The sequence below is a fragment of the Sabethes cyaneus genome, chromosome 3 (genome assembly GCF_943734655.1).
Source record: "Sabethes cyaneus chromosome 3, idSabCyanKW18_F2, whole genome shotgun sequence".
Taxonomy (NCBI): domain Eukaryota; kingdom Metazoa; phylum Arthropoda; class Insecta; order Diptera; family Culicidae; genus Sabethes; species Sabethes cyaneus.
The window spans coordinates 138,146,187-138,434,544 of NC_071355.1; the positions used below are offsets into that span (position 1 = coordinate 138,146,187).

Genomic DNA, 288,358 nt, shown 5'->3' on the forward strand with positions numbered 1-288,358 from the left:
TTTCGTGCGACGAAGAAGACAATGTCGACTAATCGTTTTAATTTCCGTCTTTCATAAATGAAAATAACTCACGCAAGGCATTGTCGTTATTCTACAGCCAGGAAAACTTGCCTGACCTGCAGAAATTTTGCAGAATAACATTTGTCATGCCGCCCTACACAAATACATGCGCGTTAGCTTCGTAAACATTGTTGTGATTTTTAGTTCGAACGATGAAAAATTTTGATAGACGGAACGGTACGACGAATTGTAAGAATAAAGTCAGTTGCGTAATTTCAATAATATGCTTTAATAGTCGCTTTTCAGTGAGTTCAAAGTTCACGGATTGGAAGGTAAGCGTGTTTTAGTCAAATCAGCACAAGAACTTTTGCAGTATTCATTAAATCCATCCAAAAAATGATGCAAATTAGAATGGCTTTACTTATTACGACGGGAATTAAAAAAAACCCTAATAGGTATACATTTGAACCAGATGAAAAAGCATTGTAGCGCAACTATAGAAATGAGCGACTTCCACCTGCGGCTATAGTTGTGTTAGATTTTAGAAAATCATTGTTTTAACAAATAATGCTTTAATTTTAAATGGTGTAGTCTAACTACCATTACTCCCAAGAACTTGTTATATAAAATGAACGTAATTGTTTTATTGAAATGGCTACGGTGACGAAAATATGCATTAATAATGAATAGTAGCGCAACTATTGGTACTACCATAACTATTGCATCAACTACCCCAAATTGAATAAAATTGTTCAACTTTATGTAAAACGGTCAGCTGTAAAAATCTATCTTTTTGAAAAAACCACACACTGAGGCAAATTTCCGTATACTCTTTATGTGTGAAACTACATAATTTTTGGCAATTTGATCTGACAAATAACATATATGTATGAGGCAAATAAAAATCATTCATATCGCCATGAATAACATTTATGCCCTCATTAAAATGCGCTGATGCTGATTTAACGGGTGGCAACTAAAATTTTGGATTTTTTTCGGAGCCGGTATGCACAACAACAAACGAGCTCAGAGAGAAAAGAGAACGGGTATGTGTAGGCTCTCTCTCCTCTTTATGTCAGTATTTTTTGTTTTGCTTATGCTTGCCCAGTTTTGCCTAAAATGCCTGTAATGATCGATACTATTCCATGGATAGTTTAACTGTTTAAGTTTAATCTCCGAACATAAAATACAAGTTTAAACATAAGTTTGAACAAAAAGTGGTGGAGTATATTGCCATTTCCGAGAGAGGTATTTCTCAGCCGTAGTTCAATCCCTTTGGTTTGGCTATCAGTCAAGATGTATACCAGAACAAATGTTTGAAGAAAATTTTGATCCCGTTTCTACAAAAACATCATGCAGATGGATAATTTGTTTAATGTGTTTTGGTCGGATAAACCATCATCGAATTATTCCAAAAACAACATCGTTCATGAATACCCATTCGATCCCATTTGTGCCCAAAAACCACAGGCCGACAAATCTGCCTCAGTGTTACCTAATCGAAAATTTATTCGGATTTTATGCTCCTTGGTGTACAAAACTAACTGGAGAAGCACGAATTGCATACAGTTGATTGGTAGAATCAAGAAGCACTGGAAAAGTTGACATAACGCCCGTACAACACTCCTGTTTCGATATCAAACGGAAGCTTCGCCGAACAGTTGTTGATAACTAACTTAAATTCGTCCAATTTATGATATTTATAATCCTTGAGCTTCTGCTGCATGTACCCCATTTATAAAAATACTAAATACAAGCAATACTATTCTTCACCATAGACTCCCCGAAAGTAAGGCATCAAATTTTGTTCTAAGACCATTTCTAGATAATATTTTGCATTAACTTTTACATCCTTGTCAATAAATACAAGAGGAAGTTTCCCTTTCTTTGAAATGCTTCCTTTGAATCTTTGAAATGTACAATGACTGCTGATGAATTTTGGTATCGTGGTGCATTCCGTTTGTGCTTTAGAACGCCGATGATCGAAACCGACCACAACCGATCATTTTGAACATGATGCGAGGTTTGAAGGACAACCAGCTTCTCATCAGAAAAGATCACTTCGAAATCATCGTGCCGCCGTAGCAGCAGTTTGCATCTTTCGTGCCGTTTTTGTTTTGTTGCTTCCGGTTTCCACGGATTTTTCGTTTTTTGAATGCTTTCACATCTAGATCCATTTTCCAATTCGGCGAAGAGATTTCCTGTCAAGATTCAGCTCAACTGCCATTTTCCGTGCGGACCGATCGTAACTGCGACAAATTTGCTCTAGAGCAACCTTTTTGACCTCTGAAGTTCTAACGCTTCGTTTTCTTCCGGGTTTTTTTTTACGGTTTTCAACAGATCCCGTCTCGACAAATATTTTCACTATATAGTATGCAAATCCTCTTTTTATGCCGAGATGTTTGAGGTCACAAAATATAGTGCTGCATGCAGCACCGTTTTGTAATTTACTTATTATCAACGACCGTAACTCGAACATTGGTACGTGTACACCAAACGAGACACAATATGAAAACAAAACTACATCAAGTAAAACTTAAGTCATGATGACATACACACATGGTATTAGTTTGATTGTTTTAATTGTATATGCCGTTGCAGGCATAACATGATTTTTGTTTGAATATATATGTGTCACTGTAGTTGCCGAAAATCAGAACCTGTCGGAGGTTGTGTTGTATTTCATCAGTTTGAAAATTTTGAATCTAGGTTAATCGTAGTTGTAAGATATTCTCATTTATCTCAAGGGTTACGAATCGACTGCATAAAAAACATACTAATTTAACCTAAAATGTGATATAATCACTTAAAAAAATAAAACAACACTACCATCAATTTCATGTAGAATTCGCGTAAAAGGGTCATGGTGCACTCTATTAAATGTGAATTCTATATGACGAATAAGGGCATGAAACATACATGCATAAACATAAACTTCAATTAACGTGGTCGTTTGTGGTTTCCGGATTTGGCGGATGCTCGGTTAGCTTCCACATTTGAGTTCGATCAAATCGAAAATTTCGATTCGCATTGCAAAAAATGAAAACTATGGATTCTCAAAAATAATGCAGCCTTTGAACCAAAGCGCATGATAGTTTGTTATAAACTTCCCACAAATCGCAATCCGCTATGATAAATAACGATACAAAATAATAGCCATTTTTCATGTTGTATCGTACGGCGTTCGGGTCGCCAAAGAGCAACTGTGGCCAGCAGCGTAGATTGCGATTAAAAGCAGTACTGAGGGATGGTTGGTTGGCGTTCAACTGCAAGTGGGTCGGATTACTAACAAATTCTACTGACTGACCACTTTTCTGGGTGGCGAACAAAATAATGGGAAGGGTGGTCGGACAAGCTGAGCTTTGTCATTCGGAGAGGGATCTTCACTACGGTATTATTTTTGGCCCACTTTGATAGTTTGCCATCCACGGTCGGCGCGGAAAGACTACATTTCCCTTTCTGCTCTGCTATTTCACTCTCAATCATTGCAAAGTAGGGCTACACCGTTGACGTTCGTTACCTTCGTTGTGAAAAACCGAATATAGCCAAACCAAAGTGAAGAGCCAAAAGCGCGCGCGTTTTTGTGGAAAACCATCAACGTGATTTTCGCTAGTTTTCTTTCATCTCTCTAGTGAACTCATCGTGTCTGCCCGAGGCTAACGAATAGCATGGTGACAATTTTCGCTCTCCCTGCAGAGCTACATTTAGAACGGTCGCGTGCTACCATCGTGTTGTTGTATTCGATTTTTCCGTTTTCTTCCTTTCTGGCAAAGCGAGGGTGAAGGTAGGAAAACGCAATTGGGGTTTGGTTCTTACTAACGAGAGTGGCGGTTGTTTGTCAGCGTGTTTGCTGTGGTAACCGCGAGTTTTTATATACGAATTTATCCGTTTTCGGTGTGTACGAATTATGGTAAAAGAGTCAATCTGCCGTCGCCCTCACCTATGGCACTGGCATTGAGATTTCTGTCTTGTTGTAGGTGGTTGCTCAGGTGTGAGAGAGGAAACAAAACTGTATACAAAGTGATAAGTGATAAGGAAGATAGCAGAATTTTCTCGCACAGTTTTTTCATTGCCAACGAAAGAAGCTACATCACTTGTCGGACTTACTTTCCCGACTGACGAGGAATGCGATGTCAGTAGTTTGCTGACTGTCTTCCAATGTGAACGTGCAGCCCATAGGTTTGAAGTGTCGAAGTTTTCGACCAAAGGATGTGTGCAGCGTGTTTCGTTTCATGCGTACATTTCGAAGGGTAGTGCTAAGGAAAATATCATATCTACCTCACACAGAGAATTAGGGACGGTTCCACTAGCAAGTTGGCGAAAAAAGTGGCAGTGTGAATTGTGAACAGAATTTAAAAATATTCTGCAATCCAATTATCTTTCACATTCGGTAAAGACTAGCGGTGATTTCAGATTGTGTTGTCTCAAGTGGAGGCGCCTGGTGTTTTGAATGGTTAGCTTACCAGATAATTCAGTCATCGGCGGATTAACAAACCACGCTAGAGCGTAAACGGTAGGTCATTGATTAGATTTTACATGGAGCATCTGCTTTTATTTAGTTGCATATTGCTGTTTCAGTTTCATTATTAATACCACTAATTACAAGTTAAGCTTGCTAAAAGTGTTGCACATGTTCTCAACTGCGAGTAACCGCAATTCACATTTTTTCCATTTGTGGTTTGGCGACAGCACGAGTTTAAGTTATAGTATGTATGCAATTACATAAACAGTGTAAGCTCGTTCAAAATAATCTCTACCCATAGTAATGGGAGTAATCTTATCAGCTGTTACGCTGCCGTTCAAAATCACTCGAATATACACTTATAATGATATGGATTCCATGAATGGCTTGAAATTGTATTGTTATACTTGAACGGATAAAATACAGCGTCCAGGTAAACTATACATTTTTATTTATGATGCTGGATTGAAATACTTTTTTCTGTTAAACCACATTTCACAACTGTTTTTTTTGTCGCCCTCATAAGTCTTCAAGTGGCATCAAGAGCATTAAAATTTGTTTAATCGGTGTTGAGAAAAATCAAATGAGCTTATTTCTAGACTTTGGTAAACACATAGTATAATATCTAGGTACCTAATATATCACTAAATTCAAAAGCTATATAAAATGGCACTGAACTATTCCCATTTTTCCTGTAATTGTTTTTCCCGAATTGATGAAACGAATTTCATCAACGAAAAGCTGAAAGGAATGAGGCATTTCAATTTGAGACTTCAATGGACACTGCACTTTAAGCTCTTTATGGCAAACACTTCGTGATTCGCTGAGAAGTTTCTCTATTGCGAGGAGGTTTCGCTTGCCTCGTGTATTCAATGCATAGCGAAAGCGCCAAACGGCCTATGTAGCACCGGAAAAGGAAAAGGTCGATTTTTTCTGATCAAATCTTCTTGAAGCCCTTAAAGACTTTGTCTTTTGAGAAGACAGCGACTGATCATCGCTTTTCGATCTTGGATGGTCTTGGAGAAGACCGAGGAAATTGCAACGAATGATACACAGAACTGCCCAGTTAGTTTCGAGGTACGATGCAGATCTAACAAGCTAGTCGTCGTATGTTCGGGTTGTCGTAATCTCGGGCGGTTGTCGTAATCTCGGGTGGACGGTGCTGCCAGATAGAGTAAGTAAGATTATTGTACTAGCCCCGTAACTGTTCTGCACTCTAATAGCCGACTGTGAAGTCTGTCGTTAAAAAGGGTCTTAGAAAGACGTTTAAGCCCAAGGCTTTTTTTGATGCACAGAATTTAAGTAGTTCTATAGAAATTCCAAAGCAAAGTTTAGCTAATTTGCATTTTCGAGAGAAAATCCAGTTCTTTTAAAATACCAGTTACATTTTCAGGTATTGTGGGCCTAATTTTTGAAACCTCAAACATTGCTTATCTTCTTAAAAGTCTTTTATATAAGTCTTTTATATGTTTGTTAAAATGTTTTTTATTGTGAAGAAATGGTTACAAATGAACTCCTTAAAATATTACCCATCGCGAGATGCCATTTTCTGGCAGAGTTCGGTGAAAGTCTTCATCTTTTGAGGTTATTCACGAATCAAGACATGTTTCGATTTTTTCATACAAGCTGATCAGCCAGACCATGTGCCATCGAACGAAACAAGTAATTATTATAATCCGGTGGCGATTTCTCATTTAATTGTTTGCATTTCCGGTTTGGCAACGTGAGGCCGCGCGTTGTCATGTTGTAGAATAACTTAACTTCGCGACTCTGCCAATACGAATTGGCTCCTAATGCTGAAGCATACTCTTTTCCTTTTGACACGGAGTGATTGCTTATTGAATATCTCCAATTTAGCATCAACATCGTTACATCGAAATCACTGTCTTTGTAACAACGGAACCAATCACGGTACTTTGTTGCATTTAGAGCAGTCAATATTAGTCAATATTTTCCGTAAATAACATTTTTTTGACACAAAATCAGACGTTCAATCACATAACCAAAAGTATATGACTCCATAACTAAGTTACTAATGTGTCGAAGTGGTATGTTTATATTAAGTCTATACTTGGAACATGAGGTTTTGGATATGTCGAAATTGACCAGCATTCTTTGCTATCTATTAAAAAAAGCGAGAAGGCCATTGATATAGAGGAGAGAATTCAATACTCAAGTCGTTGCTTACGGGTTTCTTTTGAATAATATGCGTTTTCGCATATCGCTGATTTCGCAAGATATGTGTCCGACCGAAGATTCGATCGATTTATAGTTTTAAAATACAAAATCAACCAACAGGGCTTTTTTCCGGCAGCAATAATGCTCCGTAGCTTAACAGAATTATTTAGAGAAAACCTTTTAACTGATTTAAGTAAAATTTTTATATTTGTTATGGTAACTTTCGATATGTATGCATTTTAACATATTTATTTGTAAAAATAGCTTTCGAAATAACTGCTGTAGAACGATAACGGCCAACGATGCATCAATTTTGCAACTTCCCGAGGCCTGGTGTTCAGAAGCACCTTCTTTTCCCGCAAAGAAATCCACCAACGAACATTGAGCCAAATCGGTTATATTTTCATCGATGGCCGGTTTTTCTCGAGCATCACAGAGGTATCCTTACTGCAGAGTGCGAATATCGATCCGGACCGTTATCTAGTAGCAGTACATGTGCGGTCTAGTTTCCTCTATGGAGCTACGTGCTTCGACCTTCAAAGATGCATGAAGTAGGATACGGATACTACGAGTTAACCACGGTCCTGAGGAGGAAAAAGTACCAGAATGAGAACAGACATTGTGAAGAGCTAGACTATTTCGGTGTGAAGAGCTAGACGCGTTTGTTCTACGAGCAAGTAAATAAATTTCGTAAAGGTTACACACCGAAGCAGTTCTTCAATGCGCGCGTCAATGGCGGAATAACAGAAGGAGACGAAACTGAAGATAACCTAGGAATGCTTAAAAACGGTCGGCTGCCAGTCTTGAAGAAATTCGGCGAGATATCGGTCAGCTGAAGTTCGACTACCGGCAGAACTTTACAAAAATAGCAATGGCACTTTACTGGATAATTTCAAAGATTTGGGTGGAGGAGAAATTACCGGGGGAGTGGGTGGAAGGTGTGGTTTGCCCCATTGTCAACGCCGCTTACACGGCGCGCTCCCAGATTTTGTTCGTCGTCTATCCCTAATAGCAAAAGAATGAGTAGGGCAATACTAGGCGTGGTTTATGGGGGCCCGTGCCCAACGGATCAAATTTTCACTCTCCGACAAATGCTCCAGCAATTTTGGGAGTACAACGTGCCAACGCATCATGTTTTCGTGGATTTCAGGGCAGCATACGATACAATCAAGCAGGAACAGCTATGGCAGATAATGCACGAGAACGGTTCACCGGACAAACTGATGTGGCTGATCAAAGCTACCTTGGAGTGAGTAATGTGCTACATGCGTGTTTCGGGGGCACTCTCGAATCCCTTCGAATCGCGCAGAGAGTCGCAGCAAGGGGAAGGATTGTCTTGTATGTTATTCAATATCGCCTTTAAAGATGTGTTCCGGCGAGCGGATATCGAAACAAGAAGAACGATTTTTAGCAAGAGTAGTCATTTCCTATCCTTCAAAGACGACCTCGACATCATTGCTAGAAACCTTGGGACGGCGGAGACAATCTATACCAGACTAAAAACGGAGACTAGGAGGTGAACCGACTTTCATAATAATATAACGATGTGAGCACTGATCTAGTACAACAGGTCCACAACGTTACAACGTTGATATTTCACGACGCTACGGTAGAACTGCAACCGGTAGCTTTTTCTTCTTGTGCGATCGATCGTTTGATTTGGTCACTTTTGCTGACTCGTGTGGATAGTGACATGTTTAGTATAGAATAAAAGGCAAGAAAATTATTATACCCGTGAACTTTTATTATATAGAATGGATCGATAAATATAGTTGCATAGTGTAGCACAACTGTTTTATTCATGCTAAGCGAATTCCGGACCCTCTTTCATATTTGTGCAACGGAGGTAGATAAAACCGTGTACTACGGTACGCTACAGACGATTGGGCTACAAATAAACGCGTCGAAAACCAAATAAAAAGAGGCTCCAGGGAAAACAATATGTGCCTCCCATGGACAGTTTGTATATTTGGGATCTCTGGTCACCGCCGACAATAATACGAGTAAGATGATTCAACGACGCATTCAGGTTAGAAGTCGAGTCTGCTATTCCCTCCACAAGACGCTTCGGTCAAGGAGCATACGTCGCCGCACAAAGCTGATGAAGTTCAAAGCGCCAATCAGACCGGTAGTCTTCGACGGACTTGAGACAGTAACTTTGATTACGGAAGACATACGTGCACTTGCCATAGTTGAACGAAATGTGTTGCGGATCATTTTCGGCAAAATACAAACAGATAACGGAGAGTGGTGTAGGTGTATAAATCACGAGCTGCAGGCACTACTTGGAGATATTTCCATCGTACACGTGGCAAAAGTCGGGTGACTACGGAAGAATTATTTTTGACAAAACAGCGGTTTCTCAAACCCAAAAAAAAGATTTTTGGTATCAATTTCGCTCTTAAATTGTTCATAAAACAAAAAGTGTTGAAAATTTAGAAAACTCGTATTAAAATTTGAGGTTCACCCGTTTTTGAAATTTTTTTCTCAGTCTTTTGAGTTTTGAGAAAAAGGTATTCAAAGTTTTGCGTTCCTTCTGCAACTGGTCTGAGACGTTCTTACAAATGTACGTGTAAGTTTGTGGGAATGCATAAAACTGGTGGAAAAACTTTCCTGTCGTAATATGGTCAACCTCTACTGGGTTCCTGGCCGTTGCGGAGTCAAAGGTAACGAAACTACTGATCAATTAGCAAAGAAAGGGTCATTCATGCAGTTCATAGGACCCGAACCTTTTTGGACTTCCTGTGCCCTCAAAATGAAACTTAGGAATTGGGAAAAACTACAGGCATAGTCTAATTGGAATATAACCTCGAATGTCCGGCATTAAAAATGTTTTATAAATCCAAATGCTCTTCAAACACTAAAACTACTAAACATCTGAAAATCCAACTTGAGCACATACACCGGTTTGAAAACAGGACATTGTTCTTGTAAGTATCAGTTGAGACTCATCAGTAAACTTAATGAAGCTAACTATCGCTTTTGTAATCAAGCGATTACAGCTTCGAAATTTGTTGTGTGACTGCGTTGCACTATATCAGAAACGACGATATCTTGATAAGGAGCTAACTCAGCCGTGCGATATTTGGAATGCTGCTCTTAACCTTTACGTCCCCGAAATCAAAAATGAAGGTACTTTCAGTTACACTTTTGGCTCTTTTGAGGTTCGGTAGAACCGATACCGCATGTTCCGGAATGCCAAGATATACTTAAAATACATCCAAATATGCACTAAAGAGCTCGTGTTGAAAAATCCTGTGAATTGATACCCCATTTGTCATGTTTTTGAAGAGAATTTCAAATAGCTACTTTTGAGGTTCGGTAGAATCGATGCCGGATGTTCCAGAATGTCCAGATCGACTCAAAATACATCTAAATGTCCACTAACGAGCTCGTGTTGAAAAATCCTATCATTTAATATCCCATTTGCCATGTTTTTGAAGAGAATACTAAATGACCACTTTTGAGTTCCGGTAGAACCGACAACGGATGTTCTGGAGTGTGAAGCGTAAGCCAGCGCTCTACAGGATAGTGTAAAAGTCATTATTGTGACTACAAATAAAATGGTTAACTTTTGCGCAGTCAATTAAGCAGATTTCTAATTTTATTTCATCTGTTACTTATGACGTCAAAAAAAAAAATCCCACCGCGATCTGGAATATCTCCGGGAAAATGGAACCATAGAATTATGCAGCGTATTTTTCCATTATAGGCCTAATGTGGTTCTTTTAAGACTAGTTGCATAAAATTCGATTGAAAATCAGTGAAGATAGAACCAAAAGTGTAACTGAAAGTACCTTCATTTTTTATGTCGGGGACGTAAAGGTTAATCAGGTGATAAATTTCATACGGAATGCATCACCTGATAAATGTTCACAGTTGTAGACGTAGTCAATCAAACTTTGATAGCTCACTGATAAGACAATCGTATAAAATAAAAGAGGACACACCACAATCCAGCTTTTTATAAGTCATAATGGCGTACGTGTTCGTAATATTTGAACAGCATTTTTGACATTTCTGTATACATCGCACATTTCTTTTCTACATGTGCCTTCAATTTTGCCGTGAGAACCTGCGAATAGAAAATGTGCGATGTATACAGAAATGTCAAAATGCTGTTCAAATATTACGAACCCAGACTATGCCGTCCGCCATTATAGCTGGTGAAAAGCTGAATAACGATCTTAACGGTACTCGAATACGCGGTGGAACAAAAATCAAGCACATCCAGCACGAACGAGTATGCGATACGGTTTGAATTGGTGAACCTGGACATACAATGAGGCAGATTTGCCTCGTAACTGATTTAAAGGAATTGTTGTGAAAATTATTTAGTAATATAGTAATGCTGAACTTTGTGCCTTACCCTGATTTTTACTACAGATATCATTGATAAAATCAATAATATATTGTAATGTAGAATAGAAGAGTGAAGTTGTGTCAAATATAGCATTGGGGATCTCAAGCGAATGGTTACATAATATTTTGCATCAATACTTGGGCAGTAGGCTTCCCAGTTGGCCTCGAGGTACGACACTGGTCTAATGCCTCGATTGGGCCAACAAAAGTATTCGTTTTTGGCAACAAAATATATTTCCTTTACAAAAATATACTTAAATATCAGTCAGTTTCCACATACATGCTTTAAATGACGCAAAAATGATGCCCTCAGTGTGTTCATTAAAAAAAGTTTGCTGTTATAGAATGTTTCGAACAATAATATTTTTATTGCCGTAGGACTACGACTTACCACAGGTTGCGAAAAACTTACTTGCAACGGACGGATAGCTTTCAGCGGATTTTTCAAATATGAAATGATTGCAATCGTTGATTAATAATATTTTCTCAATTTCTAACACATTTACATTCAATTTTTTCATATAAAAAAGGGTCTCGATTTTTGCACGGTTTCGATTTTGGCAACATAGGTGACACACATTTGTTGCCAAATTCGAAATCCAACTGTATAACATCTGGACTTTGCTTTAATTGGCTTTGAGAAAGCTATCTACATCAGATGAGTGCCACAATTACTCACACTTGGCCTATGGCTTAACCGACTTTGTGATCATGAAATTGATGAAATTCTGCGGAACAGGAGTGATTCTTTTGATTTGAATAACTCGTAAATATCATGTTTTTGAAACTTTATGAATCTTTCTCTACTACTCAAAAACTAAACAACGTAATGGAACAATACATTTTTTGTTTTGGTGATAGACATTAGAAGAAGACTGTTGAACCTTACACAGAATCAGAAAAAAAGATGAACGAAATAATTACATTTTAACAATACAAAGAAACTGAATAATGGCGAATACGTTGAACCTTGTCGACGAAACGTTTCGATCACGCCACTGTTTACAGCGTTTCACTGATTCTAGTTGAAAAATTTAATTTGTCAATTTAATTAGCTTCATTTTCAAAGTTGTACGTTTGCTACATTTATATATCTGTCTAAGGCTAGGTAAAGTTTAAACCCAAATCCTTTTATTTTGTACGTAGGAATCAGACGGGGAATCCGGTGGGAGCTTTGAGAAAAGCTGTTTTCATCTAGTGTAACTGATTTCAGAAGGACAGCTGTACAGATTGTATCTACATACATTTCTCTTATCCCGCTTAACCTAGCATTAGCAAGCTGCAGGGAACAGCGCCATCGTCCTGTTTGCTCCATTGCGGAAAACTTTCCTTTCAGAAGATCGCAAATACACGCTGTGAAGCCACGACATAGCTTGTCGGTATATAAATATATAGTTATTTCTTTTGGAAAACATTTTATTTGTGTTGATGTACATATTCTGGACTAGAAATGAAAAATGCTGTTGCTGCAAGTACTAGTTAGGGAGTAACAGCAAGGCGAGGATTGTTTTCAAGTTTTTTCTAATACTTTAAAGACACTATAATGTTAGTGAGCTATTAGTATGTAAAAGTTCACAAACTATTTGCAAACAACTCTATCTGTTAAACCAGGATTGTAATTTAATTTTCGAAAGAAATAATTTTATTAAAGGATGTTCATTCTTTTAATAAAACTATTTCTTAAACAGGTAATACAGGCCAATCCTCAATGATATTTGATATCTATAAAACGATAATATATTCTATTGAACTATTTTACCTCCGTTGTATAATGTTGTATAAAGTTCCCATAATTTTAACATACGCAATAACATTTGACATTACAATCTACAACTTCATTCAGTGAGTTGTAAAATAATACAATTTGATGTTATCGTCATTAAGGAAAATCCGCTAAAGCAAAATAAATTGTAAACGAGCCATATCGAATTTTTTTGTCCTAGGTCTTTTCATCACCCCAAACTACAGGCAGGCGGTTGTCGTTTGTCGCTCTGCAGCTAACAAGAGCGGCAAGGCGGTTTGTGAGGCGTCCGTCGTCACTAGGCGAAACTGAGATGTGAACTCACGAAGCCACATATATTTTGCATTGTGAGCTGTTCGAAAAATACGTCCTAAAACGGATGTTTGAGAAACACGATCTAGCTGCGGGAAAAAAGTTATATTAAGACAAATATCGGAGCCTGTGCGATAGCATTTCTCTAAATCAAGGACGTCATGTTTGACTTATCCCTAACAAGCTTGACAAAACGATGATAGCGTTGAACGGAAGTAACATCCTGCAAGCTTATTTTATTATGCCATTGCTTTTCTTCCAGCATTGCGCTGTGCCTTGGATTTTAAGTGTGAATGTGGGAGAATCAAACTGTGGTTGTGGATTGAATGGTATAATGATGTTTTGCATAACTTTACTTCTTTAGTTTATACAACATTTTTCTCAAAAAAATTAAACGTGATGCCCTGTTTTTGTCGATTTTGATTTATTTCCCCAAGTTGATTACATAATTGTTTTACCTTTGTTATACTATAACAAAGGTTTAGGAATTGGTCGAAAAACACGAAATTGATCCGAGGCCCGGAGGGCCGAGCCACATATACCAATCGACAGGGTTCGACGAACTGAGCAATGTCTGTGTGTGTGTGTGTGTGTGTGTGTGTGTGTGTGTGTGTGTGTGTGTGTGTGTGTTTTTTTTTTTTTTTTTTTTTTTTTTTTTAGCGAGTAGGGAAATCTGCTATCAGACACCTGAAAAGACAGCTCAGGGAGTGGGGTTTGGTATCCCGTGAAGATCGTGGAGATCCAGACCCACTAAAACCCTACTCGAGTCGCCAGCCTCAATCCCCCCTGGAACCACCTTATCGGTATTACTTCAGGGAGGGGCTATTGTGCTTAACGCACGCTCTTAGATAACTACTGGACTATGGTAGTTAGGCTGTTTATTCGCCGTTGATCGGCTTTCCAACGATTTTGTAGCTCAAGTACGATCTGGGTAGCAGCCGCATTGACCGCACCCCAGACGTCCGAGCTAGAACACATCCTTTGGACTAAGTTATCCGGAGTAGTGTCCTGTCCGCTAACTGCCATCATGTTGCTTCTCACGCCCTCGAAACGAGGGCATATGAAGAAAGCATGTTCTGCAGTTTCCTCAACGTCCGCGCATTCAGGACACTCGGGGGACTCCGCATGCCCAAATTTGTGCAGATACTGTCTAAAACAACCATGCCCTGACAGAATCTGTGTCAGGTGGAAGTTGACTTCGCCATGACGCCTGTTGACCCATCCGGATAGTTCCGGGATAAGTCTATGTGTCCACCGGCCTTTTGTGGAATCAGACCATGCCCGCTGCCATGTGATCATCGAGGCCGATCTTGTGGTACTCCGTATGCCTCTAGTTCCACGTTGGTTGAAGCACTCTACTTCCTCGCTGATGATGATACCAATAGGCATCATACCCGCTAAGACGCAGATTGCGTCATGTGAAACTGTGCGGTACGCACTCGCCACTCTTAAGCACATGAGACGATAGGTGCTTTCCAGCTTGGCTAGATAGCTTTTGGTACCTAACGCCGATGACCACACCGGCCCGCCATACCTGAGTATGGACTGGACCACGTTGGCTAAAAGCCTTCGCTTGCTGCCATATACCGCAGAGCTATTAGACATCATACGAGACAATGCCGAAATAGCTGTGGAAGCCTTCTTGCAGGCATAGTCGACGTGGCTCCCGAACTTGAGCTTGTCGTCGACCATGACTCCAAGGAGTTTTAAGAACCGCGTTGACGAAATAGTGCAGTCCCCGACACTGATATTTGCTTGCTGCACCGACTTGCGGTTGTTAACCACGATAACCTCCGTTTTATGATGCGCTAGGTCCAGTTTCCTGGATCGCATCCAATCTTCAACAATGCTTATAGAGTGAGCAGCCGTCAACTCAACCTCTCTGATAGATTCACCGTAGACTTCCAAGGTGATATCGTCCGCAAAGCCGACAATCGCCACCCCTACCGGAAACTTTAGCTTCAACACCTCGTCATACATGACGTTCCACAACACCGGGCCCAGTATGGAACCTTGCGGAACCCCTGAGGTGATTGGAACGCATTTCTGACCATCCTCCGTGTTGTAGCATAGCACACGATTCTGGAAATAATTTTCCAGAATTCTGTACAGCGACACCGGCACTTGGACGTTCCGAAGCGAGCTGGCTATGGAGTCCCAGCTAGCGCTATTAAACGCATTTCTCACGTCGAGCGTGACAACTGCGCAATAACGAATACCTGTCCTCTTGGGCTGGATTGCCACCTCGGCTGTCTTAGTGACAGACAAGATGGCATCCACCGTAGATTTGCCTTTTCGGAAGCCGAATTGGTTCCTTGACAGACCGTTTGTACCCTCCGTGTACTGTACGAGTCTGTTAAGGATAACCCTCTCCAGCACCTTGCCGGCAGTATCGAGTAGACAGATCGGCCTATATGACGAGGGGACACCCGGAGGTTTTCCCGGCTTCGGCAATAGGACCAGGTTCTGTCGCTTCCATCTGTCCGGGAAGTGGCCAGCTTCCAGGCATCTATTCATTACTGCCCCGAATAATTCGGGAGCCTCCAAAATAGCCGCTTTAATGGCCATATTCGGGATACCGTCTGGCCCCGGTGCCTTGCTCACCTTTAGGGATTTAGCGATATCAATGAGTTCCTCGTTCGTAACCGTCACTTCCTCCCCGACCTCCAAACCGCCGTCGCCCACGTTACTTTGGATGTTCGGCTGGGAGGCCGACCATCCTACGCTATGGTCTGAGATACTGGAACGTCGGCCGTGGGACGACTCAGCGGTCTGAGGCCAGGGCCTTGGCTCGTGGCGCGGAAAGAGGCCCTCGATGATCCGCTCCAGCATCTCTGGCGATTGCTCAGCGGGCGCCATCACACCCTTGGTCTTTGCCATTACGACTCTGTAGGCATCACCCCACGGGTTCGCATTGGCACTAGCACATAACCTTTCAAAGCAGTCTCGTTTACTAGCTTTTATCCCGCTCTTAAGCGCTGCGCGTGCAGCAACGAGTGCTACTCGACATTCAGCCCTGCTTTCATCCGAACGAGCTCTTTGCATAATTCTCCTCGCACGAAAGCACGCTCCGCGGAGTTCCGCAATTTCATCTGTCCACCAGTAAGCCGGTGACCTGCCATACCTAGGACGACCTTTCCTAGGCATGGTAGCGTCACATGCTCGCGACAGTACCTCAACCAAATGATCAGCGTTCGGATCGGGCATACCGCGATCACCGCACTCTCTCCGGATCGCTTCCACAAATACTTCGGGATCGAAGTATGATGTCTTCCATCCACGGGTGGTTGGAGTGTTGGCCCTACTCGCCGCCTGCCGCCTCGTTATCTGACCGACACCATAGCGGACCGCCTGGTGGTCACTGTGAGTGTAGCCATTATCTACCCGCCAGTCTCCTATCAGACCAGGACTGCCGAAAGTCACGTCGATGATAGACTCCGCACCGTTCCTACTGAAGGTACTTGTGTTGCCGACGTTGGCCAGATCTACGTTAAGCTTTGCCAGAGCTTCAAGCAGAATCCGACCCCTATGGTTCGTGCGACGACTTCCCCACTCTACCGTCCAAGCGTTAAAGTCGCCCGCCACAACCACCGGCCTTAAACCAGACAGCACAACTGATACTCGGTCTACCATCCGCGTAAACTGCTCGATAGACCAACTCGGCGGAGCATAACAACTGCAGTAGAACACTCCACCCACTTTGGCAACCGCAAACCCCTCGTCTGCAGTTGACACAACCTCCTGAACCGGGAACCTGCTTGTTGTCCATATAGCCGCCGTCGCAGACCTATCCGAGACCCAGTTGCCGTTTCCGGCAGGGACGCGATATGGATCCGAGACTATGGCAATGTCCATTGCTGACTCAGAAACTGCTTGGTGTAACAGCTGCTGAGCTGTGCTGCAGTGGTTCAGGTTGAGTTGTGTCACTTGCACTATGAACGTGGCTTAGTCGCCGGCGCACCGGTCGGGCACCTTGGACCTCCCGTTACGTGCTTTGCGTCCCGTTTACCGGTGCAGATCAGGCACTTAGGAGGCTCCGCGCAGTCCTTTGCTTTATGGCCCGCACTGCCACATCTCCTGCACAACTGGCTCCTATCTGGCCCCTTGCAGTTCCAGGCTTTATGTCCGTGCTCGAAACACCGGAAGCAAGCTTCCGACTGCTTGGACACGCTCAGTGGGCATACCGACCACCCCACTTTTAGCCTAGCAGCTTTCAGGGCTTTGTTTCCGTCAATCAGCGGAAGTCGTATGGTGGCTACCTGGGTCCCGGCCGGACCCTTGCGTAGGCGAACCGCCTCGGTTGCCACCACCACTCCACTTTGCTCTTTGAGAGCTTGTACGACCTCACGCACTTCGGTGATCTCGTCCAGGTTCTTAAGCTGGAGAGTCACTTCTGGTGTGAGAGCACGTACCTTCACTCCGTCCCCGAGCACTCCTTCCGCTATTGGCTTGTATGCGGAACTCTTCTTTGTGGCGTCCTTCTTTAACTCGAGGATCATATCGCCCGTGCGTGAGCGGCGGATGCTCCGTACGTCCGCGTCCAGATCCTTGAGTAGGGCGTCTCCTCTCATGGCCTTCAGAACCTCCGAGTATTTCGACCCGTCGGTTTTCAGGATAAGAGCGTCGCCCTTCTTCGCTCGCTTTCTTGCCGGTTTAGGTGGAGCAGTTTTTTTACTGGAGCCTCCTCCGCCTTTTCTCTTGGCCCTAACCTCGGTCCACGGGCCACCTGTCTTGGAGCTTCCCGCTGGTTCATCGGTTAGCTCTGCCAACCCGCTAGCCTGAGGGCTTTTACCGATCAGGCGTTTTTTCGGTCCGCCAGGGGTGCTATCCCCCGGGGACTGTCTCGGGCGCTTAGCGGATGCCTTACCGCTGCTGGTAGCGCCTTCCGTAGCCTCCTGGGCCGCGTTACGACACTCCGTCAACGGGCAAGCGTCCGTTTGTACTGCCTTCGACGCCTTCACGGTCACCTTCTTAGCCTCTCCTGCACGGGCCACGAGGTCGTTGTGCGTTTTGGTCGCTGCATTCAAGGTTCTCCGAAGCATGAGCAAGCTCTGCTTCAGGTCCTTGGAGAAATTTCCGCGACCTGACGTGAACTCGATTATTACCTCGAGCTGCTGTGACGCTGCTACCACTTTAGGTACAGCATCTCTATTTTTCTCCATCGCCCTGATAAGCGCTGGGCCGTTCATCGCTGTGTCCGGCGTGGTAGGCATACCGCTGCCTTTGCCACCCACACTAGCGCTCCTAGTTGCATCCTTCTCCACCCTTGGTGGAGAACGCTGGATGCCTCCTCTAGCGAACGGGTTTTCCACCGTATCCACACTTGTTATATTTTTGATTTTGTCTTCCATAAGAATCCCACGAGTTGAGGGGAAAGAAAAGTCCGCCACATCAGAGCCCCTCATGATGCGGTAAGGGCTGATTACTGTGGAGGGCGCTCTGGTACTCCACAGGCTCCGTTTGAGGCTGAGTATTTATAGAACCCCCCCCACCATTCATCCCTCGGCACGGGTCGCATGACACCTTGGATTAGGGGTTTATCCATTCATGTTTTTACTTTTAGCCATGGATAATAGCTATTAAAACCATCCTCCTTTGGGGGCTTTGGACCCTCTGCTCAGGTTCTCGGTATTTTCAGGTTCATCGAACATGCTTCTACCGAGATCCGTCATTTGCAGGCGGAGAGTTTACACTCAGCCTTCGCATGAGTGTGTGTGTGTGTGTGTGTGTGTGTGTGTGTGTGTGTGTGTGTGTGTGTGTGTGTGTGTGTGTGTGTGTGTGTGTGTGTGTGTGTGTGTGTGTGTGTGTGTGTGTGTGTGTGTGTGTGTGTGTGTGTGTGTGTGTGTGTGTGTGTGTGTGTGTGTGTGTGTGTGTGTGTGTGTGTGTGTGTGTGTGTGTGTGTGTGTGTGTGTGTGTGTGTGTGTGTGTGTATGTGTGTATGTATGTGCGGGGCGCAACTTTTCTATCGCCTGTTTCTCGGAGATGGCTGAACCGATTTGTTCGCTATTACTTTTGTTTGAAAGGTATTATTGCCTAGTATATCACTATTGAATTAGTTCGAGGTCCGACATTTCGTTTAAAAGTTATAAGTAAAAACGTGAAAATTACGTGACACGATTTTCTCCGGAACCAAGTGACCGATTTCAACGATCTTGGTATCGAATGAAAGCTCTTGTTAACGCTAAATTTTTCGGGTAAATTTTATTGAAAACAAACAAGTAGTTTAAAAGTTATCCTAAAAAACCTGTTTTGACAAGGTAATAATTATCGCCTGTTTCTTAGAGATGGCTAAACCGACTTAGGCGCTATTAGTCTCATTTGAAAGGTAACATAGCCTAATAGATCACTATTGATTTGTTTTTTGATTGGACTTTCAATTTGAAAGTTACGAGCAATTGAATACAACACATTAAAATTTATAATAATTTATAACCATTTCATCTAAGATGATTTATCTAGTTTGAATTGTTTTGACATCAGATTAGAGATTGTAATGCTGCAAATATATCTGCAAAATTTCAGTAGAATTGGTTTTGCCAATCAAAAGATATTAACCCTCCAACACTCGCGCCAACTTTTGTAATACGGGTTATTCGCGCGCACAATGGCCCAAAGCCAAAAAGACATGCGCACTAGAGTTTTGACTGGGAAAACTTGGTTTTAGGTTTATGGAACCTTTGGAAGAATTTCTTGAAATTGAAAGTTCTATCGTCTGGTGCAATTTAAATTTTGATTTATCCCCCTAAAAGTGGAATAAAAAAATTATTTTTCTTCAGTTTCAATATAACACATTGATGTATTCTGCAAAGTTTTAGAGTATATTATTACAAGAAATTTTGCTGAAGACAGTAACCCCCTATCTCTTCAGCGAAGCTAGAAAAATATTATTTATTGTATATGAATTAGTGAAATCAGTTTTTTATTTTAGCTCTTTTCGTAATAGTTGTATGACTTTTTCATGTATTACAAAGTTGCACAAATAGTAAAAATACACAACTTTGCTGAATATAGTATGTTTGCTTGTTTAGGAACTGTAGAACTTTGATTATGAAAAGTACCCTAATTTTGACCCCGAATTACTCGACTACCAACAAACGGATACATTTTAAACATTTTACATTATTGCTGATTGTTTTGATGCATACAGACACCATTTTTCCATATGAAGAAACGAGAGAAAATTCCAGGCCAATTCTGGTACACCTCATATGCTGATTGCTTCATTTCTGTGATGTCAGTTTATGCTGATCAATTTTCCCTACAATTTAAAGTATTAATGCATTGAATAATTATGACATTTTGCTCATAACAAGTTTATTGAAGAATATACTTTAGTTACACAACGATTTGTAACTTTATAACAATATGGCGTTCAAAAACCTACACATGTTATACAAAATACAACAGCGTGAGTAACCGAAGGTTAATAAAAATTGATGAAATTTATTCTAGAAAACTTTATTGGTGTGAATCAAATAGGCATTACAGGAAATTATGCATAGTTCAAAAATCTATAAACTAGACCTTTACTACGCAATGTATATGTTAAAGAATAATATTTGCTCTTACAACCTACTTTTACTTGCACTTACTCAAATTATTAACAACTTACTTATCCTTATTCAGCAATTTCATGAAAAAAGGATCTATCAAAATTTATAAGTGGTCATATTTTGTTCAAATTTTGTAAACGTATTCAATTTTCAAACATTTTATGTAAACCAACGCACTACGCAACGTTAACCAATAGATGGATTATACTCCGAAGACGTGTCGGTTTCTATCTCAAATAGCAAGTAAGACCATATAACAAAGATTCCTTTCACCACTAGGTGGATTAAATCGGGTTTTTTCGCTATATAATGAAAACCATCTGTACGCTAATGACACATTCCACGCACTTGTGCGACCCACATAATACTGGATATGAATAAAAGATCTCAAAAGTTCTCGTTAAAACAAACAATTAATAGAGCGGAAATATGATCAATATTATTTCATGTATAACTTCTCAGCGTAATATTGAAGATATGATCTGTGTATAGAACGGTGCTCGAGAACATTAGGCAGGTTATTAATGAATAATGAAAACAATAGTGGACCAAGTACTGATCCCTGCGGAACACCAGAATCAATATGGCAGAAAGATGACATACATTCATTATAGAATTCCGCTTGTTTCCAGCCACTGCGATATGTATTAAGCAAATCGATCGCGCTAAGAGAAAAACCATATTGCGAGATCAGGTTATTCAACAGTTTGCAATGCGAAATACGATCAAAAGCCTTGCTAAAACCGATAAGTAACAATATTGCTAGACTTTCTTACCTTTGTTATAGTATAGAGTATATATATAATCGAAAGAGCTCGACGAACTGAGCAATGTCTGTGTGTGTGTATGTATGTATGTATGTGTGCGCGCTTCATTTTCTATCGCCGGAGATGATTGAACCGATTTGTTCGCTATTACTTGTTTGTTTGGAAGGTATTATTACCTAGTATATCACTATTGAGTTGTTTCGTGGTTCGACGTTTCGTTTAAAGTTATAAGCAAAAATGTGAAAATTACGTGACACGATGTTCTCCAGAACCTCACAGCCGTTTTCAACGATCTTAGTATCAAATAAAAGCTCTTGTTAACACTATATTTTTCAAGAAGTTTTATTGGAAACAAACAATTAGTTTAAAAGATATGCTTAAAAAACCTGTTTTGACAAGGTAATAATTATCGCCTGTTTCTCAGAGATGACCAAACCGATTTATGTGCTGTTAGTCTAATTTGAAAGGTAATATAGTCTAATAGATCACTATTGATTTGTTTTTTGATTGGACGTTTAATTTGAAAGTTATGAGCAATCGTATACAACACATAAAAATTTACTATAATTGATAACGATTTCATCTAAGATAATTCATCTAGTTTAAATTATTTTGGCATCAAATAAGAGGTTTTAATGTTGCAAATATATCTGCAAAATTTCAGAAGAATTGGTTTTGCCGCTTGAAAGATATTAACCCTCGAACACTCGCGCCAACTTTTGTAACACGGTTACTCGCGCGCACAATAGCTCCAAACCAAAAAAAAACGTGCGCACTAGAGTTTTGACTGGGAAAACTTGGATTTAGGTTTATCGAAACTTTGGAAGAGTTTCTTGAAATTAAAAGCTCTATCGTATGGTAGAATTTAAATTTTGCTTAACCCATTTCCTCCCAGCGTTGCGAAAACGCAACGCACTTTCATTCGATTCTAGAGAAAGCTCTGTTTAAGATATCAACTTGAACCTTGAGAAACAAAGAAAGATTGGAAAAAAATCTAATCGACCTGTTTTTGCTCAAAGGTCAGATGTTACATGTAACATAATTACAGCTGTGACAAAACAACAGGTTTTGCTATTTTTCAGACAGTTAAGGAAAAATGCTCATATAACTTGATTTTACCTCTATTTACGTCTGACCAATGAATCAGTGTTAGTAAGAATCGGTTGCTTGCCAAAAAACACTTTGTTTCATAATTTTGATAACTTTTGTAATTTTAAGAAAGGTTCTAAGTCTTGCGTTGCGAAAACGCAACGCTAGGAAGAAACGATATTCAAAATTTGCAACGGGAACGTTTGTTTTCGTTCGTTCGCTGCAGATGTTTCATTTAAAGTCGTTGCTTTTAAGTAAACAAATGAATGTAAATCTTATATTTCGCTTGTTCAAAATGTCCCGGAAACATTATAAAAATCCCAAGTTTGATTTAACGGTAAAAAAGTATTTATATGCATAATAATGAAGGTATGCAAAAACGGTATACCCCTAACGCCCAGCGTTGCGTTTTCGCAACGTAGCGTTGCGGAACACAGGCCAAAATTAAAAATACATGTCAGCGGCTTTTTATTAGTTGACCTAAAAGAGAATTTTTCTGAAAGTTTCAACAAGGAAGTTTTGCAAGTTTCTGAGGAGTTCAACCTTAGATGATTCATTTTGGCAGTTACGTAACTATGAAAGCCTCCCAGGTAACCAATAAGCATCACCAATGCTATTCAAATGCAGGCCAATAAATAACTAAATAAATATAAGATGAATTTGTTTATTAAAATTAGTTTATCTATTTTAGCTCTTTTTGTAATTGTTGTATGACTTTTTTAAGTGTTACAGGGTTGTACAAATAGTAGAAATACACAACTTTGCAGAACATAGTATACCTCTATGTTTGCTTGTTTAGGAACTATAGAACTTTAATTATAAAAAATACCCTAATTTTAACCTTGATTTAGTCGACTAGCAACAGACTGATACATTTAAAGAAGCTGTAGAAACGAGAGAAAATTCCAGTTGGGGCCAATTGCCGTACACCTCACATGCTGCTTGCTTCGTTTCTGTGATGTCCGTTATGCTTAGGCTGTTTATGAATTATTGATGTGAATCAAATAGAATGGTATTATACGGAATTATGCATAGTTCAAAAACCAATATACAGTAGAGATTTCTATAACGCGGATTTGTAGAACGCGGATTTCTATAGCGCGGGTACCATGATATTTCTATAACGCGGTTTTCCGCGTATAACAAATACACGTAGCATATGGATATTGAGTTAATTGGGGCTAAACTCGAATTTTGAGCGTTTTTGAACAGATATGACCATGGTGTCTTTTAAGAAGTTGTAGGGCATATAACAGTTGACTCTCTAAGTGATATACGGAAACCACAAAATTACGGGTTGGCCTGCTGGAGATTCCGGAATATCCGTTGAAATTATCTTATTGGTAAAGTTGGTTAAAATTGGTAAAATATTTTTGAAGTAACTAAAGTCGGGTAATTGATACGAATTAAAAACAAAGTAATAAATAAGCGACCTTAGAAAGCCATAAGGTGGTCCTCCGAAAAATTCAGAACATATCGTGAATATTTCGAGTGTAATTTGACTACACTAGAAGTATATTTCGACTATTTGTGACTCAATTTGGCCATTGGATGGTTTACCGGGAAAAAATTCAAAGCTTACCTGAAATTGGTCACTGGAAATGCAAATTTTTTTAATTTGTAACAGATCAAAATGAAATGGAATATCAGCAATCCTCAACTAAATAGGCCGCTCACGACACGACTCGACATAGCCGCCAAAACGTTCACTGGAAAATTAGGATTTGCCGTCAAAGTGAACAATAAGTGAAAATTCATGTTGAAGTCCGCGCTACAATTTGAAAAAGGTTTGTTATAAAATGTTCGCTGACAAATAAACGAGGTTATTTCGCCAGTTTGTTGAAATTTCCAATTTTGCTAGTGTAATTTGATAGATGTGGTATAGTAAACTGAACTTCCGGTAACATTTACTATACTTACAAATCTAATAGCAAATATATCAACTTTTGTATAAACTCTTCACCAAGTATTGTGCATTTCTGGGAAATTTTTAACAGAAATCTAACCATCGTAGTTAGCCATGGCCATTCCGAAATCCGCGTTGACGGTATCTAATATTTTTATGGATTTTGCCTGAGAAAAAGTGAGAGAGAAGTGTTATTGCTTTTGTTTTCACCTTTTCCTGGACAATTCAGAATGGGGCTTCTTGTAAGAGCGAACAGGCTACGAAAACTTTGTTGCTTTCGTCAACGCGATGAATTTATATTCCCATTTCAAATTGTTCAATTCGAGGTTGGATAAACATAATTCCGAACTCAAAGAACAATTTCGCTCGTTGACCACTTTTACGGATGTTCCGTATTTGTCGGAGAATCGCATGTTGGCTTTGGAATAGCACGTATTGTTTACTTTACTTATATTACGCCAAATAATAAGCCATAGGAACTTTAAAAAGAATTTTGAAGCTATGAGAAGACTTCACAGAAATGAAAATTTACCGGATGTTCCGGAAGCTCTGAAAGACCAAGAGGCGATTTTTTCTGTCTCACCAAGCATCTGTAAGATGGAAAAATATATACTTGACATCTTTCCCAAAGGAACCATGGTCGTGTTGATTCGAAATTTTGTAAAATTCAGGTATAGCCCCAATTAACTCAATTTCCATATGCTACGTGTACTTGTATAACGCGCTTCTTATAACGCGGTCCCAATTAGCCGCGTTATACAAATATCGACTGTACTAGACCTTTACTACGCAATGTGTTTGCTCAAGAATAATATTTCCTCTTACAACTTAATCTTTTACTTGCACTTACTCAAATTAGTAACAACTTACTTAAACTTACTCAGCAATTTCATGAAAAAAAGATCTATCAAAAATTATAACCGCGCATATTTGTTCAAATTTTATAAACTTATCCAATTTCCAAAAATTTTATGTAAAGCAACGCATTACGCAACGTTAACCAATAGATGAATTATGTTCCGGAGGCGTGCTGATTTCTATCTCAAATAGTAAGTAAGACCGTATAACAAAGGTTCCTTTCACCACTAGGTGGATTAAATCAGGTTTTTATCTATGGTTTTAGCAACATCATCGTGAATTTTAAGCAAAGCCGAGCCAGTACTATGATTCTTCCGAAACCCGGATTGAAACTTGTTCAGAAAATTCATTTCATCTATGAAATCCGACATTTGAGCTTTAATAAGTTTTTCAAACACTTTCGAAACGGCACTAAGAATGCTGATTGGCCGCAAGTTGGTTAGCTCTGTTAGCTTTTGGTTCTTTTTGTTAGGAATAATCTTCATAGATTTCCACAAAAGCGGAAATTTCGATGTCCTAAAGATTTTATTAAACAAGTGAGTAATCATAGGTAAAACCAGTGGTAAAATTATTTTACCAAAAATAATCGTAATATTGTCCAACCCTACAGCATTGGATGTAACTGAAAAGATAGCTTTTATCATTTCGTTCTCTTCTACGGTACTAAATTGAAACCCGTTGGAATTTGGCCGATATGAAAGTTGTCCTTTATCTATAGTATAATTTGAAGTAAAAAACTCATTAATTCCGCTAGCCGTAAAATCTGAACAGTTACTAGTTTGTGTTTTTTTGCTTAATCCTAAGTTTTTGATATTACGCCAGAGTTGACCGCTTGAAACATTAGTATTGATATGCCTTTTGTTAAAATTTTCTATAACTTTTCTAATAAAAAAAATTACCCTATTCCTAAGCAACTTGAAATGTATTTCATTTTCGGGTGATCTGTTATTCTTCCAATTTCTGTAAGCAAGGTCTCGATTTAGAATTGCCCTCTCTATTTCATCAGTATACCAAGGATTCTTTTTAGGCTTACTCAATTTTAGCGGAAAAAAGCGATCATGCAAATAGTTTTTTTTTTGTTTGATTATAGTCACTTTAACAGCGTGACTTTCGTGACTTCTGCGGGGTTGGGATTCGAGCCCTGGACCTCGGCGTGAGTGGCGTGAATGCTAACCGCTACGCCGGGATTGACCTCATGCAAATAGTTAAGACGAGAGTTTAAAACATTAACTAAAATATCAGGATCATCTATGCTGTGAAAACTATTCCAATCGAGGCCAAAAAACTCGTTTCACAGTGAGATACTGTCAAAATGGTTATAATTTCGGTACCAGCTTGCAGTGAGGTGAATGTGTCTAACTTTTAAAGATTGAGGTATTTGCTTATTATTTCAACAATCTTACTCTTTTCGAATTTATTTCTCTTATCTATTAACTGGCGTCTAAACGAAGTCAGCTCACATGTGCCAAAACTGAGTTATGTTTAATAGTTAAATGACCGTGACCGAACAAGTTGTTCTGTAGCGTGTACGCATGCAAGTTATAGTTCCGCAATTATTGTTTGTTTTACTGTGTTAACTGTTCGTTTTATTTGCTATTGACAAAATTTATCGGAAATAGAAGTGATAATTTAGTTGGCAAGAAATAATTTCTGCAACTTGAACATTATCTGCCGTTGTTTTGGCCGATTATTTATTGCCGCGCTGCTATCTGTTGCTTCGTACCATTTCGATACAGTGATATTGCTTTGTGCTTTAGCCGGCTTACTACAATACACCGAGTGAGATTGTGTGCGCACTGGTTATCCGACGAGCAACGTAGAGTCATGGAAAAAAAAGTGTGTGGAGAATGCAAGCAAACCATCAATGATCTTGAGCCAATTCGATGTGGTGTGTGCGACGCATTCTACCATATTAGCCAACAGTGCTGCGGCTTTAACAGTCGTGGATACAAAGACGTGCTTGCTCAGGGCAAAATCCTATTTGTTTGCTCTCCTTGCAGAGACGAGTTGGGTGGACGGAGTGTTCGCGAATATATAGCGGATAAATTAAATAGCATCCAGTCTCAACCATCGGTTGATGATAGTCATGATAGTCTGCCGGCACAGGTTAAACTGTTGTCTAATGCTGTCGACATACTAAGCAAAAAAATTGATAAATTATCAACCGATTCGCACTTTCCTGTCACCCCCTCGCTGAACCATGCTACTCCTGTTGTTCATGAATCCAGATCAGCACGGTCCATGAAACGTCGCCGCATCGACGATCAGCCACGTCCAACTATTGTAGCGCCGACTAACTGTGGCACAAAGGTTATTGATTTAACTGACCTTTCCGTTGCTACCGTCGCATCCGTCACTACTGAAAAATTTTGGCTCTATTTATCGAAATTGAATCCACTGATTTCGAACGCAGATGTAAAAATGATCGTTTCCCGCTGCCTGAACGTCGCTGAGCCTAGTGATGTAATTCGCTTAGTTCCCAGAGGAAAAGATGTTTCTACTATGTCGTTTGTGTCCTTCAAAATCGGACTCGATCCTGAAATGCGGGACATCGCTTTAAACCCCTCATCGTGGCCAGCTGGGTTACTGTTCCGGGAGTTCATTGACCAGGCAAAAAACTTGGACCAGCGCACGGTTGCGGCAAGTGTGCTTCCGATGGAGGATGTTGCGGTTATGAATTAAACACAACGCGATCTTTTGTGGACGGTGGGAACCTTATGGTTCCCGCCAAATGGCGAGTATCTATCAAATACGACTAATTTTCCGGCTGTGTACAGTATTTCCACGTTACAGTACTGTGACACACATTCCAACGATATCAGCGTCTACTACCAAAATGCCAGGGGATTGAGGACAAAAGTGGACGAGCTTTACCTAGCGTGCCGAGATTGCTGTCTTGACGTTATTATTTTGACGGAAACGGGACTCAACGATTCCATAAATTCAGTGCAACTGTTTGGTGAAAAGTTCAACGTTTTTCGCTGCGATCGTTCTGCTCGTAACAGTGACAAGCGCAGTTTCGGTGGAGTACTGATTGCTATCGCTCGGCAACACTCATGTGCCCTTCTTACGTCAGTGCATGGAAGTACCTTAGAGCAGGTATGTGTTACTGCAAATATTCGCGGTTTGAAGATCCTGTTAAGCGCCATATACATACCACCCGACAAAAGTCAAGATACTGTTGTGGTCGAGTCGCATGTTTCTTCCATTCGTGAGTTGTGTGAAAAAACCCGCTCAATTGAAGCTGTCCTGATTTGCGGTGACTATAATCAACCGCGTATTACTTGGGACTACAATGATGGCACGATTCGGCCCACTAATACATCGCACCTCTCCGCTGCGAGTACGATTTTGGTCGACGGAATGGACTTTCTCAACCTCCAACAAGCTAATCTGGAGCGTAATCAGCTTGGTAGAGTTCTCGATTTAGTTTTCCATTCTGCAGACCATGCTGTATCCGTTGACACGTGTGTTGCACCACTGCTTCCCGTTGACACTCATCATCCCCCGTTGTTGATTTCGTTGCCAGTTATTAATAGTTATCTCGAGAATTACTCGCCACCCGAAATTGAACACCGACAATTGAACTATCGCAAAATAGATTTTGACTTGCTCTCACAGTGTTTACGGAACTTTGACTGGGAAGGTTTACTTGGTAGGAAAGAGCTAGATGAAATGGCGAGTTTATTCTGTGGCACTATCAACCTGTGGCTCCGATCTAACTTACCATTTGTTAAACAACGTCGCACACCGCCTTGGGGTACTAGTCGTTTACGTTCATTAAAACGAGCACGTAACGCTTATCTTCGTAAGCATCGACAACGTAGATCCCCAGAATCGAAACGTGAATTCAAACGGACTAGTGACGAATATCGCCAGCTCAACGCTTCCCTATACAAGTCGTATGTTCTCCGTGTACAAACTGACCTACGAAGGAACCCAAAAGGTTTTTGGAGTTTTGTCAACTCGAAACGCAAAAGTGCTTCTATTCCTGCTAATGTTTATCTTGACGGCTCCGAGGCGCGTTCCGTCATGGACTCCTGTGAAATGTTCGCATCTTTCTTCTCCTCTGTGTTCGCCAATACGTTCGCTACTGATGCTGAAGCTGAATCGGCTGCGGTAAACGTTCCAGAAGGACTAGTTGACCTCGACACCTTTGAAATTACCCCAATAATGGTTGTTGAAGCAGCACGTAAGTTGAAGCGATCCTTCTCCGCGGGGCCCGATGGAATTCCTGCTGCTATCTTTTGCCGCTGCGCATCAGAATTATCTACGCCACTGTGTCGCATTTTCAACAAATCCTTTACGCAAGGCAAATTTCCTGGTATCTGGAAAAAATCCTTCATGTTCCCCGTCCATAAGAGTGGTGATCGCCGAAATGTACGGAACTACAGAGGTATCACAAGCTTGTCTGCTGGCTCCAAGCTTTTCGAAATTATCGTAAGCAGCGAAATTCTAAATCGTACGAAGAACTATATATCCTTCTACCAGCACGGATTTATGCCTGGGCGATCCGTCTCAACTAACCTGCTCGATTTTGCTTCCACGTGCATTGTGCTACTCGAGGAAAAAGCACAAGTGGACGCAGTATACACTGACCTGAAAGCTGCATTTGACCGTATCGACCACCGTATCCTTCTACGAAAACTTCAGCGACTGGGGGCCTCACAGCGGCTATTGTCGTGGATTAGTTCATATTTGAGCGACAGAGTCTTGCAAGTTAAACTAGAATCTGCCGTTTCGTGTGTGTTCACCAATAAATCTGGTGTCCCCCAAGGAAGCAACATGGGACCTTTGCTCTTCATTCTATTTTTCAACGACGTGATTACACTGCTTGAAGCCGGATGCGCACTTATTTACGCTGACGACCTTAAATTGTTTCTTCCTGTGCGTTCCATCGACGATTGTCTCCGGCTGCAAGAATTACTAGACGTCTTCGTGAACTGGTGCAAGTTGAACTACTTGATTGTAAGCACAGGAAAATGTGAGGTAATCACTTTTCACCGCATCCAGAGCCCAATTATCTTCGACTATAACATAGACGGGAGTACTCTCAGGAGGGTGGATCACGTTAGCGACCTCGGCATCGTACTCGACTCCAAACTTACGTTTAACCTTCACTATTCTGCTATTATTTCGAAAGCATCTCGACAGCTTGGGTTTATTGCCAAAATTGGGAGAGATTTCAAGGATCCTCACTGCCTAAAATCGTTATACTGTGCGTTAGTCCGTCCTGTGCTTGAAAATGCAAGTGTGATCTGGCTGCCCTATCAGCTCACCTGGATTTTAAGAATCGAGCGCATTCAAAGAAGATTCATCCGTATGGCCCTAAGGGATTTGCCTTGGAGAGATCCTGATAATCTTCCGCCGTATCAAGAACGATGTCGCCTGCTTGACTTAGACACTTTGGAACGGCGCCGCAAAGTTCAACAGGCAACGCTTGTGGCAAAAATACTTAATCATGACATTGATTCACCGAGCTTACTGACAAAACTAAACTTTCGTGCATCGCAAAGACATTTACGCACCACGGCGCTATTGCATACCGAGTTTCATCGAACCACGTTTGGGTACCATGAACCAATGGCTGCATGTATCCGGACGTTCACGCAGGCTGAAGGACTGTTCGAGTTTGGTGAATCTACCGGAAAATTTGTGCAAAAATTGAAGAGAGCTGACTGGATATAATATGAATTTGTTGACTTGTGCTATATGTTTCATTAAGACTTAGTCAGATGAATATAATTTATAATAAATAAATAAATAAATAAATAAATATGATTATGCTATTCAGGGAAATACCACAATGTCAATGTGTAACATATAAGAGGGGATTATCATCATTCGAGTTTCTACCGTTCACAGAATTATATAGCCCATTAGCTTATACACATGTGCTTCATTTTCATGGTTCCGCTGTTCAGATTTATGTTTCGATTGCTTCGTTATTGGCAAATTCAAAGCAGAGTTTCATTGCGAGACATGTTTTAAAGGGATCTTAGAAGTTCGTCCTTTGGAAGACATTTCATGATGATGTCATTTAATGACTTTTTGATAACTTTACTTGAGTAGGTTCTGTGGTATTTCCGAGTACCGTCTAGTCAACAGGACCTCAACCGTGCAGTCAGGCGTCAGCTTGTGGTTTGATGTAAATACTAGATTCGTGTATCCATATGTACCAGGCTCTCGTAAGATGGTTGAAGTTTACTTTGGAAACACACGTTTCCTCACTTCAATTTTGTTCGTATGCTTGATAAGCTGAGGCATTCTGTGTTTCACATTCAAAGCTTTTGAATAGCTATCTTTGCTGCCTGTTTGTTGTAGATGTTTGTTTCGCTCATTGGATTCTTATCATAGCAATTGAAAAAAAATCACATACTACGTGATGGACTTGTTTTTTTGTGTGGCAAAAGCGAATATTACGACTATTATTGCAATATAGTACAGAGCTGAGGCACGTGCAGAAACTATAAAATTTTCTATACACTTTTAATGCATAGAATATTAATTTATGAATATTGTAGACTATTGATCTATGAATAAAAGAGTTTGATTTCGTTCAAACATTCACACCATGCAAGTATTATTAAGGCCCTTGTTGACCTAGTGCGAAATGTGTCCCATACCTATATCTTAGTGAAAATATCTCGATACATAGAGCAGTTTGCGGAATCGTTGGAGCTAATACAGGAATAACATGATTCATGGGAAAACGTGCTTCTAGTCTTAGAGCTTAAAACAGGTATTCTTGCGATTTCATGTACTAGTGAAGTTGTAATTTGGAAACAAAAGGGATTCCGCTCAATAGATAAATTATTTACAATAACCTAAATATTATTTTTAATCAACAAATTTTATTTAACAAGTTGGCCTTCGGATGGGATTTCGTAGCAGATTCTTAGCATAAATCGTTGCAGTCCTGCCAATGATAAAAATCGCTGTTCAGACATGCAATGGGTGGCTCAAAATTAACTATCATTCCACGTGATTAGAGTAAGGGTCACTCGAGGGGGTGAAAACAGCAGAAATCAATAAGTATTATGCACCTCGAATAATCTTTTGTTTTGCATTTAATTAATTCAACTTCACCAGCAGATAAACCTCCTACCACCCTCCCAGAAACGATTATTACGCTAGTGGTGTTAATTTGTACCTTTATTGTAGGGGATTCCGGAAAAAGACAGATTATTTGGGGTATCATTTTTCAAAGCCCTTTTTCGACAATGCAAGGCGTGATCTGCACATATAATGTGTAACCAATTCTAAGCTTGACTTACTTCGCTTAACGGCGAAACGCAATTTTGTAGCATTATCTTATTTTAGTTTTTTTCCTAATGTATTAGGATTTTTCCTTCCTAATGTATTAGAAAAAAGTTACATATTATGCATTGGGGTCGAAAACGACCCAAGGTTTGAAATTGCACTCATTCATCCATTTTCAATCCGAATTTAGTTTTCTTTACCTCATTTGAAAGCTGTGGCCAACAACTGGCACCCAAGGTATGTTAAGGGATATTTGTAGACTAATGGCCACTTCTGCGTCGGTTCCGGAACACCCACTACCAGGTCCCGGGGGACATGTTTATATTTTGAGATAATTCATTTTGCGGCACATCAAATCACATTGGCTTGATAAAATAAGATGAATGGAAGTACAATGGGGACATTTTGGACTCAAACGGCCATTTTCCCATTGGTTCCGGAACATCCGGTACCTGGTTTTTGAGGACAATTTTGAATTTTAGGATGATTTATCTTGCCACACGACAAACTACGTCAGCTTGATATCATTAGACTATTGAAAGTATAATAGAGACATTTTGAAGGCAAATGGCCACATCAGCTTTGGTCCCGGAACATCCGGTACCTGGTTTTTGGGCCCATTTTTGTATTTTAGGATAACTCATCCTAAACATCAAATCACATCGGCTTGATTAAATAAGACTAATGGAAGTAAAATAAGGTCATTTAAAAGCCAAATGGCCACTTTACCACCGGTTCTGGAACATCCGGTACCTGGTTCGTGCGGCACATCAAATCACAACGCCTTGATCAAATAAGACAGTTACAAGGGGTTTGAGGACAATTTGAAGACAAATGGCCATTTCATCATCGGTTCCGAAACTTCGGGTGCACGGTTTATGAGAGCATTTTTGGATAGGATAATTCATCATGCGGCACATCAAATCACATTGGCTTGATAAAATAACACTAATGGAAGTACAATGGAAAAATTCCAAATTGTCCTCAAACCTCTTGTAACTGTCTTATTTGATCAAGGCGTTGTGATTTGATGTGCCGCACGATGAGTTATTTCAAAATCCAAAAATGTCCCGCGGAACCAGGTACCGGATGTTCCAGAACCGATGGTAAAGTTGCCATTTGGCTTCTAAATGACACTGTTTTTCTTCCATCAGTCTTATTTTATTAAGCCGATGTGATTTGATATGTCGCTTTATGAATTATCCTAAAATACAAAAATGGCCCCAAAAACCAGGTACCGGATGTTCCAGGACCAAAGCTGATGTGGCCATTTGCCTTCAAAATGTCTTTATTATACTTTAAATAGTCTAATGATATCAAGCTGACGTAATTTGACGTTTGGCAAGTTAAATCATCCTAAAATTCAAAATTGGTCTCAAAAACCAGGTACCGGAAGTTCCAGAATCAATGGGAAAATGGCCGTTTGAGTCCAAAATGTCCCCATTATACTTCCATTATTCTTATTTTATCAAGCCAATGTGATTTGATGTGCCGCAAAATGAATTACCTCAAAGTATAAAAATGTCCCCGGGACCTGGTAGTGGGTGTTCCGGAACCGACGCAGAAGTGGCCATTAGTCATCAAATATTCCCTAATACACCTTGGGTGCCAGGTTTTGGCCATACCTTTCACATGAGGTAAAGAAAACTAAATTCGGATTGAAAATGGATGAATGAGAGCAATTTCAAAACTTGGGTCGTTTTCGACCCTTAATGCATAATATGTAACTTTTTTTGCTGTGGCTCTTCTAGATGTCGCTGAAAGCTGAAACTCTCCCACAATGCTAGTTTTACAAAGTTAGGAAAAGTCAGAAAATTTCAAGTCTCTAGCTAGTTCCGTTACTGAGTATTAAACTTTGTAAGTATGCCGATGGGTCGAAAACGACCCCAATGCACTAGGAAGGTTAAGTGAAAATTTGTATAGGTACATGTTGCGGCAACTTTCAGCTGCACTTCGACATGTTTTATTTGTAAAAATATACATTGAAATAGTTGCTATAGTTAATCTCCAAGAACACGTCGGAGACTAGATTACTGTATTGTAACGAGTTTATGACCTAATGTATATACCTGTTATATCAACGCGAAGTGAAGAAAAATTACGAAATAGAGAAATACAGGTTGGACTTGATTACTTACTTTACTTTTACTTTTTCGGCGACAATCCGTTTATCGAATCCATGCCGAATTCAGGAGCCGTCTCCCATTACTCGGTCTTGGGCTGCCACTCTCCAGCCGCCCCTAACACCCGCTGTTCTAGCATCCTCGTCAACAGCGCTTATCCAACGGGTACGGGGTCTGCCTCGAACTCGTCGGCCTCTGGCGGGTTCTCTGCTAAATATTGTTTTCGCTGGTCTCTCATCCAGCATCCTTGCTACGTGGCCAGCCCACTGTAGCCTGCCATATTTTAGTCGCTTCACAATATCCGCATCTTTGTACACTTGTTATATTTAATGATTCATGCGCCTGTGCCGCACTTCTTCGTTTAATATGCCGCCAAGAATTGATCGCAGGATTTTACGCTCGAAAACGCCAAGAGCTCGTCGGTCGCTCTCTTTCAACGTCCACGCTTCGTGGCCGTAGAGTATCACCGGGAGAATTAGCGTCTTATAGAGCGCGAGTTTTGTACGGAGTTGTAGGCTACGGGACCTCAACTGGCTACGTAATCCGTAGAAGGTCCTGTTGGCAGCCGCTATCCACCTTTTTACTTCACGGCTCACATCGTTGTCACATGTCACTAACGTACCAAGGTAAATAAATTCGTCGACCGCTTCAAAAGTATCTCCATCTATCACCACCGCAGTTCCAACACCCGAATTGCTACCACGCTCTCTACCAGCCATCAAATACTTCACCCCCAAATACAAATGTTTTGGTAGAATTTATGATAAGCCCTATCCTCGCAGCTTCCGCCTTAAGATGCGTTTATTTATTTATTTATTTATTTATTTATTGTCAAGATATATGGGCTTTGCCCGTCATCTAATATAGGATACAAATATAAAATATAATACCAAATACAAAATAATATAAAATGCAGAGGTTTTAGTGTACATGTAATTGACCTCTCAGAAATAACCTAAGTTTTTCCTTAATAGTATCAGTCGACATATTTAAATTTAGTACATTTCTAAAATTGTTCATTAGCTGCATAAAGCGATAGGCTGGTTCATTGCGCGCGTAGTTAGCTCGACGGCGTTCTAGAGTGAATGGCCTTGGTCTCCTCAGAACTACTGTACTCTGGTTAGCAGTTATCATGGATTTCAAATAATCGCTGTCGTATCGTCCTCTCTGCAAATTGAGACAAAAGCTAACGTCCACAATCTGGTATCTATTTTCCAGAGTATCCATATCCAGCAGACAGCACAAATCTTTATATTCCGGAAGATTTCCTCTCCATCCCAAATTTCTCACGGCAAATTTAACGAATTTTTTCTGTACCGCTTCCAATTTGTTCATGTATGTTGCATACATTGGCCTCCACACCACACTTGCGAATTCTAATTTTGATCGTACCAGGCTCACATATATAGATTTGATCGTATACGGGTCATCCAGTTCTGTTGCGAATCGTCTTACTACAGCAAATAGTGCAAGACACTCGGAAACCCGCGTATTCACGTCATCGTTGAAAGTCGACGCTGCGTCTAGATTGACACCTAAGTCCTTAATCCTGCTCACTCGTTTGATGGTTTTGCCATCCAAGCTGTAGTCGAATATTAACGGATTTGAGCAGCGTGTAAACGTTATGGTAGCACATTTTTCGTTGTTGATTTGCAACATGCATGCTAAACAGAAACGCCCAAAAGTTTGCACATCTCTTTGAAGCTTTAGGCAATCTTCCTGCTTTTTCACTGGATAAAAGAGCTTCACATCATCAGCGTAAATTAATACGAGGGCATTGTCAATTGCGGTAGGCAGTTCATTCATCAGTAGGATGAACAGAAGTGGTCCCAAATGACTGCCTTGCGGAACTCCTGATGTTACATTGTAAAGTTCTGAGTTTGCACCATCTACAGTAACGTATTGCTTTCTTCCGGTCAAATATCCATGAATCCATGTTATCAAGGAGCCACCAATACCGGCACGTGCCGCGGCACGCAACACCTCTAGAATTCCAACAACGTCGAAGGCTTTCGTCATATCTGTATACACACAATCAACTTGATTGGTACCGATTCTCTGGTCGGACTCGATTATCCGGGTGAAAAAAAAAATTTTTTTAATGGTGACACGTTTTCAACGCGAATACATTCCTAAAAACTTATTAAAAAAAAAATTTCACCCGGATAATCGAGTCCGACTTGTATTTTGATGTTAGGTATGTTTATTTGCTGATTCGAGAAGTTTCTGTTTTAATAACCAAAATTTTTTATCGCAACTCTACGAATGGTTTCATATTTACTTACTTAATTCTAGCAGCATAGAGCCGGGGTGACTCCTGCCGTATCAAGAATTCCTCTCCATTGTACTCGGTCCTTGGTTACTCGTCACCAATTCGTTGCGCGTCTCAACACACGCTAGTTGGCTTCAGCCTAGTCGAGTCTTTTAGCACGTTCGGCGGTGATTTATACTGGGCAGCTCGTGATTTATACACCTACGCCACTCTCCACTTTCCGTTTGTACTCCCTTTGTTGTTTGTACTTTCGTTTGAATGTGGCAATTGCACGTAAGTCTCGTAGGTAAGTAAAGTTACAATCTCAATTCCTTAGACGAATACCGGTCTGATTAGTGTTTTCTACGTCGTCAGCTTTGTGCGACTACGTATTTCCTTGATGCTTGGCAGCTTGAATGCGCCGTTGAATCTCTTTACTCGTAAGGTCGGCAGTCATTAGAGTTCCCTAATTTGGTGAATGACCAATTGGTTGAAACCACATTCAGTTCATTGCCGCCAATATTCACTGACCGTGAAAGGTGAATGTAGTTTTTTCTGGAGCCTCTTTCTAGCATATATCAGTTTTTAGTCCCTAGATAACTCAAAATCCCAATAATGATCCCAATTGATGCCAACTGACGCAAAAAAGTCAATACCGATTACGATTTGTGTTTGTTTTAGAAGTTTTGTTAAAGATTTTTATTAAATTTATATATGCCCTCTAAAACTCTAAGATCTCTAAAACTCTAAGAGCGTGACCCAAAAATTTGTTCTACCATTTTTTTAAATGTAGATTAGAGACAACTCTAAGTTGGATGCAACCAACTGGTAGTTACCGTTTAGATGGCTTTTTTTAACGGTCATTGGAATACCGTAGCTGTCGTATGTTGCCTTCAGATGTGCATAGAACGCTTCCTTCTCGCCGTGCGTCGGGACTACCTTCGTGTGGACAGTGCACGTTTATGATTTAATAGTTAGAAGTTGATTTATTGAAGATCACAATAACCTAAGTTTCGAATTAGTGCTTTATTAATTTTATGACTAATATATTAAAAACAAATTAATCAGAACTCAGTGCCGCGTTATGGCTGTTAGTTTTTTATCGATTGTACTGGTAAAGTTATTTTTACTCTCTGATAGAAGCAGTAAATGCATTGTTTTGAAGAACAAAAATTGAATGAGTTGGTAAAAATAATATGCAACCTGGGAAAAATAATTGACTGGGCATATGGGACTTGAACACAACCTCTGGTCAAGTGCGTTACGGGAATACCACGATATTATTATTTCAAAGAGTTGTCTAATATCGAAATTGCTTTATATCGAAACATGATTTTTCAAAAAAAAAATTGCATTGACGGTCTCCAATTTTGCTCTGTGTTGTGTGTTTACGTTTTTTGAACTATTTGATATTGTTTGAGCTATTAGTTGATTACAATTTTTTGGATTATTTTGAAATAATGTACATCTTTATGGTGCCCCTTTTAGAATGGAAATTTAGCTCTGGTGTCGTTACCAACTATGCCAATGGAATCTGTTTTATATTGTGGTAAAAATTGTCTCATATCGAATTGTCTTATATCGATGTTGTTCTATAACGAGGTTGTCTTATCGAGGAATCTCTGTATCAAATCATACAACCGACCAGTTTATCATTATCGCTTTCTCTAATCGTTGGTTCTTTACACATTTACCCAGCTAAGAGGGTTTTTTGAGTGACAATATTGTGTCTGCAAAAAATGGTAGAGTAAAAAGAAAACAGGATATCAGACTCCCTGATGATGTTGACCCTGGGTGTTGGTCTAATTGGGTAACGCATTCGACCGGAGATTGTGGGTACAAATCCTACCATTCCAGCCAATTATTTTTCACAGATCATCCAGTTAGTACCAACTCGTATATCAATGTACGAAAATTATCGTAAATATCTCTTAACAAACTCGGAATCGTAAATAAAACCTAATAAAGTGCGCACAATTTGATATTTCATCGTTTATAATGATAGTATCTGACAGTCATACGATTTTCAGCACAAAGTTGTATAGCTGTTGTAGTGGTCTAGCTGTTTCAATTGTCGTTCTTCATAAAATTAAAATGGATCTACTTACTCTTCCCATAAGTCAAATCTTTTAGTGTTATTCCTTAGTATCTTTAGAAAGAATTACTTACAAGGTTTTAAACTACCTTCGTTTCTTGGCTGATTCAATTTATAGGGATCTGCTTGAAGAAATGATCAAAATATAACCAATTTTTTATTGCCACAGCTGATGAAGCCGTTCCAAATCGACTGAATGTAGTATCGTTGAATTCGACAAACAGATGTCTTCTCATTTCCGGCATGGAATTTCGTATTTGAACTCGTCGTCATTTGAAAAAGATTATATCTGAGCAGATAAAATAACTAAATGATAAATGATAAATGCTACTAATAAATACTGACAAAAGGCATTTTCATCGATTGGAAAAAATTGGCTCCAAAGTTTTTACATTCGCTGAAAGGACCTTCCAAGATCTTGTTTCAAGAATAGCATTTTATAACTTTGAATGTTGAGCATTATAGGTAAAAGCCTTATAAAAAGAAATTCAATAAAACTTAAATTAACGTTCCATATTTATAAATGGGTCGTAAAGCCCCAGTGTGCCTTAATACAGTTGGCCTTTTGTAAAGCTCCTAGCTCGTGTATACAGATCCGGGGACGTTTACAAAGCCGAAGGCAACGGGACCAAAGAGGAACTAAACAATCTCAATGCACGACGACACGACTCGTTGAAATATTGGCTTGTCCCACGACTGTATACAAGCGGTAGTCACTGACTATAGTCATAATATTACAATGCAATTCAATTCAATTCTAGCTAAAACAGACAACGTTCCCTATACTTGCAACATGAGAATGTGCAGGAAAGCTACTGATGTTGTGAATTAAAGTGTTGCCTATGCAAGCAAATTTTATTACAATATGGGTCGCCTAGGGTACATGTTACTCATATCACCGCCTAAAAATGCTAACTTAATGTTCTATCAGTAATGAATATTGATAAGACAAAAATGATTGATGCATTATAGATTGAAATGTAATTGGCCAAATTTTTAGCAGTATCGCAATTGATCAGCTGCTTGAACAATCTACCATTTCAAATACACATTGTTATGCCAGCGTAATCCTACTAGCCATTTTTCATTAACGAAGTTAACTCAATTCAGGTTTCATTTAATTAAATGTTTTGTTCCACATTATACGCGAGGGGCTACAGTTACCAGCTAAACTCTAGTTGCAGTGCAAGGAGGCACAAAATGCGACATTGTATACTAGTGAATAGAATTAAAACGAAGTGGCTTACCATTCTCATGGTTGGCTTGTGCAATCTCAGCACTTGTCTGCTTTTGAGAAAAGAGCATCCTCCATGCAGTGGCGCTATCATCCCCATCTTTCTTGTTGACATTCGACTCTATTCCCGGCTTATAATTCACAACCCTACAAATAGATAGCCTGAACCCGTTAGTAATGAGATTTGCTCGCATAGATTCGTAGGAAGGAAGGCTCAATAACTCAAATGCCTTATGGAGCATTTGTTACCTTATATTATGATTATGTTGAAAGATAAATACAACGATACATATATCGCTATTTGAAAGCAATCTACCACGAAGAGATCCTCGACCAGTTCAGGAAGCAGCAGACCAGTTGAGGATACTTACCATTGCTTAATGATGTGCACGATATGATTTTATCCGATAGAACTGGGTGTCATTAATTTGGTTATATTTAACAGAGTGGTTTGGTCTATTTTATAAACATTTAACATATTCTCCGTTCTAGCTACGGGGTTTTCAGACTTACAATAGTATTTTCTCAAAAACTTTCACAAATTTCCATCAATTTCAAATATCACTATACATTTATGCTTTTCGTTACAAATTAGCTGTAAAGATGCTTCTTTCAGAAATAACACTGCGTATAGTTGGAGCGAACGCGGAATTTGTCATTGTTTGAACTTTTTCACTAAAGGAGCGTTAGGAGCGATTAATGTGGAATAAAAAGGAAAAGTTGATTAGATGGAACGCGAAAATTGTTTCTGAAGTCGGGTATACCACTGTAAAAAATGTATCATTTATGATTTTCGTGTCAAATTAACGTGAAACGGTACTGAATCTCAATATGGCCGGAAAAATGGCGTCCATGTGAGGATATGGCTGCCATCGGCGGTTATGTTGGGATTCAGTACCGTTTCACCTTAAAGAGGTTTTATTGGGATTTTCTATTAAATGCACTAAAGGGTGTCTACGGCTAAATTGCAACACACTCAACTTGCTCTAACTTTTGAACCGTTAGGTAAAATTCATTGAAACTTTGCATGAATGCTCAAAGTGCATTGTTTATACTGTGTGAGTCTTTTTATCAGGTGGGCAAAGTAGAGACTATATATTACAGAGGCGCCGAGACACTCCAAATCCGCTAAATTTTGAAACAAAACGGAGAGTACCATCATAAATAAAGGTAACTCTCCGCTTCCGTTCAAAATTTAGCGATTAGATAGATTAGATAGGTTAGATTTAGCGGTATAGATTTAGCAGATTTGTACAAGTAAATCAAAAATTAGATTTTATCACATCGGTAAAAAGTTGGGAATCCTGAATTCTACGGTTTCTCGTATCATAAAACGGTTCAAAGAACATCTGACTGTCGATCGTAAGTCAAGATACGGAGAAAAAAGGTGTCCGTATACTGTTAAGGATCACACGCGCGTAGTTGGGGCCAAACTCCTCCGTTCTAGAGGTAGCAAAACAACTGAATCTGAGCAAAAATGTTGTGCAGAAGGCAAAACTCAAGTTGAATTACGTATGTCCAAGGTTCAGAAGGGCCCAAAAATACGGTCACAAAAAGCCGTGCCCAGAAGTTACGCGATCAAAAGCTGACGAATGCTCGATGCTGTGCTATGGACGACGACACCTCCGTGAAAGCGGACTCCAATCAGATTCCGGGGAACCACTATTTCACTGCAGAGGATAAGTTTGATGTTCCAGAGAACCTCCGAAAACAGAAGATGTCGAAGTTTGCCAAGAGATACTTGATTTAGCAAGCAATTTGCTCATGTGGAAAACGGAGATCATCTTTTTTGGCCACAGATACCTTCAAAGGACCGGTGCGTGCGCCCAAAAGCGACTTCTTCGTCTTCTGAAGTCTCACAACTGTCCTACGATCTTCTGGTCGGATTTAGCCTCATGCCATTACGCAAAGGACGTAGAAACCAAAGCAAAGCCATAGGTATAAATGACCTGTTCAGAACTTGACCCTTCTTTATCGCAGCCGGTTCCTGCAACGCTGCAACGATCCTACTGACTCTATATAGCAGCACCTTTTAGCCGAGATACGAACATACGACGACTGACTTGTTAGGCCAGCATCGTACCCCGAAGCTAACTGGGCGGAATACGCAAAAGGACCTGCTGGAGTGATATAAAGCAAATACACTGAAGTCGCTTTTTACGTGACTATTTTTATGTGATTTTCGGAATTTACGCGGTTTTTTACGCGATTTTCTGAATTTACGCAGTTTTTTACGCAAATTTCGGAATTTACGCGGTTTTTACGCGATTTTCCGAATTTACGGGGCTTTTTACGCGATGTTCGGAATTTACGCGGATGTGCTCAAAACGTATATTTTTTTGCGTAGTGTTGAAATCCACAATTTGTTTTTCCGCGAAATTTTGATTTTTTTACGCGAATTTTGGAGTTAAGGGGAAACCGAAAGAGGCTCAAAGATGGCTGGGTAAATGGCTACCATTCGAAGCATGTATTGTTTTGTGCCTTAAAAATGCATCTGTATTGGCAGAGCACGCTTTCGCCACGTAATCAGTGCTTCCAGCGCTGTTATAATTTCCTAAAACTTGTAATTCAATTTATCGATCTGCTATGTCTCAATAAACGCTCAGCAAAACATAATTGCTAATGGAAAATAAATTTAATTGATCATATAGATCATTAAGTGTTCATAAAACGTATAATCTGGAATTAGTTAATAGATATTTGGTTGCGCATATATTTCGTTGAACTAGCGATTTCCGGAAAAGCAGCAACACAGTATCAAACTTTCGTCACATCAATGAGCTTTTAAAGAGCTTTCAACTTTCGCCGCATCGGTGAGCTTAGAGTGAAGTAAACAAACAAAACGCAAACGCAGGAATCAACAACGCAATCCGATGCAAGCGGATTAATTAAACATCCTAGTGATCCTACGCATTATTCAGTTGCTGCTGTTAATTGAATAGGAATGCCTTGATAAAGAAAACAAACCCTTTTTCGCGATGTTTGTAGTCAGTGCGGTTGGCTGCGGATCAGCTGTTTATGTAGCTCCGCTATTTGACATATATTACCAATACTGATACAATATTCAAATAAACGTTTAGGTTTTTGACGAACACATGAGATGTACAGTACACTGTTTGTCGCACTAACACAATAACGTTAGCAAGTTTCGGTTCCGCCTTAACGCGGTTTTTTTACGCGAATTTCGGAATTTATACGGTTTTTTAACGCGAGTTTCGAAATTTACGCGGTTTTTCGGAATTTACGCGGTTTTTTACGCGAATTTCGGAATTTACGCGGTTTTTTACGCGAATTTTGGAATTTACGCGGGACGTATCCTTCGCGTAAAAAGCGACTTGAGTGTAATGGTAATTTCGTGCCGAAAGATCTTAACGCCCAAAATACACCGCAGCTGTGGCGAATCGAGAATAACCGGGCTATTATGAAACAGACTCATCTGAAACATCCTAAATTAGTCAAAACAGTTGAAGAAATCAAGAAAGCATGAGTAAATATGCAAAACATGTCAATTTTGAGGTTATACAAAATCTCATGGGTGGGTTAAGGCCAAAGTATGGGCATTCGGATACCGAAGCGAAATTTAGTAAAATAAAAATGCTAAAACTAGGTTTGTTTTGTTTGATGCCCTGAAAGTTTGATGGCAATCGGATAAAAACATCGGAATTTTGCGAATTAATGTTGTGTGTTGCAATTTTACCGTAGACACCCTTTAAAGCTAAGGTGTATTGTTGAAACTAAACAATCTAAACAAAACAAATATTCGTTTTTTTTTAAATGTCATGATCGTATTTATTATATATTATATTCATTTTTGGTTTTAAAATTAGGTAGCTTTTTGATTACAATCTAAAAAATTACGTTAATATTAAGGCATTGTCTTGGGCTTAGCGGATCACTATAAGGCCGATTGTTATAAGATACGATTTTCGAGATCTCGTGTTGACAACATAAACTGATGCTGTAGAAAAGCTCTAACTTTAACAAATCTTTAAATCAACTGTAAGTGTGGTAGGTACCTTATAAAACGTAACAATGATAAACATCAGCTTGAAAGCATGAGAAATCGTTCAGTTAATACTGTACAACATGGTTAGATTGTGGAACACCTTTTTTATGGCGTTGTGGGGTTGGCATTTGAAGGTGTAATGAGTAATGTTGTTTCTGTCGTTACGAACATTGATTCTGATTTCTGAGGTTGGCGTTACCTATTTATCATATCAAACATTTAATTTGCTCTAAAGAATTTTCAACTGTTGCTCATTAACGCTTTCATGTCCTTTGGCCTCACAGTAACTTATAAAATTATGCAAATATGTTCTAATGTGTTTAATTGCTCAACACTATCATTATTACCAATTACAATTCATTAATGAGCACATTTGCATTCCTGTTTCTCGGCTCTGACAAACTTTTTCTAGTTTTTTTCGTATTTCGAAAGGGTACCGCGTGCAAACTCCGTTCGGCTACAGTCTCGTTGATAGTCTTTTACAGCGGTACTTTGTGTCCTACGGAACTTGGTATATTATAACGCTAGAGTTACCGTATCGTTTGATCTCGTGGTTTGTAAGTTTAAAAGTTGCCTCTCATACATATTATACTTTCCTACATTCCTTTCGTTTCCTTTGTGATCTATCTCAAAGACACTGTGTTGATGGTCTTTCATGTTACTTTTAAAGTGATAAGGAAAATGAACTGAAACATTGGAGTAAATCAATCCTTTCAGGCAAAGAATTGAGGGATTTTGTGTTTAACTTGAAAAATGTATATTTTTAGATTCATTGCTTTCTGGTTACAAGAAAAATCTACTATCAAAAGTGCGCGTTTATGCTATCTCAGACTAAATTGTTTTGGTGTCTTTGGCTCACTATTGCTTGGACTATATCAAAAAGTGCACCGAAACGATTCAATCTAAAATAGCATTTTTATAAGCGATGGTGCACTTTTAGTGGTTGAATTTTTATTGCAATCCGCCATATAAGATAGCAAAGTAAAGCCTAGGTGCTACATGCCGTTATCGAAACTTGATCTTCTGTTTTTATACGACAGACTTCGCAGCCAGCTGTTAGAGTACAGGACAATTGCAGGGCCAGTTGCTACGATCCTATTGACTCTAACAACCTCTCCCAGCCGAGATTCGTACATACGACAACTGGCTTATTAGTCCAGCGTCGTACCTCGAAGCCAACTGGGAGGCAATATAAGATACAGATATGTAATAAAATCCAATAAAATTTTAGGTTATCAAGAGTAATTTTCCGGAAGCAGATAAAATAAATTAAATTTTTGACAAACAAAATAATTAAGAATAATCGTCCAGCTTTTTGTTTTCAGCTCCATAATGTTTAAAAAATCTTAAGTCAGTCGAAAATTTGCTTGAAAATCACCCCAACTCAGAAAGGGGCACCCTAAGCGTCAAATTAAAAAAAAGGTCTAAAATTTTTCAACTAGGAACAAACATACCAAATTTGAATACAATCTGAGTACTTTTAAAGCTGCTCGTTTTCCTATATCAATACTTTCTCTTATTTCAGTACAAGTTGAAGGGTAAAGCAAGGAAAAACAATCCCTTACATAACATTTTAGTATAAACCTTGATCGTCGTTCGATCTTCTGGCTTTTCCAACCTCTCCCGCAGGCATGCCTTCCAAAAAATCCCTGGTAAAAGTATCGAATTGGCATTTTGCCTGTAGTACAAAAACTTTGAGTAAACTGGGATAAAACAAACTTCTAGACTACCTATGTTGTGTTAGAATAAAATTGTTCACATATCTTTTTCTTAAGATTCATTTTCTTTTCTTATTATAGAATCTCAGATTAGAGAGAGTTGTACATAATTCTTCCACAACTATTAGAAAATAGGAGTCAATGGGGCAAAATGGGCTACTTCCTACCATTTCCGCGCGTTGAGACTATCACCAATCGGTTTCTCGTGATTTTTACATAAGAAAAGTCACTTTTTACCCCTTAAAAACAGCGGCAACAAAAAGTTCCGTTTTTTCGGTCGATTTTGCCCACTGTGCTGCGGTTGGATTGCCTCTTTGAACAGATTTATCGCTAGTAATATATAAGGAAATATACACAGTAACATGCTGAATTTTTATGGGAAACAAATATTTTGTGATATACCTATATTTAGAATTGCAAAACTCTTGGATAAGTAATAAAAACGAATTAAGTAAAAAGCTAGATAAGTAAATAAGTTTTTAATGTGTTTTCTATTATTAAACCCAAAATCATACGCAGTTTAATTAAATTTATCAATTTTTTTAATAATTAGGCCATTGCAAATCATATTTAAAGTTTTTGTCACCCCCCCCCCCTTGGAAATTGGCTTGAAAAATCGGGTGGTAAAAAAATAATTTGTAGGATATGAGTCAAATTTCTTTTTATAAAATCAATTGCCGGTGGACTCGAAAAATGAGTCTCCGAGTTGAATTAACGCTTCTAGCACGAAACAGAAATGGAAACTCGAATAATGGAATTTCCGGAAATCGTCCAAAAAAATTTTCCTTCGTTTTTGTCGTTTTTCGTATATTTTTGCATAGAAAATAATAACGTATATATTATAAGCAAGATTAGATTCGGTTTTCACGTTTGAACCTTAAATAAAAATTCTTAAAATCCATGTTTCTTTTGCTCGATTAAAAAATTCACTTTGTTTTTTTTTTCGCCCCCCCCCCCCCTTCAGTGACCGAACACCGGAAGGACAAAAACTTTAAAAAATATTAGTAATGGCCTTACTTAAATCGTATAATTATTATCACATTGTTTAACTATAAATTCTATTTTACCTGCTTAAATCTGGTGCTCTATTATAACTGCTATCCAAATCGAATTGTCCAACTGTTCAGATACTAATTTTGCACAGTTAAAATTAGGAATTTTGTACAAATAATTTTAAGTAATTTAGCATCACTTAGCAGACTTGAAAAATTACAATCGACCGCATTGTGACCCAGAATCAGCCTTCAGAATCAGATCATGCATTGTGAGATCGTTTAACCTTAGCACGACGTGGAAGGTAAATACATTCAGGTCTTGTGAACATTATCGCTTTACTAACCTAGCAGGAGGGAATAGCTCTGATTAGTAATAGAATATATTTTCTTGAGAAGCGTGACAAAGTGCAGTCAGCTGGGATTAGGATTTCTAGGCAATGTGTATCTTGACGGTAACACGAAAAACGTGATTTGTGTTTGTTTTAGCGAGTATAGTTCAAATATATGTATCATTGCATCTCTTCATGTTTGTGAATGGAATAAAAGCTAATGAACCAATCAAAAGCATCAAGAAGGCACTATATGAGAGAATGAATTAAGAGCGATCACTAAATGATATTTGGAACATGCAGTTTTCCACTAATTTATTTTTAGTCCAAATCAAAATGAATAAAAACATGAAAATCAAAACATTATTACATGTTTAGCAAACAAAATAATTTTGTGTAGCAGCGGTCCAATCGCAAAATAAATCACATGAAAAATACAATGAATATCCGGTGATAGGTATGATGCAGTAACAATCAGAAAACGAATAAATTACCATCGATCTTAATCAAATATATTTAACTAATAAATCAAGTGAGTGGGCTGATTAAACGGCAGGTGTAGACCAGCTGCTGATCACATCACCGCGATCAAGCAAAAAACGGTCCAGTCCATGTTTGCGTTCGTACTTCATATCGTCCGTTCAGTTTCATCTAGTTGAAACTCAGTTCAGTATTATGTATGATTTGAAGATTGTTAGAGGGACACATTCCATAAGTCTACTACATATAGACGAACATGTTGTATGCCGTTAAAACAATTCATTCTCATAAATACTTGATTAGGTTTCGAGGTCCTTTTTCGAAAATAATCAGTCAAATAATTTTTTTTCTATTTTTAAATGTCGTTATTATCGTGCTTTGGGACGACATTGCATATCAGCAACGATTTCCGATTCAGACCGGTAGTTTTTCCAGTGACATGCTATTATCGACATGCATAATAAATAGTCATACTTTTGCCGTCTTACGGAAGTTAGATGTGATGGCACGCGCCACCGAACTCCTTTTTTGTTCTTTCGGATTGAGCTTATGCCTTTGCTACTCAGGTACACGTCTACTTGATATGTCCACCAGCCGGGCAGCCGTTCAATTAGCGATATACAGGCTTGGCTGGAGTGCAAATTGATGTCGTTCCTGAAACTTATCATTACTATTATTTTTATTATTTCACATTTAACTTGAGTATGTAGAGGTGCACTTTGAACATTTACAATAACATACTATGATTTTACTTAAATAGCGATATTTAGAAAAGACACTTTTTATTTATTTTTGATGTTTAGATATACCTATCAAAATTTTGTTTCAAGTTTTAGATACTATACTACCAAAGCTTTCCCTAAACTTTAAAACATATCTAGAGTTTTTTGTTTTTCTAGCGTAATTAGTGAGTATCTCGATAGACAATATTTGCATTGAGTTGGCAGCATATATTCATGGCAATACCTACGGATGACGATTAACTAGCAATTATGTCCTCTTAACCATACAAAATTGGTAAAGGAAATGAGAATACAAAGAACTCTAAATTCTTCAATTTTAAACAATACATTTGGATCTTTTGTAGTTTCTTTAATCGAAAATCAGAAAGCATATAAAAAATCGTAACGTAACCGAAATTATTAATTAAGAAATTTTACAATAGTATAGTACAATAGTACCACCCTGAGAATATTTTGATATAGCTTACAAATTGATATCTAACAGTATTAACTGAAAGTTCAACTAAAATTTCTAAACAGTATTTAATTTCTCGTTGCGTATCAACGTCATTGAAACGTCATTTTAGCACCGATGAACTGACATTTAATTATTTCTTTATTTGATTTAAAATTCAACTGACATAATTTCTTTTGTGTATATTTGTCATGCTTATAAAAATCTAGTACTATACCATTAATGTGCAATTTTTTGAGAAGGTTCGCGTAACTCGAAAAAGCTTTTAGCGACGGAAAAAGTTCGAATAAAGGCAGTTATTGGTTCGTGACATCCAAAAGTTGTTTGATGGAATCTCGGCAGATACGGTAGATCGGACTTTGTTTGCTGAACCATACTACGGCGCTCTAGTTTTTGAAGAATCAAGAGACGACAACGATCGGGATACGGTGATAGCTTTGCTGGATCACGCCAAGTTACGCGCAAGCTTGACAAAATGTTTTACACCCGTTCGATATGCAGATTCCATACCAGCTAAGGGCACCTAACTATGCACGCATTTTCGATCAGGCGGAGGTACTAAGAAACAATATAGCGCATTCAAACAGTGAGGATTACTGAAATCACGAACAACCTAAGCGAATGAAGAAAGCTGTCGTGAGTCTTTCGGTATTGCCGTGGCGCGATGTAAGTTGAAGGTCAATTTAGGATCAAGTAGTACTCCGAGGTCATTGACTTGGTTTTAGACTCTCGAGATTATATGATCATTTATTTTGTAGCCGAAAACGACCGGACCAGCGCCAACGATGCGGTGGAAAGTCATTACTTGACATTTCGGAATGCTGATAACAAGCCAGTTTTATCTGCACAATCAACGAACATATCCAAAAGCCTCTGGAGCCGCATGCAATCATCTATAGAACATACTGGCGAATATAATATCAAGTCATCAGTGTACATCAGCTTGCACCCAAGTTTGGTGACCCAACTCCAAGCAGCGAGTCAATATCGTTGAAAAACAACACAAACAGGGGAGACTTGATACAGGCATTCTAGGGTAACCAACGTATTTTGGGCGCCCTCAGCAGCTGTCCATGATTTGAACACTTAAGTATCGAAATTATATACAGCTGCTGATGGGGTTCAAAATAGGTGGGTTACCCTACTTTTGGTCGTACAAGAACTCGCAAGCAAGCAATCATTTGCTTACTAGCGAGTAGCGATAGCAATGACTTGCGTATTAAATAGAAAAGATGCAACTAGAAAGATTATGAAAAATGCAGTTTGTTGAAGCATGTATAAATATGAATATTACAAATTCTAAAAATTTCAATCAATCAATCTCAATCTAATGTATACTCAGCCAGTTTGATCCTGGTGTTTGTTAGAGCTCATCTCAAACACACATCTTGTCTGTATTAATATTTACTATGTATAATACCATATGTCAAATATATGTTATATATGTACAAAATATGTACAAAAATGTACAAAATTGGGTGCTTACGGGGCAGGACATCATAAACCGCAAAAGTCGCTTCCGTATGCACGAGCAATTCAGTCGCCGCCAGCAACTCCGTCAGCATAATTTGTTTATCACTGCTTTCAAGGCACCTGCTCATTCTATATCTGCTGCCGCTGGTTGGTCATGGAACAACTAACCTGCAGCTTGATTATTCCCAATGATCGGACGGCACCAAATCGAATATTACAAATATTAAAAATTTAGATAATAAAGTAGTTTTCACTATTGTCAGTAGCGGAAAAAAGTCTATAGTCTATAGTCTATATACGTCTTTTTTTTCAAAAATTTTATAATTTGTTTGATGATAGCTACCCAAAGAATTCTTCAATCCATTTGAAAGGTATTTGAAAGGTTTATTCTGACCGTTTGGTTGTCTGAAAAAAGTTTTAGTTGTTTTAATTATAAGCTAAATTAGTTACAACCACAATTAATGTGAAGGTGCCACTGTGTCTCACTGTTCCCCAATACGTGGGAAGAGTGAGACATCGTTAATACACATATTAAGACACATATTTCAATTTATTTAAACCATGTTTTGGTTATAAAGAATAGTTTAGGGGTCATGGATATCTAAAGGACAAAACCTGGTCATCTAAGCAAAGCCATGGGTATAAACGTCCTTTTGAGAACTTGACCCTTCTTTAACGACAGACTTCACTTCACAGCCGGTTATTAGAGTACAGGACAATTACGGGGTTAGTGCAACGATCCTACTGACTCTATAGCAGCACCTCCCAGCCGAGATTCGAATGTACGACGACTTTTAACTCACTTAACCTTAGAGCGGTCGCGTTAAAAAAAGTTACGTAAGCGGTCGCGTCGTGTACTGAGTACACGGCGAATAATACTGCCTATATCTCAGGACTGACATCAAATAGAAGGTTGTGGTTTTCGACAAAGTTGTTTATCTATTTAAGACGCATCTGGAAACGAACAATAAAGTTTGAAAACTGATCCGCTAGATGGCGCAAATGGCGACCAAAACAAATGATTCTAGAATCTCGATACTAGAATCTCTAATATCTCGGGACTGAGAAGAGATAGACGATTGCTGTCTTTGGCAAATTTGTTTATCTGGACGAGATCAATCTGATTGCGGATAACAAAATTCGGAACTGATACGGTAGATGGCGCTTATAACGAGCATATTGAGTTTTTTTGGAATATCTCAGAGTCGTGACGAGATAGAATGTTATTGTGTTCTACAAAGTTATTTGTTCGAACAAGACACATTTGGAAATGCATAACAAAGTTTGAAACTCTCACTAGGTGGCGCACGTGGTCAAATTATAATCTTATGATGATATCTCATGACCATGATACGATAGAAAGTGGCGGTTTTTGACAAAGTTGTGTGTCTAGACAAGACGAATTTGAAAATGATCGGTCAAATTCAGAACTGTCCCGTTAGATGTCGCAGTTGGTAAAATCATATTTCTTTTTGCGATATCTCAGCTTATGTCGAATAAACGGTAAAATGGCTTATCTGGTCTGGAAAAGAACACCAAAATGTTTGTAAATAGTATTCTTTTGGCGATTTTCCCAAAACAGAGTTTGTGTCACCTATCACCTATCACCTAGAGATACATGATACTTATTCAACTTACCCAAGTAGCACACTTACGATACTTTTATTTAAATCAATTTATTAATGACTCACATTAGTTGTATAACAATTAGTTGTACAGTTTTATAATGAGTATGTTATTAGGGAAGCTTGCTATGGTATGTTGATGTAATGCTTTAAACATTAGAATGTTAGAATTATGTTGACACTTACCATGAAACAATACAAAACGAGCATTTGTTTGTTTTATTTCCTGCTATGATAATGAGAATGAAAAATGTGCATTAGATTCCTAACAATTCTATAATATTCTTATTACGGTCACTTATATCATACAGGAAATAACACACACGTAATACAAGGAAAGAGTAAAGAATTCGAGCCCAATGAAAAAAGCAAGCTGTTTTGCAAATGAGTATCAAGAGAGTGCACTTCAGTCGTGTTGTCGCGTTAGCAAAACAAATAGCTTTGGTTTTATCATCACGCACACGTTAATAATTGCAAGCATCAACGTTGCCATTATGCCTGTCCGCCAAGTTAACTCCGGGATACGTTGCTGGCCCAACAAGCCACTCGTCGTATGTTCGAGTCTCGACTGGCCGGTGCCGCTACAGAGTTAATAGGATCTTTGCACTAGCCCAGTGATTTTCCTGTACTCTAATAACCGGCAGCGATATCTATCGATAAAGAAGGGTCAAGTTCTGAAGAACGTTTATATCCATGCATGGTTTTGCTTTGCTGATAAATCCAGATTTTACCAGATTTTTTATTGCATGCCAGACAAAGTTCTAAATCTTCCAGATATTTGGTAATGTCCCAGATTTTTGCCAAATTTCTGTTTCTCCGTTCTGCAAAGGAGTCATCGCTCCTAATTTCAGACAACATTTTGTACCGGCGTTGATCAAAACTGGCAAGACGTTTCCCGAAAGAGTCCTCCCCATCGGTCAAATTGATCGCCAGATTTTGGCCAGACATTTATTCGTGTTTGCCAGGTTTTCGAATAAATCTATTAGTGACCCTGGGAAGAATAGGGACTCAAACACTCTAAAATATTTTTTTAAGAATGTAATGGAAACGCAGCACGGGTTTCCAGGAATCTTTTTCTGGTGATATTTCTATATAGACGATGTAGACGACGAAATTGCTTCGTCAAAAGCATTTTGATCAGTCTGTGCTCTTCAAATTGTCTTTTGATAAAAGTTGAAGCAATACGTATCAATTGATTCTTTCAGGAAACCATAAAAATAGCTGTTGATTGACTGGAATTAACAACGCAATCGATGATGAAAAGGACAACGATACGTTATCTAACGTGTTTTGACTACAGAAACCACTTTGTAGCGAACAGCAGTGTTCTATGCCATCATGGTTCCGCAATATTCCGAAAATAATTTGATTTTCTCATCATCTCCACCTACTACTACTTCATTCCGAATTTAATTTACCTTCATCGGAAGCATATTGACATGATAAACAACTTTGTCGAAAACATCAACCTTCTATCTCGTCATGGTTCGGAAATATCGCCAAATGAATTAAATTTCACCGTATACTCCATCTAGCGGACTAGTTCCAAACTTCAGAGTTCGTTACCAAATGCGTCTTGGCTTTACAAACAACTTTGTAGTAAATAGTAACCTTCTAGCTCATTACGGTTCTAAAATATTCTTAAATGAATTTAATTGCTTCATTATTAGCGCCATCTAGCGAATCAGTTCCGAATTTTGTTGTATATCACGGGATGTGTCTTAACTAGATAAGCAACTTTGTCGAAAGTCGCAACCTTCTATCTATTCACAAACTTGAGTTATTGCCCGCCGTGTACTCAGTACACGACGCGACCGCTTGCGTAACTTTTTTCATTTCAAAAAAGTTACGTTAGTGGTCGCGCTGGTGTACTGAGTACACGCGCGCGGACACACCATTTTTACAAGCATCTTTCGACCACTTTTTTTATTTCTTTTTTCTATATTTTGGCATCATTAGAAAGAGGAAGAGTAGATCTTCGAATACAACCAAAACCTGGTGTGATATGATTAAAATTTCGATGATTTTTTCGCGTTTTTCGAAAACGCGTGTACTCAGTACACTAGCGCGACCGCTCTAGGGTCATAGTATCGATTTCGTCCTATTCCCCATTACACCAATTTTCCTAGCTTCCGCTGCAATACATTTTGTAGCTTTGAATTGTTTTTTAACTGTTTGGACTAAAATTAGACCTTGTTAGTATCGACAAAATCATTTTTTTTCTCTTGGTGATTGCTGGACTTTTCTTCATGTAGTTGGTGTGAGCTCTTGGAATTCCTCTGTTGAATATTTCGATGCTGACTGCTTCTGCAAACATTTCGATCGATTGACCTGCGTTATTAGTGCCGCGGCTGATGGTACAGTTGTCAGTTAAAACTTGCAACTTCACGTAATTTACAGTACCGTGGACCCCCGTTCATTTGATCGTTTTTAATCTGAACACTTTTCATTTTGAACCCTGCTGGTTTGCACGACGTGTCAATTAAAAATGGTTCAGATGTCAAGTGACGAGCAACATTTCAAAAGGTCCAATCTGCAAATGAGAGATTCTCTTTGCGTTTCCTCTCTTACGGTTATCACGGCGGCATAAATGGATTTAAATGCGTCTATGTTGCATGATTCGGTTGCTGGCGTTATTTAATATCATAATCAACAGAACATCATAAAATTTTGCAAACTTTGCTTTGTTTGTGCTGAGCTAGTGTGTTTTATATTCCGTTTTTCTAACGATTCTGATAGAAATGCAATCGAAGTATGAAATATTCGCTGCTTGCAACTGCCAACTAAATCAAACCATCGAAACAATAACAAAGAGTAGTGCGGTCAGTTCATACAAGTTTCAACTTACTTACTTACTTAATTGGCCTAACGTCTTACGACAAGGCTCCATCTGTTTCGGTCCATGGCAACTGATCTCCAGTTCTGCGGGCACCAAGTGCTCGCCAGATCCCGCTCCACCTGGTCTTGCCACCTCGCTCGCTCTGCCCCTCTTCGTCTTGTTCCTACCGGATTTGATGCGAAAACCATTTTTGCAGGATACTTGTCCGGCATTCTAGCAACATGTCCTGCCCATCGAATCTGTCCAGCTTTAACCACTTTTTGAACACTTGGTTCGCGCCAGAGTAGAGACGCGCCAGTTCGTGGTTCATTCTTCGCCTCCATACACCGTTCTCTTGCGCTCCGCCAAAGATGGTTCTTAGCACCCGCCGTTCGAAAACTCCGAGTGCTCGTAGGTCCTCTTCTAGCAATGTCCACGTTTCGTGCCCGTAGAGGTCAACCGGTCTAATTAGCGTTTTGTACAGTGTGCACTTTGTACGGGGGCTCAAATTGTTCAACCGCAAGTGTTTGTGGAGTCCGTAGTAGGCCCGACTTCCGCTGATAATACGTCTTTTAATCTCACGGCTGGTATTGTTGTCCTCTGTTGCCAGTGAGCCAAGATATACGAACTCGTCGACTACCTCGAACTCATCCCCGTCGATTACCACGGTACTGCCCAAGCGGGCCCTGTCGCGCTCGATCCCGCCCACCGGTATATACTTCGATTTAGACGTATTTATCTTCAATCCAATCTTCTTTGCTTCGCGTTTTAGTCTGGTGTACTGATTCTCCACCGCCTCAAATGTTCTGCCGACAGCATCCACGTCGTCACTGGAAATTGACTGGATTTATTGAAAATCGTGCCCGCATTTCAATCGCCGCTTGTATTATAACACCTTCAAGCGCAATGTTGACAATCCACCTGAGATTCTCACACAGCACTGGATCCCATCCATCGTAGCCATGATAAGTCTTACTTACTAGTAAGTTCGAATCTCGGCTAGGCGGTGCTTGCTAGTTAGAGTCAGTAGGATTGTTGCACTGGCCCCGTAATTTTCCTGTACTCTAACAGCCGGCTGCGAAGTCTGTCGATAAAGAAGGGTAATGTCTAAAGACGATATAAACCCATGGCTTTGCTTTTTACTAGTAAGCTTACTCGGAAAGTCGTTTTCGTCCAAAATTTTCCATAGCTCTTGTCGGTTTACGCTACCATATGCGGCTTTGAAATCGATGAACAGGTGGTGCGTGGAGACTCGGAATTCGCGGTACTTCTGGGGGATCTGCCGCAGGGTGAAGATTTGGTCCGCCCTCCACGCGGCCGGTCTGGCAACTTCCCACAAATCTATTGGCTATTGGCGACAGTCGATGAAAGATGCCTTGGGACAGCACTTTGTAGGCGGCATTCAGGATAGTGATTGCTTGGTAGTTCTCACAATCCAGCTTATCTCCTTTCTTATAGATAGGACAGATAACCCCGTCTTTCCACTCCTCCGGTAGTCGTTCCATATCCCAAATCTTGACAATCAGTTGATGCAGACAGCCGGCCAACTTGTCCGGGCCCATTTTAATAAGTTCCGCTCCAATGCCACCTTTCCCGCTGCTTTGTTGTTCTTCAGCCGCTGGATGGCTTCTTTAACTTCCCTTATCGATGGGGGTGGCACATCTTCGTTGCTTGCTACACCAATGTGGTCACTTCCTCTGCTATCATGGTCTTCCGCCTGCACGCCATTCAGGTGTTCGTCGTAGTGCTGCTTCCACCTTTCGATCACCGCACGGTCGTCAGTCAAGATACCTCTATCTTTATCTCTGCACATTTCGGCCCGCGGCACGAAGCCTTTGTGAGATCCGTTGAGTCTCTGATAGAACTTCCGTGTGTCGTGAAAGCGGTACAGCTGTTCGAGTTCTTCGCACTCCTTCTCCTCTTGGTGACGCTTCTTCAACCAAGTTTCAACTTGGTTTCACCATATTTAGGGTTGCCAGTTGTACAAATTAAAAACTAACTAACTAAACTAACCCGGTTAGTTTACATAAGAAATTTTTCAAATTAGCGGGGGTCTATATAATACAGTAGGAGTCATTATTGAACTTCCGGCAACACGCTGCTGTAGAAACCACAGGTGTGTAAAAACAGAACGAGCAAATATTAAATCCAACATTCAATGTTGATGCTTTGGAATATGAACGATATTAGCCGTAAGATATTGCAAATCTGCTATGTATTTAGCCATTGGCGGAAGCAAAAAAATGTCTGGGGCTTTAGCCCTCCCTAGAAATAAGCACTATAGTTTCGCCAATGTATTTAGCATCCTCAGGAGGCCGAAGGTATCTGGTTTTATGGGTCCTGCCGAGATTTTAACGTTGTGAAATTAACGCCCACGGATCAGCGACGGAATAACATTCACAAAACACCTGGAAAAACTGAAGTTATTATTACACTAAGGGCTTTTTAATCGCTTTAATTTGTTGTGAAATGCGAAACAACGTACAAAAAGTATACCTCTAAAATGCTCAATGAAGCACCAGAGGGCAGAAAACTATCAAGGTTTCCTGTCAGGCAAATTGGAATCCTGAACTGATTTCGAAACTATCGAGATAATAAAAATGAAAATAAAGCATGCTTCGTTTAAAACGGACATCAATATTTTGTTCGGGAACCAACAAAAACAACTATTAAACTCGAAACTCATGAATTGGAAGTCGACTGCTGCTGTTACGTAAACCGCTACCGACAGTAAAGGCGAAATATTGTCAGATGTAGCCACTGCTGGATACACACTGCCTCATGACGATGTCACAGACAAAGGGACATAACTCTTTGAAAAAAAGAGAATAAAACTTTGAAACAAAAAAATTCATCACGTACATTTTATATACACACTACCGCCATCTATGATCGACATTACAACAGGAGTTTAAAATAGCTTTTTCTTCCTTTTGCTAAAAAACACCAGTATGGTAAAAAGTACGAACACATTTTCAACCAAACCCATATTTAAAATAACCGTTACAGCCTGCGTTGTTTGGACCAGTGACTGTTTTGTCTGCTTGTCTGTGATGATACGTTGCAGGTGAAAAGATTACCGGCAATCGATTCTGCCGCTAGGGACAATAAAGCGGCATCGATTAAGTTTGCTTTTCTGAGCAGCGCTATAAAAAAGAACTCGACTGCAAAAATACATAGGAGCTTCTAATTGTGAATGTTGATCCATTTTACGCTGCATAGTAGGACAGTTTCACACAAGAACCTGCATTGGACTTTAATTTTTTGACGAAAGACTTCTTCTTTGTTTAGCATATTGGAATGTACCTACTTTACAAGTAACAGAATATGTAACGAAAAGTGAATACGTTTTGTGCATCTAAAAGTTCCATAAGAAATCCTTAAAATTTTTACTAATGTGCTAGTATGCTTTGTTTATCACTTTATCTAAACACTTTCGGGACGACCTGTGATACTCTGTCATACGAAACATCAAAATTAGAATCAAAACAAATTTTTCGTTCGTTCTATGACTTTTTTCGATCTAATGCTAGCAGCAACAAATTTATAAATTTTCTGCAAAAATAGATTGGAATGTCCGTGTTCCTTTTATGAACCCTTGTGGTTTACAATAGGATAACGACCAGGTTCATTATAGGAATTCTAGTGTATTTTACATGAAGAGGGTCCACTGATGGCGACATATTTTGCATTGTTAACCGTATAAAGGAATTTCACTTCTTGAAATTGTCGACTTAAAGTCAATAATAATTGAATGCAGCTAAAACTGTTCATTTGATATATGACATGAAACATTTCTGTTTCATGTTATATATCCTTAGAAATAAGATATACAAGCTAATAAACGTCGAAACAATACCCGAGATCCATTATAGGTAAAAGTTCCACCATAAGTTACCTTACTCTATATAAAATAGTACAGTTGATATGAAAAAAAGCAACAAAAAAATTATGTTAATTGCAAACGTAAGACCGGCCATTTTTCAAGGGGTAAAAGTACCACACGTCGCAGTGCTCAGTGAAAAGACGAAATTTGTTTCTATTAAATTCGACTATTTATTTTATTATTCTGAGACATATACGCATTTCGCCTACGACTTGCAGGTTTCATCAGTGTCTGTTTCGAAATAGAGTACACAGATACTAATTTTTTTTTCTTTTTTCCCTTTTACTTTTTATTTTTAATCACCGTAACAATTTTTATAGTATGTTTTGTTGATGTTTCTCGGTGAAATTTAGTAAAAAACTATCCTTGAGTCTGATTACCATGTCTGACCTAGAACCTCCCATGTCAAAAGAGGCCACCAATGGCACAATCAAATAACAGAATCGATGTCAATTTGGATTTAACGGAGTCTCAATTCGATAATTTCAATTCGATTGACGGCTTATTTAATGTGTTACCTTCCTGCGTTCCTTCCATGTGTTACCGGTATCTAAAGTGAAGGGTATTATAAAAAGCAAACGTGCCGCTGAAAAACCAACGCAGAAAAAAAAGCGTAAAGAGCAGATTAAATAAAAGCCAGTGGAGTAAAATAACGTCTACTTTTATATTCAAAATAAAACTTAGTCAAATTATTTTTTCCCTTAGCACGTATCTAAGTCAAACTATTCCTTTTTCTAGCATGTATCTGAAAACCCCTTAAAAATTTGTTCTAATTTAGTTAATATTATTGAAATTATGTTTACAACTCTAACAAATATTCAAATCTGCCACAATCAGCCTTATTTCGTCGTGGCTGTCTTACCTTTTTGATGGTCCTTTTTACCCTGCCTGGTTGTGAGCGTGAAAACTGTTATACACCGAAGTCGCTTTTTACGCGGTTTTTTACGCGACTATTTTTACGTGGTTTTCGAAATTTAAGCGGTTTTTTATGCGGTTTTCGGAATTTACGCGGTTTTTACGCGCTTTTCGGAATTTACGCGGTTTTTTACGCGATTTTCGGAATTTACGCGAATGTGCTCAAAACGTCTATTTTTTCGCGTAGTGTTAAAGTTTTTTTTACGCGAAATTTTGGTTTTTTGTACCCGCATTTTGGAATTCACGCGGTTTTCGGAATTTATACGGGTTTTTACGCGGTTTTCGGAATTTACGCGGTTTTTTTACACGGTTTTGATTTACGCGGGACGTATCCTTCGCGTAAAAAGCGACTTGAGTGTACGTTCCAAAATTTGATCAAAAATCATGAAAAATAGACTAATCAACTCTTTATATAATTTTTAATTGCAGATAGGTAAATGAATGCTCAGTCATGTGTGGAATAAGATAAAGCGAGTTGCCGTACACATTTTATGTTAGCAATTTATTTGCTTTGGGAGATGTCTTAAGCCCCAGACACAATGCATACGGATTTTACTACGTTGCGGAAATTTGACAGAAAACCCATGTAAAAACTGCCAAATTGCCGCAACGTAGTGAAATCCGTATGCATTGTGTTTGGGGCTTTACCCTATAGAACGTTTATTGTCTTCCGAAGTTCAAAGTAAGCATGATTTTTTGTTAGAATGCGTCTTCGATTTTCTTGTCTCGATTCTCGTCTATGATTTCAATCTTGTCACCATGAATTTGATTTTTTGGTGACCGGCAAATATTTGTTTCTTTTAAGGTGAAGGTCGTCAGAGGCCAGTTGCATTTTTTACTGATTTCAGTACTTTCCGACGAGAACAGAGGTAATAATCTGTTATAAACAATTATGAAACGTAGAATCGCGTATCTATTTTTGCTGTTGAACGAGATCCGACAGTAATTCTATCACATAAAATGCTGTTTACGGTGAATTTTATTATCAGTGACTTTTATTAGTACATTTTCTACACTCTACGACCGTTAATTAAATAGCGAAAATTATTGGTCAATTTCATGCTCAACGTAAATATGGCATCACATATACACCCGTTTCCTTGGTAACTTACAACAACGACGGTCGCGGATTCGGATTTGCAATCGAAACGAAGTAAAGTTTTTCATATCAATTCAAGTGAACAGTTAGGACAAAATCATTATAAAATCTCACCAAATAACTGTTCGGGTGGTAAATTAAAGTTTTCTGTGTCTCAAGTTAAGTTTCGCGAGTGATGTAAGGACTGGAACGGCCGAAAAAAATTAATGAAAAATCGATGGCGAAAAAGTGACAATATAGTGATGAATTTTAATTGGGCAGAAATCTCAGTATTATTGTAATTTATGCCCCAAAAAGTAATAGAACCTACAGAATGCAATGTTTAGTGCTTCGAGTTGCAAGATCTTATTATGGCTAGCAGTTTAGTTGAACTAATTTTATTTTTTTGTGATGGTTTCCCGAGTCTATGGGAGCAGTGTACCAACACTGAAGAAGGGAAGGGTAGGGTGATATTTGGGGCCATACTGACTGCCATAAGTGGACTCTGTCGACCTTGTCATTAAGCCTCCACCTCGCATATATTTTAACTTCGGCATATTGATACATGGCTGAGTCGGATACATGGTCCCGTAATCGTCTCAAAGTTGTGTGATACAAAGTCAACGTGATTCGCATAAACCTGTAAAGCTCGAACGACTAACTTCCGGAAAATCCTACCACTACTTGTGTCAATCTCTGGCACTTCTGATCGCACCTTCTAACGCGACAACTAATCACAATAGTGAGATTTGAAAAGTTATCTTGTGCAGAAAAACCACCATTTGTAGCGCATCTGCTACAATACTGAAAAACCGGCTGTGCAGGCTTGGATTGGACAACACGTGGAAGCAAGTTTGATCCTACAGAAATCAAATTCGAAAATCATTCTTTCTACGTTGTTGCTTGACAACCATAGCATTATTTAATTAAGCGTTGTTGGTAATTTTGTGCCCTACGCGATGCACTATACCTAAGGCCCGTTCTTCTTGTCCAATGACTAGGTGCTGGGTATTCCCATCAACTCTTCGTGGTGGCATTGAAAAGGTAAATATTCTCTTGGGTATCCCCAGATATTACATTTTTTTTCAATCGATGCTCTACGATTTGGTTCAGTTCCTGTTCCAAATTGCAGGATTGTGCATTGATTGTGTATATGTACGCAAACATGCCGATTTCGCTGTACCATTATTTACTAAATATACCAAACCCGTTTGTCTGATAGGCGGTAAAGATAATAACAATGTCAGTTTGAATACAATCCATGCAATCGCTGGTGCTTAATAGATCCGCCCTGCTGAGCGAATTGAGCGCCCAGCTGGCAAAATCATTGTCTCGTTTTAGTTCAACACCTGTGTGATACAGCACGGGTAATGCTTAATTGTTTGCCAATTACGTAAATTATAATGTAGGTGTGTATCTATTGGCTTGGTGTGCGCCAACTGATCAATATTCAGGAATGAAACATAAGGATTAACATATATTTAGTTGATCAAATATTTGCAGATAAAAATTTCAAAAGGGTCATTTGGTAAGAACAAACAATAGTTCCGTATTTTATGCATTTTGATACACACTATGTAACAAATAACATTCATTTTTGTTTATTTTGTATTTTTATTCGTACTAGAACCATTCGGAAGTTCTTAATTCGTAAATACGTAATATTTTGTAAGCAGATGGTAGAAAAAGGAATTCTGCCGCTCTCCGAACAACTCGTTGTACATATATGTATCGGAATTTTTAATTGGTTGACGGGAACGGTAAACGCGGATTGATCAATTCACATAGAATGGTGAATAAGCAAAATCGATAATACTTGATTACTTTTATTGTACATTAAGGTTTTTATGCGGGTTTCAACCATGTGAAACCATGAGAAACGTAAAAAGAACTCATAAGGCTGCCATCCCAAGAACGATATAACAATTTCGGTGCAGTTCTGCTGAAATATGTATGCAAATTGGAACTCAGTAGTATCGTACTTTGACATCATTTTGGTTTTATTTTTTTGGCGTAGGATTATAGCTTTGTTATATTTTTGCCTTTCTACTATATAAATATATAGTATATTGCCTTTCTACTATACAAATCTATACCTATAAAGAAGGATTCCTGTCTGTCTGTCTGTCTGTCTGTCTGTCTGTCTCTCTGTCTGTCCGTATGTTCCTTATAGAATCGAAAACTACTGAACCAATCGGCATGAAAATATGCATGTAGAGATTTTTTGGGGCCAGGAAAGGTTTTAGTGATGGTTAGAAACCCCTCCCCCCACTAAAAGGGGGGGCTCCCATACAAATGAAACACAAATTTCTGCATAACTCGACAACTAATCAAGCAAATAGAACAAAATTTGGCATGTGGGTGTTTTCGGTGACAAGAATTTATTCTATGGTAAATTGAGACCCCTCCCCTCTTTATAAGGGGAATTATAACTCCTCTCCTCTTTAAAAGGGGGGGAGCTTCCATACAAATTTCCTCATAACTCGAGAACTAATCAAGCAAATGGAACCAAATTTGGCATGTGAAGGTTTTCGAGGGCAAGAATATTTTCTATAGTAAATTAGGACCCCTCCCCACTTTAAGAGGGGGGGCTCCTGTACCAAAGAAACACAATTTTCCTCATAACTCGAGAACTAATCAAGCAAATGGAACAAAATTTGGCATGTGAAAGTTTTCTAGGGCATGAATATTTTCTATGGTGAATTAGAACCCCTCCCCACTTTAAGAGGGGGGGCTCCTATACATACGAAATACAAATTTCCTCATAACTCGAGAACTAATCAAACAAATGGAACCAAATTTGACACGTGGGTGTTTTTGGAGACAAAATTTTTTTCTATGATGAACTGGGACCCCTCCTCACTTTAGGAGGGGGGGCTCCTATAGAAATGAAATACAATTTTCCTCATAACTCGAGAGCTAATCAAGCAAATGGAACCAAATTTGGCACGTGGGTGTTTTTGAAGACAAAAATTTTTTCTATGATGAATTGGGACCCCTACCCACTTTAGGAGGGGGGGCTCCTATACAAATGAAATTCAAATTTCATTATAACTTGAGAACTAATCAAGCAAATGGAACCAAATTTGGCATGTGGGAAATTTTGGAGTCTTGAATTTATTTTACGATAGTTAGAGACCTCTTACCCCTGTGGTAGGGGGATATGGACTCTCATACAAATAAAACAGAAATTTTTGCGAAACTCAAAAACTAATCGAACTCGAGAAATTCGAGACTCTTCCATAAAACATTAGTCAATACAAGACCACAAAAACTATGTATAGTAACACTAGATCATTCAGGACGAGACGGTCGCGAGTGTTGCCGGTGACCCGCCGTCGGAAGCGCCGCTCACTCTTGCAAAACTCGAGATTGTGACAAAGATCATCCGAGATTCATGATTTATGTACAACACAGGTTAATTTGTGGCAATACGAAGTTTGTCGGGTCAGCTAGTATATAGTATAAAGGTATAGAAATCACTTGGAAAACCGGAATATCCATTCGACTCAGTTTCGAAAACTGAACATTTTCTGTGTGTGTGTGTGTGTGTGTGTGTGTGTGTGTGTGTGTGTGTGTGTGTGTGTGTATGTGTATGTGTGTGTGTGTGTGTGTGTCTGTGTCTGTGTGTGCCTGTGTCTGTGTGTGTCTGTGTGTGTGTGTGTCTGTGTGTGTGTGTGCGTGTCTGTGTGTGTGTGTGTCTGTGTGTGTGTGTGTGTGTGTGTGTGTGTGTGTGTGTGTGTGTGTGTGTGTGTAACGCTTTCAATCTCACTCACTTTTCTCGGAGATGGCTGGACGACTTTAATGTTCTTAGTGTCAATTGAAAGGTCTAGGTGTCCCATAGGTCGTTATTGAATTTCATACTGATCGGACTTTTAGTTCAAAAGTTATGTATAAAAATACGAAAAATATGGGACTTCATTATCTCATAGGTCCCTTAACCGATTTCAACAAAAATGATTGCATATGAAAGAGGAGCCTTACAAACCCTTAACTTCCAAATTTCATGACGATTGGACTTATAGTTTGAAAGTTACATAAAGAAATGTGAAAAAATAGTATTTAAAACATATTTATGTAACATATAAGCATTAATTTAATGAAAAACATCACACATTTTATGATTATTTGAAAATTACTGCTGAGATCTATCAAACGAAACCGAGTTATTTAAAATCGGACGGTTCATTCAAAAGTTATTCAAACTTTAACATTTAAGCACCGTATATTAAACCGTTAAAACGTGTAAAATCTAAACATATCAATCAAATGTTGATTGTATTCAATGTGTGTGATGTATGTATGTATGTATGTATGTATTTATGTATATATGTATGTATGTATGTATGTATGTATGTATGTATGTATGTATGTATGTATGTATGTATGTATGTATGTATGTATGTATGTATGTATGTATGTATGTATGTATGTATGTATGTATGTATGTATGTATGTGATGACAATTTGCAATTTTTAAATTTGCATTGAAATTCAAGAAAAGTGAGAAACATGTCAATTGTCTGAAGTTTTTGAAGCCTCTTAGTGGAATACGAACTCTGAAATTAAAGAAAAGAAAAAACTTTTACCGACTAAATTCCACTATTTAATATTCATTCGCGACAGATACGTATACGCTTTGAAATAAGACACTGATGAAGCCTGCACGTCGTAGGCGCACTACGTATCTGTTGCAAATAAATATTAAATAGTGGGATTCAATTGCAAAGTTTTTTCTTTTCTTTGATTTCAGATTTCAATTGTCATTTTCTTCACTTGCTGTTACTCACAATTGTACAAGAAAAGCAAAAAGCGAAGAAAAGAAGATAATTTAAGCATGTAGGTATAGTGGTGTATAGGATTAAAAATACTAGTGAGTTGATTTTTCCAAATAAATTTATACAAATTTCAAACAAATTTTGCGCATCAATAGATTTTCAATCAATAGATAATAGAGCTTAGAAATGTTATATGAAAAATAGGAAGTAAACGTTGCACGGTAGAAATTTTGCAAGATTTGTTTTCGTTAGTGACATTTTAAAGGACCGATGTCTTATGTAATGTATCGTTTTAATAAATAAATCAAAAATGACAAGCACTGGAAATCATATCAATCATGTTTCCCATTCTCAAGCATGTTTATGGCGCAGCTTTTGCACTATTTTTCGACCTCATCTTGTTTTCCTAACCCTCTAACATTGTAAAAACGATGCGATCAAGCTAATGACTATCTTTTCATGAAAGTACATTCAAAAGAAGCTTAAGTTTTGATTTTCATGCAACAATAATTATCTGAAGGAGCACTAACCAAGAAAAAGTTCAATTTCTTTTTTTCATATCTAATGCTCTGTTCAGTTATTTTTTCTAATTCAGATATACTGCAAAATTGAAGCCAAGCAAACTAATAGTAAAATTTTGAGATTAATCATTTGGTTGTCGATATCCTTTTTCTTCAAGTATTTACGCACCCAAGGAAAGAAACTATAATTATTCTACGCTTTACATTGTGAATTTTACTGGCAAATAAGGATTTTGAGGAATACGGAACGGATATGTAAAAATGTAGTCAAGTTAATTATAGATGTTGCTGAGAAATTAAATAATGATTATTGTGGCAGTAGAAAGGCTAGGTCACGCCGCTAGGTGGATTAATTCGGGTTTTTAATCTAGGTTTTCAAAAAATCTTGAAATTTTAGGAAAAACTAGAAAATTTTCCTCGTCGAATGCAATTGGTTTCATCTAAAAATGTCTAATTTTGTATATTATAGTCGTTTGCATTTCATCAAAATTTAACCTGTCCCAATGATTTTCCCCAACCTCTGTACTCTCTGTGTAAATGTAAGACCAGTGATGGTAAAAACTCGAAATCTTAAAACTCATCAAAAATTAAAATCAACTGTGAATCATGTCAGCTTGATCCTATACAGTAGGATTGTTGCACTGGCCCCGTAATTTTCCTGTACTCTAACAGCCGGCTGCGAAGTCTGTCGATAAAGAAGGGGAATGTCTAAAGACGGTATAAACCCATGGCTTTGCTTTTTTTTTGATTCTATACAGAAAAAAATCACGCGTGAGTTTTTCTGTTTTCATAACAAAAAGCACAAAACTCACACATCCCACGTAACAACCCAATAGTAAATTGGTCTTATCCATTACTTATAGTAATTTTATCAGAGCATTGCCAAGTGTATCAGGTTTTATAATGTTTTTCCTCAAGTAAATTTTATCTTATTTGATTATCATTTCTGAAGTATGACTGAACGAGACTTGAAGAAGCATTCATGAAACTGTATTATCAATAAGTGTAATTTACCTTATAAGCGATTTTAAGGGATACTTAATTTATGCTTAAAAACGACGCTCCTTAAAACTTAACAACGGTTTTGACAAAAATGTATGACATTCTTCTGCAAGATTGGTTTATCTTAACAATACTGCCATAAAACTCTCTTAAAACCGAGTATTCTTGAAAGAGAAATCTAAAATAAATTCATGCCTCCAAAAACCATTCCATTTGTTTGATTAGTACTCGAGTTATGAGGAAATTTGTATATTATTTGTATGGGAATCCCCCATCCTAAAGAGGGGAGGGGTCTCAATTTACCATAGAAACAATTCTTACGTTCTGAAAGCCCTGCATTCCAAATTTGGTTCCATTTGCTTGATTTGTTCTAGAGTTATGAGAAAATTTGAATTTCACTTGTGTGCGAGCTCCCCTCTTAGAGGGAGAAGAGGTTTCAGTACACCGTAGAAAAAAATCCTGCCTTCTGAAACCCCCTCATGCCAAATTTGCTTCCATTTGCTTGATTAGTTCTCGAGTTTTGAGGAAATTTGTGTTTCATTTATATAGAAGCCCCCCCTCTTACGCCCTCCTTATATTTGCTCTCTTACCCCTATAAAATTGCTGGTCATTTTATCTATCCAACGACATATAAATTGTTCAGTTTCGTTCAGTAGTTTAGTAGTTATTAGCATTTGAAATCTTTCATTCAAACGTTTCATTTCTATTTTCGTTTTCACAAAGTGCTACCCAGTCCCAGTATAGTAAACAAAGACGTAGTTCTACGTCAAAAGATTTACCCCTTTTCAAAAGTTAGTCTGTAAAAATTTGGAAAAACTAAGCATGCAAAGTTACTTACGTAAAAATATTACAAAGAAACAAATACCTTTCCCAGAACGTATTGTTTGGGCTATAGACGCTAAAAGGCGACCCGCTCCAAAAAGTCGAAAAAATCGATTTTTTTGCACTTTCGGGAAGCATATAGGTTCAGAAAAGTTGGGCCAAAATAATTTTACTATATCTCATTTTGTTGAAAGGTTACCAACAGCAAAAATTATAGGGTCAGTGAAGTGTATCGTACCTGTACGAAACTTTAAACGAAACGTGAAACTATTTTTTTCTCGAAACCATTTCTTTTCAGGATGTAAAAATGATTTACTTGAAATGTTACGTGGTCGTTATTAGAAGTCTCGATTTTTGAATTTTTCATGAGCTCTCAATTGGCAATTTTTGTTGAAAATCAAGTATCAATTCTAAGCCTAAGTATTGATATTGAAGAAGCTCTCGCGTCGGGATTAAAATACGTATCTATCATCAGATAATAACATGGCAGTAGAATTAAAGGATAACGTTAACTATTGGTTTCTTTTTCTTATCTTTTTTCCAATTTATTACAAATAATCGAAACGATTTAGAAAAATAATGCAAATGTCTGTTAACTGTGTCGGTTGATTCGTACCACTTCTGACTTCCCGAATCCAGATGGCGCGTTACTTGGCTCGCAACTGCAACAAAGTAACTAATATGACCACAGTCGATGATTTGTTAAAAGAAATTCACATCTTTCAAACCGATGTTATTAATTCGATAAAATTTATTGAAAAATACAGCGTAACGATCCCCTAAGCAACGCCGGAATAACTCTGGGACCAAATGAAAATTTGGAAAGCAAAGAAACACATATTTACAAGACGAACCTTTGCCAAAAATATATATAAAAAATAAATTGTTATCAACATTTCATGGCAGGCAGACAAAAACAAAACACCATGCGTCTGCATTATGTGCTAGTAATTTCTTTAAAATCTGAAAAATATACACCTCTGAATTTTTTATATGATATATACAATCAGGTATTAGTATTTCTGTGCCTCCAGATGTTTTGTAGAATGTTCTCAGATTACAATAAAAAATATAAAAATTGGGGGTCTACACGGCATTTTGTATTTGTATTTATTTACTTTTACCGGAAGGGGAAAAGTCAAGCTGGAGATAAGTACTTTCAAATGTCATTTACATCTCAGGCCTAAAAACCTCTAAATATCTAATTACGAAGAATTACTTATTGTCTAATAACAATATGATAGTATATCTTCACCCCTATTCTGTATTTCGAACGAATCTTTATTTAGTTCGATTTGTTTCGAACGAGATGTTTTGCCCATTTGATTTTGCTGGCGGAAATTTCTTTCGAAACAGTTTACGTTCGAAAAACCAATCCGTACGAAATACAGAATAGCGGTGCTTATCTTATAATTTCCTATTTCGTCACAATTATATATAGACTAGCTGACCCGACAAACTTCGTATTGCCACAAATTAAACTGTGTTGTTCATAAATCGTGAATCTCGGATAACCTTTCTCACAATCTTGAGTTTTGCAAGTTTCTGAGGAGTTCATGGGTGTTTTAATATACAAATTTTCCTCACAGTAAAGTAGAAAACAACTCCCCCCATTGCTTAGCCTGATAAAACAAAGCGGATAGCATTTAAATATTCGCCATCATTACAAACCATTTCGCCGAATACCATTTTGCGGAACACCAATTCTCGGTTGACCATAACGCGGAATATAGAAGAAAAAACTTACGCGGGATGTACCATTTCACGGAAATTTTTCTCGTAGAAAGTACCATTTCGCAGGGGTGACCCAACTGAAAGAAAGTAATAGAGGTCAGTAGATCTAGGAAAATAAATAAACCTAGATAGAGGTGATCTCTACGGGGGGCTGCCCCCCCTCCGACGGCAGGTCGCCGGCAACACTCGCGGCCTATGGTCGACTCGCGCTGAATTATCTATTGTTATTGATAGTTTTTGGTGGTCTTGTTATTGATTAATGTTTTATGAAAAAGCCTAAAATTTCTCGAGTTCGATTAGTTTTTGAGTTACGCAAAAATTTCTGTTTTATTTGTATGAGAGTCCTTATCTCCCTATCACAGGGGTGAGGGGTCTCAAACCATCATTAAAAAAAATCCTGCCTCCAAAATCCCCCAGAAGCCAAATTTGGTTCTATTTGCTTGATTATTATTCGAGTTATGAGGAAATTTGTATTTCATTTGTATGGGAGCCCCCCTCCTAAAAAGGTAAAGGGGTCCTAATTAATCATAGAAAAATTTCATGCCTCCAAAAACACCCACATGCCAAATATGGTTCCATTTGATTGATTAATTCTCGAGTTATGAGGAAATTTGAATTTCATTTGTATAGGAGCCCCCCCCTCCTAAAGTAGGGAAAGGGTTCAATTCACCATAGAAAAATTCTTGTCTCCAAAAACACCCACATGTCAAATTTGGTTCCATTTGCTTCATTAGTTCTCGAGTTATAAGGAAATTTGTATTTCATTTGTATGGGAGCCCCCCCCTTCCAAAAAGGTAAGGGGTCCTAATTCATCATAGAAAAAAATTCATGCCTCCAAAAACACCAACATGCCACATATGGTTCCATTTGATTAATTAGTTTTCGAGTTATGAGGAAATGTGTATTTCATTTGTAATGGAGCCCCCCCTCCTAAAGTGGGAAGGGGTTTCAATTCACCATAGAAAAAAATCTCGTCTCCAAAAACAGTAGTTTTCGATTCTAAAAGGAACATAGGGACAGACAGACAGAAAGACAGAAATCCTTTTTTATAGGTATAGATTATTATAATAGATCTCAAACAGCCCTTAGGACTGCTGCCGAAGCATTTTAATAATTCAACCAAAGAACCAAGAGAAGATAAACTAAGTACTAAGGTATAAGATTGTTAATTCGTGATGTCTAATATATAAAGAGGGCCCCATATCAAATTGCACTACGGAAGAAACGGTGTAGAAAATTACCTAATGAAGCGATCCTTTTCAAACTTTCAGAATGTAAAACATAACCCATTAGTAAGCTTTTGGCATATTTATTTCATTCAATTTCAATACCGTAACCGTATCCTCGCATCTAACACTTAACTCCACTTATAACGTTTTGTACAACATCTGGCTGCAGTTTCTTCTGTACGGAAACCCACTTTTTCTTCATGTCTTCCTCAGATTTGACCTCCTTGGGATGCCTTTATAGTGCCTGCTTCATAATAGCCCAGTATTTTTCGATGGGCCTTGTTTCCGGTCCGTTGGAGGGGGTGTGGGCTCCTTGGATACGAAAGTAACCCTGTTGGCTGCGTACCACTCCAGGACATCCTTTGAATAGTGGCACGAAGCTAGACCGGCCACAAGATAGTAGGGTCCTCGTGTTGCTTCAACAGAGGAAGTAGACGCTTCTATACACTTCTTGAGGTAGATCTGCTCGTTTACAGTCGTAGTTACGAACGACGCACTCCGTTTGCCACATGAACAGATCGCTTTGCCAAATCATGTATTTCTTGGCAAACTTTGAAAACTTCTGCTTCCTTATTTCCTCCGGAACATCAAGCTTGTACTGGATGGTGAAGAAAAGTAGCCCCGGAAGTTACCGAAAGTCCGCTTTGATGTAAGTTTCATCATACATAATGAGGCTTCGTCAGCATCTGGGTGTACAGTTTCCGGGCCCGTGATTTTCCCATCACATTTTGCCGTTCGTCACGATTTGGAGCCTTCTGTACTTTGTACGTATGCAGTCCCTCCCGTTCCTTGGCTCTCTGAACGAAAGACTTGGACAGATTCAACTTTTTGGCCACATCCCTGACTGAAGCATTGGGATTCTAAAAATCGATGTCATTTTAGGAATTTTTCGAATTTTTTAAAACCGTTACGTCACAATTTAGGTATTGACTATAAGTTTCAAAATTATCATTGAAATCCGTTCTCTGATACTCCGTTAGTTCCCAGTACGTACCGCTATTAGGGAATCGTCTTCTAGAGAGCATTCAGGCGCTCAGCTACCAACAGCATAATAATTACTATTTTTACATAAAAAGATACAAAATATATCTTTCAATATATGTTGGCTATTGACATACGCTGGCTTGCTGATGTTCGGTTGAAATATTCAAATGGCGAATTTTCTAACCTCTGATTGAGAAACATTATGATGATGGACGAAGCACGAACGATTTACTCCTTTTTATTTTATATGACATGGAAAATAGCAGCATAGGGCAAATGAACGAGTAATTAGTGCTTGAGTTAGTCTCTGCAGTGATAATAACAGATTAAACTAATACTCGTCAAAGTTATACACGCAGTTCAACAACGGGCAATAGATTCATTACTATTAACGAGGAACTAGTAGTCATTAACTTTTCGGCGGGGAACCCAATTTGCTTCCGAGTTTTTGGGCTCAAAAGCGGGGTTCTGTTTATAGAACTATGTTCCCTGCATTCTTCTTCTTTTTGTTTCAAACAATAAAATTGCTTTTGAAATTTGCAGAATCGATGACAACTAATTTCACCTTAAAATACACAAGTCTCATTTTTGAAATGCATTTGTGTTTGACAACATTTGAATGAAATTCGAGCTCTATGGTATTTTACGTAATGTGGCTGTACGTGATGAAAGTAAATTTGTGTATCTACAAACATTGGATTGAAAACTAATTTCACACAAGGTTGCATTTCCATATAATTAGTGGATGTGCAACTAAACCACGGCGTAACTAAAAGGACTAGCAATTAGGGAACGAGTGATGCGCACGTGAAAGCGGTAGGTACATTGATGTGTATTATAAATTAGAATATTTTATAAAGATATGAATGGTTGAGATAGTTTTGATGTAAATAATCGTTGGCACGCTTTGAGACAAGCATAATAAATATGTATATCACTGTACCTTAATGATATCCAAGCGAAGTTCTAACACTAAAATATTTTGAGCTGATAGGAAATGGAATCTCGTGTCGGATAACTTTCTTACCAGAACAATCCTAGATTCATAAGACAAGACAAATTTTCTATTAAAGAAGGAACAAGGAATTATTGTCAAGTCCCAATGTATTTATTGGGTAAAAGTTATTACTTTGAGCGTCTTAGCAGAATCTAGAAAATGAGTTGAAGGAAAAGTTTTTCCATTTTATTTTGCTGCATAACAAAACCCTAGGGTGAGGGCGCCATTTTAGTCCTATTGCATATATTAGTTCTATTTTCACTATAATCATCTACATGTGCAATGAATAGCTGCATTAGCCATATATTTAGCGCATTTTGATTGAAGCATTGACAAAAACCAGACTTATCTGGTATAAAAGAGTCGTGGAGATTATTGCAATGTAGCTGAGTATCTCGTCTTTTTTGAAAATACTTTAATTTATGAACAAGGCTCCAAAAATACTTAACATATTTTTGATATGCTTGCGTAGAATGGCCCCTAATGCTCTATTTTCCCTGTTGCATTTTTCTTAACATAATTTTGAAAGCAAAGAAATCTCAAATTGCTTTAAAATATTTTTACATTGCCTAGCTTCCAACGAGATATTCCAAATTAATCCATGCGTAAATCAAAATAATCTACTAATTGTTTAAGAACCTTAAAATTAGAACGCACCTATGTTTTCTTTACCATTTGTCATCGTGAGTTGAGCTTTGTTTCCAAGGTGTGTGAGCTAGATCCAAGCTTGTTTATCACCACCCGACAGGAGAATATTATTTGCAGTAGAATGGACAATAGCCGATATCGTCGTCTCTAGCCGAACCGAGCTCGATCGGTTGCTGCTAAAAGTGATTTGCGGCCGAGCACGAGAGCAGCTCCGGTTTAATATAAATATAAGCGAATTTTCTACCGAAAGCTTATTGCAAGTCTTCCCTCGCTGTGAATTTCCGCAGTTCGCGCATTTCCACACGCGTGCAGTGCTGTTGTGTGGTTCGCACTCGACATTTCGGACTCATCTCTCGTGTACAAGATTAGGCTAACTTTTCCGTGACTTAGTGACTGAAAGTTCGTGGCTTAGTATTTTGCCAAAGAAATTTAACGTCAAAGCCGTGGAAATCTGGTGTAATGTGTAAGTGTTTTTACAGTATCAAACATGAACGAAAATATTAAATTTTTGAACCTCTACTCCATCTGGATTATGGAAAGTCAGATAAAAAAATCTCCGAAACGAAACGTTAATCAACTTAATTACACGTGTTTGCGCAATGTGCCTTTTAAACGGATCAGTTATCGTGCTTACGTGGACCCGCATAGGAAAATAGCGTTAAAGCTTGCACAGCGTGAGAAAATGAGGGCAATTAGATGATTGGAAGATGCATCACGTAGGCAAATAGTTACTGCTAATGGCAATCCAAAGTATCACAGTACACACATGTTGATGCTTGTTGTTGTTTTTGCTGTTGTAAGTGATTTTTATCGCTTCTCAATCTAAGTGCAACTTTGTGACAAATTCCAGCAGTTCTGTGATAGAAATATTTTTGTCAATTCAAGACCATTAGAAATAATTGCTTGTCTATTGAGTGAATCATGAATGTTCTTTTGTTTAAAAATTTGCAATTAAAATTAATTTCTGTCGCTAAAATGATAGTAAGGGTTGGGGATGGTTGAGGTTGATTTTCAATGCTTGTCACTGGCATCGTGTGTCAACAAATATTGAATTGGATTCATGGCGGTTCTAAAACGAAACGGGGAAACGATTGAAAATTTACGTCGGATAAAAAAATACAAACAACTCATCTGCGCCATTGTTTTAACTGAGTTGACTATGATGATCGATTATAAAAAATCTGTTTAGTATAGAGTTGTCAAGCTATTCGTGCAGTTGTTAAACATGAAGATAACATCAGAGTGGCTAAACCTGTGGGAAGTAAGATTATATTGTTTACCTATTCTTGGAATCCTGAAGGATAGAACATGAAATCACTATTAAAGTTAAATGAAAGAATTTTTTTAATAATTCCACTATTAATTTTATTCACGACAGATTCGCATTTCACCTATGACTTGCTGGCTTCATCAGCGTTCATTTTCGAACTATTTTGAATAGTTCACGGACAGGGACTTGCAGGGATGAACCCTGCAAGTTGAAAGCGAAATGCGTATCTGAGGTGAATTATAGGGTCCGGAAGGGTATTTTCAGCCCGTTAAGCGATGGCATCTATTTTTTCGGACTATGGCCTAGTTCTAGTGGAAGCACAGGTGGTTTCGACGTTCTTTGAATAATAAATAGTAGATTACTTACAGTTTTGAGAAAATAGTTATAGCATATTAAAAGTGTATGCCAGCAAAGTATTGTTATTGGCGAAAGAAGAGGCAAATAGGCTGAATTTAGAAACCTGCTAAAAATACCATCCCGTACCCTATATAATAGTGGAATTGAATAGTGAAAAAGTACTACTAAGTTCTGCTACTACTTTCGTTCAGGCAACCATTGCAGAACATTCTGTTTTCTTTATCGTACTTTGAAAAACATTTCGAAAAATATTTAGTTTTGTTGTGACACTGGTTTTTTAGTCAACCCATTGGCAGCAGAGATAGTAACGTTATCAAAGGATTTTTAAGTGCCAGTTTTTCGAGTTTATATCGAAATGTTGCGAACATTTCGGGTTTTTCAGGAGATGTTTCAGTGATAGGAATCTAAGACAGTAAAGCTGTTGTGTGGTTTTTGCTAAACAACACTTTGTTTTCACCCGGTATTATACGGTAAAATAATGATCCCAACCCAAGCATTCGTTAACGCTGATCAAAACATGTTTTATGGCGGGGCTCCCTTTTGACAAGCTTTAATTTACATGATTATTGAATTGTAATAAACGGTTTAATCTTTAATTACAGTTCGTAGAGTTTAACGATAGTGCATTACCCAGCAGTATATTTGTTGTCGGTCGACATTCGATAACTAATTGCAAATAACAGTACTAGTAAAAAGCAAAGCCAAGCTTTGGGTTGTAAACGCTAATTAAGCGGTGTAACAGTGCTAGCAGCTACGCGAAAATTTACCAAATACTATGTCTCTATTAATTACCAAAAAATGTATATTTGCAATCGGCTAAATAAACTCTTGTCGTACAAAAACTTGCATAATACTGCAAAATTAAATAATAATGTATTTATCAAGATTGTATAATACCTAAGCTGTATCTGTGTATAAAATCCATACAGAAATACATAGTATTGAAGAATCTGTACTTGCATTCGTATTCTTTCGCCTAGCGTCCGTATCCACCTGTAGAGTCTGAGAGGCACAGATACACAAAAATTTTAATGAAATTTTTTTTCGACGTTATGAAAAATAACCCTTGAAATTTTTTTTGACAGTTTGGTACCACATTTTGGTGTTACGATTAGGATTTGTTTGAACAAGAATACGTGTAAATTGACTAAATTTTCTATTAAAGAATCAAGCTATTTTTCTTTTTGAAGCTCAGTTAGTATAAAACATAAATATTTAGTTCAGTTACCAGGTGACCGAATCCGATTTGCTAGGCTTTTCGTGTAACTTCTAGTATCAAATTCTGCCCATCCATAACCTCTTTATTTGTCACGGGGAGCCAGTTTGCCAGTTTTACCTATAATTTTTTGTTTAGTTGGCTTTGGTGTACTCGCCGCCAGATCTCGCTGCGCTGCTGATCGTAAATTCAGCTCTAACCACTCGTTATGTAATGGCAGCATGTAACAATAGCATGGAACAACTGTGATGCTACAGGAAAGGTAGAGAACTCGTTCACATACTGGTTGAAAGTCCCTGTTACAATGAAAGTGTCACTTTTTAAGCCATTGCTGCAGATAGCCTGTCAAACCAGGTATTTTTGATCGCGTTTCAACTGTTTCTTCTCCTAGAAAATGTCTGCTATTTTTTTTCCTTCCAGTTGCCATAGAAAACTACTGTTAACTAGGCTGTGTGAAGTCCTCCTTGAAGTGGGTTTCGTTGATTATCACCACGTAATAGAACTTCATCAGCATTGTCGTGTACAGCTTCGCGGATGGAGTTTTGACCGTTTTGTATTGTTTATCGTCGCGATTTGGTGTCAGTACTTTCTTCTAACTTTTACTTTCTTTCGGGTTGCTTTTTTACTCTATGCTCTAGACGACACTTCTAGCTTGTTTACGGATCTCGGACGGAGAGGTTGGCCTTTCGCTGAAAAGGCTGGTTACTTTTCGCTTTTCATTTATACTCTGTTTGCTTTCAATAGTCACTCTCCGTGGGATGCGAACGTTGTTTTCCCTGGAGCCTCTCCCTACCATATATTTGGTTTTAAATGCATTGATTTGTAATCCAATCATCCTAGCCTCCGTTTCTAGTCTGGTGTAGATTGCCACCATCGTCCCAAGGTTTTTAGTAATGATGTAGAGGTCGTCTGCGACCTCTGAATTGAACTACTCGCGTCGGTGTTTTCTCATGATAAACCCGTTTGCGGATGCTCGGCGTATATGTTGATTGTGCGAGTTTTCCAACCTCTGCTTTCCATCGTTGGCCACTTTTGCTGAAGATCGTGATGCGTGGGCATGTTGTACTCCCGACAATTCTCTCACCTTCGCTAAGTCTATATTTTTGGCCTAATATATAGAATTTGCAGTTTGCCTGAATCTACATTTCTCGCATTAAGCATTTATTTTTCCCCAACATTCTGGAGAATTTGTCGGAGTGAAAAATTGATCCGTAGCACATGGGCCCCCATAAAACCCGCCAGATATTGCCCTACGAATTCTCTTGCTTTTGGAGATAGACGAAGTAACCAAATCTGGGAGAGCACTTTGTCGACGGTATTGATCAGCGTAGTACGGCGGTGATTACAGAAATCTGGGTAACCGCACTTTTTATAGATGGAACAAACAACACCTTCCATCAATTCTTCCGGTAGTTTCTCCTTCTCAGAAAAATATCCTTGAAATTATCCAATCAAGTGCCGTTGCTAGTAGTTCTTGGCTATTTTGGAAGAGTTCTACCGGGAGTCGGTCCTTTATGGCGGTTCTATTATTCTTCAGCTGACCGCTTTCTTATCGGATCTCTTCGAGATCGGGAATCACAGCATGCTGTTATCGTTTGTAGGTAGGTACTTCTAGGTTAACTTCTGTTTCGTTTCCTTTTGTTATAACGCCATCGGATGTAATAAAGTTAATGGTAGAGTTGATAAAATTTATTGCGATCGCACGTAAACCAGTTCGTATGAGTGCAAGCTACCAAAAACTCACATGAACGTTAGATGTAAGTGTGAAGGATAAGAGTTATTCATTTTTTCATCATTATCATTTCACGTGTCGATTTTTCTTGAGTGCATCATTTTGTATGCACACAAAGTAAAGGGTGTTCAGGTTTTTTAAATAAAAAGAAATACCAACCAAAAGAAACCAATAAAAACCCGATTTAATCCACCTAGTGGTGAAAGGAACCTTTGTTATACTGTCTTACTTGCTATTTGAGATAGAAATCGACACGTTTTCGCAACATAATTAATCTATTGGTCAACGTTGAGTAATGCGATGGTTTACATAAAATTTTTGAAAGTTGAATAAGTTTACAAATTTTAAACAAAATAGGAACACTTTTAAATTTTGATAGATCCTTTTTTCATGAAATTGCTGAGTAAGGATAAGTAAGTTGTTTTTAATTTGAGTAAGTGCAAATAAAAGTAAGTTGTAAGCGGAAATCTTGTTCTTTAACATATACATTGCCTAGTAAAGCTCTAGTTTATAGGTTTTTGAACTATGCATAATTTCCTGTAATGCCATTCTATTTGATTCACATCAACAGAGTTTTCTAGAATAACTTTCATCAATTTTTATTAACTTTCGGTTACTCACGCTGTTGTATTTTGTACAACACGTGTAGGTTTTTCAACGCCATATTGTTATAAAGTTACAAATCGTTGTTTAACTAACGTATATTCTTCAATAAACTTATTCTGAGCAAAATGTCATAATTACTCAATGCATTAATAATTTAAATTGTTTGGAAAATAGACCTCCATCACAGAAACGAAGCAATCAGCAAGCGAGGTGAACCGCAATTGACCCCAAGTGGAATTTTCTCTCGTTTCTCCATATGGAAAAATGGTGTCTGTATGCAGCAAAACTACCCAATGTAAAATGTTTAAAATGTATCCGTCTGCTGATAGTCGAGTAATTCGTAGTCAAAATTAGGGTATTTTTTATAATCAAAGGTCTACAGTTCCTAAACAAGTAAATATAGAGGTATACTATATTCAGCAAAGTTGTGTATTTTTATCATTTGTACAACTTTGTAATACATGAAAAAGTCATACTACAATTACAAAAAGAGCAAAAATATAAAACCTGATTTTACAAATTCATATACAATAAATGAGATTTTTCTATCTTAGCTGCAGAGATGGAAGGTTACTGTCTTTAGCAAAATTTCTTGTAATAATAAGCTCTATAACTTTGCAGAACACATCAATGTGTTATATTGACACTGAAGAAAAATATTTTTTTTTATTCACTTTTAGGGGGATTAATCAAAATTTAGATTGCCCCAGACGATAGAGCTTTTAATTTCAAGAAACTATTCTAAAGGTTCGATAAACCTAAAACCAAGTTTTCCCAGTCAAAACTCTAGTACGCACGTTTTCTTTGGTTTGAGGCTATTGTGCGCGCGAGTAACTGTGTTACAAAAGTTGGCGCGAGCGTTCGAGGGTTAATATCTTTTGACCGCTACAATCAATTCTTTTGAAATTTTGCATATATATTCGTAGTGTCAAAACCTCTCGTTTGATATTAAAATAATTGAAATTAGGTAAATTATCTTGGTTAAAATCATTACAAATTATTGTTAATTTTGGTGTGGTGTATACGGTTGCTCATAACTTTCAAATTAAACGTCCAATCAAAAAATCATTCAATAGTGATCTATTAGGATATATTATCTTTCAAATGAGACTAATAGCGCATAAATCGGTTTGGCCATCTCTAAGAAACAGGCGATAATTATTACCTTGTCAAAACAGGTTTTTTAAGCATAACTTTTAAACTACTTGTTTGTTTTCAATTAAAAATTCCTGAATAACTTAGCTTTAATAAGAGCTTTCATTTGATACTAAGATTGCTGAAATCGGTCATGTAGTTCTAGAGAAACCCGTATCACGTATTTTTCACTTTTTTGTTTATAACTTTTAAACGAAACATCGTGTCACGGAGCAACTCAATAGTGATCTACTAGACAATAATACCTTTCAAACGAAAGTAATAGCGAACGATTCGGTTCAGCCATCTCTGAGAAACAGGCGATAGAAAAAATCATTACATACATACACACACACACACACACACACACACACACACAGACATTGCTCAAATCGACGAACCCTATCGATTGGTATATGTGACTTGGCCCTCCGGGCCTCGGATCAATTTCGTATTTTTCGACCAATTTTTAAACCTTTGTTATAGTATAACAAAGGTAAAAAGCGTCAAAGATTAGACTAGATTGTTTATTTTAGAGACTTTCTGATCGTAACATCCTTTATAATAACATTTTGACCATCTATTCAAAAAAATTTATCATTCCGACTCCAAAAATTCAAAAAAATTTTCGGATCGAATAGCTTAGTTATCTTGATACATTTTGAGCATTAACAGCGGGTAATCTTCGGGGCATAAAATTATCTGGAGGCGCTAAGTAGAAATTAGAGATGGTCAGGAGGGCTCATAAGTCACAATTTTTTGGTCGTTATCGTCTAGTGATACCTAAAAATCACGAATGTTTTTCTTCGGATAATAATACACACATTGAAGTATAATTGGACGGTCAGTATGGATGAAATGATAAGTTTTCTTCTTACCAGCTGTTTAAATAGGGTAGCACGGAATAATCGTGAATATTTGCACGCAAGCGAATGTAATTTATTTCATCGTTTAAAACACGAATGAGCTCTATCAATTTTCAATATGCAATCTCTATCCACGAGAGTAATTTCATATCCGTAATAATGCTATGTTCACGTCAATGCTCCGTTTCAATATTCTGAAATAGGGATAGAACGTTGCCCTGAGAAGTGAGCAATGCTTCGACGATGAAGAACAAAAACTAGCAACGGCAGGGCCACATACACCGCTAGTGCTATTCCGTGCTAATCTATGAGTTAAATCCTCAGAACGTTATCCAATAACACAATCTTGTCCTGCATGCTATGGGATAGAAAGAATGCTTAGTTCAAATAATGGTAATAGAATGGTTCAATGTATTTGAATGAATATATTCAATCAAACAGTTTTGAAATGTTTCTTCGAGAAGTTGGAGAAAATATTTGAGAAATAAATTATAAAAGCTTTAAATATGTTCTAGCTTTAAATCTCGAACTAAAAATATATTTTTGAATGAATTGAATGACTACGATTCATGTGGTTGTTAATTGTTAACATTTACGACGTATGCAAAGAACGCTGGAAGCAATAAATTATTCATTTAATGTAGTGTAATTGGTTGCTAGAGACTCTAGCTAGAGTAAACAATTTTTTGGCATTTTCAACCTCTTCAACTAACTCGAAGTATAAAGACATATTAGAACTTTGTACTCTCTTTATAGCGCAATGATTAAAGATCTGCTGAGTTAGTCTATTCTTGATATCGTATAGGTTTACAAATTGGCTCTTGACAAGCTATACCTTATGATTCCAAAGACAACACAAGATACATAAATAGTGACACAGAAAACAATCACTGTATAGCAGGTGCCTTGCCGGTTTAATAGCCGCGATGCAAAGTTGTTGTGATTTGTAAATGGTGACAGGAAGTGGATTATGTTGATGCAAATTAATATCGGCGTGATACCTTACATAATTCTTTTTCATCACTGTCTCCGCAAATCGTTTTCGATGGTAATCTTTACACACCTCTTGCTGTGTAAAGGCTTTCGACTGGAACTGGTACTGCGCTGTTAACCGGTATGGTGTACAGCAGTATAGAGTCATGTAGTAGTACAATGCTGGATGCTGCTAGAAAACATAATAATATGATGAGCCTCTTAAATGGATGAGATGCGAAGAGGAACAAGTGTAATCTATTTCTGCCATGAATCTGTTCCACTTTTCCTTAGGATTACCTTAAAGTTTTGTTGAACTGCCCTGTAGTTTAGTTTTATTTGTATTTCTAGTTTTAGTTTGCTTTAATTTGAAATCGTGTCGATAAAATATTTTCAGTTGTTGTGATTCTTTTGTAGATTATCATATCATACTGTTTTACCCTCTTGGGTATATTGATCAGTTTTTTTCTATTCCTCTTTGAATACGCTCGTTTATGTTGTTTTCAATAGTGGGATATATACATGCATTTTACATAGGCTTTTTCCCTCTTTCTTTCGTTACAGGTAAAACGAGATGTTCGGAAAATTATAAGCTCCTGAATTAATTGCATGCATTTGACTATCTGTTTTTGTGCCGTATAGATCATCATCTGTGTTTAAAAGCTGCCTGTGAAAGTTTGCATTTTTTTCATTTATCAGTTTATAATTATCATCATTCGAGTGATATTGTCATAGTTCAGACGACTATATTGTTCACATTGTGTGTATAACATATCGAAGCAAATATTACAATATCTGCACTACGATGGAATTCGAAATTCAAAATCACATCGCACATCTCGGCAAGTTTACAGTTAGAACAGAAGACAATGGCTGTCTGCTGGATGAAGCGTGCACGATGGCAAGTATTTGATACTTTAAACTATTTTAAAGGTGCGGTGCTGGTTGATTTAAAGTATCGGCTTCATTGTGATAACTAATCAGGTAGTAGAGTATACAGCTAGAACATTCTTTCCTATTAGTTGCATTGGGAAGATGCAAGATTTAATTCATGAGAGGATATTTTCAAGATAGTCACTTCGAGGTTTAAAAGTAAAATACGCCTGTTGTTTGTAGCGAAATAACCAAACCCGATCAAAACAAAATTGAAGATTAGCAGAATATGTTGATTCATTCGCAGTGTGTTTTAAAACTTTGTTCAATTAGTATGTTACTAACAAAAATTATAATGATTTTTTCTAAGATTTAAGGAATACAATAATAATTTTTGTTATGATTTGATCTACCATAAAACAGAAGTGCAACAATTTGAAATCAAAGTCAGCATATGCAGAAAATGTATGGGTTCCTGTGAGCAAGAAAAAAGTAAATTATCATTAAACTTTGTTGCAGGTTACATTATTTAAAAGTTTGTTATAATTTATCTGGGACTATAATTTGGTAATATTTTGGTTAGCTTTGATCGAAATGAATTGCATAGTCAACCATTGTCAACTGACGCACAGAAAATCCTGAATTTCGTGGTCTTTTGTGATTTAATTAACGTTATTTTTTAGACGTTTGGTTTGAAATGTGTTGAACCGAAATCTAAGGATACAAAAGATTTAAAAACGAACACAACGTCTATCAACTGGAAATTAAATAAAAAGAAAACTTATCCAATTTAATTCTACCATGCATATTTTATTCTTGACAGATACGTATTTCGCCTACAACTTGCAGGTTTCTTCAGTGTCTGTTTTCGAAAATAGACACTGACACTTAGTATCTGTCAAGAATAAAATATACATAGTATAGAATTAAATTGGATAAGTTTTCTACTAAGACGCTCCAAAAACTTTAATCTAACAACTGTTTGTGTGTCGTGTGCTTCGCTGCCCGTTTGTGTAATATGTACACTCAAATCTCGCTTTACGTCCATTATCGGGAGGACGTAAAAAAATCGGTCGTAAAAAAAGAAGTCGTTAATTAAAATTTTGGACGTAAAACGAGAGGACGTTAATTCAAATTTTGGATGTAGCAGTGAAGATGTATATTTTTTGGTTGAGATGAGAATTGAAACCGGACGTGAATGTTTTTTATGACTTTTAATGGAAGACCCCTCAAGAAGACTGGCAGCTCTGTGAATGTTAAGGAGGCGGTCATGGTAGCACACTCTGGCGGCTAAATGGGTTTCTGCACGCAGTGGAGAGAGAGAGAGCCGTGCGTGAGTGTGGCACGAAATCAGCGGAACGATTGGTTTGACGATGAATGTAGGAGGGTGATGTAGAACGTTGCGCGGGCGGCCAAGGTGCACAGTGCCACAAGACAGAACGTGGAAAGACACAAGCAGAAAAAGTTGCTGAGAAACCATATCTTCTGGGAAAAAGCGCTACCTGGAAGAGCAGCAATATGCATAGTTGGAGCGGCACCATCGTTCTCAGGTAACGCGAAAGTTATACCAGAAACTGAACGGAAAGGCTCTGTGCCGCGAGATGAAATGTGTCGGGATAAGAATGGATTTATTCTGACGGACGATCGTAAAGTGACAGTGGAAACAGCACTTTGATCAACACTTGAATGGCGCCCAGGCGGAGAACCTTGGCGGCGGGGAAAACGACGGTGCAACAAACAGGGAGGAGGTGCTATCCCTAACGATAGGCGAAGTTAACGAGGCCATTATGCAGCTAAAGAACAATCCAAAAGAGCCGCGAGTACAGAGTTCCCACGCACCATTTGTTTATTGACTTCAAAGCTGCATATGATACCATCGACCGGAAAGAGCTGTGGAATATCATGAATGAAAACAGCTTTCCCATCAAACAGATTCAATCTACGATGGATGGTACACAGTGTTGTGTTCGGATTTTGGTTGGATTGTCCAGTTCAGTCGAATCCCACAGAGGGCTTCGTCAAGGCGATGGTCTCACATGCCTGCTGTTCAGCATAGTGCTACAAGGTGTTATGAACCGAGCGGATATCATCACGCGGGGCACGATCTTCAACAAATCTAGTCGATTCGTCTGTTTTGCCGATGACATGGATTTTATCGGTAGAACATCTATCGCGGTGGCTGAACAGTACATCAAACTACAGTGCAAAGCAGAAAAGATTGGGTTAATGTTCGACGGCGATGAGTTTGAGGTAGTCTACGAATTTGTCTACCTTGGCTCACTGGTAACGGCGGCTAATGATACGAGCCGTGAGATTCGGAGGAGTGCGGACTAAGCATGCTAAGTCCCCGTACTAAGTGTACCCTGTACAAGACATAGACAATGCTCGAGGAGGACCTGCGAGTGCTCGGAGTTTTGTCCACAACCGAGTTAACTGGAAAACCTTGTTCAACAGGCTTTGCCTTATGACGGCAAGCCACTTAAGTAAGTAAGTTCTATGATCGTTGTGTAACGATTAGTAAGCTATATGCATATTATTAGAGTTTGTCGAAGCCTCATTTCGTTACTCTGGTCACTTATAATAATGAATTATAAAGAGAATTAACCCATATTTAAGTCGAATCGAATGGTCTCAATATTTTTTTAGTTAATATTTGAACCCATCACCATACACTTGCCAGGCAGACTCTGTAGCTCTTATAGAAAAGGATGCGGATTAAGATCTATTGCTTTTTCACTAAAAGTTGAGGGATCGGTATTCATTCCATAATGAGAGCAGATGTAAACAAAATTTAACGACTGATTCGGAAACTGTTTCAATTGCATTTGAAATGTCCAAGTATTAGTAAGAGCCATCCAAGCAATAATTATCCGTTGTACGTCGAGCTCATATGAGCAGGTTGTTTACTTAACTCTACCCGCAAATGATGGACAATTCCAATCGAGATGGTTACTCTAATGTCACCAAACAAGTTCGTTATAATTCCAGGCCAATCCATGGTGTCTTCGTTTAAAGCAACGTATGTTTCATTTCGTAACTGGATGACCAGAGTGCAAAGCTACTCATGCTTTTAACATACCGATTTAATTGAAGCGATGGGTTGAGTAAGCTCTTTTCACTTCATCCAAGCTGCAACCGCGTATACACATCAAAAGCGGATCCATGCGATTTAGTTCCCTCTGCTGATGTGATACATTCCAAGCAAAACCATTATAGATTCGCTTAGTTGTAAACAGAATTCAAATTTGAGCGAACCCATCCATAGCATGTAACATGAGCGACATAGCATATATGGATAGTGGCATATTATGCCATATATGCAGTAGTATATGAGTATATGAGTAGCATATATGGGTTGTAGTATATTATAGCATATTTGGAATAATATTCATCATTGCTGACTTTAGCATAACCAAAAAAGATAAGTTTGACTACTATTCGTAGAGGACCGAATATATAGCGGTCGATAAGGCACCATAGGAAACGTAATAGCGATCCAAAATGCTTGCAATTCAAATACAATTCAAATACAATCAGCTGTTCGGAATACCCTTGAACTTTATCATTGCTGTAATAAATGAATAGTACATCCGTCAACGTCATAGTATTGATAAGAGTAATAATGGATTTTCGGTGTTTCGAGTCATCAACCCATTTGAATTTGAACTGATTAAAACTTTACAAAGTTCTTGCTTGTGTTTATAACTTACTTCGCTCACTTACACTTACTCAAGCCAGGAAAATTTGAAGAAGTCTTAAATAAAACATTGGGAAAGCTAACTGTAATCTGAAATATGTCTAAATTAAGTAAAACTACTTTTTTGTATTTATGTATTTGTAGGGTTTCAACCTTTTCAATAGTGGGTGTAGGCTAAATGGCTATTGAAAACTGCAATCTAAATACGAACAATTAGACAATACCTTATTGAGCACTTGTAATAAAGATTGTATTCACATGTTATATTCAATTAAGCAAACTTTTCTCTTTTTACTTGACGTATGTTTTAATTCTTAATAATAAATACAGTAATGTTTCGATTTTGTCTGCTCCCGATTTTATCAGCTTTTCATCCCGATTTTATCAGCCTATAAATTTTATTTAACTTTTGTGCTTTTAAACATAATTTATAAAACTTTTCAGCCTGCTTGAAACTATTTTGATTCTCTGGGGAGAGTTTTTGAACAAAATGCCTTCTTAAATAAAATAAGATGAATTCTTGCGAGTAATTCGGGGTTAAAATTAGGGTATTTTATAATAAAAGTTCTATAGTTCCTAAACAAGCAAAGATAGAGGGATACTACATTCAGCAATGTTGTATATTTTTACTATTTGTACAACTTTGTGAAACATGAAAAAGTCATACAACAACTATAAAAACAGCTAAAATAGAAAAACTGGTTTTAACGATAATTTACTTTCACTTTCGTATCTTCGTGCAACGTAAGAACTATTGAACTAATAATGTGATGTATATACTGGACACTATCACTTGTTGTTCTTACAAAATAAAATAAACATTTACCTTATTCGCCAACCGGTTTCGGGTAGATGTTACCCATCATCGGGACTAGGTCCAACTGATTTTGATAAGAGAGTAGTTACAACTTCAGCTTTGTTAGATAAAAGAGCGGCGATACTATCGGAGCATCGTCTTCATTCATCAAACATTGCTCAGCTGTGGTGATATGCAGCGACTCCCAAGCGTTCAAATGCGATGACTTCCTCACTGGTTTTATTAGTTTAGCACTGTTCCAGTTTATTTTATGCTGATGATTGGCAGCATGCATCGCGACACTAGATTCGTTCACTCGTGTTTTTGCCATTGTAAAAGAAAGACACCTCCCAAAAACACTCGATTTATTAAACTCTAGACATCCCACTATAAAGTTCACTGTCGAACGAGAAGTGGATGGAAAAATACCCTTCTTAGACTTGATGATTTCTAAGAAAAATGATAATTCTCTTAAACTTGGTATCTACCGTAAACCAACATCCACTGATCGCTACATTACATCGGACTCTAATCATTACGGTGCTCAGAAACAAGCAGCGTTCCATTCAATGGTACATCGTCTTATCTCTATACCTATGGAAAAAGAAGAATTCTTAGAGGAGAGGGAAAAAATCTATGAATCTGCCCGAATCAATGGATATGACAAAAAGTTCGTTGACAAAATAGTTAGTATCCATAAGCGTAAAAAACATAGAGAGAATGTTACCACTCTACAACCCCAGAAAGACGACATTGAAAGGATCAGTATGCCATTCTATCCTAAAGCCACAAACCCGATAAAGAAATGCCTTAGGAAACACGGATACCACGTTGTCTTTAAAAGCAACAACACGCTGCGTGATATGCTCTGCAATGTAAAAGACAGGATTCCAGCCGAAGATAAGTCGGGAATCTATCAAATCGATTGTAATGATTGCCCGGCAATTTACATCGGACAAACTCGCCGCAAATTTAAACAACGTGTGAAAGAGCATAAGAATGCTCTGCAATGTGTTACATTGAAACTGAAGAAAAATAAAATTTTATCTTCCAAAGATTCCATCAACATAAAACCACGTTTTCTCGCTCAAAGCTAATGCGCACCATAAAAGGTTCTGGACCAGTGTGCTGTGCCCGGTTCTTTGAGCTTACGGTTGATCAATTGAGGGTTAACATTTAATTTTTTGTAGAAGTCTTCGATACTGAAAGGTCTTAAGTCTTGAATTTTGAAAAAAATTTCCCGATTTTGTCAAATTCCCCATTTTGTCAGTCCAAAATTCAACATGGGGTTGACAAAAACATTACTGTAGTCTAAATGCAAAATTGTATGAATATTATACCAAATAATTTAATATTTTATAAACTTTTTATGCTTACGATTTTGGGCCACTAGAGGCGTGGGGGATGGCGAAAAAAACAAGATTTTTTTAATCAAGCAAAAAAAAGTATTTTAAGCATTTTTGGTTAAAGTTTAATCGTGAAAACCGAATCTATTCTTACTTTTAGACATACGTTATTTTTTCTGCAAAAAAATTACTAAAAAGAGACCAAATCGAAAACCAACATTTACCGCTTTTCGCTCAATACATTCATTGTTTGAACTTACACTTCTGTTTCATGCGGGAAGCGTTAACACTCCGTACACTCATTGTTCCAGTTATTTAAGCTATCCAACTTTTTACGAGCCGTAATGGAGGGTGGGATAATCCGTGTTCGTAATATTTGAACAGTGTTTTTGACATTTCAGTAATACGTCGCACGTTTTGTTTCCGGATGTTCACGGTAAAACCAAAGGAACGTGCGAAAACAAAACGTGCGATGTATTACTGAAATGTCAAAAATACTTTTCAAATATTACGAACACGGATTATGCCACCCGCCATTAGGCTCGTAAAAAGCTGGATAGAATCCACAAGCAATTGATTTTACACAAAAAAAATTTACTCATGTCCAACAATTTTTTTTGTGCCCCACGGTTTTTAAAGGCAAATTTGAAGAGGGGAGGGGTGACGAAAATTTAAAGAATAATTTGCAATGGCCCAATGGTAATATGTGTTATTTTATTCCGCGTGACCACCGGTTTTAATTGACCATTTTTCGATTTCAACCAAATCTATCTTCTAATACCATATACCACGTGGACAGCTTAGAGGGGGGTAGGGGGTACGTGAATGTCCACGCTTGTCCACGGAAGGGGGGGAGGGGGTATAGAAAATGTCCACGTGGACAAGCGACATTTTTTGCAATAAATAGAACTTTCATTTGTGCCTTTTGAATTAACTAAAATTAGGTCACGACGCAAAATACAATAGCCTTACAATCAAATGCAGCTCGCCACGAAAAAGAAAATCCATTGACAACGTATTTGAAAAATAACTCGTCTTCCTAAAATTTCACGAACCACAACGGAGAGGTCTTGTGATGTGTTAAAGTCAGCGACCAAGCTAAGGTACTCTTGTTGAACAGGGGTTGAAGCAGATGAATCTTCAAGCGAATATCAAGCTGGAACAGACTTTCCTGTAGTCCATCATTTATTTGTAGTGGATAAGATCAGCATGGATAGAAAAACTAGATCTAGATAACATGCCTAGTTTAGCTTGCTTTTTTTAATTTTTTTTATATTACAGAATAACGCAAATGAAAACAGAATTGAGCACAGATTGAGCAGCTATTTTTTATTTTGCTTCCATCGAGAATTATTTATTTCACCCACAAAAAAAATTAGTTTGACTTCTTTTGTTTCGATTTTTCACAATTAATACTTCATTACAGAATGGCTCAAACTATATTGTGGTTGTTTGTTTGGAATTGATTTTGATTATTTTTCGGTAATTTGGCTATCTGTCACCTTTCGTTTCGTCCGCAGCTCCCCTATACATATGTGGTGTTGCATGCGACAAATCCGCAGTAATGGATATGATGACGATGATAAAAAAGACAATAATCGGATCGGTCGCAGCAGTGGTATTTTGTACCCAATGCTCTGCAGGCATACTTTAATTATAAGTAATGATTACGTCGCTTTCTACTTTAACGATATTGCCTAGATAACAAATTTTGTGAAAGAATAGCTCATCAAGTTGTTTTGTTGTTATCTACAAAATATAATTGTATATTACACAACGCAAGCATGAATGTTGTTGTTGGAAGGTTGGAAGCAGCTGCTGATAAAGCCTGAAAGTTTAAGGGAAAATGCATTTCTGTAAGAATGTAACGACGTAGGGCGTATAAATAAAACAGTTTGCTTTACTTCTCCAAAAAGGTTTACATGACAAAACCAACGCAAACTGAACTGTTTATTCGTCCTAAGTAAAAATTTAATGTAAAATAATTTAAAAAAAGAACTCCGCAAAATGAACATAATAAACACTGCAAATATGAGAAAGGATTTGTTTGCGACTTGTTTATTTCTTGACATATCTTGACAAATTATTCACAATCAGCGTTCAACTCACAGTTTTTGAATGAATAAATTTATAACCAACTTCGTTTATGATTAAATTAAAAACAGCATTATTTTAAGAAGATATGGGTAGGCTATGCTGAACATATACGATTTAATGAATTTATAATCGGCACGAAAAACTAGTAATGATACACCATCCACATGTTATTACTTGTGCACTTAACCTTTTTATATAGATCTAGAAATTTTTTCATGCCACGACGAGTTATAATTTTTATATTGATACGGTGTTACAAACATGCTAATAAGTTGAGATTGCAAAAAAGAAGGATAAATGATATTCAAATGAGCAATATGTCGTTCATTTTATGTTTCTCAGGCAAAATTTTACAAACAAAGCTGAAACGTTGCAACAATAATCACCAAACATTAGACCCTAAAATATGTATATAAAGGTAAAAATATGAATTGTATCGAACTGGCGATAATTACTTCTCCACTGGTCCTGATCAAATCATATCCAAAGAAACCGAAAGAAAAACAGGCGCAGATGAATATCCTCACTCAAAATAATGGTAGAGAATATTGTAGCAAAGCAAAGTAAAGCCCAGCTGCTACATTCCGTTATCGAAACTTGACCTTCTGTTTGTATACGACAGATTTCGCAACCAGCTGTTTAGAGTACAGGGCAATTGCAGGGCCAGTAGCTACGATTCTATTGACTTTAACAGCCTGTCCCAGTCGAGATTCGAACATTCGATCACTGGCGCACGTATATAAGACATTGGATGAGTGTAAAAAAGCGTCTGTGGTCATTCACTCTTTGCTTCTAGTTTTTTTTTATTGCTTTGGTTGGCCATGCAATCAATAAATGACTCTCTATCGCATGACGATTCTTCGCAGATTAAGTTACTGGTATGACAAATTTAATATGAGCTTTGGGACAAAACTTACTGATGCAAATACCTGGGACCTCTTGTTAGTCATTCTTTGATATCAACACCGAACCAGTCCCAGCCTTTGTTTTGGTTAGAGCGACGCTTTTAATGACTCCGTTTTTCCATTGCATTGAAGCTGAAATCAATAGAACGTGGATTTCCACTGGGTTTTAAACCATTATTGTGCTGGTTCATACACAGCCTGTACCCTTCAAGCTGATAGCCTTGCTTATATAGACTAAACGTTTGTTGTGATTTGTGACAATGAAAATATGTCCCGAATAGAAAAAAATATGCTAGACGGATGGTGGGTAAGCCTGGTTTTTGATTTCACTCTTGCTTTAATTTACGGATTAGACGTTTTTTATGTTCTTTTTCATATGGTTTAAAATTATGATCTTACACATTGCAATGTTTTATTCAATTGTTTATTTGTTACAACTGAATTGTTACAACTGTAGTAAAAGTTACCATTTAAATATTCCTTCGCTTAGCATACGACTTGTTTTGCATGTTAAATGGAATATGGTGTAGGACGTCATCGTTAAATTGTAATTCATTATTTGTATATGGTTGTCGGAACGAAAAATCAATCAAGCGTAACGAGTACTACAACATGTGAATAATAAATATTTTTTACCTCTAGTTGTCGGAGCTGCTACCGCCATTGGGCCGCATGGCATCCAAAATGACGTCCCCTAATAGCAGCAGTGTGGAGGACAAAATCAAATCCGTCTCCATTGGTGATGTCAGCCAACCCAGTGAGATCGACACGAACATTTCGATTGAGTTAATTACGGAAGAAGATGCTGAAGAGGTGCTGAAATTGCTCAAAAAGTTTTTCTTCAAGGTAAGATAGAATCCAGTCTCTATAAATTTCAAGCTCCGAAGCGTTTTCCTCAAACATTACCTCAAGCTCTGCACCTGCAGTAGAAGATTCCCTTCCTAGATTGTCAGATTTGTGGTCTGCGGTGTTCGTTATCCGTCGTGCAGATACGCTGCTGACTGTGCTAGATATGTGAACGGCGTGTGAATCGAGGAAAGAAAATTGTAACTATGTACGAAAGTATTCGTATACATAATATACCGAACTGTAGATAGCGAAAGCAAAATCTATACGATTTTCCCAGACGATATGGAAAACGAGATGCTTAATAAATAATTCATGAACATACATCAAATTATGCATGCTGAAGAGATTAACTCTGGAATAAATTTAACGCTTCGATGGAAAATCTCGGTGGGAAAACTTGCTCATACCAGGTGGTGCGCCTGGTGGGAATATGTGGTGTAACACCTGCTTACCGCTTCAAACGTTGGCTAATTGAAAGCTGGAAACTTGCCACCGGGAAAATTTTGATGATGCATTTCGATTACTTTCATCATTGAAATTGGTTTTATTTATTTTTATTGAACCAAGCGAACGTATTGAAAATATTTCAAACATTCAATTTGTGGAAAACAATTCCAATCTATTGCTATCGAAATTAATTTGTAGCATATCCTATATCATCGGCATTCTATACCGGTCTAAAGAAAGCGTATTTGAAGCACACCATTCTTCAAGGAATATTAGGTTTGAAAAGTCTTTCAAATATTTTTTTTGTTTAGATTACAGTCACTTTAACAGGTTATGTCATTCGTGACTTCTGCGGGGTTGGGATTTGAACCCGGGACTTCGGCGTGAGAGGCGAATGCTAACCACTACGCCGGGACTGACTCCGAGAAATATTATGAAAAACACATGTTGCTACAATCTGGAGTGATTCTTACTATATGGAAGCTCTCTCACGTTTTATTTCTGTACAAAAAGATTCAAAGCAGAATATTGCTAATTATCGAGACATCACGTCATTATGCGCCACTTCAAAACTTTTTGAGCTTATCGTGCTTGAATGCTTTTCTCACAATTTTTCAATTTAAATTAGTTCCAGCCAGCATGGATTCGTACCGAAACGGTCCACATTAGGGTTGGGAGTACCGTCAGGATTTTTGAGAACCGGTATTTCGGTACTGGAAGGATCAGTACCGGTACCCAAAGCTTTAAAAAGAATAAAAGAATAATAATTGTGTTCTCATCTAAAATCTATGAGAATAGGGTCCTTGTAAAAATGAACAGAGTTAGCGATTGCAAAAATTGGAGTGATTCCAAACGACATCTGGCGAAAGTCAGAAGGCTACGATGGGTCGGCAATGTCGCAAGGATGACGGATGACTGTGCACCGAAATCTGTTCTTTTCAAAAACCCCACCGATACTATGAATAGAGGGGCCCAACGACCAGGTTGAAGCCGACTTCGAGAAGCTCAATGAATTGGTGACAAGTAGCCTACAGGACCAAGTACAGTGGAGACACGTTTTTGATACAACACGACCCCCCGGTTGTATGCTGCTAGAGGAGAAGCTTGCAAAATTCAACTTTAAGATGCACAGAATATTCAACGTACTGTTTAGCATGTGAAAGCGAATCTGCCAGACGCTGAAAATGCTTTCTCAGAATGTATCGCTAATGGACAGGCTGTACTCAGGGCACCGAAAAGCATAGTCCAATACTTGATCTTCAATCCTTGAGTTACATCGAAGCGAATTCATTCCGCAGTGTTTTGGTATACAGGTCTAATCGAACTCCTTAAAGCTTGAACTGCTATAGGCGCCTGAAGTCCGTTCTATTTTTTCTTTTATGATCAGCTAGCTATATTTATTCCAATAACTAACGCTCAACAATTTCCTCAATCTCGTTACTGGTGTTAAATCGTTGTAGTAACTCATCCGCTAGCTTTATCAAAAGATAGTGCGTAGTTTTAGAAATTATTTTAAAATAGTTATCTTCGATTTTAAGACCGAATGTTAGAAAAATTGCATAATTGATCAGTACCGAAAGTACCGGTTTTCTCTTGTGCCAGTACCGGTATTTCGGTACTGGAAAATCAGGCGGTAGTACCGGTATTCCCGGTTCCGGTTCTCCCGGTATCCCAACCCTAGTCCACATGCACAAATTTCGTTTTTTTACACATCATTACATAATTGCCTACAAATCGACGCAGTTTACACTAATTCACTTTATCACTGATGCACTACCCAACGGCATTTAATAAAATCAATAATCAGATTGCGATATCCAAACTCCATCGGCTTGGTTTATGTGACAATACATGTAGATGGTTTGAATTATACTTAACAGGCCGCTCGCGCTCCATGTCCGTCAAAATTGGGAATCATACGTTCTTCGTAGGTACATCTAGTGTTCCCCAAGGAAGCCATCTTGGGCCGTAATCATTCTCGATCAACGTCAATGATACCTTTCAGTCGGATTTTACTTTCTTCAATAAGCGAGGAGCTTTTTTTTTGCTTTTGCAGTGCTTTGATGCTTTGCTCTGCCCCCGAATGAGCTTCAGGTTCGTTTCATCTTTCTGTTTCTACCGAATCGTTTCAGTCCATATAATTGCGCGTCCGATATTCCCTTTTCACTACTCTAATGAAATGGCAAACGTGCCATAGAATTGTATTACAATCGAACACTAAAGCTGTAGTGCACTTTGCCAACAAAGATATCAAATTCCCCTAGGTTTACCCCAGCGAAGAGCAAAATAATATAAAAACAATATCAAATTGTGTTATAATGCTATATTTTGTTATTGAATAGATATGGAGATACATTGTTAACACATTTTGTTATTGAGTAGATATTTAAAACAATGGTTGTAAGATGAGTTTAATAACTGATTTTGTTATCATATCATATTATGACCTTAAAATGACATTCGATATATTTCATAAAATTTTATTTTATTGATTAAAGAGATTTTAGATCATAAAAACTATAAGGTATACAGCCCTAAGGGTTGTACGAAAGGGTGAAGTAGGACTATATCAGATCATCAGATCAGAGACTAATGTAAACTGCATTTCTGGCATATGTATGTATATAAGAATATGTGAGTGCCACTGTTTAAGTGAATGTTTAAAAGAGAAGAGCGATATATTCAGATTCAATTCTTCATTGCAATGGTGGCTTTGAAAATACATGGACGGGGGTTTGTAAGTACAATGTCTGCAACTTTTGAGACATAGAAATTTCTTTTGAAAATCAGTTGCGTGCATCATAAAGGTTGAAATGGTAATGAACTATCCTCCTACCACAGGGGTGGGGGGTCTAAAGGCATCATAAAATAAATAAATTCAAAATAAATTCATGCCTCCAAAAACCCCCACATTCCAAATTTGGTTCCATTTGCTTGATTAGTTCTCGAGTTTTGAAGAAATTTGTGTTTCATTTGTATAGGAGCCCCCCCCCCCCCTCCCTTTTAAACCCCCCTTAAAATTGCTCTCTTACCCACTTGAAAAATTGCTGGTCATTTTATCTATCCAACGACATATAAATTGTTCAGTTTAGTTCAGTAGTTTAGTAGTTATTAGCATTTGAAATCTTTCATTCAAACGTTACACCTCTATTTTGGTTTTCACAAAGTGCTACCCAGTCCCAGTATAGTAAACAAAGACGTAGTCCTACGTCAAAATAATATTATAAATATTATAAACGCAGTGATGAAGTCCACACGTGAAAAAAAAACTCTGATTAGTTGAATAATTTTTAGACACAAACTGTGCATCTTTCTTCGTCTATCCAGCTTTGTACGAGCCATAATTTTTGACATATTCTGAATACATCGTACGTTCTTTTCGCATGTTGCTTTAGTTAGACTGTGAACGAGCGGAAAGAAAACGTGCGACGTATTCAGAATATGTCAAAAATTATGACTCGTTAAAAGCTGGATTGTAGTCAAACCATCGACTGAGAAGGGAAGTTTAGTCTAATTCGTTTTTCCTAACCGGGACGACGAAACTATATAGGCCCTTGCTACTTTACAAGACACTTGCGCGTGACGTAGTTCGTTCGTTAGTCATCGATTCTTAACGCGGATATTCGAGGGAGACTCCGTTCATATGGAGCAAACCAATCTCGTGTTTTTGTCTTGACCTTTTAATGAAGGCAAGCATGTAATTAATTTTTTATAAAAGAATTTTCACAATCAAAAAATTAGAAATTGTAATAAGGCCATTACAAATATTTGAAAAAGTTTTTGTCCCTCCGGTGTTGGGCCACTGAAGGGGGGGAGGGGGGCGAAAAAATAACAAAGAGAATTTTTTAATCGAGCCAAAAAAATATGGATTTTAGGTATTTTTACTTAAAGTTTAAACGTGAAAACCAAATCTATTCTTACTTTTAATAAATACGTTGTTACTTTTCATGCAAAAATCTACGAACATAAAGAAAAAAACGAAAGAAAAATTTTTTGGCTGAGTTTCGGAAATTCCACTTTTTGAACTTCCATTTCTATTTCGTGCTAGAAGCGTTAACTCAACTCGTACACTCATTTTTCGAGTTTTTCACGTTGTAGAGCCTGCAGACAATTGATTTTATAAAAAAAAATTAACTCATATCCTACAAATTATTTTTTTGCCCCCCGATTTTTCAAGCCAATTACCAAGAGGGGGTGACAAAAACTTTGAAAATGATTTGCAATGGCCTAATTGTGTCTGTTTGTCTATTATTATATTATACAAATAGCAAAAGAGTTCTATTACCCTGCGCTCGTATGCTCACTATACCTACACAGCCTGCTGAGCTGAGCCCCGTATGTTCTCTTGCTGTCTCGTTAGCATTGTACACCCTACATCGGGTCCATTCCTACAGAGGACTCTGATAAAACACGAAAATCTGCACTGGAACCAATTACAAAAATTACTCTCGCTTAGTCTACGCATCAAAGCAAAATGAAGAAATAACAGAGCATGGGAATGTGTAATTATAAACGATTGGAAGCGTGTTTCACTAATTAACGGCAGCAGGAATAGCTCAGTGGTGAACGACTTAACATCATTAGCGAATTGTCGCGTCGCAAGGCACTCGCATATGTAGATACATGGAATTATGGGCACAAATTCCATCCGAAGGGAGCATGTTTCTTGAATCTGCTATAATATGTTCCTGTTTAAAATAATTGTTGTAAATAGTTGTATTATACGTTGTTTTACAATTTGCTGCGTAATTTTTTGTGAATTGAACAAATCACATGGAGGAACATTATGTCCAATCGACAAACGACGACACAATCATTTATATCTATCTTGCGGAAATATTATGGCTAAAGATTACTACAAGTATTTCCCTTGTTCTACCCTATGTTTTATTTAAAAATAATTTTATGAATCATGCCTATTCAGTTCAATTACATTCAATTACACGCATTTGACTCTTTTGGAACATTAGTAAAAGTCTTGTAAAAACCCTTCTAAATCTCTTTTTTTTGTATTGGCGCTGTTACAAGCTTGCAACTTAAAATGTAATAAATTTAACGACAAGGTCGTCAGAGTATATTTATGGCAGTCAGTATGGCACCGAATATCACCCTTCCCTTCCCTTCTTCAGTGTACTAATAGGAGCATATAGACTCGGGAAACCATCACAAAAAAAATAAATTTAGTCCAACTAACCTGCTAGCCGTAATAAGATTTTACAACTCGAGGCACTAAACATTGCATTCTAAAGGTTCTATTACTTTTTGGGACATAAATTAAACTAAATACTAAGATTTCTGCCCAACTAAAATTCGTCACTATATTTTCACTTCTTCGCCGTCGACTTTTTATTATTTTTTTTCGGCCGTTCCAACCGTCACATCACTCGCGAAACTAAACTTGGGGCACAGAAAACTTTAATTTACTACCCGAACAGTTATTTAGTAAGATATATACAATGATTTTGCCCAAACTGTTCACTTAAATTGATGGGAAAAACTTTACTTCGTTTCGATTGCAATTCCGAATCCACGACCGTCGTTGCTGTACGTTACCAAGGGAACGGGCGTATACATAGATGCCAGAATCACAGATTTTTTCACACGCATAAATTTGGGACCTACCAATTATGTCAGTTGCTGTGAGTTCTGGTTCTACCAATGTGTCTGATAATTAAAGTGCTTCATAAACATATGTATATTACAGAAAAAAATACACTACAAAAAGTAAATATCGCGGAGAAAATGATAGGGTCCCAAATTTATGCGTGTGAAAAAATCTGTGAAAATGGCATCTATGGCGTATACATGGAGTGATGCCAACGTAAGCATTTGAGCATGAAATTGACTAATTATTTTTGCTATTAAATTAACGGTCGTAGAGTGTCGATAATATACTTATAAAATTCACTGATAATAAAATTCACCGTAAACAACATTTTATGTCAATTGACCAAACTCGTGACTTTAGTCATGACCTTGAAATGCGGTCAGGCATATATTAATTTTTTTTTTTGAAACGATGATTCTACAATTGATCAAGGGACGGTAAGGGAAAGTAATGAAGAAGGATTTTTTTCCGGGAATGAAGGGGAAGGGTGGGTTGCACCTATGCACCTTCCAGCATTGGATAAAAGATAGGAGTCACAACGACAACTTGTTAAGCATAGCTACCTATAACACCCCCCCTTCCTTTCCACCCTTGCCCTTCATTCCCGGAAAAAAATCCTTCTTCATTACTTTCCCTTACCGTCCCTTCATCAATTGTAGAATCATCGTTTCAAAAAAAAATATTAACATTTTATGTGATAGAATTACTGTCGGATCTAGTTCAAAAGAAAAAAATGATAAGCGATTCTACGTTTTCTAATTCATAAAAGATTATTACCTACTACTACCAAATCTGTTCTCCTGGAAAAAGTGCCATAGCATAAACAAAACGATAATGACAGCAGAACGTAAAAGTATTGGAATCAGTAAAAAAGGTAGCTGGACTCTGACGACCTTCACCTTGAATGAAATTTTCTCCTAACTTTATCGTTGATGCAACTTATTGTTTGTCGGAGCTTTTCACTTATAAAAAGAAATCAGTCATATTGCAGCGGAAATTTAAAAACTCCAGAATAGTCAGCTCAAAAATAATGCAGAATATAATTATTTTCACAATTGCTTTACTATCTTAACGATATGTAAGTATAAATATACCCTGTTGTAAACTGGAAAAAAGTTTCTTAGTCGAGCCTTTATTATATGATGCTTCCGAATATAATAAATGAAATTAAACTTATATTGCAGGACGAGCCGCTCAATACGTTCATTAACCTAGGAGAGTGCAAGGAGCTGGAAAAATATTCGACTAAATATCTTCATGAGCATTGTTCCTTTAAGGCCGTCAATTCCCGTGGAGAAATTGTGGGAGTTAACATTAACGGAATGATCAATAAACCGGTAAAACATGCATAAGAAAAAATCTGGCTGACTAATCTTCATTTGTACTTCCCTTTTCAGAAGGAAACTGATGGACCGCAGCAAAAACTGGCTGATGGTTGTGAACATCCGAAGTTTAAAATGATTATGGCTTTGATGGACTACGTGGATGAACATTTTGATATCTTTGACCTGCACCAGGACGTAGACAAGATACTGGATATTAAAATTATGTCTGTAGATAATCGCTACCGTGGACTGGGAATCGCTGGCAAGCTCACTGATCGAACAATGCAATGTGTGAAAGAAAACAACATCAAATTAGTTCACGTATTGTGCAGTAGTCATTTCTCAGCTCGGGTCATGGAGAAAATAGGGTTTGAGGAGGTTTATAGATTACCTTACTCTGACTATTTGGTTAATGGAGAACAGGTATTCGATCCAGAAGAGCCACACACTGCAGTGCGGATTTTAGTGAAAAAGATGACCTAAAACTAGTCCATTCGATTATTGACAAATGGCGGATAGAGTGTAACATTATTACTCATGCACTACTACAAATATCAAGATTCCGAATTTTAAATTTTAGTGTTGTAAAAAAAATCTAAAACTAAAACATCTAAATCTAAAACATAAATTGAAGCACAAATCTTACAAGTACTGTTGAGAAGGTGCCTCCCGAGCTAAAATTTCTGGAGGCATATGTTTGATGTGATGCATACTGATTTACTTTCATTGAATCCTATTTAAGCTACTTTGTAGCAGCTGATGTGTGAACTTTATTGAATTTTGTGCGAACTACGCTTTAGATAGGCCTATAGGAAGAAGTCGCAAAAAGCATTTATATTTTTAATACATGATGAACTGTTCATCCGTAGTTTAGCTTTAGTTCGCTCAATTTCATTATCGTCAATTATTGTCCTTCGACAGGTTACAATGCGAAATCACACAAAGCCGTAATATAATTATACGTCATATTGTCAAAATTGTTGTGATAGCACATTACAAATAAGTCACCGTAACTGTAACAGTGTCATATGGAACGTACTAAATAAATTAATAAATTTCGCATATAATAATATTTGCAAAGAGTGAATAGATCAAGAGCGCAACAATCAACAACTGCGAAATAAATGTTTTGCCTTATAATTTAAGGCTATAACATCAACTTAAGGGTGTGTATTTATCCGGTGCCTAGTTGCAAAATAACGCAGGATGAAAGTTTGATGAAGCTTGCATCCATGCGTTGTCTACTCTGGGTCTGAAGTTTCCGCTTTGAGTGCTACCCAATCATAGATCATTGAATCAATATCACGGAGATTAGAATTAACTAAACATACTAACAATGTTTGGTGAGTAGGTAATGTGAATGTAGTAGATCTGGAAAGATGTGGTCGAAAAACGGTGTCCGAGACTTAGGGAAATCAATGACCATTCAGTGAAAAATATTTCAAATCAATTTATGACAGATTACAGTAAAACCTTCCTACTGATCTTCCTACTTAGAAATGATTTTTAACCGTTTTTTTAATTTTCAACAAATAAATAACGTTACGGCTGAATGATGTAGGTATTTCTTTCAAATCTCAACTTATGGTAAAAAAATATCATTACTAATTCTACCCTATATTTTATTCTCATTTTCATTTACAGCTGAACAGAAAGGGTCGTCCAGCCCGCTAATTACAAATATATTTACACACTTCGGTTGAAATTACTATAATATCCTCACCATAGTGTTTCTTTGTTTAACTGAGCTTTCATTCGCTCAATCTGTGCATCATTTCCTCGACTTTCAGCTTCGGCACGAACTTCTGCATGCATAATTGCATTTTTGCGGGACATGTCATCCAGCTGATCCCGATTGAAAGTGAAAGATTTACTACAATGAACATAACAATCATCAACATATGGTCAATACTCAATATATTACTAATATTTACTTGATAGCAATCATCTGTATGGATACTCCGAACAGCATGAATATAAAACAAATCAACATAATCTTCCAGTTGCTAACTCGTCGGATGCCTTTAATGCCATAGTAGGACTCCGGGTCGGGCTTCGGATAGTTTGATGTATTTGGTTGCCATGACCTGAACGAACACAAAAAAAACAGCATCGTAAACATAGAATGATTGCATTAACGTCGATGTGCACATCGGACATGACGCAAAGCCATTGCTTCCTGGAAAACCTTGTCGAGATCCACCATCAGAAAATTGGACAGCCATTGAGTCGGAATTAATTTCAATTAAAGCGTTCCGTGGTACGGTGACTAATTGGTGGTAGGGTGGCTTGTAGTATACGGAAAATCGATATTCTTGTTTCTAAAATACTATGGATGGACTTGTAGCTAATATTTTCGTTTTACATGCAACGGTATGTTATCGATAATATATTAGCAAATGAGGCCATTACAAATATGTTAGAAAGTTTTTATCCTTCCGGAGTAGGGCAACTCAAGGGGGGGGGGCGAAAAAAACAGATTTTTTTATTCGAGCAAAAAATATGCGTTTTAAGCATTTTTACTTAAACTTTAAGCATGAAAACCAAATCTATTCTTGCTTTTCATATACTTACTAGAGGACCCGGCGCGCGTTGCTACGCCATTCTAAAAAGATGGTACATGCATAATCCTGAAGATTTGATTAATTGTAATCTTGCAACCAATAGCTTTCTTTTTGACAACCCATGATATTCCTTAATCATGCCGCAAATTTCTAATCCAACGCATAAGCATTTGTGACTCGAGCAGCAAGTCCAACGTAACGATTTGGGTTTTATTACCAACCCTTAAAATGGTATTGTTGGCAAAATCGTAATAAAATATCAGTGCAGTTCGATTGAAATCAGTTGAAAACTGGTCAGAAACAATAAACTTAGTGTAACCTCAATATTATTTTCTTCATATTTTCATTTTAACAATGTATTTTCTTTTCAATTTTGTTTTTAAAATAAGTATTATATTATCTTACTTCTATTTAATTTGACCCATTATCATGGCTTCACCGATTTATTCTTAACAATTTTGTTCCAAATTTATCTTATATTTTAGTATGGACGGCAACACTCGCGAATTCGATTACTTTTTGAATATTGCAAAAAATTCTGTTTAATTTGTATGAGAGCCATCCCCCCTTACAGAGGGGAGAGGAATCACAATACGCCATAGAAAAAAATTTTGCCTCCAGTAACCCCCAAGTTATGATGAAATTTTTTGTTTTATTTGTATGGCAACCCCCCTCTTAGAAGAAGAAGGATTCTCAATCTACCATAGAAAAATTAATTCTACCTCCAAAAACCTTCACTTGCCAAATTTGGTTCCATTTGCTTGATTAGTTCCCGAGTTATGAAGGAATTTGTGTTTCATTTGTATGGGAGCCCCCCCTTCTAGAGGAAGAGAGGTCTCAAACAACCATAGAAAAAATCCTGTCTTTAGAAACCCCCACATGCCAAATTTGGTTCCATTTGCTTGATTAATAGTCAAGTTATGAGGAAATTTTGGTTTTATTTGAATGGGAGCCCCCCCCTCCCCTCTTAGAGGAAGGAGGGTTCTCAATCTACCATAGAAAAAATTTCTGCCTCCAAAAACCTTCACATACCAAATTTGGTTCCATTTGCTTATTTAGTTCCCGAGTTATAAAGATATTTGTGTTTCATTTGTGTGGAAGCCCCCCTTCTAGAAGGGGAGTGGTCTCAAACAACCGTAGAAATAAACCCTGTCTCTAGAAACCCCCACATGCCAAATTTGGTTCCATTTGCTTGATTAATAGTCAAGTTATGAGGAAATTTTGGTTTTATTTGTATGGGAGCCCCCCCTCTTAGACGAAGGAGGGTTCTCAATCTACCATAGAAAAAATTTTAACCTCCAAAAACCTTCACATGCCAAATTTGGTTTCATTTGCTTAATTAGTTTCCGAGTTATGAAGAAATTTGTGTTTCATTTGTATGGGAGCCCCCCCTTTTAGAGGGGGAGGGGTCTCAAACAACCGTAGAAATAAACCCTGTCTCTAGAAACCCCCACATGCCAAATTTGGTTCCATTTGCTTGATTAATAGTCAAGTTATGAGGAAATTTTGGTTTTATTTGTATGGGAGCCCCCCCTCTTAGACGAAGGAGGGTTCTCAATCTACCATAGAAAAAATGTTTGCCTTCAAAAACCTTCACATACCAAATTTGGTTCCATTTGCTTGATTAGTTCTCGAGTTATGAAGAAATTCGTGTTCCATTTGTATGGGAGCCCCCCCTTCTAGAGGGGGTAGGGGTCTCAAACAACCGTAGAAATAAATCTTGTCTCTAGAAACTCCCACATGCCAAATTTGGTTCCATTTGCTTGATTAATAGTCAAGTTATGAGAAAATTTTGGTTTTATTTGTATGGGAGCCGCCCCTCTTAGAGGAAGGAGGGTTCTCAATCTACCATAGAAAAAATTTCTACCTCCAAAAACCTTCACATGCCAAATTTGGTTCCATTTGCTTGATTAGTTCTCGAGTTATGAAGAAATTTGTGTTCCATTTGTATGGGAGCCCCCCCTTGTAGAGGGGGGAGGGGTATCAAACCATGCTAACAACATTCCTCACATCAAACGCAATGTGTATGCCAAGTTTCATCAAAATCCGTCGAGCGGTTTGCGAGTCTATACCGGACACACGAACAGCATTTCATTTTTATATATATAGATAGACTAGCTAACCCGACAAACTTCGTATTGCCACAAATTAACCTGTGTTGTACATAAAACATGAATCTCGGATGATCTTTGTCACAATCTCGAGTTTTGCAAGCCCCCCAGTGGGCGGCGCTTCCGACGGCGGGTCACCGGCAACACTCGCGACCGTCTCGTCCTGAATGATCTAGTGTTACTATACATAGTTTTTGTGGTCTTGTATTGACTAATGTTTTATGGAAGAGTCTCGAATTTCTCGAGTTCGATTAGTTTTTGAGTTTCGCAAAAATTTCTGTTTTATTTGTATGAGAGTCCATATCCCCCTACCACAGGGGTGAGAGGTCTCTAACTATCGTAAAATGAATTCAAGACTCCAAAATCTCCCACATGCCAAATTTGGTTCCATTTGCTTGATTAGTTCTCAAGTTATAAGGAAATTTGAATTTCATTTGTATGGGAGCTCCCCTCTTAAAAGGGGAAGGGGTCGTAATTCACCATGGAAAAAATTTCTGCCATCTAAAACTCCCACATGTCAAATTTGGTTCCATTTGATTGATTAGTTCTCGAGATAAGAGGAAATTTGCATTTCGTTTGTATGGAAGCCCACCCTCTTAAAGGGGAGATGGGCCATAACTCGCTTTCTAAAGAAGAGAGGGGTCTCAATTCACCATAGAAAAAATCTTGCGTCCAAGACCACTTACATGTCAAATTTGGTTCCATTTGCTTGATTAGTTATGATTAGTTATATTGAGTTATGAGGAAATTTGTTTTTCATTTGTATAGGAGCCCCCCCCCCCTCTTAAACTGGGGAAATCCATAGAAAATATTCTTGCCTACAAAAACACCCACATGATAAATTTGGTTCCATTTGCTTGATTAGTTCTAGAGTTATAGGAAATTTGTATTTCGTTTGTATGAGACCCCCCCTCTTAAAAAGGTAAGGGGTCCTAATTCATCATAGAAAAAATGGTTGCCTCCAAAAACACCCACATGCCAAATTTTGTTCCATTTGCTTGATTAGTTCTCGAGTTATGAGGAAATTTGTATTTCGTTTGTATAGGAGCCCCCCCTCTTAAAGTTGGGAGGGGTCCTAATTCACCATAGAAAATATTCTTGCCCTCGAAAACTTTCACATGCCAAATTTGGTTTCATTTGCTTGATTAGCTCTCGAGTTATGAGGAAATTTGTATTTCATTTGTATAGGAGCCCCCCCCCCCTCCTAAAGTGAGGAGGGGTCCCAGTTCATCATAGAAAAAATTTTTGTCTCCAAAAACACCCACGTGTCAAATTTGGTTCCATTTGCTTGATTAGTTCTCGAGTTATGAGGAAAATTGTATTTCTTTGGTACAGGAGCCCCCCCTCTTAAAGTGGGGAGGGGTCCTAATTTACTATAGAAAATATTCTTGCCCTCGAAAACCTTCACATGCCAAATTTGGTTCCATTTGCTTGATTAGTTCTCGAGTTATGAGGAAATTTGTATGGAAGCCCCCCCTTTTAAAGAGGAGAGGAGTTATAATTCCCCTTATAAAGAGAGGAGGGGTCTTAATTTACCATAGAATAAATTCATGTCACCATAAACACCCACATGCCAAATTTTGTTCTATTTGCTTGATTAGTTGTCGAGTTATGCAGAAATTTGTGTTTCATTTGTATGGTAGCCCCCCCTCTTAGTGGGGGGAGGAGTTTCTAACCATCACTAAAACCTTTCCTGGCCCCAAAAAACCTCTACATGCATATTTTCATGCCGATTGGTTCAGTAGTTTTCGATTCTATAAGGAACATACGGACAGACAGACAGACAGACAGACAGACAGACAGACAGACAGACAGACAGAAATCCTTCTTTATAGGTATAGATACGTTATTATTTTCCATGCAAAAACCTACGAAAAGAGAAAAACGAAACAAAATATTTCTTGTCGATTTTCGGAAATTCCATTGTGTGAATTTTCATTTCTGTTTCGTGATAGAAGCGTTAACACTCGGTACACTCATTTTTCCAGTTCTCTAGGCTGTAGAGGCCACAGGCAATTGATTTTATAAAAAAATCAGAGAGGTTGTGTACAAAACACGACCGCATATAGGTGACGCAGGACTACGTAAGTCTCTTTGTGGCGATAGTAGCATATATCCATGCATGTAATAATACGATTCTTCATGTATACATGCTACATGCAGCATATATAGGGTTTGTTGAGACTGCAGGTTGAGAATATTCAATTATTTTCGAATAAATGTTAATAGCGCCTCAAATCTTGCTCCAGCATCAAACACTATTTAGACATAGACATATGTGTATTTTGAATTTGATTAGATCATATCAAAAAATTGTTATGTTAAAATAATTTAGTTGTGCTGTAGGTTGAGAAATCCAAATGTTTGCAAGTCGATAATTTTTTACAGCGTTTTACTCCACAGAAAACTCGTCAAATAGTTTTAGATACTTTCCGAACTCTTCCTCGTGCAAACCTTTTGTAAATCCGCTTAGGACCGCTTGCATGACCGTCGATGTTTCTCTTTTCAGCGTGGTCCTGTCAAATAACTGTGTCCGTTCCGAAATAAAATTTAAATAATGTCCACCTTCATTCCACATTTTCCATGATTCAACCGGGCATCTGGATAAGTAATCGGCTATGTTCTGATCTGAAGATACATGTTCTATTTTGTAATTAAATCCTGATATTAAATCAGCCCACCTTTGCACTCTACCTGTTGCCATGACTGGAATTCCTTTTTGGCTTCCGAATATGGAAACCAGCGGCTTGTGGCCAGTTTTGATTGTAAAATGGTCTCCCGCCAAATACATATAAAATTTGTTCAGCACATAAACGATCGCTAAATCTTGTTTATGGAGTATACTATAACCCTTCTCACTGGAACTTAGCGTTCTTCAAGCGAATGCAACTGGGTGTTTCCCCCGATCGGTCCTGTGTGCTGGTACTGCGGACAATCCTACATTAGAAGCGTCACAAATCAGTACAATCTCCTTTTTTTGGTCAAAGTGGACCAATGATATATCCTTGCAGACTTCTTCTCTAGCTCTATCAAAGGCTTTTTGACACTCTGATGACCACGCAAACGTGTGCCCTTTTTTTAGTAGGTCATACAAAGGAGCCATTATCGTGACTAGACCGTGCACAAATCTTCCATAATAGTTTATAATACCAGCAAACGCCTTTACTTCCGTTACATTTCTTGGAAGGTTTGCCGAGAGAATAGCGGTTAATCTTGCTTTAGATTTAGAAACACCTTTTTCCGATATTTCGAGTCCCAGATAATCAATCCTTGTTTTAAAAAATTCACACTTCTCTTTGTATAACCGCAACCCTACCTTACCAAGAATTGTGAACACACGCTTTAACGTTTCGACCCTATAAGAGGATATCATCCAGAAAGTTTATTACGAATGGCTCATTGGCGAACAATTTTTCCAACTCTCTTTGCACTATTCCTGATGCTGGCTTGACTCTAAAAGGCAGTTCGTTTATCAAATAAACACCTTTGTGTTGACAAGGCACAAATCTTTTTCGACTCATCCGTCAGTTCAAATTGGTTATAGGCGCGACTTAAATCCAGCTTTGAAAACAATTTTCCACCGTTGAGCTTACTCATTACCTCCTCTATTCTCGGTAATGGTTGCTTGACGTCGTCCACGAATTTGTTTACTGTTCTTTTATAGTCACCGCGAATACGGATTCTGCCATCGTCTTTCAAAATCGGAACGTAGTTCATCTTCTACTGCCTGTTCGAAACTGAATGGAACTGGTCTTGGTTTACAGAAAACTGGTTTCGATTCATTCGACAGAACTAATCTACTTACACGCAATCGTATTTTCATAACTCGTCTGTAAATAGAGCGTTAAATCGTGTTAGCAGAGTATTTAATCTGCAGCGCGTGCTGGACTCCCGAATGTAATTCAAAGGAGTTATATGTAATTTAAACGCTAGAATAAAATTTCGTCCCAAAAGGGGAGGACCACCCTTAGCGACAACAGCAAATCGGATCTTCTTAGTCTGTCCGTTGAATGACACATCCGGCTCAATACAGCCTCGCATTGCTAATTTTTCTCCTGAGTATCCCACAAGACTAATGCCCAAACGTTTAATCGCACACAAATAAACTTGTTCGTATCGTGAGGTTATGCTCCAAATTACCCTTAAACTTACAATTTGCAGATAAACGCTTAATTCGAGCCAGCCACAGTTTCGCTGATTCGGGGCCATGTTCGCTCTTCACGCATTAAAAAACAGTCGCCGCTCCTTCTGAACCCCCGTCGTTGATGTTAAATGCTAGGAAAGCAACGTATACAAATCGTCGTACGTTTTTGAAGATGGCAATTCGAGCGTACATAAATCACGAAGCAGCTTGTAAGTATTTGCCTTTAAGCAATTAGCCAGAACAGAAACTCTAGATTCATCGGGAACCTTCGCTGATTCAAAAAACTGCTCTCGGAACAATTGCCACTATTCTGCTTCCTCCTCAAAAACTCGAAATGAAAATCCGGTTGCCGTCATTACTTTATTTGCACCTCGTTGCCGTTGTGATGCATGGAGATAAAAAGAAAGACAACCGGTCGGCTCGAGTGATTATCGTACAATGAATGTAATGTATCTTTATTTTAATTTTCGTTTTGTATAGAGAAATAAGTGAGAAATACATCGTGGTATTGGTGACACCGACTGAATAGAGGGTGCCCTACACCACAAATAATTTAAAATAATTTGTTGTGATAAGACAATAACTTAAAACCAAACTACGTCCATCAAATGTTTGTTGATTCAACCTTTTTTGCTGCTATTAGCAGCAGGATCTTAGCAACTGGCCCGGCAATTGTCCTGTACTCTAACAGCTGGCTGCGAAGTCTGTCGTATAAAAACAGAAGATCAAGTTTCGATAACGGAATGGCGCAGCTAGGCTTTGCTTTGCTTTACTAACTAATTAAGTAAGAAGTTTAAATCCAATATTATCAAGTCTTGATGTTTTCGATATGTAACTATTTTCGTCATTGGCGTAACTCGGAAGGGGGCTTTGGTGTGATTAAGCCCCCCTAGAGAAATTGACTTGGTTTTATTTAATTTAATAAGAAACATAGTTAGATAACTTTAGATAATAAAAACTTGAGAGTAAACTTAAACCGTCATTAGACACCCTTCTTTATCGACAGACTTCGCAACCGGTAACTCTAACAGGTACAGGAAAATTACGAAGCCAGTGTAACGATCCTACTAACTCTAGCAAGCACCGCCTTCTAGCCGAGATTCGAACTTCGATGACTGGCTTGTTAGACCAGCATCGTACCTTGAAGCTAACTGGGCGGAGAGTAGTTTTCATATGCATCACAATTATAAGATTCCATGGAATAATGTGCATTTAATTTTAATATGCCAACGAAATAAAATGGTCGAACCTGTAGTAGCCCTCCTAGAAATGAGCGCTAGTTCTGCCAATGATTTTCGTTAATATTCTAAAGGAATAAATTGATTTGCAGGAAAATGTAGACGTTCTTTATGAGAAAACCTACAACATGGAAACTAAAATTGCAAATAATTTTATCCAAACGCGCAACAATAATTTAGTTTTTATCTATCTTTTTAGCACCGTAGAACTCATGCTGTATCCAGAATTCGAATTTTTATATGCTGTGGAATAAAAATTTAAACTCCATAGTATTTACAATGCTTTAGGCTATTGAAGCATATCAAATGCTTCACTGAAATATCGATGGGTTTATTATACCTATGTCAAATTCTGGTATAAATAATTATTGGCAGAACTAGCGATCATTACTAGGTTTCGGACAGGTTCTTTGACCATTTTAATACGACAGCATCCAAATTAATGGATGGAATTTTATTCAAGCGATGCGTATAAAAGTTGCACGTGAGGTTTTATTAGATTAAAACAATTAATAAGTTTTTTAAAAATTGAGCCTTTTGTTTCAGGCGGGCCCCTTTATCCCACCCTAATGTGCCAATGCTATTACTAATGAAAGAGTTAAGAATGCCAACCGTTTACTTGACTTTTCCACAATTGTGTAAATGAACCCGATATGAATGTTTTACTTACTGGTATGCTGCCTGTTTCCCGGTAGTGCGAGTTTGCAAAAAAAGCTCATGATCATAACTTGCTCGAGTCTCTGGTTTACTAAGAATTTTATATGCATCCAATAGTTGAACAAATGATTTCTCATTAGTCATACGTTTGCTGGAATTCGATTTCGCGTCTGGATGTAGCTATAAGTAAATTTTCAGTTTATTGCATTGCATTGTTACGCAAAACATTTTATATAAATACCTCTTTCGATAGTCTAATGAATGCATCTCGAATTTCTTTCGAAGTGCACGATGGATTCAGTTTTAGCACTTCGTAGTGATTTACGCGATGCGCATATCTGCTGTAATAGAATGAACAACAGTTACTAGTTAGTTAGTTACTATGGATAAATGTTAATAGTTATCGATAGGTTAACCTTATTAATTGTATATTTGGTATATTTAAACAAATACAATTTCGCGAAATATTTAGCATTTGTCAATTATTTAAATTTTCTGTTACAAATAATAATACTTCACTGAAAAACGGATAAAACTGAATTCTGAGCTAGATTCTAAATTCTGATAACGGATAACACTCATATTTCGTAGCTACAAAAACAAAACAAAACATAAAATATCAAAGTATTTAGATCATAGGTGACTGCAGTTCCACCTAGAGAGCCTTAGAGAGTCGCCATCTTAAACCGAAAATTCCAATCGAACAGAATCAGTTGTCAAAAGTAAGTCCATCAATCGAACCAGAGCTGCCATAAATACAGATATTTGTGCATGCATAAATTTGGGACCCTACCGTTTTCTCCGGAGTATTTAATTTTCTCGATCTAATCTCTTAAATAACATAAATAGTTTATGAACTACTTTAAAATTCAGGAACATCAGTAGAGCCAGACATCACAGCAACTGAAATACAGTATCCCCCGCTAATCCGACACCCAATAATCCGACGATTCAATAATCCGGATCTCGCTACTCCGGAAAATTCCGAATTAAAACGTATTGTACTTGACTTCTTTCAATCGAACACTACCTTCGTTTGGCGTCTCCGTTAAAGTCAGATTGGCACTCTTTCTAACTAAATGGAAATGGTACATGGTGCTGCTTCTAACCACAGAGAACAGACATTTATGTTCATATAAAATTTCATTCAAATGGTGTGTAAAACTTTTAATAATACACTAGCGACATCTATCTCAGGGTGCACCACTTGCTCTTCGATCATGTTGCCATATTCAATATAGTTTCTTGCTATGTTCTTCATATTTCAATAGCTGGCAACTCCACTGCCAGTTGCTGTAACAACGTATGCATGTTTGTTTATTGATTGTAAACATTTTTCGAACACGCGATGTTTCAGTAAAATATGTGAAAATGTATTTACATGCATGCACCTATTTTTCGACGATTTTTGTATAGTAAAGTGTTTGGTGAAAGGTAGGACAATATTTATTATTCTGCCTTTATCTTTATACATTTTCATTCGTCAAAATGCCAGGAATAACCGTGTTCATCGTATGGTATGGTACGATTGTCATATGTAATTCGGAACGTCGGACTGATGAGGTAGGTTTTCTGTGCAGTCAAAAATTAAAAAGAAAACTGTTCCGTTCTTTTGTTATCAGGTGTGAGCCTCTATTGGTGATAAGTTCCAATAGGTCAGCAATAATTAACCGTCCGCAAAAGTTCAAAAGCTAAAAGCAAAAGCTAAAATCATCAGGCTTACATAGTACTACACAGAATCGTAAGCTGAAACTGCCGGTGGTGGCAACCGTTAGAACCGAACAGAAAAATTCTTCAACCTGCCAGAAAAGATTCAGGTTGTCGTTCAGAATCGGTGTAACTCTGATTGACAAGCGAACTAGTTGCCACCGAACCACGATACCATGGAGCCAATTAAAACTACGTGCACGTATGCATTGCCAGCACAATAGAGCAATTCCCTATCATAAGATATGCATATGGCTTAGATCTTACAAATTATCAATATATTAAGCTTTCTGCTTTAATGCTGTTGTCTCCTAACAAATTCCAATACGATTGCTGACAGTTTTTGTTTATCCAAAAGTTTGGTTGCTGCAGTTACTGTAGCAACGTAGTTGGTTGTAATGTTTTGGTAGCAAATCAAAGCCCGCCTTGTCAGCGATGCGAGCGCCACACAACGGGAGCATTACCACATGCTTTCAAGATGGCGGTTTGGTTTTTACACACCCCACGAGATTAAGATGAATGTCTGTTCTCTGTGTTCTAACTACGTTCACTTTTGCCATGGCTATAATATTTTCATTGCTACTCTCAATACACTGATGTGCTTGCGCTTATTTCGACACTAACTAAGAATTTCAAAGTTTTTTGTTGACGAAATTGAGCATTACCGAGTATAAAACATAGTTATTGCGTACTTACGACAAATATTTTCAAAAATTTCCGGAATTGTTTACGCATGGATGTAAACAAAACCACATTTCAAACTCACACTGACGTCGGTTTGACTGTCGGATTATCGAGTCAAAATTCGCTAATCCGGCTATAAATTTGTCGGATTAGCGGGGTGGTACTGTAATAAAGCATTGCACGCAGCTGTCAGTGCGTTTTTTTCGTCCCAAGTTTGACAGTGCTGTCGGGTTTGTTTTGATTACTTATTCGTAAGACCCAGAAGCAAAAAACTGCAAAAATGACAAAAATATATGTTGTGCAGAACTGATATCATTTTTCTGCTTCGGAAAAGTCGGGCATTCGCGGTTTCCGCAAACAAGTGGTACGAATTACTAGTAATAAATCCACTAGCAATAAATTTAGGTTACAAAGGGAATCAAAACAAACCACACAAAAACTTCAAACCAAATTTGAGGTTAGGCACCGTGCAAAGGTTTATTGATGGGTTCCAAATTTATGTATGAAGTATTCCACCACGCACACATATAAAGATTTTTTGACATTAGCCGAGGCCCTCGCTGAATCAAATATCAAACTCCCGGATCCTCTCCTCCACTCTTCGCTCCCCTCTCACTCCAACATAAACGATCCGCAGCTAATGTCATTTTCGTTAGTGACGAAACCGCAAATTACTCAAGGGAATGCTCCATTAACAAGAGCAGCGAGTACAACATCGAACAATGAGACTCGATGTTTTGCTTTTTTCTTTTTTTTCACGCTATGTTACTGCATTGAAATTTGACCTTTTTGGAAGCGTTGACAGTTTTGGAAGCGCGATGTTATCCTCTGTCAAATACATAGCAAGGGATAGCACAGCGCATCCCCTGGAAATTACTTCATGCTCTGAACTGAATCGAATAGGAGACTTGTCAAAACACCGATTAGAGAGCCTTCAAAAGAGTAACGACTAGAGAGCTGTTAAAGATGGAGAGACGCCATCACAAACCGAGAGGGGTGGGGGTGTGGCTTGTTGAATTTCTGTTACAAGTTGTTATGCAAAAGTTATTGCAGATGGGGCTTTAATAATGTCATCATTAACGATAATGTTATACGCAGGACGAATATATGATTAGTATTTTTTTGATATTCTTTCCAGTAATGTTAGGGTAACCAACCTATTTTGGACCCCCTCAGCAGCTGTACATAATTTAGACACTTACAGCAAAATCACCCCATCGACATCTCTATATCGAGCTGCAGTAAACGTCAGCGACATCATATCCGGGGCTCAAAATTTGACAGCGGGCCCAAATCAGACTGCTCGCAGATGAGTGAAACGCAGTGCTGACATGCTATCTCATTTTCGCACACACGAGATGTTGGCGGCGAAAACATAGTTGTCTGCCGATGGGGTGAGCAAAATCAAATGGAAGTATCCAAATTTTGTACAGCTGCTGAGGGGGTCCAAAATAGGTTGGTTACCCTACACCCTACGCGTAACGCATAATAATACGCGTAATATTATGTATTCATATAATATATAACAATTATTGTAAAAATTTTAACAATTCATTTTCCACTTTCACCTAGATTTTCACCCACTCCACCCATACCCGTAACGCGTACGTTTTGCATTTGTAAAACAATCTTATAGCGAACTCATAACCTCAGGTGCTGCCTCAGGTCGATTAGCACTCAGTTTTAATCGAAGTGCTGTCAAAGCGTTTATAAATTAACCGAGATTGCATCTCGGTTAAACTGACAGCATTCAGTTTGTCAGCGCAGGTTAAAACTGTCTAGCATTCATTACGGTTTACGGGTTGAACTGTCAAACTGCTCGTATCGTTTATAAATTTCGGGTACGAGTTAGCACGAACTCAGGTTAATTTATGAATTCGCTATAGAGCTTTCTGACAGCTTAAGCACCCACACTAGCAAACACGAAATACGCGTGTATATACATGGTGTTTACCTCATTTTGGGGAACAGCTGATGCTGGAGGAACAAACCGAAAAATAGCGATTACCGTGGACCCCCGTTCGTTTGACCATTTTTAATCTGAACACTTTTTAATTTGAACCCCGTTGGTTTGCATGACGTGCAAATTAAAAATGGTTCAAACGTCATTCTCAACATGACATAATTTGTTTATGCAGACAATGCACATAAACACGAATTGTTTGTACTGACCTAGCGTGTTTAATCGGTTTCACATGTCGTTTTCCTAACGATTAAGATAGAAATCCGATCTGAAAATGCAATATTCGCACTTGCAACTGCCAACTAAAACAAACCACCAAAACAATAACAAAGAGCAGGGCGGCCAGTTCACACAGGTTTCAGCATATTTCGGGTTACCAATTGTTCAAATTAAAAAGTAACCCCGTTAGTTTGCATGAGGAATCGTTCAAACGAACGGGGGTCCACTGTACTAGTTGTGTTTCTACGTTTGCCACACTGCAGAGCACCTATTTCGGCCAAATTTTCCATCCTGATCCAAATTCAAGCTATTTTGAAAATTTGCTTATATTTAAGCCAGCGGAAGACGAAATTCATTCTGTACCTTGGTGACAAAGGAATGCAACTCTTTTGTTTACTGTTGTTGTTTGCCTCATTTTCAAGCACCAATTCACACATAACTGGAAAGCTCTATTAGTTTGCCAGGTCTGCCACTTACAGCTTGAGGGGTGTTCCATCGTACACTGAGAAAACTTTTCGTATAGTTTCTGTGTGTCTCACACATAGATTTTTGCAATGTGCCTAATCAATGAACTTTATATGCCACACAGTTATAATTTATGGGTACGCGAAACTTTTACACATACTATTCATATGCGTATATTTTTTATGTGTATATAATTGTACATACTATTCATATCCGTATAATTTCTATATGTATTTCTTGGCGGATTGTGTTTATATGCGGCACATGATAATCATCTAGAATTTCATATGGAAATTTACCATTAGTTATGTGCAGAATATTTTGAGTGTAGGATTACACGATGATTACATTAAAACTTTTTTCACACTTTTCGTCAATTACCTGCGGTAGTCAGTTCTCTGTGGTATTGGTATGTTGGTGTTTTCGTATCTACACCACCTACACTCTTTTTTTCTGGTGTAGCTGGTGTAGAAAAAGTGTAGCAATGGTGTAACACAAAAATCGAAAACGAACAGTTTTGCTGCAAAACAAGCTACACCGGTGTAGCTACACCGCAAAAACGAAAACGACATAAGGCTCTTTATTGTACAATGTACCCAAACAACAATAGCAGTCGCATTGATTTTCTATAAAGTGATTTCCCGCCCAGCATTTTTCACGTTTCAGAATTCAATCACGGAAAAATGGAGACGTGCCGGGGGTTCGGATTAGACCTTTTGAAAAATGACGCGGGAACTCAGTAAAATTACGAGTAAATTATACATTTCGAATGGGTATTCTGCTGGTAGAGTGTACAATTTTTTTGACAGCATGACAGTTGGACAGCAGACAGCATGTTGGGTTGCCAAAGTGATGCTAATTATGCTGACCTTTTTTATGCTGCCAAAATTAGAGCATAAAAATGCTTACTATTTATAGGTTATCCACCAAGTTAAGAAGACAGTCGTGTATGATCTGCTCGAAATTAACGAAACTAGTGATGTCTCGCGAAACGCACGTAAATGGAGTGGAACCTGTCGTTAATGGGGTGGAGCCAGAAAAAAACGAAAAGTCGAATAAATACAGTGATTATATAAAATTTTTGGAATTGGTGGGTAACTTGAAGGTAAGTACGAGGAAGCTGCTATGATATTTTAGTGACTATTGCAAAAAAGTTTAAGATATGCTATCTGTTATGTAACTGAAAACCCCACTGGTATATACAATATGACTGTGCCACTAACAGCTGTTATTGTTGTTTTAGTCATATGATCGTGCTGATAATTTCCAAAGCATGTAACGATTTACATATTATGTACTTTCTTCATATCCATAGCATACGAAGCGCACTGGATGGGTTCTACGAAATGTTAAAGATTGTGAAAGTATATCTGGTCATATGTACCGAATGGGAATGATGTCATTTTTGCTAGATAGCAGCTTAGAGCTAGATCGGGTCCGTGTTATGGAATTAGGTATAAACTCGTAGCATTATTAATAGGTATGTTTAATCAATAAATGGGCAATTTATTTTTAGCGATGATACATGACCTTGCCGAAAGTATCGTGGGCGACATTACACCTTACTGTGGAATTTCTAGGGAAGAAAAATTGCTTCGAGAATTTTCGGCCATGTCGGAAATTGCGGATTTACTTGGCCCATGCAAGGACAAGCTGCTTGAACTTTTCAACGTAAGTAGATTATTTAGAAATTTTACTGATATTCGATACTATTTTCTTGTTTCGCAAGTGTTGGTTAAGTATAATTTGTTTAATACTGAGTTGGGCGATTCTGTTCCACCTGTTAGCCCTCCGAAACCGCATCCCTCCTAGTACGTTATCTGTGCTACCATGAAAAGAGAGCATTAAGCTTTATTATGCGTAATAACCATGTTATTTTTTATTTTCGAATACCTAACATGCAGCATGGAAAAAGACGTACGAATGATGATAGACGTTTTTAATCGCTAGTATTCCAGTGATACACATTTGATAATGACTTGCATTTCGACGAGTAGCATTTGATAATTTGCACTGATTGGCGGCATTATGCATACTCGTAGAGGGCCAAACAGAATGCTGCGTCAATGCGTTTGTTAGCGTTATTCTGACAGTTTTGCTATGGGTTACATTGACGCTGACGAATGCGTTGACGCAGCATTTGGCCCTTAAGATTGTAACCTATGATAATTTTTGATAAGAATGTATATATAAATATGATATAGAGAATATGATTTAAATCACTTGAGGTGGTGTCATTTTATTTATTTGGTATATATTTGTACTTCGTATTTTAAAGTTGGTTAGCTGAATTGTGATACTGATAACATTTATTTTGTAAATTAATACTCCGCTTTTCAAATACAGCGGGATTTCGAATTTGGTATGGCTAGATTTTGGCGAATATAGTAGGGGAAAGTAGCCTCCATGCCCGGATACTAAGATTTTTTAATAGTACAAAGATTAATAAAAATATTCGGAGAGCATGGAAGAATACTTAATTAAAAGATTTCATGGTATCTTTGATTCGCATGTGAAATAAAACTAGATAAAATGCAAAAGTAGAAACAATCAGAAAAGAATTGCAGCAAAATATCAGTTTGATGTCAACCTACCATCATGCCTTGTAAATAAAGTTGGCGCGTACATTTTTGCATGCATTACCAGCGCTTTCACGAAACATTTTATGTGAATAAAACTTTATTCAACTGTTATACAGCAAACTTGCAAAGACTAGACTCACAAGATTTGTGCTGAAGTCTAGGATCTTTTTCTTCCGTTGATAAAGATTTTAATATATCAATTTATCATGTCCAAGCATAGCGGACTGTTTTCGATTTGAGCTAATTTGTACACAAAGTACTATGTATCTACTTGCAAAATTAACCTTGAAGCACAAATTTTGTTGCTTGCTTATGATATTGTTTTTCTTCACTTTAAAAGGAATAATGATATAATAAATCCGGTATGCGGGCATATAGGACTACCCCCTATGTAAACCATGCGAGAACTTCCATTCCCCAAAGAACTTCAAGCGAAAATTTCCGATTTTCTCCACTATTATTTAAATAAATAATTAAACAATTCTCGAACTAAGCATTGTAGAGCAAACAAAAATTAACGAAACTGTAAGCAAATTTTCGTAGCAATCCAGAAAACATATTGTATAGTAATTGAAATTTGAAATTTTGTTGTTGGGTAGGACAGGGCAGAGTATGTCCGACAACGTCACTTTCAGTTGCAAATCGTCACTCAATAATGACCTAATGAAGCTTCGGTTTCATCTGAACTAGCACCGCTTCACCTCAAAGTTGACTTCAATCAGCGGTGGTTAAGCGAGTTTGACTTTATCATGACGGTCGCATTTAAAGTTTCATTTGTAGTTTACTATCAAATACTGACTTAATACAAATGAACTGAAATTAAGTAATATTGTATATAATGTAACACAAGCTATAATTAATGTATTCATTTTTTGCTGAGATTCCACCTATTTAGACTCCCACGCGAGAATTATTAGCGTGGTTTTTTTCTGCGTCTCCCACATACGGTTGTAATTTAGCAATTTTAACCACCAGCTTTTCGTCATTGCCTCATCTCTGTATCCCTCCTTGTTTCACAACATTATTTTCAATTTATTAGTAGGTACGGGATTATTATTACTCAAATATGAATTTCGTTGGACTCATATAAATGCACGGCACAATACAAGTCGTGCCTAACTCGTTGTCTGTTGAAACAATCACCAGCATCAATTGAACCTTGTTTGAAAGGTTCTGTTCAATAAATGAAACAAGTCGCTTCATGCGTGAAGCGAAGATAAGAGAACATCAGTTTCATTTATTTGTTTCGTGGATGTCGGGGTCACGGGGCAAAGTGTGTCAGTGAAGTTTTCTAGTTCCTATGACATTATTCCAAATTTGAAATATTTTTGCCGGTTTTTGGAAGCTACATTATTTGTACTTCCATTTTTGTTTTGTGCTAGAAATGTTAACACTCCGTGCACTCTTTTTTCAAATTCTTTAGACTGTAAAACCCACAGATAATTGATTTGATACAAAGAATTTTTAGACTAATCTCAAGTTTTTAGTCTTGATCTTGAAATGCGATCATACATATATATTAATATTTTTTGAAACGATGGTTCTACAATTGATGAAGGGACGGTAGGGGAAAGAAATGAAAATTTTGGCGGAGGAAGGGAAGAGCGGAAAGGAAAGGAGGGGGGGGAGGGGATATTGGTAGCTACGCTTGATAAGTAGTCATTTTGACTCCTACCTTTTGTCCAATGCTGGAAGGTGCATGAGTCGAACCAAGCTATAATCTGAGATTATATATAGGTTCGAACCCGGTTATCCGGGTCTTTTTATTTAGAATGCTTATTTTTATAATTTTTGGATCAAGCGTTTTTATGACGATTATTGAAATAACGCAGTTTTTATATGGCTTGTTACGCGCCACGTAACCCCCGTGTAAAAAAAGACTTATTCTTTGTCATTCTTCCGACATTTGTTCAATGCGATTGCTTGGAATAAGGCGTCTGCGACTTGTCGCTACAAAAATCTTAACACGTTTTCGAGAATTTTATCGCTGCTGTAATGACAGAGTAGATGAGTAATGACGAGGTTTTTCTAAATATTTTGAGTATTATCAGACATTACCGAATTTTAAAACTCGCAGTTGAACTGCCATAAATAGGTTCTTAGTTTTACAGTATAAATGGTTCTTGGAAATTAATATGCGCTCGCAGCGTTACGACGTTTGGTAGTGACATTAGGAAACAATCAGCCTGTGCATACAAACGATAAGCCTCACCAACAATAGTGCAATGTTTTTGTCAATACGAAAATGTATTTATTCTACGCCTTCTCCTATTGTATTATCATCGACAGAGCTTTATGCTAGGGTAAGTTATAGGACTGGTACTGGCTCGAGGGATGTAATGAGTTTTCTCGTTCAGGACAAATTATAACCAATTTCCGTTCCTTAGCTCTAGCGCGAAAACTGAAAATTTCGTAACAGAATGGATATATAAGTATATAGCTTGCTCAATAGCGATACCAAAACATGTGAAATTTAAATAATTTTCGGTTATATGGATTGACAGTAATTGATGAGATTGATGAGTAATAAATTAATAATTAATTATTTAATGAAAAACAAACAACAATTTCTTTTTTGCAGGAATACGAAGAAGGCAAAACGGACGAGGCCAAGTTTGTCAAGGATTTGGACCGGCTCGATATGGTGCTGCAAGCTTTCGAGTATGAAAAACGTGACAATTGTCCATTGAAGCATCAGGAGTTTTTCGATTCCACTCATGGCAAATTTGTGCATCCATTTGTGATCAATATCGTAAACGAAATCTATGCCCAAAGAGCCAAGTTCGCGGAAAACAGTGGAAACTGCACTGCGGAGAGTTTGGCATTATCACGTGAGGCTGCTAGCAGTGGAGGTAGCAGATGATTCTGGAAATGGCACTTTATGCGCCTATTTCAGTAGTCATTGGCGTCTATTTAAGAAAGGTATGGCGAGTTTAATTTAACGTGATCTCAACTTCGATAAATGAATTAATGTGGTATTTTCTGCGGGTGCTCAAATAATGAAAAAGCGTATTAGCTAGTCAATCTAAAATGAAGAAGTGCTTTAGCTGAAATATTAGCTAAGTTTATTTTTTTTCGATTGTAATTCAGTGTAATATTTTAATAATGTTCTATAACTAAATATGTTTTAGTTTCAGGGATTATAGGCACTACTCAATTAATAGTATTTCGCTGTTAAAAACGAATCAAGTACACTAAATATTTAAACACACCTAAAATAAAAAAAACTTCAATCCTTCGAAATTTAAATTGTTGTATTATTTCCGAAATACCGTTTGGTTTGCAAAGTTTGGTTAACCTGCTCCGGAGTGGCCATTCCGAAGACTACTCGTTAAATGGACTCAAAATGGATAAACATCAACTCCTGCAGTGATTTCATGAATTTGGATACCAATATTGTGTGGTTTTATTGACAATTGTACAAATTTGTCTTGAATCTGGATCATTGTCTCGGAGATCCGGATTTACGGGAACCAGACGTGGTCCCATGCCTGGTATGTCTCGTACTCGAAAAATAGACCAATTTTGCAATCTGTTGACGGTCCAAGATCCGAAATCGGTCAAGAATTGATAAAGTTAGAAGCATTTCATTTCGGTAGTAAAAAAAACTTACGGGGTAAAAAAATTCGAAATGTTGATTTAGCAAAATGTTTTTTATTGCCAGATGGCGAACTCCATATTTAAACACGAAACAGCTGTGGTTTACTCCATATTTAAACACGAAATAATCACAGCATTTCGCTACTGATAGGTGAATCAATAAGTTCCCTAGTTTCAACAGTGGATGATCATCAAGGTGTTCCTGCTCCGTCCATTAAAGTGAACCTTCAGCAAACCCTGCAAAAGTTTATTCATTCGTTATCTATTCATCTCTTGCTTGTTCTGCTATTGAGTTTTATACAGACACTCGTGACAAGCTAATCGTTGGCCCGATCGGTGTAATAATTTATTCGTTAAATGAATTCGACCGCGTATCTTGCATGTAATAAATAAACTCCTTCCTTTCGCAACGAGTTAAAATGCATGCAACTTGCGTTTACTGCTTTCGTTCTTCTGATCAAAGCCGCGATGCAGCGAAGCATTATGTTATATGATTGTAGTCGCTCCATGCTTCACGATTCACTACCGCGGCTCAAGGATCGGGCTTCTTAACACATATAAACGTTATTTTTCACCACAGCAGCAGTCGCATGATACCGCCGTTTATTTTCCTTGAATTTGTATACTGCCGCTGGAAGCATATCTATCCCACGTTACAAAACACGAAAATGAGAAAATTGCACTCAAAGTTGAAAAAGTGATTTTTCTCAAATTATTTAGTTTTGATGTTATTATTTGTCCCTCTTTGAGATAATGTTGAAAAACTTTACTAAATTTTGTATACAACTTGAAAACATTTTATGTGAAATGGTATATGCAGCGAGACAAATATGCGTCCATTTTTCCAGTGGGATAAATTGTCTTCAAATTTTTTCGAGGTTTTCTAATATAAACACCATGTTTTCGATTCATATTATAATAATACATATATAATTATAACGTTTGACAACAAAATGTCGAAAATGATAAAATGTAACATGCTTCCACCGGCAGTATAGTTTTTAAGTTATCCATTCTAGCAGATGCCGCTATTTCTAACATTTCTGTAAAGTTTACTTGTGAATCAATGAGAACCTAGTAAGTTTAAACTGTAGAAGACTTGATTCATTCATAGAAAAATTCATATATTAAAGCCTTTATATGCGAATTATAAGTAAAATAGAAGTAATTTTACGCATATTTTTGAGTTATTTATTTATTTGTCATCTGATAATTGAAGATATGTATTACATATTTCACTGGGATAAGTCACCTCAAGCACCTTGTTGCTCAAAGCGACATAAAAACCCAGTATCTTTTAATAATACAAAGGCAACATGTAGTACATGGCATAATTACATACATTTCACAATTACACACAACATTCACTAAAAAGAAAATTCATTTTCCCTTCGATCATATTTCAGCGCCATCTGGCGAATAAGTCCATGAAGGCCATAGTTGGTGCGGTACGAATCAACACATAGAGCCCTTGGTTTCGTTGAGGCCGGAGGGGGCAGTATACCTACAGAGACTGTAGGTTACAGAGGCGACAAGGCACTCAAAATCCGCTAAATTTTGTATCAAAACGGAGAGTTACCTTTATTTGCGATGGTCAAGAGTTGGAAATAGAGTGCGGAAAATACAACAGCTAACCGATATTTATACGTGAAAATCTAGGACAGGACATGACATGTGACTTTTTACTCTTCTTCATTTTGTTTGGGCGATTCCCTTTCAAAATTTACTACGGCACGCGAAAAGTGTTTCCAAGAATGCAGCTGCAGTTTAAGATAGAAGCCACTTGTTCTAGTTGATCACTAATCACACAAAAATAGATCCAATCTGATCGAATAACACTTACATTTCGATTTAGTTTGTTGTTGTGGAATCATGTCTTTAGTCTTACTTGACGTAGTTTCATTTTCGTATTGTGTCTCGGTCGGTGTCCACGTACCAGAGCTTGAGATACAGTCGTTGATAAAAAATTACTAAACGGTGCTACATGCAGCACAATTTTTCGTGACCTCAAACATCATGGAATAAAAAGAGGATTTGTGTACTATACACTAAAAAGATTTTTCGAGGGTATGAAATAGGGAAGGCAAACGAGAAAGCGGCCAATATAACTTTTGCCAGCCCAAGCTCCTACCTAGTGCCTCCACGCGGCCATACCCGGTAATACTCTATTGAGTAGCTAAGCTAGGGGGTGCGATGCTGCGTGGTTCCCAGATGCCACACCTCAAAACTGAGACGCAGACGGGTCAACTTGCGCAGACGGCTGAGCCACCCGACCTTGGTAGCAGGCAAACCTAATATGTTATTTTAATTATTTGTTTCGTTTTAGCTCATCATGCACCCCCTACTGTACAATTAAAACTTTGGCCGTAACAAGTTTATATAATACACATGGATATCAGAAGAAAAAATTATATTAATTATTGCATATTAGATGCACTGATGGAGATTCAAATGACGCAATTGTATTTCACGCGACGGATTGCTGGTGAGATTGTTCTATTTTTACCCATATATACTCAATATATACTATATACAGTTTATTATTGAATAAATCTTCCTTATGATCCTTATTGTTTGCCTCGCCCTGCTAGCACGATATGCTCTGGTTTCCTGTAACATCTATGAAGGTAGTTTGAGTTCCCTGCACTTTCAACAATAGATGCTACACTAACATTCATACCTATTTCCCCTACGGTTGTTCGGACGTAGCCAGGTATATAATGCGATTATATAGCCACCTATGATGTGTGCAGCCTCATATGCTAAAGCTAATGCTAATGCTAATGCTATACCCTAAAAAGATTTTTCGAGACGGGATCTGTTGACGGGAAGTGTTAAAACTGCAAAGGTCTAAAAGGTTGTTCGAGAATGAATTCATCGCTGTTGCGACCGGTATACTCGGAAAATGGCAGTTCAGCTCTTCGTCGAATGTTGCAAATGGATCTGGATATGAAAGCATTCAAAAAAGGTTAAATCCATGGTTTAACGGAAGCAACAAAACAAAAACGGCAGGAAAGATGCAAACTGCTGCACTGTCGGCACGGTGTTTCAGAAGTGATCTATTCTGATGAGAAGTTGTTTGTTCTCCAAACACCGCATCATGATCAAAATGATCGATACTAAAATTCATCAATGGTCAAGGTATGAGGAGGCATTTCAAAGAAAGAGAAACTTCCTTTTGTATTTATTGACAAGGGTGTGAAAGTTAATGCAAAATACTATCTGGAAATAGTCTTAGAACAAAATTTGATTTCAACAGGATGGAACTCCAGCCACACTGCAAATCTTGTGAAGACGTGGTGCAAAGCCAATCCGACGGATTCAATATCGAAAAAGGAAGTAAATGGGGTACATGCAGCAGAAGCTCAAGGATTATAAATTTTTAATTGAATGAATTTAAGTTAGTTATCAACAAGATATGGGATGAAATTCCGATGGAAGTAGTGCGTGCCGCATGTAACCACTTTAAAAAGCGTTTGAAGTGTGTTATCCAGGATAAAGACGGTTCAATAGAGTAATGATTGTTTGTTGCGTTCTGTACCTATGGGTAAACAACTTCTAAAAGTAAAATTCGAAATTCAGCCTTTATTTACAGAAATATATGACTTTGTTTTTGTTCGAATACATATATGTCACACTGTATATGATGTTATTTTGTCTACTGCCATCTCCAGAAAAATTAAAATTGTGAAAAATTCCACGTGCCTTGAAACGGAAATTTCGAGTTCGCCAGCATGCTGCATTTTCACCGCATATCTTTAAAAAAGCGATAGACGAAATTGGGAAACAAAACATGCCTCCCATGATACTCTCTTGTTTTACTACAAATACACTAAAAATATCTAAAAATAGACATTCGCGGTTTGAAATCAAATTTAAAATCATAAGAAACGCAAAATCAGAAAAGCGTTGCAAGTAACCCCGTTTACTGGGTACCCCTGCGACACCCCTATTTTCGGTTCATTCTACAGATTCATTTAGTTGACATTTTTTCTCATAATCATAAATCAAAAGTACCGACCACCATACAAGTTTTGGCTAGTTACACTTGGACCTAAACGGTACACTTCGAAAGTTATACTAAGTCAAAGTTCAAAAGTGTTGCAAGTATCCCTGGTTGACGGTACGTCAAAAGTGGCAAGAAGAAACTAACTAGAGATCTGTTGACTGCTGCTGAAAATCAGCGAGCTACTAAGCTGATGATATGACTAGTTCAAAACGAAGTGTTCGATGCTTAACGGCGACTTTTAAAGGGTTCCAAACAGTTGAATCATTCCATGCGGAATTTGAATCCGTTTATTGATTCGACCGACGGTATTATCTGTGTTGACGGTCGTTTGAAACATGCTGACATTCCATATGAAAGCGTTACTCCCTCAAAAACACCCTTTCACTAAAATTTTGTTGCGCCATCGTTATTGTACGAATATGCACGTTGGGCAGCGAGGTCTTCCAGGAATTGTTAGGCAACGATAGTGGCCATTGCGTGTGAAGGGCAGCATTCGTCAGTTGATACACCAATGTGTGCCATGTTTCCGAATGGCGCCTCGACGAGCTTCCCAACTGACGGGTGAACTTCCTGACTACCGAGTTAAACTAGCACCAGTGTTTGCAGAAACTGGATTGGACTTCGCGTGTCTTTTCAAAATTTGAGCTAACTCGTAATTCACAGCACACTTTATTCCACCCCGGAGCCGGCATTTCGGTGGCATTTGGGAAGCCGGGGTAAAATCTGTGAAATTTCACCTTAAGAGCGTCCTTGCTGAACCAGCTAGCCCGCCCAGTTAGCTTCGAGGTACAATGCTGGTCTAACAAGCCAATCGTCGTATGTTCGAATCTCGTTTAGGCGGTGCTGCTAGATAGAGTCAGTAGGATTGTTGCACTAGCCCCGTAACTGTTCTGTACTCTAACAGCCGGCTGCGAAGTCTGTCGATAAAGAAGGGTATTGTCTCAAGACGGTTATGCCCAAGACTTTGCTTTGCTTTGCTGAACACAAGCTTTCCCATGAAGAACTTTGCACTGTGCTGGTCCAGATTGAGGTGATACTCAATTCGTGTCCACTTAGACCCTTATCAGCTGACCCGAATGAAATCTATGCCATTACTCCTGCGCATTTCCTAATTGGGCGTGCTTTGATGCAGTTCCTGAACCTTCTTATCAACATACTCCCTCTTGATGCTTATCATGGTAGCACTTTGTGCAGGATTTGAAAAAGAGATTCTGGAGCATCTGGTTGAAGGATTATCTGCACGAACTCCAGCGACGCCAGAAGGACTTCAAGATCACCCAATTTAAAGTCGAGGCACTCGTGTTGATTGTCGATGACAATGCTTCTCCTCTTCAGTGGGTCCTGGGTCGTATAACTGATTTGTATCCAGGCTCCGATGGTATTACGCGAGTAATTGGTTTACAGACGCAACACGGAACAGCCAAACGAGCAGTCAAGAAAGTCTGTTTATTAGCACTGGAAAACGAAGGTGTTGAGGATGCTGATGGTTCTTGAAAGGCATCATTTCAACGAGCCGGAGAATATTGCGCAAACAGCTCACACAACCCGAAACTGACTTTACTTCTATTCTAGTAGGTAAATGTAATTTGTGATGTAACTACTAAAGAGCTTTTTATACTACTTACTTTATACCAACACTCTGTAACAAGTCATAGTAAAAAGATTACCGAACGAGACACACGCGTATTTTATTACTCGACAAAAAGAATTTTTTTGGTCAGTGGGACCTTCGATAGCTATTTCGGAGTCCAGAAGGGTCAAGTTTTAGACATGCAACATGCGAAAAGAAGTGTAGAATTCGTCTAGAAGTGTAGAAAACTCGAAATAAAGTGCGGATCGTGTTTACGTATGACAAAGTGGCTCCATCACCCTACGTATTTTTGTAGTTTTTGTAGTTATAAAACTTTTAAGCCCTAGTATAAAAGTTAAAACTTATTTTTGTCGTAACAATGTAAATTTTGTAATCTGACTACCGTTTCACTCAAAAATGTGCATATACTTATATATTTTGTGTTAAGGGGGCATAGTACTTTTTACACCATATTCTTTGCCTTATTTCAAATATTTTTTTCTCGATAACGCGAAAAGCGAATCGATTCGGGTTTATTGCTTGCTAAACATTGCACTTTATACTAATATTTGCAGTTTTGTTTGCATATGTGAACCTCTTCCCCTCTCCCCTACGGCTCCTTGAACATGATCATTCGGAAAAAACATGATTTGCGGTACCATGGATTGGCGCTGGGGGGCTTATCCGAATTGAAAAATTCCAAAACGACATGAAAGAATATTAAATTATTTCGTGTTTGACCCATCCTTTTTTTAAAATTCGAACGCATAACAAAATGGCGGACATTCAAACATAAAAGTAAGGTTTTTAGCCGAAAAAATTGACTTTAAACATTTCTTAAAAATACAAAAATTGTAATATCGAAAAAAGGATGGGTCAAACACTAGATAATTTTGTTAGCTTTGAAACAAAAAAAGAATCATGAGAATTGCTTCAGCCGTTCTTGAGATATTTATGGTACCGACTTTTAAAACCTGGTTTCGAGAAAAACGACATTGAAGTTTTTATTCGCTGTGTAATCGCTCCAGACATGCGCGGTACAAATAGCTGTAACTTTGTCAATTTTTGGAATTCATCGAAATGACTTGAAACACATATGGTCAAAATGTTAATCTTTCGAAATAATCAATAAAAAAAATTTCGATTTTTTTAAATTGAAAAAGTACTATGCCCCCTTAAATGAATGTATTTATATTTGCAATTCATCTTCTAGTATTCTCTGGCTGTCGTAAATTACCTCAAAAGTAATTGAGATAATAATGTGAAAACTTTGTATGCGAACGCATGATAGTCTGCAATTTATAGTGAGGTTTTATTTTTCAACGTTTTAATTAATCTTCACTTTTTATGGTTAGTGTCGAGTTTTACTTCTTACCCACGTTGCGTTGTCGGTCGATTTCATCTGGTTTCGGTTTGGTAGTGCGGGCAGTAAGTAGCTGATAGGGGCTTGCATATTCTACATCGCCGTTGCAGCTTGCGCGGGACCTTACATCGTAATCATCCTTCCAAAGCGGGAAACTGTTGGTACTAAGGAAGGTGCGCTCGGTACAAGTTCGGTCATGTGCATGGTGTGTAAGCATAAGCAAGCATAAATATGGTTTCGCAACCTAAGGAAGAACGCATATTTGTTGGACCGTGGATAATTTATAATTCCTGATGATTACAAGATACCGGTAATGGTAGAGAACTGCCTGTGTATGCTCTAACGTGCAATGAGACGAGGAAAATGTTGTTTTTGCCTTTTTCGCAAACTGTTTTGATTGAGCACGTCTCGTTGATTCATTTTTCATAGCAATGTAAGTCTCAATGTTTCCTGCACAGAATTGCAACGAAGCTTAATATAATTGTACAAAAGTATTTGTAGAGGATGACTCATTATTGCTTCACACCTTTTCAGGGTATTTGCTGGTATCGCATGAAATTCTCTTTCATACCTGCTTATAATTACATTTGGGAATATTATGTGTGACTTATTAATGAAGATGGAAAATATGGTGCTAGAGTAGAATGAGTCAACTTAGAATTTATTTAAAACAATTTTTCATTAATACAATTGGACATAATGAATTACAAAAAATTTAAGTGCAAACAATGCAATACCGAGTATCTTTACCTGATGTAAGTCAGTGACGTCGCGACAGTTTATAAAAGGTTAGAATGAAAGATTTCAAATACCGATCGTTTTTTCTATACTATTTTTTAAATGGTATTTTATTTGTCTGTGTTAAAGGACTTATTTACATGTTATCATTAGTTTCACTTGTAATAGAAAAATCTACTTTATTCATTGTTTATTGTTCCCTGATTTAAATTTATGAAGGTAATACAAGAATCCTGAATCTGTTCTGATTCTCTGTTCACGGTGATACTGTTTACGACACTCCCCAAGTAACATTTTGGTTGTATAATAGCTTATCAAGCATTTGTTCCACGGGAATTAGCTGTAAAATAGTTGAATAAACTATTCTTAAACAAAAATGTTTTATGGGTCTTAGGCACTCTATATCCGCTAAACCGGCCATAGAGTGATTCCACGGAGTTCGATCGATTCGCAAATCGATTTTAATTTGTCATTTTTGATTTAGCTAAAACTTTGCATAGCTGTTACGTTTAAGAAAAGATGTCATTTTTTTAAGATCTCGACTGCTTTTGTAAAGGGCCTAACCAAAAATGGTGTTAATTCATTAAATATTTTATTTTGGAAAAACGGTTTATTTATTCGAAACAATCGATACAATCTGGCAAAAGGAAAGCATTACCGCCCACTTTTCTATGTCGTTCCACTTTCAGGATTTCAAATTGGACTAGATTCAATGTTTAAAGATAAACTCGGTTGAAAGATAGGGGGGGTTTTATACTTTAACAAAATTGTTTAGGGGGAAGTCGCCTAGCGTCGGACAGCTCCTAATACCGGACACTTCTAACTTTCATAGTTCAAATGGTGCACCTAAGTAACTAATATGATAAAATCAATAAAAAGAACAAAAAATTAGCATGTGTGTTTTTATAGGTCAGAATCATTCATGGAAACAGAGATTTGATTGTTTTTATCTACCGCCAATCGAACAGTTATGTTCCGGCTAATTGCTCAGGCTGCAATGACGAGCGTCGCTCTGACCGTGGCTGTTAGCTGAATACGCACTCGCAAAAGTCGTTGCAGTGTATGAATAAACAAAAGCGGCAGTCCGAAAGGAATGCTTATGCCGGCGTGTTCATTGGAACGAGTACGCGTGTGTGAGGAAATTGGCCCACATAAGTGCGGGCTTAGGCTTTCTTGAAACCCACTATTAGAATGATAAACCTTCAAAAACTAAAAAGTTCAGTTCATATTTCCTGTTACTTCAAAACTTCGTCCTCATACCTTGCTACTTCATCGAAGATGAATCTGTAGATTGCGGATTCTGAAGAGATTCGAAAATCTCTCCTGAATTTTTTTTAAATAATTTAACATCAATGGCACTTCTCCACCAAGTTTATCTGAGTGTTTTGATTGTTGTGTTTTGTCGCGAATAAATGTTCATCAGGAGGATGTGGAGCGCAAACGAAAAGCAAAGAATGGCGTAAGCGTATGAACCATGCACTGCAGGCACTATTTGGAATGATTCTCGAAGTACACTCGTCGAAAGTTGGGAGAGTACGATGGGTCGGTCACGTCGCAAGAATACCGGATGACCGTGCAGTGAATATGTTCTCTTTTAGACCTTCATCGGCCTTAAGGGCCCCATACACGTACACATATGTTGGGTTGGAAATGAGTAACATGTTGGCGGGTCATTCAGTTCGAGCGACAAGCCCAACAACTTCTTTTGCCTGCTTGGATCGTGGCGCTCATACACACTTACACAGGCGAGAGTGTTGACCGAACACCAACATTTACGGCCAACATGTTCGTACGTGTATGAGTGCCTTTAGGAATAGAGAGACCCAACACAATAGATGGCTCGACCAGAGGTGACATGGCGATTCTCGTTTCGAGTGATTTTCGTTGTCACCCCAGGTCGAACCCGATTTGCTCGGGTCGAGATGCTCAACGAATTGGTGGCAAATAGCCCAGGACACAATACAGCGAACAGTAACTCTAGATACACCACTGGCCATCCCGGTTCTATGCTGCTGAAGGAGAAGGAAGAAAGTTTAATTTTAACCACTTATTTATTTAATACTACAGTTTTTTTTAATGTAGGCGAAATGGCGCCCCCTCGAAGGGGCGCTCCAAGCAGCCGCTTGTTTTGCTTAAAAAAAAGATTGAGAAGAAAGAAAATATCAGTTACATCGAACCGGTTATCTTAAATATGAAAAAAAAAAAACTAGGAACCCAGCTGATGATCAATTTTTCGAAGAAAACAAAAGAGCTTCGATGTAGTGCCTAAAAACCATTGACCTACGCAAAGTAATTTTTCAAACATCTTTAGTCAACAAGTATTGATTTTAGATCATTTATTTTGACTGCCATCATTCACTTACGTTCACAATTAGGTATGCTTTTTTTGTTTGTTTGCTGTCAACAATCATTTTAAACATTAATCGGTTTGTAGCCGTTTATTCTAGTGGTGTAGATTTTTGTTTTCAATTTTTTTTTTTTTTTTTTTTCTAATTAACCCTCCGCTCTCCCCCACACCAAAAAGCTCTCTTGAGCCCCCTGGTAATGGACACTCAACACTCAACCATACACTAAACAAAAAAACAAAATTTAATTGGTTGAGAGCAGATCAAAATATTAAGATTAAATTTAATATTAACTAAAAAACAAAAAAAAAAATTAACATAGAAATAATATATGTGCTTCTAGTGGATTTAGTATCCTTTTAAAGAAGCACAGCGCCATTTTATTTACTACTCATTCATTTACTCAACACACGGTCATTGTAGGTCAACGTGCTTTTCGCTTGTATAGAGTTAATAAATTGAGTTTGTTGGTACACAATTAGCCAACAGGTTTACTTAATGAGAAAGATGGAAGTTTTTTTTCTGGAAACTACAGTGACTGGCAAATGGTTGGCTGAATCTGTTCTATAATGAACAAAATATAAAATTGAATGGTTAACAAAATGAGTTTCGAGCTTGATGATTAGCTGTTTTATGGCGGGACTACTGTGCTAGAGTTTATCTGTGGTGTTGCAAGAACACCCTGTTTAAAATACGACGCTGCGCTAAATAGTGTTCCGAACTATATTCTGTACTTGTATATGCTGGCTAAACTTTGCTGCCTAGATAAATTGTTTCTTACATAAATTTATCAATAAAATTACATTTACAATTGATTAAAACATTGATAGTTTTTTTTTAATGCGGCAAAAATAAAACCATTTCCAGAAAGGCTACAGGTTATTCCTTAATCAGAGGAAAACTTTTGAACTATATAATCAGGAAACTAAACTGTCGAAACACTAATCTAATTGAAAGATTAGTTATACTTGAAGGAAAAGAAACAAATTGTAAAATTATTCCACATTAGAGTAAAATTACGCGCCCCTAATAGTTTCTCTAGCTGGGTTTCTTTTTGTATGCAGCGTATCTCTTTGTACAAGGCGAATGTCACTCTTTCCTCTTCGCATTGAAAGCGACGGAAACTTGAGTGGTAAATGTGGTGCTGGAGTTAAGAGCAGCAGCGGTGGCAGCGTAGACTGTCGCACCAGTTGCTGCGGCTTGTCATCATTTAGGCATACTTCGTTCCAATTCTTCAATCTCCTTTAAGATTTTTGGTTTCCGCTTAGCCTTTTCAATCTGATCTTTGTCTGGACGCGGACAATCGTTCGATCGTAACCGTTCTTCAATTACTTCGATTTCACGAATTTTCTTCCGTAATTTGCGCAATTTCTTGCTGAGATCAGGATGGCCATCGCTAAGTCCCGTTAGCTGTAGGTTACCCATAGCTTTTGTTACGTCAGTCAGGTGCTGTTGTTTAGATCTTCCTTGTTTTTGATTCTGTAGAGTATGAGGACGTGCACGGTTTTGATCCTCCTTCTGTTTCTGCTCCAGAAGGACATCAGGTAATTCGACCGTTTTCTTCTTCGGTTTAGAATTCGCTGGCCGCGACCTTTGATGTTGCTGCTGCTGTTGATACGTTTTATCATCCTGTGCCAGTATCAACAAACCAGGGATGGAATTTTGAGTGCTCCGACGAGAAAATTCAGCTTCTAATTTTAATCTAACTACTGTTTACTTTCTTTACTTTACTGTTTACTTACCTACTACTTAGTAGGTAGTTAGATTAAAACTTCTCGCTCGGTGGTAATCTGCAATTGATGTAGGAAGCGGCACAATATGTGTCGATAACCCAACCAAACGCGTCGCTATCCTTGAGAAGTGGATTTTGCGGTCTCCTTTTGTCCAGCGCCTCTATGGTTCAAAGGTACAAGTACCAGCGAACCACATGCCCTGGCGGGTGTTGTGGGTTCGAATCCGGTTATAATCTTAGATTACAGCTTGGTTCGACTCATGCACCCTCCAGCATTGGACAAAAGGTAGGAGTCAAAATGACTACTTGTCAAGCATAGCTACCAATACCCCCCCCCCCCTTCCTTTCCGCTCTTCCCCACCTTCACCAAACATTTTCATTTCTTTCCCCTACCGTCCCTTCATCAATTGTAGAACCATCGTTTCAAAAAAATATTACTATATATGTATGACCGCATTTCAAGGTCAAGACTAAAAAAACTTATGGAGGGAGCGAGAGACCAATTTTATGGACGGCGTAAGGGGGGGCTCCCATATAAATGAAACACAAATTTCCTCAATACTCGAGAACTTATCAAGCAAATGGGACCAAATTTGGCATGTGGGGGTTTCAGAAGGCAGGATTTTTTTCCATGGGGTACTGAGACCTCTTCCCCTTCTAAGAGGGCCGGGGGGCTCCCATACAAATGAAATATAAATTTCCTCAAAACTCTAGAACTAATCAAGCAACTGGAAGCAAATTTGACATGTGGAGGTGTTTGGAGGTAAGAATTTTTTCTATGGTGTACTGAGACCCCTTCCCTTTCTAAGAGGGGTTGGGGGTGGGGGGGGGTTCCATACAAATAAAATACAAATTTCCTCATAACTCTAGAACTAATCAAGCAAATGGAACCAAATTTAACATGTGGGGGTTTTTGGAGGCGTGAATTTATTTTATGATGGTTTGAGACCCCTCACCCCTGTGGTGGTAGGAGGATAAAAATTCTCATACAAATAAAACAGAAATTTTTGCGTATGTGCCATATTTTCTGCTATGTAACAAGCGGTAAGCTGTGAAAGTAAATTGGTAAAACTTTCTCGGAGCAAAAGACAGTGAATCGACGCCGCTAACTTACGTGCCTTTTTCCATTCATGTCAAAAGAGAAGGACATTCGAATGGCACGTCAGATTTGCGATGAACGTGCTTTGGCTTTAATGTTATTTGTAACCAATGGCCCTTTTAAAGGTCACAAGCCAGTTAAAGTAAGATTATTGAAACATGTCAAGCTACGCATAATCATATTTAATACAATAATCTGGGCTGGTCATTCATTACTATTTCAATATTTATGATGCACACAAGTGATTTTTAAAAGAAATCTCTATGTCTCAATGGTTGCAGGCGTTGTACTTATGAACCCTCGTCCACGTATTTTCAAAGCCACCATTGCATTCAATGAAGAATTGAATCTGAATATTTCGCTCTTCTCTTTTAAACATTCACTTAAACAATGGCACTCACAGATTCTTATAAACATTCATATGCCAGAAATGCAGTTTACATTAGTCTTTAATCGAATGATCTGATATAGTCCCACGTCACCCTTTCGTACAACCCTTAGGGCTGTATACATTGTAGTTTTTCGATCGATTGGTGCAAAAATATTGAAAATTGATCAGAAAACTGCTAAGCTATTGGCGCTCAAAAACTATCATTTTTCGTGACGCTCGCATTTTTCGAGTTTTTGGAATTACACCCTATCCCAGCTACCTTGCTGAAAGACGTAGTCCTACGTCAAAAGAAATATATTTTTATCTTATTGGCATCAGTCTGTACCAGTCAGAATGACTAAACAGCTGGTGTATCTAGCGTTAAAGACGTTTATCTTTATACCCAAGATTTTGCTTTTTGGATTTAGACATTTCAAAATTCAACAAATAGTATTCAATCTGTTTTAGTTTATTGTCGTAATGATTTTCAACTAAACTGTTGAGCCATGCATTTAAAAAATCATCTATCCATAAAATTAATTAAGATTTATTTATGTTTTACTGGAATAATCGTGCGTGACAGGAAACATAAAATAAACGAAGAATAAAGAATAGTTTCTCGATGCTAATGGACACCTGTAGCGAGATTGATATGTATTTTGAAAAATAATATTGATAGTTCCAACTGCAGATTATGATGTAAAGTCTGACTATCTTGAAGCATCGTATGATTAATAATACCATTGTTGATCAGCTTCGAAAACGCTATCTGCTAGAGGCAGCAAATGGCAAATGGTAAACGCTCACGGGTTGTACAGTGGAAAATGAATATGCTTATGAGCGACGAAAGTGATAATTTTTGCATGCATTATTGCTGAAACCAGACAGCGGCAATTGCTACCGATGTTATCGTAATACGCATGTAGGGTGCTAGCGATCATTGAGAAAGATGCAAAAGGTTAATTTGCATATCACCATGCAGTACAGAGTGTGCATATGCATATGATTATCGTTTTACATTTTATTTAATAATACATTTAAGTGAGTTAATTAAAATAAATGTATACGTCAGAAATGACGGTAGACTTTAGCGACCGCAGCATTGACCATATTTGTCGCGCACATGAAAAGTGGTTGTTGAGCATGACTGTAAAATAAATTGCACCTCATTTCCCAGTAGTGCAACCGAGGTACAACATTCCCAGAGGTGAATGTCTGATATTTATTGCACCGACTGCTCGACCCTATCCGCCACGTTATCAGATGGTTGGATCAATTTTCGAAAATATTCCTACACGCTGTCTCCTACGATGGTTCACTAAAGTACGGAATAGTTTGAAAATTATTTAGCAATTGCGTAAGCTAATGAATTCTTTACAACTGTGTCTTATATTGTTCAGGAAAATGTACGTGTGTGATAGTCATAAGAATTCATTCTGTTTTAATAAAATTTTGTTAAGCATGCTGCTAATATAAATGGTACCTCGTTCATACTAGTGGGTTCATTTTCAATCTGAATACAGTTGGATTTCGAATTTGGCATGGTTTGATTTTGGCATGCCTCGATTTTGGCAACATGGGCGACACACATTTGTTTCCAAATTCAAAATCCTACTGTATTCGGTAACTCTATTCATTGACACATACGCGCAAGGCATGCACTCATGAATGTATTGTTTTGCTTTGACGAAAATAAACACTAAACACTCAAAATATTCTGCATGTACCTAATGGTAAATTTCCTGGGCACATTGCAAAAATCTAAATGTGGGACACATATACAAATATACAAAAAGTTTACTTAGTGTAGAAGATATTCAGATTAAAGAAGGTCATACCAGTGGGGGTTCACGGTATTGTGTACCATAAACCTCCGCTGGAATGACCTTCTCTAAACATTTTATTCTACACCCCAGTAATACGAATACGTCATACACCATTGACGTTAAGTTGACTGGACAAAGAGTTGCAATTAGAAGACTAAAAGTGTATAGAAATGGCGGAAGAACAACGAGATTGTGCTGCCATGTAGCTGCGATCATGCAGCCTACTGACAAAGAAGCATCGCTATCGGTCACAGGCTCAGAGTTTAACCATATACACCATAGTGTAGTCCTGTCGATCCAAAACTTCACTGCACTGCTCATACATGTGTAGCCTATGGAACTTTTTTGAAAAAACTTAATCTGAGATTCGTATGGGAATGCGACTCAATGGAGGCGCATGATACATTGTGAATATCCTGAACGCTTGAGTTACAGAACAAAAAGAAAATGATACTGATTGAAAAAGTATAATTTTATTATGCAACAAATGTTTCTAAAATCACTTTTTTGTCCACCTTGAAGTTTCTCCTCATTAGAGTATGGTTAGATCAAATGTCGGATGAGGTTAAAAAGAGGAAAGGAGGGTTGTCCCCTACCGCCATATCTCTTTGATATTCAATGCAAAGCATATTCGAAAAAGTCTGCAAGGAAATTTTGGAAATCAACATAATTAATATACGATCACTGAAACTACCATTTATACTCGCCTTTGCTGATGAGCTACTCATTATTACAAACAAAAAGGAAAGCTTGGAACGCATCTTAAATTCCATTGAAAAAGGACTTGGGAGTTCTCCTTGACTCACAGCTCACCTACAAGCAGCACCTTAGCTACATCGTTGCTAAAGCATCCCGCAGCCTTAGCCTAATCATGAGAACTGCGAAAAACTTCACCGGTATACACTGCTTGAAGAATTTGTACAGTGCGCTTGTCCATTCAACGCTGGAATATTGCTCGGCTGTCTGCAATGCCTATTATCGCAACGGCGTTGATCGGTTAGAGAAAATACAACGCAGATTCACTCAATTCGCCCTCCGTCGCCTGCCATGGAACAACCCGCTCCATCTACCAAGATATGAAGCGCGCCTGATGCTAATTAGATTGGAGGCTGGAGACGCTAGCAACCAGGAGAAATCTGTGCCGAGCAATCCTTGTTGCTGATATCCTAATTGCGAGGGCCGATTGCCCATGGCTTCTCAACCATATTAGTCTATGAGTTCAACCACGATCTCTTCGTAGCAGAATGTTGCTCCAAGTACCGTTGCGATGGACAAATTTTACAACAAACGGGACCATCGTCGGGCTAGAACGAGTTTTCAGCCAAGTGTCAACCGGGTTCGACTTTCACCTAACTTGTCGGACTATTCGTGGGAACACCGACAACCGTTCATAGCAATGGGTTTGTTTTGACAAGCGGGAAAATGATTTTTTTTGGAAAAAATAGAAGTAATTTGCAATCTTTTAAAAGTTATTCTGAGAAGGAGCAACTTTCAAAGACGGACTTCGTAGAACAACGTCTTTCATGATTTTTTTTCCAACCACAACTACAAATAACAATTCTTTATGTCATTTACAACAAAATTGGTCATAATAATTATTTTTCTAAATGTAGCCGTTTTCGAGATATTCACAAAAAAAGTTAGATTTATTTTAATATTAATAAAATTCCTAAATTTTATAAATTTTTTAACATTTAATTTGCTACAACTTATCCGAATACACCTTATTGATTCAACCTTTCGCTTTTGAATTGTGGGTATTTTAAAAACTGTATTCGAAAAAACACAGTGGAACTACTAACTAAGAAGTTACTAACTAATAACTTTTTACCGCGCGAGTAAACGTAACAGAAATTTTGACTAAAAATAGTTGAGAGTATGTTGTTTATGTTAACTCTATCGATGTTTTACCAATATAAATTAAGAGATTACAGTGATATCTTTAGAACAAGAGAAAGTACGCAAAAAGCGTTGGGTACTTTCTTCGAAAAGCCAAATGCTTCTCACCGACGGAGCAGTACACAGCTCAGAACCGAACACTCAACCGTACCGTGATTACTTGAGATCAGACGTTCAAGAAGCTTCAGATTACCAAACGGAATGATGACAGCGGTAGGAAACGCAGCACCACAGATCCGACGAATGGCCTGGTAGTTGCGCATTCAAGTACAACCCAATAGTTCGATTCAGGATGTGGCCAAAACAGGTTAAATTTTCGGTTTATATTGTGCCAAAAACAATGACATGTTGTGGACTGCACGTGTATAAAGCTCGGATGGCACCGAACTGGAGTGACAAACAAAACACAGTGGCTAAAACTCACGGAAGGAAGTTGTTCACAAAATTGTTCTGTATTGACCAGACCAATGCCGGAACAGGAATACTATGTTGCCACCTCAAGATTTTCAGTTCCTGAGAATGTACAAAGAATATGTTGCTGAAAATTCGTTGTTTCGCAAACAATCTATGAGTGACGTAAAATGAGTCAGCCGTTCATTACATTATTACCTCCCTTGATATAGGTATACGGTAGGTGGCAGCTACCATCCTGGCATACTTTGCGTGTGTGGAGCCACGTCTCTTGCCGCTACCATCCTACTGCTTGGTAGTCTAATGCTTCTTGAACGTCTGATTACTTGGGATACGGTCGAATGTTTGATTTCGAGTTAATTACCGCTCTATCGATCACAAGCATTTGGATTTTCGAAAAAATTGCGAAGAATTTTTTGTGCGCTTTTTCTTCTTCCAAAGATAGGGTAAGGAACGAGTTAAGCAGTGTTTTCTATTTTAATCAGTTGAAAATAAATGAGTCAAAAATGCACTTTTTTATCCATATTTTCAAAATCTTTTGATAAGAACATCATCTTGAATCACTTTGCCGTAGATATAATTTATACAAACACAATTTAATTAGTTTCCTACAAGAAATATGAAGAATTAAAAATTGTTGTTAAAAAACATACATTTTTTCAGCTGCTGAAGGAAACCACCACCTCGCTACTAAGCAATTAATCACATTTTGAGCACTGATTACAGCATTTCTAAAAGTCACTCACTTATCACATACCATTTTATTCATTATACATTTTTATATAATCTAAACTTTTGTTACTATCCAGAGTTCTTATTATTTTATAATGACTTGAAAAATAAAATCTGAACTGTTGGAACTTTTTCAGCACTCCGAAATGTATGAACTATCGTGTTGCCAAAACACTGTTTCGTTTCTAGAAATAAGAATAATAAGTTTAAAATTAACTGAAACCTACAATGGTGAAAACGTGGTTCAGTAGTTTCTAGCAAAATGTATGTCTATAAATAATTTTTCTTTATTGAAACAATCGAAAAGACAATTTTTTCAACAATTTTCGACGCAACTCACGAAGCTTCAATGATCCAACGATGTTTTTCAATGTTATTTGCTTTGACCACACTGTTTCGTGTACATACACGGTGTAGTGGTATGCGCTTTTAACGCAAGAAACATTTGAAAAAGGCGAAATAATCAAACTAAAGCAATGATTTAAAACAAATTTATTATGGGAATCATATTCAATACAAGTAGTCTGACACAAATATTCAACGAAAAAAAAAAACAGATTTTTTAATAATGTAGTCAGCGACGTTGATATCTTATGATTTTCATGAAACTACTAGGAAAACAAATTTTATGATTCGTTGTTTCGCCTCTTTCAGATGTTTACAATAACCTACTGCGCGAACGGCACGAACGGAGATGCCCAAGGGGATTCCAGTACGGTATATAAGTACGTAGTAATTACTGATTACTTTTGTAATCATTTACGTCTTAAACACGTAACCAACTCAAGAACGAACCGTAATCAGTACAATATCATTGATAAACTTAATTGGTAATGATTATTAATTTTTAGTAATCACAACAGCGTGATTGACAAAAATTAACGGTAATCAGAAAAAATCAGTATGTAATGTAATAATAAGTTTTTTCAAAGGTGCGTTGTAATCATTGATGTTGCAAACCCCTTAGACAGGTCACTTTATTATCCATGCAAAAAAAGCTGTCAAACAAAATTCGCATCAGATATCGAGCGGCGTGGGATCGGAAAATTTCAGCCTTCGTTTAAGATTGATTTTAATCCTAGATTGTCGATTATTTTTCACGTTTTTTCAATACCCTACAGGTGAGCCAAAATACTAATAATATATTAAACTGATAAGACGATATTTCATACGTTTCAGTTGTTGTACAATGCATAGTGCAGTCGATGCAGATTTTCCGCTGGATTTGTCTGTGAGACAAAATAGTGAGTATGGATTAAAAATTATTCAACCAAAAAGTGATAGTATCCCTCTTATGAACATAAATCTCCTTCAGCGGTAAATTTGGTAGGACTTAACAATCTTTAAATTTTCATTAAAGGAACGAAATTTTCATCATTTCTGTGATGAAAAAACGGGATGGCACGGGTAATTATTCAATTGGTCGTATCGCACAAATTATAGTTTTTAAATGTCCTTTATATGGTTGAATGTAATGATTTCGAAGTGCTGGTAAACACTGATCACTTCAATCATCAATTTCAAATATAAAATGCCCAATAATCCGAATATCTTCGATAATCGATTAGTTATCCCGCGATGCCCTTCTCGACTTTTTTTCGGGGATGCTAACTACAAAAAAGTTTATATTCAAAATGTGAATCCAATGATAAAAACAACGAAGATTATCCGATGAAAAAAATATTTACTTGTTCCGAAAGTTTCTTAATTGTTTTCTTGAGTAACTACTAATGGCATTTTCGTTTTTGCGGTGTAGCTGCACCGTTCCTCGAAAAAGTGTGGAGTATAGATGTTCGTTGCGCGGTAGTTTATAAGCAAAATGTCTAGTTGACAATAAAACAAGGTTATTGGATCGTTTTAAAAACGAAACGACATTAACCGAAAGCCAAAAGGACTCAAATATAATTAGTCCTTAATTCTTCCTGTGCGATTAACCATTTTTGTTATTTAACCTGGGTTAGTTCCAACCCGACCACTGAATAAACAAACATTTTCGGGAGAATAAACAAACGTTTTCGGGTTGTCAGTATATTGCTTATAGTGTGGTTGAAACTGCGAAAAAACCCAGAACGAACCCGCCGTCTAAAAAGTGCAACCCAGAGGAAAATAATACCGTTTTTGTTTTTGCTTAGGTCCAACCTAGATTCGCTCTAGTTCCAAACGAACGGCTGTCAAAATATTTGTTTTTTCACTCAGGTTGAGTCTAGTTTCGCTTTGGGTTGAACTTTTCTGATGACGGGTTCGCACTGGGTATTTTCACAGTTACAACCCGGCTACAAGCAATACACTGACAACCCGAAAACGTTTGTTTATTCTCCCAAAAATGTTTGTTTATTCGGTGGTCCTGTTGGAACTAACCCAGATTAAAAAACAAAAACGCTATAAGTTTAACCTGAGTGAAAAAACAAACGTTTTTTCAGCTGTTCGATTGAAACTAGAGCGAACCTAGGTTGGACCTAAACAAAAACAAAAACGGTATATGCTGGTTATTTACTTACGACGAATTGGAAAAGTAATCTTGGAATTATCTTTCGGTGACGTTTGTGGTAAATTTCAGTAGTGTGTGTGTTTTTCTGAAACGGCCGTTGTATGTAGGTGTATGTGGTAACGCACGAAAGTCATGGATTGAGTTTTACAATACATCAGTAAAACTCAGAACTGCTCAAGAAAGCACCTCGGTGATCAAAATACTTTTCAACTGATGAAAAAATGTTACCAGCGCCTCAATTTTTATTGTGAAAAATCAGATGTTTAGCCTAATAATAGTGACTTTCAGTGATAACAGCTTAAAGAACTAAAGTGAGCAACAAGATTGATATGCTAATATCTACTACTTAGTCAGCAAATCACTTAGAATAAGGTAAAACAATCAGTGATCCGCATAGACTGCTTAAAACTAGTTCTTTACCCTACCACTGTAATCTCTTAATCTATTTTGGTAAAACTCTACCGATATAAACAACATACTTTCAACTATTTTCAGTCAAAATTTCTGTTATGTTTACTCACGCGGTAAAAAGTTACTAACTAATAGGCGTGTCCAGTTTTTTCGAATACAGTTTTCAAAATACCCACAACTCAAACGCGAAAGGTTGAATTAAAAAAATGTATTTGGATAAGTTGTGGAAAATTAAATGTAGTTATTAGAAATTTTATAGAAACAGTGGAGCAACTGAAGTAACATATGGAAAAGACGTGTTTAACATAAAAAATTAAAACAATTCCCACTTTTTCTCCGAATATCTCGAAAACGACTGCATTTAGAAAAACCATTATCATGACCAATTTTGTTGTAAATGACATAAAGAATTGTTATTTGCATTACAAATTCATATATTACTTGAAAAATCCGAAGTTGGAAAAAATCATGAAAGTCGCTGTTCTACGAAGTCCATCCATAAAAGTCGCTCCATCTCAGAATAACTTTTAAAAGGTTGCAAATTACGTCTATTTTCCAAAAAAAAAAAATTAAAAAATTTTCATAAATTTGATGTCTTGATTTTAAGTTTAATTTTCCAATTTTTGAAAAATTGGTAGAAATATTCAGAAATCAATTTTCTACAACTTTTGCTTGGACATATTTTTTGTAAAATCGATAGTTTTCGAGTTACAATCTTTCAAACATAATACACATTAAAATTAATACGCCTTTTTAAAAATGAGTCTTGAATCAAAATGGAGCCAAAATCTGTGGAAGGTTAATATTTCCTCCTATCAAACACGTTTGTAAAGTTTCATCCAAATCAAAGAGGTTCATTTCAGATTCCAGCTCTTTTTGGACGATTTGGCGTGGAACTGCTCTATACGAGAAGTACAGTGAAGTTCTGGATCGACAGGACTACACTATGATGTATATGGTTAATCTCTAAGCCTGTGACCGATAGTGATGTTTCCTTGTGAGCTTCGTCAACTGGGAGCTCACCAGCTAACAGAGAGAATCGACACACGTGTAAGCGTTTAAGGCGTTACACTAACTCTGCAAAACGACGACAACAAAATGATGTTCAGTGATAACGAAGAAGCGTTCTATGAGCAAATTAGCAATGAGAAGTCCGATTACAGAGATGGCGATATCACAAATTTCTGGACCAATATATGGGAGAACGGCTGGGAGAGGCTGTTAGAGTCAATAGAGTCGTATAAAAACAGAAGTTCAAGTTTCGATAACGGAACGTAGCACCTAGGTTTTGCTTTGCTTTCTTTTTTTATATGGGAGAATCCAGTACACTCAAGCCTTTTTTTTTACATGGGGAATACGTGGCATGTAAAATGAAACCGTTTAAAAAACCGCGTTAATTCGAAAAATGTTGTAAAAACCACGTTAATTCAAAATTCGTCATAAAATAAACCGTGGTAATTCAAAAATCGACGTAAAAACCCACATTAATACAAAATCATCGAAAATACCGCTCGAATTTAAAAATCGCTGAAAAATACCGCGTTAGTTCGAAAAATGATTTTAAAAAACTACAAGGTATACAGCCCGAAGGGTTGTACGAAAGGGTGACGTAGGACTATATCAGATCAGATCAGATCAAAGACTAATGTAAACTGCGTTTCTGGCATATGTATGTTTATAAGAATCTGTGAGTGCCATTGTTTAAGTGAATGTTTAAAAGAGAAGAGCGAAATATTCAGATTCAATTCTTCATTGAATGCAATGGTGGCTTTGAAAATACGTGGACGGGGGTTCATAAGTATAAAGCCTGCAACCCTTCAGACATACCCATGCAACCAAAAGTTCGAATTTCACTTAAGAAACAAACTTGAAAGTTCATATTTGGTTCAAATTTAGTTTCGCAGAACTTTCTTGCTGAACAACCAGACACTACATTTGTAAACCGAACTTCATTCTCATTAAAGTACCGTTAATATCTATAGTAACTTGAAAGTCCTACATGCAGCTTGAAAGTTCAACATACAACTTGAAAGTAACTTAGAGTTCGGATAATGGTGTCTAAGGAAGGTTAACAAGCCTTATGTCTATGGATCTATAGCTTGCTAAGCAGCTTTACTTGTAATTAACCGAACTCAAAGTTGCCTTAAGTTCGCTGCATAGAGCGCTAAGCAGCTTCTAAAGAAACTTTGGCAAAAGTTTATAAAACAGAACTTTTAGCTCTATTTTTATACTTTTCTATTTTGTTCCTCCGCCTCCTCCTAACTTTTGTAAAGTCGGTTGCGTCGGTCATGCGATTAAGATAGACCATATCAAAAAAAGCCTAACTAACACCGACCGCTGCTGGATTTGAACCCGAGCGTTCCGCGTTGCAAGCCTATCCTAATGCATTGTACTATCTCTGACGCCGCTAGTGACATGAATTTTGCCGATGAGTTGTTATTAAGTGTAAGTTCGTTTCGGGGCTGTGATAAATGAGAAATTAGCACATCGAGTAAAAACGATGCAAATCGCATATTCCAGCAACGGAGCAGGGGTATGCGTCTAAGTTACCGAAACGAAGTACTCGAGTTCAAATCCCCGAGATTTTGGTTGGTGGTGTGTGGTAAGTTACAATAAATTAATATGCAAAAAAAACAGTCGGTTATTAACCGAAATTAAATGCCTTAGTTAATGAGAAATGTCATGAATGTGCAAAACAGGAAGAAGTGGGAAAATATTCCCCAAATCTTTTTTGACGTAGGACTACGTCTTTGTTTACTATACTGGGACTGGGTAGCACTTTGTGAAAACGAAAATAGAAGTGTAACGTTTGAATGAAAGATTTCAAATGCTAATAACTACTAAACTACTGAACGAAACTGAACAATTTATATGTCTTTGGATAGATAAAATGACCAGCAATTTTTTAGGGGGCAAGAGAGCGATTTTAAGGGGGGCGTAAGAAGGGGGGCTCCCATACAAATGAAACACAAATTTCCTCAAAATTTGAGAACTAACCGAGCAAATGGAACCAAATTTGCTATGTGGGGGTTTTAGAAGGCAGGAACTTTTTCTATGGTATAATGAGACTCATCCGTCTTTTAACACGGGGATTTTTTCTATGGGAGGATTTTTTCTATGGTGGATTAGAACCTTTGCGAAGGAGAGATCCCATACAAATGAAATACAAATTTCTTCATTACTCTAGAACTAATGGGAGGTTTTTAGGAAGCATGAATTTATTTATTTTATGATGCTTTGAGACCCCTCACCCCTGTGGTAGGGGTATAATTCATTACCATTAAGAAATTTTTATGTCTCAAAGGTTGCAGGCGTTGTACTTATGAACCCCCGTCCACGTATTTTCAAAGCCACCATTGCATTAAATTCTTATAAACATGCATATGGCAGAAATGCAGTTTACATTAGTCTTTGATCTGATGATCTGATATAGTCCTACGTCACCCTTCCGTACAACCCTTAGGGCTGTATACCTTGTAGTTTTTATTTCTAAAATTATTGGAGTTTCTTTTTGGGCTGAACAGTGTTCTATATAGCGACTTAAGTATACTTTTTGCGAACTTTCTAGTTCTGTTAGAAGTTACTTTGTATTCCCTTCCAAGTTTAATCATCAAATACGAACTTGAAAGTACGGTTAATTACTTAAAAATGAAGTTGAATAGAGTTCTATTCATGATCGTTTCGTTGGCTGATGAAGCCAAAAAATCCCCTTTTATCGGAACTTTTGGTTACTTGGGTAGACATTTCTTTTAAAAATCACTTGTGTGCATTATTTTATTTTATTTAACACCGCCTTCGATAAAAAATCGTACAGACTGAATATGCTTATAAACTATGTTTTACTGTGTAATTTCACTGATTCGTTTTTTAAAAAGGTTTATAAAGGTTGAAATGGTAATGAATTATCCTCCTATCACAAGGGTGAGGAGTCTCGAAGCATAAAATAAATAAATTCAAAATAAATTCATGCCTCCAAAAAACCCCACACGCCAAATTTGGTTTCATTTGCTTGATTAGTTCTAGAGTTATGAGGAAATTTGTGTTTCATTTGTATGGGAGCCCCCCTTCTTAGAAGAAGAAGGGGTCTCAGTACACCATAGAAAAACATCTTACCTCCAAAAACCCCCCCAAGCCAATTTTGGTTCCTTTTGCCCGAATAGTTCTCGAGTTATGAGGAAATTTGAATATTATTTGTATGCCCCCTCCTAAAGAATGGGAGGAGTCTCAATTTACCATAGAAAAAATTCTTGCCTTCTGAAACCCCTACATTCCAAATTTGGTTCCATTTGCTTGATTAGTTCTAGAGTTTTGAGTCGTGGCCAGGGCTTGAAAAGGGATCGCAAGTTGAATGTGACTGCCGTGAATGCGAACTTTCCGCATTCAAACTCCGATTTTTGAACGATCATTTGACTGTTTTTTTAATCCAGTCAATCTGCCGCTTGCGCTGCTGCCGTCGTACAATTCATGCGGCATCTCAGCAAAAGCAAACAGTCGATCTCCCGTTTTGCTTTGCGCTTTGAGAATATAAACTGCAAACTGACTGGAAGCATACGGTGACGTATTTTCTCGTTTCTCTTTTTGTCTCCAAATCGGCTGCTCACAGTAATAGTTTGTCACCCGGACGTCGGTCCGACGCAAGCAAAATATTCGTTTGTATTGGACGGAGTCCGACCGACTTCTTCCATGCACATGTAGTGGTTGTTTTTTTGTAGTATTGAATCATACGATTGTGCGGTTGCTTTTCGTTAGCGTGGTGATTGCCAGTCATTTGACTGTTTTGCAGTCATTCGCTGCTCCAAACGGTAAAGGCAACTTGATCGAAACGAAAATGTCAAAAAGTTTTAGAACCCGTTCGTTCTGCAGCGTGTAATCGGCGTTTGACTGAGCAAACTGCCAGTTGTGTTATGCATATAGCGTTCGTATTCCACCTCTAAACGGACGGTGTGAATTTGAATGCGCGTTGGTGTGACTGCGGTAGAAAAAAAGGATCGGTCGAAGCCCTGGTCGTGGCTAATGCGAGAAGAGGAAAGTTGCGAAGTAATACCGGCCATAACTGTGACGGTAGCAGATGTTCGCGAAGCATCACGTGTCATCAAGAATTGGGCAGTCCCAGGACTAGACGGCGTACAGAATTTATGGTACAAGAAGCTACTCGCGGTTCATCCCAAGATAGCTGATAGTTTCAATAGGGTTTTATGTGAGCCTCACATACATCCTGATTTTGCCACCCGAGGCACCACTTTCTTCATCCCTGAAGACAGCAGCATATCAAACCCATCAACCCACCCATCGCTTTGATAAGCGACTGGTCGTGGGTTCGAATCTTAGTAGAATCAAGCAATTCGATGTCAAGTGACTTTAGCATGGGTTTATTCTCAGGCCCCTCCATTTACCCTTCCTTCATGCTGAATTCTACATTCACCCTCTGAAGCCTCTTGACAGTGCAAATGTCCCTCCTATAGTTTAAGTGTACTGGTCAGAGGTACGAATAAGTCCTCGCCAGGGACGGCTATAATATGGGATAGAACTAGCAGCGAGGAATAAGTGGGTAAAGTAGATCAAGCTTTGAAGGAAGGGTAAACCTCAATACACACAAGCACGCATAAAATTTAATAAGCATATCGCTCACTCAATAGCGATTATAGCAAATTATTATACCCATCAAAGTACAGGGCAATCACATGCCTATCAACTATGTACAAAAGTACTTAATGCCATCATTGCTATGAAAATCTCATTCAACTGTGAGCAACAAAACATCCTGAGAGAGGAACAAAAAGAACGTAAAGAGAATACCCATGGTTTCAAAGATCAGGCCATCATTGATGCAGTCATGGTTGGGCAAGTGGTGCACACCCGGAGGAATTTTAGTATGGTCTACAATTCCTACAAGAAAGCATACGACTCCGCGATGGCATGGTTAATTTTGTTGAAAGCAGCTGATAAGTCCGTGTAAATGGTAAGAGGTGTAAGAGGTTCGTAACGGTAGAACGTTTTGGTAAAAATCCATTTCTAGTAAAGATGTCGAGGTCGTCTGCGAATGCTTGAAGTTGACTCTGCGTGATTCGAAAGGATTCGAGAGTGCCTCCGAAACGCGCTCCAGGGTTGCTTGATTAGTCGCGTCAGTTTGTCAGAAAAACCGTACTCGTGCATTATCTGCCATAGCTGTTCGCGTTCAACTGTACTGTATCGTTGCTCTTAAATACACGAAAATATGATGCGCGGGCACGTTGTACTGTGACATTTCTGGAGGACTTGTCGTAGTGTAAAAATTTGATCCGTAATAGCACGGGCTACTCGGCCCGCCTGGTACTGCGCTACGAATTCTCTTGCTATTGGGGATAGATGATGCAAAAAAATCTGGGAGAGCACCTTGTAGGTGGCGTTGACCAACGTGATGCCGCGATAATTATAATAATTAGCAATCTCGTTGGTCGCTCTTTCTGTAGATGGGGTAGACTACACCGTTCATCCACTTCTCCAATAGTTTTCCCCCTCCCAAATCCTAGAAATTATCCAATGAAGTTCCGTTGCTAGCATTCTTGGCTATTTTTGTAGAGTTCCGCCTCATTACACCTATATGTATTTCATTATGTGAATAAGGGATTCATTTTGCGAAACAACAGGTAATCCAAACTCTTACGGTATTACACTTACTACAGTTATAAGAGTGACGGACTTAGGAATTCTACTTGACTCAAAAATGTCTTTCTTCGACTTACAGCATTCAATGGTCATATAAAATGCAACGTGACAATTAGGTTTTGTGACCAGGGTAACTAAGGATTTTTCAGACCTGTATTGCTGGGAGTCGATGTACTGTGCTCTTGTTCGTCCAATTTTGGTGATTGGTGTCATACCATGTGGGGGTGCACGGCAAACTCTGAGGTAGCAAAATATATTTTCGGATTGAACTTTATCGGTAACAATTTTATACAATTCAAACTTTGGATTGTAACTTCAAAACGGAAAGCTCTTCTCCTAATTATTGTCCTACCTCCAAATATGCTTGCACGAATATTGAGCATTATTATTAAAAGAAAAATTTATGTAATGCTGTCCGAATACTTTTTTGACTGACTGTTGCATGTATTTATAGTTGAATCAGGCTACTTTTACTGAACCATAGTGAATCAGCTTACCGCAAACATAGCTTCGTATTTGGTGTACGTGGGTAGGAGCAAAAGAGTTGATCAATATTTCATTGTTCCATCATTTCGGACAACCTATCATTATATTCCAAGTGAACGACTCGCTCGAAAATTGCATTGCTCTGTACTTTAGAACGATGTGCCTATACCGGTGAATTGAGGACTCCATACTCAATTGATAGCCGCGAGGTGGCAAAAGAAAGATAAAATTAATTGGATCAGATATATTGGTTGTCAGGACCTATCACGGTTCAGACTCGATGAAATGGTATGAAAATTTTATACGCGATGTTTGCATGATAAATTTCGTTCAAAAATAAATTTATCGTTGCCTGTCATTTACGGTTGCCTGCCATTGGACGCAAGGACATAACACTTTGAAGAGATATAGGATGATATAAATCAATCACCATAGGACCGGATGCAATCTTTTGGACAAACTGGTTGCTTCGTGTATTCTATATCCAACAGTAGCAGAGCAGATGCAGCCGGTAATAAAATACAGTACCTACAATTTTTGTCAGTTCCTCCGTTAATTTAGAATTAATGAAATCGGGAAGTTTGCCGTAGATCTACGTCTTACCGTATCTAAAATTTGAATTCCGACCAGTGTCACGAAAGAACGAAAGATTTTGAACACTAATAGCTCTTCATTTCAGAACAGATTTTGTTGGTTCGCATACCCTTCTACACGGTTCTAACATAAAAACGTTAGCCACTTGGGTTTTCTCCTTAAAGTTCGACAGCTTTAAACCAATACATAGTAAAATTCGTAGTTACCATATCAGACAGCACTTAAACGGTTTAGCATTCTAACGAAAGAAAAATTACAAAAGAAAATTAAAATGGCTACCATCTTTCTTACACACAGAGTGATCAATGTGTTAATGCCACAATTAGGTGTAAATTAGTAAACAACCGCATAGTTGCTTCCGGGGTACGGTGCTGGTCTAACAAGCCAGTCGTTGTATGTTCGAATCTCGGCTAGGCGGTGCTGCTTGACAGAGTCAGTAGGTTTGTGGCACAAGCCCCGTAACTGTCCTGTACTCTAATAGCCTAATGTTAAGTCTGTCGATAAAGAAGGGTCAAGACTTAGAAAAGACGTTTAAGCCCAACGCCTTGCTTTTTTAGGCATAAATTAACATTAACGGGTGGCAACTAAAATTTTGGATTTTTTTTCAAATGAGAGTGTGTATGTGTTAACTCTCTTCTCTTTCTGACAGTTTTTTTGTTTTGTTTATGCTTGCCAAGTTTTGCTCAAAATGGCGTCAAAACAACGATCGATTCGCGAGCGTGTTGCACACTTCTATGAATTGCATAAAGATCTCGGCAAAAAGTGTACGGTACAATTTTTAAAGCGAAAATGTTGCGGCTTCGACTATTTACCATATCTTAAGATCCCCAACAACTACACGCAAGCAAGGTAGTGGAAGACCAACCAAAATTATAGACGCAGAAGGACTTCGTTCTCTTTCTCGTGCCTCTAACAACAAGGATTTCATGAGCCAACGAGATGCCGCAAAAAAGTTCAACTGTTGCCGATCAGGAGAAGCTATCAAAATTATAACAAGTTATGTTACCAATGGACTATGTTTTAACAAATACAATAAAAGTGATGCGAATTTATTTACTATTGAAATTATAATATTATTTAGGCCAGTTTTTTTGCAAATAACGTATTTTGTTATAAGTGTGATATTCAGCATGTTTAGTGGCGAAACCCATATTGCTAATTTATATTTAAATGAGTTACAACTATCAGAATCTGTTACAAACTTAATTTTTTTTGTTATTGCTTTTTGATCAATTTGTTACCAATTTGTAACAGATAATGTTATATATAACAAAATCTTATATGTAAAAATGGATTTCTGTCTGTCTGTTGGGATGTTTCTTATAGAATCGAAAATTACTAAACCGATCGGCGTAAAAATTTGCATGTAGGGGTTTTTGGGGCCGGGGAAGGTTCTTATGATAGTTAGAGACCCCTGCCTCCTAAGAGGGGGGGCTCCCATACAAATAAAACACAAATTTCTGCATAACTAGAAAACTAATCAAGCGGTTGGAACCAAATTTGGCATGTGGGTTTTTCTGGAGGCAAGAATTTTTTCTATGATAAATTATGACCCCTTCCCCATTTAAGAGGGGGGGCTCCCAAACAAATGTAATACAAATTTCCTCATGATTCGAGAACTAATCAAGCAAATGGAACCAAATTTGGCATGTGGGGGTTTTCGGAGGCAAGAATTTTTTCTATGATGAATTAGGACCCCTCTCCTATTTAGGAGGAGGGGCTCCCATACAAATGAAATTTAAATTTCGTCATATCTCGAGGACTAATCAAGCAAAAGCAAATGGAGCTAAATTTGGCACATGGGGGTTTTCGGAGGCAAGAATTTTTTTTTATGAAGTAGGACCCTTCCCCTGTTTAGGCGATGCGCGAGAACGCCGCTCACTTGCGTTGGCGATTTTGTCAGATCATAAACAAGTAAATTTATTGCATAGGTAAATTTATAGCAAGCTGTTTTGCGTAGTGCGAAGACTGCACCAGGTGACGCTAGTGTTTTTTCCAAGTTTTAGGGGTGTCATTGAAACGATGTTTTGTTAGAAAATTTGGTCGAAGTGTTAGTCAGTTAGTCTGTTATCTAAGGTTGAACTCCTCAGAAACTTGCAAAACTCAAGATTGTGACAAAGATCATCCGAGATTCATGATTTATGTACAATACAGTTTAATTATTGGCAATACGAAGTTTGTCGGGTCAGCTAGTATGTTATAAAACTGATATAACCTTATAATGGCCTCTTGATCGTGTTTCCACCAGTACATCTGCAAAACATTGAAAATAGTCGGAATAAAGAGTCGAAAAAAAATAATATAATACACCGTAGAACAAATTTCGACGCAGAAATCCAAATGCTGCTGGTTGATATTCCGGAAAACACTTTGTTTTGGACGACGAAAGTTAATCCCCTCTTCCGAAGACGCACATTCCCGGAAATGATCGATACTATTTCATGGATAAAAAATAACATTAGTTTGAACAGAAAGTGTTGCTGTACATTGCCATTTCCGAGAGCGGTATTTCTAAGCTATGGTTCAAGCCCTCTGATTTGACTATCAATGTCCCAGAACAAATGTTTGAAGAAAATTTTGATCCCATTTCTCCAAAAACATCTTATTGGTAGACAATACGTGCTTTGGCCGGATAAAGCATCATTGAATTACGCCAAAAACGCAATCGTTCCTGAATACCTATTCGATCCCATTTATTTGGATAGAACCACAACCCGACAAATCTGTCTCAGTGTCGCCTAATCGAAAATTTCTTCGGGATTTTGAACTCCATGATATACGAAATAAAACTGGAGAGCCACGAATTGCAAACAGTTGGTTGGTGGAATCAAGAGATGCATTCGCAAAGTTGGCATGACGGCTGTACAACGCTCCTGTTCCGACATTAAACGGAAGCTTTGCCGAACAGCCGATTACGGACCGTTTTCAAATGTTTACTTATTTTTTAACAATGAACAATGTATGTTTAATTTCAGTAAATCAGATACTTTTCAAGTGTCTTTGTATTGTTTTGACAGCTTGAGGAATAAATTCCAAAATTCTAGTTGCAAACCATTAGGTAGGGGAAAGCCGTTTACAGTGAGACACTTTTTTTTCAAAAATTTTAAAAATTTTTGGTGATAGCTACCAACGGGTTCTTCAATTTATTTGAAATTTATTTGAAATTTATTTGATTTCTAGTCGTCTGGAAAAACAGTTTCAGTCGTTTTAGTTAAAAGCCAAATTAGTTACAACCATAAATGTGAAGGTGTCTTTTTGTCTCACTGTTTCCCAATGGGTGGGAAGGGTGAGACAACGAGTATTGAATACTGGGACACATATTTGAATTCAATTTAAGTCATATGTTTTGTTTATAAAGAATAGTTTAGAGGTCGGGCCGTTTATTGTGTGTGTAAAGGATGCATCATTGTTGGGTTTATGATTAACAATTTCGATTATTTTACCATCTACACATACACTCATGTAAATGATTGATCCTGGTCATCTGACTTTTAACTTTCACTTCAGAATTCGTTTACATTCAATTCCTATGGATTGATTTACAATTCAACACACAAAAATTTAAAAAAATTGCATGGCCAGTGCATTGTCTCAGTGTTACCCACGTCTGTTGTCTCACTGTTCCCAGTAGGAATGTTTTATAAAAAATAGTGAAAAAGTGGTGTTAGCATACAATTCGATTGTCATATTTTTTGTCTCATTACTACGTGATAACATGCACCTAGTAAATTTAATTTAGATTGAATATGCGGTTTGCTGTTGAAAATCATCTGAAAATGATTGCAATAAAATTTACTTTGACTTTTGTGGAAAAATATATTGAAAAATTAACAAATTTTTCTCAAACAACATTATCTGATATAAGTTCACAAACTTCACTTTTTATTCAGGAAAATATCATGGATCTTGAATGATTGATGGTGATGGTGAAATTGTCTCACTGTTCAGTTGACTACTCATCCCTATATTGAGGAATGAATGCTCTACCTATATACAATACGATCTTCATTTGATATGCAACTAATAGCAGTTCTGCTTATTACCATGGTACTACCAGCGGAATAGAATATTATGCTCACAGACCCACAGACCTATCGAAATTTTCTCTGTTGGGTAAACTCGTGTGTTTACTCTAGCATTTATTACTACAGAGCATCAGGCCGCAATGTGTGGCCACCGAAACAACGCCACTATCACTAAAACGATCATCGCCATGACCACGGGGATTGTTTAATCGCTAATGGAAATTATTTCGACAATGATTTTGGCAGCAAATTTCTGCACACGTAACTAGCTCTAGTAAACCAGAGTGTGGTACAACTGCTTTAGTCAAACCTCTGCTACATGATATTATTATAGGTATCTCCTCATTTACGATGCATTATTTGTCCCTACCCAAGCCAAACTTCACCGAAAGCTTCCTCTTTGAAATTACAGAGCATGTTTTGGGGTTGTTATATATTTAGACAGTGTGTTATAGGTACATATCGAATGTAGAATTGTATGGCATTCATGTTGAGGCTGCCATTTTTATTAGAAAAAATTAAACTAGTTTGTTGAGATTGGTCACTTGCAACATGTCATATTCTTTTGAAAACTCTTGATTTTAATTATTTGAATGAGTTTTTTACTTGAATGGGCAAATGTTAATTCTATTCTCCATTATTTAATGCCCGGTAGAATCACGAATATGAATTGTTTTTTTTATTTAATTCTACCGTTATGGCATAATAGTCCCCAGAACCGCAAAGGAGAATTTAATTTGTTCTCTTCTGACGAGAAAACGAAAATGCAAAATTCGGTTTGCATAGGTATCGGTAATATAGTGCTGTAATATAGATCTGGTTTCGTTTAATCTGTAGTGACAGAAACATAAATTTGTACGAAAATGATGATTGCTTGTAAAATAATTCACACAATGCACCCTTAATTTCAGTTGAGCTTGAATTGCAGTTTCCGCAGCTTTTCTCCAACCACAAATAATTATTATTCTCTGGCTTGTGCAGATGAAAATGTGTAACGTGTCAGGGATAATTTTTAATTTATGCTAATGATGGCCTTACCCGCGTTGAAAACGCTGCATGCAGGCATAATTATAAGTGTCATGTGTTTTAAAAATAATGTTTCGCATGACGCACTGCATACAGCACCTTGCGTCTGGATGCAGGACAATATATCAGCACTATACATTGTTGTTGATCCTTGAACGAATATTAAGTATGATAATTTGCAACAAAGTATAAGTTTCGCTAAGCAGTTAACCGGAATTCCGGCAATGGCAAGCAGTCCGGTTTTTACATTTAAGCGTATATGGCTTTCAGTAAGACAATGTAACATAAATGGTAAAGGTATTTGCTTTTAGAATTTGGGATGCTTGTAAGCAATGTACATATCTTTAATATGGGATTACATATTGTCGATGAAGGTAAAGTGTTTTCAATTTTATTGGCCTTTAGATTTTTGGTATTTATTCATAGAGGTCAAAATATTTTCCATACACTCATTTTCCTTCACATTTTGAAAAAATCTTGTAAATTTGCGTCTTTGACATGCACATATATTGAACTTTGTAAATTATGATATGTAATGTTACGTGTTATTTTACAATATAAAATATCACAGCGGCATACAAGTAGGCTGTTTAATTAGATGTGGCCTGATGTAAAAATGCATCTTTAAAAAGCATTAGGCTATGTACGTTTTATTTGATGAATAAATATAGAGGAGAAGCGTCTACAATGAGACACTTTCTCCGAATAATCTGAATATGATTGCAATAAAATTGACCCCAAAGATAACTTTCGGTGAAAAATACATTGAAAAATATTTTACTACAACTACACTTTTACTACACATTTTACTAAACTACATTATGTGATACACGTTCACAAACTTCACTTTCCAGGAAAATATTATGGATCTTGAATGCTTTATGGTAAGTTATTACCATCGTCTCACTGTTCTTGCTGTCTCACTGTTGACTAATGACTACTTTCCTCTATTAATTAATATGCGTTTCAATTTGAGTCGAATGCGAGTTAACCAAGGTCTCTCACTTAACGGTTATGTGTGCGACAGGGTACCCGGTGTGCGACAGGGTACCCTCGCTACTCGCTACTCGCTACTCGCTACTCGCTACTCGCTACTCGCTACTCGCTACTCGCTACTCGCTACTCGCTACTCGCTACTCGCTACTCGCTACTCGCTACTCGCTACTCGCTACTCGCTACTCGCTACTCGCTACTCGCTACTCGCTACTCGCTACTCGCTACTCGCTACTCGCTACTCGCTACTCGCTACTCGCTACTCGCTACTCGCTACTCGCTACTCGCTACTCGCTACTCGCTACTCGCTACTCGCTACTCGCTACTCGCTACTCGCTACTCGCTACTCGCTACTCGCTACTCGCTACTCGCTACTCGCTACTCGCTACTCGCTACTCGCTACTCGCTACTCGCTACTCGCTACTCGCTACTCGCTACTCGCTACTCGCTACTCGCTACTCGCTACTCGCTACTCGCTACTCGCTACTCGCTACTCGCTACTCGCTACTCGCTACTCGCTACTCGCTACTCGCTACTCGCTACTCGCTACTCGCTACTCGCTACTCGCTACTCGCTACTCGCTACTCGCTACTCGCTACTCGCTACTCGCTACTCTACTCTACTCTACTCTACTCTACTCTACTCTACTCCACTCTAATCTAATCATATCTAACGTATTGCGTATAGGGCCATTTGATTGTGTTTTCGGCCGTCGATAGCTAAAATTGTATTCAAACGTATGACGTCGCGCAAGAAAAAACTGACTCAGTAATTGTCAGTGCAGGGATGGTTCGATCACTTTGACTCAATTTTGATTCATTTGACACTACCGTCTCAGTCGAGCAAAATTTGTCAATTTGATGTATGGGACATTTGTAGATAATAACTAGATCTACAATTTTGCTAAATAAAGTGTTGCTGTAACTTTTGTAGTTACGGCACTACAATGCTAGTACCTCTTTAGTAACTAAATGAACGTTCATTTGATTACTAATGAGGTACTAGCATTGTAGCACCGTAACTATAAAAGATACAGCAACACTTTATTCAGCAAAATTGTAGATCTAGTTATTATCTACAAATGTCCCATACATCAATTTGTCAAGTTTTGCTCGGTTAGGATGCTACTGTCAAATGAATCAAAATTGAGTCAAAGTGATCGAACCATCCCTGGTCAGTGCTGCATGTACATTAGCTGTTTAGCCAAATCCAAATTTCGTCGCGAACAAGTCTTATTGAAAGTTGTCCAGAAAACTGCCGAGCTATTATCGTTAAAAGCCTGCCGTTTGTTGTGAATAGATTTTTTGGAATGATCAAAAGACCGTTATTAAAAAACAAAATAGACAAAATCGGCAAATGCCAGTTGGTTTGTATTGCCATCACCTTTGAACCAATTTAAAAAAATCCTTGGATGAATTTTTGAGTTACGCCTTTTTGAGTTTTAAATGGCAGATTGCTCATGTGAAGTAAATCAAAATCTTCAATGACACTTCCACAATGAATGTAAATCGCCACCGGTATTGAATTTTTATGCGACATATGGGGGAAATGACCAATATCGTACAGCAGTCCCCCGAATAACGCGGTGGGTGGTGGTGTACGCCCACGGCGATTTCTTAGTTGTCCATTAACCATTAAAGTTGATTTTCGGTATATTGTTAGTATGTGGTACAACCTAGTCGACTACCAAAAATCAACTTTATTAGTTAATGGACCGCTGAGATATCGCGATGGGCGTACAGCACCACCAATCGCGTTATTCGGGGGATTCCTGTACATGAATCAAAGCTTATCATGCGTGGATGCGGCACCTCAAATTACGCTAAGATTTAAAATCTTTTTTAACGGAAGTCAGATTTACTACCGAACAGCATCGTTATATCTCGACAAGTTCCGGGGACTCCTGGGGAAACCCAGACAATCAAGCAAGGTTTTTTTTTTGTTTTTGATTATAGTCACTTTAACAGCTTGGGTCATTGGTGACTTCTGCGGGGTTGGGATTCGAACCCGGGTCCTCGGTGTGAGAGGCGTGAATGCTAACCACTACACCAGGATTGACCCCTAACCAGACAAGTGGCCAGTTTCGTTCATGAACAAAAACTTATCGTGCGACACCTTATCACACTAGGATTCAAAAACTAGATTAATGGAAGCCAAATCTGCTCAACTCACGTTGAGTTTGGACATGTATGCGGGATTCCGAGTCCCCCCTCCTGCTAAGACTACCCTCCCTTTTTCTTTTTTTTACGTGAGGAAACGCTTTTGCCAGGCACACTAATGATGATGTGGCACAGTGTGGGACTCTAACCCACTAAAAACCTCACGGGCATCTGACCTCAACCCCCCCGGAACTACCGTTAAGTATTACTTCGGGGGGAGGCTGTGACTGTACACTGCTCCGTGCACCTGTCACGTAAACCGATCCCGAGATGGCGACCGTCATAATGTCCACTCCTTCTCAGCCACCCTCTCAGGGTTCTGCCATCCGTGATGCTACTCATGCCAATTCACCGTCCACTTTCCTTTTTCCTTTCACCTGTCGAGAAGTGTACCGATGTAAGGATGGCGACCATCTTAACTTCCCTCCCTTCACGGCCACCCTCGCAGGACTTTTAATCGATCTGGAAGCCGCTAAGCTATTAGCGCTCAAAATCTTTCATTTTTCGTGACGCTCGCATTTTTCGATTTTTTGGAATGACCCCCTATACCAGCTACCTTCCTGAAAGACGTAGTCCTACGCCAAAAACCACAAAGTATACAGCCCTAAGGGTTGTACGAAAGGGTGACGTAGGACTGTATCAGATCAAAGACTAATGTAAACTGCATCTCTGGCTTATGTATGTTTATAAGAATCTGTGAGTGCCATTGTTTAGGTGAATGTTTAAAACAGAAGAGCAAAATATTCAGATTCAATTCTTCATTGAATGCAATGGTGGCTTTGAATTTGTGTACGTGTAGTGTACGGGGGTTCATAAGTACAACGCCTGCAACCATTGAGACATAGAGATTTCTTTTAAAAATCACTTGTGTGCATCATAAAGGTTGAAATAGTAATGAATGACCAGCCCACAGACATATTTCAATTTTCTAACTTTAACTTGTTTGTGGCTTTTAAAAGGGTCGTTGATTACGAATAACATTAAAGTCAAAGCACGTTCATCGCAAATATGACGTGTCATTCGAATATCCTTCTCTTTTGACATGAATGGCAACAGGCACGTAAGTTAGCGGCATCGATTTACTGTCTCTTGTTCCGAGAAGGTTTTACTAGTTTACTTTCACAGCTTACTGCTTGTTACATCGCAGAAAATACGGCAGTTTTATTTGTATGAGAGTCCTTATCTTCCTATCACAGGGGTAAGGGGTCTCCAACCATCATAAAATAAATTCATGCCTCCAAATCCCCCACATACCAAATTTGGTTCCATTTGCTTGATTAGTTCTTGAGTTATGAGAAAATTTGTGTTTCATTTGTATGGGAGCCTCCCCTCTTAGAAGGGGAAGGGGTCTCAGTACACCATAGAAAAAAATCCTGCCTTCTAAATCCCCACATGCCAAATTTGGTTCATTTGCTTGATTAGTTTTCAAGTTTTGCGCAAATTTGTGTTTCATTTGTATACAAGTCACACAAAAATTTTCAAAATGCGATATCGTCGCCAATCATTAGAGAGGTGTAATTATGGCCTGATGAAACTCTCAGTGGAAGTAAAAACTCTAAGAAACGGATAAAATTGATTTACAGAGCTTGGGCATTTAGTGAAATTTAAACTTGTCTTCTTGTATCAAATTTATAGGAAAGCATTTATTAGGTATAATACAGTCAATTAAAGATTTGCATGACAGACGCAATTTCTTTTTAGCGGGACGATTAAGGCTAGACGAACTTGATATCTGTGATGAAAAAGTGGGCTACAACTGTAGTGTTCGGTTATAATATGATTCTGTATGGATGCGTATGTTTGCCGTTTCATTGAAAATAACTATGAAATCTATTGAAGTTTGAACGTATACCATGTTATTATGATAAATGTAACATGTTACATTCAACGAATCGTATTATTACCTCTGCATGTATGCATATATGCTTCTTTCGCTTCAAAGAGACTTGCGTAGTCCTACGTCATCTATGCGGGCGTATCTTGTACACAATCCTTCTGAATTTTTGATAACAATTTTTAATTCATCATATTTATTGTCGAAAATACAGTAAATTGTGTTTGTATGAATTGATTCTATGGTTAAGTGATTTTTATCAAATGGTTCTGAAAGTATGAACAAAATATTGCATTTCATGTTAATTTATTTTCAACTGATTAAAATAGGCGACCCCTGGTTCCTCACCGTAAATAGAATAACGACTTTTAAATACTACTGTTAACATGCGTATGTGTTTATAAAAGTTGATGCCCACTGTCACGAGTGACCGCGATAATAATTAATGGTCGTGATGGTCAGTCAGTTCAGGTTATCTTTTGCTAACATTATCCTGCCAATTGTAAACCGAACGCTTAAACGACTTTGAGTGACTGAACGCAATGAATTAATAATTCACTTTTCGTGTTATTCACATTTGCATGTTTATAGTATTAAATTATGAAACAAAATAATAATAACCCCGAAGGAACAGGAAACAACGAACGAGGAGTGAATGATTGATGTTAAATAAATTATGAGTTTTCAACACGAATTTCTGCCGCTTTTTATGTACATGTTCACTGTGTTCGGTAGACTCTGTGTTATTATCGGTACTTGAACATTTTTCTCTGACAGCTGAGGTCTCGCGTAAAAGCGGTGGTGAAAAATGGCAGTACTCAGTTTCACAAATGGCAGCCTGTCACAGTCTGGTGGTTAAGAGCTATTGTGAGGGTACGACAGAAAGCATTACGGCTTTCTGCAAAATTGATATCCAACAGAGGATTCGATGTAGTTGTATGAAGATTAGAATACCACACATGGAGCCGTAGAAATGAGATAATTTTATATTTTACGACAATTTGGGAAAATGTAGAAATATGAGATTTTATGCATTATGGTAGTACAGCCGAAATGCGCTTCAATCATTGTATATAACGCAACAAGGGAGAATTCAAAGATTTAATGTTGAATAAATGTGAAACTTTTATTATGTTTGTTACTGTGCTGCTTTTTACATTCACTAGTTCTGCTTTTCTCAATGAAAAAACCTTTGTTATATAGTATAACAAAGATAAAACTGTACAATTAAGTTCTAAAAGTGAATTGAATAAAAATTGCAGAACAGTGTCACACATAAGACCAAAATAAGAAAAATTCTTCATCTATCGGCATGTTATAAAATGTGTTCACATTACATATATTTGATACAGTCAGTCCACAATTATGGGTCACACACAATTGTGGGTCATTGTAGGTTTAGCTGATAATTTCCGTTCAAATATCACCTAATGATTAATCAAATTATAAGTGCTACTTGCGAGTGACAATTTGATCAATTAATTAGTATAATAGTCATGCATTAATCGGCAGAAAAAGTTAAAATGACCCATAATTGTGTGTGACCCGTGATTGTGGACTGACTGTACATTGATTTAATCAATCAACTACTTACCCGAAACCGGTCGATAAAAAGGTAATTACTGTAATGTTGTAAGAACGATGTTTGTTATGTATTATGTCTTATAATAACGGGTGATAACTAAAATTGTGGAATTTTTTCGAGGCCCTGTGCGTAACAACAAACGAGCTCAGGGGGAAATGTGTGTATGTGTTAGCTCTTTCTCTCCTCTTTCTGCCAGTATTCTTTGTTTCGTTTATGCTTGCCAAGTTTTGTATAAAGAGGCGTCAAAACAAGAAGCATTCCGCGAGCGCGTTGTACACTTCTACAAATTGCCGGTACAATAGTTTAAAAACGAAAATTTTGCGGCTTCAGCTATTTACCATATTAATAGCTTTTTTGAAACGATGGTTCTACAATTGATGGAGGAACGGTAGGGGAAAGTAATGAACATTTTTTGGGTAAGGAGGGGAAAGAGTGGAAAGCACCGCATTTCAAGGTCAAAGACTAGAAACACGAGTTTGGTCAATATTTACCATATCCTAAGTTCTCCAACGACTACGCGCAAGTAAGTTAGTGGAAGACCAGCCAACATTATGGACACAGAAGGAATCCATTCTTTTTCTCATAACTTTAACAACAAGTATACCGTGAGGTAACGGGATGCCGCAAAAAACTTCAAATGTTTCCACCAGTACATTCGCAAAACATCGAAAAAGTCGGCATAAAGTATCGAAAAGAGATAAGTGCCCCGGAATACACTGGCGGACAGATATTGATGCTGAAAACCCAATGCCACTGGTTGATAAAAAATTATTCCGGAAAATGCTTTGGTTTGGACGACGAATGTTACTTCCCTCTTTCGAAGACCCACATTCCCGGAAATGATCGATTCTATTTAATGAAGAGTTCTACTACATCTTCGAACATAAAATACAAGTTTAAACATAAGTTTGAACAGAAAGTGATGCTGTACATTGCCATTTCAAATTTCAAAATTTCAAAGGCATGGTTCAAGCCCTCTGGTTTGGCTGTCAATCATGATGCGAAGTTACTAGAACGAATTTTTGATGAAAGTTTCGGTCCCGTTTCTACAAAAACAATGCGTGTTTTGCTAGGATAAAGCATCATTGCATTACGCCAAAAACACAATCGTTCTTTATTACCCACTTGATCCCATTTAGGGTACGGGAGGGTATTTCCAGCACGCTACTAAATTCGGCATGCATTACCTTTTTTTGCTGCGCATTCCCAAATAAAAACTTTGCCGATATAGCAATACTGAAACGAATGTAGCACTTATAGGCTTTGTGGTGTTATAACTATTTTCATAAAAATTTCAATTCTACTTCTTTTTATCACGGAAGAACACAAAAATTCCCCTCTGACATGAAAATATGAATCAATTTTCATTCACTAGCAATTTGCAGCATTTTGCTTTTAATTTCAGCATATGGTGCTCTATTTACACTATTACCAATATGTGATGCAGTTGCACCTGAAACTCTGCTGTCGTGTTGACATAGCTAGTACATTCAACCCCCGGTAATTTGAAAAACATCTCGTTCAGATGTAACTCTATTCATTTTCACATACGCGCAAGACGCGCACCCTATGAACTTGTTGTTTTGTTTTGACGAAAACAAACGTTTTGAAAACGTTTCAAACATTCGTGAATTCTAAACGTCCGGTTTGTAGAAGAGGTAATTGACTCGCCAGTTTCGACTTAAATGGTTTACTTTGAGTGCTGGAGAGAGGTAAGTTCCATATGAGCTATATTGCCAAGCTCTTGAGCAAGAGGAAACGCATTAAGTTTTTTTTGCTTTTTTTCAATTTACCCGGTCAGATTTAACGTCAATTGTGTATGACGATTGATCGATTTTTAATGTAAACGCATTCATACCACCGGGGTACAGATTAAAAATATTCAGATTAAAGAACGTCATACCAACGGGGGTACACGGTATTTGAGTGACAACCACTTGCTTCTGGTGCTAGTGTATATGAACGATTCAATGATACACTAGCGTTAGCAGCAGCTGTTGTCACTGCAAAACTAGTTATCTTCAATGAGCCGGTATCTAGGCAATACCAACACGTTATTCATCGGTCTCTCTTTTGATCTGTTTTTGAAAAACATCTAATCCCTGTGCAGGCTTTTTCGGCCTGTCGAATTTAAACAACACAGACACCACTATAGAAAATGGCCCCAATTTAGCCGCTCCGACATCATCATTTCTCGCGACTATAGCTCAAATTCCGTAGCGTTTCATTAAAACTAAAATACACACCGATATTCAGTAAATATTATTCTAGCAACTGGTATAAAAATCTTGTCTCGAATAAATATAGTTTCAACGTAATTCCTGAATATTGTTCAGGTTATCGCTTAATGTACTGAATATACCCTCCCGTGCCCTATACCTAAACACCATAACCCGACAAATCTCCCTCTGCCACGAATCGCAAACATTTGATTGGTAGAATCAAGAGATACATTCGCAAAGTTGACGTGATGGCCGTACAAGGCTTTTGTTCCGACATCAAACAGAAGCTTCGCCGAACAGCCGATTACGGACCGTTTTCAAATGTTCACTAATTTATTTCAACAATGAACAATGTTTCTTTAATTTCAGTAAATCAGATCTTTTTCAAATATCTTTGCCTTTTTTTGACAGCTTGAGAAATGAATTCCCAAATTTTAGTTGTCACCCGTTAATAGTGTCGCTAATTTTTACCTTAGGGTATAACTAAGGTAAAAGCTTGTTATAATTGCCTTAAATATATATATGTAACGGTAAACATACAAAAGCAGTAATAATATGCAAAAATAATCGAGTAAGCAATAACCCATCGACGAAGTGATGCTGTATAATGCTGTGAGAATATGTGTTATGTGTTCTATTAATTGCATTTATTGCAATAAGGTAAATTATGCATTTGTATAACAAAGAATTCGTAGTTTTACGTCAACATCGTGTTCGTGTCCATATGCACAGATGTTGGTTAATGCTTTTGTTTTCTGCCTGCAACAAAGAATTTATAAATTAGAAGTACATACTGTTAAATATAAAAAAATCAGAGGCGTTGTGTACAAGACACGACCGCATATCTAGGTGACGCAGGACTACGTAAGTCTCTTTGTAGTGATAGTAGTATGTATCCATGCATGTAATCATTCGATACTTCATATATACATGCTACATGCGTTGTATGTAACATTTATCAAAGTAGTAATGCTATATACGTCCAAACCTCAAAAGATTTCAGGGTTATTTCTATGTGCATTTGGAAACAATTTAACGAAATCAAGAACACAAACTATTGCTTTCATGCTGGCTTACAGACATTAAAGATTGTTTTTATTACTAATGATTCCCCGTTGAAGGGATTTTACCAATTCAATCTTATTTTATCAACAGCACATTTTTACCTTTGTTATACTATAACAAAGGTTTAAAAACTGGTCGAAAAACATGAAGTTGATCCGAGGCCCGGAGGGCCAAGTCACATATACCAATCGATAGGGTTCGACGATTTGAGCAATGTGTGTGTGTGTGTGTGTGTGTGTGTGTGTGTGTGTGTGTGTGTGTGTGTGTGTGTGTGTGTGTGTGTGTGTGTGTGTGTGTGTGTGTGTGTGTGTGTGTGTGTGTGTGTGTGTGTGTGTGTGTGTGTGTGTGTGTGTGTGTGTGTGTGTGTGTGTGTGTGTGTGTGTGTGTGTGTGTGTGTGTGTAATGATTTTTTCTATCGCCTGTTTCTCAGAGATGGCTGAACCGAATCGTTCGCTATTAATTTTGTTTGAAAGGTGTTATTGTCTAGTAGATCACTATTGAGTGGTTTCGTGATACGACGTTTCGTTTAAAATTTATAAGCAAAAATGTCAAAAATACGTGACACGGGTTTCTCCGGAACTACATGACCGATTTCAACGATCTTAGTATCAAATGAAAGCCCTTATTAAAGCTCATTTAAAAGATAATATATCTTAATAGATCACTATTGAATAATTTTTTGATTGGACGTTTAATTTGAAAGTTATGAGCAACCGTATACACCACATCAAAATTAACAATAATTTATAATGATTTTAACCAAGATAATTTACCCAATTACAATTATTTTAAAATCAAACGAGAGGTTTTGACACTACGAATATATATGCAAAATTTCATAAGAATTGGTTTTACCGGTCAAAAGATATTAACCCTCGAACACTCGCGCCTACTTTTGTAACACAATTACTCGCGCGCAAAATAACCCCAAACCAAAGCAAACGTGTGCATTAGAGTTTTGATTGAGAAAACTTGGTTTTAGGTTTATCGAACCTTTGGAAGAGTTTCTTGAAATTGAAAGCTCTATCGTCTGGTAAAATTTAAATTTTGATTAACCCCCCTAAAAGTGAAATAAAAAAATATTTTTCTTCAGTGTCAATATAACACATTGATGTGTTCTGCAAAGTTATAAAGCATATTAATACAAGAAATTTTGCTGAAGACAGTAACCTTCTATCTCTGCAGCGAAGATAGAAAAATCTTATTTATTGCATATCAATTTCTAAAATCAGGTTTTCTATTTTTGCTCTTTTTGTAATTGTTGTATGACGTTTTCATGTACTACAAAATTGTACAAATAGTAAAAATACACAACTTTGCTGAAAATAGTATACCTGTACGTTTGCTTGTTTAGGAACTGTAGAACTTTGATCATAAAGAATACCCTAATTTTGACTTCGAATTACTTGACTACCAGCAGACGGATACATTTTGAACATTTTACATTTGCTGATAGTTTTGCTGCATACATTTCCCCAACAATTTAAATTATTAATGCTTTGAATAATTATGATATTTTGCTTACAATAAGTTTGTTGAAGAATATACGTTAGTTAAACAACGATTTGCAACTTTATAACAATATGGCGTTGAAAAACTTACACGTGTTGTATAAAATACAACAGCGTGAGTAACCGAAGTTTAATAAAAATTGATGAAAATTATTCAAGAAAACTTTATTGATGTGATTCAAATAGAATGGCATTACAGGAAACTATGCATAGTTCCAAACTAACTAGACCTTTACTAGACAATGTATCTGCTAAAGGATAAGATTTCCTCTTACAACTTACTTTTATTTGCACTTACTCAGATTAATAACAACTTACTTATCCTTACTCAGCAATTTCATGAAAAAAAGATCTATCAAAATTTAAAAGTGTTCCTATTTTGTTCAAATTTTGTAAACTTATTCAATTTTCAAAAATTTAATGTAAACCAACGCACTACGCAACGATAACCAATAGATGAATTATGTTTCGAAGATGTGTCTCAAATAGCAAGTAAGACTATATAACAAAGGTTCCTTTAACCACTAGGTGGATTAAATTAGGTTTTTCACTACACTATCAATGAAATGGCAAACATGCGTATCCATACAGAATCTTATTATAACCGAACACTACAGCTGTAGCGCACTTTTCCAATACAGATATCAAATTCGCCTAGGTTCAATCGTTCGCCTTCGGCGTGAAGGATGTGCAATCTGTTGGGACAATGGACTTTAGTCATTTTTTCTGACACATTTCCCTAACACAGATATCAAATTCGACTAGGTTTAGTCGCGGTGTTAACAGACCGAGGAAGCTTTCACCCTTATTCTTGTTTTCGTTCGAAGGATATTCGTTCGAAAGTTAAGCCGATGTCCTTGTTTTCTTTCGAATCCATTCGAACGTTCGAACGCCCCTTCCTTTTGTTCATTCGAATATGAGAATAGTGCTTCCCGATTCGTTCGAAACAAACTATTCGTACGAATGCAGGATACGGCCGTAAACAAGAATAAAGGTGTTTGTCACTTGTTTTGGCCTACTTCTCAAGCACAGAAATCAAATTGGTATAGGTTTAGATCATCGTAAAGAAGCTTCCAACCAGGGCCTGACAACGTCACCTTCAATTGCATAGCGTCACTCAATAATGAAGCAGTGAAGTTTCGTTTCAACAGAAGCAGCACCGCTTCAGTTTCAAACTGGCTTCAGTCAGCGTCAGCGAAACGGGTTTCACTTCATCATGACTATCGGTTTCAACTTTTCATTTGTACTTTTCTACCAAATATACAGAAGAAGGCCAGCAACTTTGAATGCAAATAAATTGAATTTAAGTAACATTTCCTACAATGCAACGCAAATTAAAGATAACCTAGCCAATGTCGACAAATCGTGCCTGACTTTCTGCCGTCATCAATTGAAACAGCCACCAACTTCAACTGAAGCTTGCTTGAAACGTTCTGTTCAACAAATGAAGCAAGTCACTTCATGTATGAAGCGAAGGTAAGAGAAAGTCAGTTTCATTTATTTGCTTCGACGTTGCCGGGCCCTGCTTCCAACTAATCACGAAGTGAGGATTTCCAGTTGGATAATGCTTCATTATTTTCAATTTTTCAATATTACGTACACTGAAGTCGCTTTTTACGCGACTATTTTTACGCGAATTTCGAAATTTATGCGGTGTTTTTACGCGATTTGCGGCATTTACGAGGATGTGCTCAAAATGTCTATTTTTTCGTGTAGTGTTGAAATCCACAGTTTTTTTTCGCGAAATTTTGGTTTTTTCGCAAATTTTGGAATTTATGCGGTTTTTTTTACGCGAATTTCGAAATTTACGCGGGACGTATCCTTCCCGTAAAAATAACTTTAGTGTACTTTGAAACCAATAGGTATCATTATTCGTGTGGATGCGTAGAAGATTTTCTGATCGATTGCGTAAAAATATTTAAAATCGACCTGAAAACCACTAAGCTATTGGCGCTCAAAATCTTTCTTTTTTTCGTGATAATCGCATTTTTCGATTTTTTGGAATGATACTCTATCCCAAACCTTGCCGTAAGTCCTACGTCAAAACTGGATAATTTTATAGTAGATAGCATAAGAAGCTTTTCACCGGTTTTGTAAATAACTCAAATTAATACAATTTGTCTGGATAGTTTGATTAATGATCAAATAAAAGCCTGAAATTAAAATTATCGTTAATAAAACAAAGTAGAAGAAAGACGTTCATTTAATGATAGTAGACATATTTTCACATATGTTAATCGGTTATGCAGACAATTACTACTACTAATAATAAAGAGATATCCGCTGCATGTAGGGGGATATCGTCGTGACAGGGCCACCTTGTGGCATTAGTCAATAAATTGCATTTTAAATGGAATTTTGAAAATCTAAATGTCTCGTTGCAAAGGTATATGCGTAAGGTAAATTTATGGAAAACTCGAACTGATTGTTTGAAAGATAATAAAGTTACAGACATTTACGTAAAGACAAAAAGGTTATCAAAGTCGGTCCATATTGTACGGAGTACCCAAGTAACCAGTAAGCACTTAACACTAGTCCTTGGACAACATTATATAAGCATACAGAACTATGATTAAAAGCATATTTTTCTTTATATACTTCTGTAGAACTCACATAATGCTAAAAAGGCGAAATAGCGGGTTATTAAAATGCTACACCGCAAGCATCAAATAAACATTATCAGTGTTTGTTTGAGGCTTAATCGAAATGTCATTTTGTCTACATTATCGACGTATCGAAAAAGTATCGACGGCATATCGTTTGCTTGATATGGAAAATAAAAATAGATTCGGTCGGGATTTAAAAAAACTAAAAAAGCAAGCGATTTTTTTTTGCTGCATCTCAAGGGGAGCAGGATAAACAGAACCATTTTTTGAAATGCTGGATAATGTTACCACCTAGACAGGGCTCGAACCAGGAGTTAATCATGCAACCTCATTCGTTTCCTTGCACCTTTGCTATCTGAACCATAGCGGATGTGATTGAGTGAGTTGAAATTAGTCGTATTTAAATCTTGGTGATATTCCCTCTCATAGCATAGTTACTTGTCCTGCATTACCAATAGGGTAGAAAAAGACGGCATTCGTTAGGTGGAAGAGGACACGAATAGTGGCCGTAGAATAGCAAAATAAGAAGTCAAGTACAAGCCGTTTATCAACAATTACGGCTCATTTTAATGCAATTGACTAAATGCATTATATTGTTACGTTATATGCGCATATATTGCTTTCTTTAATGCTGATTTACGTTAATGCTTCTATGCATCACCAATGTTATTATACGTTTTATAAGCATTAAGATTGCTAATATACAAAAGTTTGGCACTAGGGATGCGGAATTATTTTCAATATACTAAAAAATCTAAGAAATATGTACTTAACCCTCTAACGGGCAACATCGTAAAAACGATGCGATCAAGCTAATGACTGTTTCATCATGAAAGTACAGTCAAAAGAACCTTAAGTTCTGATTTTCATGCAAAAATAATTAGCTGGAGGAGCGCCAGGTTAGAAAAAGTCCAATTTCTCTTTTTCGTTTTTCATGTCTAACGTTCTACCCAGATATTTTTTCAATTCAAATACATTGCAAAATTGATATAAAGTATGAAATTTACTCATAGAAAAATTTTAAGGTTAATCATTTCATTCTAGATGTGCTTTTTCATCAAAAGTAAAAAAGGAAATATTCGTGCATTATTTATTTTCGAAATTTTTCGGAATTTTTGTTTTTGAAAAATAATAATAAAATAATAACCTTTGAATGCATAGTCAGAATGTTGTGATATTAATATCAAAATGTCAAGAAATCTGTTCTGAACACATTTTGCATATTGTCAATTTAAAACAAATTTCGTATGCGGCTCTGGAGCTTCAAAAGCGAAGGCCGTCTACAGACGGCCTTACCCGTTAGAGGGTTACATTCCATATAGAGCTATGAAATGAATGAATGAATTAAATTACATTTTAGCGAAATTTGGATGGAATTTATCAGATTTATATTACGAATATTGCGCTTCTGAGCTCAAAATTTGGTGGCACAAGGTGTTCAAAGGTCTACAAGGAGTTCAATAGTAACAAAGGTGCTCATAGTATCCAAACAGAGTGGGACAAGACGTGAAGGTGGAAAAGCGGAAAACCACCAGGTAAGGGGTGTCATCGAAGTAATCGATCGAAGTGTTTCCATTCACCATTTAGTGGAATAAGTTGTGTTTTTCAACATAGTTCCGTGTTATTTTGAAAAGCTAAATATTAATTTAAACAATTTATTTACAATCGTGTATGTATAAACAGAAGAGCTGTTTTAGAATCTTATGCAGTTAATTCACAACAAATTTATCATCAGCATTGGTTTCGTTTGCAGAACTTATTCGCATGTGTTGAAATAAGATTGCAGTGACATGAATATCGCGAATAGATTAGTGTGAAACACAAAACCTGTCACCGTTTAACAAACGATGGCCCAAAGCTAACAAGCCACATTGCTTCTGATCCTCTTTCTGCCATTCGTTGCCATTAAAAGTCTCAGAGAAGCCGTGCTTGAGTCGGTTATTCTTGCCAGTTCAGCCGAACAACTATCAGCGCCGTTGGCAATGTGCAGTGTGCACATTGTTAATGACCCTCATAAATAATTATCTTCAACTTGAATAACTATATTTTAACTCAATCGCTGACAGCTGATCACGACATTTGATGCTTAGTGAATGAAATGTTGGTTGTGAAGAAAAACAGCATGCTTGCCATGTTACCTTGCAGTGGAACCTGACTTGTTTCAAGCGTGAATAAATTTCAGCGTAGTTTTTAATTTGGTTTTTATTTTAATCAAGTGACGTAAAATATGATAATCTTTTGCCGAATGTTATTTTTGGATGTTATCATTTGATCAAAATTTGTGTAAGTACTATATTATATAAAGCATACCGCATAGATGAATGGATTTCATAAATCTCTTTTAAAATATACCATTATAAAAGACCGTAGGTATGTAAGTAATGTAAGTATGAATGAGTTATGAATTTTTGACACTCACGTAATTTTTTACACGGTTTGATTTGTTGAGTATTAAGAACGGGGTAACTTAGAGACGGGTATGACATAGCTCTAGCCATCCCAAGTTCCTATCTAGCACCTCCACGTGGTCATACCCGCTGATGCTCATTCCCGGCTGCCTGATTAGTGATGTCCGAAATTTTCAATTATTCGATTCGGTTAGCGTTGTATGCACTAATGGTCTAGTTCAGTACTCATGCTAGTAGTATTCGACTGCAAATATTCGAATATTTCGTTTAAAAACTCGATTAATCGGACGAATAATGAGGATTATTCGCAATTTTTGACATAGAGCGGGGGGGGGGGGGGGAGGAGGGGGTGTTGGCCTCTTATACAAATGAAACAAAAATTTCCTCAAAACTCGAGAACTAATCAAGCAAAAGGAACCTAATTTGGCATGTGAGGGTTTCAGAAGGTAGGAATTTTTTCTATGGTGTACTGAGACTCCTTCCCCTTCTAACAAACCGTGTAAAAAAAGTCTTGAGTGTAAGCGAATTCTGAAAAAGTCGGAAAATTTCTTTTGAAGTTTTCTGGGAAAATTTGTAAGTTCATAAATAAAACTCATGCACCAAATTACAATTTACCTGCTCTTTGCTGAATTGGTTACGCTTCTACCTCGATGATCGCGAGATGGCAGTAAAAATTCATGACTCTCATCGATATTTTTGTCAGACTTATACTAATTTGATAATTGTGCTGGGGAAGTACGCCAAAAAGAGTGACAAAGTCCTCTCGTCCTAACAAAATTTCTTAGATCTGCTGTAGCCCTAGACCAATTTGACATCTGTGTTAATGAAGTGCGCCAGAAAAAGTGATAAGTTTCCTAATCCCAGCAAGTTTTCTTAGGACCGCGATAAACCTAGTCCAATTTGATGAACAGTTATAAAAAAGTAAGCGACCAATCCTATCTTTCGGCCGATTATATCCATAAACTGAAAGAATTTATTTAAAGGGGTTGATGGAATATTCATGCATGTGACGTGATGCAGCAATTTTCAAAGTGAGGAAGAATTAGCGACTATCTGTCATAATTTTGACTCGCTGTTTAAATGTTAGCTGAAAGGCGATTATATTTCAAATCAACCTGTCACAATAAATGGTGCTATGTATCAACCATTTACAAGGAAATTGGTGAAAGTGAACCAGTGGTAAATGATAGCCCAGATTATTTATTTCTTTTTTCCGTTCAACTGCAAGTTGTGCGTCCAATGACAAATATTTTATGTTTTGAGCAAGATCCAAGACATTCGTTTCAATCCAGTTACCTACAGTTGACTAGTACAACAAGTAACAGAAAAATTATCAGAATGCGATATCGTCGACAATCACCAGAAGAAGTGTGATTGTGACCTGATGAAACTTTGAATAGAATTACAAACTCTAAGAAACAGATATAACTGGTATACAGAGCATGGGCATTTAGGAAATTTTCACTTGTCTTATTGTATCAAATTTATAGGAATGTTTCAGAGCATTTAGACTATTACAAATGTTATATATAAAGATGGATTTCTGTCTGTCTTCCTGTCTGTCGGGATGTTCCTTATAGAATCAAAAACTACTGAACCAATCGGCGTGAAAATTTGCATGTAGAGGTTTTTTGGGCCAGGAAAGGTTTTAATGATGGACTCCTCCCCCCACTAAGAGGGAATGAAACACAAATTTCTGCATAACTCGAGAACTAATCAAGCAAATGGAACAAAATTTGGCATGTGGAGGTTTTTGGAGGCAAAGATATTTTCTATGGTAAATTAGGACCCATCCCCACTTTAAGAGGGGGGGGGGGCTGCTATACAAATGAAATACGAATTTCCTCATAACTCGAGAATTAATCAATCAAATAGAACCATATTTGACATGTAAGTGGTTTTGGAGGCATGATTTTTATCTATGGTGAATTGACCCCCTCTCCTCTTCAGAAAGCGAGTTATAACCTATCTCCCCTTTAAGAGGGTGGGCTTGGGCTTCCATACAAATGAAATGAAATGAAAAATTTGGCATGTGGGGCTTTTAGGGGACAGAAATTTTTTCTATGATGAATTAAGACCCCTCCCCTGTTTAGGACGGGGGGGGGGCTTCCATACAAATGAAATTCGAATTTCCTTATAACTAGAGAACTAATCAAGCAAATGGAACAAAATTTGGCATGTGGGAGATTTTGGAGTCTTAAATTTATTTTATGATAGTTAGAGACCTATCACCCCTGTGGTAGGGGGACATGGACTCTCATACAAATAAAACAGAATTTTTTGCGAAACTCAAAAACTAATCGAACTCGAGAAATTCGAGACTCTTCCATTAAATATTAGTCAATAAGAAGACCACAAAAGCTATCTATAGTAACACTAGATCATTCAGGACGAGACGGCCGCGAGAGTTGCCGGCGACCCGCCGTCGGAAACGCCGCCCCCTGGGGAGAGGCAACGCTCCGCAGAAATCACTACTGCCTAGGTTTATTTGTTTTCCTAGGTCTACCTGGGTTTCCTGGAACGAGCGACAGCGAGTAAGGAGAGGATCGCGAAATGGTACTTTCCACAAAAAAGTTTTCCGTGAAATGGTACATTCCGCTTAAGGTGTTTCGCAAAATGATATTCGGCGATATGTTGTACAATCATGGCGAATATTGCTATCCGCTTTCTGGATATGCAATGAGGGGACAGGGGAGTTGTTTTCTACTTTACTGTGAGGAAAAATTGCAAATTTGTATATTAAACTACCCATTCCTGGTAACTAATAAGCATCAACATAAGTAGCAAATCAGCATATCTGGCATTTTATACTGCACGTTGTTGTATATTAGCTTTTTGACTGCAAAGGTGTTGTAAATTGGCATCCAAAATTGTATTCAGATTCTTCGTCTCGGTAATTAGTAGTAAATTAGCATTGTCAGCACTATAAGAAGGTTATCAGTAAAGTAGCTGTATATTTTGCCAAAATAGCATTTAAATAGCATTTAAGGCGGCTGAAATGCTTATTGGCCTACATTTGAATAGCATTGGTGATGCTTATTGGTTACTTGGGATGCTTTCATAGTTACGTAACCGCCAAAATGAATCATCCAAGGTTGAACTCCTCAGAAACTTGCAAAACTCGAGATTGTGACAAAGATTATTCGAGAATCATGATTTATGTACAACACAGGTTAATTTGTGGCAATACGAAGTTTGCCACAAATTAACAAAGAGATTTTTTAAATTGAGCAAAAAAAAGTGTTTTAAGCATTTTTACTTAGAATTGAAATGCGAGAACAAAATCTTTCCTTCGTATTAATAAACACGTTATCATTTTCCATGCAAAAATCTACGAAAAATGACAAAAACGAAAGAAAAATTTTTTGGCCGATTTTCGGAAATTTCATTGTTTGAATTTCCATTTCTGTTTCGTGCTAGAAGCGTTAACTCAACTCGTACACTCATTTTTAGAGTCTTTCAGGCTGTAGAGCCCAATCGAAAATTTTATCGAATCCCATATCGTACAAATTATTTTTTGCCCCCCGATTTTTCAAGCCAATTTCCAAGGTTGGTTTGGGAGGGGGTGAAAAAAACTTTAAAAATAATTTGCAATGGCCTTATTACAATACAGTAAATTAAAAATTTGCAAAATGTCAAGATTTTTCGAATTGAATCTGCATTCGTCGTCTTACGTGAACCCCTCGTTCGTGCCTCTAAGCACAGACCTTCGTACTTTTTTCATGAACACATTGAGAGCATCATCTTTTCGTCATTTAAAGCATGTATGCGGAAACTGACTGATATTTAAGCATAATTTTGGAGATGAATTACTGTGTGTTGCCAAAGCCGCATACTTTTGTTGCTAAAATTGAGGCATACCAAAATCGAACCGTGTCAAATTCGAAATCCCACTGTATTACTGACGTAGAACTACGTCTTGCTTCAGGGTGTCAAAGAACTTGCGATAGCCAGTGCTTAGAAATCTCATGTTCAATTTATGCAATTTGTTGTTCCTAGTACAGATGAAATGAACTCAGCATTCCCAACCTGAAACCAACGATTCGAGTTAATCACTTGCATTCATGTACATGTGTTGTTCTCTACATTCATTCATTCTCGGCAATTGTTAATGAAATCAAATGTAAATTATTCATTCATTTTGAACTGCCGACAACAGCAAACGAAACTACAATAAACGTAAACATTGCTCTAAATTTTTAATTGATTTCTTCTAATCAGGCAGTTTAAAAAACTAAACTTTGAGACCTAACATATCAGTCAAGAACAAGAAAATTGACTGACAGGTTAGACGAGCAATCATTCAGCACTGCAATTCACGAATGAATTGTTTTGAAGGGAAGAAAACTGTGAAAGATAAACATTGTCAGCACTGTAAAACTGTATGCGCCGAATGCGTCTTATATTCGCCTTAATGCAGAGCTGTCAAATTTTTCGAGCACTGGTAACAGCTCTTTTTGGGTTATTTAAATATCAAATGGTTGCAATTGTGAAAAAATCGTTGATTGATGGTCATTAGTCTATTTTTTGACACGTTTATATTCAATTGCTTCAGATCATAAAAGGGCTTCGGTTTAAGCAAAGCACAGGCATTTGTTATCAAATTCGAAATCCTGCTGTATTGATAGAAAAATTGTAGAGCTGTTTTGGATATTGATTTCCGCTACCTAAAGGTAAAAATGTATTATGTAACGTGATTCATAGACACTAATGTCAAGAAATTCACAGAGTTCATGTGGTTTAGACGGTGTAATTCCTAATCCACCCGTATATTTATTAGTTTAGTTTTATGGTCGCTGCAAATCACCGCCAGTTGGCTGTTCTTCTAGTAGGAAACCTCAGTTTTGTGTTTGGCTAGTATCTATTGCCTGAATACTTTCACTTAATAGGGCATTTATCTCTGTCAACAAGCAGATCCCGTCCTGTGACGGGATGAGATTTTGAATAAGTCCCGGCGAAAAAAGTTATGCTCCATCACCATCAACTGACACGTCTCGTCGTAAAAAAGTTTGCTGCGCGTTGTTTCTGTTGCTTCTCGTATACCATTAGCCAGTTATACCAATAACAATACTCAGGTTCTTGAAGCGTCGTAAATCTTGGCAAGAACTTGACGTCTTTACAGCATCATCTTGTTCGCGCGCTGCTCTTTGCCATCGCGATGTCGTACGGTCTGTCTGTCGTGATGTGATTAAAATTGTGTGAAATCTCGAGTTGTGTAAATGAGCGACCGGGAAAATAGAAAACCCTAACAGCTGCAATCTGTCATGACATATATCACCCGTGAGAGTTTTGACATTTTTCCTGCTTAAAAGTTAATAAAAGTGAAATGGAAAACACACGATGGCAGGCCGCGGACATTTATACCACTGAACACTCCTACCGTCACCCACAGACGGTAGCTTTGGTTGATATATTTTTAAAGAATGGCTCAAATTGCTCCGCAATGGTCGTTCTACTGTATGTGCAGTGTAGAAAGATTTATCTTAGGATCTATTTGTGAGATAAAAAATTGTATTCAGCTGTGTTTGACATCATACCATTAAATTTATTTGTACTGAAATTCTTCTTGAATTGATATTATGCATGTTTACAAATAACTTCATTCATTTCATCTCTAGTAATAATTTTCTGATGGCCTGTGGATTAACACGTTCAGCAGGACGTTGGCTCGTTTATTACTCACAGCAAGAGTGTACACTTTACATACTTCATGTGGTTAAAATCCGTTGAAATTTATTTTGAATTCGGATGGAAAATTGCATGTGACATTTTTTTTGACAAGTACTGACTAATAATCTAAGCCAGTTTTGCTTTTTATCGAATCAAATTTGAATAACAAAATACAGAATAATAACAGAACCAGATTAGTAAGTTTTGGAATAACAGAATAGAAACAATAGAAAATCAAAAAATTGCTATTAATATTTCTAATATTTCGACCCTGTGCTAGTTTTCTCACCACTGCTGAAATATTCATCAAATAAGATTTTATAATACTGTCTTTTACAATTTACGGCGGTACCATGTACGGTACGGTGTATTGATAAATTAAACCGATTTTTTCTTATTAGATTTAAATTGACGCTTTTCGGTGATCAAAAAAGACCAAAATATTGATTTTAATCTGCATCTTTGTAGTGAAAATTGAAAATTGCAACAAACAATATATTTTGGTTTTTCTCGTTACACCCTATTGCTTCTTAATCAAGCATTAGTTTGTATATCACTAATGACACTGGCAGCAAAACGTTGTGTAGGTTGCTTACAATTAGTCTTGTCTACAAATCGCGAAAGATTTGTCCACTCGTTGTTTTCAGTAGCAGTTCGGCTGCGACTTGTTTGCCTTCCAACTTGATTTATTTTGAACGTCTTATGGTGCATACATGTCATCGAATGCGACACTTGCAACCGAAACGAATTTTACGATCTACGTTTCTTTGGCCTGGGCGCGCTACAAGAGATAAATATGTTCGCTGTAGTGTTTAAATTATAATCACCACCAATATATCATATGATTGATATTTTTGTCGAACGGAAATAGAAATAGGAATAAATTTACTAGTTTGGATAAAATGATTTATCGGACAGAGTTGTGCGAGAGGCGCATAATAAATTAGCACCGGCACTTATTTATACGTCACTTGTGTAAGTTCTAATTCGGTGTATTTCTACGTGCGGCATGCAACCGGAAAGTCACAAATCAAAAATGTCCCAAGTCATCAGCCTTGTCAAGCATGCTGCGAAATGGCCTGGCCGATGTGATCTAGCCGTGTAAATCAACTTACCGACCGGCTCGACTCGTGTGCCAGCCAAAGTAGCCGCGGGTGATTCAAGTTTTGCCGTATTGGCCTTAATAATACTGCCCTACGCCTATGGAGAGCGAACAATATATCTGCACCGAAAGCGTGATATATGACAGAATGAGTGATTTATTGTGAAGTATCGGATATAAATTACGAACGATGTTTGATATATGTAAAACGCTAATAGTTTTGGGTTGAAGCTTGAAAGGGCACATGAAAAGGCTATATGAGAAAACAGAAACGTTCAGTGATCACTGGAATCAAGGTTTGTAGGGCTATCAACAGTTGGCAGAATGGTATTTACTGGTACAGGGTGTCAATAAAAATGGTTTTAACGGAACAACCTCCAACATGGTCGTTATCATTGTAAATCACGTTGTGCAAAATTTCAACTCAATCTACAAAATACACATTTTAAAATTGCACAAAAAAGTAGCTAGAAGCCCATGCTATTTCCGCGACGATTGTACTCGAAAGCCATACGACGAACTGGTTCATGAAGTCCATAGTTAGTGCAGTGCGAATCGATGCATAGGAACTGTCGGTTCCGTTGAGGCCGAAGAGGACAATAGAACTGAAGCTGCGACAGAATAGCAGGACAGTCAAGAGCACTCAACAGGATCTTACGAGCAGTCTTGGCGATGATATCCTTTCGTCACTACTCAGAAGGTGCAATATTAAATAGTAAAGGGTGTCGCACATCAAATTGCACCACGAAAGAAAAGCTGTACAAAATTACCTGTTTGGAATTTGAATCTTATAAAACATGTCGACAATTTTTGAATTATATAAAATGAGCATCCCCATTCTATGATATGCATTTTGATCCAATAATTAATTTGTACACCGTACACTTACACACTCAAACGATATCAAATCAATTATACATTAATTTCACTATCAAGATCAGTTCTATTAAAACTATTGTTGCAAACGGACATATGTTACCCAAGTAACACACAAAACAAGTTAGAAAATAATATTCATGGAAAGTAGTTGTTCAAGAGTATTATAAACGTACTTTGAAAACATATGGCGTTATTATTAAGGTTTTGAGATGTTTTGTGATGACATGAATTTATTTGACAGCTCACATCAAAAGAATAATGTTTGTTTTTGTCAACATGTCAACACGAAGTGTTTATTATGTCACTATTACTAAATTTAAACTACTGGAAGAACAAGTTGTAGCCTACGCTATAATAACGTTTTAAATTGGTATGAAATAACCTGATACAAACTTCTTTCCGATTGTTGTTTCAGTAGACTTCAATTTCTTGCGCTTTTCTGGTAAGAGAGAAGTTCTGATATATGTAATGTTATACTGTTCTATAACAAGCTGTGTTGCTTGGGTATTTGTTCCACACCGAAAGACATTTTCTCGTTCTCGATCGTGGTGATACCGCTAATTAAATTTCGTTGGTCTGTGGAAAGACTATATTCGCGATTCCGGTTTCTTTTCTCGTCGAATTTACATTACCCATTGGGTATTTTCTATTGAAAATTTGGGTAGAAGTAGTTTAGAGTGTATTGTTTACACTGTATTTTTATCGCGGTTATTTTTTCGAAAATTGGAAAAAAATGCGTCTCCCGAAAAGCAACGTCGGAAATTTATTTTGCGCAGGCACCTGGAATTCACGAGGCCGGAAACTGTACACCCAGATGCAGACGAAGATGCTCATTGTCTCATCATGGATGATGAGATTTACGTCAAGGTAGACTTCCGCACTGAAGTCGCTTTTTACGCGGTTTTTTACGCGACTATTTTTACGCGAATTTCGGAATTTACGCGGTTTTTTTACGCAGTTTTCGGAATTTACGCGGTTTTCGTAATTTGCGCGTTTTTAGGAACTTACGCGGTTTTTTACGCGATTTTCGGAATTTACGCGGTTTTGATTTACGCGGAACGTATCCTTCGCGTAAAAAGCGACTTGAGTGTAGTGTTTAGTGGAAATTTCAGAGCATCGCAGCATTTTTTCAGTAAAGCAGCAGGAATACCATCAGGTCTCGAGCAGTATGATTGTTTCGTTTTACGAGTAGCATTAGCCACGTTTTCAGCAGTAACCACCCAAGCAACAATGTGAGTTTTATTGTACTCTTATGGTTTTCAAGGCCAATTTTGATCTTAAATGCCATCATAAGAATGTAATAAAACCCAAATTGTTACCTGGGCAAGAAAGATTCAACTGAAATTTCATTTCTTGGAACGAATGGCAATAATAATGGTTTAATATATACCCAGCCACAAACGAAGCTTATGGACTACCACGGCGTCCTCCATTACTGCCCCTACTGCATCAAGGGGGTTATAGATGCTTCTTATGTGTCCATGTCCGCCGCTCCAGCAGAACAAAAGGATGAAATCAGAGATCTCCATTGCTGACGGTCATTGGCGTAGCTAGGAACTTTCCCTGGAGGGGGCCTAGGGGGTGCCTTCCAAAAAAATTTTGATTATGATCTTGTTACTCTGGCTGTCACCGATAGCACAAGCAGCAATATGTCGCAATAGCAAAATGTCGGGAGTACAACCTGTCCGTGCATCACATCTTTATTGATTTCAAAGCAACATACGATACAGTCGATCGAGACCAGCTATGGCAGATAATGCACGAACACGGTTTTCCGAATAAACTTGTGTTTCGTGTGCATCTCGGGGATACTTTCGAGTTACTTTGAGACGCGGCGAAAGTTGGGACATTGTGACGGCTTATTTTGCATGCTATTCAACATCGGACTTGGGTGATCCAACGAAATCGGAATCTAGGACAAGTTTTCTAAACGTAAATGCGGCCAAGACCAAATACTCAAAGGAAACAAATGCGTGCCTCTCGCGGACGGTAACTGTTGATGGCGACGAAATAGAAGTGGCAGATGAGTTCGTGTATTTGGGATTGCTGGTGCACACGGACAACAACACCAGTAAGAAAATCTAGTTGCGTATTTAAGCGGGAAATTAGGCTTCCTTAGCCCTTCGCAAAACGCTAGGCATACGCTATTTTCGAGCGGAAGGTACTGCGTACGATATTTGGCGGAGTACAAACTGAAAGCGGAGAGTACCGGAAACGTATGAACCATGAGCTACAAGCACTGTTTGGAGAGATTGCCATCGTCATCTGGCGAAAGTCAATAGGCTACAGTGCAACGAAAATAGTTCGCTTTAACAACTGCACCAGCATCAGGAACAGGGAAGCTCAACGTGATCGCTCGACCAGGTCGAAAGTGATTTGCGACTTCTGTTAGTGGGAAATTTGCGACGAGTGGCCCAAGATGTAGTTGAATGGAGACGAACGCTTGAAACAGCATGAGCCGGGGTGGCTACTAAACTACTGACGACGACGACAACTACGCTTTTGCGATGCCTAGTGAAAAAGAAAATATCAACACAGCGGGAACATATACATTGAGTTTTTTCCCGGTTTCCAATTCCAATGAGGAAAATTTCTGGAGGGGGCCTGCAGAATTCTGGAGGGGGCCTGGTACCCCAGGCACCCCGTCTAGCTACGCCAATGCTGACGGTTACCCGCCGTGGCTTCTACCTGTCACCAGGACAGGTTCTCGTCTACAGCCCGGATGTCGTTGGCTAAACTGCATCACCATGAGCCTCTGGGTCTGCCTCTTCTACGCTGTCCTTGTGAATTCCAGTCGAGTGCTTCTCTGCAGATCTCGTTCGCACCTTTCCTCAAGGTGTGTCCGATCCACTTCCATCTACGTTCATGAATTTCTGTTGCTATCGGCCGTTGATGACACCGACGATGGAGTTCCTCATTGGATATCCAGTTGTCAGCCCACCAGGCACTAACGATATATAGCAGGCACCGGTTAATAAATAGCTGCAGTTTTGCGTTGTTTCCACTAAGACGCACCACGTTTCGCAGGCATACAGAAGATTTAACGTTTGAATTAAAGATTCGGGTTTTCGTACGTAGAGTGATTTGGTTTGAGCGCCAAATGTTTCGCAGACCTGCAGAGGCACCTCTGGCCTTCCTGATCCGTGTGGCTATATCCGTCTTGGTACCGCCATCGGGCGTTGCCTGGCTACCAAGATATTGAAAGGCGTCTACCTGCTCAACTTGTTGTCCCGCTACTGTGAAGTTGGTGAAATTGTCAGTGTTCACTACCATAGACTTAGTTTTTGCTACATTGATTGTGAGACCTGCTGCCTGGGCGCTCTCGGAGAGGTCATCTAACTTGCTCTGCATATCGTTTCGGCGTTGTGCGAGTTAGACAATGTTGTCGGCTAGGTCGAGGTCATTTAGCTGCTCCATCGTCAGAGGATTCCAAGGCAATCCTCAATTTGGTCTACTGGCACTTGCTCCAACCAATCCATAACGATGAGAAACAGAAGCGGTGATCAAATGCAGCCCTGTCTCATGCCAGCAGCAACCCTTATAGAGTCGGAAAAGACGCCGTCGTGCAAAATGTTGCACGATAATGCCTCGTACTGAGCCTCGATGAGAAGGACTAGCTTATCTGGAACTCCTTTACGCCTAAATGCGCCCAGATATATTCGTGGTTGAGTTGGTCGAATACCTTTTCGAAGTCAACGAACACCAGCAGAAGAGAGTCCTGGAATTCGTTGATCTGCTCCTGTGAATGTGAAGCGTTGTGATATGGTCTACACATGACCGGCCATCCTGGTCTCCTTTTTTAAGGACTTTGACCAACATGCCCTGCATCCAGTCCACCGGAAAAGTTGCGGTTTCCCATATATTGCTGAAAAGCTGATGCATCATCTGAGCTGACAACGATGGGTCAGCTTTAAGTATTTCGGCTGAAATACAGTCTATCCCTGGCGCTCTATTGGATTTCATACTCTTGATGGTTGCTACAATTTCATTCAGCGATGGCGCCTCCGAGTTGATGCGATTAATTCGACGAACTGTAGGTGTTATACGATGCTGGTTTTGTTGGTCTTTGACATTTGAAACTCGGAAGAATTGTTCAAAATGTTCAGTCCATCGCTTAAGCTGTTCTGTACGGTCAATCAGTAACTGACCAGCTCTGTCCTTTAGCGGCATCTTTGTATTCATTCTGGCACCATTAAGGCGTAAATATTGTACTCCAGTTCGGCGTATCGTTGACGGTCCGCTGTCTTAGCCGATCTGGTCCGCGCTCGCTTAATGCCGGCTTTCGCCTCTCTTCGCTCGTCGATCTTCCTTCAAGTTTCATCCGAATCCACTCCCTCCGCCCACTGCACGCTTTGCCGAGGGTTTCATCACTGGTCGTGATGAAGGCGTTCATGATGCCGGTCCATTGCTCTTCGACGGTTCCACCAGGTGGCAACTCCGAGGCTCGAGATTCAAGTTGTTCGACAAAGGCCCTTTTCACCTCAGAATTGTTCAATCGGCGGATGTTACGATGTCCCGACTTTCTCGTGCCGTCGTTGGACACGTGCGACGCGCAAGCGTATTTCAGTGATAACAAGATGATGGTAGGATGGATGTAAGTGCTGCGTTTTTGCATACATCAAGAAGGCTCCTTCGCCATTTTTAGCTGGTGCAAATGTGGTCGATTTGGTTTTCTGGTACTGGTCTATGGGGGAAGAGCAATCTATCTAATGACCATGTTGTTATTACCATAGAATTCTGTAAACAGCTCCCCGTTTTCGCCATGGCCATGGCGTCCCATGACGCGTTCAGGGTCCGCGTTGTTTGAGCCAACCTTCGCGTTGAAGTCCCCCAAGTGGATTTGGATGTTCCCCTTCGGGATTTTCTCAGCCACGCTGTTCAGCTGACTGTAAAAGCTCTCTTCTCCTGCAGGTCGGCTGCATCTGTTGGCGCATAGCACTGGATAGTTGTAAGGTTTCTAACCCGTGTTCTGAATCTGGCAACGATTATTCGCTCGTTTATCGGTTCCCATTTCATCATGTGTCCCTGGGCTCACTAGGAATCCAACTCCTCTTTCTCGAGTAGCATTTTCACCTCGTATGCCAGAGTAAAGCAAGACTTGCCCAGATGGTGGCTTGTGTTCGCCGATACCCGGCCAACGGGCCTCGCTCAGCCCCAGGATTTCAGGCGACTAGCTTCCCTTGCAAGTTGACCCAGCTTGCCCTGCTGGGCAAGGGTCGGTATATTCCATGTTCCGATTTGTGTCCGTGTTTTCATGCTAAAGGTCGTTGCTAATAATCCAGCGAGATTTATTCTTCCATTTTCATTAACTTTTTGTGTTCCGTTACAGTAGGCTGTTAACCTAAGGTCCTTATCTCGCTGATGGGCCTGCCATCGTAATGTGGGCGGGAGCCACTGTACCCCCTTTCCTGTCAGCATACGACAACCGAGGTTGCGAGGTTTATGACAGACACCTAAAAATCAATTATAGCAGTATATTTTGAAAACCATATAATTTAGACAACAACAATGTTCTACAGATACGTGAATATTGTGTATCCAGCACAAAATTGGACTTCCGAAGAAACGGCAAACGATTTTTCTTCCGTACCGTACCTAGTGTCGGAAGTAGTGCGCTGTATTGCACATCTCATTCGCTATACAGCGCAGAACTTCCGACACTAGGTTTAATATGCGGTACGTAAGAAAAATCGTATCCCGTTTTTTCGGATGTCCAATTTAGTGCTGGTGGCAAAATATCATAAAAATACATCATTTTACAGAAGACTGCGAGCCTGTATCTTCAACTCAAACTGAGTTATTGACAGATTTAGTGTAAAAAATGGCACATTTTGTACTCGTATAGGCCGAAGTGACTATGACCTTGAAATGCGGTCAGGCATATATTAATATTTTTTGAAACGATGGTTCTACAATTGATGAAGGGACGGTAAGGAAAAGAAATGAAGAACGATTTTTTGGGAATGGAGGGTAAAGAGTGGAAAGGAAGAAGGGGGGTAATAGGTAGCTACGATTAACAAGTTGGCGTTGTGACTCCTACCTTTTGTCCATTGCTGGAAGGTGCTTGGGTCGAACCAAGCTATAATCTGAGATTATAATGGGATTCGAACCCACAACACCCGCCAGGGCATGTGGCAATCCATGTCGCTACATTAATAAGGGGGGTTGTGCAGACTCCTTTTGTCCAGTGCCTCTGTGGTTCAAAGGTACACGGGTACCAACGAATCACAACGACAACTTGTTAAGCGTAGCTACCTATTACCCCCACTCCCTCCTTCCTTTCCACTCTTTCCCCTCCATTCCCAAAAAATCCTTCTTGATTACTTTCTCTTACCGTCCCTTCATCAATTGTAGAACCATCGTTTCAAAAAATCTTTTTGTATATTCATAGATTGATTTGTATTTTAAAACGAACATTACTCATCTTAGTGATAGTGTACACATGTTAAGGGGATATGAACGATTAAACTTTTCAATATTTTTATTACAGATTTTGATTCCACAGACTTTTCCGTTTATTTTGATACTAATTTTGTAATGATCCGACCACGGGAAGTAGATAAAAACGATCATGCACGTAAGCATTCCAATGCGGCATGGAACAATTGCTCTATATGGATCTAAAATTTTTCAAAAACGAATGAGTACATAAATTTTGAAAAAAATTGGAGCATTTTCAAAGTTCGACAGAAGCTTTTTTTATAGAATTGCTCAAAAAGATTATTTTCAGTCACGTTTGAAATGATCAACTTCCGTGAATTTCTTGACAATTCTTGACAACAAGCTACCGTATTACGAAAATTGGTATTTTTTTGTGTAGAACCATATACAACTCAAAATCGCCCGTAATAAATATCTTTACACCCAAACAACAATAAATCCTATTGAAATACAGCGTAGTCAGGAGCAGTAAATTTTGCTCTAAATCCATTTCCGTCCTCGAAATGTGCTGCATAACGTGGTTTTCCCGCGAGAATGTGTGCGCGTTTCTGTTAACCTAACCTGGCTCTCAGACACATATTGTCGTTATTTAATTTGAAATTGTTGTAAAACATCCACTAGACTCTTAACGACAGCTATTAGCGCGGAGAGTTCTTCTAACACTCCGCTAGTCGTTTGCCGTCGTGTTGGCCTTAAGTTGCTGTGACATATTACTCGTAATCCATTTCTAACATTCTTTCTCCGCGTTGGTTTCTTCGGCTCTCGGCTGCACTAAAACCGTACAAGTGGGAATGCGAAGAAAAGGCGTCGATGAAATTATTTTCTTTTTCTAAAAATGATGGCATTGAGTATGCAGGAGGGGAATCTTGGCATGAATCGAGGTGGGATGTCTTCAAGTGACTTGATAGTTAATATAAGCTATCCCGTTGTATGTAGGCAGTGAAATCGAGGAGAAAATTTATGATACCTTATTAGTAAATACTATAAATTAATAAGTTAATGCGGAAATTCGGCATATTCTAGTAATTAACCACTGCGCTGGTATAATTGGTTTTAATAATGTTTTTCTATCAACAATTATTGTTGGTTGTCAGCATTGTCTTGAGATCTACTACGGTCAACACCGCTGAAGTTTTTTTTGACACAAAAGAAAAAAATATCTTGACGTAGGGTATGTTGCTGCTTCGTCGTAATTGCCTATTCTCGTCCTATTCAACACAAATTATTAAAAATATCAGCATTTTTATGACACACAATGCAAAACTAGTTATTCCCTGATATTTTAGTTTGTTGTCTATCATACGCGATCAATCAAAGTGAACTGAGATCTATTTAAATGCTTTTTATCATTAAAGAAGTCCTACCAGCCAAGTTTCCTACGTTTTTTCGTGCGACGAAGAAGAAAATGTCGACTAATCGTTTTAATTTCCGTCATTCATAAATGAAAACAACTCACGCATGGCATTGTCGTTATTCTACAGCTAGGAAAACTTGCCTGACCTGCAGACATTTTGCAGAAAAACATTTGTCATGCCGTCTTACACAAATATATGCACGTTAGCTTCGTAAACATTGTTGTGATTTTTAGTTCGGACGATGAAAAATTTTGTTAGACGAATTTTAAAACTGTACGAAGTTAAGAGATAAAGTCAGTTGCGTAATTTCAAAAATATGCTTGAATAATCGCTTTTCAGTTCACGGATCGGAAGGTAAATGTGTTTTAGTCAAATCAGCACAAGAACTTTTGGAGTATTCATTAAATCCATCCAACAAATGATAAAAATTAGAATGGCTTTACTTACTACGACGGGAATTAGAAATAAACCCTATTTAGAGAGTTATAGAAATATTTCGAAATTTCAGAGCTGTTGAACCAAGTATTGTATAATTTACAAAATTTTCCACGATGACGGAAAACTGACAAACTATGAGAAAAATCTGACAAACTATGACCTTAATCATGGAAAATTTAGTGAGGCAATGCATTTAATAATTATACATAAAAGGTAATTTGTGTACAATATAAATTTCGAAAGAGTTGTGCAACAAAAAATGTAGTAAAATGTACTAAATAACAATATTAAAATACTCTCAAGTATAATGACTGATAAAAACTAATGAATAATTGTTTGGTTGGTAGGCTCTCGGCCTAAAATGCGTAATATTCTTGTATTGAACTGTGATTTGTACATATTTCTATCAAACTGAACAGCTGTAAAACAAAATACTGTAGAAATCCGAATCACTCGTACTACGAACTGAGAAACGCACTACTGTATCATATTTTTTTCCAAAGTGTAGTATTTGAATCAATATAAATGATGATAATATTTTATTTGACTGGGGTGAAGCATTTAGAACAGTTTAATTGTTTGTGATTTTGACAATACAGCTCAACTCTTACTGGTTACAATACTGTTCATGTTTCTTTGTGTGTTATTTCATAATCATTATGCTTATCGTATGCTTGCTATAAAAAATAAACACTGTTAAAATTTCCTTCCAACCAGGTGTGACCAAGCACGGTAACACTTTATTTGCTGTAGCGGTTAGCTCCTTGATGCGCTTGCACACGTTGCTGTTCTCTTGAAGTATCCGGTTTCCTGATGGTAGCCTATTCGAAAAACAGGGATCACCGATGACAGCCAGCAAGACACAGATGGATATAAATCTGACGGAATGAAAGCCAAACAGAATAAATAAAGCTTTGTGGGCATGGACAAAGAAATGATGACGGGGGAAAATGAGAAACGACATTTGATCACCTTTTCGGTCTTCGGCACCTTTTCACAGCTCAATGAGTATGACTGACAGGCTTAAGCCAGGTAGCTGTCGGGTCCGGTAATGTTGGGTTGCAACAATGGTCGAATTTCAGTGGGCTAATAATGAAGGACGAGAAAAGGGGAAACTGAATATGACACTTGAAGCTAATTGATAATCTCGGCAGCAGGAAACAAAAGTGCTTAAACTGTCAGAGTGTATGACATCGGGTCAGGAAAATGTCGAAAGAGAGGTAAGGTAAGACCCGACCGCATTTCAATGCAATTTTTTTCGAGTTGACGTGTTCAATCTGAAGGTAGCATGCCATTCAAAATTATCTTTAATTTACTTTCATACGTCTTTTTCTAATTTGTTTTTCAAATCGTATCATGGTTTAGTAAATTGTATATTTCAATTAACGATGATATAGTCTCCCCACCTAGATAACGTAGATAATCGTGATATGTTAGAATTTCGGCCGGCAAAAAGCTGTCATGCGGAGTACAGCCACAGAGGAGGCTTCCAAAGTCACAAGTGGTAACCAAAAATGTGCAATATGGAATTTGTTCTAGCGATTTTTGCGAGGTGACATCCGATTAGTCGTAACTCCATGATGTCAGAAAAATATCCTTAAAAGTTTAATAAATATTTTAAATAAATTAAAATTTCCAGCTCTACGCAAAAAATTGTGTCCTGTAACTTTAAAAGGTCTTTAGAATGATTTAGGTTTAGTAAAATAGCACATTCAGCATTGAATTCGCAATTGCCACGTACCTTAATAGTCAACTATAAAATGTATTTAAAGTTTTGCTGTGACAGTTCAGATGATTATCCAATATTTCACGAAGAAAAACGCTCAATATAATACAGAAACCAACAACGTGCATACGCGCCTTCAGTGCAAGTATTTATAGTTTACTTCTTGTTTATGAATAACCTAACAAATTACTTCGTAAAACTAAAAGCATCACGTTACAGATTTATTGCACGACTAAAAGACCCGCACATAAATATCGGCCTAAACAAGTCGTTAATTTTTTCCGCCCGTCTGAAGCGATATCCCTCGTGAGAAGCACGGCAGCGCACTGTGTCGGTCGTTGGAAGAGAATCACAACCGATAGCTAAAAGCATAAATTTTCATTCATGGTGCATGTCAGTATCGAAATCCTGCGGACTATTTAGCTGAGTGAAGTTTGCTGTATGCACATGTCGGGGTCAATCATTTCAGGCACCCATAGGCTCACACTTGCCCGTGTGCAGTAGTGGCGACACACCAAGTGTTTGCTTCGCTTTCGGTTGCTTCAGATGGTAGGTATGGCAGCTAGCTTCTATGTGAAATTTGATGCGTCCAAAAATAGAACGAGTTTGAACATTCACAGAAGCGACAACTTATTGGCTCAACACTACTGTCAACTTGCTAAGCGATTAGCGCTATGGTTGTAATGACGTGGGTTTCTAATGCTGATTGACAGATCCGGAATAATTATAATGCTACCGTTTTTTGGATTTCGTACGAAAAGAAAGAAGGGCACATTAAATGTACCATATTTAGAGAGAATTCATATCTATCATTTCATACACGTTTGATTAAAAACTTTCTGTTTCGCATGTGTTTATATAAAAGCAAATGTTTGCAAGAAATGTCGAATTCCGGGTCGTTTCGGAAGACGCAAATCACTCTTGACCTGGTCGAGCCACCATATTCCTGGTGCCGGTGGGGTTGTCAAAGAGAACTGTTTTTGTCGCACTGCCGTCCGGCATGCTTACTTTCGCCAGATGAGCGATGCGAATCTCTCCAAGTAGTGCCTGTAGCTCACTTCTAGTTTGTACTCTGCCAAATATTGTCCGCAGTTCCTTCCTCGAAAACGGCAATGAGCGCGTATGTCCTCCTTGAGCTTTAAGTTTATAAAGAACTACCGGTCTAATAAGAGGTTTGTACATAGTCAGCTTCATTCAGCAGCGCATGCTTCTTGATCGTAGCGTTGGGCGAATGACAATGTAGGCCTGATCTCCCGCTTGAATGCGCTGTTGTACTAGTATTGTCTGCGGTCCCCAGCGATTCCAAATACATGAAGTCATCTACCATTTCTAATTCGTCGCCGTCAATGGTAGCCGGCCGAGGGAGGCACGCGTTTGTTTCCTTTGAGCCTCTTCCTTTCATGTGTTTGGTCTTCGACGCATTTAGTTTTAGCCCGATCCTCCTAGACTCCGCTTTTAGTTTGGCGTAGATTGCCTCCGCCGTCACAAAGCTCTTGCTTTGGCTATGATAACAAAGTAATCTGCAAAGCCTAGGAGTTGGTTTCCCTTGGTGAAAATCATGCCTCTTGTTTCGATGCCCGCATCGGATCACCCTCTCAAGAGTGATTTTGAACGGCATGCTGGATTACCCGTCACTTTGTTTCAACACTCTCGTCGCGTTGCGCAGGTACTCTTGAGTGTCCTCGGGATGCGCACGAAACTAAACTCCATCTAATATAGCTCTGATTAGTCGCGTTAGTTTATCCGGAAAACCGTACTCGTGCATTATCTGGCATAGCTGTTCTCGATCGACTGCATTGTATGCTGCTTTTAAATCAATAAAGATGTGATGCGTGTTGAACCGATCATCCTTTTTGTAGATGGAACAAATCACTGCTTCCATCCATTCCCTTGGTAGCTTCTCTTCTCATAAATCTTGGAAATAACTTAGTGTACAACCGTTGCCAACGTTTCTCGGTCAAGCTTTTAAAGTTCTACCGTGGCCGTCCTTACTAGCAACTGTATTGGTCTTTAGCAACCCGAGACGTAATAGTATAATTATTTAATATTTAATCTGTATATATAAAAGTGAGTGTGAGCACATTTGTATGTTTCTATGTTCCGCCACTACTCCAGAACACCTTAACTGTTATCCACCAAACTTGGTACACATGTTATTTGACATAAAAGAATCAGCACTGGGGGGTTGACAAAAGCGGGAAGCGTCTTTAACTGGGAGGGGTGGCATTGACTCTGAAACGCCTTGACCGTTCTCCACCAAACATGACACACATGTTCCTTAACATAAATGAATCAGCACTGAGGGGATGACGAATGGGAGAGGGCTTAACAAGGAGAGCCCATAACTTCGAAATGCCTAGACGGCTTCACCAAACTTGGCACAAATATTCCATGGCATATCAGGAAACCAGCCCTGGAGGAATGACAAAAGTGGGGTCCCTGTGGGGTTCTTCTCACACATTTTGCACTTTGAAATAAATAAAAATCATATTTTTCAAACGGATTTCATAACCCTTGGAATAGGCTACACCTCGAGTGCCGGACCCTGTATGAACGCATTAATTTCTTTCAGAGTGTGCCGGACAGTAACTTTCTTTTGGTAGAAACTGAGCCGTATTCTACAGTCTGATGTAAATATGCTTAAGCTGGAATCTGTCGAAGGATCAAGGAAAGGACCCAGTCCCAATGGATTGCTTTTTTTCTTGTAGAAATATTGTGCTGGTGCGTAAGTGTCAACTTACGCAGTTTTGAACTATTTAGAAATCTTTTTTTAATCACACCAATGCACAAATCGTTTTTTCAATAATGTGTAGAAGAAGTTTCGTGAGATCCATAATTTCAACAGATCAATTAGAATTCACGACAAAAACTTTGAATTATTACGCAGCGCTTATGGATAAAGGTTGTGGATAGCAGAAGAGAAGTTCAGAAGAATGAGGTTAACAGATTGGCTGACACAATGAATCCTGTCGTATCTCACTATTAGCAGCTATTGAGTGAAAATTGGCGAGACTTGTCCTACTCTATTCCTAAATTAGTTTGATGTACCTCAAGGTGGTGTGTTGACGCTTTTACTGTTTGTTTTGTTTATCAGTGATCATTGCGGTAAATTGAAATTATCGAAACTATTGCACTCTGATGACGCTTAAATATTACCATGTGATCATAATTCTGACTGACTTGTGTGTACTTCAAGCGGACATCAACAAGGTTATGGAATGATGTAGCACGAATAGAAGGAAAGCCAACGTCAACAAGTTCCGTACTATACAATTAGCATGGAATACTCATAGAGTCAAGACGTGTTTCTTGCGTCCGAAGATGGCCGAAACATACACAGTAGGTGAAGCGCGTAACGCACAAAAGCATATTTGAGTTATTCCTTTACCGAAAAAAATAATAAAATCTTCAATTGCAATTATACGGTGATTCAAGCAATGAAAATAAAAATAAACTTGGGTTTAGTCTGTGCACAAATAAGTTTAAAACAAACTGTTGTTGTACAGGATAATTGCGGGTCTAGTGCTACGATCTTACTAACCCTTTACAAAGCTCACAGTGTTGATGCTGCCGGGACAGTGAATGCTTTTTGGTAATCTTTCCTGAAAAATTTCTTTCGTCCATAAACTGGAATATCCTTGTATAGCGTTATTCTTTTCATCACTGTTCGAAGCTGCCGTCTGTTCTCTGATATCAATCGCACTGTACGTAGTTAGTCGCTTTGACATTTCCTTTCACCAAGACTTGATCGAAGACTTGAAAAGTACTCCACAGCTACAGATTCCAAGGGGGAGATAGAAATAGGAAAACCTCGAAAAAGATAATAAGAGAAAGAGGTAAAATAAGAAGAATTTGAGAAAATGACTTCAAATGCACAAAATGCATCAAAAAAGAAAAGAAAATAATAACATTGCTGGAACAAAATGTGGCGTTTTAAAGTTATTTATTGGAGCTTATTTGTGGTGGAAAAAATTGTTAGTGAAGATAAACTTCGGTTATTAAGTCAACTTTTAGAATGATTTTCACATCTCTCTACGTTACGATTGAATGATTAATATTTTGTTACAATAACCGGTGAAAGCTTCAGTCAATATTAATCTAATTGTAACAAGCGTAAAAGTATATTTTTCCTCGACATGCTGAAATCGATCAAAATTGTCTAGATGTACGACATTAAAAATGCAGGTTGATACTCGCTTTTATCTCAATCACAATTTATTGTGCAGAAATAACAGACTGTCGGTAGTTATATGTAATTGTGTTGTCTAAGATTCACTTGGATGGCTGCTTCGGGGGTTATCGTTGGCTAGCTTGAAAAGGGGTGTAGTTTGCGAGAGCCGTCTTTGGATCCACTAGCCGAACCAGCACAGAGCGGCAAGGCGAGATGGTACGGTCGTTCATGGCGAAACCCGAGTGCACGTAGGTGATTAATGAGCCCATCAAGCCTTCTAGCTCGCACATGAGTTATGATGAACCATGAATCATTTCCAGATGATGGATGAATAGTCTACGTATCCATGAGCCACGCAACAATCCGGGAAGTGCGTCAGCATGCAAATGTCCCATTGTATTTTTTTTATGCAAGCGCACATTTACATGCTTTGTTATAAGTGCCTGAAACGGTATTGGTTGTATACATGAGCGTTTCGCGTTCTTTAGCAAGAAGAGGCGATGATTTTGCTCCAAAAATGAGAGTCATAAAACTTACAAAATAACGTCAGACATATTAATAAATTTAGCAAGTAAACAAGTGAGTATGAAATCCCTTTATTTATCAGCACAGATTGGATAACCTAATTGATGAATATGTAGTACTAAAAATCAAGATGCTGGCTTGTAGTAAGGCGTAAGGGGAAGGAAACTCTGCTCTGCGATATATTGATTTCATTTATACGAGAATTAATCGATTTTCGAATGCTATCAAAGGACGTTTCTAAAGAGCTTTGTTTCTTTCAGATTCAAGCACGGAACGGATTTCGAAGGAACTTGTTGCCTATTATTTTCATAGTTATGCATAATTTTATTGTGTACATGTACAATATTCTGTACTTAATCTGTTGATTGTAGTTTATGTTTATGTTTATTAAATATAAACATCCGATTTAATTGATCTTAACGATTTTAGTGCAGTGTTATGAAAGTCTGCCATAATCTCAAAAAAGCCTACCTAAAAATAGTACTTATAGACCTAAAGAACGAGAGTCCCTTGAATAAGGCGATGGTGTTTAATGACCGCCATGATTTCCAGGAGGTGTCTGTTAAACAATAAAGTTCAATCTTGGCAGTTGACTAGCTTATACTTAATACTAACAATATAGCAAAGATCATCTTTATTCGTTAATGGATAACTGAGAAATCGCGGTGGGCTTACGGCACCACTCACCCCTCCTTATCTAGGGGATTGCTGTATTACGAAAACATGTTCTGTCATTGATATGATATGTTCAGCAAAGTTACCGAATATATATTTGAAATACAGGGATACCTCGATATAAGACAATTTATAATTTCCAAAAGTTGTCTTATATCGAAATTATCTTAAATCGAAACATGATTTTGAAAATCTTGCATTAGCAGTCGCCAATTTTACTCTGTGTAGTGCGTTTACGTTTGAACTATAAATTTATTATTGTTTGAGCTACTAGTTTTTTACAACCTTTAGGATAATGAACATTTTCAAGGCGCCGCTTTTGAAATAAAAAATTTGCTCTGGTGTTGTTATCAACTAGGGTAAAGAACCGGTTTTAAGCAGTCTAAGCGGGTCACTGATTGTTTTACCTTATTACAAGCGATGGGTTGACTAAGCGATCAGCATACCAATCTTCTTGCTATCTTTAGTTCTTCAAGCTGTTACCATTGGAAGACACTATTGTTGAGCTAAACTTTTGATTTTTCGCTTTAAAAGTTGGAGCGGTGGAACTAATTTTGATCAGACCGAACATATTTTCACCCTTAAGGTGCTTTTTTAAGCAATCCTGAAATCTGAATTTTTTTACGTCCCCATAAAAAATCCCTCGAACTTCTCCCCCTATTCAGTAAGTTCGCGTTCCTATCCGCGACCTACTAATCGGCATCTGATGCGTAATCAGCATAGCGTATCGGCATAGATGCGTAAAATGCCATCTGTCTAAATTGTTTATCGGGGCATACACTCACTGCACCGTTCGGCAAACGGTATTCGTCGTCTCTTTTATTCTCTAGTGTTCTTATGGGAAACTGCGAGTTTGACGTTTCACTCGCTGTTCATAAGGATGGTGGGAGAAAAAAAGAGGTAACTGCTATGTTTACACACGGTCCGACTCAGTACAGTGTTGTCAAAGCAAATAACATTGAAACACATCGTTGCTTCATTAAATCACTGAGAATGTTTTCGAAAATTATTGAAAAAGCTGTCTTTTCTGTTGTTTTTAATAAAGAAAAATTAATTATGAATATACATTTCTCTTAAAAGTATTGAACCACGTTTTCACCATTGGAGGTTTCAGTTAATTTCAAACCTATAATTCATATTTCCAGAACCGAAACAGTGTCTTGGAAACACGATAGTTCATCAGTTATGCTGCAGCTGCTGCTACTGGTGAACAGGTTCCGTCAATTCAGAATTTGTTTTCAGTTTTGTTACAAAATAATAAAACTTTCGGCTAGTGACAAAGCCTTAGATCAGCGGTTCCCAACCTTTTTTCGGTTCGCGTACCCCCTGACGGATTTCTAAACTAAAGTTTTGGCGTACCCCTGGGGGTTCGCGAACCCCCATTTGGGAACCGCTGCCTTAGATAATAGAAAAAAAGATAATGAATAATATGGTATGTGACAATTGAGTGCTTGACTTTTAGAGTGGTTGTAAACAGTGCTGAAAAATGTGATGGATTCGTTAGTCGCGAGGTGGCGATTGCCTTCAGCAGCTGAAAAATGTACGTTTTTGGACAACAATTTTTAATTCATCATATTTCTTGTCGGAAACCCAGTAAATTGTGTTTGTGCGAATCAAATGTATGGTTAAGTGATTTGTGAAGATAATCCTATCAAAAGATTTTGAAAATATGAATAAAAAGTGCATTTTCGGCTCATTTATTTTCAACTGATTAAAGTAGGTGACACTGCTTATCTCGTTCCTTACCCTATGTCAAAGGAACTTGTTTTATATCGAGTTGAAAATTGTCTTACATCGAGGTTGTTTTATAAGGAGGTTGTCTTATACCCAGGTATCTGAAAAAAAGTTATACTCTGAAAAAAATTGTTTCTGGTTGTCGTAACAATCTGGTTGTCGTATGTTCGAATCTCGGCTATGCGGTGTAGCTAGATAGAGTCAGTAAGATTGTTGCAGTAGCTCCGTAACTGTCATGTACTCTAACTGCCAACTGCGAAGTCTATCGATAAACAAGGGCCAAGCCTTTGAAAGAGCTAAGGCTGCTTTTGTCTAACATAACATGTAGAGTGCCTGTTTCTCAGGTAAGGGGCGGCTCAAACAGCATCTGTCTCGGAGCGAGCAGTTGAAATGATATGAAATGCTGCATTACGGGATACGCTATACGCAAGATGGTAGACCAATAAGTTGTAGGTATGGCGATCCTGTTAAGGCAGTATACCGAAACTCCCATTTACCACGAACAAACAACGGATACGAACAAATCAATCGGTATAGGCCACGGCAAAGAACAAGGAAATAATTAATGGATAACGTTTGCAAACTTGGTAACTGAGATGTAACTGATATTCAGGAAGTTCGGTGACCAAATTCCAGAGAACTTCCGGGGAGGGAGGGAGAACTTCCGTCCTGTTATTGGAAAACATAGCCTTCATCTGTTGACCAATGATAACGGTTTGAGGCTCATAAATTTGGCTACGGTCAGAGGAATGGCCATCTGTAGCTTCTACGTTCCGGCTGGTAAACGGCTGAATAATGCGTACCGTCGGTGCCTTGTGCACGTGTAGGCATAAAATAGACCCTACAGTGGTCCATAGCCTCTTATTCAGCAACTCCTATTCCTACCTCCTCGTGGTACCAGCCGGGATACGAGCAACTTTGGTGGAGATCGGGTAACCAACCCCGATGGAAGCCAAGGTCGTATGCTGACAGAAAAGGATGGCTCTTTGGAGCTTCGTTGGCCCTCCGGCGAAACAGGGGGTTGGTGTAGCAGGCTTTGCAAGCCGTCATCACGAAAAATACTAAAGCACGGGACGAAGAACAAATAAATTCTTACTGGAACAATCGGAATAGACCCACGCGACGAAAAAGGACTATGGATTGGAAGCTCGGGACGTAGAACTGCCGATCTCTCAACTTCCAAGGGAGCACTCGAGTGTTCTCCGACGTATTGAAGAGCCGCAAGTTCGACGTCGTAGCGCTGCAGGAGGTGTGCTGGAAGAGCTCAACGGTACGTACGTTCATTTATTTATTTATTTATTTATTTATTTATTTGCAGTCAATCGTGTGTAGACCGTGATTCTACGCGCAGTTGGAGAGTGAATACGACCGCTGCCCAAAACATGATATCAAGATCGTCATCGGGGATTTCAATGCTCAGGTCGGCCAGGAAGAGGAATACAAACCGGTGATTGGAAGGTTCAGTGCACACCAACGGACCAATGAAATGGGCCTAAGACTTATAGACTTTGCCGTCTCCAAGAATATGGCCTTTGTACCTTTTTCCAGCACAGAATCCATCATAAGTACACCTGGAGGTCACCAAATCTGACAGAATCACAGATCGACCACGTTTTGATCGACAATCGGCACTTCTCAGACATTATCGACGTCAAATCCTATCGAAGCGCTAACGTTGACTCGGACCACTACCTAGTGATGGTTAAGATGCGCCCAAGACTCTCCATTGTGAACAACATTCGGTACCGACGCCAGCCTCGGTTAGACCTCGCGCGGCTGAAGCAGCCAGACGTCGCCGCAAATTACGCGCATTCACTCGAAGCTGCACTGCCGGAAGAGGACGAGCTGGACGAAGCCCCTCTCGAGGACTGTTGGAACACTATCAAAACAGCCATCAGCAGTGTAGCGGAGAGCTCCATCGGGCATGTGGCCCGGAATCAGCGGAACGATTGGTTTGACGATGAATGTAGGAGGGTGATGGATGAGGAGAACGCTGCGTGGGCGGCCAAGATGCGCAGTGTCACACGACAGAACGTGGAAAGACACAAACAGAAGAAGATTCAGCGAAATCAAATCTTTCGGGAGAAAAAGCGCTATCTGGAAGAGCAGGAATATGCAGAGTTGCAGCAGCTGCATCGTTCTCAGGAAGCGCGAAAGTTCTACCAGAAACTGAACGGATCCCGCAAAGGCTTTATGCCGCGAGCCGAAATGTGTCGGGATAAGACTGGCAGTATTCTGACGCACGATCGTGAGGTGACCGGTAGGTGGAAGCAGCACTTCGACGAATACCTGAATGGCGCCCAGGCGGAGAGCCATGGCGGCGGGGAAAGCGATTTCGACGGTGCAACAAACGGAGAAGAGTGCCAGCCCCAACGATAGGCGAAGTTAAGGAGGCCATCATGCAGCTAAAGAACAACAAGTCAGCTGGAAAAGATGGCATCGGAGCGGAGCTTATTAAAATGGGACCAGAAAAGCTGGCCGTTTGTCTGCACCAACTAATTGTTACAATTTGGGATACGGAACAGCTACCGGAGGAGTGGAAAGATGGGGTTATCTGCCCGATCTATTAAAAGGGCGACAAGTTGGATTGTGAGAACTATCGAGCGATCACCGTTCTTAATGCCGCCTATAAAGTGCTGTCCCAAATCATTTTCCGCCGACTATCACCAATTGCGAATAGATTTGTGGGAACTTATCAAGCCGGCTTCGTCGAAGGTCGGTCTACAACCGATCAAATATTTACACTGCGGCAAATCCTCCAAAAGGGCCGTGAATACAGAGTTCCCACGCATCATTTATTCGTTGACTTCAAAGCCGCATATGATACCATTGACCGGAAAGAGCTATGGAAAATCATGTACGAGAACAGCTTCCCCAAGAAGCTCATCAAACTGATTAAATCTACCATGGATGGTACACAGTGCTGTGTTCGGATTTCGGGTGGATTGTCAAGTTCATTCGAATCACACAGAGGGCTTCGTCAAGGTGATGGTCTTTCATGCCTGCTGTTCAACATAGCGCTACAAGGTGTTATGAACCGAGCGGATATCAACACGCGGGGCACGATATTCAACAAATCTAGTCAATTCGTCTGCTTTACCGATGACATGGATATTATCGGCAGAACATCTGTGGCGGTGGCTGAACAGTACACCAGACTAAAGCGCGAAGCAGAAAAGATTGGGTTAAAGGTAAATACGTCTAAAACAAAGTACATGCTGGCCAGCGGAACCGAGGCCGAACGACACCGCTTGGGCAGTAGTATATTGATCGACGGCGATGAGTTTGAGGTAGTCGATGAATTTGTCTACCTTGGCTCACTGGTAACGGCGGACAATGATACCAGCCGTGAGATTCGGAGGCGTATTATCAGCGGAAGTCGTGCTTACTATGGGCTCCACAAGCAATTGCGGTCGAGCATACTAAGTCCCCGTACAAAGTGCACCCTGTACAAGACGCTTATTAGACCGGTTGTTCTCTACGAGCATGAAACATGGACAATGCTCGAGGAGGACCTGCGAGTGTTCGGAGTTTTCGAACGACGAGTGCTAAGAACGATCTTCGGCGGCGTACAGGAGAACGGAGTATGGATGCGGAGGATGAACCATGAACTCGCACAGCTCTATGGCGAACCCAGTATCCAGAAGGTGGCTAAAGCTGGACGGATACGATGGGCAGGGCATGTTGCAAGAATGCCGGACAACTACCCTGCAAAGATGGTGTTCGCCTCAAATCCGGTAGGAACAAGACGACCAGGAGCACAGCGAGCAGGATGGTTAGACCAGGTGGAGCGATATCTAGCGGAGAGTACTCGGTGTCCGAGGAATTGGAGAGCGGTAGCCCTCAACCGAGTTACATGGAGAAATTTTGTTCAACAGGCTTTGTCTTAGGACGGCAATCCACCTAAGTAAGTAAGTAAGCTTCTACTTTCCAGAATATTCGGAAACACACCTGGAGACATCCAAATGGAGACTTTGGTTCGGATCTTTTCGGATATCATCGATGCACGGTCTTTTCGGGACCAAATATCGAAAGAACAAACGTGACAAAGAATGGGACTTTTATTACGAAATCTCACATGCATCTTATTTTTGCGGATTATGTCGGTATCAACGGAATCAATTGTAGTGCGGTAGAAAAATCGTAGAGCCATGCTTAAATCAGAGAAATCAGAAAACAGAGAATACAGGGAAGTCAGAAAAAAGAGAATATGGGGAAATCAGAAAACAGAGAAAAAAGAAAAATCGGAAAACAAAGAAGTCAGAAAACAGAGAAAACTGAAAAATCAGAAAACAGAGAATATGGAGAAATAAGGAAACAGGGAACACAGGGAAGTTAGAAAACAGAGAAAACAGAAAAATCAGAAAACAAATAGAACAGAGAAATCGGAAAACAGGGAAAATAGGGAAGTCGGAAAACAGAGAATATGGGGAAATCAGAAAACATGGATTACAGATAAGTCACGAAACAGAGAAAATTGAAAAATCAGAATACGGAGAAATCAGAAAACAAAGAAAACAGAGACAACTAAAAAATCAGAACACATAGAATATAGGGAAGTCAGAAAACAGAGAATATGGAAAAATCAGGAAACATGGAATACAGGGAAGTTAGAAAACAGAGAAAACTGATAAATCAGAAAACAGAAAAATCAAAGAAATCGAAAAATAGAAAAAACATGGGGAATGATATGAAATAGTGGAGGAGTTCATATACCATGGTAAGCCCGTGACATGTGACAACGATGTAAGCCGCGCAGTAAAACGACGAATTGCAGCTGCAAATCGGGCTTTCTACAGATTACGTGGCCAGATAAAGGAAGTCCCGTAGTTTAAAAAAAATTCGCACAAAACTGGTGATCTATAGAACACTAATCCTTCCGGTGGCCCTTTACGGACATGAATCATGAACGATGAAGGAAGCTGATCGGCGAATGCTTGGGGTTTTGGGGTTGGGGTTATTCTGCGATCAATACTTGGTGGCAAAATGGAGTGCGGCGTCGACGCATGAACCACGAGCTGTATTAAGTGTACAAATATGCTGATATAGTCAAGGTAGTACAATGTGGCAGGCTGCGGTGCGCTAGGCACGTGACCAAAAAGCCTGTTGAAACAGTAGCCAAACCATTTCGATCAAACAAACCATTAGTAATACTAATCATTTTATTCATTAGTACCATGATTAAATAAGCATTTTTCAAAAAAAGTCGAGATCTTAACAAAACAACTGATACTTATCAAGAAGGTTTGGTAAACTTTTCATGACTTTTTTTTACAGCTTTGATTCTGGGCTTGAAATTAAAATTTGTTGTTGGGTTTATGGCGAAAAACGCGACTTTTTGAAAAAATCCGACCAAATCCGAAATGGACATGGTATTGAATGGTATTGAAAGTGTAATTTTTTAACCAATTTATCTACACTCTTAAATGATTCTACCTGTAAATAGGTCGGATTTAGTTAAAGCTAGGTTGAAACTACTCAAAATGCCCTTAAAGTGTACAAACTCAAACTTTGGGTAAAAATTTCAACCAATTTTGGCTACTTGCTACCGATAATTGAATTATTCTCCATGACAAATTACGCAATTTTAAGTTCCTACTACCAATTTTTTGGTTGAAAAACTACTCAAAATCTGAGTTTGTACACTTTAAGGGCATTTTGAGTAGTTTCAACCTAACTTTAACTAAATCCGACCAATTTACAGGTATAATAATTTAAGAGTGTACGTTAACCGTGCGGTGGTGTCTAGAACTTTTGATTTTTTTAAATTTATAATTTCCTTATGATTGACTTCTTTGATCTCTCCCCATTCTAATGTTTACCAGGTATATTTTTTAAACGATCTCCAAGAGAGAACATTGTAGATCATAGCAGCTGCTTAAACTATTGTTCAAAAACGAAAGATACTATAGAAAGAATATAATTTACTGCGTATCCCATTATATTTTTGGTTGATCAATTGATGGTTTTTCTATCACAGGTAAAACGTATTACACACGTAAACGTATTGTTGATAATATCTGACTATCTTTGATAAAAAAAGAAACGTTATTTACGTTCACAGAAAAACTGGTCATATATTATATGCATAAAATAACAGCGATAGTAAGGAGCAAACACCGAGTTTGCCGCGCCCATTATATCACGCAACTGTAGGAAAAGCATACCCGGACTATCGGCTGCGTTGAGCTATGATTGATGGCGACACAATAATTTTCTGCGGCTACCGTTTATCACAGCTAATGACAGTGCAAAGAGTCAGTCAATCACGGAAAGTCATTTTCACGCTAACGTGTAGATTGTACCGTAAAACGTGGTTCAACATAATGAATTAAAAATCATTGTTGCGCTTAACGAGCTGCGTGACTGAAAAATTCAAAATCTCATTCAGCAGTTGACCTCAATAATTACGGTTCTCATACCACGCTGACACCTGGTTCACGGAAGCACAGTATAGTGGTGAAGAAGGAGGGTTGTTTCATAAAAATCAAAATGCTGCAAAGCTGCCTTCCCAAAGCATCAGTTTCAATTCGGTTCAGAAATTGTGTAAAAATAAACATTCAATCCCACGTGCTATTGCTAAGGCCACTGCCCCAAAAATCAAAATGCTTATATGGGTTTAATTATAACGATCGTTGATAACCATTAACGGGGGCCACCAATTGCGGCAAACATATAAATTATTAATTAGCCATCATCACTGCGGTCCTGCTCTGTCAGGTTTGCCCATTGATGCCGAGTGACCGGGGCGTGAGCACAATGCCATACCAAGCCATACTATTACCGTGTATTTCATCGACAAGTACACAGCGCATTTGAGAGACGTGTATCGTGCTGCTGATGTTAGTGACGCTGGCAAAGCTATCAACATATTTGAAATGCACGTCTACACCCGACATGCCATCAACGGTGCTGTTGAATCATAATTAACTCGTTTTCGGTTGAACCGTTTTGATTGGAAAGGTTTTTGGCTACCGGTGCACGGATTGGTCCCGCGAATGACGAAAACACCGAAAACCGAACCGCTGATACCGTGTGCAACCTTTCTACAGTTTTGGCTGTGTTGGTCATGATGATTATGGTGTGGATTGTTCACTTAACATATTGATTGGTTAGTCTGATTGCGGAATAGACAGCTGTTAAACACTACCAAGCATCAATTTTCAATCACTGATAATGTTCATATCTCTACTTAATTGAAGCGAAGTGGACATGCGATCAATGTGACAGCCTTTGTGACAAGACTGTGCTTGTCTTTTTGATTGTTTTCATCAAAACTTTTTTTGTCCTTCCTTTTGAATAATTGAAGGCTGTAACGTATCGAACTTTTGTTTAGGTGTAGGAGGCTTTAATGAGGCATCATTCACAATAGATGGTCTGTTGACAACAATCAACTGGGTTATTATTTAGCACTAGCCGAGTGCCCGATCTTACTCGGGGCACCTTTGTCTCACAGTCACTTGTACAACAGTTATCAACAGTTATTGTAGCCGAAATGCTTATAATGCAAAAATATTACGCTTGTTCCTCTTATGGACGTTCCTTCCCATTTGTCAGCTCCCCCTTTTTTTGTCTACCCAGCCACTTACACATCTGTTTTCTTTACGGAAATCCCTATAAAATCCGTGTTTCTTCCATGGATACAAAAAACCTGTCATTCCTTTTATCTCACTTCAAGGTAAACTTGTTTGTAAACAACGTTTTTAGTTTCACCACCAGGAGCAAGTATGCACAAATTATTAGTCGAGCCCACTCTGGAACATGCCACATAAAGTTGACTATGGGAAAACATGGTGTTCTCAGATAAACTCCGCACTGTTTGAATGATTGCCCCTGTGATTGTCCCACCGTCACTTAAGGAAGAACCGTCCAAACATTTCGGAGTCTTCCCCCTGTTACTCCCCCCTCTTTTGTCAACCCCTTCAGTTCTGATCCCCTTATATCAAGGAACACGTATGAAAGTTTCCGCGAAACCGCGCTGCCGGAACAGGGTGAGCTGGATGAAGCCCCTCTGGAAGACTGTTGGAATGCCGTGAAAACAGCCATTAACAGCGTAGCGGAGAACGTCCTAGGCAGTGTGGCACCGAATCGACGTAACGAATGGTTTGACGAGGAATGCCAGCAAATATTGGATGAGAAGAACGCAGCGCGGGTACAAATGCTACGTAGAGCCACCCGTCAGAATGTGGAGCGATACAAACTGAAGCGGAGGCAGCAAACCCGACTCTTCAAGGAAAAGAAGCGCCACCAAGAGGAGAAGGAGTGCGAAGAACTCGAACAGCTGTACCGCTTTCACGACACACGGAAGTTCTATCAGAGACTCAACGGATCTCGCAAAGGCTTCGTGCAGCGGGCCGAAATGTGCAGAGATAAAGATGGAGGTATCTTGACTGATGACCGTGCGGTGATCGAAAGGTGGAAGCAGCACTACGATGAACACCTCAATGGCGTGCAGGTGGAAGACCATGATAGCGGAGGAAGTGACCACATTGGTGCAGCAAGCGACGAAGATGTGCCACCCCCATCGATAAGGGAAGTTAAAGAGGGCATCCAGCGGCTGAAGAACAACAAAGCAGCGGGAAAGGATGGCATTGGAGCGGAACTTATTAAAATGGGCCCGGACAAGTTGGCCGGCTGTCTGCATCAATTGATTGTCAAGATTTGGGATACGGAACGACTACCGGAGGAGTGGAAAGACGGGGTTATCTGCCCTATCTACAAGAAAGGTGATAAGCTGGATTGTGAGAACTACCGAACCATCACTATCCTGAATGCCGCCTACAAAGTGCTGTCCCAAGTCCTCTTCCATCGACTTTCGCCAATAGCCAATAGATTTGTGGGAAGTTACCAGGCCGGCTTCATGGAGGGTCGGTCTACAGCAGACCAAATCTTCACCCTGCGGCAGATCCTCCAGAAGTGCCGCGAATTCCGAGTCCCCACGCACCACCTGTTCATCGATTTCAAAGCCGCATATGATAGCGTAAACCGACAAGAGCTATGGAAAACTTTGGACGAAAACGGCTTTCCGGGTAAGCTTACTAGACTTATCATGGCTACGATGGATGGGATCCAGTGCTGTGTGAGAATCTCGGGTGGATTGTCGGACCCATTCGAATCTCGCAGGGGACTTCCACAAGGACGTATTATCAGCGGAAGTCGGGCCTACTACGGACTCCACAAACACTTGCGGTCGAACAATTTGAGCCCCCGTACAAAATGCAGACTGTACAAAACGCTAATTAGACCGGTTGTCCTCTACGGGCACGAAACGTGGACATTGCTAGAAGAGGACCTACGAGCACTCGGAGTTTTCGAACGGCGGGTGCTAAGAACCATCTTTGGCGGAGTGCAAGAGAACGGTGTATGGAGGCGAAGAATGAACCACGAGCTCGCGCGTCTCTACGGCGAACCAAGTATTCAGAAAGTGGTTAAAGCTGGACGGATACGTTGGGCAGGACATGTTGCTAGAATGCCGGACAACTATCCTGCAAAAATGGTTTTCGCATCAAATCCGGTAGGAACAAGACGAAGAGTGGCACAGCGAGCGAGGTGGCAAGACCAGGTGGAGCGAGATCTGGCGAGCACTGGGTGCCCGCGGAACTGGAGATCAGTTGCCATGGACCGAAACAGATGCAGAAATTATACTGCGCAGGCCTTGTCATAAGACGTTAGGCCATTTAAGTAAGTAAGTAAGTAAGTAAGTAAGTATGAAAGTTTGATAAAAAATGGTCAAGGCGTTTCGGAGTTCTCGTCCCCCCTATTAGGGACCCTCTCCTCTGTCAGGAAACCTCCCTTCGTCGGTTTTGTTAACCCCCCAGTGCTGATTCTCTTTTGTCATGGAACATGTGTGCCAAGTTTGATGAATAACCGTCCAGGCATTTCGGAGTTATGACCTCCCCCTGTTACAAACCCCCCCCTTTTATTTCGGAATTATGGCCCCCCTATTAGTTCCCCTCCCCCCTTTGTCTACCCTCGTAATAATTCCCTGATGTCAAGGAACATGTGTGCCATGTTTGATAAAGAACGGTGAAGGCGTTTCTGAGTTATGCCCCCCCCTATTAAGGACCATCCTCCCTATCAGGGAACCTCCCTCCCTCGTTTTTGTAAACCCCCGAGTGCTGATTCTCTTATGCCAAGGAACAATTGTGCCAAGTTTGATGAATAACCGTCCAGGCGTTTCGTAGTTATGGCTTCCCCCCTGTTACGAATACCTCCCCCCTTTTATCAACCCCCGAGTGCTGATTCTCTTATATCAAGGAACATGTGTCCAAGCTTGGTGGAGATCGGTCAATGCGTTCTGGAGTTATGGTGGAACATACAAACATACTCACGCTCACTTTTATATATATATATAGATTTCACCTTTTCACTTTTTGAAGCAAGTATACCTTCATTTACTATTGACACTCTTTTCATAGAAAAAAATTAAAATTAAAAAATTTGGGAAAATTATTCTAAAATATTAAATAAAATAAGTGCACTGAAGTCCCCTTTTTCGCGGTTTGTTTTTTACGCGACTATTTTTACGTGAATTTCGGAATTTACGCGGTTTTTTACGCAAATTTCGGAATTTACGCGGTTTTTAATGCGAATTTTGGAATTTACGCGGTTTTTTACGCGAATTTCGGAATTTACGCGTTTTTTTTACGCGGTTTTGACACTGACGTCGGAACTGTACCAAAAGGAGTGTCGAATTTTGCCGTTCATTCGATCCCACCATCCCGTGATGTTTTGGCCAGATTGCGCAAGCTGTCATTACAGAGAAAGCGTCCAGTTTGTTCCGAAAGACCTTAACCCACCCAATTGCTCCCAGTTCCGCCATATTCAAAAATACTGGGCAATGTTGTCAAAGGCATCAATCACATAAAGACCTGGTGGAATAAGGTAGCCAAAACGATGGACGAAGAAAGTGTGCGCCGCCTAATGAGCCATATTACAGGAAAAGTTCGAGAAATCCTTCGAAACCGTAACGAATAATTTTATTCGTATTTTTTCTTAAAAGTATGAAAAAAATGCTACATTTGTGTAAGAAAAGATTTTGAATTCAATAATAAATAACTGAAATACACGCAATTGTTTTTGTTCCAATACTATCTAAAGCAAGCTTATGGTCTATTTACAGCAATCAGCTGGGCTATTAGCAGTTCACCTTTTCACTTTTTGAAGGAAGTATACTTTCACGCGTTTTTCATAGAAAGAAAAATTAAAATTAAAAAATTAGGGAAAATTATTCGTAAAATATGAAATAAAATAAGTAATCACAAAAGATAATGATCAACTAAATGAGTGCTTTATTTATTATGGACAACACAGTATAATTTCTAAAAAGGTATAATTGTCGATTTTGAAAGTATGCTAGGTGCCATTGTCAGTAAAGTATGAGCATTTTCGGCCCAAACAAATTATACGCAGGTAGGCCGTATTTTTTGACATACCGTATACGATGCTCGTCGATGGCATCAATCGTTCATAATTAGCAATTCAGATCACGTCATCACCGCAAGTTTCTCGCACATATGTACATAAATTGTTTTCGGACCTACCAACGGCATTCGTTCGGCCGCAACGATGCATATAAAGCGGCCAATTCCCAACGACCGATTCCGCTCGAATGAATTGTTCGACGTGCTCGATGAGCTTTGATCTTTTAGTTTAACGGTGCATGTTTGACATTCAAATTGATTGATTACCATTTTAACTATCAATTAGCGTGTGATTTACGTATTCGAAATCAATGGTTTGGAAATGTTTAGGCTTCGGCAGGTTTTTTTTATATCGGGTCGAACGAATTGAATTGATTTTATTTATTTTTTCATTTTAGTTTAATGGGAAACTAGACAATTAAAATCGGTTACAAAATATATGCGATGTGGAGTTCCGTTTTTTAAGTCGAAAAATAAGAAACAAGTTTAATTTATTTCTAAAGCGTTGATTTATTTTACCAAATGTTGAAAGGAAAGTTTTATCTATCTCTCTATTGAATGCACTATAGCCTAATTGCCTTTAGGCATTAATTTTCATCACTTGACCATTAAACGTAACACGCTTCCCTGAATTTCGTAATTCAAAATTACGCAGGAATTTCTGTAAAGCGTAGAGAACTACTTGTATTACAATTCGCAAAAAATATCTGTCACGTGGGTATTAAATTTACAGAGTGGTCTTTTTTCGTATAAAGCGATGAAGCGGTTTGGCCACCCCGGAGTAAATTCCTGTAGGGCCAAGGATGAGCATTTAAGCTTTAATATAAAGTCTAGCAATTTGAATCGTCGTTTTAGAACTAATTCCTACAGGATTAGAGGTGGTAGTTTAGAATACAATATTAAAGCTTAATAATTAAACCCAACTGAACCGTAGAAAACAGTTCCAAAACAAATCGGAACTAATCTGCTCATAAGTAAAGCAAAGCCTAGGTGCTACATTCCGTTTTCGAAACTTGACCTTCTGTTTTTATTCAAGAGGGTTCGTATAATTGATAATTGCAGAAAAGAAAGGAAAAGAAATGTCAATGTTACCGTTTAGTTCATAACATTAAACTAATTCTAATATAGTCTAAGGTTCAACACGGGTCATCCATGGACCTACGAGAGCCGATTCCGACCTGGTAAATTCGATTTTGAATGACTGATTTTCTTTGATATATGTAAAAAGGGCCCACATTTTCAATTTCAAGACCATAGATAACCACATGCCTAATATCTTTTCTACATAAGCGGTTGCACACCTTATATCGGACACTATTCCGTAATTCCCAATTATCGGGAACTCTTGTCGTTTTATGGCTAAATATTTTAGTATATCAAAACTAGATAAACGTACGAGTCAAATACCACCAGCTACCATTCAAATTGGGTGCGAATTGGCAGAGTTATGATCTTATCAAATTATGGGACTGTTATGCGGGCACTTTCAATATGGGACTGCATGACTTTGGAATTTTTTTGTACTTTGTAGAAATAAACAGGTCAATTTCAATTGTTTTTAAAAAGTACACTAAAAATGAAGACTAATTATTCACTTAACGCAAAAATGGTGAAAATCGATATGGGACCCATATGCGAGTATCATAACCTCACAATTACATTAGAATTTTGTTAGAGATTCAAAGATGCCTCGAAATACATTAATAAAACAATGTTCGCCTTTCCGCCTAAACCTGCTTACAACGTGCTCTTCCATATCATGTTAAGTCAGCTGTCATCGATAGAAAAAAGTTTTGTAGGAAATTCTCATGCGGTTTTCATAGATTAGAGCACCGCTACGGACTGAATTTTTTCCATCCGACAGTCTTGCAGGAATGTCGGGAGTGCAAGTGACCACGACTTACAGTTTTATTAACTTCAAAGCAGGATACGATACAGTTTATCGAGATCAACTACAGCGGATAATGCATGAACACGGTCCGAACACGGACAAACTGATGTGACTGATCAGAGCTACATTGGATCGAGTGACGCGGCTAAAGTTGAGACAAGGTGACGGCTTATCCTGTATACTTTTCAACATCGTTCTTGAGAGGGTGGTCCAAAGAGCCGTCATCGAAACGAGAGGCACGATTTTCACCGACAGCATCCAACTCCTAGGTGACTTTGGTATCATATCCAGGAGCTTTGCGACAGTGGAGATAATCTACGCCAGATTGAAAGCGGGATTAAGAAGAATTAGGCTAAAGTTGAATGCGAGGAAAGCCAACTACATGAAAGGAAGAGGCTCAAAGGAGACAAATACATGCTTCCCTCGGATGGGAACCTTTGTCGGCGATGAACTAAAAGGGATAGATGAGTTCGTGTATTTGGGATCACTGGTGACCGCAGACAATAACACTGGTAAGCAGATCCAGCGACGCATTCAAGCCGGAAATCAGACCTACTTTGCCCTTTTGCAAAACGATACGATCAAGAAGCATACGCCACCGTACAAAGACTTACATACGACATACGCGCCCTTGCCGTGCACGAGTGCTGCGGATGTTGTTTGACAGAGTACAAATTGCAAGCGGAGAGTGGCGGAGGTACATGAATCACGAGTTAAAGGCACTGCTTAGAGATATTCCCATCGCTTATCTAGCGAAAGTAAGTAGTCTACGGTGAGTCGGACAAGTTGTGAAAGGATACCGGACGACAGTGTGACAAATACGGTGCTTTTTAACAACTCTATCGGCACTGGCAATAGAAGAGCCCAAAGTGTGAGGTAGCTCGACCAGTTCAAGAGTTTCTTGTGATTCCTGAGAGGCCAATGAAATTGGTGACGAGTGCTCCAAGATCGAGTCAAATGGAGATGACTGCTTGAAACACCAGGATCCACCCAGGCTCTTTCCTGACGACTAGCCGAATTATGGACGCCGACTAGAATATCTCTAGTTATGGAATTTATCTGCGGATATAATGAAAAATGCCCACGGATAAGTATACAGCATAGTTAAGATACATACAATTTATCATTCTTCGCACCAGACACTTCTTTATCGCCGTTGCCAGGGAAGGAGCATTAGCAATAAAAGAACAACTAGATGCAGCTACTCTTGAAGACGACTGGAAGCTCATTCGTAAAGCCCTACGCAGCACTGCTGCACAACTTTTTCGAAAGTTTCGTTCCTACTCTATATCAAGTATGAAGCCTAAATACCAAAACGGTCATTAGTTTTATTAACCGTGCAATACCGGATTAGCAGTCCGCAAACTGTGTACAGAAATCGGGGTCGCCACAAAAGACGATCATTAAGACTGTTGCAGTGGCCTTTGAACCCAATGCCCTTTTGGAATTCAAAAAAAGCACTGCTGCACCAGCACTAGGTACAACGGGTCTGAAATGAACGAATAACTGGTTTAATGGAGAATGCAAAGATGTTGTTTAGTGTAGAAAAAATGCAGCAATTGCAGCAAAAGCGAAATTACTGCAACACCGTGCTTGTAGGTGTGGAATAGTTTGCTCTGAATGACGCCCACCACTGACTGAGGCCTGTGCCGGATTAAATAATTCTTACTGTATTTTAAAATTATAAAATTTTCTTAACAAGTAAAACTAGTCAGAGCTCTTCCACTTTCCAATTTGTGCCGCCCCACAAAGCTGATGGTCTTGTAGCCTTCACGGACCGATTTTGATAAAGCGCGTAGCTTGAACGCCACTTCTTTCGGAGGCTACCGCCAAGATTGTATTTGCCCGGATGAGATTGCTTACTTGCGAGTCCAGCAGGAATCCTTTCCAAGAAAAGAATATACAGATTTACATAGTTATGTTTAATAGCTGTTTGCAAAACGCTTCACGAGCTCTGAGCTCTCTCTATATCTATCGGTTGTGCGAATTTTCTCTCTCTGTAATCTAACTCACAAACTAATCCTTCTGTGCGGGCATAATGACCAAATTTTTCAATGAATTTTCCCGAGAGCTAAGTGTCCAGCGGCAAAAGCTTGCCGGGAGCGATCGGGAAAGCAGCATACGATACAGTCGATCGAGACAAGCTATGGCAGATAATGCACGAATACGGTTTTCCGGACAAACTGACGCGGCTGATCAGAGCTACATTGGATCGAGTGATGCGTTTCGTACGCATCTCTGGGACACTCTCGAGTCCCTTCGAGACGCGACGAGGGTTGAGACTAGGTGACGGTCTATCCTGCATGCTGTTCAACATCGCTCTTGAGGGGGTGATCCGCCGAGCGGGCATCGAAACGAGAGGCACGATTTTTACCAAGAGTAGCCAACTTCTAGGCTTTGCAGATGACTTCGATATCATTGCCAGGAACTTTGCGACGGCGGAGGCAATCTACGCCAGACTGAAAGCGGAGTCTAGGAGAATTGGGCTAAAAATAAATGCGTCGAGGACCAAATACATGAAAGGAAGAGGCTCAAAGGAAACAAATGCGTGCCTCCCACGGACGGTAACCGTTGACGGCGACGAACTAGAAGTGGTAGAAGAGTTCGTGTATTTGGGATCGCTGGTGACCGCGGACAACAACACTAGTAAGGAGATCCAGCGGCGCATCCAAGCGGGAAATCGGGCCTACTTTGCCCTTCGTAAAACGCTACGATCAGGAAGCATACGCCGCCGCACGAAGCTAACAATGTACAAAACCATTATTAGACCGGTAGTTCTTTATGGACTTGAAGCCGTGACGCTGCTTACGGAGGACATACGCGCCCTTGCCGTGTTTGAGCGGATAGTGCTGCGGACGATATTTGGCGAAGTACAAACTGAAAGCGGAGAGTGGCGGAGGTGTATGAATCACGAGCTACAGACACTGCTCGGGGAGACTCCCATCGTGCATCTAGCGAAAGTTAGCAGGCTACGGTGGGCCGGACACGTCGTAAGGATGCCGGACGACAGTGCGACGAAAACAGTCCTTTTCAACAACCCCAGCGGCACCAGGAACAGGGGGGCCCAACGTGCACGATGGCCCGACCAGGTCGAAAGCGATTTGCGACTTCTGAGACGACTAGGAAGTTGGCGACGAGTGGCCCAAGACCGAGTTGAATGGAGACGAGTGCTTGAAACAGCACGAGCCACCCCGGCTCTATGCTGCTGAAGAAGAAGAAGAAGAAGAAGAGCGATCGGGAGCGATCGCAAAAAGGTTTCGGGGCCGTCCAAAAATGCAGCTACAAGTTACTTCAGGTATGCTCGCGGTAAATTAAACGCGGCTCAACGAGTGCACCCTATACACGCTGTTCTCAACAAAATGGCCGGCTATCGGCTTCGCTTGCGACTTTTGGCGTCTTCACTGATTGGTACTTTTTCACTGCATGGCTGAAAAGGGTTGATTCGGGCCGGCGCAAAACTTAAACAGCCGGGACGATCTCCGGGATGGCTGCTGAGCGGGCTGGTTTCCGACCGGTGCTGGCTGGATGTCGTAGCAGCGGCTGATGAATGACGGGACAACGTCACAACGTGCGGAGAAGTCTCTCTCATGAGGTTTCTCCGATTCTAACGCTAGAGATTTTGAGCAGTCTGGCTCGAAAGAAAAAGGTCATTGGCCAGCACATGTGTTACCTTTCTATATTCTAGATTTTGCCTAAATCGGGTATCGCACACTACACATCGCACGTTATCTAACTAGCTTCTCTGAAATATATAGGCACTTTAGAAAATAAAACACTACCCTAATTCTTGCAGCCTTGCTACCTTTTTGTAGCCAATCTGAACGCGAGAATTCACTACCATTTAGCTTGGCGGTTGGAAATGAAATGACCGTAAGTTTCGTCCTCAGATCAAACCAGGAATCAAGGTACTTGCGGAAGTACCTGGCCGAAAACTCTTCGCGGTTACTCGCTAGATCGTAAATTGATCTTTCAGATCGTTTTGGCCTACGCAAGTCATCTAGCTTTCCCTTTTCTTCAACCTGACTCGCATTCGAAGCAATCTCATTCGGGCCACGTTATATATTTTGCTTCGGCTACCTAAGGGTTCGCGCTTCGTCGATACGGACGCATGGCTGCTACTAGCTTGGATAAACACCCAACCGGTAAATTTAAGAGTGGTGAATATTGCATATGATATATTTTGCAATGCAAGATTCAAACCGTTATACTGGCCACTTTATGGTTTGCTCAATCAACCAATTCAAATTAAATATCTAAAATAAATAGCTAAACTTTATATAACTTTTTATTGCTATAACGTGCAACGGTTACAATCTACAAAACGCTGATCAGACTTTGCTTACGGAAGATATACGTGATACGTGCACTTGCCGTATTTGAACGAAGGGTGTTGCGGACTATTTTTGGCTGGTACAAACGGATAGCGGAGAGTGGCGTAGGCATATGAACGAGTTACACGCACTGCTTGGAGAGATTCCCTTCGTACACCTGGCGAAAGTTGAGAGATTATGGGGGGCCGGCCACGTCACCAAGATGTCGGACCACTGTGCAGTGTAATCCGTTCTCTTTAAGAACCCCACCCGAGGGGCCCAATGTGTTGGATAGCACGAGCAGGTGGAAGCCCACTTGCGTGTGTCGAGACGCGCAACAAATTGGCGACGAGTAGTCCAGGACTGAGTACAACGGAGAGGAATTCTGGATACAGCAAGAGCCACCCCGGCTCTCGGCTGGTAGAAACCAAACAATGTACACTTTGTAAGAAGGGTCAGATTGTTCGACCGCAAGTGTTTGTGAAGTCCATAGTAAGCACAACTCCCGCTGATAATACGTCTTGCACGGCTGGTGTTGTTGTCCAATGTTGCCAGTGAGCAAAGGTCACGAACTCGTCTATTATCTCAAACTCATCCCCGTCGATTTCCACTGCCTAAGCGGGCCCTGTCCCCAGCATATACTTTGTTTTACATGTATTTATGTTCAACGCAATCTTCTCTGCTTCACATTTTGGTCTGGTGTATTGATCTTCCACCGCCTCTCATGTTCTGCGCACAGCCCCCCATCCCATCGTCGGTAAAGCAGATTAATTGACTGAATTTATTAAAATTCGTACCCACATGTCCATTCAGCTCCTTGTCGAAGTCCCCTGCGAGCAGCGTTACCAAAAAGTTTTTAAGAAAATCTGGAAAACGAGAATAAAAATGTTTGGAAAAAATCTGGCTGCCATTTGGTCTAATGGAACACAACGTTTGAAAAATGTCTTTTTTTGTCTGATTAGGCATCAAAAAGTCTGGAAAATTCAGACAAATCTGAAAGGTTGGCAACGCTGCCTGCGAGGTAATGGGTAGGACAATCCACCCGAAATTCTCGCACAGCACTGGATCCCATCCATCATAGCCATGGTAAGTTTAGTATGCTTCCTCGGAAAACCGTTTTCGTTCAGGATCTTCCATAGCTTTTGTCGGTTTACACTATCAAAAGCGAGGAGATAGAAATAGGAGTTTCCAGATAAGAGGCTATGAATCACTGAGGGCCTATTTTATGTCGAGTGCGCAAGGTGCCTGCTGACAACCGGATGTCTCTATCCCTCATTTATTTCAGTTATGAGTAACAATAAATTGTCATTGTCTCCAGGGATGGCCAGCACCTCAACTTGCAGCGGGTGCGAAGAGTGATTCACACAGTTCTCTCAGCGAATAGCAAGGATGCAGAGGTATAATCATTAGTTCACTGGCTCCTAGATGCAGTGTAAGTGGCAATGGAACTGACGACAGCGTCTTTTCTACTCCGAAACACCGCACAAAGCGGACATGAAAACAACTACACTGCCACTGTGAAGGCCCCAAGTGTGGCTTCACTGTGAGATACAAGTGTGACTTGGCTGTGCGATCCTTACTGTGAATCCACACTTCATAGAAATGTATATAGTTCACCAGCGCGCTGCAGCGGTAAAGATACTGAGAAGTCACTTGGAAGCAGTTTATTGGGGAGTTCGCTTTGTGTTGTTTCCATTTCGATGAGCTACACAGAAATTGAAATGCTTCTATGATGCATGTCAATGAATGATTTTTTCGCGTGGAGCTGGCGGTAATAAGATATTTCGAAGATATTTCATATTTTTATTGCCGTAGGACTACGTCTTACCGCAGATTGCCAAAAACTTACTTGCACCGGACAAATAGCTCTAAGCGGACTTTTTAAAGATAAAATAGTTGCAATCGTTGATTAATAATATTTAGTCTATTTCCAACGCATTTACATTCAATTTTTTCATTTCAAAAAAGGGACTCGATTTTAGCACGGTTTCGATTTTCGCAACATAGGCGATACGCCGTTGTTGCCTAATTCGAAATCCTACTGTATTACAAATCACACCTGGTTGTCCGCGCTCTTAGAATACCATTCTGGCCCGATTTTCGAATAGGTTCTATTGTTGCCATCAACGTAAAAACCGCGTGGGTTATTCCAAACTACCATATAAGGAAACAAACTCTCGCTTCTTTATTTTTGTTTACAGGACTTAACTAAAAATCAGGCTAGCAGTTTTGCTCTATTTCATTATCGCTAAGAACTTTAGTCACTATGAAAATTTATTGTAATTGTAATTTATATAATTGTCTCGATATTGGTGTTTATGACATATACGAAATAATTTTTTATTTGATTTTTAACGGCTAAACATTTAATTATGAATAAAATACACCAATGTTGCATGTTGTAGTATAATCGACACATTTAGTTAATAATCGAGTCCGACGTGATTTTGCACAGCTATTTTCGCGGTATTAGCAAGTAGGTACTATCTAAAAACTGACATGTAGCATGTAACTTGTTTTTATAATTTTCCCAATATTAATGTTGCCCGATGTTTCCAAGAAACTTTGGCCACACCCCACAAATATTAGGATGGCAACAGAAGTAATATTGATCAAAAATGAACAAGTCGCACCTTAATTAACATTGACATTATTCTAACAGTAGGCGAGAGTAGTCAACAGTGAGTCAACGGGCATAGCTAAGTCATAAAACAAGATCCATGATATTTACATGGAAAGTGAAGTTTGTGAACCTACATCGTATAATGCAGTTTGAGAAAAAAATGTTGATTTTTCAACAAAAATCAATTTTAGGGGGTCAACATAAATTTTTTTGCAATCATTTTTAAGTGATGTTCAACAACAAATACATATTAAATTAAAACTAAAATTACTGCACGGCATCACATAGTAATAATAGTTAATATTAAAAAAAATATTGTCCGCTAGTCCACTATTTTTTATTCCTATTAGCAACGGTGACACACAGAGACGCGGGTGACACTTAGACATAGCTTTCACCATGCATATTTTTTTGATTTTTTTGTGTTCAATTGCATTAATCCATAGGGATAACCTGTAAATAAATGTGTTAGTTAACACTCCATTAGTCGCGCAGCTAAGCACAATGTAATTTCTTTTTTCTTGTTCATTCAGGTATATGCTTCAACTAATGCTTGTGGGATATTAATTTATCAAACATAAGGTGTTTGTCACAAGACAAGTCAATTGCATAAGTTGTGTAATTTCTGAGAAAAAGGTACATAAAGTTGAAAATCGTGTTTTTCCAGGAGCGGCGTTTTATTCGGCGAGGTTGTTTTACGCCGCACTGGAATGCTTGTGTGTATGACTTTGTGTATGATTTTTTTCAAATAAGGCCATTGCAAATAATTTCAAAAGTTTTTGAGTTCTACAGCCTGAAAAATTCGAAAAATGAGTGTATGAGTTGAGTTAATGCTTCTAGCATGAAACAGAAATAGAAATTCGAACAACGGAGTTTCAGAAAATCGCTAAAAATGCCTAAGATCAATAGTTTTTTTTGCTCGAATAAAAAAAAACGAAAGAAAAATTTTTCGGCCGATTTTCTGAAACTCCGTTGTTCGAATTTCCATTTTTGCTTCGTGCTAGAAGCATTAACTCAACTCGTGCGCTTATTTTTCGAGTTTTTCAGGCTGTAGAGCCCACAGACAATTGATTTTATGAAAAAAATTAACTCATACCCTACAAATTATTTTTTGCCCCACGATTTTTCAAGCCAATTTCCAAGGAGGGGGGGACAAAAACTTTTGAAATTATCTGCAATTAGTGATGTCCGATTTCTTCAGTTAATCAATTAGTTAACAATCGATTACTTTTTAGGCGGCCAATAATCGACATCGATTAATCGGCGCTGGATAATCGATTAATCGAAATAATCGATTGGTTATAACCATTACGTCCTGTAACGGGGCGGGATGGGTTTTGGGGCAGGGAGCAGTGACAACCTTTACTTAAGCGCCAGGCAAGGATTAACTTGCCGTGAAGGAGCGTATTTAGCGATACAATCCCGGTCCGGCTAGAATACCTCAGGGCAGGTCCATCAAACGCTCAATTTTAAACTTACGAACGAAATGCCGACTAACCTAACATCGGTTGAATCCGTTCGGCTGACTCAAGAGGGGGACAAGAGCAACCATCGGCTAGTGCAGTGTCCCCTAGGCATCCTACACTAACCTACCGGAGGCTAACTCGCGAACCGATCTGGGGGGGGGGGGCACATTCGGGGACTCACACTTTCCGCGGACAAATATCGTAGCAAACACCATTTCGAGGGTTAACAGATCTTCATTTACACGTTTCGCTTAATCTAGTGGTTAGTTTTCTTCAGTTTTTCTTACGGCCTGCTGCTTTTTGTCGACGAAGGGTATCTGATGTTACGATGAACAGGTGACTGTGCTAGACTAGCGGTTTCGTAGACCGCTTACAGATAGCCCGGACCAAATACGTGGTGGGTGGCAAATGGTGAATCGAATGTTTGTGAAGCCGGTACGAACGGTGGTGAATCCACGGACAGTAACAATTGGTTATGTGGTGGGTATAGCATACGGTTGGCTCTTCGGCGATCGGTTCCTACGATCGATGGTGTATAGGGCCACGGATGGTAGCAACTGCCTGCTCGCTCGGTGCGTTGCTCGGAGAATCCGATCACCCACTCATGGTCGACACGTGTTGATGCCAACTGACGACGGTCGCGCTCTCAAAATCTAAGGGAAGACCTCCGTTTGAAGGAGGGTACTGGTGGTCTTTTGCTTCGTTCGACTAGGTAATCTAACCTCATTTTAGCGCCTATATTTTCTACCCGTGTTTTTTTCCACTTTACTTCTACTTATTGTATCTTTTCCGAATACTAATTTACTTCGCTTTTCGTCTTCTCATGTATCACTTTGCGTCTTCTAACTTCTAGCCCTTTCCAATCTTGCGTGTCATCTCTTAAGTGGTTATCTTTAAAATCGCTCATTCCCCAGACTGATTTGCCTGTCCTGTCAAGCACAGGACTTTACGACGGGACCGACGATTCAGCTTCGGCTAGTTTTGCCTGGTTCCATCCGGTGGGCATTAGCAGGGTTTGTTTACTGTCGCGGTACCCTAACCTTTTTTCGGGGATAACGGCAGGTAACGCAAACAGGCTTTTAGTGACGGTTGTGTGTGGGATTTGACAATAGGGTTTGTTACCTTATTTATTTTGTAACCTCGTTACAATCCCCGACACCAAAAAATAGTTTTGCGTCCCGTAGTACTGTCCACGAATGTTTTGGAATGTGCAGTCAGACTTAGGCTAGTTACATAGGAATCGAGGAGACCGCATTTTTTGGTTTTTGTATAGAAAAAGACGAATGGTTTTACCCAGTTTTCTAAAAATTCCTTCCAAAATTCCGTGTCTGACAGACTGACAAATTTTCGAATTATCTTTTGACGGTGGCACAGTTAGTATCTAGATAAAGTTTAGTTTGGTTTTAAGGCTTCAGCGTGGTATTTAAACCGGCCTACTGCGTGCAAACTGGATGATTAAAAGCAAAGCCTTGGGGTTAAACATCCTTTCTAAGATTTGACCCATCTTTATCGACAGACTTCACAGCCAGATATTAGAGTACAAGACAGTTACGGGGCTATTGCAACAATCCTACTGACTCCATCTAGGAGCACTGCCTAGCTGAGATTTGAACATAGAACTACTGGTTTCTTAGATCAGCATCGTATCTCGAAACCAACGAACTGGCTGATTGCGTGTGGTTAATTTAGAAGGTAAGCGCCTGCCACTGTAATAATTAAATTTGTTAGAAATTGACAAAGAATAAAATTTTAAATAATCCGGCATAATCGATCGGCCAGTTAATCGATTATATAATAATCGGAACATGAAGCAATCGATTAAAAATTAATCGATTATTTTAGCGGATAATCGATTAGTTCGATTAATCGAGAAGTAATCGGACATCACTAGCTAGGGGTATTCACGTAGCGCTTGCAATGTTGCGTATACGATGTATTGCGTATTTATACTGCCGCTATTTACATAACAGTTTCATCTCCATAGAAACTGGGACTGTTATGCGAATAGCGGCAGTATAATACGCAATACATTGTATACGCAACATTGCAAGCGCTACGCGAATACTACTGCTATGTTTTCTATTCCGTGCCGTCTTGCATTTGTGTGATATCTACGCAGCTTTGGCTGTGCCAGCGCACCTTCTCCTGTGCGAACTAGCGAAACACGATGGAAAAGAGGAGACTAACAAGTGTGAGTGTGAAGAAACAACACACTCACCTTTGAGTACGCTGCACCGACGCTGTGTGGTTCAATATTTCACTTCTCTGACCAACTGTGATTCACACAGGAAAGAGCGGGTGTAGTTCACCCGCGTGTAGAAACACAGTGAATGTGCCGTCCCTGATTGTCTCCACCGGAGCATACATGAATGATAAGTAAATTAGGTTAATAATAATGAGTAAATCTCGCTGAAACGGGGCCATTGCTGACACGAGGTCTTCAAATATCGGAACTTTTACGCTTAATTGGTTAAAAATGGTCAAAAAATAAGAATTACTCTTTCAATACCTCGAAATAGTGGACCCCTCGTTCGCCAAGGGGCCTAACAGTGTCGTTTGTAGTTTGTTTCATAGTAAATTTTGGAAATATCACAATAATTACTTATATGAAAATTGTGAACCTTGCTACAAATAACTGGTTGTTTTATTCGGTTAATGCCATTGCACACTTAATTTTATGAATGTTTCTTGTAGGATTTTTTTTTCAGCTTTCCAATGGTGGTCTTAAATGAAAACCGGTTGGGGGCTCGTAGTGAAAGCAGTGATTTTTTGATAAAATCCAATATGGCGACCAAATCCAAGATGGCCGCCAAAATTTTTTTACTCCGTTTCAAAGCACTGTTCTTCTTCTTTACAGAACCGGGCCATTTGTTAGTTGTTTTATGGCGAATTTATGAAATATCATATGATATAGATCTCAAGGTTTGCTCAAAATTCAACTTTTTTTTAAACTGTTAGGCCCCTTGGCGAACGAAAAGTGTAATTATTATTTTTTAACCATTTTCAACCAATTAAGTGCAAAAGTTCCAATATTTGAAAACCTCGCGTCAGTAGTGGCCCCGTTTCAACGAGAATTACTCAATAATTTAAATTACCTATTATAAGAATAGTTTAAATTGGAGTCTAACTTTCGAATGGCGCATTAGGCTTTTTGAATGGTGAGAGACTAGAGGGAGATAATTTACAAACACAAGCAGTTATCTAAGCATTGCTTACACATATTTACTTACTGCTGAATTTGCTCCAAAAAAGTCGTTCTCAGGGAACATGTTTTCCTAAATAGTAACCGACACCTGCTCTGAAAATAGTCTCCGGTTTCACTTCCAAATATTGCCTTATAGATCATGTTTCGGAAAGTACGCTATAGTTTTCGGTCATGCAATTAAGTTTTTTTTCAGCTGCTTTACGGTGTTGAAGAATGGAGTGAAAAACACCATAAACGTTGACCCTAATTCTTGACGTTTGTGCGCTGTCGTAAATATTCCGGAGAGAAGTTATTGCTGTTCCGTTGTTGCTAATAGCTACAGCAGTTTTACACAGTTTCTTCGGCCACATTTTCAAGCTGCTAGAGGAAACAATGGAACGTTTAACAACTATTGCCGTCTCCTAGCGGAAAGTGAATCTAGGAGCTAACAGTGCGATGAAGTGGCTCACCATCGCTGCTGGTCTACGAGGAGGTCAAGAGCGAGTAGCCGTTCCATTTCAATAAAATGCTAATAAATTATCCGCATCCACTAAATTTTCATAACAAACATTAGTTTAAAATTTTTATGGAAACACATTATTTATCGAATGAAAAAGCCACTCCGTCTGCATTTCGGATAACAGCTTTAATTTATCGTGATAATTTATACGTCTTTTTAGCGACTTTTTGCGTCTTCCTCCGTAAAGTAGCAGCGACCAGCCTGGACAGGAAATCTGAAGGGGTCACGATTTTCTGAAAGCACCCCACACATACAGCAACATATAGTGAAGTGATATTGTGAATCGTCGGCGGCGGCGGCGGTCGGTAAACTTGAGAAAGAGTGAAAATCACCAGCTCGTTCGGTAGTGGGAGATACGGCTTCCTTTTAACGACGACATTTCGGCTGCAAACGATCATCAGAAACGAGCAAGACGACGACAAAATTAAGTATCTTTATTACGAAACTAATTTAAATTTCGGGTGTCATAAATAAGATGATTCTCCGGTTGGAGTGTTTTTTTATATTAATAAATATATTTCCACACCATTTAACGTAAGTTAATGATGTCGTTGATTCGAAAGAGTAGGGAAACCGATCGAAGTTTTAATTCGTGTTTAGTTGCCGACGAATTCCTCTGTTCGGCATGATTATTGACAAGATGAGTCGGTTGTAAATAGCCTGGAAATTTAGGAATATTTTCAGCTCAATTCGGATTATCAGTTTTTATTTCTATTTGGCATTTACACAAATGAACTCTTATTTTTTGTTTATATGTAAATTTGAAAGCTTATACTGGTTGCTTTTACATAAATGACTACTTTATGTTATAAAATAAGTAAGGATGATTATGCTAAAATTGGTATGCTTTAAAACATAATCAATGCAGAATATTCGTTAGGTAATAGTTTCCAACGTAGGCCCTTAGATAGTAAAATATAAAACAAATTTTAAAGCAACAGTTATGCTTGCTTAATTTGTACTAAATCGTTCATCTACACGTAAACAATATTCGTTCATAAAGGTTAATTCAAAAGGCTCATGAGTGCTTCACTAAATCAAACATTCAAACAGCCAGATTTTCGAACTTCACTTGAACAACATTTATTATGCAAAATGTGTGAATTCCATTACAGTTCCTTAAACTTATGTATTGGGTACGTTGTGGTATGATTTGATACATTACAAGGAAATTCTGCTTTGTTGGTCTATATTTGGGTTTCGAAAATCAAATGCAAATGTTTGTTTTAAATTTTTAGTTTTTATTTGGAATTTAGTGGGAATATATTTGATAAATTATCTATAAATTACAATTCGAAATTGAGAACAAGATTTTTCTCACGAAACAGAATTCGAAAAATTTGGTCACCTTGTTTTAATTCTTAGGTACGAGTAGATACATTATAATTTGCGGGGTGAGTCAAAATATTATTTATATATTAGTCATTTTTCCCCAGGCATAACAATTATTTATCTACGGAGCAAATTTATCTTGTTGACGATCTTGATAGACCCATCCGAAGGACTCAAAGTATGCCAGTTTACCCTACTCAGATTCGCTGCCCACTGCATTCGCACCAGTGTTGCCACATGTACAGATTTATCTGGAAAAGTACAGATTTTTCCGATTTTTTTGGTACAGATTCTGTACGGTACAGATTACAGATTTTTGTCATAAAGTACAGATGGGTACAGATTTTTTTGGGTGTCAAAAACTAATTTTTTTCTTTCAGTTTTGTTACTTGAAATCAATAGAGGAGCACCTCTTGACATGAATGCAAACAAAACAAAACATGTCTGTCTTTAAGGTTATGTACCAATATCATCAAAGAAATCAGTAATTTGCGATTTTTGTATTTTTTAAAGCAAACAAACCAGGTTTCCCTATGTTACAAACCAACTTTGTGGTACAGATTTTGGTACAGATTTTTGAAAGCAAAAGTACAGATGAAAAAGATTTTTTTACCTTCCAGTACAGATGAATATGTGGCAACACTGATTCGCACTGGTCTGCCACCGGAATGGTGTAGGTGATGAATCCTGCAGCGGCATTCTCTCTTACCAGTCGACTAAAGCCAGTCATCAGCGCGGAGATAATTTATGATCAACGTCGCGTCGCCGCTGGTGAGCTTTTTAGTATCGCAATTAGTGCGCGTCAAGAGAAATGGCGTAACGCAAGATTTATCACCCGACCAGATGTAGGTTTTTCTGCTTGGCAGTTTACGATGCCGATCAGTGCTACACGGAGGCCACGGATACAACTGATGCTGAGTTGCTTTTTTTTTTTACAAATTATACGCTGCTTTGCTGTCAGTACTTTACGGTTGCCGCTGAAGAATATCATTCATTTTGGGTTTCATCAGGCTCGCTTTATTCCTAAAATAATTATTTTTAATATTATTGCCTTGATTTATCATCTGAAGCTAGTAGGATAGTCATGTAATATTCAACTCAATTTCAACCGTTGTCAATTTTCACCATGCGTTTTGAACTTCTTTTTAGGTGTTTTACAGTTTTGTTTATTATAAAATGCGTACCTTTTCAAGACCAACAATTCAAAAGGCCCAAGCTCAAAATGTAGCTTTGATTTTATGAATACATATATGAAGGATTATGTAGGATACGAAAGAGCAACGTTAGAATAAAATAATTAATATTTTTTTCGTGATCGCCTTGTTCCACGGGTGTCCCACATCAAATTGCACCACCGAAGAAACGTTATAGAAAATTACCCATTGGGTATTTTCTCTTGAAAATTTGGGTAGAAATAGTTTAGAATGTATTGTTTACACTGTATTTTTATCGCGGTCAGATTTTCGAAAATTGGAAAAAATGGCGTCACCTGAAAAGCAACGTCGCGAATTTATTTTGCGCAAGCACCTGGAAAATACTCAACTCTCTCATCGGGACAGCGGGAAACAACTCGTAATCATGCAGTCAACGGTGAGTCGTGTGATCAAACGTTACTACGAAACTCTGGGTATCGAACGGAAGAAGAAATGCCGTTAGAATGGATGTTCTATTAGTGATCAGCGTGTCGTGGAAGCGTACAAAGGAGAATCCCAATGCTTCGGCCAGGGATGTGGCCAAAGAGTTGAATCTGTCCAAGCCTTCGTTCAGAGAGCCAAGGAATGGGAGGGATTGCATATGTACAAATCGTGACGAACGGCAAAATACGGTGTGAAAGTCCGGAAGACGGGTCCGGAAACTGTACACCTAGATGCTGACGAAGGCTCATTATCTTATCATGAACTTACGTCAAGGTGGATATCCGGCAGCTCCCGAGGCTACTGTACTTCCCCGCCCAGCACAAGTTTGATGTTCCGGAGGAAGTAAGAATGCCGAAACTTTCACAGTTTGTCAAGAATTGCATGATTTGGCAAGCGATCTGGTCATGTGCCAAACGGAGTGCGCCATTCGTGACTACCGGGACTGTAAACGGGCAGATCTACCTCAAGCCTCCTCCTACCTCCTAGCCTACAGAAGCGTCTGCTTCCTCTGTTGAAGCAACACGAGGATCCTACGGTATTCAGGCCGGATATAGCTTCGTTCCACTATTCAAAGGATTTCCTGGAGTGGTATGAAGCCAATGAGGTCACTTTCGTACCCAAGGACATGAACTCCCCAACGCCCTGGAACTAAGGCCAATCGAAAAATACTGGGTTAATATGAAGCAGGCACTACGTAAGCATCCCAAGGAGGTCAAATATTAGGAAGACATGAAGAAAAAGTGGGTTTTCGTATAGAAGCAGCTGCAGCCAGATGTTGTACAAAACCTTATGAGTGGTGTTAGGCGTAAGGTGCGAGTATATGGTTATGGTATTGAAGATGAATGTAATAAAAATGCCAAAAGCTTACTAATAGGTCATATTTTATTGTCTGAAAGATTGAAAAGGATCGGTCAACTAGGTAATTTTCTATAGCGTTTTTTCCGTGGTGCAATTTCATGTGGGACACCCTTTACAGACATCAAGTGACAAATGTAATAGTATATTGTTGTTGCAGTTGAAAACCGTAGTAATCGACGTGCGATATTCGGTTTTGTTCTAGAGCAGATGTCTTTCTTTCCTGCTATACGCGGCCATCGTTTCCTAATATCTACATTCAACTCGACAATATCCGGTCAGTTGATTTAATAAGACACAACAGCACCGTCCGTGGACTCTGCCATAGTGCTTCTCAAAGTGACATTGTCCTCGTGTGCGATGACTTCAATTAGCCTTGCCTTGTATGGGGCAACGATGAAAAAGGGATTCGTCTTGATAATATGTCACTTTAACGCCCTCATTTGCCCTATTTTCAAACAAGTACCTTGACTCCAATGTACAAACTATCGAGGCATCACACTGCTCGATTCTGTCGATTCTAAGGTGTTTTTCCGTATATTGTTTTGTAGACCGTCCTTCGGCAGCAATATCAAACTAGCTTTCGTATGATTCTTTCCACGACGGATCAGATGTTTGCCCTGTGCCAGTTACTAGACAAGTTCCGGGAGTACAACTTGCGACTTATCATCATTTTGTGGACTTTAAGGCAGCGCACGATTCAGTCAAACGAAATGAGCTGTGTCAGATAATGCTAAAATTTGGTTTTCCGACGAAACTAATTATGCTGATGCGTGCGACGCTGGATGAGGGTGGGACGTCAGCAAGGGCATGTACTCTCTAATCTGCTAGCCAACATTGTCTTGGAAGGTGCAATATGAAAAGCAGTGCAAGATGCCCTTAGGAATTCTAAGCGGGAAGCAACGAGATTGGGACTTCACACTAACACCGCCAAAACGAAGTACATGGTTGCAGGCAGGAAACGTGGGAGCCCAAATGGTGTTGGTGTCGAGGTGGAGCTGGATGGAAAATGATATGAAATGACGAATTGCAGCTGCAAATCGGGCTTTCTACGTATTACGTAGCCAGCTGAAATTTCGTAGTTCCAAATTCGCCCAAAACTGGCGCTCGATAGAAAGAGTAGCCAGATCGAGGATGATGCAAATTTTGTTGGTGTTCGAGGGGATGGGAGAACAGCAGCTCAGAACCGACAGTACAGGAAGACCTTAATGCGTTCGATGCAGGATATCGGAAAATCAATTTCGACAGTCTTACTACTTACCTATCAAATCTAGATTGGAATTGACTCTACAGCTGTGTGGATGTTCATAATATGGCCTCAAATTTCTGCAACGTTATCCACCAGTGACTGGAGTCAAACGTATGATTAAGCCATGCATTTCACTTCTGTTTTTCAACCCGAACAATCATCTGATGAAGATACTGAGCTTGCTGCGTCAAACTAGATAGATATCGATACCTTTAAAAGCTTGCCTGCAAAAAAAATAGTTGTAGCGTAAAAAATAGTTTTTTTTACGCTATTGCTGAACTCTACGCCTATATTCTCCATCGGTCATTTGAAAGAAAGAGAATGCCCTGCTAGTTGGAAAGTATCATACATGTTTCCTGTATATAAAAGTGGTGATCGTCGTCACGTGAAGAACCACCGTAGGATAAATAGCCTCTCAGCCGTTTCGAATTTCTTCGAGATTATCGTCAGCGAGCGCATCCTACAAGCTACAAACTTTTATATTTCATCTTTTCAACATGATTTCATTCCCAATAGATCTGTAACAACGAATTTGTGAGCTATTGAAGACAGAGTGCAAGTTGTTGTCATCTATACGGATTTCAAAGCGACCTTCAATAAAATTGGTCATTAATATATTATTCCGCTAACTGTCTCGAATGGGAGCCTCGAGCAGACTAGTGGCGTGGTTCCCATCGTACCTAACTGGGTGAACGCTGCTTGTCAAACACGGTCCATGCGTTTCTACACTACTTGTTAACACCTCCAGCGTTCCGCAAGGAATTAGGTATTGGTAATAATTGAGAGAGCCAATAACAAAATGTTTGACAATGCCGATTAAAAATTTGCTCTAAGGGGGGAATCACCGTCTTGGAAGCGACGGAAACAATCCTATTACATTGTTTCACTTAGAGTAATATCTAGTAAAATTTTTCTCCATTCAGTTCAGTCGCGGTTTTCAATACTTTTCGTAATTGACGATTATTTGCTCAAAATCAGATAGGCACAACGAAAAGTATGCGACGCCAAAAATTAAGTTATTAAAGCGATTTCCTTACCTTATCTGTAAGCTTACAGTTTAGAACATTTGACAATCAGCACGGACTTAGTAGCGCACATAATAAATAATTTGGCAGTGATATTTCATTCTTGTAAGCAAAAGTTTCCAAGAAAATAATCTTATTTTATTTTTCTCTGAAATATTGCAATAGAGTTCCTAGAATGCTGACAAAGTTTCATTTTGTTTCGTTTAACGTTAAAAGTTTTATCCATTCGACAAATAACATATTCCAGAAACGATAGACTATGTACAAACCTACTAGCAACTGTGTTTTCAAAGGATCTGTTTTCAGTTCTCATTGGTGCATATTATTTGACCCGTTTAACCGCGCTCCATAGAATGGATAAGGATGGAAATACTGTGGTGGAATTGGTAAACTAGCTATCGCAGCTGGTGACATTCCTGGAGGGAGAAACGCTGGTTTCCCATAAGGATGATAGCGCGCGGAGGATAATGGACTTAGCTGGGGAACAGGATAGGACCTTTGAAATAGCGGGTGTGTTGGCGGTAGTCCAGCTGCTGCTGCGGCTGCAGTGGCCGGGTTTAGTAGGGCTTCTGTCATCGAGGCTGCTGCAGTATGTTGCGTTCGAAGGTGTTGAAATAATTCTTCGGAGGCTGCAAACCGTTTGCCGCAATAGGATGAGTCACTACCAATCCAATTGCAAACGTAAGGCAATTGAGATGCAGCTGCCAGTGCTGCCAGCTGTGCGTGTGCGTACATGGCAGCAGAAGACTGGCTGGCAGCTAGTGAAGCGGCAGCAGATGCGTAGTTTTTACTACCGGGATGATCACATTGAGTGCAACCTGCTGGACAGCTTGACGGTCCAAGCTTTCCTAGCATATGAGAGCTTAAGGCACAACCAGTACAATACGGATCACGACATACCGGCATCAACGAATCCGGCGATTTCATTTTGGCATAGTTAAAGTAGGGATTCATTACCGCAGCCTTCAACATTTGATGGTGCGGAGACAATAATGCACTGGTGGCCATTAAATCCATTGGATAACTCCCGTATCCAGAATAAAATGGTGGCCCAATCGACACTAACGAAGGAGCTGACGATGTTGCTCTTAACGGAGAATCGCTACTGGTGTTGTTAGAATACCTAGAGGATAGCTCTGTGGTGGCTTTAGACGTTACAGAATCTGCCGTTCCATTCAGTCGATCATTAGTGCTCGGTGAATCTTTGGATGAGGCACAGTTTGGACTACTGATACGTTCTTGTTGTGACTGCGAATGGCCAGGGGATCTTTGGTTCGACCCTGAAGGTGAAATTCGACATGAAGCAGCACTTTGGTTTGATTCACAGCGGTTGATTTCCGGTGGTTGGTGGAACGAGTTTGGCTGCTTTGGTGATTTGTTGCGGCTGCCAACCTGTCGGCCATCGTCCGGCGATTTGGTGCTATCACGTACTGCATTGGCTGAGTCGTATGGCTTAAAACTGGACTTAGGAGTATCGTTGGAGCTGTTCGACAATGTGCCGGGAGATAGCTTGTCTCGGCTGCTTTTTGTACTCTTTTCAATGTTGGCCAGTAACTTTGGATTGGGTGAATCGGAACCGATGGCGCTGCATGTTTGTGCCAACAATGCCAATGGACTTGTTTTCGAATCGAACTGAAAGAAATAGAGAGAAAGAATATTATTGCAGAAATTATTTCAAACTGATATATTTTATTTAACTATAGTTATACACAAAATACGTTTAAATTACATTTTTGAATGGGAATCCCTTACTAAACACTCGATTTTATCCTGAAAGCTATGAGTTTTTGATTTGAAAGAAGATTAATATAGTTGTTGATTACCTAAGACCTAAGACTTCTACTTAAATCTGGAGTATTTGAACATGATAAATTTTTAGCCGTTTTGAATTTGGATGACATCTATAAAATGATCCAGACATCGCTACAATGTAGTTCATTATACCTAAGCAAATAAATTAATTTAATTAAATATGAAAGTGCGTATCAAAACGCATCATAATGGACCAGGAGTAGTGCTTTACGGTGTCGCAGTAGATTATCGTTGTTTTATTTTAAATAGGCGGTATCAAGTCATTTGATATGACGTGTCAGGCTGTCAGTCGAATGTTACATTTCTCATAGTGATATAGGGTTAAGTGAGTCGATAATTTGACTTTTGATCATTTCCCGCCGAGATGATGGCGACGGCGGCACTTTTTCTTTTATACCCACCATCGCATTTAAGGCGACCGTTCAACGACGGCAAGTAAAGAGCGAAAGATTAAAGCGCAAACAAGCGAGAGACAAATAAAGTTATTTTCATTTCTTTCCAGCCGTTGGATTCGGGTTGACCACGGCTGTAGGGATGACGCGGTGTATGTGTATGGATTTTTTGCATTATCTTGTGTTTAGCTTCGCCATGAAAACAGCGTGCCGACAGTTTGGACAGCTGACGAATGACAGTCAAGTTCGTGAAGGCGTGAAATTAAATTGGACAGCAGAGAAAACACGACCTCAAACATGAATCCGACGGTGACCACACTGACGGCTTATCAACGGATGAGTTGTATTACGTCTGGTCTAGAGAGTAACAAAGTTCTACCGAAAGCCTATTATGTCACCCGTAAATATTGTATGATATCAGATATCAAAGTTGAGTTTTTGTAGTGGTTTTGGTTGTTTTTGGTTTGCATACATTCAATACAGCGTGAGGGCGCCAGGACTATAATGGCCACTCTACATATAAGTCAATCGACGTCGGATCTATTCGTTACATTTCGTATGCGTTGTAAATTAAGTAAATTTTATTTTTCAGAAAATCAAATTAAATTTCTTTTTTAAGTTTAATTATTGTGAAATACAGCAAAAATATTCAGCTAAGCTAATCCGGTAGATCGAATCCGAATTGCCGGGCCTTATGTTTAGCTCCTACCATAAGAATCTGTACAGCTACTACGTCCACTATGTTCGCTACAGAACGCTAGTTTGCCTTAAACTGCTTCACTTCCAACAGTTTTCGAATCTTCTTCAGATTTCGTAGACGATGAAGGTTTTCGCAGTTCTCGAATAGGCACAACTCTGGCATATTGGGAGGGTCTAGTCTAGTCTAGTCTTTGGGCACACTCTGCGTGTTAGTGGCACACCACTATGGCAGGATATCTAATTCGGCCAAATCGGCACGTAATATATTGTGTTGCTTACGAAAAGGCGGCAGATGTGTTCACGAGAATTTCCTGGTCGACGGTCCCAGCTTCAATAAAAATATCGCTTTTCAATCCATTAGTACAGATAGCCTGTCAAGCCAGATATTTCTTAGCAAAATTTTGGCAACTGTTTCCCTTCCGGTTTACATATAAAATTCCTGCTCATGGAGCTGTTTGAAGTTTACCTTGAGGTAAGTCTCGGCGTCCATCACCACGTAATCGAACTTTGTCAGCGTCGTCGTCTACAGCTTCCGGGATCGTGTTTTAGCTGTCTTGCTATCAATATCATTGTTATTTGGGGGGACTATTTTTTTAGGTAAGTCGCCAGTCAGGTTTAATTTTTAACTCGATGCATGGCTGTAATTTGCGACATCTCATCTCGGACGGAGAGGTGGTAGTTCCGCTTGAATGCGCTCCTAAACAGGCTTGTTTTTGCTCATCTTAGCCAAATAGAGACAGAGATATCTGCTTCTCACAACAACCAAACGTTTTTGGTTTCAAATGTACGGCGTATCGGAGTTAGGACCTCTCCCCTTTTACGACACCGACCCCCCGGCCCCCCCTATTACGAACCCTCCGTGTTGTCAATAAACCACCGTGTGACCAATAAAGCCGCTGGGAAGGACCGCCTACCGGCGGCGGAGAAACGCTAACAAAGGCTGAGTTATTTCAAGGATTTGAGAGGAGGAAAAGCTACCGGAGGAATGGATGGAAGGAGTGGTTTGTCCCATCTACAAAAAGGGTGATCGCCTAGACTGCTGCAACTATCGTGATATTACGCTGGTAAATGCCGCCTACAAGGTACTCTCCCAGATCCTGTTACGCCGGTTGTCACCGATAGCACAAGGTTTCGTAGGGAATTATCAGGCAGCTTTCATGGGGGCTCGCGCAACTACGGACCAAATTTTTACTATCCGACAGATCTTGCAGAAATGTCGGGGGTACAACGTGCCCCCGCATCACATCTTTATTGATTTCAAAGCAGTATACGATACAGTCGATCGAGACAAGCTATGGCAGATAATGCACGAACACGGTTTTCCGGACAAACTGACGCGACTGATCAGAGCTGGATCGAGTGATGTGTTTCATACGCATCTCTGGGACACTCTCGAGTCCTTTCGAGACGCGACGAGGGTTGAGACAAGGTGACGGTCTATCCTGCATGCTGTTCAACATTGCTCTTGAGGGGGCGATCCGACGAGCGGGCATCGAAACGAGAGGCACGATTTTTACCAAGGAAAGCCCACTTCTAGGCTTTGCAGATGACTTCGATATCATAGCCAGGAACTTTGCGACGGCAGAGGCAATCTACGCCAGACTGAAAGCGGAGTTTAGGAGAACTGGGCTAAAAATAAATACGTCGAAGACCAAATGCATGAAAGGAAGAGGCTCAAAGGAAACAAACGCGCGCCTCCCACGAACGGTAACCGTTGACGGCGACGAATTAGAAGTGGTAGAGGAGTTCGTGTATTTGGGATCGCTGGTGACCGCGGACAACAACACTAGTAAGGAGATCCAGCGGCGCATCCAAGTGGGAACTCGGGCCTACTTTGCCCTTCGAAAAACGCTACGATCAGGAAGCGTACACCGCCGCACGAAGCTAACAATGTACAAAACTCTTATTAGACCGGTAGTTCTTTATGGACTTGAAGCCGTGACGCTGCTCACGGAGGACATACGCGCCCTTGCCGTGTTCGAGCTGAAAGTGCTGCGGACGATATTTGGCGGAGTACAAACTGAAAGCGGAGAGTGGCGGAGGCGTATGAATCACGAGCTACAGGCACTGCTTGGAGAGACTCCCATCGTACATCTAGCGAAAGTTAGCAGGCTACGGTGGGCCGGATACGTCGTAAGGATGCCGGACGACAGGGGGGCCCAACGTGCACGATGGCTCGACCAGGTCGAATGCGATTTGCGACTTCTGAGACGACTAGGAAATTGGCGACGAGTGGCCCAAGACCGAGTTGAATGGAGACGAGTGCTTGAAACAGCACGAGCCACCCCGGCTCTATGCTGCTGAAGAAGAAGAATATATGTACATCCGATTTCAGTTTGATTCATATTACACTACAATTCATGTATCCTGCCATCCAAATAACCAAAATTCTATTCATAACTCTTAAGCGAATTTTAATGGCCCTGAAAAGGACCACTTAATTTTTCTGCTGTTGGCCTCTGCTACTCCCTCCATGGAGAGTTAAAATGTCTCCGTCCTGCTACAACCGATTTCAGTTGAGACGACGACAAGAATAATCAGCTTGGTGATCTTTTGACTGCTGTTGGTGTGTCGATACAGCTGTGGAAGTGAAATGATGTCATCTCTTGGCTGCTGCTGGTGATTAGATGGGCACGACGGCTGACGAATGCATCTTTTTCTGGTGCATTCGATGAGTTAGAAATGGCAGCAGAAATAGCAGCTCGGTTTTGGGCCATTCGTTGCCAATTTCCCAGCCGTCTCCAATTACGTATTTTAATCAATATTGAAAATTAATAAAGTGTTCAGCTAGGAAAATCGCAAGAAATATTTTTTTTCGTTTGGTGTGCTTACACTCGAAATCCTGCGAGGAAATCTTGAGCTGACCATCTTTGCTGACTATTTTTCGTAATACAATCCAAATGCATCCCAATATGTTCATGAAAAACGTGTAATCCTTCATCAAACGAGAAGTTTATTATGCACCTAAGTTTTGGAAATTTCACATTTCCTTTGACAAAGTTTTTGAGATACCTTATTTCCGTAAAACACGCATCAACTTTTCGCTTAGCTCAGAGGTACGATGCTGGTCTAACAAGCCAGTCGTCGTATATTCGAATCTCCACCGCTGCTAGAGTCAGTAGGCTCGTTGAGCCAGCCTCGTAATTATGTTATACTCCATAATTACCTTATACGATCTGTTACGACGTCTGTCGATTAAGAAATGTCAAGTGTTGGAGACGACTGCCAGTCTTGGAGATGTTCAAGGCTTTGCTTTTGGAAGATTCATGATGAATGGATATACTTATATTAAGCCATGAATGAATTTTAATGCCAATTGACAATTATTAAAGGGCAACCGCGCTTCTTTTCGATAGCATTCATTACATTACACATGTTACGAATCACTTCCTACCAACTTCCTCAGACAAGAATAAGTAGCAGCGTTAGGTAGTTGTTCAGTGTAAACACAAATCATTCAAAAAAGATATATTTTATTTCTGCTTCTTTTGCGGTCCATTTCATCTCACATTATACGGCTGTCTTTCGGCATAATATGTATGTATACACAAAACAACGCCTGAGCCGCGTTTTAAGAAAGGAAATGACGATCCATGGATGAGGGCGAAAAAGGCGCGCAGAGATGTGACGGATGATCAAAGGCCTGGATCGCCGAGTAAACAAATGCGATTCATCTGCACTTTTGACTTTGGCCCGAGTAGTACTAGACGGCTGGTGGGTTGGCCATGCGTACGCCCTCAGCCCACTGCTGACTGATTGATTAAATGACGAAGCGGTCGGTGCGTACAAGCGAATGGACAGACAAGTTGAAAGTAGGAGTGAGCAAATGGAAATGATGAGTAATGCGGCAAAAGGGAAAAGGCCGCACTCCCAGACCACAGACGGACCGCCCGGGAGCATAAAAGCACCGCCGCCACCGATGCACCATCAGCGCCTTGTTCTTGCCACCACACACTCACGAACACGGCATTTCACTTTCAACGTCGAATAACCTTTTTGCCGCCAAATAGCGCGATTGATATGCGCTCTATAAACATCGTAATACAAACTTGACAGCTACTGTTGATTTTCTTTCAGCTCAGATCTTTCACTACCGCCCCTGGTGTGTGATGCGGTACATGATTAATCAGGAGCTGACGAATGGAGACGGCAAAATGATCCGACACTGACACTCGCTGACGAAAATATAATCAATGGAGTTGTGCTCCATACGTTATAATATAAATCGCACATAATTTGTCACAGATATGTGAAAAAAGTTGTAATAGAAAATTTTCTTTAATTTTTTTTTTAAACTAAGGCCATTACAAATATTTTATAAAGTTTTTGTCCTTCCGGTGTTCGGCCACTGAAGGGGGGGCGAAAAAAAACAAAGTAATTTTTTTAACGAGCAAAAAAAACATGGACTTTAAGAATTTTTATTTAAGGTTTAAACGTGAAAAACGAATCTATTCTTGCTTATAATATATACGTTATCATTTTCTATGCAAAAATATACGAAAAAAGACAAAAACGAAGGAAAATTTTTTTGGACGATTTTCGGAAATTCCATTGTTCGAATATCCATTTCTGTTTCGTGCTAGAAGCGTTAATTCAACCCGGAGACTCATTTTTCGAGTTTCTCAGACTGTAGGGGGGGTTGTGTGTGACAAAAACTTTAAATATGATTTGCAATGGCCTAATTTTAAAATTATCAATTTTCACAGAATTTACCGCTATCATAAAACTCTACACGTAGCTAAATTTTCCGGGTAGAGCCAAGTCGTTGCAGTCGTCCTGTTGTCGAAATGAAAGCACCACTTCCACCACATTTACAGCGATAAATTAAGTTTGAATGTTTGAATTAGCTACTTGTTTGGATATGTAAACTTAATAATTATTAGCTTGTAGACACACATGGTCGGTTATGTTATCCAGTCAACTTCGCTGATGGTCGGTAAATGATCGAAATTCAATTCGTAGTATTGCGCATTCCAAGAATTCTCCAGGAAGGACTGTACAAAGTTTCTTCTAACAATATTTATTTTTTATATGTTACTCTTTTTATAGATTCTCACCGAAAAAGCCAACAAGAATAACATATAGAATTCACGGTGACCAACCTCAATAATAATATTTATTTTTCTCTTCAAATTTGGTCATATTTGCAGGATTTGATCATGATAATTAGTTACTGTATAAGCCTTTCATATCACCTAAGTGATAAATGATAATTAAATTTTAGTCGTCATAGTGTCAGTATTTCTTGTAGGAAGTGTCTAAAAATACCAGATTAACTCTACATTTCTTCTGCTTAGCCTATGTTTGGCTTTGTGTGACAGTATAAAAATAACATTTGAACACTGTTACTGCTAATTGAAAAGACGAGCAGTGTTTTGCAACTGTTTAGCCTTACTAGGTGTGTATTAAAAAGGTCCACCGGCAGGTGTTAATATTTTATTAGTTTGTTTCTATGTTTAACATCGAAACCTCATTCCTAGCATTCGTGCAGTGCGATTGAGGGTCATATTTTCATTTTTGTTCACCCAGCCATGTTACCACTTTTGTTCAATAAAAAAAAAACGATTCCAACAGTGCGTCGGCTACAGTTCATCATCGTTTACAACTGTGCAATCGATTTCCTATCGCAACGCGCCGCATGTTCTACATCAAGTTCACAAACAACGAACAGTTTGAACCAGAAGCGGGCGATAAAAAATTACATCACTTGTTGATAGACACGTGATTAATGTTTTCCTTCCAACCTAATTGTAGAACTGAAATCGTTCAGCTGCTCTGACCGAGCGTAAGTTGTTTATTTCTCCTTCGTATAAATCATAACCGATATTTCACGGTTCACTGGGTTGATTTCCTTTAATCTATCGAGCGCGAAACCGCAGCCGGCCCAACAAATCTTTCCACGGTTTATCGGACGTCAGATTCATTTGCTTTTAAGGTAAGCTTTCCACAGCAGGTCTATCCGGCGGAACTTTCCCGAATATAAATGGCTGATTTTTATGTGTTCTATAAAGAATAGCTCTAAAACCAAGCTTCTACTTCCTGCTAAATCGTTTCAGATAAATCTTTTGTTGAAATGTGAATGGGTTTTGTTTCCTCATTTTGATCGTGATTGACCAACAATATTCTAATGCCAATATAGGAACACTTCCCCTAGAGGTGTAATATAGTTGCTAAGTTGCATCGCCGGTGTTTACATGGGTGCAAAATTCTTATGAATCAAACGCACAGCCGCAATCGCACATTGCAGGCACACATTGCTGCGCTTTCCTGAACGTTTGGAAATTAACAAGTCATAAATTTTATGCTTTCAAATGAAGCATTGGACGGACTTTTCCCGTGTTTTTATTTCATCATAAAACAGCGGAAAGTTTATGAAATGGTACAATAATCGTTAATGAGAGGTTTGTGTGAGCAAGTGAGCGCCCGGTGTAAACGAGGCGCGAAAGGATGAAAGTGTGGAATGCCGATCCAGCCGCGTGGTCGGGTCGTTTGATCTATCGGTTCTAATTACATAAACTAATTCACTTTCAACGAATTAGAATGTGCCGAAAAGTAGCAAGTTCGCTGCATGGGGTGAGCATGAATGGAACAGCTCAAATTGATGGTATGTTTTGTGTACAAACAATCTCGTTCACGCTGATCCTAAAAATCTCTTGTTAGTGTTGATGGAATAAGCGTTTGTTTTAGCTTCGGTTTCAAGCCTTGAAGATCGCCGGCAATGTGGGATGTGGGATTTACCTGCGAAATTCTTCGACGCAAGATTTAGTAGTAATAAATTTGAATCATGATGAACTGCAAATTAAAAGCCTAGCTACTACATTCCACGTGCCATGCAGCTTAGATAGTTTTCGCAGTCAATTTCTAGCACGCAGAATAATTGACATCGCTATAAGATTTGCTTCAAGGAAATAGTAATTTTTAGAAGGTCACACTCCAGCTGCATAATTTAGTTTCAGCTGAGTATAAAGGCAAATCAACTAATGTGAATAGTTTGTCTAAATCGGTGGTGTCCACGGTATAGGCATGATGCGGGTCAATTCAGATCTCCTCATTCGATCCACGGGCCGGAATGACATCTGACATTAATAAATTTAACTTACAGGTCCCGTCCACCATCCACCAAATCAGTCCGCGGGCTGCAAGGACTATATTGAAGAACCTCATGCGGCCCGTGGGCCGCTGTTTGACCAACACTGGCCTAAGTCAACAAATATTACAGTAGGATATAATGTGGGACTAATAGATCTTGCAGAAACGATGGCAGTACAACGTGCTCACGCAGCACATCTTTATTGATTTAAAGCAACATATAATACAGTCGATCGAGATCAGCTATGCAGATAACGCATGAACACGGTTTTCTGAATAAAATGACGCGACTGATCAGAGCTACATTGGATCAAGTGAGGTGTTTCGTACGCATCTCTGGGACACTCTCGAGTCCTTTCGAGACGCGGCGAGGATTGAGATAAGGTAACGGCTTATCCTGTATGCTGGTCAACATTGCTCTTGAGGTGGTGATCTGACGGGCGGCCATCAAAACGAGATGTATGATTTTCACCAAGGGTAGCTAGCTTTTAGGCTTTGCAGATGACTTTGATATCATAGTCAGGAACTTTGCGACGGTTGAGACAATCTTCGTCTGACTGAAAGCGGAGTTTAGGAGAATTGGGCTACAATAAATGCGTCGAAGACCTAATACATGAATGGAAGAGGCTCAAAGGAAACAAACGCGTGCCATCTACGGACAGTAACTGTTGACGATGACGAACTACGAAGTGGTATATGAGTTCGTGTATTTGGAATCGCTGGTGACCACGGACAACAACACTGGTAAAGAGATCTAGCGGCTCGTTCAAGCGGGAAATCGGGCCTGCTTTGCCCTTCACAAAATCTTACGATCATTACAAGCATACGCCACCGTGCGTATAAAACCCTGATTAGACCGATAGTTCTTTATAGACTTGAAGACGTTACGCTGCTCACGGAGGACATACGCGTCCTTAGCCTGTTCGAGCAGAAAGTGCTGCCAGAATATAAACTGAAAGCGGAGAGTGGCGGAGGCATATAAAACACGCGCTACGGGCACTGCACTGTTTAGAGAGATTCTCATCGCACATCTGACGAATGTCGGTGGGACACGTCGTAGGAATGCCAGACGATAATGCGACGAAAATAGTTCTCTTCAGGAACCACGGGCTCAGCGTGCAGGATGGCTTGAGCAGGTCGAAAGTAATTTCCTACTTCTAAAATGACTGGAAAATTGGTGGCACAAGATCGAGTTGAATGGAGACGACTGCTTGAAACAGCATGAGCCACGACGATTGCGCATACATAACTTTTATATTTGAGAGTTTTCTGCTGGAGCATTTTCATTTCTCTTTACATCGACACAACAACTCGAATATATAAATAAAATATTCATGCTGAAAACATACTGAACTATAGTTACTAGTAGATCGATATTTTAATATATAGAGAATTTTTTTTGAAAAGCACCCCAGGGAAATTTTCTAGTTACGCCAGTGTAGGTCGCTACGGAAAAGAGTACTCATGCGAATGTTGCACTAGGAATAACCTTGCCAGCCTTGAGCGCCTGATCCCATGTCCGGGACGACACCTGAATCCACTGCCAGGCAAAATATCGTTTCCTCAGCCTAGAGACTACCAACACTCAATCGGATCATGGCAACCTTTGACCCGGAGTGGGCGTCTGAACTAAAAACTAAGTACTAAGAAACATGTTCTCGGCACCGAAGCTAGAATCGTAGCCCCATTACTGTGGCGATAGGGTGCTGCTTGAGCATCTAGAGCCTGGAAAGTTCGGTGTCTTGATACTGTATGCGATCTGTCGTAAAAGCAAGAAGGTGTGGATGGTCTGTGTCGGCAAGACCCTATTTTACCAGAGCGAAGCGCAGGGTTTGTAGTGTTAGGCAGAATGCAAGATCGCATGGTGGATCGAAAGGTGGTCAATGAGAGGATGTTATGTTGTGATTAAGGGCCGTTTTTACAACTACACCATTATAATTTTGCATACACTTGAGAAGGAAATGTTCTACGCACAGCAAGAAACGTCGCACGCCAACTGTTCACTACGGGATATTAAAATCATTATCGGGCGATTAGAGAGACCACCAATCGGGACTCCATACCGACATGAAAGATAACGGCCGCATCAACTTTGAAGCTTGTTGTTTCCTCGTAAAGATATCTACAAGGCCATCTGGAGCATTGGATTAAATTGATCACATTCTTATCGATGACCGGCTTTTCTCATCAACAATCTACACTTTCCAGGGGTGCGCCAATTCCTAGGCTTAGCCGAGAGCAGTATTCTAGAAATTTTGGAGTAGTGAAGTTAATAAACGCCACACTAGAAACGAGGCTTGGGCTAAAAATCTAGCCATCGAAAACCCCATACTTATTTGGCAGGAAGAGGCTCAACAGAAAATAATGTTTTCCTCCCAGAGGCAGTGGCTATTGCCGGTGATGAACTTAAAGTGGTTGATGACTTCATATATTTCGAATCGCTGATCATCGCCGACAATAACACGGGTAAGGTGATTCAAGGTTGCACTCATTCTCGTTCGGAAGTCGTTCTGCAACACGTTTCTATCAAGAAGCATACGCCGACGCATAAAGCTGAGATTTTCGAATGGAAACGGAGAGTGGTGCAGGCGTATGAGTGGTGCATCGAGAGTATGAAACCCAATAGAGCGCCAGGTGTAGACTGTATTTCAGCCGACATGTTCAAAGCTGACCCATTTTTGTCAGCGCAGCTTTTCAGCAATATATGGGAAACCGCAACTTTTCGGGGGGCTTCGTAGCCGCAAGGTTACCGAGTCTGCTTTGACAAGCGAGTGGTCGTGGGTTCGAATCTTAGTAGAATCAAGCCATTCGATGTCAAGTGACTTTAGCATGGGTTTATTCTCAGGCCCCTCCATTTACCCTTCATTCGTGCTGAATTCTATATTTACCCTCTGAAGCCTCTTGACAAATGTCCCTCCTATAGTTAAGTGTACTGGTCAGAGGTACGAATGAGTCCTCGCCAGGGACGGCTATAATATGGGATAGTGGTGGCAACGAGGTATAAGTGGGTAAAGTAGATTAAGCTTTGAAGGAAGGGTAAACCCCAATACACGCAAGCACGCATAAAATTTAATAAGCATATCGCTCACTCAATAGCGATTATAGCAAAAAGCAATGCAGTGCAGGTCATACAGCAAACACCCGGGCGATATTACAATAGATCAACTATACTGGTCGCAGTAATGAGTCCACACATGGAAAAAAAACCGCAACTTTCCCGCTGGACTGGGTGCAGGACATATTGGTCAAAGTCCCTAAAAAGGAGACCTAACTGAATGCGGTAACTGGCGTGGCATTACGTTGCTCTACATTACTTTTAAAATACTCTGTAAGGTAATCTTCAATCGGATTCAGGAGAAGATCGACGCTACTCTCCGGCGGCAGCTAGTTGGATTCCGTGCTAGCTGATCACGTGTAGATCATGTCACAACATTCTGCACTATATTGGAGCAGATCAAGAAATTCGAGGACTCTCTTCTGCTGGTGTTCGTCGATTACGAAAAAACGTTTGACCGACTCAACTACGAAAACTTCTAAGGCGGTGGAGTTCCAGATAAGCAAGTCCGTCTCATCGAGGCTCAGTACGAGCCGTTCTCGTGCAAGGTTTTGCAAAACGGCACCTTACCCTATAAGGATTACTGCAGGCGTGAGACAGGGCTGTATTTTATCATCGCTGCTGTTTCTCATGGATGTTATGGATGAAACATTAGTTAGAACAATTGACTGTCAACGACTTTCAATATATTGGTAGCCAGACAACCCCCGATGGTGGTAGCGACACGGATCAGAAAGGCCGGAGATGCCGTTGCAGGTCTGCGAAACATGTGGCGCTCAAACCAAATCACTCTACATACGAAAACCGAATTTTAATCTCAAACGTGTCGAAGCGGAGACAACGGGCAAACTACAGGAATTTATTAATCGGTGCTTGCGATATATCATTCGTGCCTGGTGACCTGACAACTGGATATCCAATGAGGAACTCCAGTGTCTATGTCATCAACGGACGATAGCAATAGAAATTGGTGAACGTAGGAGGAAGTAGATCGGACACATCTTGAGGAAAGAAGCGAACGAGATCTACAGAGAAGTGGCAGTCAGCGTAGGAGAGGCAGACCCTGAGGCTCATGATGACGCAGCTTAGCTAACGACATCCGGGCTGTAGACGAGAACCTATTCTGGTGACAGGTAGAAGCCATGCCGCCCAATCAACGGCAGTGGAGATCTCTGATTTCATCGCTTTGTTCTGTCGGACCAGTAGCAGAAATAGAGGGGCTCAACGTGTTAGATGGGTCGACCAAAAAGGTATATCGAATGTCATTTGAAATACAAAATCATAACCGGATTGCAAGAAGGCTATGTCGTCGACTTATTGTACCGGAGGAGCCATTTTTTAAATTTTTTCTTATAAAACATTTATTATAGTTCCATAGTGAGTTCCAAATGTGACTCAGTATCAATAATTATGCTAAGCATTTTGTCAGTTTTGTAGCGTCGTAGTGACATTCCACTATTTGTTGCGCTGGTTTTAAACTCAAACGCTACATCTTAAAACAGATTTTAAATGCAACTTCGTATCTTGGCGTTTCTGTGGTCTGTAGACTCTGTAGTTTTTCTCACAGTGCAAACCAAAGCAAAGACTGGGTACTACATCCCGTTTTAGAAACTTGATGTTGTGTTTTTGCTCAACTGACTTCGCAGCCAGCTGTTAGAGTACATGTCAATTGCGGGGCTAAGGCTACGATTCTATCCACTCTTCCAGTCTCTCCCAGCCGAGATTCGAACATACGATCACTGGCTCGTTTGCCTAGCGCAGTGTCGTGCCTCGAAGCTAACTGGGAGTGATTGCGCCATATTCACGCAAGCCTAAAAACTCAGATAAATCACTTTGGGCGTTGAAACGGTTATTGCCATTGTAATGCAACTTCGAATGCATTACATTAATTATTGAATGTCGAAAGGGTAACAAACTGAATAAACCACATAACTGAGCTGCAAGGTGTTTTTCCGAACAGCAGATAGTGACAAGCGTTCAAGCGCATAGTTTCCTGTGGATTGACAGCCTAAAGAACGGCCCTGCCTAGTTTACCTCCATGACGAATAACGAGTTGACAACATCTGACGCTAATGTCAGCTGTCGGTAGATTAAATGAATCGTGGAAGCAAAGGCCAGTCACCGCACATGGTTATGGTGTAAAATAAGGCGCGGCGAGGCTACTGGTAACGCTGAACAGTGGGATATGCAGATAAATTTCAATTTCAGATGAAAAATGTTTGCAAAAATAAAACAAGGTGGAAAAACGCTTAGGAATAACCAGCGAAACATTTTTCCCCTTGTCAGAACATATTTATTTTTCAAACAGAAACCATCTTTACGCCGTCCGAATTCATTGTAGCCGGATGACGTATTTGTGCCCATTTTACCAAAGCAATGAAACCCGTAAAAATGATTTATTTTGTTTTATCGAGCGCGGAGCCCAGACAGCCAATTGTGCTCTTGTCCTACGTTGAGTTGGATCCATTATTGATTTCTCATTGTGCATGAATTAAAATAAACGACCAAACTGTCATTATCTGCGGCGATACCAATTTGTTTTAATGAATAGCGACCATAAATCATATGATTTATGAGTGTTTACAAAAATATTGCCATTTTTACCGCTCACTTCCAGATCCAGAAATGAGCTGTGAGAATAAATTATTTCATTAATTCGTCATTTATATTCATTTGATGGCAGTAACTATAACGAATGGAACTGCGAAACAGTGCATGAAAGGGCAATAGCCATCAGAGACAGTTTAGCTAGAGCGTGAACGAATAATGAACGATCAAAAGAGCTATCGCTCTTGTATTCTCTATAGCGAGTAATGAATTTAATTATAGTTTCTTTGGCAAGGTGATTTTATCCACCCTCAAAACGCTTTGCTTCTTAAAACATTCTCATAGTCAAAGCAATCGCCCAGCTCATAAATAATTTACGATTAACTGTTACGGATAAAATGTGCGAGACATTTGTTACGCTTCTGTTGAAAGGCGTACAATTCTTGCACCGCCTCTAGCGTAGGAATTTCGGCTAAGTTTGAACGATTCGAATTACTCACAAAAACATGACTTAATTTAACGGCGAATTAAACCTTTCCTAATGTTGTCGGGACTTGGATGTGTTAAGTGCTGCATGGCGAAGGATTACCATTATTTATTTGCCCCGACAGTTGCCTCTCGGAAGTCAAGCAAAAGCACATCAAACATCACTCAGTCACACTTGGGCGGTTTCAAAGGAACGCAGATCAACCGCAGGCGAAACAAAACGGCTCGTCTTCGGTGACGCGGGACCAGATTCATCAAAATTTATTGACCGTCAAACATACCATCCTTGTCGTGAAGGCGGTATTTTGTCAAAAGCCAGAACGGATGCGGAGCTTTGAGTTTCTCGGATTTATAGCTGTGTTTGCTCATTAGCAGTGTAAATTAATTAAGCCAAGTTTTCTGTCTTCGGTAGATACGCAGTTTTACTCCCCGCATGCATTCAGCACTGCGATGACGGTTGAAAAATTTATTATTCTCTTATTGCGACTGTAAAAACGGTAATCATCTTTTCATTTGGAATAAGAGTATTGAAACTAAACTTGCAAAGTTTGAATTATTATTCTAATATATCAATCACGATTTATTCTGTAAGTTACTCTACGTTGGTGCAATGTTTATGTTCACATTCTAAAACCCCCACATATCAAAAGTTCTCGAGATATGAGAAAATTTGTATTTCATTTGTATGGGAGCCCCCCCTCTTAAAGACGGGAAGGGTCAATCATCATAGAAATATTCTTGCCTTCAAAAACCCCACACGCCAAATTTGGTTCCGTTTGCTTGATTAGTTCTCGAGATATGAGGAAATTTGTGTTTCATTTGAATGGGAGCCCCCCCTCTTAAAGGGATGAGGGGTCATAATTCACCATAGAAAAAAATCTTGCCTCCAAAAAATCCCCACATGCCAAACTTGGTTCCATTTGCTTGATTAATTATCGAGTTACGAGGAAATTTGTATTTCATTTGTATGCGAGCCCCCTCCTAAACAAGGAAGAGGTCCTAATTCATCCAAAAAAGAAATTTTTGCCTCCGAAAACCCTCACATGTCAAATTGGGTTCCATTTGCTTGATTAGTTCCCGAAATAAGAGGAAATTTATATTTCATTTGTATGGGAGCCCCCCCTCTTATAGGGGAGAGGGGTCATAATTCCCCTCTTAAAAAGGGGTGGGGCCTCGATTCACCATAGAAAAAATTCTTGCTTCCGAAAACACCCACATGCCAAGTTTGATTCCAATTGCTTGATTAGTTCTCGAGATAAGAGGAAATTTATGTTGTATTTGTTTGGGAGCTCCACACCCCCTCTTAAAGGAAGGAGGGGTCATAACTCCCCTGCTAAAGAGGGGTCTAATGCACCATGGAAAAAAAATTCTTGCCTCCGAAAACACCCACATGCCAAATTTGGTTCCATTTGCTTGATTAGTTCACAGTTATGCAGAAATTTGTGTTTCATTTGTATGGGAGCCCCCCCCTCTTAGGGAGTGGAGGGGTCTCTAACTATTATAAGAACCTTCTCTGGTCCCAAAAACCCCTGCTTGAAAATTTTCACGCCAATCGGTTCAATAGTTTCCGAGTCTGTAAGGAACATACCGACAGACAGTCTGACAAAAATCCATTTTTATAGGTATAGATTTGCCATTAATTATGTGCAGATTATTTTGAATGTACAAATTTTCGTCAAAATGGCGTAATATTTTTATAGTATTTTTTTATGCGTTATACTCAGTGTTTGGAGAATTCGCGAAAAAGTGATCATGAACATACACTATTCGCCTGCCTCGCCGATAATGCACGCATCAGCTTTGAATTTTTTCACGAATAAAACCACATTGTGAACATCAGAATTCGTTCAAAAATAGAATATTGAACATTGTGTGGGTTCGATTTAGCGGATATTGGATGCCCAGGGACGCCGGAAAGTATTCAAAATAATATTACCATGAAAAGGGAATAGTTTAAAATAGTGTTAGATGCTTTACAAGCAGCAGAAGGTGTTAATTCGCACTTTTGTGTTGCACACGATATTCGTATATTCAGCGATGCTATGAAGCGTGAATGTGTGTAAATCATTGTTATAGGCGAATTCACCCCATTGGCAGGCAACCATGTTTTGGGTAACAACATGATAGCGTGAGCAGAAATGAGATAGCACTTCGTCGCTACATTTCACTTGACAGCCTCGACATTGCTTTGGGCCCGCTATCAAATTTTGAGCGCGGGACATTCAGTCGCTGTCACTTACTGCAGCTCGATATAGAGATGCCAATCGGGTATGCGAATTGAACCACTCGCGTCGATGTTTTATCATGATAAAAACCGTTTGCCGATTCTGGGCGTATATATTCACTTTTGCGAGTTTTCCAACCTCTGGTTATACTGCCTACAAAAAAAATAGAGGGGTTGTGTACAAGACACAACCGCATATGTAGGTGACGCAGGACTACGTAAGTCTCTTTGTAGTGATAGTAGCATGTATTCATGCATGTAACCATTCGATTCTTCATGTATACATGCTATATGCATCATGTATACATGCAACATGCGTTGTATATAACATTTGCTGAGACGAGGAAACTTCGTCACTTGTTTTGGCTTACTTCCCAAGCACAGATGTCAAATTAGTATAAGCTTAGATCATCGTAAAGAATCATCCAACCAATCATGAAGCGAGGATTTCCAGTTGAACAATGCTTAATCATTTTCAATTTTTCAATAGTACGTACTTTGAAATCACTAGTTTCATTATTAGTGTGGATGAGGATGCCTAGAAGATTTACTGATCGATTGGCGTAATAAGATCGCATTTGATGCACGGTTATTGTCTGGCTTCGTTATCGGCGGTATCTGGCTGCAAAGATTACAGGTAATAGAAAATATACCTGTGCAATCAGGGTAAATTACCTATTGTTGCACAGCTATGCACTCGTCTACAGCAATTTGATGATCTTGAACATATGAAAACAGATTGTTTTTGATGAAACCGCTTACTATGCCGATAGACTAATTTAAAATAGGATCCTATAGCCAACTGTGTGAAATTCCTTACAAAAACTGTGTAAAATACGTCTTTTCTATAGCAAGTCTGCACCCAATTATTGCACACTAAAATAACCTTCAAATCTTATATTGCACACCTCACGTCCAACTGCTGCATAACTTTTGTTTAGATTTTTCCTCATTATGACTTTGGCATGATTACCAAGTTGTTTTACTTATGGACAAAGTCACTACATACTGTAGGATTAGGTTAGCATCCATTATGGACCTGGAAACCTTGCAATAAACGGTGAAAACGGGAAAAATCGCGATACGGAAAACTACAACTCACACCGCTTGCATTGATAAACAAAAAGCAACACCACAGAGAAGTGAACTATCAAATGCCCGTTGTAGAAAGATAGGGGTTAGGAGTTAGGACAAGAAAAACAGGTGTGGAAGGAGTGTCGTACGTTTTTCTTATTACTGAACTGACGAATTTATCGGCAATTTGTGTAATATAGACCCAATTTTATTCAATTACTGGGTATAGTAAGTTTTTATCAATGCTACGAAGCCCATAGAACATATATATTTGCATCTAGCGTTCGGTGAAAGCTTTTTTCTGTAAATAAACTTTCTTTATAATGAAATTAAGGAAATTAATTTATTATTACACTCAAAAATTACGTTGATTTACAGGAAAAAATCGTAAAATTCGACGGATAATGAAATTTTATAGCCGATGTTGTTGTCAAATTACAATTAACATAATAAACCGTCGAGAAAAGGTGCAAACACTACCAAGTGTGTAATAATTGGGTGGTGTGCAATAATTGGCAAATTACCCTATAACCTGCTTAATGAGCGCTTGTCGTGGTTCTGTCGTTTACGGTGTCATCGGCTGTTCTTACGGAAATATGACAAACGAGTTCAACTTCGATTTATCGATCATGTCAGCTTTTTTCAGAGAAAAGAGATTTTACTATTTTCCTACAGGTGTTGGTAAAGGGTGTCTCACTTAAAATTGCATCAATAAAAATTTGTTTTAAAGAACGATGGTTTTTAAAGGTTTCTTCTAAATATGTGTCATACCAGTTCGTCAGTGCTCCTGCACCTTACGCCTAACACCACTCATAAGGTTCTGTACAACATCTGGATGCAGCTTCATCTGTACGGAAACCCAGTTTTTTCATGTCTTCCTCGGATATAGCTTTGTTTATATGCACGAAACATTCAAAACCGATTTTATGAATCTACCTCGTGGTAGAAAACAACAAAGGAATTTGTAAAACAAGTGCTCGTTTTCGTATTATAAAACATGGTTTATTATTATTAGTGTAGGGTATGCACACAAAAAAGCCAAAGCCTTGGGCTTAAACGTCTTGCTAAGATTTGACCCTTCTTTATCGATAGACTTCTCAGTTGGCTATTAGAGTACAGGACAATTACGGGGCTTGTGCCACAATCCTAATGACTCTAATCTAGCAGCACCGCCTAGCTAAGATTCGAACATGCCAACATTGTACCTCGAAGCTAACTAGGCGCTTAATAAGCATACACAATCCATTGAAAATATAATAATTACATCACTGTTCTGCCTACAAAGGATATTCGCTTTTTATCCTTCAGATTTATCCAGCAAACATGCTAATGTAGGGCCGACTGCTTCATTTCTCTACTAGTTGCCTATACGCAACAAGGTTCCCTAAATGTGCGATAAATCTGGATTTCGTCAGATTTTATACTGCATGCTGGTTCACTGCTGTTAAAGAACATAGTTATAGCAATATCGCCTTGATTTTTCTATCAATTTTACCCGAAAATGTAAATTTTTATTTTGGGGACACCATTTACTTGTATCTAAAATAACATAATTCGTATAAGATGTACATGACACTCCCGTGTGACTACAATAGGGGATTGTCCCCTGTTGTGAAACAGCCCCGGTTGTGAAACACCCATCGTTTTTGACGTGTTTATTAAACTAGCACTACCAAATTACTATCAACGGCTCATCTCATTGTACTTTACCTTTTGAGCAAATAACAATCAAAATACAGCTTTTAGAATGTTTTGTAGGAAATGTGTTCGAAAAACCTGCCCGAAAAAGTTTTTTGGAATATTTTGGGATTGATTTTTTTGTCTATCAAATAAAATAAAAAAAGGCAGTAAAATGCATATATCCTTAGTTTCGGACCTCTATTTCATTACACAGACAAATTTTAGGTGAAATAATTTACTCGAAAAATTTTACATAAATTTGTACAAACTCGTCGTTCACCCCGGTTGAAAAATTGAAAAATCCGGTAATGAAAAATTCAGAAAAACGATTATTCAATAGTTTAATGGTCACAAACATTTTCAACACACTTTTCAGGCATATTGGCTCTCATATCCACATATTTGAGATCTCGAGATCTGTTTTTACATACATTGATTACATTTAAGATTTAGATGATTAAATTAAGAAACTGATAAATTACTTTGCATTAAGGTGTTTTCCGTTAATAAATGAATGTAATATTTTATTTTAATTTCATATTTCTTTATTTTCTTCTTTATTTTTATTTTCTTTTATGGATTTTTTGAAGTGTTTCACAACCGGGGACATTTTGTTTTTGGTCAAAAAATTCTATGTCTCCCAATTTCGCTTTAACTTTTTTGTTTTAAGCAAAAAATATATGCTGTCTTTAGCAAAAACATACATAAGTCTTCAATCTTTCAAATGCTTTAAAAAGATATGTAATTAAATAATCCGTTCAAAAGCTATTACCAAAAAACAAACCTGTTTCATAACCGGGGACATTCTCCTACTTATTGTAAAACTGAACCATCTTTTTAATTATTTTTCTTTTGAAAGATTTTTAAATAATACATCGATAGATGATTAATTTACTCAAATTTACGTCATCTAATCTAAAAAGTAATATTCAGTAAAAATTGATCAGTTGTAAAAAATTTTCAAAACTGTTCACCTATTGCTAAAAAACCAACTGAGCTATAAGTGGAACATACTTCCTGCGCAAAGCCGTATCCTTTCCTAGTTGAAAAAGAAGAAAAAAGGGGCTATAATATTAGTGAAATTAGTCTTTTCCGCTTTGAGTTTACGAGTATCTTCGGCGTTCTAAAGCTACAACCCTGTCATTAGTGCGGTACAATGTAACTTTAATGATGTGCCGTAAATAAATATTACCTATACACGACTGTAATCATAATCATTACGCTCGACAACAGGTGAGTAAATTAGCGAATAGTTTATGCATAGCTGCGCTACCGAGAAGTTGTGCATTGGCAATATCTTCATAAGGCTGCTGCAGAGCGAACTTTGTAGGCAAGTGAAACAGACTGCAGGCGGCTGACGTTGCTCTGAATGCGGTTGTACCAAAGCTGAGTGGTCCGCTAGTTTTACACATTAGGTATGAATACCTTACATGATTTAATGCATACCTTCAGGGCAACCGAAGCCATGTTCCTGTCTACAGCACACATGTGCTGGTAGCTTGCATGTTTAATACCATCGTGTGAATAGATATACATTAATTGAGCATGAAGAAGCTGAGAAATTGGAAGCGCCTTGTTTAAATTAGAATCAAAACGCAAGCAACTGCTTGTTACTTACTGCATGGGTGTTTTGTCTGAGTGACTTTGAAAGTATTAGATTCATTTTTAATATTGGTTTGAGATTTGTTTTAAATGTAATATTCAATGTAAGATTCGAATCCATAACGTTACGGTACATTGTCACAACTCTTATCAACATCTAGGCTAAATATCACAAAATAAAATGAGTAAGCTCATCCAACATCTAACCGATTTTATTTGATTGATTTAAAAATAATATTTACATGCTAATCTTATTCATTCAGCGTTACGTTACAGTGCGAAAAATTGATTGCGATCTCCTCTGAAAGGTAGTACGGCGGATGTCAGTGCGATCGTTCGCAGTACGAAGACCGATGCGATGCGGCAAAACGGATCAATTTACTCCGCGCACTGAAGCAGTTGGATTGCATCGAGTTCCTGCGGAAGTTTCGTCGCCAGCATCGTTTATCCAATAATTTATGCAGCCGAGATTTCAATAAAATCTATTAATATATTGCAGTTTTCTACCGTTGAATGTGCCACATTAAAAGCTATTATCAATAAATTATGACCGTATATATTATTTAAATGCGATGTTTTATGGCTTTTGTATGCAAAAGGGTCTGCATCGATTGCTCTTGTACACAGTCACGCACACATCCACAAGCACATGCATGGTAGCACCGGCAATGGTTTGGTGCTTTATGCACTCTCCATGAGCCAAACAATATCGGGTGGTTAATGTATTGTGTATTATTGATATTGCGCTTTTGTGTGGATTATGGTTGGTTTGTCCGGGTCGATTCGCCACTTAGTTCAACAGCATGCGGTAGTTCACACCAAGCTCATTTGCCTGCCTCACCACTAGTGGCGGATTATTATTTTGCCGACCACGGAATGTGTGTCAGTTGGACTTGGGTATAACCGTTGTGAGTAGAACTATTTCCAATTTATGTCTTGCAATAAAAACTTGCACACTTTACATTTAACTACGTATTAATCACATTACAGAAATTGCAGCTCTTTAGATAATCACCTAGATTGTGGGTGAACATATGGAGTAAATATAAATAATGAGACTAATGGACAGAATCGATATTTTTTTATTTGTGACTGTTTTTAGATCACCTTTCTAGGTCGTAATGTTTTTCCACGACCCCTAGAAATGTAGCTTACACATATATAATCATTTAAGACCATCTTCGCATCTTCACGTACAAAAGCTTGAATAGTTTAGAAAACTTAAGTTTGTTTCAACCTTCACTTGTTATATTGTGTTATTTTATGCTAAAATGTGACAAGTATCCGAAATACAATAATCGACACATGCAAATGCACATAAAAGAAGGAATTATTCTGCCTAGTTGTTATAAGAAGTAGCCTTCATGTGTCGACTGTAAAAACGTCTTGAGCGCTCTGCAGACAAGGCGACAAGCGATTCACGACACGCCTGAATATAGGCAGTTTGTGTGTATTAGGCAATGTGCAAGACACAAGTCTTCGCTTCAAGGTGTGTCGGCTCAAAAATATACAGCATATAGGGTAACCAACCTCATTTGATGCGGTGGAAGATCAATACAGCAGATTAGAACAATCAGAGAAGATTGCACAGAGGAGTATTTGGACCAAAAAGCTGGTCAAAAAGAAAGTTGAAACTCGTTCAATCCCCTCCAATTAAACCTCGCTGTCTTCCCAGATACCTATCACACAATGTAACGTTAATTTTGAAACCATTTGTCTAGTTTACATCTTGCGTAGAACTGTCAAACTTCGAGTAAAAATGGGCCATATATTTTCGCTCATGTAGGTAAGGATGTTGCCTTTCACATTTCTAAGGCTTTAAATATCCTATCGACCAGCTGTAAAAAGGCTTTTGAAACTCAAAGATTGTACAATTATTTGTTGATATAGACTTTAGATTTCAACGAATATAATGATGACAAGCGAGCAGTATTTATTATAGCAAATTAGCACAAATATGTTGCTACTTTAAAGTGATATTTGTTTATGTTCTCACCTTTTCTCATCACAATCTTTGATGCCATTTGATAGCTTAGAGAAGAGCGTTGTAAGTGAAATTTTTGCAACTTTTTGCAATTTCATGAAATAAAAACTTTTTACTAAATGATGAAATATTCAATTTCGCAGCATTTTTCTTATGATAAATTATACTATCATGAAATTTCAAGCATTTGAAAGATAAATTTGATGTTATTGTGCTTGTGAGACACCAGAGGAATGCTCTATAAAGTAATTGAACAAGAAATTTTAGATATTAAAAGAGAAAATCGCCTAATTGCTTTAATTTCTATCAAGTTTGCGCATGCTTTGAGTCTCTTCATTACGCAAATCATTCGATAAGCGTGTTATCATTCTAAAGGTCTGTTTTGTAAGAAGAATAAGTACATCCTGGATCTGGATTAGGTTTTCCTGTGGTAATTTCCGGAGGGTCACCCATCGAAGGGATTCAGTAATGGACCGAAAGAGAAGCATGCGCAGAAAAATGAAGGCAAGTTAGATCTCACCTCTCTCTCTCTCTCTCCACAGCTCTCCACAACTGTCCACATACCTTTATTTCTCACCTCTCTCTCTAATACACACCTGTCTTTCTCACCTCTCTCCCTCTCACCGCTCTCCCTCTCACCTATCTCTCTATCTTATCTCTCTCTCATATATATCTCTCTCTTTATTCACACAATTTATAAAAAGTTTCCATTCTTCAACTATTAGTAAAAGCAATATCAGAAAAGTTGTGCTACACTACTAGGTAGATACAAACAGAATTCCATAAAAAATTGCTTCATAGAACTAATGATACTATTTTTCACTCATTACCGCTTGTTTACTCTACTAAAAATGATTAACAATACTTTTGACCAACTTTTCGGCTCAAATACTCCTATGTGATTGGTTTGAAGATAAATAGGGTTTATTTCGAATTCCCGTCATAGGAAAATCACCCTAATTTTCATCATTTCTTAGGTAGGTTTAATGACTATTACAAAAGTTCTTGAGCTGATTTGCCTCAAACACACTTACCTGCCGGTCCGTGCACTTTGAATTCACTAAAAAGCGATTATTAAAGCATTTTATTGAAATTACGCAACTGACTTTATTTCTTTAATTCGTCGTACCGTTTTAAAATCCGTCCATCAAAATTTTTCATCGTCCGGACTAAAAATCACAATAATGTTTACGAAGCTAGCGCGCATGTATTTGTGTAGAACGGCATGACAAATGTTATTCTGCAGGCCATGCAAGTTTTCCGTGCAGAATAACGACAATGCGTTGCGAGAGTTATTTCCATTTTATGAATGACGGAAATTGAAACGACTAGTCGACATTTTCTTCTTCATCGCACGAAAAAACGTAGGAAATTTGGCTGCTAGGAACTTTTTTGTTTGTTTGATGATAGTCACTTTAACCAGCTTGGGTCATTCGTGACTTCTGCGGGGTTGGGATTTGAACCCGGGTCCTCGGTGTGAGAGGCGTGAATGCTAACCACTACGCTGGGACTGACGGTTTTATAACACCAGCCCGAATACCAAAAGCCCAAATACCACATGTCCGAAGGGCACTAGCCCGAATGTCATAAGCCCGAATGTAACAGTACCGAAATACCGGTTCTCGAAAATCCTGTCGGTACTCCCAACCCTAGTCGGCAACTGCTTTCTTTTGAATACAGAAAGTGCATGTGTGTCTTCCGGTTTAATTAGCGTTTTGTACATAGGCATTCTTAATTGAATGCTTGGTTGAAATTCTTACTCATGTTGTTGTCGGCACGGCGATGCCTAGATATCCCGAATTTATGAACTCATCAACCACTTCAAGTTCATTGTTGTAATAAGTTACTATCCGTAGGTGGTGGCTGTTTTTCTTCTTGAGCCATTACTTATTAGATAATCTATACCTATAAAGAAGGATTTCTGTCTGTCTGTCTGTCTGTCCGTATGTTCCTTATAGAATCGAAAACTACTGAACCAATCGGCATGAAAATATGCATGTAGAGGTTTTTTGGGGCCAGGAAAGGTTTTAGTTATGGTTAGAAACCCCTCCCCCCACTAAGAGGGGGGGCTCCCATACACATGAAACACAAATTTCTGCATAACTCGACAACTAATCAAGCAAATAGAACAAAATTTGGCATGTGGGTGTTTTCGGTGACAAGAATTTATTCTAGGGTAAACTGAGACCCCTCCCCTCTTTATAAGGGGAATTATAACTCCTCTCCTCTTTAAAAGGGGGGGCTTCCATACAAATTTCCTCATAACTGGAGAACTAATCAAGCAAATGGAACCAAATTTGGCATGTGGAGGTTTTCGAGGGCAAGAATATTTTCTATAGTAAATTAGGACCCCTCCCCACTTTAAGAGGGGGGCTTCTGTACCAAAGAAACACAATTTTCCTCATAACTCGAGAAGTAATTAAGCAAATGGAACCAAATTTGGCATGTGGGTGTTTTTGGAGACAAAAATTTTTTCTATGATGAATTGGGACCCCTCCCCGTTTTAGGAGGGGGGGATCCTATACACATGAAATACAAATTTCCTCATAACTGAAGAACTAATCAAGCAAATGGAACAAAATTTGGCACGTGGGTGTTTTTGGAGACAAAATTCTTTTCTATGATGAATTGGGACCCCTCCCCACTTTAGGAAGGGGGGCTCCTATACAAATGAAATGCAAATTTCCTCATAACTCGAGAATTAATCAAGCAAATGGAACCAAATTTGGCATGTGAAAGTTTTCTAGGGCAAGAATATTTTCTATGGTGAATTAGAACCCCTCCCCACTTTAAGAGGGGGGGCTCCTATACAAACGAAATACAAATTTCCTCATAACTCGAGAATTAATCAAGCAAATGGAACCAAATTTGACGCGTGGGTCTTTTTGGAGACAAAATTTTTTTCTATGACGAACTGGGACCCCTCCTCACTTTAGGAGGGGGGACTCCTATACAAATGAAATACAAATTTCCTCATAACTCGAGAGCTAATCAAGCAAATGAAACCAAATTTGGCATGTGAAAGTTTTCGAGGGCAAGAATATTTTCTATGGTGAATTAGGACCCCTCCCAACTTTAAGAAGGGGGGCTCCTATACAAACGAAATACAAATTTCCTCATAACTCGAGAACTAATTAAGCAAATGGAACCAAATTTGGCACGTGGGTGTTTTTGGTGACAAAATTTTTTTCTATGATGAATTGGGACCCCTACCCACTTTAGGAGGGGGGGCTCCTATACAAATGAAATTCAAATTTCCTCATAACTCGAGAACTAATCAAGCAAATAGAACCAAATTTGGCATGTGGAGGTTTCTGGAGGCAAAAATATTTTCTATGGTGAATTAGGGCCCCTCCCAACTTTAAGAGGGGATGCTTCTACACAAATGAAATACAAATTTCCTCATAATTCGAGAACTAATCAAGCAAATGGAACCATATTTGGCATGTGGGTGTTTTTGGAGGCAACCATTTTTTCTATGATGAATTAGGACCCCTTACCTTTTTAAGAGGGGGGCTCTCATACAAACGAAATACAAATTTCCTCATAACTCTAGAACTAATCAAGCAAATGGAACCAAATTTGACATGTAAGTGGTTTTGGACGCAAGATTTTTTTCTATGGTGAATTGAGACCCCTCTCTTCTTTAGAAAGCGAGTTATGACCCATCTCCCCGTTAAGAGGGTGGGCTTCCATACAAATGAAATGCAAATTTCCTCTTATCTCGAGAACTAATCAATCAAATGGAACCAAATTTGGCATGTGGGAGTTTTAGATGGCTGAAATTTTTTCTATGGTGAATTACGACCCCTTCCCCTTTTAAGAGGGGAGCTCCCATACAAATGAAATTCAAATTTCCTTATAACTTGAGAACTAATCAAGCAAATGGAACCAAATTTGGCAGGTGGGAGATTTTGGAGTCTTGAATTTATTTTACGATAGTTAGAGACCTCTCACCCCTGTGGTAGGGGGATATGGACTCTCATACAAATAAAACAGAAATTTTTGCGAAACTCAAAAACTAATCGAACTCGAGAAATTCGAGACTCTTCCATAAAACCTTAGTCAATACAAGACTACAAAAACTATCTATAGTAACACTAGATCATTCAGGACGAGACGGTCGCGAGTGTTGCCGGTGACCTGCCGTCGGAAGCGCCGCCCACTCGAGATTGTGACAAAGATCATCCGAGATTCATGATTTATGTACAACACAGGTTAATTTGTGGCAATACGAAGTTTGTCGGGTCAGCTAGTTATCATATATTTGGTCTTAGACGCGCTGGCTTTTAGCTAAATTTCTTCCGCTCTTAGTACCAGGTAGATTGCTTCCGCGGCCCCAAGATTTTAATGATGTCGTTTGCGAAATCTAGTAGTTGATTACCCATGGTGAAAATCATGTACTCTTGTTCCTACTCTTAACATCGTGACATTTTATTAATAAAAAGCACAGTCCACCTCTTTACCGCAATTCTCTTCACGTTTTGAAAGAACTCCGAATCGCCCACGCGGTATTTCTCTCGTCCTGGAGTACCTAAACACGGCTTTGTTATACTCCTGAGAACGACGAAGGATGATTGAATGAAGATGTGAAAATCCGATCCGTAGCAACGTCCGCCAATGGGTTTCCGGACAAACTGACATGATCAAAGTTACCCAAAAAGCGAGTGACGTGTGTTTCGGAAGCACTTCCGAATCCCTATGAATCGCGCAGAGAGTTGCGGCAGGAAGACGGCCTGTCCTGTATGTTATTTGACATCTCTATTGAATGCGTTGTAACGATTCCAAGAAAAGAGAATCGACTGAAGTACCACTAGCCTAATAACCACCCCGACCGGTGTATCTTAAAACTCGGATCGCTGGAAATGGAGGCAAGGTAAGTGCGAACAGAGTCGGAGACGACTAGCTGAAACCTCCGATTCCATCCTACCTTATATCAAACCTACCGTCTGTCAATAAACCCCCATCCCTTTCAACAACTGCTGGTTTAATGCTCTCTGTGAATTTTATGCCCAAAGCATAAATACGTACGTCAGTTGACGATTTGGGAATTTTTCCGCCATTCTCAGTAGACCCAGAGGACGCCATCGTCGAGATCCTTTCTCATAAGTGGACTGTGAGCGAGTCTAGACGTACCCTAAAGTACTAAAATAAGTCCACAAAAAGCCACAGATAACTATCGAAGAGCCGCGTTACTCAGGAACCCGAGCAGTGGCCATCGCGAGATGTCCTGAGTCAACCCGAAGTAACAATTCTAAAGCCACTTGGCTTTACATGAATTTTATATGGGTTTTATTGCGGTATTAAACCTCTGGTTTTATTATGATATTACGCAATACCAAGAAGATACGAGTCAAAATACACTTGTAGCTAGCTATAAAACCTTAATAAAACTGTTAATAAAGCAACTTTATTGTGGTTGCTTATATTACCACGATAAGGGGGCTCTGTAGCCGCAAGGTTACCGAGTCTGCTTTGGCAAGCGAATGGTCGTGGGTTCGAATCTTAGTAGAATCACGCCATTCGATGTCAAAGTGACTTTAGCATGGGTTTATTCTCAGGCCTCTCATTTACCCTACAATAATGCTGAATTCTAATGCTGACAGCGCAAAATGAGACCCGTATAGTTAAATGCACTGGTGTGCTGTGCCAGGGATGGCTATAATTGGGGACAGCGCTATCATGTGGAACAAGGTGGGTAAAGTAGAGAAAGCATTGAAAGAATGGTAAAACCCAAATTACACACAAGCACGCATGAAATTCAATTAGCATATCGCTCACTCAATAGCGATTATAGCAAATAAATGCAGTGCAGGTCATACTGCAAACACCCGGGCGATATCACAATAGATCTAACGATACTGGTCGCAGTAATGAGTCCATACAAAAAAAATTGCCACGATAAAACTAATTGACTGAGCCACGTCCCTTTTAAACTTACCACACGTATGGTAGCAATACAATATTAGTGCACCAATATCTTATCGCGGTTCTTTGTCAAACTGCAATAAATCTGTTAGTTATATAGAGCTATTAAAACGATAACACCATGACCATTCAGATTTTTTGCTGCTATTATCAAGAAAATTAGAATTCAACACCGAAATCATTATTTCTCGGGTACTTTTTAATTTCGACGTTTCTGACAATGAGAGATTCTCTTTGTGTCTCCTCTCTTCCGCTGTTTACGGCGATACTAATACATTTTGACCAGGGATGGAAGATCAGTGATTTTGATAAAATCTGTAAGTAATCGCCACACGCACAGATCACGATCCGTACAGATCACAAACACAAACAAACATGATAAACAGTGAATTTTTAGCGTTGATCACAAGATTTTGTTCTCTAAACAGTCTCAGCAGTCGATCATAGTGTTACATTTTACCTAGCTGCGAGAAAAAAGGTCACACATCCCAGCTAGCATTTTTATATGTATAAAAAGGTAAAAATCGGCATTACGTACAAATATAAATGCTAAATAAATCGTATTTCATGCGCAAAATTGGCATATCCGTACTATTTTGGAGGCGATATACGTGATTACGAATAATTTTGAGCGTCACGGCTATATAAGTATTTATATACGATAATATCCGATTAAGCGTGAGTCGCTCCGTACTACTCTACGAGTTTGTGCTGAAAATCGTATGTATGTCAGTCATTACCATTATATACGACAAAAAATCAACTTGATACCACTTTATCCGGCTTTAGTTACGATTTCGAGTTTGTTAGGAGATATTTACGATAGTTTTCGTACATTGATATACGAGTTGGTGCTAGCTGAGATGTTGTTTGTATTGCGATTCATACGATGCATACAACCAATCGTTTGTATCTGTTATATTTCTCAACGCAATCATGCAATGAACATAATCTGACATGAGATTTGTCTTAATCTGTACGGATCGCGACAAAGTGTTTGTCGGTTACAAGTAGTGATGTCAATGAATCTGAATCTGATCGCTCTTACGATCTTGATCGCTAGAAGCGATTTTTTCCATCCCTGATTTTGACACATCAGCTTTGCATGAATCGGTTGCCGGAGTCACTAGCTATGAAATGAAAATGAAAAAGTACCCGAGATTTTATACGAGGTCATATTGCCATATTCTAGTACTCTATTTTAGCTCGCAAAGAAAAATTTATCAAAGCAAAGTGTTTTGCAAAACGAAAGTTATTATCAGTCGGTTTTCCTGTCACAGGATGCAACTAAATAGATTTTGCTGGAAATTGAGATTGACTAGCTTATTATATATATTTTGTTAAAACGTGCAGTTTTCTAATATTGCATAATTTTGATGACGCGTTAATTTTGACCAAACTCGTGTTTTAGTCTTTTGACCTTGAAATGCGGTCAGGCATATATTAATATTTTTTGAAACGATGGTTCTACAATTGATGAAGGGACGGTAAGGGAAAGTAATGAAGAGATTTTTTGGGAATGGAAGGGAAAGAGTGGAAAGGAAGGGGGTGCGGGTAATAGGTAGCTACGCTTAACAAGTTGTCTTTATGACTCCTACCTTTTGTCCAATGCTGAAAGATGCATGGGTCGAATCAACCTATAATCTGAGATTATAACCGGATTTGAACCCACAACCCCCGCCAGGGCATGTGGCTCGTTGGTACCCGTGTACCTATGACCTCCCGAGCAAGGATTGACAACAAAAGTATATCAAAATTATTACATATTCTGCTGTTGATATCAACTAGAAAACATGTTTTGTTACCAACACAAAATGGCACTTATGATGTATCAGACTTTGCTATCATTTTGCTTTCATTTTTATTGAAAGAAAATATGTTGGCAGCTTCTATATATGATGCAAATAAACCTTCAATATTTAAATTAATATATTTTCACTTAAATTTTTTTCTAGTAAAATGGTTGGTTCAAATTATATGATGATAGCAAAATGATGATCATATGATAGTAAAATGATAACTAATTCTGCTTTCCTATTTATATTGTGTAACTGCAAGATTAGTATTCCGTTTGATATTTTTGATAGCAAAAGTAGTTTTCAATTTAATTTCACGGCGTGGAATTTTTGCAATCAATTTTGATATTTTAACCGCTAAGTCGACCAAGATGAAATCACACTGAGTATTCAAAATACGTTACATCAAGATATCAAAGGCTGTTTTCAATTTGCTCTAATGCCCTGCTCGGGCTATGGACAAACGGAGTCTGCACTAACCCCCTTATTAAAGTAGCGACATGGTTTGGGCTATTTTTAAACACAAATTGTGCCTCTTCCTGCACCTACTGTAGAGACCACCGACCGAGAAGTTTTGATCTAACTCGTTTCTACTTTCAGGACGACGAAACTATGCTGGCCCTTACGACTTGCAAGGTATTTCGTGTGACGTTGTTCGTCCATAAGTGTGTTAGTCCGCGTTTCTCAGTGCGGGTCTTCGGAGAAAGGCTCCGTTCCTATGAAATTGACCAAACTCGTGTTTTAGTCTTTTGACCTTGAAATGCGGTCAGGCATATATTAATATTTTTTGAAACGATTTTATCCACCTATCATATCAATATGCACGATAAAAGTAAATGCGCATGTGCTGCAAACTAATGTAAACTGCTAAATTTTATTAATTATTCTATGTGATGTTTTATTATGGTCGCTATAAATCAAATCGATCAATATAATCTGACAGTAAACGGTAAAACTTTTTAACTCACGTATATTTTCAAGTTAATAAAGTTGGCGAACGGATTTAGCTTTTCACCGGAGCAAGCTGTATGCACATAGCTTTGTAGCGAAAAGCATCATTAAATTATGGCGGTAGCTGTCAAGCAGCAAAAAGCACAATCGGTTTTATTGCTGCTTTCATCTGAGCGTAATTAGACTACTTTAGCATATGATTTGATTCTTATACGGGTTATCAAAACCTTCTGAAGAGTGGGCCACTTGGTCGGAACGCAATTTTATGGCGGTCATCAGAAAGTTCTGGTGGAGCTCATAGTTTTATTAGCGGTTTTATGGAATTGGTTATGGAAACCGCTAGTGGAACGAAATAAAACTTAAAATTTGTTACTTGGGACGTGATTGGTGGAGAAGGGAGATTCTGATCTGTTTTGTGATCCGAGTCTTTGCCTTTGCGGGAGGTGTGAAAGGTGGCCGGATACACCCGTTAGGAGCGCGTTATTGAGTGAACATAATTTCACCAATCCCTCTTTTGTTTCTTTACAGACTTCACAGCTCTGCTGACGCCATCAACCGCTAAACAAAAGAAAGGGGACTCACAATCCCCTAAATAAAACAAAGCTACTGGTCTCAAAAGTTGTTTTATTCCCATAAGCGTGCCAATTCACAAAAATCCAGTTACAGCGTGATCCGACGAGTGAGCATCAAAACGAGAGGAACGATCTTCGATAAAAGTAGCCAACTCCTACCCTTCGCAGACGACCTTGATATCGTTACTAGAAATGCGTCAAAAACCAAATATATGGTAATAAGAGGCTTGCTGAGAAAAACACATCCGGTTCCCACGGAGAGTGACTATTGACGGCGATGTTCTGGTAGTGGTTGATAAGATCATATATTTGGGATTTTTGGTACCGTCGACAATAATATGAGTAAGGAGATTGAATGCCTCAAGTTGGAAATCGGGTCTACTTTTTCCTCCCGAAAACGTTTTGATGAAGAAGCATACGTTGCCGCACAAAGTTGACAATGTGGAAAACGTTAATGGGTCCTCTACAGTCTGTCCGATAGTGGTCTATGGGACTTGAGACTGTAACTTTGCATTCGGAAGATATGCGTACACTTACCGTAGTTGAATGAAAGGTGATGCGGACTATTTTTGGTGAAGTAAAAACGGAAAGCGGAGAATGGCGAAGGCGTATGGACCACGAGCTGTAGACACTACTTGAGGAGATTCCCAGCGTGCACCTGACGACTCGATCAAGTTGAAGACGACTTGCGTGTGGCATGTCAAGTAGCCCAGTTGTGAGTACAATGGCGAGAAATTCTTGGTACGGCAAGAGTCATCCCTGCTAGAGATGCCAATACCGGGGGGTATTTTGAAAACCGGTTTTTCGGTATTGATAAATGCAATACCGGTAAAACCGGTAAAAGTTACCATTTGAAAACCTCATTTAAGAATTATATGATTTGAAGAGGATTTTTCCATAATCCATAATCAATCGTACTCAATTTTTTTTTGGCATAAATAATTGACTAGATCATTAAAATAATAATATTTAACAATACGAAGAGTATTTAACGTGTTATCTTTTTAAACGAGAACCAATTTCAATGAATATCTTCCGGAGACAGAGAATCTACATTCGGTGAAAACACAGAGAAAGAAAGAACAATTCTTAGCGGTAAATTAGAAATGTGGCTAGGAAAACCCTTGTTCAAGAGTTTGTTTTAATAAGCTGCCTGGATACTGACATTTATGATAAATTATAACTGAAAGTTCAGTTGCTTTGGTTCCTCTGCCTGCTCGGTTTCTGAATTCATTCCATTGACTTTTAAAATAATAAAACCTTGCAGAATTTTATTATAAAAACATGCTTGAAGCCTTGACGAATGTTACAAAGTCATCACTAATAGTGCGGCTAATTATAAAGCGAAAATTTTAAATATACGAGCTCTCCCTATGAAATTCTACCGATACAGTAACTCGAACAGCAGTTGTGCGGTACCTGAAAGGTGATCCGAGAGTTGTTTTAGAGTTCGTAGTTCGTACAGTTTGCAATTTTTCCGGTACAGCAATTCGACAGCAGAAGACTGGTTCTAGCACTGCGAAAAAATCTTCTTTCTTCATGAATTCCTCATCGCTTGAGTAAAGCGTATCGTTGCTTCTGAGATCGGACAGAAACGTTCGAAGTGATGATAGAAGCCCGCAGAATTGTCTCAGCACTGCCAACAGGTTATTCTAACTAAACATAAAGTTATTTCTATTCCAGTTTGTACTAGCACCCGAACGAATTTCTTTTCCGTGTTATTTTCTGACATTTCTCTGGAGTACTCTGTTAATTTTGACTGAAGATTTTCTGAACAGCTTCACTGATATCGCACATTTCTTCTATTGCGCAATATTCTTAATTATTTGGCGCATGCACGCAAGAAATCGGACCTACAAACTGAAAGCGGAGAGTGGCGGAGGCGTATTAATCACGAAATAAAGACATTGCTCGGGATATTCATCGTATAGCTGGCGAAAGTCGGTAGGCTATGGTAGGGTGGACACGTCGAAGACTATGCTTCAAAAGTTTCACCAGCAATTCAGGCTTCTTGAGTTGTTATTTGATCATGCAAAAAATACCGAAAATACCGGTTTTTGATCGTGGAAAACCGGTAATTCGGTATTGGAAAATAGCCCGGTAATACCGGTAAAACCGGTTTTGGTAAAACCGGTATAGCATCCCTAATCCCTGCTTGATGTTGCTAGAAGAAAGCAGATTTATCCTAACGTCACCGTAATTACTAGCGATATATTTTACTCTTTGAACTGAATGCACTACGAAGACTGACCCGAAGAATTTTTTTCAGTGGGTCATCAACCATACCGCATGACCTTACTTAGTCATAGTATACTCAACATCAAATTATGAACGAAACCATAACGAGAAGCATGATTACATTATTATCAATGTAATCACACCACAATACGGAATGCAGTCAAACCGTGAACAACACAGAGTGCATTCGATAGATTCAATTGCATGTCGTCATCAGTATCAAGTGGTCAATAAAATAAAAAAAAAGCCTTGATAGCCGCAAATTAATTGAATTACACACGAAACGTATCAATCAAAATGTGTCAATTAACGTAACTAGATTTTTATGATCATTATAAGTAGATACTGATACACACGCGGCATTTATGCTTCGCTGCTCTCTACACTGGGCTCTCGTCTTTCGGCGGATGGCGAGGCAGTGCTGAATTAATTAGCATCCAATTTAAGTCATGATGCAGGCATAACGTGCAGCCAAGTAATCCAGTGCATGAAAGCGAATGCATCTGATCGAAGGAGATCATGTCAAAGCAGGCGGAGTTTCTTCATACCGCCGGCCGCCGCGCTGGTTACTCCACCAGCAGCTAGTCGGTCGCTTTCCAGCAATAGTGGCAGCAGCGGTTTGCTCATGGACCCGTGGTTATATTTCAAGGTGTTCACGACCGACGTAAATCTTGTTTTCGGTATTATATTTTTATTTTCATAAGTCATAAATAAGCTTTACGATGACAGCTGAAAGGGGAATTTAACCGTGTAACCTTTCGGCTCGTTTCTATAATGGATTGGGCAGAAAACAGGGCTACTTAGTTGAAATCTTGCCGGCAGTGGTGTTTTAGCCCGGGTGGGGGCTAGGCGTAGAGTGCCAAGCATAGGCCTAGGTATATATTTAATGTGGTGCGGTGGCGGGCCGTCTAATTTGTCAAAGGAGCTAATCAACATACCAAACATTATAGGATTAGGATAGCTAATTCAAAAGTCTCTTCTTTATAATTTTGTTAATTAAACTATACTTTAACTTTGGCACGGATTTCAATAAATATCATACGTGCATTGAAATCAACTTATTGTAATTTCGCTGATACGGTTTAAGGCTTATTCGAAAACATACAGTCAACTCTTACAACGCTTAATACTCTTGCAACCAACGCAAGTACACGGCATACCGGTGACGCAACGTAGTGAGAAAATCTTAGTTTAGCGTGATTGATTACTGATTTGACACCAAATGAAGCAAGGCAAGATTGAGTGCTGTAATTGGAATTAAGATACGCGATTACGTAGCACCTCCATGTTCGGTACTCTCTGCTATGTTTGGCCGCAACTTAGAGGGCAATCAGTCATACTGAATCGTTTCAATGGATGTGTTTTGATTTGAATGAGCATGTGGTTTGAAGTGATAATACCACTCAAATTAAAAAAATCACCTGTTTTAGGGATAAAAAAGCCCTGATTATTTTGATCAACAAATTCTCATAAATTATAGCGAGAGTTTGGTCTGAGGCGAAAGAGAAACACGTACCTATGTGATGTGAAATTTTTTTAAGACATACTGTATAAAATACTCTAAAGTACTAAAAATGGCAGAAGACTAATAGAATAGAAGATAATAGAATACCCTTATGCAATACCCTTATAATTAACAAGTACTAAAGTGTGTTTCATTTAGAATTTGGTCGCTTATTTTTATTCACTGCAGCGCTCCTAGTTTTCATATCGTTAAACTTTTGATAGCGTTTTGATTCGGATGGTTTGCATATTCAGTAGTGAAAATTTCATCAAAATTGAGGGACACATTTAAAAGTTATCGACGAACCATCGTGAAAGGCGGAACGAAAATCTGCAGCTGCACACTCACGGAGGAAAGATCGTAATATTCCTGAAATATTCAAAATTGACTGTAAATACCGTGCTCAAACGTTACCGGGAGACCTTCATGTTAGATCGGGCGAAACCAATCAGACGTAGAGATGGAACATATGACCGGGATCTACGAGCAATGGTAATTCAAGCAGTCCTTAATAAGCCTGAGACCTCCTTGCGGGATTTGGCGAAAAAGTTCACGGCGAGCCACAGCACCGCTGGCGAATTTGTATGCGAGAAGGCTTGCGGTCGTATCGTGTCAGCAAATACCCGAACAGGATACTGAAACAATACCTGATTGGTAAAAGTTTACAAGGAGGAATGCCTTCAGAGCAGGATTATGCCATTCATTTGATCACAAAATGCGACCAAAATATTTACTGAAACAGGCTTTATTATAGTGACCTGGATGCAAACCTATATAGAAATCCCAGATGTTTATCTGCATCGTGCATATTGTGACATTATTTTTCAACAGTCCTCCGTGCGTCCTAGTCAACAGGTACCTCCGTGCGGGGCTTCTTTTGACACTTTTTTTCGATTTCGCAACTTTAAGAAACAAAAAGCAGCTCTTAGCTTGGCTACTGAATTATACAAATTGAAGTAATTGCAGGTATGGCCACGTGGAGGCGCTAGATAAGGGCTTGGGATGGCTAGAGCTATGTTAGGCCCTTCAGATGGATTTCATTTCTAAAGGAGTTTTATTATGATGTCTGTATCCACCCGACCAAATCTATCGCGATTTCATAGATATGGCAAAACAGCTAATGTACATGTAGCACTGACAATACTGAGTCAGTTTTTTCTTACTGGACATCATACGTTTGAATACAATACAATGTTAGCTATCGACGGTCGAATACACAATCAAATGGCCCTATACACAATATGCACGTTACAGTAGAGTAGAGTAGAGTAGAGTAGAGTAGAGTAGAGTAGAGTAGAGTAGAGTAGAGTAGAGTAGAGTAGAGTAGAGTAGAGTAGAGTAGAGTAGAGTAGAGTAGAGTAGAGTAGAGTAGCGAGTAGCGAGTAGCGAGTAGCGAGTAGCGAGTAGCGAGTAGCGAGTAGCGAGTAGCGAGTAGCGAGTAGCGAGTAGCGAGTAGCGAGTAGCGAGTAGCGAGTAGCGAGTAGCGAGTAGCGAGTAGCGAGTAGCGAGTAGCGAGTAGCGAGTAGCGAGTAGCGAGTAGCGAGTAGCGAGTAGCGAGTAGCGAGTAGCGAGTAGCGAGTAGCGAGTAGCGAGTAGCGAGTAGCGAGTAGCGAGTAGCGAGTAGCGAGTAGCGAGTAGCGAGTAGCGAGTAGCGAGTAGCGAGTAGCGAGTAGCGAGTAGCGAGTAGCGAGTAGCGAGTAGCGAGTAGCGAGTAGCGAGTAGCGAGTAGCGAGTAGCGAGTAGCGAGTAGCGAGTAGCGAGTAGCGAGTAGCGAGTAGCGAGTAGCGAGTAGCGAGTAGCGAGTAGCGAGTAGCGAGTAGCGAGTAGCGAGTAGCGAGTAGCGAGTAGCGAGTAGCGAGTAGCGAGTAGCGAGTAGCGAGTAGCGAGTAGCGAGTAGCGAGTAGCGAGTAGCGAGTAGCGAGTAGCGAGTAGCGAGTAGCGAGTAGCGAGTAGCGAGTAGCGAGTAGCGAGTAGCGAGTAGCGAGTAGCGAGTAGCGAGTAGCGAGTAGCGAGTAGCGAACGTATTTTTTTGTACAGACAGAAGGTTAATGGTGCCCCCCATAAACCAATTAAAGTTAACAGGGAATATTCATCTAGTCTAATCTAATCTCACACTAACGCAGCATGTTCAGCCACTTGTCATCTGTTATTGTAACGAAAATTCTTGCATACAGAACCCTTTTTCTTCATTTCATTGTGTCTACTTTTTGTCTGCTCCCCTCTCCTGTCCCCCAGACACTTGTAAATCTGCGTTCTTTTCGGTAATCCCTGTAAATGGACACCAAATCTTTTTTACGTTTTTGAACCAGTCCCTTGTCAATGGGCACTCTATTCCCCCTTTCAAATAACTCCTCTTGTCCAGCTACTTTACAACTGCTATTCCTCCAAATGCAAGAGAAACGCACTACTTTTCCCATTTGAACCTTTCGCCTCACTTGTAAGAGACCCTCTTTTGTCAATCGTCCTGCGCTGATTATTTTATGTCAAAAAACATAGGTGGCTAAGTTTGATTAAGAACAGTCCAGGCGTTCCAGAATTGTGGCGGAACTTACATTCTTATACACGATCCTCATTCCACCCTGTTGCCTCCTTCCCAGTCAGCATAAAATGACCAGCAATTTTAGGGAGGGGATAAAGAGCAATTTTGTGGAGGGCGTAAGAGGTGGGGGGGGGGGCTCCTATACAAATGAAACACAAATTTCCTCAAAACTCGAGAACTAATCAAACAAATGGAACCAAATTTGGCATGTGGGGGTTTTGAAGGCAGGATTTTGTACATTCGAATGGCACGTCATATTTGCGATGAACGTGATGTGGCTTTAATGTTATTTGTAACCAATCGCCCTGTTAATCGCCCTCGCTTATGGCCGAGTTAAAGTATGTAAGATTATTGTAACATGTCAAGGTACGCATAATCATATTTATTACAATAATCTGTGGGCTGGTCATTCATTACTATTTCAACCTTGTGATGTACACTAGTAAGTTTTAATAGCAATCTCCATCTCTATGTCTCAACGGTTGCAGGCGTTGTACTTATGAACCTCCGTCCACGTATTTTCAAAGCCACCATTGCATTCAATGAAGAATTGAATCTGAATATTTCACTCTTCTCTTTTAAACATTCGCTTAAACAATGTCACTCACAGATTCTTATAAACATACCCAGGTAACCAATAAGCATTTCCAGTGCAATTTAAATGCAAGCCAATAAGCATTTAAGTCGTCTTAAATGCTACTTAAAAGCTAATTGGCAAAATATGCGGCTACTTTACTGCCAGCCCTCTTATAGTGCTGAGAATGTTTATTTGCAGCTAATTACCGACAAAAAGATTTTAAATTGAACTATGAATGCCAATTTACAACAGCTAAACAGCAACCTGCAGTATAAAACGCCAGGGATGTTAATAAACGATTGATTTACTGCTTATACTAATACTTATTGGTTACCTGGGTACATATGCAGAAAATGCATTTTACATTAGTCTTTGATCTAATGATCTGATATAGTCTTACGTCGTCCTTTCGTACAACCCTTAAAGCTCTATAAGTTGTAGTTTTTTTTAATTCGTTGGCAAAAGATCATAAAAACAAAGTGCGAGTTGCAGAAAGAAAGTTATTAGCAATCGGTTTTCATGTCACAGGAAGTAACTAAAATGGTATTGCTAAAAATTGTTAAAGCAATTAGTTTTCAAAAATTGCCAAATTTCAATGGCGCGTTGATTTTATTAACCTATCATACCAATATCCTCGATATAATTTAATGCGCACATACTGAACAACTACGGAAACTGCTGAAAATTTATTATTTATTCGATTGGATATTTTATTATGGCCGCTATAAACTGAATCGATCAGTATGTTATGATAGTAAAATGCGTGAGCAGAAAATCGCGGATTTATATTTTCAAGTCAACTAAGCTGGCATACTGATTTAGTCTTTTACTTATATTTGGCCTTTGATAATGATAATGGCCTATGATATTTTGGCATTTTGATATTGAGTAGATATTAGGAATTTTGGTAGCAAGACAATTTTAATAACTGATTGGAATCTTATTCGACAAGACCAAATGCTACAAACTGAAAACTTTGATGTGAAATTATTCGATTTTCATAACACAGGCTGGTGTTATTTTACCTTTCGCCGCTGGCTGCCCGGGTAGGAACAGTTTTTTTTACCTTTTATCAAATTGGCCAATCTGAATATGTAGCAAAATTTGAGTAAGAGTAGTAAAAATAAGAATAAACTAAAATAATAAGTTTAAGTCTACTGGTATGAAGTTTGTAAAAATTAATTAAATGAATTAAAAAAGGCAATCATTATATAATAATGTCCAAAACTAATATACGAACAAATTAATTTTCTTACTTAACGCTTCAGCACAACTGGTGCGTCCATATATAAAATGTCGCTAAATATTTTCTTTTCTTAATATATATCGACGGGCATTAATTCATAGGTGCCAACACAATGTATTCGGATGATAAAAACTCACCTCATACAATTCGTCCAATTGGCATGCCAACAATAATTTAAGCAAATAGTTAATTTACGGTAATAAAGTACAAGTTTTATTAGATCGTTTCCATTACTGGCTAAATTATTGACGTATAAAGTATACGATTTTAATATAATCAAAGCAGAAAAGACACGGATACCGCAAATGCATACACCGAGATCCGGGAGGAGGAAAGTAAGTGCGAATTGGTAGAATCAAATACCCGCCACCGCGTATAACTTTTTTGCAGTCGTTTTATTATTTTGTTCGACTGCACTCGTGAAAACCTACAACCGGCAGGCAAGAGTAATTGGTTCAACTGGTGGCAATGTGCGATTTTCATGCTACGTTCTACGTGCCTGGAAACTGGTCCGGACAGCTGGACAGCCGCAATCCTTTTGGAAGAGGTGGACAAAATATGAAATATGTGGCGTAATAGTGGCTCGGACAGCGAAAAGCACATGTACAAGAATCACTTAGTTTTGCAGGTTTATGAACAAGCTAGACTTTTTCACTTATCTGCGGGTATCATCACATTCAAGCATTTTGCCTAGCTTGTAACTTTTATACCGTACACACATACAGCGTAAATGCACTATATTCCACGTTGTATTCAGGGTTGTAATTCCCAGAGCGAATGCTGGTATACCAATAAGTTGACTGAATATTAATTTTTTCCGTGGTAGGTTTATTTTTATTCAAAATCTTGTGATTTGCTTGTATTTTACACCGGGTAATATTGTTCGAATTAGAATTAGCAAAACGACTGGATAATGCGTAACATCCTTGCCTTGGGTATCTATAGCCATAAAATAGACCCAACACCGGTTCTCAGCATGTTATCCAACATCTTCTATCCCTACCTTCTCGTGGTACCAGCCAACTCCGGAGGAAACTAAAATCGTATGCTTATGAGGTCGAAGGGGGCACTCTTACTACCGTGAGCATCTGTTGTGTTGATTATTTATCAGCAAAGGTAACCAACTTCTTAGGTACGCTGATGACTTTGGTGTTATAATCCGAAACTTTGCAATGCAATCTACGCTAGATTGGAAGCAGAGACCAGGATCGTAGGACGAAATATAAATACATCTGAGACCAAATACATGAATGGTAGAGGCTCAAATGAGATGATGTATTTGGGATCGCTGATGGCCGAGGACAACAACATAAGTAAGGAGAACCAGCAGAAAATCGAGCCTACTTTGCCTTTTGCAAAATGCTGCGAATAAGAGGCATAAACCACCGTACGCACCTGATAATTGGTTAGTTAATAGCCCTTACGTCTTATGACAAGCCTTGCTTAACGTAATTTCTCCATATAATTCGGTCCATGTCCATGGCGTCTGGTGTCCAGCTCCGCGGCACCAAGCTCTCGTCAGATCTCGCTCTTCCTGGGCTTGCCACCTCGTTCGCTGTCAAAATTGTCAAAACAATTTTTGCAGGATAGTGGTCTGACATTCTAGCAACAGGTACTACCCAACGTATCCGTCCAGCTTTATCCGCTTTTTGAATACTGTGTTCGCCTTAGAGACGCCCGAATTCATCGTTCATCCTTTGCTTCTATCACAGTTTTCTTCCAAGCCGCCAAAGATGGTTCTTAGCATCTACTGTTCGAAAACTCCGCAGGACTTTTTATAGTCCTTTTATAGCTTTGTCCACGTTTCATGCTCGTAGAGGACAATCGGTCTAACTAGCGTTTTGTACAACGTGTACTTTGTACGGAGGCTCAAATTGTTCGATCGCAAGTGTTTGTTGAGTCCGTAACTTCCGCTGATAATACGCCTTTTAATTTCGCGGCTGGTATTGTAGTCCTCTGTTTCCAGTGAGCCAAGGTATACGAACTCCCGTCGATTACCACGGCACTGCCTAAGCATGCGCAATCGCGCTCGGTCCCGCCATCCAGCATATACTTCGCTTTGGACGTATTTATCTTCAACCCAATCTTTTCTGCTTCGCGTTTTAGTCTGGTGTACTGATCCTGTAGTCATTCCGTATCCGAAATCTTGACAATCAATTGACGCAAACACCTGGCCAACTTGTCCGGGACCGATCCAATGTCATCCTTTCCTGATTCCCTAACTTTCCCTTATCGGTGTGAGTGTGAGTGAGTGAGTTGCTTTCTGTACTAATAAAGTTACTTCCTCCACTTTCACGGTCTTTCGCCTGTACGCCATTCATTCAGGTATTCATCGTAGTGCTGCTTCCACCTTTCGATCACCGCACGAGATTCGTTGAGTCTTTGATTGAACTTCCGCGTATCGTGAAAGCGGTACAGCTGCGCAAGTTCTTCGCACTCATTCTCTTCCTGGTGGTACTTCTGACGTTATATTAAGTACTTATTAGACCGGCAGTTTCTGTGGATTTGGTGATGTGCATGGAGGCCATACGCCCCCTTGCCGTATTCGAGGGGAAGGTACTGCGGGCCTCCTTGATGGGGGAGGTAAAGTCCCCAGTGCCCTGGTCAAACTAAGCTATAATTATAATTGGAGCTGATTTTAACCGGATTCGAACCCAACTTTTCTCCCAGGCCCTGTGGGTCGCAGATATTGGTGATCTCTTGAGCCACAGCGGACTGTATGCTGGTCGACAAGGTTTTGAGTGTGAGCTATGATGTGTTAGACAGCGCCCCGTTGATGAGTAGAATTTCTCGGTCAATCTCTTTTCAATTTCTTTAATTACAGTGGACTGCGCACAGTTATTTCAGTTTTTTATAAATCGGTACATTTTTGTTCATGTCTAATTATGAAAAACCAATTTCTAAACTGCTTGTTGAACTATTTACCCAGTCTAACATCTATTCCTGAGTTGGATTTGGTACTATGTACTACCAACAGTTTGCTTTGAAATCTAATTATGGCAATCACAAGCTAGAATATGGAAGCACCGTTAACGCTAAAATTGCTACGCGAAAAATATGCAAGACAAATATTGAAAATTATCAGCAACCATTAACAGATTACTTCAAACTTGAAGCTCAAAGTTCGTGAAGCAAAACATACCCATAACATTTTACGCATACATCACTGGTCATTCTGGGTAGCACCTCTTAGGTTAAACGTTACAGAACAATATGTACCCACTACGGTTCTTTTGTCTGCCCCTACGGATTTTGCACATTTCCAGCTCCTTACTGGCATGTGCACGCTTTTCGGTTCATTTCGCTTTCTTCTGTCTACTGTGTAGTGTGCCGACTGCCGAAGACGGGACTTTCGCGTGAGTCCATTCAGTGCTTGCCCCGGTATTGTGATTATAATTTATAAACACGCTTTCACATATTTTACCTCGTAATCTGCTAATTTATGGTCTCTTTTAAAGTCAACCTTGATGATTGCACGGAGGATTGGTGCCCGGCGGATGAAACTCGGTTTGCCTTTTTATTTCGTTTCATTATTTCATGCCCTCCGATGTTGGGCCCGCAAAAAGCACCCTCCGATGTTGGGCCCGCAAAAAGCACCGCTCCGATGAACGAGACTCGTTTGTTGAATTTATTTATTTATTAATTTTATTTACGTTATTTATGGTATGTTGCTTCTCCAGTCGTGGCTTGAAATTGCACGTTTCATGTCATTTTCAGTATTTAATGAATGTCTTCCTTTCGGCGCGGCTGCCGCTTGCAATCCAAACAAAGATATCATCACTTTTTACCATCAATTGAGAAACAGTTTCTCACATTTCAGAAGTGGCGAAGCTAACCGACAAAATATGATTGAATTATTGAACGGCTCTTCTCTCTTTGCTCCGTCGGAGCCACCCTAGCTGGGGAACCGCGTTGAATGTCAACTCACTTAATTGATCTGACAAACGGAGTCAAGGTAGCACCGTCTACGACCCCACAATATCTCCGGCTTCTCATGATTTATTGCTCGTGACCGAATACTGTCAGCGATTAGTGTTCGATTGGACGTTAATTCTTCGTTTCTTTGACATTGTCAATATGTCAATTAATCCCAGCTTCGAATAGGTAGGTATATGGCGATGGCGAAAGATATGTTGCACCCCGAGACGTGAACGAAAAGACCCGCAGACGGGTGTAGATCATTAATTACACGCGAATCTGGGCAAGTGCAGGTTGTCGCTTTAAATGGAAGGAGAACCTTAAGCGTTAGCGCAACCCTAGCTAAGTTTATTTCTGCTTTATACCACGCGTATTTCTTTGAAGCAAAGAGCGAAAAGCCCAGTCCGAATGAGAAAAGGCGGACGCATGAAGGCGATTGATAATCTAGCAATTTATGGATCATATATATGCGCGCTGATTATGAATATGAAATTTATTTAATCCTCTTAGTGGCTATAAAGATGTTCTAACGGGACATAATTTACCTGCGGTGATCCGATTTGGTCTCCATCAGTGGCGAGCCTTTGTGGGGTAAGTGGAGTAAGCAGGGCGCAGGCGGTGTGAATTTGTTTCAATTCTTCCAACGTAGAGAAAATTAAAATTTGTTCACCCTAGGGCACACATGGCTTTATCTTTCTCAACGAAGAAAGACAACCATTTCTTTTTAAAAAGAAAATTTCAATTACCTCTGACAGAATTAAGGATAGCAACACATTCCTGTGCATGTTAAAAACAATTTAGGACGTTCTTCTAATTCATTCATTGCAAGCATACTCAGTCTATAGCTTTGTTTCAGGTTTTTGAAACATTTCGTTTTTCCTATAGTTCTTGATCTACTTGATATTACCATCTAACTCGCTCCATAACACTGCTTCTAGTACCTGCCGATGCGAATATCAGTTTATGGGGTTTTTTGTTCGGCATTCGCACAACATGCCTCGCCCATTGGATGGAAGGACTTTAGCGACTTTCCGACTATATTAGGTTCGCAATAGAGTTGCACCAGCCATCGGTTCATTCTTCTCCACTATACACCGTTCTCACATGCCCTGTTAAAGATGGCCAGTGCTTGCAAATCCACGTCGAGCACTGGCCAGGACTCGTCGTGCTGCTGAGAACTAACTGTCCTACTAGCGAAAAAAGAACGCCACTACTTAGTAGTACTACTTACTACTACTACATCGTTCTATGGTTTATCATCTTACGCCTGGTTTCCGTAACTGAAACCAGTGGATTATTCCATTTGTGGTAGTTTTCTGATCAAGGTCAGTACCAAAAGGTAACTGAGTGTCAGCGTCCTGAAGCAAGTTTTTCGTTAAGAATGGGATAAGTTTCCGGAGGAGCTCATCGGGACAGTCTATTGTTTCTTTGTAGCTCATCGGCGAGCTGTAGTCGTGGTTAAAAATAGAGCCTGAAACTTGAAAGTGTTTTTTCGTTTTCGTTATTATTTTTGAACAGTCCCTTCCATTAATTACTGGCTGACACGCTTTCGGTTGCAATTACGTAAGCATCAGATGATATTTTCTATATCACCAAAGTGGAACGTGTACTGTCAGCGCGACAGAAATTATTTTCTGAAGGCTATGTCAAAACACTAGGTTTCATTCGTGAGCAATCGAAACCATTATACTGAAAATTTCAGATTGCAGTCGTAAAAACAAGCTTGATTTATTGAAACGTCACCTTTGACTTAACATTATCAGTTCAGTGTCAAATATACAGCCGTGATAATGAGCTGTTTTGGCGTCAAAATGATTTTATTAGGTCTATAACGACACTTTAATCATATTAATTCGGTTGCTAATGGGTATGGCCGAGCAAACTTCGATAATTAAGTCAAACCTGTTGAAATAATAGGTCAATAGTCGAGTGAGGTCCAAAGCGAATAGTGAAGCGATTGCGCAGGTTTTCTTTATTATTGGGCCTTAAAAATAACCCTAGATTGTCATCACAAACGACATGGAATCACAAATTAGACGATAAATTACAACGTCTTAGATAACAGATAGAAAAAAAATTTTAATCAGTATTTCCCGTATTTTCAATGGCTTCAATGATAATCAATCGCCCAATCAGAAGGCATTAAGCCATGCGTCGCGCGAATGAAAAGTGAAACGTGTGGTCCACCGTGCTCACTAGTCTTCTGTACGCTATTCTGCTGTCACCCTTCGTGATGGATGATAACAAACGATCCCGGGAATAAATGTGCTGTAGCACTCCCATAAATCACTACAACTGCCGTCTAACAGACAGTTGTGTCCCGCTTCCGGCTCAGTCACACTTTGCGCTCAGCCGGTTATTCCACTGCGAATAATAAAAATAATAAACGTACCGCTATTTGTAATTAAAATTGTTCCATTGCTTGAAGAAGGCTTGTTTATTTTTTATAATTAAGGATATAGTCAGGCATCTAGATACGAACAATTGCCTAATGCAATATGTGATCAAATTAAAGTTGTTGTTGTTGAGTTTATTATAGAGTGGTTTAACCGACCGGTCATTCACCATCAAGTTAAAGTTAAAAAAAAAATTAAAGAATTGACCGTATATACAGTCTTCGGGAACAATTCGTACTTTTTTAGAAAATAAGTTTCGTAAAACTATATTCGTGGCTGACAAAAAAATTATGCCATTTGAAAATTTAAATTTAATAGTCGTAGCCTTATTTTCTTCCGCAAAAGTTGTTATTACGAATGTTTCGTATTTTGTACGAGAGCACATTCGCAGCACATTTCGCACCAGATCACATTTGATGCAGCTTGTATGCAAGAGAAGATATACTTGTGCAATCATTACCTGCTTAACAAATAGCTGTTCTTATGGTAACATGACGAACGGGTCCAACTTCGATTCCCGATCATGTCAGCTTCTTTTTTCGAAGAAAAAAGGGATTTCACTATTTTCCAATTGGTGTCGCTATGACACTATTTTTATCATGAGCGTTTATAACTTTAGAATTTTTTTAGAAAACAATTCGCAGGATAAAAGCTTAATGTACATAAAATTTATGCTTGTCTTACAAACCAGTCGTTGTATGTTCGAATCTCGGCTGTGCGGTGCTGCTAGAGTAAAGTGACCAGATTTTTTTTGGATGAATGCGGGACATATTGAATGGCTTATTAGCTAAATCGGTTCGGTAGTAAAGATGGGATCATTTAGAAATTGGGTACTTCATTTTGGCGATAGCGGCGCTCCCAGTGACTGTGGATGCTAGCTTCTGTTAGCGTTGTATTATTTGTAACAGTTCTGCTCGGTATATTTTTTTCACAGTTTAAAGGTCTAAACCACGTTCGATCATCCATCATGCATGAGAAGAAATGGAAGTAATTGTGTGCGGTCACCTGCAGAATCCATCAGCGTCGGCTCGGGAGCTGGCGGGACTGACGAATTATCCTAAAAGAGCTGTGGTGTGAGTAATTGAGGGGTGCAAGGAAACTCTCAGGGCTGTCCGCAAGGCACAGGCCAGACGTTGGAGTTGAACTCTTGGTCGTCAACTGCGGTTGAGGGTTATTTTAGAAGTCAAGGCTGATCTCAGTATCACGGATTGTGCTTTGGCGAAAAAACTGAATACTCACCGCTGTACTGTATGGCGAATTCGTCTCGGAATGGCTACAAGTATTACCGAGCAAGTGGGGAGCCCACAGAAGCCTCAAACGATAAACAAAGGCTAGAATGCGGACTCGTGGGCTGTGCGGTCGGGTAGTGACGAAACGCGATGCATGTGTCTGACTCGATGATGAATAAGCTTCAGAGAAGACCGATTTCAGCCAAACCCAGGGGTCAAATTTTTCATGCTCTGGCTCGCAGTAGGGTTTGTAGCAGATTCGAGATTGGTTTTGGGGATGGGCTCGTGATAAAAGCTCATGACTTGGCAAGGGATCTACTTCATTGGCATCCGTGTGAAAACCAGTGTTTTGTGACGGATAAGAATTCGGAGATACACAAGGGTAGGTGCCCCAACAGGCGGATTTTACCTTTCAGTCCCATGATAACCTGCCGCAGTTTCAGCATGAATGCTACAATGGACAACAGGTTTTGTCTTAGGATGGCAAGCCACCTAAGTAAGTAAGTAAGCTACAATGGACAATGGACTTCCGTTCATCTCAAAAGAGCTGAGTGTACCAAATTGTAATCAAGCGAAAGCTGCAGATGAAGAGAACAGTGATGAGTTCGTGGTGCCGGCTGGCCGAGGCCATGACTGGGGGAGGTTGTGCGCCAGCTGGCGAGTGGTGTCAGGAGTAGGTTTTTTCATGCAATGTAACATAATTTCGTATGTTTCATCCTTAGAAACGGTTTCGATTAAAAAATTAATCAACGTGGGTCACTTTCCGGGACGCTTAGTAATCCGGGACAAGTCATCCAAATCCGGGACAGTCCCGCATAATTCGGGACGTCTGGTCAGCCTATGCTAGAGTCTGTAGGATCGTTGCGTTACTTATTTGCGCTCTTTTACATCAAAATAATAACTCCACCTTCTTTATGATGTGGAAAGGAATTAAAAAAGCCAAAGGCCAAACTTGATAAACCCCTATGCTGGCAAATAGCCTCTTGTCCTCGAAAATATGCAGCCTACACTGGTAGCAAATTCATTCACACGAGTCTACTCGCGTGTGACGTTTATTTTTTTATATTTTTCATCTAACCAACTTTGATAAAGACGCATACATATGTGCAAACTAGGCTGCAACACTGTATATTTACGTGGTAACGTAATTGTATGCCAAATTCGGCCAAAACAGAACGGAACAAACGTGTTGCTTCAGGAAATGGAACATAAGGTACTTTCGGACACGTACATTTCTTAATTGACGGTTCTGATTGTTATGAATATGCCACTTTGCATACCACAGGTATAGGTAGCCTGCCAAACCGAATATTTTTTATCAAATTTCGACCGTTTCCCATGATTGAAAATACCTGCCACATTTCCTTTTCTGATTGCCGTATAAAACTTGTTTTCAGGAATGTGTTTGACATCTCCTAGTTCGCATTTTTATATGTATATAAAAGGTAAAACTCAGAATTACATACTTATATGCATGCTAATAAGTCGTATTTGATGCGCAAAACTGGCTTAGGGAAAAGCAAAACCAAAGCCTAGATGCTACATTCCGTTATCGAAACTTGAACTTCTGTTTTTATACGACAGACTTCGCAGCCAGCTGTTAGAGTACAGGACAATTCGCTATGTAAGCACAAATCGATCTCTTGTACTCTCATGGAACTGCCATATGGAAAGTTTGTGAAGATTTGGTGCAAAGTTTTGTCTATCCTTTTCACTCTTTAACAAACCTGTGCACAGACTTCACAAATAGAACAAACCTGGGAAGGTGGCAGCACCGTTTCGCGCACATAGCGAATTGGTGAGGGATTTGGGAGTGGTAACGAGGAACGGTAGTATGAATGTATGTTCCGCCATAATTCCGGAAGGTCTGGACGGTTCTTCATCAAACGTAGCTTGTCAAGCACATGATTTTTGACATAAAATAATCAGCGCAGGCAAGTTGACGGTCTCTCACGAGGAAGGGCATAGAGTGGTTATTAACAAAGGGGAGATTCAAAACGTAAAAAAGGCTATGTGTCAATTTAAAGGGATTAGGGATAATCAACTGTAAAGCGTTTTATTTATTATAATAGGTTTTGATCCAAGAATTTGTACAGTGATAGATTACAATGCAACTTATTGCGATATGTTCAAAAGATAACAGTAACTGTTCATTTGCAGTTTGCGATTAGCGAAATTATTGAGCAAATTGTATCGGTTAGTGAATTAGCGGCGCCCTACACTGCTTAAGGCATTATATATCAGAGATTTTTTGCAATCCTGAAAATGACTGCTTCAGGCTGCAATGTGTGAGATATGCTCCTCGTACGTTAACTGCGAATCTAAGATAACTCTCAGGTCTTTAATATGCGAATCACGTTCCATCGGTGTGCCATCGAGCTCATAACGAAACAAGATCGGATCTTTTTTCCTGGAAAATGTGATTATTGAGCACTTTTCCGGTTTAACTAACGGTACACATCGCACCAAGTGGCAAAGGCCTCGAACTGATTTTAAAGAATGTGACAAACGTCAGTCGAGCGGATCTGGAAGAATATTTTAAGATCACCTGCATACGAGAGTCGAGGGCACTTGTTGGCTAAATTGACATCGTTGAAGTAAAGTAGGTGGCAGTCTGTGCTTCAAACCGTCTTCGAACCATAGTCTGTATTCCAAGAATCTGACAGCGTTCGGTGTATGCTGGTAGTTGGAGTCGATTCGCCATGGCAGGAAACGTAGAGCTTTCTTGCTATCCAGCTAGTGTAGAATGGATATCCAACAACTGAGTTGGTTTCAAGAAGAGATCGCACCAGGCAACAGTAAAGTGATCGTAGGCACATAGGATCGCAAAATTCTTCTGCTACTTCTGCTCTACTGCTGAACATAAATCCAAGCTTCCTATTAGCTTTGTTACCAGAATAAAGAGCAGGGTAACTCTAGCTATGCTCTGACTACACATTGTGTAGTTGAAACTCACTCTAAAACTGAACAGTACAACGCTTTTCGATAATGATGCTGACAGGTGAGTAGATTACTGGAACACCACTGCAGAAAATCGTCAACCAACTGTTTGACTGTTTGGAGCTCCATAGAGTCAGCAGAATTTCTGACAATCTTGTACATTTTGATGTCGTCTGCAAACAGCATGTGGCAATCATCCGGATGTAAAAGCGATAAGTCGTTAATAAAGACTATAAAGAGCAATGGTCCAAGGTTACTGCCTTGTGGAATACTAGAGAGATTCATGATATGGAAGCTGACTGCTGATTTTCTATCCTCATATAGAGCCTACGATTCAACAGTAGATAGGATCGCCACCAGCGTACAAAAGCAGAATTAACTCCAAGTCAATAGTATACTATGGTCAACCGATCGAATGTAGCTTTCAAATCAGTATAAACTGCGTAAAGCTCAATGAGGTTTGAAAAGGTTTGAAAGAAGAAGACATATGACGGTATTAGCAGCGAGCAATCAGTAAAGAACGTCAACTACAAAAACAAACCGCGTCGGACTATGGGGTTTGTTTTTGGAGTTTGACGTTTCGCTTGATCGTGATTGGTCGATTTACGATTCCACCCATTGCGTCAAGCAGGGTACCTACACTAATTGTTGTGAACTGTACTAGATTTGTAGCGGTAGAGCTTTTTGGATGAAATCCATATTGATCTATTGAGACTTTGTATGTTTAGTTTGCGAAGTTGTTCTCTAACAGAATGTTAAAATCTGTTACGAATTCGTCTGGATTTCGATTTTAAAATGAGTAATTTAAGTAGGAATAACAAAGGTTCCTTCACTATTAGGTGGATTAGTACGGCTTTTTAGTTTCTGTTTTTATCTCGAATGTCTGCTTATCGACATTTCGACAGTTAAACGTTATTTTTAGTCATGGTTTTCCGGTTTTGCAGTCTGTATTTAGATGTTAAAACGACGTTTTGTTTCCAAATTCGACGTTTCGGTGACTTTATTTCACCTTTTTCAAGAAAAACTGGAGAATCTGTTTCTCAAAGTTGGTTGAAGTGATTGTACCTATTATGATCATTGAAAACGGAAGTAGCCTGATTAGTTAATGTTCGATACTCGGAGTCGCGAGGAATAGATTCCAAGCTTTCTATGATGTTGCGTAAAAGCGACTTGTTTGCAGTCCTTTTTAGTCAAAGAAAATCATTTTAAAAGGTTTGGAACTCGTTTGATTATATTATTATGATATCAGATCAAAATGTAGTCAAAATGTAGCTTTAATGCATCAAAAATTCTGAATTTTTTGAACAAAATTATATACCTTTGATTACTTTTGATCGAAAACGGAAAATGTGATTGGAACCGACTTGATATGTTGCATCGTTTTCGAGTAATCAAAAAACACTGCCGCGTCAAAACGTATATTTTTAATAGATAAGAGTTGTGTTGTCAACTAAAAGATTACTCACCGAATTTGGCAGAGGCGACAAATATTCCGGCCGTATGTATTGATTATTGGATGTCAACATTTTATTGGTTGGATCAACCGTTGCTTAGCGTTCTCTGGGCTACGTGTAGCACTAAATTCATCGGTCTCGTGACTACGTGGAGCACTTTCCAGATGCTGTACTACCGTGTGCCTGCTAGTCTTCGGGGTACTATACTGTTTGTTTCCCGACGGCTGTTGTTAAAATATAATTATTGCTAATCCGCTTATCAGAAAATCCAAGTGTAAACACGACACCACAGAATAGTTGAAGTAATAGCCCTCAACCACGTTATAATAAACCCGGCTTTTGCTGCTTCTCATTGTTTGTATTTGTCACTTTCGCTTTCACTCCGTTTTATGGCATTGTGCTTCAGATGTATATTTCTGTAGGTATATAATTGCACACCGCTTGATGAATTAGACGAGGTAATTTGACGATCCTATATTTTCAACAGCACGATGATATGTAGCCGGACAATAAAATCACTGCGCGCTCTAGCATGAGGAAAAATACATAAATTTATTCACAGCAGTAATCACGGTCATAATTTTATTCACACTGCAGAAGGTAATATTTTTCACTGGATTCCGTTGGTTTTCTCATTGTTGTATTCAGGTCGGTATCCACAGCGTGCTATAGTGGGGTCGTCGGAAACAAAGCAAAACATGGAATAAAAACTACATAAATCACTAAATTATAATCCCCTGAGCTAGATTTATATCCATTTAGATGCAATAAATCCACATTTAGTTGAAGTTATGTAAATTAATCCGTTTGTGTCTACTTTTTATTTTCTCCGAGCAATTGCTACTGCCATAATTTTCTGTGTTTTATTGCCGCAAGATAACGAACGGTAATGATTTGCACTTAATTCATTCATAACCATACTCAATTCACTGCGGTCGGCTTTGAATTGATGCATGACAATAATTGGATTCAACAGAACGAACTCAACGATCAACTGCCATTTGTTAACGACAATAAAAACTATCAGCTCAAATCAACTCCAATTGCTCCGCAAAGGGGAAGTGTGGTCATACATACAATTTATCACATACACACGTTGCCTATGGGCAGGAAATCAAAAGACAATCGTTGGGACCGTATTGTCTATTGCGCCACCACAAAGGATTAGCGCCTGTACCATAGCATGTGCTCATTGCATATTATCCAGCAGCAGCGGTCGCGCTGATCCGTCGAATACGTGACAGAGATGGAGTGTAGAGAGACCCGCGCCGCGGACTACTTTCGAACTCGCGGCCAACTAAGTTTGACGTTCGAAACGGGTTCAGCGAATTGAAGCCAAGCGCACGACGACGACGACGACGACGACGACGACCTCCGGTGTGGTAGACTTCACACAAAAGTGATTAATAACATTTGTGCGCTTCTAAACGATCACAATAACTGACAGCGACTAACAAAAACATTCGACTACTAGTTTTCCCTCTCACTCTCCATTTGGGTGAGCATGGATGAGAAAACATAGTCATATTCACGTGCTTTATTCTCATTCTCTCCGTATCGGCTGTTGGTATTAGTGTGAAAGAGAAGGTGGAAAATCTCACACTAAACTAAAACCAGATATTTGAGGGGAAACTTCTTTACTGTTTCTCTGGCGAATGCATACACGCACGAACTGCTAGGCAGCTCCATCAGCCGATTGGTGGGTGGGGTGTGGAGCAACAGCACTGTTTGGAGCCACCCAAAACCCAGACTTGCAGTGCGAACAGCTATGATGAACAAAAGTCGGCATACAGCAGCGGTGCACAATAATACCGTTTTGCTCGAATTAGCGGACATAATACAATTTAGGGATTTTGTTTCAATAAAGACGGTTCGAATTGTGAATGATAATTCAGCACTCCCCCGAATAAGGCAATTTCAAATAAGAACCTTTCCATTAGGAACATCTTGAGTGATTCGATTAAGGCGGTCGAGCGTCCTTATTGGAGTCTACGTAGCATATGGGAATTAACCTAATTGGCTGTTCGATAACTTCAGGCCTTTCGGAAGGAGGGCAGAAGTTTAGAATCTTCTCGTTGCGTGGTGCTAATGTATATTTAATATTCTTGTATGTGTTATATATCTTGTGTCGCTACCTAGGGTAAGGGAGAGTATTTTCAGCCCAATGAAACCGCAGATAATTGATTTTATTTGACCAAACCTCGTGATTTTAATCATGACCTTGAAATGCGGTTAGGCATACATTAATATTTTTTTGAAACGAAGGTTCTACAATTGATGAAAGGACGGTAAAGGAAAGTAATGAAGAAGGATTTTTTTTGGGAATGGAGGGGAAAGAGTGGAAAGAAAGGGGGGGGGGGGGTAATAGGTAGCTACGCTTAACAAGTTGTCGTTGTGACTCCTACCGTTTGTCCAATGCTGGAAGGTGCATGGGTCGAACCAAGCTATAATCTGAGATTATAACCGGATTTGAACTCGCAACACCCGCCAGGGCATGTGGCTCGCTAATATATATGCCTGACCGCATTTCAAGGTCATGACTAAAATTACGAGGTTTGGTTCAATTTTCACAGGAACGGGGCCTCCCCACGAAACCCCGCGCTGAGAACCACGGCTAACACGCTGGCATATGAACAGCGTTCACACGCAGTACCTTGTAAGTAGCAAGGGCCTGCATAGTGTTGTCGTCCCGCCAGTAAACAAAAAATTAGATTAAACTTCTCGGTCGGTGGTTTCTACAGTAAGTGTAGGAAGAGGCACAATTTGTGTCTAAAAATAGCCCAACCCATATCGCTACATTAATAAGGGGAGTTATGCAGTCTCCTTTTGTCCAGCACCTCTGTGGTTCACATACCCTGGCGGGTGTTGTGGGTTCGAATCCGGTTATAATCTCAAATTATAGCTTGGTTCGACCGATGCACCTTCCAGCATTGGACAAAAGGTAGGAATCACGACAACTTGTTAAGTGTAGCTACCTATTACCCCCCCTCCTTCCTTTCCACTCTTTCCCCTCCATTCCTAAAAAATCCTACTTCATTACTTTCCCTTACCATCGCTTCATCAATTGTAGAACCATCGTTTCAAAAAAAATATTAATTGATTTTACACAAACATTTTTTGCTCAACTCCAACAATTTTTTTTATATCACGATTTTGAAAGCCGGTTTCAGGAAGTGACAAAAACCTTAATTTGTAATGACCTAATTATGCGTGACTATTTTAACGTTGCATTAAAAATGGACTTTTTTCGGATGGTGATAAAAAATTAAGACAGCTAATTGAGTTTGATAAATTTCCCATGGAAGGTAATTATATTAGCTTATTTGCAAAAAAATTCTACAGCTCTATCAGTCCAACTCTAACCGTGATGGCGAAAACATTCAAGCTACCCCGTTCAGAAGTGTGCGCGTTCAAAGAACGGTACCCCGCCGCGTCGAAAGCGGACATCGTGCGGCCTTTTGTGGACGCCGGATACGTCCGTTTGGGCATCTGCAACATCTTGGCACTAGTGGACAACAATCAGAGCATCGAAAGAAAACCCGGTTCTTCCGACGACCCTGAGCGACAAGAAGCTCCAAAGGATGCTGAAGAGAAAGACTGGGGGAAAAGTGGCTACATCGCTACGTGCGTTTGACCGGGAGGTCGGTGCAACAGGCCAACCAAACAGTGAAAAATTACCTGGCGAACATGTACATACATGTGAGGAACTGTCTACTGGTCTCGGAGCTGCAGGCAATGTCATAGCGGCAGCGGCTGAATAAGATGGTCAACACGATTTCCCGGCGAACCGCGAGGTGGCGAAGGTGATGGACGACGAGACCTATCTCACCATAGATGGCAACGACTGGCAGGGCACTTCGTATTTTACTTCCCTCACGAAGGAAGTGAACTCCGAGATGAAGTTCATTTTACAGTTCCCCAAGAAGGTCCTGCTGTGACTGACAATGAGCGTATATATGTATCTGTATTTTGATAATATCAAAAAATTGTTATGTTAAAATGGTTTGACTGTGCTGCAGGTTGAGAAATTCAAATTTTTGCAAGTTGATAATTTTTTTCATGTTTTTACTCATTTTCATGATTCAAAGCTACTATATAAGTAATTATGGGTTTATTCTCAGGTCCCTCCAATTTACCCTTCCTTCGTGCTGAATTCTATATTAACCCTCTGAAGCCTCTTGACAGTGCAAATGTCCCTCCTATAGTTAAGTGTACTGGTCAGAGGTACGAATGAGTCCTCGCCAGGGATGGCTGTAATATGGGATAGTGCTGGCAGCGAGGAATACGTGGGTAAAGTAGATCAAGCTTTGAAGGAAGGCGGAAGGGTAAAGCCAATACACGCAAGCACGCATAAAATTTAATAAGCATATCGCTCACTCAATAGCGATTATAGCAAAAAGAAATGCAGTGCAGGTCATACAGCAAACACCCGGGCGATATTACAATAGATCAACTATACTGGTCGCAGTAATGAGTCCACACATGAAAAAAAAATTGAAGTTGCGTAGCGAGTAGCGAGTAACGAGTAGAACACGGAACTGTTAAATTTAACATAGAATTTAACACATTCAACAGGGAATATTCATCTAATCTAATCTAATCTAATCTCACACTAACGCAGCCAATTCTTGAAAACATCTTGGAAAATGACGATTACTTGAATCAATCATTTTTCTTGTCAACGGCAAGGCCAACTGCGCAGCATGTACCGCAGAGAGAATTCTTAGGAATCAAGTGGAACCAAGGGGAAATCAAGGGGAAGAAAAAAAGCAGGTCTTGGCTTGGCTACTCAATTATACAAATTGAAATGTTTGCAGGTCTGGCCACGCGGAGGCGCTAGGTAGGGGCTTGCGATGGCTAGAGCTATGTTAGGCGCTTCAGATGGGTTTCATTTCTTAAGGAGTTTTATTGTGATGATCTGTATCCACCCGACCAAAGCTATCGCGATTTCATAGATATGGCAAAACAGCTAATGTACATGTAGCACTGACAATACTGAGTCAGTTTTTTCTTACTGGACATCATACGTTTGAATACAATACAATGTTAGCTATCGACGGTCGAATACACAATCAAATGGCCCTATACACAATATGCACGGTACAGTAGAGTAGAGTAGAGTAGAGTAAAGTAGAGTAGAGTAGAGTAAAGTAGAGTAGAGTAGAGTAAAGTAGAGTAGAGTAGAGTAGAGTAGAGTAGAGTAGAGTAGAGTAGAGTAGAGTAGAGTAGAGTAGAGTAGAGTAGAGTAGAGTAGAGTAGAGTAGAGTAGCGAGTAGCGAGTAGCGAGTAGCGAGTAGCGAGTAGCGAGTAGCGAGTAGCGAGTAGCGAGTAGCGAGTAGCGAGTAGCGAGTAGCGAGTAGCGAGTAGCGAGTAGCGAGTAGCGAGTAGCGAGTAGCGAGTAGCGAGTAGCGAGTAGCGAGTAGCGAGTAGCGAGTAGCGAGTAGCGAGTAGCGAGTAGCGAGTAGCGAGTAGCGAGTAGCGAGTAGCGAGTAGCGAGTAGCGAGTAGCGAGTAGCGAGTAGCGAGTAGCGAGTAGCGAGTAGCGAGTAGCGAGTAGCGAGTAGCGAGTAGCGAGTAGCGAGTAGCGAGTAGCGAGTAGCGAGTAGCGAGTAGCGAGTAGCGAGTAGCGAGTAGCGAGTAGCGAGTAGCGAGTAGCGAGTAGCGAGTAGCGAGTAGCGGGTAGCGAGTAGCGAGTAGCGAGTAGCGAGTAGCGAGTAGCGAGTAGCGAGTAGCGAGTAGCGAGTAGCGAGTAGCGAGTAGCGAGTAGCGAGTAGCGAGTAGCGAGTAGCGAGTAGCGAGTAGCGAGTAGCGAGTGTAGCGAATCAGTGTAAATAATACACTCTGCAAGGAGTTATGTCTGTTTGTCTGTGATTATATGTTATTTGTTTGTTTCATATGTACTTTTATGCGAATTTATTATTCAAAATTTATTATTCGAATTTATATTTCAAGTTAAGCGAATATTTTTCTTTTTAACGTCCGGTTATTCGCGACAAACGGTAAACGACTTCGTAGTATTACACTCACGGCAAACTTTAGTGTTTACTTTACCAACTCGGAACAATTTACAAAATCGGAGCGAAAGAACGAGAGTATATGCTTGAGTGTGAGTGAAAAACCGAAAGAGCGAGAAAAATGAGCGTATTCAAACCAAGCTGCTCGCATAAATGAATTACTTTACAGCTGGTAAATTTCGATTGGAACATGCGCTTTCACGGTTCGCCATGATTGCAACGTGTTGATGTATGTGACGTCAAATTTATTATGGCCGCTGCGCTTCTCGTTATCTCTTTGTTGTTGGCGGTTTTACACCTCGTTTCATTCACACAAACAAGCACCGACCTGAGTACCACGAGCAGCACAAGGTAAGCGGGAGAGCATGGATTGGTGGGGGGATGAAACAGCATGAAGTGGTTCAGTTGGTGGGTGAGGAAGTCGGAATTGTACATTTTTACAAGCGTGCGGGGCCAAGAGGTTAAGTGATGATTGCCCTTTGCTGGTCGCTATTGTTCTCAATGTTGGCAAATGACTTTCGCTGGCAGGCGAATCAGTAATAATTTATGAAGTTGTCCTTTGGTAATATAA

The 288,358-nt window shown here is 39.0% G+C and overlaps 5 protein-coding genes across 10 annotated transcripts; 2 read left to right on the forward strand and 3 right to left on the reverse strand.

Moving 5' to 3' along the window:
* The first annotated feature begins 4,188 nt into the window (after positions 1–4,188).
* Positions 4,189–100,602, forward strand: LOC128744626 (arylalkylamine N-acetyltransferase 1). Of its 2 annotated transcripts, XM_053841776.1 has the most exons (5): positions 73,803–73,892; positions 82,147–82,483; positions 91,939–92,142; positions 99,385–99,537; positions 99,598–100,602. In XM_053841776.1, exons 2-5 carry the CDS (start codon positions 82,388–82,390, stop codon positions 100,006–100,008), a joined length of 864 nt encoding a protein of 287 aa, XP_053697751.1. In that variant the 5' UTR covers positions 73,803–73,892; positions 82,147–82,387; the 3' UTR covers positions 100,009–100,602. The 2 variants fall into 2 exon arrangements, with proteins under 2 accessions (XP_053697750.1, XP_053697751.1); XM_053841775.1 differs by lacking the exons at positions 73,803–73,892; positions 82,147–82,483 and adding an exon at positions 4,189–4,513.
* Positions 100,603–101,141: 539 nt separating this feature from the next.
* Positions 101,142–110,837, reverse strand: LOC128743380 (dnaJ-like protein 60). 3 transcript variants are annotated; one of them, XM_053839941.1, is made up of 5 exons: positions 110,754–110,837; positions 110,481–110,580; positions 110,253–110,419; positions 101,460–101,612; positions 101,142–101,398 (listed from the first exon to the last, which is right to left on the reverse strand). In XM_053839941.1, the coding sequence occupies exons 1-5, from the start codon at positions 110,819–110,821 to the stop codon at positions 101,245–101,247; spliced, it is 642 nt and encodes a 213-aa protein (XP_053695916.1). In that variant the 5' UTR covers positions 110,822–110,837; the 3' UTR covers positions 101,142–101,244. The 3 variants fall into 3 exon arrangements, with proteins under 3 accessions (XP_053695916.1, XP_053695917.1, XP_053695918.1); XM_053839942.1 differs by lacking the exon at positions 110,754–110,837 and adding an exon at positions 110,656–110,735; XM_053839943.1 differs by lacking the exon at positions 110,754–110,837 and adding an exon at positions 110,656–110,731 and having other exon boundaries at positions 110,481–110,577.
* A 5,310-nt stretch (positions 110,838–116,147) lies between these two features.
* Positions 116,148–121,076, forward strand: LOC128743348 (5'-deoxynucleotidase HDDC2). The gene is made up of 4 exons (XM_053839901.1): positions 116,148–116,382; positions 116,593–116,731; positions 116,794–116,948; positions 120,441–121,076. Exons 1-4 carry the CDS (start codon positions 116,179–116,181, stop codon positions 120,720–120,722), a joined length of 780 nt encoding a protein of 259 aa, XP_053695876.1. The 5' UTR covers positions 116,148–116,178; the 3' UTR covers positions 120,723–121,076.
* An 11,614-nt stretch (positions 121,077–132,690) lies between these two features.
* Positions 132,691–137,702, reverse strand: LOC128740190 (partner of Y14 and mago-like). The gene is made up of 2 exons (XM_053835719.1): positions 137,582–137,702; positions 132,691–133,190 (listed from the first exon to the last, which is right to left on the reverse strand). The coding sequence occupies exons 1-2, from the start codon at positions 137,700–137,702 to the stop codon at positions 132,691–132,693; spliced, it is 621 nt and encodes a 206-aa protein (XP_053691694.1).
* A 90,292-nt stretch (positions 137,703–227,994) lies between these two features.
* Positions 227,995–283,187, reverse strand: LOC128741257 (zinc finger protein Elbow). 3 transcript variants are annotated; one of them, XM_053836935.1, is made up of 3 exons: positions 282,952–283,187; positions 281,787–282,440; positions 227,995–229,474 (listed from the first exon to the last, which is right to left on the reverse strand). In XM_053836935.1, the coding sequence occupies exons 2-3, from the start codon at positions 281,844–281,846 to the stop codon at positions 228,152–228,154; spliced, it is 1,383 nt and encodes a 460-aa protein (XP_053692910.1). In that variant the 5' UTR covers positions 281,847–282,440; positions 282,952–283,187; the 3' UTR covers positions 227,995–228,151. The 3 variants fall into 3 exon arrangements, with proteins under 3 accessions (XP_053692910.1, XP_053692909.1, XP_053692908.1); XM_053836934.1 differs by having other exon boundaries at positions 282,852–283,187; XM_053836933.1 differs by having other exon boundaries at positions 281,787–283,187.
* Positions 283,188–288,358: the final 5,171 nt, after the last annotated feature.

Coding starts and splice junctions, on each gene's coding strand:
- LOC128744626 (XM_053841776.1), top strand. CDS start 82,388: ATGGAATTCGAAATTCAAAATCACATCGCACATCTCGGCAAGTTTACA. Junction 92,143..99,384: donor TCAAAAAGTTTTTCTTCAAG/GTAAGATAGAAT, acceptor CTTATATTGCAG/GACGAGCCGCTCAATACGTT. Junction 99,538..99,597: donor ACGGAATGATCAATAAACCG/GTAAAACATGCA, acceptor TTCCCTTTTCAG/AAGGAAACTGATGGACCGCA.
- LOC128743380 (XM_053839941.1), bottom strand. CDS start 110,821: ATGAGTGTTATCCGTTATCAGAATTTAGAATCTAGCTCAGAATTCAGT. Junction 110,420..110,480: donor TCATTAGACTATCGAAAGAG/GTATTTATATAA, acceptor ATTTACTTATAG/CTACATCCAGACGCGAAATC. Junction 101,399..101,459: donor ATACAGATGATTGCTATCAA/GTAAATATTAGT, acceptor TGTTCATTGTAG/TAAATCTTTCACTTTCAATC.
- LOC128743348 (XM_053839901.1), top strand. CDS start 116,179: ATGCTTACTATTTATAGGTTATCCACCAAGTTAAGAAGACAGTCGTGT. Junction 116,383..116,592: donor AATTGGTGGGTAACTTGAAG/GTAAGTACGAGG, acceptor TCATATCCATAG/CATACGAAGCGCACTGGATG. Junction 116,949..120,440: donor AGCTGCTTGAACTTTTCAAC/GTAAGTAGATTA, acceptor TCTTTTTTGCAG/GAATACGAAGAAGGCAAAAC.
- LOC128740190 (XM_053835719.1), bottom strand. CDS start 137,702: ATGGGCAATCGGCCCTCGCAATTAGGATATCAGCAACAAGGATTGCTC. Junction 133,191..137,581: donor CAGGCGCGCTTCATATCTTG/GTAGATGGAGCG, acceptor AGTAAACAGTAG/TTAGATTAAAATTAGAAGCT.
- LOC128741257 (XM_053836935.1), bottom strand. CDS start 281,846: ATGTTGACATCCAATAATCAATACATACGGCCGGAATATTTGTCGCCT. Junction 229,475..281,786: donor TGTCGCCTCTGCCAAATTCG/GTGAGTAATCTT, acceptor TATTTCTTTCAG/TTCGATTCGAAAACAAGTCC.